At 43.5% G+C, this 288,358-nt stretch overlaps 1 protein-coding gene across 2 annotated transcripts; it reads right to left on the bottom strand.

The window, feature by feature from the left end:
- Positions 1–5,237: 5,237 nt before the first annotated feature.
- On the bottom strand, positions 5,238–240,510 carry LOC126282405 (facilitated trehalose transporter Tret1-2 homolog). Of its 2 annotated transcripts, none has more exons than XM_049982072.1 (8): positions 240,424–240,510; positions 95,433–95,568; positions 72,703–72,917; positions 61,771–62,032; positions 36,986–37,116; positions 30,156–30,318; positions 18,934–19,154; positions 5,238–8,733 (listed from the first exon to the last, which is right to left on the bottom strand). In XM_049982072.1, exons 1-8 carry the CDS (start codon positions 240,460–240,462, stop codon positions 8,260–8,262), a joined length of 1,641 nt encoding a protein of 546 aa, XP_049838029.1. In that variant the 5' UTR covers positions 240,463–240,510; the 3' UTR covers positions 5,238–8,259. The 2 variants fall into 2 exon arrangements, with proteins under 2 accessions (XP_049838029.1, XP_049838022.1); XM_049982065.1 differs by lacking the exon at positions 240,424–240,510 and adding an exon at positions 130,608–130,832.
- Positions 240,511–288,358: the final 47,848 nt, after the last annotated feature.

Consider the following 288,358-nt stretch of genomic DNA (forward strand, 5'->3'; position numbering starts at 1 on the left):
GGTTTCTGGTGACAGTATAATTTCAAATTGAATGTTGCTTTTAATTAAGGAAATCAATTACATCACAGTGTCTTATTGCACTTGCATGAAGCATAACTCAAAAATTCAGTATAGAATATATTTAACGTTTCGTCGATTTAACTGGTGCGGAGTGCAAGAGCGAAAATATTAGCTTTCAAGTGAGTCTTCTGGGCATTATCAATAGCATGCAACTCATTACACGACAACATAGAATTGTAAATATTGGAGGGATGACAGATAATCGCCAGACCGTAAACATCGAAGTTTTAGTTGTTGTTTCACTCGCAGAAGTACTGCCTCTGTGACATGAGAACGTATCAGATTTTCTTTTAGTAAAGCTCAATACAGATCTTTAACGCCACTTCATTCACCTGTCCCAATACCTTTTGGGTATCACCAAATTCTGATACTCGTCTTTTACCTTAAACATCTAAATCTCGACAAAGTGAAGAAGATGTAGCTGAATTAATTGTACTTAGCTTTTTGATGTTGAAGTTTTGACGATAGTCTCCAAGGCTGCTGCTTCTTCTTCTTCTCATACAAGCTTGAAAAGATAGGCTCTGGCAGTAGGTTTAAGTTGATGTTTGTCTTTAAATAAGTATTGTTGGCCACGATGTCATTTACTAACAGAAGTTTTAATTCCAAATTCTGATACACTTTCATAACTGATTACAGTAGTCACATAAATTACTGATGACAACAGTTTATAGAGCGACCCTCAAGACACATCCACTACGTAGCATCCCTGACAACCAAGTGTGTAGTCTGCATCAATATATCAAAGACCTCGCAAAATGTAAAGGTTCAGGTCGGAGTTGTTATTCTGGCTTTTGTATGCACACTTTTGACACAGGTTAATACCATTAACAAACCAGAAAAATTTGAAACACAGATTGAGAGTGACGCTTACAGTGACTATGGGTAACTAGCTGGGGTACTCTGCTTCACTCGCGCAGTTGATATGAGATTGTGTGGTAGTTGGAATAAAAGTACAAACCATAAATTATGAGAAGTAAAAAATTATTGAAAACATATTGTAACTATTTACAGTACTTGTTAAAGTACAAGAGGTAATTTTTTTTACTTTTCTATATACAACACTCGTTTATAAATAACATTTTTCATTTTGCTATCCAGGGTATACATGTACAAATTTTTCGAATTTCCTACTTGGGAGCAAACAGCATGTAGTGGACCATGAGAGAAGTGGGAGTCGTTGAGGTTTATGCTACAGTATTTTTAAATTTGTCCTTGCACTTTGTTGATTGTAAAATTGTAAATTAATTTGATTGGAAATTGCAGTCTTTTAAATAGGAATGGCAGTTCAGTAGAGATCAGTGGTAGTCTGAGGATAAATGGTGTCTACTCTTTGCACTTTCCAGTTATAAGTTCGGCTTCAATGATGTTACTCGATAGATCTTTGACAATCATCTTTGTTCCATTACATAGATTTGGTGAGTTGAGATTTCTGATTAATATGATAGGAATCCAATTTTAAGTCGAAGACAATGTAATGGCATTCCGGGTATTTGCAAAGAGTTTAGAAATTCCATAAGAAAGATCACAATATCTTCAGTGTTTACCATCGTATCGATCGATTTGTATATTCTTCCTTCACCAGGAATTTTCTTTTGAACATTGAAGTTGACATCGTCGACAATATTATTTTTAATTGCCAGAATTGCCGTTTCAAACAGCCAATCCAGATTGGCGTAGTTGTGAACAATGTTTCGATAAATTTGCTCGATGAGTTCGTTTTCAGCAGCGGCTATGTCACAGAAATCACTGTTGAGGTTAATTGGGGCGGTTGTCTGGTCAGTATACTTTACACACCTTTCACACTTTATTTTCGGTTTATATTTAGTCACTGCATCACTTTGAGTACTCACACTACACTAGTTTGTTTTTATTCACTCATTGCCCTAACTTTCCCTACCTTCATCACTGATAAGAAGAAACTGACGTTCGAACCCATGACCGGTCTTACTTTATATACTCCTACCAATGGGCAGCCCCACCAGTGGTGAATTCCAGAACATGCCAAAAAGGCTTCGAATGTACCATAAGGTTTCAGAACATTCTACAGAATTCTATAGCGTTCTGGAATGTTCCAAAACGATTTGGGACGTTGCCGTACATTCTGGACACTTGCTGAATGTTCCAGACTATTCCTGACCACTTCAGAGTATCCCAGATCATTGTGGAACATTCTGGAATGTCGTGAAATGCTCTCGAATACTCTCTAATGTTCTAAAAATGTCTAGACAGAAAAACATTGCAGCCATTATGTCTTCAAATGCACGCCCTTCAGGAAAAATGGGAATCTCCTTCATGGCTGGGGGATGGAGGGCTACGACACCATATAACACGTTTCCGAGTTTTAGCCGCATGCACATTGTACATATTGATTTTGTATGGAATATGATGTTTATATTGTGTTGATAGTGGTATACTTAATTCAATTTTGGCGTGTTTTCCACTCTGATTGACAAATAGGTGTTCAGTACTTTTGTGTTTTTATATGAATAGGTTATGGTTTTACGTTCCCTATCAGGATTTACAAATAATAAGAGTAATTTCTATGTTAGCAGTTTTGTCAGTCAACTATGTTTCTGAATTAGAATTATGACATTATTTTGATATTTCAAATTTGGCTATTTTCTGTTTGGGATAGGTCTGACAAAAACTAGGAAGCATTTCAGTGTGTCTATATCCTAAGTTTTCTTATGAGACTTGAAGTCCCAAAAAATAATTTAACATTATTGCACAATCTGTAATTTTCGTTGTTTGGTTTGTTACTGATATTAACATGGCTATTTCTGTGATGTTAGTGCTCAGAGGTTTGTTTACATGTAATATGCATTTTGTCTGTGTCACACCTAATGTTTGCTCAATAATTGTGTGGTTGCAAATGTGGTTGTAGGCCTATATTGAAGATACTTTTAAGATAAGCTGTAAAATCCGTAGTATATGTCTGTGTCTACAGAAGTTATAGGGTGTCTACGGATCTTATCTGTCGAAATATTGTGTGAACAGTTTGAATAAATTGAAACGATGTGCCAGAAAGTTTGACTGTATCTACCAATAGCATATCCACATTGTTACAAGCTCAACAATTATTCGAAATTTACTTTTGTCATCCGAAAATGGTTCAAGAATTGAAGACAAGTCCGGAAAAACAGGCTAATCCTCAAATGTAAAAGCTTAGAAATAAGTGTTGCTATCTGTTGCTTGGTATGCGAACTATCAAAATTGCCATTGGTCGTACACCTAAGTGCTACTTAGGGTTGGGACCAATGACAATTGTGATAGATCCAGTACACAGCAACAGATGGCAACACTTACCTTCAAGTTTTTACATTTGAAGGTTACTTCGTTTTCTGCACATGTCTTCAATTTAGTTTATGAATGCTATTTCATTTATAAGTGTTTATGATGCCCTTGTGTTATTTCTGAACGAAACCCACTTCAAGGTCCAACAGTTATGCTTTCTCTTCTTCTTATTGGATTCTTGGCTCATTACTACTGCTCTAACCTGAATAACGACATCAATGCCTGTCCGAATAATCTCTGTTGAAGCCATATTAAAAGTCGTGCTACTAGAATTTTGACAGGAGCGTAGGGAAACAATAGCAGACGCTGCAATTTTCTGTAGTAGCACTTTAGTTCGGTGGAAACCTGGCTTTAGAGTAGTGTGTTGCGTAGTACACTACCCCTTGTTTCTATCTATCGTCCCATCATCCACCTCCTCATGGTCAGGGTTGGTGAGCAAAATAGCTGGCTAAGTGGGCTATAATCACTGCTTGATTTATTGTAAATTATCTCTACCTTCACACTACATCAGTGTTTTGGATGATCAGAACAGACTAATTTATGCTGACACTGTTATTTGTCTGTTTACTTGTAACTTGTGTTGGAACTTGAGCTACAAGCTGGTTTTGCTTGGACTGTTCCTATAAAGAATGTCTCTGTAGCTTACAAGTACTGTGTTGCTCTTGTTTTGTCATTTTTGTGCGTCTATTTGTTTCTCCAGAGTTTCTATCACAGATATTCTGTTAGTATATACACAAAATACTCGAATCGGAAGTGCCAGCAAGTAGAGCAATGAAACGAATTCGCTAACTCATGGGCGACCTACTGCTAACCAGTTCGACTCCTGGCGTTGGAAGAAGTTTTCATCACTTATACTTGGTGTCCCAGGAGGAATGGTCAACATTTAGGGATATTACAGGAACAATCATTCGAAACAAAACAGCCTACATTGGCTCTAAAATGCATACCTTAAGAGATATTAGCACTTGTTCATCTTCACTACTGCGAGACACATCTCTTCTACTGAAAAAGTGCTCATAGGTATCTTGTCAGGTCGATACTAACTCCTCCCAAAATATGGAAAGACAGAGCTTACAGCAGAAGAGATTTGTTTCACAATATTGAAGTTGAAGAAGTGCTCACAGCTCTTAATGTACGCATTTTAGAGCCCATGTTTACCACATTTTTTTTGCTTTGAATGACGGGTCCTGTCATATCCCTGAGTATTGGCCACTCCTACTGGGACGCCCTGTATTTAGCTGTAAATGGTGGTGGTGTATGGATTGTGATTGCCAGACAGTGCATGTGACAGCGTTAACACTAATGTGTGCACCATATAGAAACAGTACGTTTGGTGATAATTTCGGCTGTATTTGAATTATAACCTTTTACAATCTTGTACTTAAATACTTGTGCTTAACAGTATACACAAAAACATTATATTCCAATGTGCAACTACTTGTCATATACACCCACACAGCACATGGGTGCATGTCACACTTGAGTGACTAAAAAAAGAGCTTAATATTTTAGAGTATTCGTCATTAGATATGAAAATGGGACACGACTGTCAGGTTCAAACTTACCACAACGTACAGTGTTTAGAATTGGAGGCCGATTAGCTGAACAACTAAAGAAATCTTATTCAGAATGCTCGGGAGGCATTATCTTTCACCAATTACGGACTTCAGTGTCAATTTACAAGTTTAGCACACATTCCCAACGAAATTATCACATGGTTGTCACCATGACTTGTAGTTTTGTTTGTTATACTCTCACAGCAATAGAATTTGGTCTTCCTCTTCTACTTTTAAACAGATTACCAAAAACACCACACTGGCATGCTGTCGATGTCGTCGTCCCTGTTGTCACTGTGTGTTGGATATTAGAAAAAGAAAAATACATAACAGTAATAACATTTTTCTTTATTGTTCAGGCAGGCACTCAACAACACATATCAGGTACACTGTATACAGTAGTGCTTCGTTTACGTCATCAAATTTTCCATAGCTCGTAAGCATGATCCAGTAGCTATGGGACCCTTTGTCTTCCTTTTACTAGTCACACTTAGTGAATCATACACTTCTGATTAGAGTTAAACATTATTTCTGTAAATAGGCTTCAGTTAAGAGGCTTATTCAGACAATGAACAAAAAAGAAAAAGAATTAAATGAAAAAAGTAAATAAATAAACATGGCAGCACAACAAAAGGTACAAGAAATTCACGCCCAACAGAAAACTACCAGGGTTGCAAAGACCCCATGACCCACGAAAAATTATACAATAACAATATCAGGTTTCCTGTGGTAGCCAAAATAGGTCATAGACCTCTTTCTCAGACAGTACATTGTATCAGTGGTAGTAGGTATCTCCTGACACTCACTGATGATTTGGATGTACTACTGTTTACCAACAAAGTTCCTCAAAAATTTACTTCCTTCTTGATATGTCTTGGCAAGTACTATATTTGGAAGGATCAAACTGTATGGGCAAATGGGAAATATTTTGGGAACTTTATTTGGCTACCAAATTTGAAAGAGCAGATTGTATCAGAAGACAGAGAGAATACTTAGAGAATAAATCTTTTCCGAAGTGGATTTGCTTAGTTCACTATGTTCTGAGATGTTGTTTTTTTCTTTTTATTTACTCTTTTAAAATTAAATTCGAAATGGAGAACACTGATTCGAAAAACGAACTCACACATTATGTAGATCTTCAAATTTAGTCATTTGTGTATAGTTAGTCATATGTCTCTTAGCTAAGATAGAGTGAGAGAGAAATTTTTATGCATTAAAATGACTAAACCAGCAACAGTTATGGTATTATTGAGAAATAAATAATAATCAAAAAGGAACCTTAACGAGCGAAAATATAATTATAGCAAATAACTGTGAGAGTGGTAGCTAGAACGGAAACATACATATCACTCCACAATAACTGGAACCTATAAGAATTTTAATAACTCTTTTGTACAGTTTCTTGACTGCTATGTTTAATAGCGCACAAACAACAAATAGTATGGTTGAAGGCAAGGAATCACAGAAGTGCTGTATCAGATTAAATCCACGAGTTACTTAGCACTTGCATAAAATCTTGTTTGGATCTTTTGTGTCATATCACTGCAGCCTTCCTGGTCTTCTGATAACGTTTCAGGGCTTCCTAACATTATTCCAATATTAGGATAGAATTGTCGATAGAAGAATCAGTAAGGTCCCTGTTTACAACGTTCAATAATGATGTACAGCAGGGATGTCAAACATTTTAGCTTACTTGAGCAACATCGGAGGAAGAAGAGTACTTTTGGGCCGCATAATATACTTACATTAACAATAACTGTCGTGAAGAGAAGAAAAAAAAGCAGTAACAACAAAGAGAGAATAGCATGGTGTGGTGGGAGTTTCAGATTGAAAATATTCAGTTTATCGTAACTTGATATAAGCGGAATTTGATGATTTTTTTCCCCGTATCGTGTGACAGGTGCATACTTCTTGAGCAACATTGACACTTGCTTTGGGCCACCTGCGGAAGGCAGGTTGGACACCTCTGGTATAGGGAAGGTCGAGGTGAACAATTTGATTTTGGGCACTTGTGGACTGTCAAGTCGGGAAACTACCAAAAGATGGTCTACAGAAACCAAGTAAGCAACAGCGCCCGCACATCACTGGAAATTTTCAAAATTCCCTCGTTCTCATTGTGGAAACTATGACCCTAGAGAAAAGACTGAATAGAACCTATTTAATTACTTTAATTCTCTACTGGATTACATTTTCACTATAAGCCGCAGATTTCAAGTTGTTCAAGGAAAACGTACCACAGTGACCTCCAAATGCACCCCCACCACAACACTCTGTTCTTACTAGTCAGGATTTTTAGTATGTTATTCATGCCACTACCTCCTACACTGTGCAAAATTCGGAAATTACAGGAATTATTATCCAGATTCGACATGTTTTGCTCTTGATATTCATGTAGGGTCTCCAGCTGGAACATATCACCATCTTGACACAATATTTACGCAGTTCACCTAGCTGCCATCTTCAGGTGAATAAGCCATCACACCAACTCACCGAGTTGACTTGGCTGTTTCGCCATTGGCTTAGTTATGCACTTATAAGTTGTAGAATTGATGTTTGTGTATATTTTGCCTGACAGTTTTCTGAATTTTAATACTATAAAATTAACAATTAAGTCATTTTATTTGTCTGGCCTTCTTACTACCTAATTAGTGAGGCTTAAATTTAAGTCGAACTGCAATCGTAATTAGCTTTTGCATAACTTTCACAAAAATCTTTTTTCTTTCATTACTCTCACAGTTGTTAATGAAATAGCTGACTTATCTGGCGGCGTAGTAGACAACTTTGAGTTATTTCCCGGCATTACAGACTGCGAGTGTCTGTCTCAAACTGTTCGTCTCGATTTTCTCTGCACCACTGTGTTATGTTGCTAACGATTATGGCTCACGCCATGTCTGAAGGCTTGCCACACAAAGAGAGTCAAAAATAGTACAGCATGGAGGGGAATACGTTGCGTATGCACGTTGACAGAGAGGGGAAGTGACCTTCTCTGTCGCCATACTTCATAAAGTGATGCTGTGGACAGCAATAAATTATTGCCACAGTGTAGTCTGGAGGAGAGAAGATATCGTTGTCCACATTGATGTTTGGCTAGGTGCCCAGCGGAAGACAATATTTCATTGGCTGCTCGTAGTAGGTGGAGGTGGATGTGTGGTACAGCTACAGAGCGATCCACTTTTTGACCTGATGTGCTCTAGGCAAGTTAATCGGCGGTGACTTGGAAACCTTCAGTTCTACATAATGAAGTCGCCGAAAGACAGCGACCACGATAAAATGACCAGTCCTTCACTGTAACAGAGAGACGCTTGTACAGGAACATTAATCACGATCGCCCGGGAGCGATGTCCCGGCGTTAGCTGCTACCCGCCGGCTGGGCAGTCTTCTCCAGCGCACCGTCGGCGACGTCAGCGCCGCCAGCTGCGGCGGCGGCGACTACGACCGCCCTGGCGGCAGCGGCGCGCTTCTCCTTGCGCGCCTGGTTGCTGTCCTCGAAGAACTGCTCGATCTCGGCGAGCGATTTGGCGCGCGTCTCGGGCACCAGCAGCCACACGAAGGCGCAGCTGGCGAGGCACATGGCGCCGTACAGCCAGAAGGTGCCGTCGTTGCCGAGCAGTTGCTGGAAGTTGTGGAAGGTCTTGATGACGACGAACATGAAGGCAAGGTTGAAGGAGCCGGCAAGCGAGCTGAGCGGTCCGCGCTGGCGTTCCGGCAGCAGCTCGCCCATCAGTAGGAAGGGCAGCGTGCAGTAGCCCAGCGAGTAGCCCAGCATGAACACAACCAGGCTGGCCAGCGGCAGCAGCTCCAGGCCCTCCTCGCGGTTCTGCTCCTGGAACACGAGTGCCGTACACGCCCATCACTTCGTAGATCGTAGACGTTCCCACAGCGACTGTAAGAATACTTTATCTGTTACACTCGTACTCTTTGGTTAGCATACCCTAGCGGGTGAGTCTGACATTCTGGGACCTTTGGTACGTTAAGTCCCTATTTTCAGCAGTGGAAGCATTGTCGAGTCGCACTGGCGTTGTTCCAGTGGTGGTGGTGACAAAGGTGGTGTGGTTGTAGTATGCATAGGGCACTCAAAAGTGTGGTCATCAGAACTCTTACTCAACTGGTTGGAGACAAACATGGTTTTGTTTCGTGTAAAGAATGCAACAGATGGCGAAATATAAATTGGTGATGGTGAAGTTTTCTCAGGTTACCAGCCGAGTCAAGGCATAGTTCTGTGGCAACGTTTCGACATGTTTCTACTTGTCATCTTCAGGTGAAGTTTCAGATTCATATCCACTGCATGTCTTTATGGCTGTTGGTCCACAGCCTCGTTTACCTCATCTAAAAAGACTGTGCCAATCTTGTGCCCCTGGAAGGGGTGTCGCAGATGATGGTGGGGAAGGTAGAGTGGTGGTGGGGGAGGGGGAATTTACAGTGCGCTGGAGGGTCTGGTTGTCGTGTCCTGTCGCTGCCTGTGTATTCCATCTGCTACCTGCACCACATTTACATCAGAGCGCTCTTGGCGTATTCTTGCAACTGCCACACCTCATGAGGAGCTCAGCTGGAAACTAATATCCCGGTTGACATGACCATCATGGATGCATACCCAAAGAAGAAAGAAGACAACCCAGAAGAATATAGAAAGCGTCTGGCTTTCCTTCCATATGCTGGACCATCCATGGTCAATATTGCCAGGATTTGTGGAAAAAGAAGATTACAAGCATTTTAGATTCATTGGCTAAAATAAAATAAAAAATATGCTCGGCTCAATGAAAGACAAATAATGACTACGGAGACATGGAGTCTATAGCATCAGTTGCAAATTTGACCAGATGCAGCTGTGTATTTCGCAGCAGCACTGCTCAGAAGATGGTGAGAAACATTCAGCTCGTCCAAAAGAGCGCAGCTTCAACAAGGGTCATACGTTTAACTTTGAGCAGACCAAGGTGCTGTGCGAGGCAAAGGGGTTCTGGAACTCGATCATCAAAAAGACAGTGAAGATATGGGTTCATGATCATCTTGTTAGCCAGGAAAGTGGTTTCCAGCTGAGTTCCGTATGGTGTGTGGTGGTTGTAATAATATGACAAGAGTGCTCTGATGTGAAGGTAACGAAGGCAGCAGATGGAATTGACAGGCAGTGCCAGGATGCGACACCCAGACCCTCAAGCATGCCATGTGGTCCCACCCACCATTGTCCACTGCTCTCCCCACCACTACCTACGACACCCCTTCCAGAGGCGTGTAAGGGGCACAGCTGCTGCAGAACAGAAAGAAGACCCTGTAGTCCAGTGGATATAAAGACACATTATGGACATGAACCCGACACTTTGCTTAAAGATGACGAATAGGGAACATGTGGAAACTTTGCTGCAGGACGACACCTGGATTCAGCTGGTAACCTGAGGAAACTTCATTACTGTGGTTCAATGAGAATGCATTCCCCTATAAAATACACTCCTGGAAATGGAAAAAAGAACACATTGACACCGGTGTGTCAGACCCACCATACTTGCTCCGGACACTGCGAGAGGGCTGTACAAGCAATGATCACACGCATGGCACAGCGAACACACCAGGAACCGCGGTGTTGGCCGTCGAATGGCGCTCGCTGCGCAGCATTTGTGCACCGCCGCCGTCAGTGTCAGCCAGTTTGCCGTGGCATACGGAGCTCCATCGCAGTCTTTAACAGTGGTAGCATGCCGCGACAGCATGGACGTGAACCGTATGTGCAGTTGACGGACTTTGAGCGAGGGCGTATAGTGGGCTTGCGGGAGGCCGGGTGGACGTACCGCCGAATTGCTCAACACGTGGGGCGTGAGGTCTCCACAGTACATCGAAGTTGTCGCCAGTGGTCGGCGGAAGGTACACGTTCCCGTCGACCTGGGACCGGACCGCAGCGACGCACGGATGCACGCCAACACCGTAGGATCCTACGCAGTGCCGTAGGGGACCGCACCGCCACTTCCCAGCAAATTAGGGACACTGTTGCTCCTGGGGTATCGGCGAGGACCATTCGCAACCGTCTCCATGAAGCTGGGCTACGGTCCCGCACACCGTTAGGCCGTCTTCCGCTCACGCCCCAACATCGTGCAGCCTGCCTCCAGTGGTGTCGCGACAAGCGTGAATGGAGGGACGAATGGAGACGTGTTGTCTTCAGCGATGAGAGTCGCTTCTGCCTTGGTGCCAATGATGGTGGTATGCGTGTTTGGCGCCGTGCAGGTGAGCGCCACAATCAGGACTGCATACGACCGAGGCACACAGGGCCAACACCCGGCATCATGGTGTGGGGAGCGATCTCCTACACTGGCCGTACACCTCTGTTGATCGTCGAGGGGACACTGAATAGTGCACGGTACATCCAAACCGTCATCGAACCCATCGTTCTACCATTCCTAGACCGGCAAGGGAACTTGCTGTTCCAACAGGACAATGCACGTCCGCATGTATCCCGTGCCACCAAACGTGCTCTAGAAGGTGTAAGTCAACTACCCTGGCCAGCAAGATCTCCGGATCTGTCCCCCATTGAGCATGTTTGGGACTGGATGAAGCGTCGTCTCACGCGGTCAGCACGTCCAGCACCAACGCTGGTCCAACTGAGGCGCCAGGTGGAAATGGCATGGCAAGCCGTTCCACAGGACTACATCCAGCATCTCTACGATCGTCTCCATGGGAGAATAGCAGCCTGCATCGCTGCGAAAGGTGGATATACACTGTACTAGTGCCGACATTGTGCATGCTCTGTTGCCTGTGTCTATGTGCCTGTGGTTCTGTCAGTGTGATCATGTGATGTATCTGACCCCAGGAATGTGTCAATAAAGATTCCCCTTCCTGGGACAATGAATTCACGGTGTTCTTATTTCAATTTCCAGGAGTGTATAAAATGTGCCACTCTGGGACACACTCTCTCACTCAGAATTACACTTTGACACAGAACAACAGAAGATTTATGTCTCACAGCAGTTTTTGATTATAATAAACAGACTGCAGCTACAGAACATCTAAAATAGTGTCATACGGAACTATGCCTGTTTGAGCAATTGGAAGATAAAAGCAACCACCCTGCAAACACATTAACATCTCCTAAGATATCATTGAGAAGACCAGACATGATACAGAATCTTAAAATGCGGACCGCATTTGATAAAGCATCTTTTAGAATACAGGACGGGTCAGCTGGTAAGTTGGTTGCTACCCTCATGGCTTGGTATAAAACACATTCTGTTAAAATATTGTGCACAGGCACTGTACGGAACAAGTACTGCATACAGGTGGATCTTCGCGCCAGAGGGGAAATCTGTGAATCAAAAGACAGTGCCCTATATGGAGTAAGTTACATTGTGGGTATGAAAGAAGTCAGCTGCCAGGAGCTAAAAGTGTTGGTCGGATCGTGAAGATGTGCATCAGTTGCAGTAAAACCTAAAGCTGGTGCTGAGACGAAGAATTCCATTAAGCAGCCGAGCAGTTTAGAGCGCTGGCATTATTTTTTGGGCCTAATTTTTTTTTAAAAAAAATCTTATCGGTCTTTAGGGGGTAGGGCGTAAAACGGGCCGACTTGGAGCAGGAGAGGCACCACAGGACACTTTAATTTGCACTGTCTATACTTTTACAAGTAAATTCATTAAACTTTGTCAGCATGACCAGGAAGGATTCAGAAGTCACACTCACAGCAGAGGAAGGTCAAAAACATAACAAAACAAATTTTTTTACATGTGAAATTTCATCGTTTTTTCACTTGGTATTGGCTGCATTTGTTACTGTAGGTACACTTTTCTTCATAAGTAAGAGAGATTCTTCGATGAATTTTGCACAGCACACAAAGCATACTTACAGGTGTATGAAACTCTAGAATTCCCCAAATCTGTTAAAAACTGTGGTAAAAATTGAGATAATAAACTATAAAATTCGAGTTTTCTCTAAACACGAAGTTTAAAACGGAACAACCCATTCATTTTTCCATAGATTAAGTAATTTCTACAGTTTTATGCACCTGTAAGTATGGTTTGTAAGGTTTGCAAAATTCATCGAAGAATATCTCTTACGAAGAAAAGTGTATACATAGCAACAAATGCTGCCAACAGTAAGTGAAAAAAATCATGAAATTTCATAATTAAAAAATATTATTTTTTTTTATTTTGAACTTCCACTGCTACGAATGTGAATCCTGAATCCTTCCCGGTCATGCTGACAAAATTTTATGAATTTATTTGTAAAAGTATAGACAGTGCAAATTAAAGTGTCCTGTGATGCCTCTCCTTCTCGAAGTCGGTCCATTTGACGTCCTATCCCCCTTAACTGCTAAGGTCATCAGTCCCTAAGCTTACACACTACTTAACCTAAATTATCCTAAGGACAAACACACACAGCTATGCCCGAGGGAGGACTCGAACCTCCGCCTGGACCAGCCTCACAGTCCATGACTGGAGCTCCTCAGACCGCGTGGATAATCCCGCGCGGCTGGGCCTTACTGCGGGAAATAGCAGTTGAGCCGCAGCAGTTGCAGTCAGCCGGTGGGCATACATGTCGGTTGCTACATGAGAGCTGTTTAAATACATGAGGTGGACTAGCGCAAGCACCACAGTAATGTAACACAGCAGTAAAATGGAGCTCTTGCAAGGTGGGCCAAACTATTTCTGCATGACAAGAACACGGTTTTTCTGTCTCAAACACAGATGTAAATAGCGTTTTGGCATAACAAAGAGACCACAAACCAATGTAAATAATCACTAATTTTAGCAGAGGAATCAGCAGTCCAGCAATGAGTCTGGGACCGAAGGGACCACGCCGGACGACCGAGAAATATGGGACAGCAAGCAGCCACTGCTTCCACTGCTGCATTATCTGTGAGTGTCAAGTCCTCATGAGACTTGCTATTCTACACCAGTGAGATGGTTCCTAGCCCAATCCAGCAGCAGCCAGACCCCTGCACTAGAGAGCAGCAGAACTAACCCGAGGCAGTACAACTGCTCACCCTTCTGTGCTGGTGAAGACACCAAGGCACTATGTGCCATCACTCACAAGGGTGACGTTGATCACCGCAGGATGGTATTCCTTGCAAGCAGCCCTGTAGTCTTCAGTGGTGCTGGCTCCATTTACAAGCATCCAGTCCGCAGCTCGTGGTCATGCGGTAGCGTTCTCGCTTCCCGCGCCCGGGTTCCTGGGTTCGATTCCCGGCGGGGTCAGGGATTTTCTCTGCCTCGTGATGGCTGGGTGTTGTGTGATGTCCTTAGGTTAGTTAGGTTTAAGCAGTTCTAAGTTCTAGGGGACTAATGACCATAGATGTTAAGTCCCATAGCGCTCAGAGCCACAAGCATCCATGCCCCACTAACCGGGACGCAAGTCACTGTGTAAGCTTCTGGAGGCAGCATTCCTGGATACCGAAGTTATGGCTCAGTAACCATCAACCCACTGACACCACACATCATGCTCGCCCTATGCTGTGAGGGGAAGTAACCGCTAGACGTGTAGCCACGTGAGTGTTAGTAAAATGTTTTGTCTTTTGACGCTGTTTCTCAAATCTATCAACAGCGTGCTCTCTCGCCTCAGCACACTGTCATGACACAGCTCTATACAGAAGTGATGCTGTACCCCTGCACTATTTCACGTTATTAATTAATCAAAATTTATATAGAGATACAGGATGTTTCACTGTTGTAAGTACAAATGAAAGGGTTAAGCAGAGGACAATGAAACAAGAAAATAATCCTAATAAACGTAGGTCTGTAAACCAATGCGGCAAATTATGACTGAGTTTATTGAACACCTCATAACAAAGTCTCTGAAGATCCAAACTGCAGATATTCACTCAATGACAAACACTTTACAAGTGTTACACACAGTCTATGTTGATGTGAACGCAGGCTTCAACACATCTCTTCATCAATGTATGTTGTGGTGTCTCATAAAAGATTGTTTGTAATATTATTTTATTTTGATTTTATTCTGGGTGTGGCGTCAATATTTGTTGGACGTAAGTGATATAACTGAGTAATCTCTGTGCCAGCAGCGAGGGAGGCTGTGAACACAGCAAGCAGAGTAGAATGTGCTGATGTGTGTGCTCAGCAGTCTGTCAGCGTCTCTGTTGTGGCAGTTACGTAATAATGTCTCTGTTGTGGCAGTTACGTAATAATGCAATGTGGTGTAGAGTAGTGGGCAGCAGGCGGCAGGTGCAGCTCGTACTGTGGCATCAACCATCCGATCATAGACTGCTTGTTACTGGGGCCCTCTCATGGACATCAAAGGGGTGTGCCTGAGTAAACACCAGCAGCTCTGCACAGAATGTACAAATATTACAGAGTTATAGCGTGCCTCTCCACCAAAGACAGACCATGGACACTGCTGCCTACTCAAAGATGCAAGCCAGGGTCAGCAGCCTTCAGCGCAGTTCCTGTATACAGCAACAGGTTGGCAGTGTGCCAAACATCATAAGTCAGGCTCTCAGCAACCAGAAGTAGAAGTTCCAAAGACGTCGCATCAGTAGGTGAGATGTTGGCAACTTACAACGACCATGTTCGGTAGACCACAAAGACAGCAACTCCAAAAGTAGAAGTCTTCTGGCGATTGGTAGGCAGTACTCCACAGGATCAACATTGTAACTGGCTCACTCTAACTGTATAAAGTATGGGCTTGCAAGCTTCAGTATTTATAGCTGGCCGTCTGAGGCAATGACGTTATGTCTTGCCAAGGACGACTAGTTTTCTGAGTCCATGAGTGTTCTTCACCACACCTTGGTGTCATAACAGTGGCTTTCAAGTCTTCAGCTTGGTGCTTTTCTGCCGTGTCAGTGGAGTGATAACTATTCTTATGGAAGATCTATTCATTCTTGCAGTATCGTGATGTGCTGTGAGAATAACGTTACGATCCCTCCCCAATGATGTCATGTTGCTGAATTAACGATTCAGACTTCTCGCTCAAAAGAGGTGAGGCATTTGCGTCTGGGGTGTGTCGTATTATTTGACTTATTGGACTTATGCTTGTTTCTCATTGTGTTTGCTACATGGTGCGCTGGTATGGTTTGATTTAGTTTAGTGCTCGCTGGAGAAAACTTTAAGAAAACGTTTCACTTGCCCATTGTACCTTCCTGCAGCACAACATACACTCTATGAAAAAAAAAAAAAAGAATTGTCCAAATGGGACGGAAATCGGTAGAGGTGACGTACATGTGCAGACAAACAAATGATTACAGTTTCAGAAAGATAGAATGATTTATTCCAGAAAAAGAGCTTCACAAATTGTGTAAGTCAATAATGCGTTGGGCCACCTCTGCCTCTTATGGAAACAGTTATTCGACTCGGCATTGTTTGATACAATTGTTGGATGTACTCCTGAAGAATATTGTGCAAAAATATGTCCAACTGGCGCCTTGGTTCGTTAAAATCCCGAGCCGATTGGAGGGCCCTGTCCATAGAGAATTATCAATTGGGTAGAGATCCAGCGACCTTGATGGTCAAGGTAGGGTTTTGCAAAGATGAAGAAACTCTAACCGTGTGTGGAAGGGCACTATCTTCTGACATGTTAAGCATAGGATGGCTGGTCATGAAAGACAACAGTGTGGGGTGTAGAATGTCATAGACATACCACTGTCCTGTAAGGGTGTCACGGATGACAACCGAATGTGCTGTGCTACGAAAGTAAATGGAGCACCAGACTCCTGGTTATCAGGTTGTATGGCAGGTAACAGTCAAGTTGGTCAGGGGAATCTCCAGACACATCTTCACCAATCATTGGGGTTCATTTCGAACCAGGACTCGTCACTGAAGACAATTCTACTCCAGTCAATGAGATCCCAGGCAGAAGAAGTGTCTGGAGATGCTCCAGACCAACCTGGCTGTCAACTGCCATATAGTTCGACAACCAGGAGTGATGGTCCGGAGTGCCGTTTCATTTCATAGCAGGATCCCTTCGGTTGTCATCCATGGTGCTCGTACAGCACAGTGGTATGTCGACAATACTCCACACCCCATTTTGTTGCCCTCCATGACAAGCCTTCCTGGGCTTATATTTCAGAAAGATAATGCCCACTCAAACACAACGAGAGTTTCTACTCCCTGTATTCGTACTTGACAAATCCGACCTGGACCAACAGGGCAGCCTGATCTCTCTCCAATTGAGAAGTTTGGAGCATTATGGGCAGAGTCCTCCAACCAACTTTGGGTTCTGACGATCTAACGCGCCAGTTGCACAGAATTTGGAACGATATCCACCAGGAGGATATCCAACATCTGTATCATCAACGCCAAGCCGAATAATTGCTGGCATAAAGGCGAGATGTGGACCAATGCGTTACTGACTTGCTCAAATTACACTACTGGCCATTAAAATTGCTACACCACGAAGATGACGTGCTACATACGCGAAATTTAACAGACAGGAAGAAGATGCTGTGATATGCAAATGATTAGCTTTTCAGAGTATTCACACAAGGTTGGCGCTGGTGGCGACACCTACAATGTGCTGATATGAGGAAAGTTTCCAACCGATTTCTCATACACAAACAGCAGTTGAACGGTGTTACCTGGTGAAACGTTGTTGTGATGCCTCGTGTAAGGAGGAGAAATGCGTACCACCACATTTCCGACTTTGATAAAGATCGGATTGTAGCCTATCGCGATTGTGGTTTATCGTATCGCGACATTGCTGCAAGCATTGGTCGAGATCCAAGGACTGATGGCTGAATATGGAATCGGTGGGTTCAGGAGGGTAATACAGAAAGGCGTGCTGGATCTCAACAGCCTCGTATCACTAGCAGTCGAGATGACAGGCATCTTATCCACATGGCTATAACAGATCGTGCAGCCACATCTCGATCCCTGAGTCAACAGATGGGGACGTTTGCAAGACAACAACCATCTGCACGAACAATTCGACGACGTTTGCAACAGCGCGTACTATCAGCTTGGAGACCATGGCTATGGTTACCCCTGACGCACATCACAGAGAGGAGTGTCTGCGATGGTGTACTCAACGATGAATCTGGGTGCACGAATGGCAAAACGTCATTTTTTTGGATGAATCCAGGTTCTGTTTACAGCATTATGATGGTCGCATCCGTGTTTGGCGACATAGCGGTGAACACACATTGGAAGCGTGTATTCATCATCGCCATACTGTCGTATCACCCGGCGTGATGGTGTGGGGTTACCTCTTATTCACATTGACGGCACTTTGAACAGTCGACGTTACATTTCACATGTGTTACGAGCCGTGGCTCTACCCTTCATTCGATCCCTGCGAAACCCTACATTTCAGCAGGATAATGCATGACCGCGTGTTGCAGGTCCTGTACGAGCCTTGCTGGATACAGAAAATGTTCGACTGCAGCCCTGTCCAGCACATTCTCCAGACCTCTCACCAATTGAAAACGTCTGCTTTATTGTTTCCCAGCAACTGGCTCGTCACAATACGCCAGTCACTACTCTCGATGAACTGTGGTATTGTGTTGAAGCTGCATGGGCAGCTGTACCTGTACATGCCATCCAAGCTCTGTTTGACTCAATGCCCAGGCGTATCAAGGCCGTTATTACGGCCAGAGGTGGCTGTTCTTGGTACTGATCTCAGGATATATGCACCCAAATTGCGTGAAAATGTAATCACACGTCAGTTCTAGTATAATATATTTGTCCAATGATTACCCGTTTATCATCTGCATTTTTGTTGGTGTAGCAATTTTAATGGCCAGCAGTGTAAAATAAGGTCTGCATATGCACATGAGATTACACCCTCCATTTAGGGTATTCCTACAATTTCTTCCGCTGCAAGGATGAATAACAGAGGACTCAGTGGGTGTCCCTGCAGTACTCCGTTTGATTGGAGTATAGTGGCTAGCATTCCTACCGACCAAGCAAGAGGACCTGGGTTCAAGTCCTGACCGTAACACCTCTCTCCTTTAAAGAAATTCGTCCCCTTTGCTTCTAGAACAATCTCATGAGGTACATGTCAGACGGATAATTAGTCTGTATAGTTCCGGCAGTGGATGTCAAATGGCCGATGATGATGACTGCCGTGGTGAAGGCAGGCGACGCCGCCCTGAGGCGCTACCTACCTGCAGGTTGAAGTAGGCGCCGAGCGCCGCCATGGAGACGGCCATGAGCGCCCCGGAGGCGAGCAGCAGCGGGCGGCGGCCGGCGCGGTCCACCACGAACAGCGCCGCCACGTTGGCCAGCAGCTGCACCGCGCCCACGATGATGGTCGCCACGTGGTCGTCCAGCGTGCTGCCCGCGCTCTCGAAGATCATCACCGTGTAGAACACCACCGAGTCGATTCCTGCCAGCAACATCCACCTCATCGTGATCGTCACTCTGAAACCCGACTTGCCCTCGTGTCACGTGCCATACCGAAAGGAACTTCTAAAAGTAAGTTACACCCAAGACCACGTGAGAAACAGATTGCCCGATCGCTTGGTCTAGCAGGCAACCATTGTCAGGGAATGGCCACCAGGCAGCGACAGCGTCACACCCTTACTTGTGGCACCAACCACTAGATAGCACTCCGTTCTGTGAAATATGTGGCAACATCGACCGAACGCGTGCTGGCGTCTGGCGTCTGTGAAGTACAGCTGTTTCTGACATACCGGTGGTAGTAGATCGAGTCGTCATGCCGAGTGCCTGCGAGTATATCAACTGTGGAAGGAATAGATGGACAAATCCTGAACTAAAAATGTTCAGATTTCCCGTGAAAGATAAAGAAAGGTTACGGAAGTGGATTTTAAATCAATTAATTAGTTACGAGTAAGAATTAATAAAGAGCCCTAAGCATTCGATCCTATCTAAATTTTGTCGACCATATATTCTGATATAAAATGGCAGCCCTTCCTTTATTTTTTTCGAAGATATCGTTGTTAAGTGCGTACATGAAATTATATTCTTTTGAAGTAATAGGCTTAACATCAGAAGAGGCACCAATGTTAGCACTGAAAAGGGGATCATGGAGGATTTTATAAGGGGGCAACGCTCCAGACTGAACGCTGAAAGGCATAATCAGTCTTAAATGATGATGATGATGATGATGATGAACTAACAGTAATCAAATGCAAAATCTGGTTATACTTAAGAACGCTTTAGAAATACTTAGAAAGGAAGCAAAATCCGTTTCTTAAACTTATCTACAGTCTCAATGTGAAACATATATTGTCGTTATAACTCACCTAATCCCTATACATGCAAAATAAATAATTCTGTCGATAATGTCAGGACGCGAAACCCACTGTTCGGTGCAGTATTTGTCAGTAAATTAACTGATTATATTTCAAAAACGTTGAGAAGATTTTGAAAGCTTTATAGTGTTCACCTACATGCGGAGATCTCTTTTACCACCATAATCTGTATCAGAAGACCTGCATAACAAATACGAAATAGAAAGCATGGATGGCGAGTGCAAAACCTATGCGACTGTAATAGAGTCTGCATTTCAAAATTAACTCGCGAGAAATGTTTGTGTGTTACTTTTCATTTATGTCAACTCCCATATGATTGTGACAAGTATCCCTACAGTAGAAATAAATTTGGTTTGTAGAGTTACAGGAGCTAATCTACATTCTTCGATTGAAAACTCGGGGAAAACCACAGCCGATCATGAGCTACAGTCAGCTGCGTGACGAAAGCATTATGCGCTCAGCGCTCCAGCCGAACACAAATCAGCCTAATTCACGTCACCGAGATACAGCGTTGCCAATTCCGTTACATGGACAGGTCAGTTAGCATTGTAGCGTCGCCTGCGGTCAATCTGTTTCTTATGTAATCTGGGGTTACACATTCAAGTAAGACAGTGATAATCCGGCTTCGATAAAATGGCAGACCCATTAGTCTGGCACGTATAACAAAATTATTTTTAGCTTGGCACAGTTGACAAGAGTCCGTGCACGGTATGATGACAGATGGGCAGTGACAATTTTTCGTCGAAAGCGCTGGGCGAGTTAATTCATTTGTTCGAAAGGGGAGGGCGACATTGTTTGCCCCTTTCCGGCTAGTCGACAATGCGCTGAAATGACGGAATCGATGCACACGCCCTGTAGTCTTTCTCAAACAATTTCACAGTAACATTTTCCTAACAAGCTGTCCATGGTTAGGCGACCCACGAGTAATAAATATAAGCTGGAGCACACCTATGCCTGTTGTTCTCACTGTGACGGCAACGTCGTAGTGCACAACACAATGGTGAACTCAACTATCAGTTATAATAATAATTCAGAGAAAAGAATGAGTATTTCACTCGCTTGTCTAGTATGATCAAAGGATTGTTTCATAACGAGCGCTGCAGTTATGTTCCCGACTCTAATCCAAATGTGGGACACAGCTTTTCAAATTCTTCAGTTTTAACTTCGGATGATCGGGGTTCACAGCCATGTAGAATTTTTAAAGGATATTTTATTTACAGTAACTGTAGAAATAATTTATTTCACAATCGCAGTTTCGGCCTTTGGGCCATTTTCAAGTGGTACTGCAAAAGATTCTGCTCAACACATGTCAGACAATCCTCCGGCATGTATAAGGCCCATTTATGACAATGACATATATACATGTTGGAGTATTTTTAAGTCTGTCATCTGCTGGAGCAAAATCTTTTGCCGTATCACTTGAAAATGGCCCAAAGGCCGAAACTTAAGCTGTGAAATAAATAATTTCTACAGTGAACGCCGAAAATATGTCCTTTAAATGAAAACGTTGCGATGAAAGAACATTTCAAAGAATGTACTTTGTCCCTTGCGTTCGTAAGCATCGCACTCCTTCACAAAGGCTAGACCAACAATGCTCATGCTAACAATTAAACTTAGTTTCAGCTTCACATAGAAGTTTCCCATTGTTGTATTGCTTCTCCCGATTAAGCTACCACGTTATGAAAGTTCCTGATTATCGTGATAAATGATCAGGTAATAGTAAAGCCCGCCAACGGATGCTACTGAGTAACAATTACGATACGCTACGGTCGCAGGTTCGAATCCTGCCTCGGGCATGGATGTGTGTGATGTCCTTAGGTTAGTTAGGTTTAAGTAGTTCTATGTTCTAGGGAACTTATGACCACAGCAGTTGAGTCCCATAGTTCTCAGAACTCTTTGAACCATTTAAAAAAAAAAAATTACGATACTGATTTGTACACTGATTTCCGCGAACTCACTGCTGCCCTACCATTCGACAGAAAACTTCCAAACTGAATTTTGTCAACATACGCAAACAGTCCACATTTTTTGGTACCATTCGATTGAGTACGGCCGTTGCACACGATACCTGAACAACGACTACGCTCTCTCGTATAAAGACGAGCGAATGGTAGAGGCTAAATATTTTTGAAGAAACCAGCAAGGCAGTGCCTCCTGACGGAAAAGGCGCGCTCCGCTCCGAATGTCCCAGAGGAACAGCGATGCGTAAGGGCTACGATTTGCTACGTCACACCACTATCGATAGTTTTACCCCTTGTAGTATAATGAACGTACAGTCGGAAGGGCAGCACGAATGGTCTCGGGGTTGTTTGACTCACAGGAGAGTGTACGGGGATTGCTTCGGAATGTGAACTAGTAGACACTTAAAAAAAAAAAAAAGCGTACAGAAAAAAAAGCGTACAGCAGCAACGAGCCACTATTTGGTTTTGGAGTACTTTCTTGGAAAACCACAGTTACTAGTTTTGAGTTTAAATATTCGTCGCGCAATGGCTTGCATACATTATCGAAACATATGCTCCGTTGATTCACGTGTGATTTGCCGTAGCGTATACAAAAAATACATACATCCAGAAATGTGACAATGATAGTTGTGTTCACACACTCGTAACAGAATGCAGCTTACGTTAAATCACTACCGTTTTTTCCCCAACAACTTACATTCGCGTTGTTTATCACACACACCTACAGCTGTTTTCTTTACTATTAACATTCGTTTGGAGGCACCAAAGGTTAGGTATTGTGGATGGACTACAGCTTTTGGTTCACTTACAATGACGGAAAAAATCGCAACATCAAAAAAAATAATTTATATAGAGTATTGAAATTTCGGAATTACGTTTGTGTAGATAACGTATATAAGTGATTACCATTACAAGATCACAGATTACTGTAAGCGCTAGATAAGCTATTGCATATGTGAAATACAGATATATTAATAACCGCTGTAACAGCCAGAATACTGAATGCAAGAATGAAAAAGTGCATGCAATGTGTTGTACAGGTGACGGATGTCAGTTTGTGTGATGGATTTCCATGCCTGTTTCATTTGGTCGGTTTATATGGAACGGTTAATGCTTTTGTGGACGACACTAGAGTTGTCGTCCAAAGATGTGCCATATGAGCTCCATTTGAGACAGATCTGGTGACAACAAGTCGACTCTCTTTAGAGCGTGCTGGGTTACGACAGCGGTATGTGGGCGAGCGTTATCCTGTTGGAAAACACCCCCAAACTGCTGTTCAAGAATGGCAGCAAAACAGGTCGAAAACCAGACTGATGTACAAATTTGCCGTCGTGGGGCGTCAGATAACCACGAGGGTGATCCTGCTGGACCAGAACCAGAAAATACCTTTTAGCACGCTATTAGCAATATCAAAGTGTTTTCAATAACGTGTACTACCAAGTTTGGGGTACAATATGACTACCACAAAAAAATTAAAAATTCACATTTCGTTAATTGTTGTTGACTTTTACTCACAAAGTCATTTTTACAGAAATACTGGCATGTAAGTAAGGTCCTGAACCTAAAAACATTGACTGACATTTTTTGTGGAAATTGGCATCTATTAATAGGACTTAAATTTTTGGGTTAAGTTTAACTGAAAAATTTATAACATTTATCGAATCTGGTAGAAGAATTAATTAAAAAGAATAAATACATTTTTTCAAAATTTTAAAATGTTTAGCAACTAGCTAGATTACAATACTCACAACGGTTGGACCATCTGGTTTCTGTACAAATTGTAAATAGCCTTTCGCTCCCTGTATTTTACCCCAGCCACCTTCAGAATTTGAAAGAGAGTGTTCCAGTCAACATCGTCAAAAGCTTTCTCCAAGTCTACAAATGCTAGAAACGTAGGTTTGCCTTTTCTTAATCCAAACGGATCCTCCCCGAGGTCCGCTTCTACCAGTTTTTCCATTCGTCTGTAAAGAATTCGCTTTAGTATTTTGCAGCTGTGACTTATTAAACTGATAGTTTGGTAATTTTCACATCTGTCAGCACCTGCTTTCTTTGGGATTGGAATTATTATATTCTTCTTGAAGTCTGAGGGTATTTCGCCTGTCTCATAAATCTTGCTCACCAGCTGGTAGAGTTTTGTCATGACTGGCTCTCCCAAGGCCGTCAGTAGTTCTAATGGAATGTTGTCTACTCCCGGGGCCTTGTTTCGACTCAGGTCTTTCAGTGCTCTGTCAAACTCTTCACGCAGTATCTTATCTCCCATTTCGTCTTCATCTACATCCTCTTCCCTTTCCATAATATTGTCCTCAAGTACACCGCCCTTGTATAAACCCTCTATACACTCCTTCCACCTTTCTGCTTTCTCTTCAGTTACTGTAATATTTCGGCATTAAGTAAGTTAGTGAAGGAAATTCATACAGTTCGCTATGAGATGTGAGGTTCGCTAAAAGTTTGAATCTGGTGCTTGTTAGGACTTACATTGGTCCATACGAAATGTAGCAAACATACTGAGTTTTTCTTTAAACTTTAGACAAGACCTACAGGAGGGGACAAAATAATATGAACACCTGACATAGACACATTATTTATTTTTTTATAAGCAGCTCAGCCACCAATGGCTTTGAGAACAGCTGAACTTCTCAGCAGAATACATACGTAGAATGACTGAATAGATTCCAATGAAATTTTGGAGCCGGAAATCTGCTCCTCGCTTTCCGCTCCTAAACTCCCGGTAACGGTTCAATGATGTTAATGTCTGGGGATTGTGTTGGCCACGGAAGATGTTTAATTATATACGATGCTCCACAACCCATGCCTGAACCTTTCTTGGCTGTATGTATGGGCACATTATCATATTGGAAAATGGCAATGTTTGGCAACAACATGCCAGTCACAGTAAGTATTTCACTGTCGAGGAGGCCGAGTAATACATTGAGCCATGAAGGTAATGGTAGGACCAGCTGAATACTACAATATAACCGCCCAAATCATAATGGAACCTGCCCCACGCTTGCCTGCAGCAAGGAAGCAGATCAGATCGTAGGCTTCTTTTGGGGTTCTCAGTACATAAAACCAGCCATTTCTAGGAAACAACGAAAATGATGATTCATCAGACCATACCATAGTCTTACAGTCATCAAGTGTTCAGGTTTTATGACAGTGGAAACATTTCTTTCGCAGCTTTGCAAGGGACTCCGTTATTAAGGGTCTCTTCCATGACTGTTAGCCTTGTGAGCCTCCCGCCGTACTGGTTTTATCGACAAAATGTTCCCCAAGGAGTGTTGAGTTCTGCAGTCACTTTCGCCACAGCAGTTCTGTGTTATCTGGCCACAATCTTTTAAAATGCTCGTCGGTCTCTGACAGGCAACTTCCGCTTTCGCCCACTATTCCTTCTCGCCGATGACGTTTTAGCATTTTTGTCTGTGCTGTCATTCCCGTCCATGCAGTCGTTCGTGAGACGATAAACAGTTGAGCTGTTTCCGTCATAGATGCTCACGCCACCAACGAGCTGCCCTTTTTAGCAGTGTGAGGAATCACGCCATTTCACCAGTCGCTTTTGGTAACCATCACTTTCGATGCGTATAATACACTGAAACATAACCTCTAAGACTTGGCATGTGAGCTGTGCAGTGCTGCCACATCACGGTATTTACACGTACGCAATGGTGCAAATTCCAACAAGATAAAATACAATGGAGGGGAAAAATCGCTACATCAAACAATAATAAATGCAAAGTAATGAAACATCGGGAAAACATTTGTCTAGCAACATACGTAAGCGATTAACATTGCAAGATTATAGGTTAATTTAAGCCCAAGAGAAGTCATTGCAAATACGAAATGCTGGTAGATTAATAACCGGTCGTTTCGTGTGACTGGGGCCTCCCGTAGGGTAGACCATTCGCCGTGTGCAAGTCTTTCGATTTGACGCCACTTCGGTGACTTACGCGTCGATGGGGATGAAATGATTATGATTAAGACAGCACAACACCCAGGGCCTGAGCGGAGAAAATCTCCGACCCAGCCGGAAATCGAATCCGGGCCCTTAGGATTGACATCATATCGCGCTGACCAATCAGCTACCGGGGGCGGACATTAATAACCGGCCAGAATGTTGAATGCAAGCATGCAAACATGCATGAATTGTGTTGCTCAGGTACCGGATGTCATTTTAAGAGTTGGATTTCCACACCGGTTTCACTTCGTCGGTTAATACAAGGACAGTTAATCCTGGTTATGAATGACGATGGAGTTGTCGTCCGATGATCTCCCAAATTTGCTCCAATGGAAAATGATCTGGTGATCGAGCAGGTCAATACAACACGTCGACACTCTGTAGAGCATGATGGGTTAAAACAGAGTTATCTGGGCGAGAGTTATCCTGCTAGAAAACACAGCCTGGGATGCTGTTCATGAATGGTAGGACCAGGCCGAATCACCAGATTGACGTACAGATTTGCACTCAGGATGCTTTGGGTAACTACGAGAGTGCTCCGGCAGTCATACGTCCGACGCTGGTAGCTGAGTGGTCAGCGCGACGGAATGTCATACCTAACGTCCCGGGTTAGATTCCCGGCTGGGTCGGAGATTCTCTCCGCTCAGGGACTGGGTGTTGTGTTGTCCTTATCATCATCATTTCATCCCCATCCACACGCAAGCGGCCGATGTGGCGTCAACTCGAAAGACTTGCACCAGGAGAACGGTCTACCCGACGGGAGGCCCTAGCCACACGACATTTCCATTTGTAGTCATACGAAATCGCACCCCAGATCATAATTCCAAGTGTATGTCGAGTCTACCTATCACGCAGACAGGTTTGTTGCAGGCCCTCAGCTGTCCTTCTAAGTAACACACGGCCATCACTGGCACCTAGACAGAACAAGCTTTCAGCAGCAAACACAACAGATCTTAATTCCGCCCTCCCATCAGCTCTTTATTGACGCTACTGAAGTTACACATGGCGGTGTTCTGGGTGCATGTAATCCACGCTAGAGGGCATCTGTCTCGGAGCTGTCCTTGAAGTAACCGATTTGTAGCAGTTCCTTGTGTCACGTGGTGCCAACTCCTGCTCAAATCGCCGCTGCAGATGCAGTACGATGCACCAGAACCATACACCGAACACGATGGTAATCCCTCTCGGTAGCGCCACGTGGCCGTCCGGAGTCTGCTCTTGTTGCGACCGTACGTTCTTTTGACCGTCGCTGCCAGCAATCCCAGTAGCTGCACTTCTGCCAAGTCTTTTTGCAATACTGCACGACCTCGTTCAAACTCGATGAGATGCTGATAATGTCCTCTGTGACTCCTAATATCAACTCACCACGTCCAGTCTCAAAGGTAACTATTTAAAGCAACCTTATAGCGGCGCTACTAGAGTCACTCTTATGCGAATGGAGCAAAATTTGAATAGATATCATCTTTCAGCTGTAGAAACACGCCTCCCAACTTTTGTTTATGTCGCACAAGTCCTTCTTGGCATTGCGACTTTTTTTCTATCGGTCGATATTATACGCTGTTCATATTATTTTGCCCACCCTCTCCATCACGAGAAGCCTCTTTTTAGATCTGGCAACCTTAAACTCATTTCTGTCTAGCGTAACATACATGTCGCGGAACAGCCTGTCATTGTTTTCTCTCGTTGGCAACAATGCCTGCGTTTGGAGTGGATATTGTTGTATGGCTTTCAGATAAGGAGGCTTCGTTGTTCGTGTTTAGGTAGGTTTCAGTCAGTTGCAAGCATTAAGTGGTCAGTGACTGGTGCTTCAAGTACGGAAGACTTTTCTGAGTGAGATTATGTCTTGGAATAAGAAGTATGTATCATTTTTTATCGCAAATTATAATACAATTTGTTTAAATTATGGTTGATTATAATGTTAAAAGTACCGAAATTTATGTTAATGGTTATCTACAAAATGCAATTCTTACTTTTGTGGTTCCAGATACAGTTTTAATTCTGTGTTGCACATATATCACACTAGGCAAAACAGTGAAAATAACGATTCGTTCTCTTTAGAGGTCTATCTCTCCATGAGATACTGGCTATTCTTGAAGGGGAGGAAGAATATGCAACAGATATATTTATTGATTTATTGAATCTCCTGAAGCTAATGTGGATTCGGATGAAGATTCTGGGGAAGAAGATGAGGGAGGAAACGTCGATAACCTTGGACCAAGGCAATTCCAGGCTGGTGCAGAAGTAGTTTTAGTAAGTAAAAACGGGTTAGGTACTGAACCTGAGATCAATTTCTCTACTGATGATAAACCAGATTAACAGCAAAAGTCACAGATCTTAAAAACTGTAATCAGCGATTGGAAAAAAGACGATCTGCGTAGTGTTAGTTCTATATTTCCTGAGAGTGATTATAGCAAATACAGAAACTTGTCTCCAGTTCAGTGCTTCGAATTATTTTGGAACGACGAAGTAATTGAATTTCTTCTCACTGAATCGACGAAGTATGCTTTGCTCAACAACAGCTCAGATCCAAAAATAACATATGAAGAGATAAAAGGTTTTCTAGGAATTCTAATTGTTTCTGGCTATAATCGTTTACCTAGCAGAAGATATTACTGGAATTCTGGATTCGACATGAGAAATAAAATGGTCCACAGCACGATGAGAAGGGACAGGTTTGAAACAATTATGAGATTCATTCACTCATGTGACAACACAAAAATAGATTCTAATGATAGATTGTGGAAACTTAGTCCATTAATAAATATGCTAAGAAAAAATTCTGTTCTCCACTTTCAGCCTGAGCAAGATTTGTCTTACGATGAGAGCATGATAAAGTATTTTGGCAGACATGGATGTAAACAGTTTCTGAAAGGTAAGTCAATTAGATTTGGGTACAAAGCATGGTGTCTAAACACAACCATGGGATATCTAGTGGACTTTCAAATATACCAAGGAGTTGATCCTCAGAGGAATGAAAAATATGAGAAAGCATTTCGAAAATGTGCTGCTCCTTTGATTCAAATGATCGATTCTCTTCCTGAAAAGAACAAACATCTTCCCTACAGGTTTTATTTTGACAACCTGTTTACATCACAAACATTGTTGATTTAACTGAAGCAAGGAGGTTTTGGTGCAACTGGGACTACCCGTAAAAATCGTCTGCCTAAAGAGTGTCATCTCATAACTTCTAACACGATGTCCAAGAGGAATAAGAGAGGAAATTTTGATTACAAGAGCAGCAAGAAAAGTGGAATAATCGTTGCCAGATGGCTAGATAATTGTACAGTAACAGTTGCTTCCACAAGCCATGGTATCAGTCCAGTCGGCACCGTTGCCCAATACTGTAGACAAGAGAAGAAAAGAATACTTGTACCTCGACCTTATGTAATTGGAGAATACAAAAAAATACGGGAGGAACTGACCGAATTGATGAAAATGTAGCGTTATATAGAGTGAGTGTCAGAGGAAAGAAATGGTGGTGGCCAATTTTTACATGGCTTCTAGATCTCTACACATAATGGGTGGCTTCTTTATAGAAAGACTGGTACAAATATGCCTCAGCTGCACTTCCAGTGCTACATTGTGAAATGTTACCTGACTTCCAATGCTGCAGTACCAAGAGGTCCTGGACTCCCTGCAGGTAATTCAATCCAAGGCAGAGTTCTGCATGATATTAGATACGATGAAACAAATCATCTGGTAGCCACGGTGCCACAGAAAAAAGAAGACGCCGTGCGGCGGAAAACTGCAAGGAACCCCAACAACAATGTGCTGCACATGTGATGTTGGTTTGTGCGTAGAATGTTTTGTGCCATATCACAGAAAGTGAGTACTGTCGCCTGAACTTGATGTAAATCACATACAGTCTATTATTTTACTTGCTGTCATATATTCTGCCTAAAATGTATGTTCTACATAGCGTGACATATATGTTACATCCTTTTTAGTTTCAATTATTGATTATTCTTTTGTTTTCATTGTTGTATTGCTTTTCTTTGATGACAATAAACACATAAATATCCAATTTGTAGAAATCAGAAGAAAAAAATAATCCAGGCAGAATTGGGTTAAATGAACTACATAATTACGTATGACCACCCAATCACCCCGAGTGCTTAGTTTCCAGAGGGCGAGCGAGTGGTCACGCAGGTGCTCGCCTAGCAACCTCCTGAACTGGCCTGCACTGGAGAGGTGGTACTCACCGCTGAGCTGCTGGAAAACGAGCAGGGCTAGCGAGAGGGCCAGTGGGATGAGGACGGGCCTGCGCAGCAGCGCCCTTCGGCTGAAGGCACTACCCTCCTGGGCGGCCGACGCGCCCTTGCTGGGGGCTTTCTTCTCCTTCTCCTTTTCTGGTGCTGCCGCCTCCTGGAACAAACCCCGCCCACACTTTACAGAAGCGGTTGCAACAAGACTCTGTGTGACATGGGGTGGGGTAGAGTGGGGTGCCCTGGAGTGGGGTGGAGCAGGGTGGAGTGCCCTTTTCCTCAAGCTCTATGGCATACATGAGATTGACACAGAACTACCTCCAGGGCCACACAATCAACAAGAGATCTGGGAATGGCATCTCTACTCAATGCCAGCTGGCTTTCCACATGGCCCCATAGTTGATCCCATCCTACTTGATCCCATTTCACATTTTCTATACACAGCGGACCTACACCAGACTCCACTTGTATGGCTGGTGTTGTATGCTAATAACACAGCGCTCTACACCAAGAGTGACCCCACACGTCTGGTGGGTTGTTGACGTCAGAGGACGGTCGAGAACCTCAGAGGACTGTCGAGAACCTCACTGACTGAGCAGAAAAATGGTGAATAGTGGTCAACGCTAAAAAGACGCGAGCCATCATTATCACATGCCTATCGTACCAAAGCATTGATAGCTATTGTGAAAAGTAGCACCTCTAACCAGTGGAGTAAAACACGTCGATACTTAAGTTCACATTGGTCAGAAGACTTATGTGGCGCCCGTAACTCATATTTCAAAAAATGGAGACTGAAGTCCAGTACCAGTTAACAACAGCACAAGGTGCAGTTTGAGGGGAATATTTTCTGTCACAACAAGAACGAAATATCATGGCATCGCACTCTAACTCATAAAATACATCTGCAAAACACATCAGCCAAGGTAAAAAATCGCAACAACGTCATCAAGAGGCTGTGTGGCACAACCCGGGGGTGGTTTTAATGGAGACGTTGTATACATCTGCTCTTGCACGAGATTTTTCCGGCTGCAGAGTATTGTGCTTCAGTGTGGCGTAATACTTGTAATAACAGCCTCATCGATGCACAGCGTAACAACACATGCGCATGATTACTGGTCAATCAGACCGTCTCCTGTCTACTGGCTTCCCTGCTAAGCAATATCTACCAAACACAGACTCACTGAACTGAGACCCTGCTTAGAGTTTACTACAATATACAAGACAATAAGAAACTATCCTTTCATCACGACATATCTGTCTTACCAAGAAATAGGCTTCGTTCAAGACACTCGCCACTACTGTACGCTGAAGAGCTGGTGACAAGTAACTGCCAACACATTGGAAATTACAAAGAACAGAATGGTTCGATAAGTGCAACTGTGATGCCTGACAGGAAACTGTGGATCACATCAAATACAATTCGCACTGGACTTGTTCGCTGATCTGAAAAAATGTTCAAATTTGTCTGAAATCTTATGGGACTTAACTGCTAATGTCATCAGTCCCTAAGCTTACGCGCTACCTAACCTAAAGTATCTTAACGACAAACACACACACCCATGCCCGAGCGAGGACTCGAACCTCGCTGATCTGACTCACTCTATAAATGTATTGTGGTGTCTCCGACTTTAAACTGTGTTACATTGGAACAATCTATCAGAATATAAGAGGAATTTCTCATACCATGCTGTAAGGGCATGTGTAATTTTATGAATGCCATTGCCACAGCAGTGGAATGGGTTAGAGTCCTAGATATTAATATTTAGTCGATTTATTTTTCTTTTTGGGCAATGACATTCATAACATTTTATAAATGTACTGCATATATGTGTCATACGAATGATGAGCAACAAACCGCAAAGGTGTGTCTGCCCAGTCCTTAATTAACCGTTATCAATGCCACCTCATCTCGCCTGACTATCTTCAAATGTCTCACCCGACTCCTTCTAGAGAAGGTGGCGGTATATAATCACTCTGAAACCTTCCAGCGTCTCCAAGTCTCTTCCACGTACAGTCCGCCTGCTTAACTGAGCGGCGATGTGTTTGCCTAACATTCAGTGGTCCCGGGTTCAATTCCTGGCCGGGTTGGAGATTTTCTCACGCGTGGACTGGGTGGTGTGTTGTCCTCATCGTCTCTTCATCATCACCGACGCATAAGATGCCCAATGTAGCATCACCTGAAATAAGACTTGCAAGCCGGTGGCCGAACTTCCCTGGGTGGGGCCTACCGACCAACAGTGCCACACCATCATTTCACTTCGCTTTTTTCATCCATGTATACAGTCTTATTTCAGGATACTTAGAGTGTGAATGACGATGTAATTAAGCTCTATGCAAAAGTTCTAGTAAGTGGATCTGTCTTTCGTTTCTCCCCCCCCCCCCCCACCACCCCACCCCCACGCTCACCCACCTTCAGTCCATATTTTCACATTATTTTCCTTTTTTTACTTTATCTGTTATCGAAATCCAGTCCCCCTCCATAATCAAATCTTCCTCTCCCTTAACTATCCGAATAATTACTTTTATATTATCATATATTCTTTCAATCTCTTTATCATCTGCGGAGTTGGCATATAAACTTGTACTACTGTGGTGAATATTGACTTCATGTCCATCACAGCTATCACAATGCGTTCACTATGCTGTTCTCAGTAGCTCAGCTTCCTATTTACTCGTCCATGATTAGGCCTGCTCCTGCATTACCCCTATTTGATTTGTATTGATAATCATGTACTGATCTGACCAGAAGTCCTGTTCATCACACCACCAGACTTCACTAATTCCTACTGTATCTGTCTTCAAACTATCGATTTTCCTTTTTAAATTTTCTAACCTACCTTCCTGATTCAGGGATCTAACATTCGATGCTCTGACCCGAAGCACGCCAGTTTTGTTTTTCTTGATGATGACGTCCTCCTGAGCAGCTCCCACATGGAGATCCGGATGGGGGAATATTTTACGTCCAGAAAGTTTTTCTCAAGAAGGTGTCAGACAGTAGAGCTTCATTCCCTTAGGGAATAAATAACAGCTGTATTTTGCCATGCTTTCAGTCATTCCCAGTAACAGTACAGCAAATCACGATGCCTAACTTTACAAGACCAGATCAGTTGATCATTCTGAGTGTTGCCCTTGAACTACTGGAAGGGCTTTTGCCCCTCTTCAGGAAGCAAAAGTTAGCGTGGCAGGGAAAAAATGTTAGTTAACATAATCAAAATAAGAAATATAATACATGAATAGCAAACTCTACGAAATAGTTCGCCGTACTTAAGCTTCAAAAATCTTTTACTGATGTCCACAAGTTCAGCTCAGCTACACAAAAACATCTTTGGTATAAAAAAAAAACTTGTCACAGCTAAGGCCTACCCAAAATACTAAAATTGTAGGTCAAACACAGGCATATGCTACGAATTTTACCAGAATACACATTTCAAAGATTGGATGATAAACAAAAAATTCAATACAGATGATTTTCTAACAGCCCTCATTTTTGGAGATGACATGGTGTGCTACTTTCGACCTGTGGTTGATTTTGGTTGGCAGTCATAGAACACATTGTGTAAAATAAAAGATAAAGCGCACATACAATTTAACCTAAAAATAACCTGTATGTATGTATTTCAATAAAATAATAAAAAAACTCCCTGAGGACGCAACAACTGTCGTGATAAAGCAAAATATCAATTTGTTTATTTGCATAAATGCGGACCCATCCTTAATTAATTGTTATGAATATCCTCCAGTTCCGAGTTCCTACACCTGCGCCTTTCGATGCGGTCGCACATTGCCATCCATAAAAATTAAGTCATTGCTGAATGCAGCCCAGAAAAAAAACGCGTATGGGGAAGGAGTACAGTTTCATGGTAACATTGACCAGTGAGTGTGCCGTGCTTAGAGATTTCCAGGTCACTACGCCAATGGAACATTATGCTTCCCCACACCATAACAGCTGACCCACCAAAACGATCATGTTCGACAATGCTGGGCGTACCGTCATATTGTGAAGAAAGGAAACACGTAATGCACCCAGGAACATTGTCGAAATGATGGTTTTGGATATCCAGGTGTTATGATGTCGGGAGGCTTAATGTTGCATTTGCGTAGTGACCTCCAAATCTTCGAACACCGTACAGTCACTGATATTGTGACACTGTTCTCGTTCCACACGTGCGTTTTTTCAGGGGTACATTCGGCCATGACTTCATTTTTATGGATGATCAAGAGTGACTGCATCGAAAGGTGAAAATGGAGGAGCTGTTGGAACGACAGGATATTCGGCAAATGGACTGGTCTATTCATTCCTCTGACTAAAATCCCGTATCAAGAACATACAGGATGCACTGCGGAGATGTATTGCAGGACGTCCGTATAAACCAACGACAAGCCAGGAGCCGTCAATCATGATGGTGAAGTAATGGAATGCCCTAACACCAGAGCTCTTTACCAAACGTGGGAGGGCATTGCAGAGCATTCCTTGCCATGTGTCGTGATCACAAACGCTATTAAGAAACAAGTTAAGTCTGTTGTAATATCCAGGGAACTATAACTAATCGCAGTGACTTCTGTGTAATTACTGTCTTTGAATAAAAGTGTAATTTCTGTTCATCTCATTGTGTATTTCTTTCAGTTGCCTTCTGTACTACACTGTAGCAGTTCTTTGTATGTATGGTCCAAGCTTCATCGAGCTATGTTACTTGGCAATGACACATCATGCAAAAGCTACTTTCGCCCTTAAGTTCTGCACGCCATCGACCTTGCCGCAGTCGTTCAAATGGCTCTGAGCACTATGGGACTTAACATCTGAGGTCATCAGTCCCCTAGAACTTGGAACTACTTAAACCTAACTAACCTAAGGACATCACACACATCCATGCCCCAGGCAGGATTCGAACCTGCGACCGTAGCAGTCGCGCGGTTCCGGACTGAAGCGCTGACAAGCGCTCGGCCACCGCGGCCGTGGTAATATTGGTTCCAGTCTGGTGACAGAAGTGGTGTCAAGTTGGGTCACTGTCTCTGTCTGCCGAGTGCTTTGGCAAGTGGGGTGCACTTAGGCCTTGTGAAGTCAATTGAGAAGCTATTTGGTTGAGAAGTAGGGACACTGGTCGCCACAACTGACAACGCCTGGGAGAGAGGTGTATTGACCACATGCCCCTCCGTATCTACACTCCTGGAAATGGAAAAAAGAACACATTGACACCGGTGTGTCAGACCCACCATACTTGCTCCGGACACTGCGAGAGGGCTGTACAAGCAATGATCACACGCACGGCACAGCGGACACACCAGGAACCGCGGTGTTGGCCGTCGAATGGCGCTAGCTGCGCAGCATTTGTGCACCGCCGCCGTCAGTGTCAGCCAGTTTGCCGTGGCATACGGAGCTCCATCGCAGTCTTTAACACTGGTAGCATGCCGCGACAGCGTGGACGTGAACCGTATGTGCAGCTGACGGACTTTGAGCGAGGGCGTATAGTGGGCATACGGGAGGCCGGGTGGACGTACCGCCGAATTGCTCAACACGTGGGGCGTGAGGTCTCCACAGTACATCGATGTTGTCGCCAGTGGTCGGCGGAAGGTGCACGTGCCCGTCGACCTGGGACCGGACCGCAGCGACGCACGGATGCACGCCAAGACCGTAGGATCCTACGCAGTGCCGTAGGGGACAGCACCGCCACTTCCCAGCAAATTAGGGACACTGTTGCTCCTTTGGTGTCGGCGAGGACCATTCGCAACCGTCTCCATGAAGCTGGGCTACGGTCCCGCACACCGTTAGGCCGTCTTTCGCTCACGCCCCAACATCGTGCAGCCCGCCTCCAGTGGTGTCGCGACAGGCGTGAATGGAGGGACGAATGGAGACGTGTCGTCTTCAGCGATGAGAGTCGCTTCTGCCTTGGTGCCAATGATGGTCGTATGCGTGTTTGGCGCCGTGCAGGTGAGCGCCACAATCAGGACTGCATACGACCAAGGCACACAGGGCCAACACCCGGCATCATGGTGTGGGGAGCGATCTCCTACACTGGCCGTACACCTCTGGTGATCGTCGAGGGGACACTGAATAGTGCACGGTACATCCAAACCGTCATCGAAACCATCGTTCTACCATTCCTAGACCGGCAAGGGAACTTGCTGTTCCAACAGGACAATGCACGTTCGCATGTATCCCGTGCCACCCAACGTGCTCTAGAAGGTGTAAGTCAACTACCCTGGCCAGCAAGATCTCCGGATCTGTCCCCCATTGAGCATGTTTGGGACTGGATGAAGCGTCGTCTCACGCGGTCTGCACGTCCAGCACGAACGCTGGTCCAACTGAGGCGCCAGGTGGAAATGGCATGGCAAGCCGTTCCACAGGACTACGTCCAGCATCTTTACGATCGTCTCCATGGGAGAATAGCAGCCTGCATTGCTGCGAAAGGTGGATATACACTGTACTAGTGCCGACATTGTGCATGCTCTGTTGCCTGTGTCTATATGCCTGTGGTTCTGTCAGTGTGATCATGTGATGTATCTGACCCCAGGAATGTGTCAATAAAGTTTCCCCTTCCTGGGACAATGAATTCACGGTGTTCTTATTTCAATTTCCAGGAGTGTACATCCTTAGGGCTGACGATGACATAGCGACCGGTGGATCCGTTGGGCTTTCAAGGCCTGTTTGGACGGTGCTTGTTTCTTTGTTTTAAGTTCTGGACACCAGTTTTTATGGCCGACCACGGCGCTAGCTCGCATGTAGATAGGGAAGCGATAGCGCGGGATTTCGGCGTAATGAAACAGAAATTTCATTTACTTCTAAACAGGGAACGGTAGGACCCGTGGCATAGACAGGAAAGGTGGCGTACCTGGTGCGTGCCGTTGTATGGAGGCGGCGTTTCGTCACTGAGGGTGAACACGCCGCTGCTGACGCCGCCGCCGTCTGACTTGACCGCTGTGAGCGCCATTGGTGGCTCCGGGGAGGCAGCAGGGTCGCCACCTACGCAAAACCATAAAACCCTGTCTCAGGCACTCTGCACCCACAGTAGGTAGGTATGTGCTATGTTGGCAGATCACCGACGCTGATTTCGATTTCATCGTCTAAACGTCAATGGTCGCTTGCTTTAAATCTCGATGAATGTGTAGAATGCCCTAAAAGGCTACATACATATACATTTAATGTCATATAATTCTTAATTAACAAAGTGAGGAAGATCTGTGAGACAGGCGAAATACCCTCAGATTTCCGGAAGAATGTAAGACGGCAGGTGCTAACAGATGTGAATACTACCAAACCATCAGTTTAATAAGCCGTGCTTGCAAAATAATGACGGGTACAATTTACAGAAAAATGGAAATGCTAGTAGAGGCTGACCTTGGGGAAGATCAATTCGAGGTCTGGAGAAACGAAGTAAACGTGAGGGAATACTGAGCCTACGTCTTCTCTTAAAAGCGAACTTGAAGAATTATGTGAATGTATGGTTATGTTCTATCGGACATGTACGGAAGGACAGACTCCATGTGGAATCTGCAGCTGTGATACATATTATGTAAATTGAGGTGGAGGGGCAGGAAAAAAAGGGGCAACTGACGTCAGTTGCATTGGAACTTGATGCGGAATCAGCGGCGACGAACGAAAATATGTGCCAGAGCGAGATTAGAACAATGGATCTCTTACTTTGTAGGCAGTTTGCATTAACCACTGTGCCACCCGCACCAATTGTTTATCACAGTTGCATGGACTATCTCGGCATGCCTCCTCGCCGATCCCTTTCCTTTCTATTCTTTTCCTCCCTCCCCCCTCTTCAAATTACATATTTACCACAGTTGCGGATTCTGCGTGTTGTTTTATCTTTCGGACATGTCCGAGTGAACAGAGACCACGCTTTCATATAACTGAGTCGCCTCGATGGACAATGAATCCATGACCTTCAAAGTGGATGGACAGCTACATGCGACCTCCTCTTGAACTCTCAAGTAGCGAGCACGGAGGACATTGACGCGGACTACGGGTAGGTGGCGCTAGGTGAGAGTGTGGCACGGCTGGGAGGTGTGCCGAGGTAGTCTTCGCAACTGCGATAAATACTGTGCCCTGGTGGCACAGTGGTCGATGCAGCTATCTAGTAAGTAGGTGGTCCCGGGTTCGAATCCTGGTCCGGCAAACATTTTCGCTCGTCGCCGCTGATTCCGCGTTAAGTCCCGACATCAATAGTGCCTTCCGTTTTCTTTCCTTTCTGCCTCCTCCACCTTCAACTTACATATGTTATGTCTTGTTAACCGGGGACCTAGAAACGACGGAGAGGCTCCGTCCCCGCCGCAGCCGCAGTGGTCCACAACCCCACGACGACTACCGCAGTCCACTTCACCCCTCCGCCGCCCCACACCGAACCCAGGGTTACTGTGCGGTTCGGCCCCCAGTGGACTCCCCCAGGGAACGTCTCACACCAGACGAGTGAAACCCCTATGTTTGCGTGGTAGAGTAATGGTGGTGTACGCGTGCGTGGAGAACTTGTTTGCGCAGCAATCGCCGACATAGTGTAGCTGAGGCGGAACAAGGGGAACCAGCCCGCATTTGCCGAGGCAGATGGAAAACCGCCTAAAAGCCATCCACAGACTGGCCGGCTCACCGGACCTCGACACAAATCAGCCGGGCGGATTCGTGCCGGGGACCGGCGCTCCTTCCCGCCCGGAAAGCCGTGCGTTAGACCGCACGGCCAACCGGGCGGGCAACTGTTTCTTCAATTTACATAACTTGAAGAGTGGCAAACACACATTTATACTTTTTTTTAAATTTTGAAGGTAGCAACGAAAAATAGAGGAGGACGCAGAAAGCAGTTGTACGAGTCGAACGACGCCCAAGGGAAGCCATAGTTGAGAATGTGTTGAGACAGGGGTATAGCCTATCCTCGAAGTTGTTCAGTGTGTAGAGTGGGCAAGTTGCGAAGGAAATCAACGAGAATTTTGGAGAGGTAAATAAAGTTTATGTAGAAGAAATAAAAACTACGAGACTTGGCGATGGTATTGCAGGTCACAGACGGATAGGGACTTGGATGTGGTATTGGACGGGATGGACAGTGCCTCCGAAAGAGATTGTAATGTATACAGAAATAAAAATAAAACAGGGATAATGTGTGATGTCGTCAGTCATACGACCACACCGCCGCCTGAGCGATCGATCCGCATGCTGCGATTCTCTCGATAAACGGAACAGAAGAACGGCTATGCTGTCCAGAGAGTACACAGCCAGTCGCAGTACTTATGCTCGCCGCTAGGCGCCGCTAGGCCATTTCAGGTGTAACAGGAATGTAGGGCAGTTTTGACAGTCTACAGTTCGTAGCCGCGCTCAGTGGTTAGACACGCCGATGTTAGTCATCGTCTGCAGCTCAGTCATTGCTGCCATCAAGTCTTTGTAGCCCAGATCCAAGTTAGTCTTCAAATTCACCGGATTCGACATTCAAGACTACGAGAGATTAATTCGTCACTGCAAGATTTGTGACTTGTAAATTATGTTATTCTACAGACGCTTATTCTAGTTGCGTCTTCTATAACTGTCAACCAACAGATCATGGACTACAACAAAGTAATAAATACTTTCTTAATTTGTACTCCTGCTAATTAATTGTGTTTTCCTGTTGTAGCTACCAAGCAGTCTTGACTTAGTAGAACCCACGTTTCCACCTCCTTGGTTACCTCATATTTGCTACCTCATGTTGATGGACTCGGTTATGGTGGAAAATCGAGAGCCATAATAATGGAAGTAGTCGAATTAAATCAGGCGATGCTGAGGGCATTGAAGAAGGAAATGAGGCACTAAAAACAGTAATTTAGACGATTTTTGCTATTTGGGCAGCAAAATAATTGATGATGAGTGAAGTAGGGAAGATATAAAACGCACACATGCAGTATGAAGAAAAGCATTTCTGAAAAAGATGGATTTCTGAATATCCAGTATAAATCTATACGCTAGAAAGTCGGCATTGAAAGCCTTCACAGCAGTGTAGCCTTGTATGGAAGTGGACGTGGACGATAATCAGTTTAGACAAGAAGACAATAGATGCTTTTGAAATGAGGTGCTACCCAAGAATGATGTAGATTGTGTGGGTAGATCGAATTACAGATGAGGAGGTACGGCAAAGAACTGGGGAGAAAGGAAATTTATCGCAAGCTTGACTGAAAGAAGGGTTGGTAGCACACATTATGAGCATCAAGGAATTTTCAGTACGACAAACGTGGGAAAGAGGGGAGACCAAGAGATGAATACAATAAGCAGCTTCAAATGCATGTAGTTTGCGTCAGATGTTCGGAGACGAAGAGGCTTGTACAGAATAGGGTAGCGTGGAGACCTACATTAAAACGGTCTTCGGCCTGAAAGCTACAACAACAACAGGTACCCGACAACAGCGGCGAGAATGGGCTTAGCTGGCAGAGTGTCAGTACGGGTGTTTTTATTTGCCGAGTAGCGGGAACGCGCTCTTATCCATCAAACATCTGTGAAAGGAATGTCTTCGAATGAGACAGCGTCTGCATAGGGCCTGGTAAATATTTAGGCAGCCTAACATACTACACTCTCCTCCACGAGGAACTGTGCGAATCTGACAAATGTGAGTACAATTCATCCTGAAAAACGACCACACTCAATCACTTTGCAATTTTAATTTTGTGTGGTTAATTTGTGAGTACAATTCATCCTGAAAAACAACCACACTCAATCACTTTGCAATTTTAATTTTGTGTGGTTAATTCGTGAGTACAATTCATCCTGAAAAACAACCACACTCAATCACTTTGCAATTTTAATTTTGTGTGGTTAATTCGTAACTTTCTTTCACGATAAGAAAATTAGCACGGATATCTGCACTGTATTGTACCTGCCTCTCACCCTTTTAGCGCTCGATATTCCTTGTTACTTCCTCTCTCCGCCTGAGTCTGCGTCTTGTTTGAATAAAACTTCTAAGGCGACGTATCGCCATCGGTCCCCTTGTCTTTCCTTTAGGACCACGTTTCAGAGTGACGCGCGAGCATCGTCTAACATGGTCCCTGTGTATTGTTTTCAGTGTGACCTGAGCACGATACCGGCTCAGAAGCAGCTCCTATCGCAAGACAAAGACCGGCTACGCTTATCGTTCCTGTGAGGAGCCTGATTCACCGACCGTTACGGGCAGGTTTTCCTCGCGCACGAGACGACTTGATTCCAGCGCTGAAAAACGCTGTGCTGCCTGCTGTAAAATAAACACACGAAGCTGTTGTCCCGTAGCTTTGATCTGCGCTTCTTCAGTTTTGAGGTCTCTACCAGATCTTATTGTCACAAGTCAAATGGCTCGAAATGCGTGTAATAAAGTAACCTGCAGTGAGGATGAGACCGCAATCAACAGCGTCGCTGCTCCGATAGTACACTTGTAAGGTGTCAGGCAAATCCAACACCTTCCATGAAAACCCTGACATGATAAGCAAATCCAGTAGTATGTCACATAGCTCCGAATAAATCGTGACATTAAATTAACCAAAGTAATACGAGTAACGAGTGAGCAAATGGAATACCACAGACTAACACAAGAATGCCTAAATGCATGTCGTACCTTCCCACCGTGAGGCAGACGCAGTTCCGAGGGGAGAAACGAGGACAGAAGCCGAGAGCAGAACCGTGTTAAGCTAGAAGGCCCTACGATAAAGGAGGGGCTGGACACCCACGCCGCCAGCCTACCTGTACGACTACACAACCCGCACGTTTTAGCGTGAGGCTTTTTCGCGTCTCTGTTACGTAAAGGACCACCCCCCAGCCCATGTTAAAAGCTAGAGCCCTCCAGAAAAACAGTATAGACCTTACGATAACACAAAAAGGGCCACTACCACCAGCAAGTTTTAGCGTGAGACTTTTTCTCGTCTCAGGTACGTCAAGGACCACCCCCCAGCCCATGTTAAAAGATAGAGCCCTCCAGAAGAACAGTATAGATCTTACGATAACGCTAAAAGGACCACACTAGCTGCAGGTTTTAGCGTGAGACTTTTTAGCGTCTCTGTTACGTTGCAAACTTTAAAAACATTGCCCCACCACGAAAAGTATAACGTTTCTCATTGGATAGACAGAATTTTTGTAGGCGGAGCTTAAGTTTAACATTGAGACCCTGATTAGTCAGATGAAAGCATAGCCAGATAGTTTTTTTTTAAACTAACTTCTGTAAATTGTAGTAAGGAGAAGTTAGAGGAAAGTTGGTTCCGAGACGGAGAGCTGGATGGCTGCTGCGCCGGCCGCTGCCGCCCTGACGCTGCTTAAACACCGACAAGGTAATGAACGCACGCGATGCCGCATTTTTGAGCGCATAAGGCTTCACTCAGAACTGCAGAAGTCTCATCTGTTACACCCCCTTTTTGCGTAATACTAGTGTCGATCGTTAATTAAAACTCATGGTGTTCACATTTGCCACTTGAAGTAAAGATCTGAAACGCGATGATTTTTCTATTTTATAGTTATTGAGAAGCCACATCAGCCACTGTAATTTACGACAGGTTAGATAAGTAATTAAAGATAATTGAGGGTCACTGTAGACCATTTTGATAGTTTTCTCTTTTGTGAAACTTAATTTAAACCTAGATTATAGATGTGATATGGCATAGGTCATCCTTCGATCGATTGTAGAACTTGGAAACCCATTTAGGGAATATTCGTTCACATTTTTGTTGAACGCAGTTGGTTTTTACCATCCTGTATTAAAACACTTCCTTTTATCAATAGTGCAGTTTTATAAACGATGTTTTGTGAGTAGAATTAAATTTCCAATGGTAAACTTAACTGCTTTTTCGACGTTATTTTACCAGCTAACTAAAAATAGGAAAGCCTTGAACCCTTTCCACTAAATTTAGTTAGCATTAAGATTCTTTTACAGGGAGTGCAGTGGAGCTGACGCTGAGATCATTTAGTATTTGGTTATATCATCGCTAGTCTCACTGAACTCTTCTGAATTCTACATGTCATGTGTGGTCTGGCGTCTCCTTACCAGCAACAGGTCCCAGGTTCAAACTAGTTAATTCCCTAAAAGACACACTCAGAGCGTCGTTGCGCGAAAGTGGTAGGGAGACACGATATAGAACAATCAGACACCACCATGAATGTTTAGACACTCATCACCAGGAAAGAAACAGATCACCTTGAACGATTAGAGACAGGGCGTTCATATTCACATGACATGGTCATTACAATGTTCAGCAGGAATGATAAGCATTTGACCCATGTTCAAGGTCAAAACCGATATCGAGACACAACACTACCTACACGTAAAATGTGCCTGCCGCTCTCGTCGTCGCTGTATACCAAAGGTAACGAATCATTGTTACTTGAGCAAACGTGCAGGATGCCTCGCAGACTTATGCGCGAACAGCACCGTCAAATTCGTGAGTTTGAAACAGGGCGCATTATTGGTATGAGAGAATGTGATACATCTACCCCAGTAACTGCTGCTCGTGTGGGTCGAAGTGTTTCGGCAGTGCAACGTGTGTATGCAGAATGGTTCACGGAAGGCCGTAGAACACGACGAGATGGGTCAGGTCGCACCACCCAGACCACGCCTTGAGAGGATCGACACCTCACTCAAATGGCACTGTGGGACAGATCTGCTTCCTTCTCGGCTTTAGCACAACAGTGTAACACAGCCTACTGTCAGGAATGACAGTCCGTCACCGTTTATTACGCCATGAGTTATGTATGCATCGTCCACTTCAAATGGTTCAAAAGGCTCCGGGCACTAAAGGACTTAACAGCTGAGGTCATCAGTCCCCTACAACTTAGAACTATTTAAACCCAACTAACCTAAAGACATCACACACATCCATGCCTGAGACACGACTAGAACCGTAGCGGTCGCGCCATTCCAGACTGAAGCACCTAGAACCGCTCGGTCACAGCGGCCGGCTCGTCCACTTCTCCGCCTCTCTTTAACGAGCATGTAAAAACATGGTAGACAGCAATGGTGTATGAAACGACGTCACTGTGGACAGGAATGGCATCGATAGTGTTACTGGATGAAACCAGGTTCTGTTTGTTTGGAAATGATGGCCGCATTTTGGTTCGCCCCACACATGGGGCGTGGCATCACAGTGACTGCATTCGCACACACATGCAGCACCAACTCAAGTCACAGTTGGTACGTGTCCAGGGCACTGTGACCAGTGTGACTTATGCGAATGACATACTGCGCCCCGTAGCCATACCTTTTCTGCACAACACCCCAGACTCCATTCCTCAGTGAGAGAATGCACGAACACGTGCCTTCCTGGTGTCATAGGACGTCAGCCTTTCATCCTGGCCTGCCAGATCACCAGACTTGTCGCCAATCGAAAATGTTTGGGATATGGTGAAACGACGGGTGTAGCGCTGTGACCCAATGCCAACCGCCACAGATGAACTTTGGAGCCAGATAAATGCAGCATGGATGGCTGTACCACAGGACGCCATTCGCGCCTTATCAACGTCGATACCATCACGCTTGGAACAAGTTAACAAGGCCCATGGTGGAACCAACCTGTGCCTGCTTGGCAAAACTGCATGCTGAACCGAGGTGACTTAAATGCTAATCATTTTTCCAGAACACAGTGATGTCCGTGTCCTGTGGATATGGTTTTTTCTGAACATTCCTTAGAGCTCTGAACATTAACAGAAAGCGTTATAGAAACCCTGTGGAATGACTGAGTGAGAGGTACAAATAACATAAACCTTAATAAAACATTAGTACTAAAGAAATGTCGTGTAACTAGGGCCTCCCATCGGGTAGACCGTGCGCCGCGTGCACGTCTTTCGACGTGCGCGTCGATGGGGATGAAATGATGATGATCAGGACAACACAACACCCAGTCCCTGAGCGGAGAAAATCTCCGACCCAACCGGGAATCGAACCCGGGCCCTTAGGATTGACATTCGGTCACGCTGACTACTATTTTTTAAAAAAATCTCTATTTTGTTTGTTCTCGTTCGGTGCATCTGCTCGGGGCGGACGTCGTGAGACATCCGTTTAAGTTCGTCGTTGATCCATTAACTCAGTTTTCTTTATTCCAGAGGGGAGCTAACCCTCAGACCGAACACGCTTTTTTTTTCAATCCACAAAACAGTAACAAAAATGGCTACAATGAAATGACATAAATAAGGTGACAGATAATTGCAGTCATAAATTACAGCATTCAAAGAATAAGTCTTCTGCAGTAGCACAATTTAGAACGTTCACTGTCACTTTCTACTGGTGGCTGTTCAGCATGCACATTTTCTTCTTCTGCAGCCTGAGGTTCCGCATTATCATTTCCCAGACCCAAATTAACCATTCAGTAAATCCTTGATGTGTGTTCCTTCCAGGGTAAATTACGTGGACAGAAGAGCAGTCCCGAACAGCGACATCGCAAAGTCCTTCACTGCCTTGTTACCATTGTCAGTTCCAGCCTTCTAAACGCATCCATAGTGAGTTCAAGATCTTCCTTTATATCAGACACCGGATGTTTATCGCCATACTCTTCTATCTGCTGTACTACTGACTTATTTTTCATGTGTGACTTGCAGGTGAGGTTAGGGTCGGGAACATGACCCAACCCATTCCCTCTCTACTAGGAATCCAGTTCCTAACCTATACTCATTCTGTTGAAGACAATTCGGAGCACGTTACCATATTTCTTATTGTGATTCTGATATTTAAGTATTTTCTCGAATTCATTTTTCATATATATCTTGCATTCAATATGTTTATCGCTCCCACTATTGTTAAAAACATAACTTGTATATTTGCCCATTAACCAAATCACTGCGTTATTTTTTGCCCGAGGGTAGTAACTTTCCGCTGGTCTGAAGAAAATGTTAGTCGGTACATTGTTTGCCGAAGTTCTTGTTATTTGAGCAATTTTCTCCCTGGTCCACCTCCAGTTGATAATCCGATCTCCACATGTGTAACGATGAGGCACACTATCTACGAGATTACATTTGCTGCAGAGGTTGGTGTCACTTAAACCGATGGCAAAGAGACGCTCATAAGTGCTGATGATGTTATTGACTATCTTGTACCACGCTGTTCTCACGTCAGACGAAAGAACATCACTACTGATGTTTTTCCAGACCACATTCCATGCTATCCCAGCATATTTAGTTTGTATGTTATTTTTCCTTTCATGTTGCCGTTTTTCAGCTAAAATCGCCTTTGCTGTAACGTTTTTGGAGTTTAAAAGCTTTTTGCCGAGATAACTTAGTTCAAGATAATACTCCATAATGTGTTTTAGCTTAAAACTCATTTTTTTTATATTTATCGGTGGCTCTACACTTTCTGGCCTGACAATATCGTATAGTTTTGCTGTAATGCATCCTGGATCACTACACATTATGCTCCATGTTTGTTTGACATACAATGCCATCGCTTTGGACTTGATGTCGGTTAGACTCATTCTTCCATTGCTTGGATCCAAAACTGCTGTCTTCACCAGCATTCGAAACAATTCCCCTTTCTACAAGAATTTTGCTAAGGTGGACATGATCGTCTTCGCCACCATTGATGGAATGGGGAGAACCTGTGCTATGTAGTAGGCCTTGGATAAAATATACGCGTTGGTAAACAGTATTCTCTGGAACTGGTCTATGCTACGTTGACGGTTTTCAATCAAAGCTCCCTTGATTTTTCTTGCCACCTCCCGCCAATTTATTGCTATCATTTTTAAAAGGGGAGTTGTCAGCGCCATTCCAAGAGCTTTGTGTCCATTAACATGTTTCGCCCACTCAATGCGCAAGTTAGCAAACAGCCTTATATTTAGAAATTTACTTTTGATTTCATTTACTCACGCACCTGATGCGGAACAGTATTTTGCAAGTACCATCTCTAGTTGTGTCACATTTGTTTGGTCTCTGATGATTACGCCTACATCTTCCGCGTAAGCACTTACCACGGTCTTTGTTCCTTGAATGGTAATGCCTGTCAGCCTGTGCTGTAGCTGTCTCAAGAAAGGTTCCAGCGATATAACGAACAGGAACGTGGATAAGGGGCTTCCTTGGGTAACACCCCATTTTATTTCAATTTGTTTTGTCAGTTGACAGTTAACGGAGATTCGTGCAGTAACACCCATTGCCATGTTCTTGATGACGTCGATGGTTTTTGGCAGGAAGTCCATTCGGCGCATTGTCTCTATCAGGTATAAAAATAATTTGATCAAATGCCTTATTGAAGTCTATGAAAAGCAGTCCACATTTTATGTTACTTGCCAGCGCTAGCGCAATGACATCGCGATACAAAGCCGCAGTTTGTAAAATCGTCCTTCTAAAGGCACAAGTCTGCTGTTGGCCTATAATGTCAGCGGTGCATGGTGTAAAGCGCTTGTTAATTACTCGAGTTATAATTTTATAATCCGAATTTAAAAGCGAAATCGGCCATAGGTTGTTTATTTTTTTGCAACCTCTGTTCTTCGGGATCAACACGATTTTGCATTGTTTGAACACTGCAGGCACTGGCTTTCCCTGTAAGACTTCATTGACAATTTCGGTGAACGTTTCTCCTATTAGGGTCAAAACTCGTTTATAGTATTCAATGGGTAGTCCGTCAGGTGCAAGAGATTTCGTAGCAGGGGAGCTGCACACGATTTCTAATACGTCTTCCTTGGTGATGTCCGAAGAAATGTTCTCATCATCATCTCGCGATATTCGTGGAAGATATGTACCAAAGAACTCATCGTATTCTTCTTCGTTTGTTTCCCCTCCAGCAAGTGGACGACTTAGCGTTACACCAGCTACCTGTACTTTTTACTAGTTCAGAGGAGTCATAGTCGATTTTCTGTCACGATATTAACAGACTCATTACGTGAATGGTGTTCTGTGAAACAATTTTGAACAGAGAGGAAGAGGATTACCGAATAACCAATACAGGAAACTATTTAAAAAGATATACTGCTGTTAATTTCTCCGAAGCGAATAAAGATGCGAAGAAGTCATTCATACTGGTTAATTTTCTTCTTGGTAGCTAGAAAACATTTGCTCGATACATTTTTTATTTTGCTTCTGGACTGAACGTTATCTACTGTGTTTAAAATCAATGGGACACCTAGTATGGTACAATCCACCATTTACACACTCAGTTGCTTCATTTTTAACACGTTTTTATTAGGTCGCTGTCTTCTTTGTTTGCCTATTCTACATATTTTGCAGTCGATATTAAACTAACTTCCCGGTGAGCCACGGACTTGAAATTTCAAACCTGTCTGAGAACTGGATGACAGTGCAGTAATGTGGGATAGTAACCATCTTCGCCGGCCAGTGTGGCCGAGCGGTTCTAGGCGCTTCAGTCTGGAACCGCGCGACCTCTACGGTCGCAGGTGCGAATCCTGCCTTGGGCATGGATGTGTGTGATGTCCTAAGGTTATTTAGATTTAAGTAGTTCTAAGTTCTTGGGGACTGATGACCTCAGATGTTAAGTCCCATAGTGTCCACAGCCATTTGAACCATTTTTTAAGAACCATCTTCCTGCAATGGGAAGGGGGTGGGGGTGAAAACGAGGTGACAAGGAAGCTGAAAGCAGAGCGCCGCCTGTCCAATTAGAGTTCGTGCACGATAGGTGTGCTTACCAGATTGCGTTACTGCACTTACAGACGCAGTGTAAATCACCTGCTGCAGAAAGAGTCTCCGGAAACTCATTCGACTTATAGGTGCACTCCCGTAATGCATGAAGCAACTTCTGCCAAACTGAGCAAAAATTTACTTTGGGAGTAAGACCACTCATGCGCACATACATCTAAGGATATGGCTGGAAAGAGATTATATAAAGATATAACTCAGGGACGCCTGGAGCAGTTCTGAACCAAATTTGATGTATAACTGACTCCTTTTACTACGTTTTCTTAGCTTGCTCCCTTGTCTGTTGGTCTTTTCTGTAGAAATTTTACAATTGGTTTTAAAATAAATCCACAATGAGCCAGAGGCTGAAAACTTCCGGCATAGCTCTACATTCCCGTGAAGTATTAGGAGCCTGGTTTGGAACAAAGATGTCCCAAAAAACATCGAAGAAGTTACTACATCCCAATACTAACCTATGCATCTGAAACATGGATAACGAACAAAATCGGTGTACGCATATTACAGACATGTGAAAAGAAATTCCTCAGAAGTAGCCTAGGAGCAATGAGTAAAGTCAGGATGAGAAATGAAAGGGTAACGGAAATAGCGTAAGAGGTACCTTTACAGAGCGGGATAGAAACATCAAGGCTAAGATGGTATGGCCCGTAAAGGGAATGAAAGACAAGAGGATTCCCAAGAAGCTACACGAAATGGAGATGTGAAGGAAACGAACAAGAAGAAGACCAAGGGACAGATGGCTGAAGGATTTGGAGGAGTGTATCGAAAAAACATGATAGGTCTGGAACAGAATCAACAAAGAAAGATGGTAGGAAAACAGGACTAGATGGCGAAGCTTACGTTCCAGACAAACGCAGACTGGAGCTGGAAACTGTTCAAGATGATGATAACGATTCAGACATAAAAAGTGAAATTCCAAAAATTTAAATACAATTGTTGTTATACTCTTCAGTCCAAAGCCTTGTTCGCTGCAGCTCTCCATGCTATTCTATCCTGTGGAAGCCTCTTCACCTCGAAGTACCTACTGCGACCTACATCCTTCTGAATATGCTAACTGTATTTATTTCTTCGTCTCCATCTACGATTTTTACCCCTCAGGCCCCCCTCCAGCACTAAGTTGGTGACCCCTTGGTGCCTCAGAATGTGTCCTACCGACAGATCCCTTCTTCTAGTCAAATTGAGCCACAGATTACTATTCTCCCCAATTGTAATCCGTACGTGCTCATCAGTAATGTGATCTACCCTTCTAATCTCCAGCATTCTTCTGTAGCACCACATTTTGAAACCTCTATTCTCTTCTTGTGCAAACTTCTTATCGTCCGTGCCTCACTTCTGTACAAGGCTACACTCCATACAAATACTTTCAGAAAGGTCTTCCTGACACTTAAATCTATACTAGATGTTAACAAATTTCACTTCTTCAGAAACGCTTATCATGCCATTCCCAGTCTACATTTTATATCCTCTCTACTTCGACCATCATCAATTATCTCTGTATGTCCATCTTTTTTTAGATGGTTGCTGGACTCGGCTGTTCGATAGATGATGTCAAATGAAACACCTTACAGCCGTCAAATTTCCAACCTTATTTTATTTGGCAACCAGTTTCAGCGTTTTACTTCAGGCCCCTTACCGACGTGTAGGAAGAATCGCGTGTAGGAACCATCACCTGCCGATTGTTGGTTGAGGTGATCACTATAGCAAAAAACTACTAATACCAGTATTTCTGGCCCTTTTAGGATCACAACCGAGGTAGATTCTTCCTACACGTCGGTCAGGGGTCTGAAGACTGCGTTGTAAAACGCTGAAACTGGTTGCCAAATAAAATATGGTTGGAAAGACGGCTGAAAGGTATTTCATTTGACATCCGTCGTCAGTTATTTTGCTGGCCAAATAACAAAACTCATTTAGGCTACTACTTTAAGTGTCTCGTTTCCTAATCCGATTCCCTCAGCATCACCAGATTTAATTCGACTGCATTCCATTATCCTCGTTTTGCTTTTGTTGATATTCATCTTATACCCTCCTTTCAAGACACTGTCCATTCCGTTGAACTGCTCTTCCAAGTCCTTTGCTGTCTCCGACAGAATTACAATGTCATCGGCAAACCTCAAAGTTTTTATTTCTTGTCCCTGCACTTAAATTCCTACTCGAAATTTTTCTTTTGTTTCCTTTACTGGTTGCACAGTATACCGATTGAATAACATCGGGGATAGGCTGCAACCGTGTCTCACTCCCTCAACCAATGCTTCCCTTCTGTGCCCCTCGACTCTTATTACTGCCGTCTGGTTTCTACACAAATTGTAAACAATCTTTCGTTCATTTATTTTATTTCTGGTACTTTCAGAATTTCAAAGAGAGTACTCCAGTCAATATAGTCAAAAGCTTTCCCTAATTCTACAACTGCTATAAACGTATGAAACTTCCTGGCAGAATAAAACTGTGTGCCGGACAGAGACTCGAACTCGAGACCTTTTCCTTTCGTGGGCAAGTGCTCTGCCATCTTCTTATTTTTCGATATAGTTCGTTGTGTTTGGTCTGGGCGGACGCCACAAGACATCCAAGTCGATCGTTGTTTCCTTTAGGGGGCAAGCAGCCCCCTGACCGAACACGCTGAGCTATCGGCCGGCTCTCGCTTCCTACCTTCCAAACTTCACAGAAGCTCTCCGGCGAACCTTTCAGAACTAGAATTCCTGGAAGTAAGGATATTGTGGAGACATGGCTTAGCAACAGCCTGGGGAATATTTCCAGAATGAGATTTTCACTCTGCACCGGAGTGTGCACTGATATGAAACAGAATTTCATTCTGTAAACATCACCCAGGCAGTGGGTAAGCCATGTCTCCGCAATGTCCTTTCATCCAGGAGTGCTCGTTCTGCAAGGTTTACAGAAGAGCTTCTGTGGTGTTTGAAAGGTAGGAGGTACTGGCAGAGTTGAAGCTGTGAGGACGGGTCGTGAGTCGTGCTTGAGTGGCTCAAATGGCTAACGAAAAGACTGAGTAAGGGAATCAACGATCAACTTGAACGGATGTCAAGTGACGTTCGCCCAGACCACACGCGACGAACAATATCGAAAAAAGGGAAAAAAGGAATAAAAAGAAAAAAAAAGATGGTAGAGCACTTGCCCGCAAAAAGCAAACGTACCGAGTTCGACTCTCGGTCCGGCACACAGTTTCAATCTGCCAGGAAGTTTCAAATCAGCACACACTCCCCTCAGAGTGAAAATCTCATTCTGGATATAAAGGCAGGTTTGTCAGTATTCTCAAATAATTTCGAAAAAGTAATGTACAAGAAGCTTCTCAGTCATCTGACCACAAATAACATATTATCAAGAACACAGTTTGGATTTCTGAAGGGTTCTGATATCGAGAAGGCTCTTCACACCTACAGTGAAAATGTACTTAATTCATTAAATAAAAAATTACAAGCAGCAGGCATTTCTGTGATTTGTCAAAGGCTTTGATGGTGTGAACCACAACATCCTTTTAAATAAATTAGAATTCTATCGTGTCATGGGCAGTGCTGCAAAATGGTTCAAGTCATACCTCATTAACAAGAAACAAAGGGTGTCAGTACAAGGGACTAGTGAATTAAGTCATCAGTCATCATCAAACTGGGAAGAAATTACATGTGGTGTCCCACAAGGATCCATCTTAGGGCCATTGCTTTTTCTTGTGTACATTAATGATCTCTCATCAGTTACACTGCCAGAAGCAGAGTTCGTTTTATTTGCAGATGACACAAGTATTGCAATAAATACTATGTCATGTGTAGTTCTAGAAAGATCTGCTAATGATATTTTCATGGATATTAATAAATGGTTTAAAGCCAATTCACTGACATTAAACTTTGGAAAGACTCACTATAAGCAATTCAAAACCTGTAAGAGGCTTCCACCCAGCATATGCATAAAGTATGAAGAAGAGCAGATAGAAGAGGTAGACAGTCTTAAATTCCTGGGATTACAACTTGATAATAAATTCAGTTGGGAGGAGCACACCACAGAACTGCAGAAACGCCTTAACAAATCTGTATTTGCAATTCGAGTGTTAGCGGACATAGCTGACATAAAAATGAAAAAGGTTTCATACTTTGCCTACTTTCATTCCATAATGTCATATGGTATAATATTTTGGGGTAACTCTTCAAGTTAAACAAACGTTTTCAGAGTCCAAAAGCGTGTAATACGTATTATCTGTGGAATAAACTCACGGACGTCCTGTGGAAACCTCTTCAAAGAACTGGGTATACTAACTACTGCCTCTCAGTATATTTACTCGTTAACGAAATTTGTCTAAGGCACTGCAGTCATGGACTGTGCGGCTGGTCCCGGCGGAGGTTCGAGTCCTCCCTCGGGCATTGGTGTGTGTGTTTGTCAAATGGCTCTGAGCACTATGGGACTCAACATCTTAGGTCATAAGTCTCCTAGAACTTAGAACTACTTAAACCTAACTAACCTAAGGACATCACACACACCCATGCCCGAGGCAGGATTCGAACCTGCGACCGTAGCAGCCCCTCTGTTCCAGACTGCAGCGCCAGAATCGCACGGCCACCGCGGCCGGCGTGTGTTTGTCCTTAGGATAATTTAGATTAAGTAGTGTGTAAGCTTAGGAACTGATGTCCTTAGCAGGTAAGTCCCGTAAGATTTCACACACGTTTGAACATTTTTTTTAAATGTGTCCTAAATAATATATCTCTGTTTACAACAAACAGCTCAGTTCATACATACAATACCAGGAAGGAAAATGATCTGCACAAGGACTTAATTTAGTTAAAAAGGGGTCCACTACTCAGGTACACTCATCTTCAATAACTCGCCAGCAAACATAAAAAATTTAGTTTCAAATAAAGATCAGTTTTAAAATAGCCTGAAAGACTTACTAGTGGTCAACTCCTTCTAATCCATTGACGAATTTTTTAATAGAAAGAAGTGATGTACACTCCTGGAAATTGAAAAAAGAACACATTGACACCGGTGTGTCAGACCCACCATACTTGCTCCGGACACTGCGAGAGGGCTGTACAAGCAATGATCACACGCACGGCGCAGCGGACACACCAGGAACCGCGGTGTTGGTCGTCGAATGGCGCTAGCTGCGCAGCATTTGTGCACCGCCGCCGTCAGTGTCAGCCAGTTTGCCGTGGCATACGGAGCTCCATCTCAGTCTTTAACACTGGTAGCATGCCGCGACAGCGTGGACGTGAACCGTATGTGCAGTTGACGGACTTGGAGCGAGGGCGTATAGTGGGCATGCGGGAGGCCGGGTGGACGTACCGCCGAATTGCTCAACACGTGGGGCGTGAGGTCTCCACAGTACATCGATGTTGTCGCCAGTGGTCGGCGGAAGGTGCACGTGCCCGTCGACCTGGGACCGGACCGCAGCGACGCACGGATGCACGCCAAGACCGTAGGATCCTACGCAGTGCCGTAGGGGACCGCACCGCCACTTCCCAGCAAATTAGGGACACTCTTGCTCCTGGGGTATCGGCGAGGACCATTCGCAACCGTCTCCATGAAGCTGGGCTACGGTCCCGCACACCGTTAGGCCGTCTTCCGCTCACGCCCCAACATCGTGCAGCCCGCCTCCAGTGGTGTCGCGACAGGCGTGAATGGAGGGACGAATGGAGACGTGTCGTCTTCAGCGATGAGAGTCGCTTCTGCCTTGGTGCCAATGATGGTCGTATGCGTGTTTGGCGCCGTGCAGGTGAGTGCCACACTCAGGACTGCATACAACCGAGGCACACAGGGCCAACACCTGGCATCATGGTGTGGGGAGCAATCTCCTACACTGGCCGTACACCTCTGGTGATCGTCGAGGGGATACTGAATAGTGCACGGTACATCCAAACCGTCATCGAACCCATCGTTCTACCATTCCTAGACCGGCAAGGGAACTTGCTGTTCCAACAGGACAATGCACGTCCGCATGTATCCCGTGCCACCCAACGTGCTCTAGAAGGTGTAAGTCAACTACCCTGGCCAGCAAGATCTCCGGATCTGTCCCCCATTGAGCATGTTTGGGACTGGATGAAGCGTCGTCTCACGCGGTCTGCACGTCCAGCACGAACGCTGGTTCAACTGAGGCGCCAGGTGGAAATGGCATGGCAAGCCGTTCCACAGGACTACATCCAGGATCTCTATGATCGTCTCCATGGGAGAATAGCAGCCTGCATTGCTGCGAAAGGTGGATATACGCTGTACTAGTGCCGACATTGTGCATGCTCTGTTGCCTGTGTCTATGTGCCTGTGGTTCTGTCAGTGTGATCATGTGATGTATCTGACCCCAGGAATGTGTCAATAAAGTTTCCCCTTCCTGGGACAATGAATTCACGGTGTTCTTATTTCAATTTCCAGGAGTGTATATATTCATACTATTAGTATTTTTTATTTCAGCTTATGAAAAAAAATCGACATGTTCCACATCCACGAGGATCTCCTCAGCACGGATCTATGGAACGAAAAACTAATCTAATGTAATCTCTTCTATGAGAAGTCGTAGGGTCAGTACTTTTAACTGACAAGGTGAGGCCACGACGTTTGGAACGCGGATTTACTGCAAACTTTGTACACTCGTAGCACTCCATGGGGACAACAAAATGTGTAAGCAGTAGCACGTACTTCTCAAGCGTTATTGAGAAAATCGCAAGATAATGTCGGTCGTCGAATATATATCTGTGCGTGGCTATTTTAACCATGAAGCGGCTGCATCTGAGTTGTGCCGGCACGGTAGCTCAGCGTGTGGCTCAGCCTGTTCGGTCAGCGAGCTGGTTGGCCACTGTAATGAAAAAACTGAGTGAAAGGATCAACAAACGAACTTGAAAGCATGTCCTTGTGCCGTCCTCAACGACCAAACACAACGATCAACAACAAACGAAAAAAAAGCGAGTTCGGTCAGAGCGTTAGCTACCCTTTATAATAAAAACACTGAGCGAACGGATTATCGAACAAACTGAACGGCTGTCATCGGACGTCCGCCCTGAACAAATTCAACGAACAATGTAAATCAAAACTTTTCTTTTTTTTTAAAAAAAAAAAACATGTTTGGCGTTCAGGCTGCTGGATCGAGTTCCGTTCGTCAGTTTTTTTAACAGTCATTTTCTTTATTATTTATATTACAATTGATATAATAGGGATAATACGTTAATCGGATTAAATTTTATTAAATTTACAATGTTATTTGGCAGTCTGATAATTTTTATTATCACAAATAATGTAATATTCATAACTATCGACTAGTAAACGATCAAATGCATAAAGTCATACTGAAGATGTGTGCTTGTCCGTGATTTGAGAAATCCCTTATACCTGGAAGGAGCCCGAAACGATTTGTTACCTCCGAGTTTTGACTAGCACAGACGGCTTTCGAAAGATGTACAATTAATCGCCGCTTTCGACATTACAAGTTGCAGGATGGTATTTTTCGTAAAAACATGGAAAACATAAAGTTAAACGGCACCAGCTCTATTGAATAAATGCTATGTTTCCGCATACGCAAGGTCTTATGACGTTTGCTGTGGAAAAAACAGACCTAGTTATCTTTTTCAAAACTCTCTGTGTAAGACGATAGTTTGGAAGCAAACCATGCATAACGCAGTATTTCCTTAAAAATCGGCGCTGCTAATTGGTTACGCAGTATCGAGTGTATTTTAATACCGTCTTCCGAGAAGCAATTTCTCGTTCTCTTTCGGTTAAATACGAACAGTTTTGAAGACACGGACAAGCATACATTTTCAGTATCACTTTATGCGTTTGGTCGTTTACTAGCAGAGAATTATGAATATTATATTATTTCTGATAATAAAAAATTAGCAGACTGCTAAATAACATTGAAAATTTAATAAAAGTTCATCCGATTACACGTATTTTTCCCATTATATCAATTGTAATATAAATAATAAAGAAAATGAGTGTGTTGCAAATAAAAATAAAAAACTGACGAACGGAACTCGATGCAGCGATCCAACGGCTTGAACGCCAACCACTTTTAAAAAAAAATTGTCCTGGGTTGTTCAGTGAATTTGTTCAGGGCGGATGTCCGACGACACCCGTTCACATTGTTCGTTCATCCGTTCGCTCAGTTTATTTAATAGAAAGGGAAGCTAACACTCTGACCGAGCACGCTGAGCTAACGTGCCATCATCATTCGGCTGGGGTACAAAGAAGGAGCCTCCTAGAAGATTGTGAGCCTAAAGACTGAATACAGGCACAATCGGGCGTACCCTGCAAACGGTGAAAGATTTCACCGGCTGATCCTTCTAACACCAGATCAAGTTAAAGTCCAAATTAACATCAAGATGCAACGGCCTTTATCAAGACCACCCCTTCTGACGATCTCGATAAATATCGAGGGATTCTCTAATCATAAGAGTGTTTTATTAGCAGACATGTGCTATAAGCATAAATGCGACGTATTGTTGGTGCAGGAAACACACCGGGGAGCCACCAGCCACAGACCTAAAATAGCAGGAATGGATTTGGCCATTGAAAGACCTCACGATAAGTATGGGAGTGCGATTTTCATCAGACCCGGGCTCAACGTAACTCCAGCCACAATGACAGAAGTAAATAACATTGAAGTACTTACCATTCGCGCCCAGAAGTTCTCTGTGACGTCTGTTTACAAACGACCAGATGTGGACTTTGTTTTCCATGAGCCAAACAATTTTACAAATGACCATATTAATTTTGTCATGGGCGATTTCAACTGCCATGGTGAAGCATGGGGATATAATGAGACTGATGAGAATGTAACCGTAGGCTTCCGCGGCCGTTGTCAATGTCAATAAAATTCTTCTGGGTTAGAGACCGCATTGTCATTTATAAAATTCCAACGTTTCGGCGTCTGTTGCAAGACGCCTTCCTCACGGTGTGTTGCTGATGAGAATGGTGTACAGCTTGAATCCTGGGCTGACACTAACGACCTACAACTCATTCATGACCCAAAACAGCCAGCATCGTTCAACAGCAGAAGATGGAGAAGGGGATATAATCCTGACAACATCTTTATGAGTAGGAAGTTGGCAGCACAGTGCATGAAGCTTGTTGAAGAACCTGTCCCAAGTACACAACACAGACCCGTCGTTTGTGCTGTGAATGCCATGGTTAAACCAAAGGAGGTGCCTTTGCGAAGACGGTTTAATTTCAAAAAGGCAGACTGGCAGAAATTTAAAGAGCAATTGGACGAAGAGATTGAGTATATCCCTCCTCGACCAGATGAGTATGGTAGATTTATCGATCTTGTGAAAGTGATCTCAAGGAAAAACATCCAAAGGGGTTGCCGTACCCAGTACATCCAGGGTCTGACCGGAAGCAGCAAGGTCTTACTTGACAGGTACCAAAAGCTGTTCACTCAGGACCCCTTCACCGAAGATACGATGGAGGCTGGGGAGAAACTAATGCAGGCTATTGCTGAGGATAAGAGATCACTGTGGCGCAAACTAGTAGAGAATCTTAACATGAAACAAAACAGCAGACGTGCATGGAAATTACTGGAAAACTTAAGTGGGGACCCAACTGACCACCAGCAGAAGAACAACGGGGTAACAGCAAATCAGATTGCTAGCCAACTTCTGAAGAATGTGAAAACCAAAGGCAAAAGAGAAAGGGAAAGAGTTATACCCCAAGAACAAAAAGAGTTCTTCATTCACAGCAACCGAACTGGAAGACGCCATTCAGAGTATGAAACTGAATAAGGCCGCTGGAACTGATGACCTTAGAACGGAGCAGATAAAACAGTTTGGGCCCAAAGCTCAAAACTGGCTACTACAAATGATGAACACCTGTATTAAAGAGCTGAATATTCCAAAACTATGGCGGCAGGCGAGAGTGGTGGCTTTACTAAAACCTGGCAATGAGATAAAGGACCCCAAAAGTTACAGACCAGTGTCACTTCTATGCCATCTCTATAAGATACTGCAGCGGATGATTCTCAACCGGGTGGCAGAAACTATAGATGGAAAGCTCATAAAGGAACATGCCGGTTTCAGACCAGGAAGATTTTGTTGTGGGCAAATACTTAATCTAACGCAACATATAGAAGACGGGTTTGAAAAAAAAATTAATAACTGGAGCAGCTTTCATAGATCTTACTGCTGCATACGCACGGTAAACCACAGAAAGCTATTGCGCAAATTATTATCACCTCACAGGGGGCTCTAGGTTGACGATGGTTATTGGTAGCAGAATCGAAGATTTTATGTCTTCCTAAATGGTAAGAACAGTAGATGGCGACTGCAGAAGAATGGCTTACCACAAGGAAGTGTACTTTCTCCCATCCTTTATAACGTGTACACCAATGACCAACCTATACCTCAAGATGCAAGACTGTTCGTATATGCTGATGACACAGATGTGGTGGTCCAGGGGTCCAATTTTGATGCAACATCTGGAAATCTCTCTAGAGCGCTTGAAGAACTGGCTCAATACTATGACGCCAATCACCGCAAGCCAAACCCTGACAAAACCCAAGTATGTGCTTTCCACCTGCGCAATAGAGATGCTGGAGTTGAGCTCGACGTTACATGACAAGGTAAGAAGCTAAAGCACTGTCCAACACCTAAATACCTTGGGGTTGTACTTGACAGAAAGCTTTCCTTCAAGCAGCATTGTCAAAACACCAAGGCTAAAGTCTGCTCCAGGAATAACATCATCCGCAGGCTGACAAACTATGAATGGGGAGCTCAACCATCAGTACTGAGAACATCAGCGCTTGCTCTGTGTGTTTCTGCAGCAGACTATGCAGCGCCAGTATGGGAAGCATCTGCACATGCTAAACAGGTTGATATAAGTGTAAATGAGACAATGCGAATTGTTACAGGCTGCCTCAGACCCACACCAACGGGTAATTTGTACCTACTTGCTGGAATTGCACCATCCAAGATCAGAAGGCAGGTGACAGCAGACGCTGAGAGAACAAAGAAAGAAACAGATTCTCGACACCCACTGAATGAGCACGTCACTCAGGCTCGGAGGCTTAAGTCTAGAAATAGCTTTATTGCAAGAACCAAGATCCTTGACGGTTCACAGGAAGATAATAGAGTCCGTAAATGGTAGAATGAACAAACCGCACTGCAGATAATACCAAAAGAGCAAATGGCACCTGGAAACAAACTTCCTTATACAGTGTGGAGAACACTAAATAGGCTGAGGGCTGGTGTACCCAGATGCCAAACTAATCTGTGCAAGTGGGGACTGCTGACTAACGATGACGACGTTCTTTGCGGATGCGGAGAGGTACAAGACGAGGCACATCTGCTCGTGCGCCGACTACTGCCGGAGCCCTGCAGCTTTAGTGACCTGCTACAAGCCAACGACAAAGCCTTAGCGGTGGCTAACTGCTGGAAAAATAAAATTTGATCTGGACACGGAAAAGTAAAGCAAAGCTGCATGGCTAAAATGGCCACGCACAGATATACAGGGTGTTACAAAAAGGTACGGCCAAACTTTCAGGAAACATTCGTCACACAGAAATAAAGAAAATATGTTATGTGGACATGTGTCCGGAAACGCTTAATTTCCATGTTAGAGCTCATTTTAGTTTCGTCAGTATGTTCTTCCACCTACGCTCAATGGAGCACGTTATCATGATTTCATACGGGATACTCTACCTGTGCTGCTAGAACATGTGCCTTTACAAGTACGACACAACATGTGGTTCATGCACGATGGAGCTCCTGCACATTTCAGTCGAAGTGTTCGTACGCTTCTCAACAACAGATTCGGTGACCGATGGATTGGTAGAGGCGGACCAATTCCGTGGCCTCCACGCTCTCCTGACCTCAACCCTCTCGACTTTCATTTATGGGGGCATTTGAAAACTCTTGTCTACCCAACCCCGGTACCAAATGTAGAGACTCTTCATGCTCGTATTGTGGACGGCTGTGATACAATAGGCCATTCTCCAGGCTGCATCAGCGAATCAGGGATTCCATGCGAAGGAGGGTGGATGCATGTATCCTCGCTAACGGAGGACATTTTGAACATTTCCTGTAACAAAGTGTTTGAAGTCACGCTGGTACGTTCTGCTGCTGTGTGTTTCCATTTCATGATTAATGTGATTTGAAGAGAGGTAGTAAAATGAGCTCTAACATGGAAAGTAAGTGTTTCCGGACACATGTCTATATAACATATTTTCTTTCTTTGTGTGTGAGGAATGTTTCCTGAAAGTTTGGCCGTAGCTTTTTGTAACACCCTGCATATTCGACGATGGAAATTATTTTGCGATTTTCGCTATAACGCTTGAGAAGTACGCGCCACTGCTTACACATTTTGTTGTCCTCATGGAGTACTATGAGTGTACGAACTTCACAGTAAATCCGCGTTCCAAACGTCGTGGCCTCTGTAGTGTTACGTCTCCTCGGGGTTCTGCTGTGAAAAATGCAAAATAGAAAATCTGATTGGGTTTTGAATTTTGATGGAATAAGTAACGGATAAGGCGGAATTCGTATTATTGTTTGAGACAGTGCTGTAATTTGACCGTGCATGGCAGACCGGGTCGGCAACACTACAAAAAGCGACTATACGGAAATAGAATCAGAAAGTATTCGAAATTTACCTTAAAATATTGTTAGAAACGCAGTACTAATTACAGTATAGTCTTCGTGGCTGTCTTCTTAATTTTCTTGTAGTATGACCTGTTTTCATTGTTCTCCGTCTGTTGAAAATTTCTTCAAGTTGTCACTGTCATGATCAATGTACCAATTCGGTGATAACCATTTCGAATTGCTATTGAAACAACTTTGTTTCGTAATATAATTTTAATTTCCACCCAAAAGCATATTTAACACAGACCCGAAAAATACACGTCTTTCGTATGAAGACAACAGAGAGACAGAGAGTGTAATCAATTAGTTGTTAAAAACAAACACCTACGCAATACTAAAAAAAGAACAAAATTATTTATAAAATCGGTCGCTGGCGCAGCGCTCTTCTGCGTACGCGATCTTAAATTATATCTTTGTATTGACGGAGGCGCGGTAGTCAAAGTACCGTTACGCCTCCCCTGGTGAGTAATTGTTAATTTTGTGTAGGCGCAGTGTCGCGCTCTCAGCGGCCGGCAGGCAGCAGCAGTAGCGTGTTTACCGAAGACGCTGTCGCGGTGTAGCCAGGCCATTGCTCGCGCGGCTTCGGCGTGTCGGCCGCGGTCGGCCAGCCAGACGGGCGACTCGGGCAGCGGCAGCAGCGACATGAAGAGCAGCGCGGGCGGCACCGCACACGCGCCTGCCAGCGCCTGCCACGGCAGCCACGCCCCCAGCACGTAGGCCAGCAGGATGCCGCCCGACATGAACAGCGCCGGCAGCGAACCCAGCACCCCGCGCACTCGCGCCTGCGCGCTCTCGTTCACCTGCGCAGCCCAAAGGCGCGTCACGGCAGGGAAACGCGCTGATACAGGTTTGGGGGATTAAAGGGACCAGACTGCGGTCCCGCGCGCATACACACGAGCTGATGTCACTTCTACTGTCTGAGAGATGATCGAACCAAATTTTGTACACGCTGCCATTGTGTTACTGGCTATAATCTGGACTTCCTTCTGTTCTTTTTTTTCCTTTTCTTTTTTTTTGTCAAATAATTTATTAGGACGTTGCTGGATACTGCGGCGTGCCTCGAAACCTTCCGTGAAGTTTGGTATCTTTCGACTTCTATATCTACATGGACACACTGCAAATCACTTTCAAGTGGCTGGCAGAGTGTTCATCGAACCACCTTCACAATTCTCTATTATTCCAATCTCGTATAGCGAGCGGAAAGAATGAACACCTACATCTTTCCGTACGAGCTCTGCTTTCCCTTATTTTATCGTGGTGACAGAGCACTGAAAGACTTGAGTGGAAACAAGGCCCCGGGAGTAGACAACATTCCATTAGAACTACTGACGGCCTTGGGAGAGCCAGTCCTGACAAAACTCTACCCTCTGGTGACCAAGATGTGTGAGACAGGCGAAATTCCCTCAGACTTCAAGAAGAATATAATAATTCCAATCCCAAAGAAAACAGGTGCTGACAGACGTGAAAATTACCGAACTATCAGTTTAATAAGACACAGCTGCAAAATACTAACGCGAATTCTTTACAGACGAATGGAAAAACTGGTGGATGCGGACCTGGGGGAGGATCAGTTTGGATTCCGTAGAAATGTTGAAACACGTGAAGCAATACTGACTTTACGACTTATCTTAGAGGAAAGATTAAGGAAGGGCAAACCTACGTTTCTGGCATTTGTAGACTTGGATAAGGCTTTTGACAATGTTGACTGGAATACTCTCTTTCAAATTCTAAAGGTGGCAGGGGTAAAATACAGGGAGCGAAAGGCTATTTACAATTTGTACAGAAACCAGATGGCAGTTACAGGAGTCGAGGAACATGAAAGGGAAGCAGTGGTTGGGAAGGGAGTGAGACAGGGTTTTAGCCTCTCCCTGATGTTATTCAATCTCTATATTGAGCGAGCAGTAGAGGAAACAAAAGAAAAATTCGGAGTTGGTATTAAAATCCATGGAGAAGAAATAAAATCTTCGAGGTTCGCCGATGACATTGTAATTCTGTCAGAGACGGCAAAGGACTTGGAAGAGCAGTTGAACGGAATGGTCAGTGTCTTAAAAGGAGAATATAAGATGAACATCAACAAAAGCAAAACGAGGATAATGGAATGTAGTCGAATTAAGTCAGCTGATGCTGAGGGAATTAGGTTAGGAAATGAGACACTCAAAGTAGTAAAGGAGTTTTGCTATTTGGGGAGCAAAATAACTGATAATGGTTGAAGTAGAGAGAATATAAAATGTAGACTGACAATGGCAAGAAAAGCGTTTCTGAAGAAAAGAAATTTGTTAACATCGAGTATAGATTTAAATGTCAGGAAGTCATTTCTGAAAGTATTTGTATGGAGTGTAGCCATGTATGGGACTGAAACATGGACGGTAAATAGTTTGAACAAGAAGAGAGTAGAAGCTTTCGAAATGTGGTGCTACAGAAGAATGCTGAAGTTTAAATGGGTAGATCACATAACTAATGAGGAGGTATTGAATATATTTGGGGAGAAGAGGAGTTTGTGGCACAACTTGACAAGAACAAGAGACCGGATTGTAGAATATGTTCTGAGGCATCAAGGGATCACAAATTTAGCATTGGAGGGCAGCGTGGAGCGTAAAAATCGTGGAAGGAGACCAAGTGATGAATATACTAAGCAGATTCAGGAGGATGTAGGTTGCAGTAAGTACTGGGAAATGATGAAGCTTGCACTGGATAGAGTAGCACCGAGAGCTGCATCAAACCAGTCTCAGGACTGAAGACAACAAAAACAACAACAATTTATCAGGACGTTGCTGCATACTGTGCCGTTTATTATTTATTTATCCTATGGATGACTCTTGGCTCAACATTACATTTTCAGCTCTCTCTTTTATATGTGAGGCAATCTGGTATGGTGATATTGTTTCGACGATGCTGTATGACTAGCTGCTCTCAGACGTCTCAACAATGACCAACTTTTCCGGCTCGAATGCGTGAAGTTCATATCCGCAGTGGTTTCTTCCCATCTTTTCTTCCTTTGCTCATTGAGCGACTCTAGCAATTGGCTTCCTAGTTGTGGGTTGCTTGTTTCCTGGTATTCTCTGTACAGTTCTTCAGTTTCAAAGTCCCAGCATGGTATGTAATGCTTTCTATATCGCCTCGATATGATTCCCTTCGCCGTCGCTGTTATAAGGCCAGCAAATCTTGCATAATTATCTCTCTTTACTGGAATAAACCGTATGTTGGTATCAATTTCTCTTTTATATATTGTCCAATTTGCTTTTCTAAAGTTCCATCTTGGCTTCTTGACTGATTACATCAGTGGGAGTTCTATACCCACATTTACTAAGGTTGGACGATGTTGGGTATTCGGAAAACCGGGCAGTACCCTTCTCGTGTGGACTATAGGAATTCCCTCATTGTTAGTGGTCACAATACACAGATAAGGATTAGAATCTGTCTGCCAGCGTGCTGAGTGGAAGGTTTTTTGGTCTTTAGCGTCATAGCTGAGGTCTAAATTTTGTTCTTCGATCCACTGCTGTAAAGCTTCACCATTCTGGTCATTAGTACTGTATCCACACTTGGTGTGGCGACTATTGAAGTCCCCGAGGAAGAAATGGTTCAAATGGCTCTGAGCGCAATGCGACTTAACTTCTAAGGTCATCAGTCCCATAGAACTTAGACCTACTTAAATCTAACTAACCTAAGGACATCACACACATCCATGCCCGAGGCACGATTCGAACCTGCGACCGTAGCAGTCGCGCGGCTCCAGACTGTAGCGCCTAGAACCGCTCGGCCACTCCGGCCGGCCCCCAAGGAAGATTGTTGGTTTATCTTCAACTTGCAGTGGAGGATTTGGCCACGTTGTGTTTGGTGGTTTATATACTGACACCAAGTCTAGCTTGGAAAGTTCTACTGTTATCGTTTCAATATTGCAGGTGTTGGACTTCTTTACCACTTCATAGTTATTGATGCCTTTACGTATGTATATAATTGACCCATACGTTTCTGAGAGAACTGTTTCCACTACTGTATATCCTTGAATTTTGGCCCTGGTTAAGATATCTGTTTCCTCAGCTAAATGAGTTTCTTGCAGTGCAATTACATCAACCTGGCGTTCCTTAGCCATTCTACCTAGGTGCTCACATTTACTCCGACTGATGCCTTCTATGTTTAACTGCATACTATCGACTGATGGTCCGATATTAACTGTCTTAGCGCTCCGACGGTTTCTTCGCTGAGGATGTACTTGCTGCTGTTGACCGTGAGGGACTCTCCGTCCAGTTCGGTCGCCGTTTGTGTAAACCTTCGCCCGTGCTGCTGACGCAGCACGTTGCCCGGGAGACACCATCTTAGAGGTTGTTTACACACGTCTCCCGTGTGCCGTGCGTCATAACCTTCCGCAAAGTTTGATATTTTTCAACTTTGTGCCTTGCTGGCGGAGTCGCTAGTTGTGTAGAATCTCATTGCCAGAGAGGCTTGTGGTACGAAATGGTGCGCGAGGCGACGTAAGACGGGCAGCGACGGTAGTCTTGAGCTTTCTGCGGCACGAGGAAGGTGGTGAGCGGGGGCCTTGTGCTGGAGTAAGGTGCCAGGACATGGGCACTTACACGTTAGCTTACCAACACTAGTATTAATAATAAAGGGACTGGCAAGGGCATCAGATCATGACTCCACTGAATTATGATAAATATGAGGCACTCTCGAGCAGTATTCCCTGCATGTCTGCATGATTAAGTCACTAACTTAGGGGGGAAAGGACGTCCAACGGGCCGACTTGGAGCAGGAGAGGCACCACAGGACATTTCGATTTCCACTGTCTATACTTTTACAAATACATTCATAAAACTTTGTCAGCGTGACCAGGAAGGATTCAGAATCACACTCATAGCAGTGGAAGTTCGAAAACAAAACGAAATGATTTTTGTTACATGTGAAATTTCATCATTTTTTCACTCACTAGTGTGAGTATTTGTTGCTATAGGTACACTTTTCTTCATAAGTAAGAGAGATTCTTCAATGAATTTTGCTCAGGATACAAACCATACTTAAAGGTGTATGAAACTATAGAATTTTCCAAATCTATTACAAACTGTGGTAAAAATTGAGGTAATTAACTACAATATTTGTGTTTTTTCTAAATATGAAGTTTAAAATTCAACATCTCATTTGTTTTTTCATAAATTAAATAAATTCTAGAGTTTCATACACCTGTAAGTATGGTATGTATGTTGTGCAAAATTCATCGAAGAATCTCTCTAACTTATGAAGAAAAGTGTACCTATAGCAAACAAATGCAGCCATTAGTAAGTGAAAAATGATGAAATTTCGCACGTAAAAAAATTATTTTGTTATATTTTCGCGCTTCCACTGCAATGAGTGTGAATCCTGAATCCTTCCTGGTGATGCTGATAAAGTTTTACGAACTTATTTGTAAAAGTATAGACAGTGGAAATTAAAATGTCGTGTGATGCCTCTCCTGCTCCAAGTCGGCCCGTTTGACGTCCTACCACCCCTTAAAGCGTTGGTGAAAAGTGTCGGAAGTCAAGAACTGTAGAATATAAAGTCTGCAGCTCGGCGTAGCTCGCCGGGTCGCCGTGGGAGGCAGGCAGCGGCCACCGGAAATGCGGGACAATACGGAGCTTTTGGGGATAGCCCGGCATCCGGAGCCACCTGTGCTGGGCAACACGTGGCGAAGACGGGAATTTCGTTTGCCTAGAGGCGATATGACTTACTCGATCATCGACTAGGTCTCAGAAATGCCGTTGGAGAGATTTCGGCGATGATAAAGCGTTCGACACTAGCCGAAACGGGGTATTATTCTGCCGCGTTTTCGTACGCGTGGGAGACGGGAGAATTGTGGAGAGAGAGGACTTCGCCTTGAGCCATCGAGCGGTACGCACTTGGAGACGGCGTCTAGGCCATCGTCTTCGAAGGGAGATATACGGTCTGTGTCGCAGCACTGCACCAACGCGTGTTCCGTGCAGAGTTCTGCGGTTAGAGCTCTTTGTGTGCTCAGAAGCGAGATTTGCCCCCACGCTTAACCCCTCCCAACAACTTACCTAATATTATTGATCTGGGAATTATCCTTGCGAGGTGCCGAGTATTGATCAACGCAACTGCCGGTAATAGGGGCGCGTAATTGCAAATTGTTAATGTACCATTCTCAGGAGTGTGTGGGTGGACAAAGAGAGTCACTTCTTTTTTTGTAAATTTTGTCAGTTGTGGGGAATATCAAATTAAAATGCCAATATTACAATCGAATTATCGACTTCATTGTAGCTAGCATTTACCCTGTCCCAGTAAGCTTTACATGTACTCTAGTCACTGCCCAGCTTGCCCAGACGGGAAGGAAAGAAGGTTTGCAGTCTTCTGTGTCAGCGACGGACAAATAAGTTTACACTGGGAGCAGTCAGTGTATGGTCCGCCATCGTAGCTGACTGTGATAATTTAATCCGAGCCTGAAAAAAAGGACAGCGTGCCGGCTTGTCATGCCGGAGTGCCCGGGTTCGATTCCCGGCTGGGTTGCAGATTTTCTCCGCTCAGGGACTGGGTCCTCATTTCATCCACATCGACGTACAACTCGCCGAAGTGCCGTCGCCGAAGTGCACCAGGCGATCAGGTCCACCCGCCAGGAGTCTCTCGCCACACACTTCATTTCAGTCCATGTATGTACCGAAAACAATGGTACTGCCTGGTATGTCGGTGTTCTCCCGGTCTCCCCGAAATGAGAAGAACTCAGGCGTTCTTTGGAACGACTTAACTGAAGTATATTGAAATTGAGATACAGAGCATCAAATATTTCAGCTTTTGTATTCATTTCAATCTCTCGCACATGGACTTAATATCAGTCATATGCAACGGAGGTGCATACCATGTGACATGATTATGTAGTATTTTAAACATAGTGACTGACCTGAGGTAATAATATAGTACCAAACTTATGCTATTTTTCTTTAGATCACTGTATAACATGAAAAACTAAAAATTAAATTTTCCAAATTTTACTATGAAACAGTTTTTAAAATTAAAGGCAGCGTTATCATAATGCAAAAAAATTATATATTTATTAAAGGAACATGTTAGTAGGATGTTCTAAGCTTACTCCTTAAGACCTTTTATATAATAAGGGACAAAACACATAACATTCCCCTTTAAAAGCCTGTTAGTAAGAGTATCATCTACAATGTAAAATAAATGCATTTCCAATTAAATAATCAAATCAGTAGCACATAATGACTTCCTCTCAAATGATCTTCAATAGTCTTCACATGGCTGTTAACGATGATTTTTCTTTTTCAGATTCTGAGTATTCATTTTATTTCGCAAATGCGTAACTTCTACACATTTCTAAATTTTCTTCTCGTGGAAATTTGAGAATTGCGAAAACATCTTTTGCATCGGTAATCACAGGACGTGACGTCTTCGACACCACCATTCCGTCTTCAGTATTGCTAATGCACATCCTGCATAAGAAGACGAGACGGAAAATGAGTTTCTATTGTTGCGTAAACAAACATATTTTTGTATTCCAAATTGTGTCTTTCCTTTGGGTTTATTGACGTAGTGTGGTAACAAAAGGTGACGCCCAGGCTTCAATAATGCCCACTCTTTCTACCGCTTCAAAAGGTGCTGGATTCTTTCTGCAGTTCTGAAGCACTGTGATATATTGGCGCGTTTTCTGCATCGCTTAGAAGTTTTCCATATAGGCCAAAGTTACGGTCAAATTGACTTTATGTATCCCCTAGCTAGGAAAACGTGTTATACTGTTACGATTTTTGATTCTGAAAGCCAGGTACAAAATCTTAATATATCTACATTTTTATTTTGCTCTCTGCGTGAGTTAACTATATATGAAAACATACAAAGAAGCAAACAGAATTTGGGTCTCTCTTTGCTGCACCTTCTATAAAACAGTACAATTTACTCGATCGGTCACAGTGACAATAAACATTAAAGACATAGAACCACAGTAGCTTGTAGCTTCTTATAGAATTGCACAGTAGTGTTCGCTTTAGTTAGAACCAAGTTATGAGCGGAATCAAACTCGAGCACCCATGTTTTCAAATTTGGCCGACCTCAAATACTCTTCCTTTAGTTTGTTCTACTGCGCAACTCTTATTTTGTTCTTCATGCACTTTTTTACAAGGATCATTAACGTTGACGCTCGATATAACTTCACAATCCCGGCAGAAATCATTCGTATCAGTTCGTGGTTTTCGAAATGAATACAGACTGTTCTCTCTATAGCATTTATAGTAAGTTTTATACTATACAGTACCGTATTAGTTTCATGGAGTAAATAATATTGGAAAGATTTGAATGATTTCGCAACACTCAAGTCAGGGTTGTCAAAATATTTCCTTTTCAATCTGCCTCGGCGACAATGCGATTGTTTGGAAGGAAACGTCCCACTAATTGTAAGATCGGAACATTTCCAATCATTCCGTGGCTGTTTTATGCGGTCTGTTGCTGTGTTATCCTGTGTCTTCTTCTACTGTACGAACTCAAACATTTAACGCTTTAAAACCGTTTTTAAACGATTCTCGGTACAGAATTGTGCAAAACTATCTGGAATAAGGATTTACAGACTACAATACGTTGAAACTTGGAATATGGATTTACAGACTACAATACATTGATACTTCCTGGCAAATTAAAACTGTGTGCCGGACCGAGACTCCAACTCAGGACCTTTGCCTTTCGCGGGCAAGTGCTCTACCAACTTGTTCCATTTTAGATGATTAATTTGTGAAGAGCTGCGGTTCCGACCGGACTTAGTTTCATAGACGTTCTTGATACAGTATTTTCTTCTTTACAATCAATGCATCTTCCGTGTTCTTTTCACCTATAGCCAAGAATCTTCCATGGATCTCTTCTTAATTTTTAAGTTTCTTTTTACAAAATATTCTTTTGGGCAACTCCTCACTGACTTCAAATTTTCTTAGAACTGACTTCCTTATCAGTTTTCAGCGCAGAATAACATTCTCCAGAATTTCTCTTCTTCCTCGCGATCTCTTTCTTCCACTTCATTTGCCGAATTTTTCGTTTCCTTCGCATCTTGAGTCTTTAACTTGACATATTTTTTCACAGTTTCTGTTCGCTTCAGTACGAAGTTTCCAGAACTGAATTCCACGTTAAAGATATCACATTCTTAATAAGTAGGTGTGTGTACAGCGCACACGAAATACGGGTTCGAGAGGCTTGGGAGTTTGTCTTCTGTCTACGACGGTCTGTGGAACACAACTTGGCGAAGTACAGCAGTCAAATGTTTCTAGAAGGCGGCGTATCTGTCGGACAGTAATAATATTTTGTAGACAGAAAGGCTTATTAGTACAGATTCAATATTTGCACGAAACACGAAAAACTACTTAACGGACTTAAACTTGTTGTTCCAGGGAACCCCTCACCGTAACTTATGCCTGCACTTTGAGTAGTGCGTAATGTGATGAACTCGCCTTTTTGTCCTCGACGTGACTTTGATGTTGATTTCAAACTTTGACTCGGAAGACATATGGGCTCGTGCTGTCTGTGTGCCTCAATGGTCAATGTTAACAACACAGACAGGCTAAAGCGCAGTCATGTTTGAAGCCAATTGGAAACTTAGCCGGCATATTCAGCAACGTCATGTTGGATATTAGTGCAGAATTTCATGGTTTTATCTGTTATACCCCGACATTTGCAACTCCTAGACACCATTTTTCTTTATTTCTTGCATTATCTGTTATACACCGACATTTGCTACTCCCAGACACCGTTTTCTTTATTTCTTGCATGACGCTTTTTGGAAAATAATTCCCAATATTAAGTCCGTCTATTGTGTGCTATGGCGCCTCAAGCGTGATGTGCAATCTTTTTGTGTTAAACTGATGCCTTTACTGTAATGTAAACACGTGCATCTTTGTAATCAACGATATATCTTTCCTTGTAGATGCTGGCGAATATGTTTATTAATGTCGTCTCACGCTTACTATATCTCTGTCTAGAATGATGGATGGTTGATTGATTTGGGAGGAGGGGACCAGCGGATTAGGGAAGGATGGGGAAGAAAGTCGACCGTGCCCTTTCGAAGGAAGCATTCGGGAATTTGCCTGTAGCGATTTAGGGAAACCACTGAAAACCTAAATCAGAATGACCGGACGGGATTGAACCGTAATCCTCCCGAATGCGAGTCCAGTGTGCTAACCACTGCGCCACCTCGCGCGGTAGAATGAACTTTGTGTGTTTGGCGCTAGGAACTGCTTTCTCATGCATTTATGATAGAGGTTTATTTGTATAGGTCATTGGTATGTGTAAAGAAAGAAAAAATAGTAGACGTAAATAAACATTTTCAGATGAGATTCAAAGACTTAATTATCGTTGCTTTTGAGGAGACTTCGGGATATGTAAGCTCATTTTGTTTTTTGAATGGCGTTGCGCAGTTCTAATGGTAATTAACTTAGTATTAAGAAAACAGTCTAAATCGCGTTATTTATTTATTTATTTGTTTAGTGCCGACCGGATTCAGCCCATCGCAGGGGCCATCTTCAGGGCGAACATACCACTGGTCGACTGCTGGTGGCGTCACGTCTACCAAGGTCTCCTGCCACATCTCGGTAGACGTGACGCCACCAGCAGTCGACCAGCGGTATGGTCGCCCTGAAGATGGCCCCTGCGATGGTCTGAAACCGGTCGGCACTAAATAAATAAATAAATAAATAACGCGATTAAGGCTGTTTTCTTATTACTAAGTTAATTTTAAATCAATCGCTGTTACTCCACAACCACGTTGTCCAAACATCTAATGGTAATGTTGCAGGTTGTATTGCATTAAGATTTTGATGAAAAAATTTATATCTCTTCCTGAAATCAGGAAGTTGCTGAGCAGCCTCCCGTGTTGTAGAAAAGGAATTGTGGGACCTATGGGGTGGAGGTAGTGTTTTACGAGGGCCAGCCACAAAATAATGCCTCCTCTTTTTCTAATTTTTGTTGTACAAGAAAAGTAAATGCCATGTACACAGGATAACAACCACAACATTCAAGATTAATTTTTCACTCTGCGATATAATCACGATCCTTGTCCAGCTTTTTACCACCTCGAAGCACGAGTGTTCTGCCTTTTTGAAACGGAGAGTGTGACCATTTACAGAAAAACCACTAAATAATAATTTTAAGAATATTTTTTACATCTCCTTCTGTAGGTGTATGTTTGAACTGATGACAACACTAGTGCAAACTCCAAAATGAACTAATTCTGTTTGTTGTATATTAGATAGAGCCCTTGGACCTTAGAGTGAGCTCTGTGGAGCCCCATAAATGATTGCTTCCCATGGAGCAGAATCGCCTCTCTTTACATTCGTTGGATTACCAAGTACAACTTGTGCATTCTTTTGGTCAGATACAACATCTATTTGTTGTGCTATTGGAGAGTGGAACGGCAGAGATAGAGCCTGAAAGTGGTTCTGCAGTCTTTCTACCAAACACTTGGGTGTGAACTTCAAAATGTTCGCGTAGATGCAGATGTACTTACGTAGACTTGAGCAGACGGGATGGAGATCCCGGCGCAGAAGCCGGTGAGGATGCGCGCGGAGAAGAGCATGGCGTAGTTCTGCGAGAATGCGAGCAGCACCCAGAAGGCGACGAACAGCGGCGCGCTGATCATGAGCGTGCGCTTTCGGCCGAGCCGCTGCAGCAGCGGACCCGACGCCAGGCTGCCCACGAACGCGCCCAGCGGCGGCACCGAGCCTGGCACAGCACGAACGTCATGTGGCAGCCGGCACACAAAGAGAATAAACACCATGCACACTGCTCAATAAACTGGTTGCCATTGATTAGGGAATCGTTTAAAAGTAAAAAGTACCTCTGGAAAATATGAAGCGTGTGGTGTACCACAGGGTTCTATTTTGGGTCCAAAGTTGTTTCTGATAATTGCACTGGACAAAAGTCAGTCACCGCGAGAAGATATCAACAAATGAAGCAAGTGAACAAAAATATGGAAACACCGTGAGAAATGCGTGCTACAAAATATGTGCAGATGATAGCCAAGCCTGAAGATTGCACTGTTATATTTTACCATGTACAGCACATGTGTAATGCTCTCCATACATTGCAAGTATCAGTCGAGGTCAGAACAGTGTTTTGTGTGTTATGTCGGAGCTAAGTGGGTAATTTGTTGGCGTTCGTAAGGTGAGTGTTTCCATAACCAAGGTCACCGAAGTATTAAGTGTCCCAAGAGATACCTTATCGATAATTTATGCTGCATACTGGAAAAAACATCATCCGCAAACTCACTACAAGGACAAATGCATGTTCCGAGTGCTCGTGACGGATGGTCATACACGTTTATAACGAAAAATAAGAGGAAACTGTGGTGTGCATACTGTAAGACCTTTGGTATACACACCATCACATTATTTGACTTGTCGCTCTAACGAAGCAGGCGAGTGTCAGCAATATGTCTCGTGGTCTTATCGTGGTGTCTTTATCTTCTGCCATTAGGTCAAACGATAGAAATGCCACTTGCATGCTTTCAGTAGCAGATTGACGGTGACCAACTTTAAACAGAACTTGATTAATATTTGCACACATTTATTACAATAATAAAAAGCATAAAATTACTTAACTTGATTGGATGCTATTTACAATTGACAATCTGAAGTTCCTTTAGTCTTGGTACGTTAATCTTATTCTCACATATCTCTGATACTAGGCAAGGTGTCTATACATTTATCTTCATGGCTATGTACAGGACTATGACAATCGTATTAGACGCAGACTGAAAATTGACTATAGACTGGTACAGACTAATGCAGACTGGTACAGACTGGTGCAGATAAGTGCAGACAAATGCAGACTGACTAATCGGAGGTCTGTACACTCGTTATAATACCTCGCACGTTCAGGTATCACTGCGAGAGTGTGATTTGCGAGGAGAAAAGTTTCTACATTAGGAGCAATCTCATTAGCTGTGTTACATATTAATACGAGGATCGGCGGAAGCAGAATTTGGTCCGTCTCTAAGGCAGTGCCATCTCATAGTGCGGAGACGGACGAGCGCTGCGCCTGCGCTGTTTTGCTTTGCGGGCGCGCTCTAGTGGGAAACTTCTGTATGCGCTGACTACGCGGAACTATGTACACAACAAAGACAGCGGCAAAAGTCGCTGCAGAGCTCAATGTCGCACTGGTGAACCCTGCCAGCACCAAACAACGTGAAGGGAGCTCCATAAAGCAGAGTATTGCAGTTGGAATTCTAAAACCACTTGTCAGTGATGCCAGTGTCATTACCAGGAAATCATGGTGGTCAAGTAATAAAAACTGGAATATGGAAAAATGGAAGAAAGAAATGTAGTCGGATGAGTCTTGTTGCACAGCGTTTCCTACTTCTGGCCGTGTTTATGTCGCAAGAGAGAAATATGATGGGTTGTTCAGTGATGATATGGGCAGCAGTATCGTGGTATTCCATGGACCCAACGGCTAATCTGGAAGGTCACATTACTGCTAAGGATTATGTGGCTTGGGGTGAGTGTGCAGCTGGAGTGATATGCGACCCCTGATACATCTAGATACGATTCTGACACATAACAGGTACGTATGCATCCTGTGTGATCACCTGCATCCATTTGTGTCTATTGTGCATTCCGACAGACTTGGGCAATTCCAGGAGGACAGTACGTCACCTCACACGTCCAAAATTGCTACAGAGTGGCCCCAGGAACAATCTTCTGAGTTTAAACACTTCCGTTGGTCACCAAACTCCTCAGATATGAACAATATTGAGCATATCTGGGATGGTTTGCAAAGTGTTGTTGAGAAGACATCCCCATCCCCTCGCACTCATACGGATTTATGGACAGCCCTGCAGGATTCGTGGTGGCAATTCCCTCCATCACTACTTCAGACATTAGTCGAGTTCATGCCACGTCGTGTTGCGGCACTTTGGCATGGTCGCGAGGGCCCTAAACGATATTAGGCAGATGTACCAGTTTGTTTGGCTCTTCAGTGTAGGTGTTATACGTAATCTGTTACATCTTAAAGAGCAGATATATTTTGTTTGGTTCATAGACAGCAGAATGCAGTCTGTTGTCACTGTTCAGGATTTAAACTTGATCGTCTGCAAACAACATCTTCCTCACATAATTCTGTTAGTCCCTCTCTGTAGCCCAGTTATGCCGGCACGGTAACTCAGCGTGTTCGGTCAGAGGGTTAGCTGCCCTCTGTAACAAAAAACTGAGTTAATGGATCAACGACGAACTGAAACTGGTGTCATGCGACGTCCGGCCCGAGCAGATACAAAGAACGAAGACGAACAAAATGAGAATTAAAAAAAAATTCTTAACGTGTTTCGTTGTTATTCGGAGGACCTGGGTTCTATTCTAGGCACTGGTCTGTATTTTTCCTTTGCGGGAGGACTGGAACAGGATGCATTCAGCCAAATGGGGAGCTACTTGAGTGAGAATTAACCGTCCTGAGGCCAATAAACAAAACAAGCGCTGGCAGAGCGATGTTCGCAGTTATGCAGTTTCTTTCTCGCAAATGTATATGTATTAAAGAGCAGTGCTGAAAGGTAGCTACCGTGTCGAACTCCTCATTTAAAATCATCTGTTCTTTTTCTCACTACCCCAATTACTTCGATTCTTGTATTATAATAGATCGCCTGAATTAGCCACATAAGATTTAATGGTACGTTTCTTCTTCTTACAAATCTGCCGTAATAATTGTCTATTTATTTTATCTAAGGCCTTCATATAATCTATGAAATCGAAGTATGTTTATTTATTTTATCCCTCTAACTTTTGGCCCTCCTTCTCACTTTGTGTACACGATTCGCAACATTTGACTCCCTACATGAATTTAGTATGTTCCTCAGTAATGCGACAAATGAATAAGGACATCATCCACTTAACGTTAAAAAACTGGTCAGGTGTGAGCGGGGCTCGCGCTCTGTATCTACATCTACAAGGATACTCCACGAGCCACCGTACGGTGTGTAGCGGAGAGTACTTTGTGCCACTACTTTGCATTTCCTTTCCTGTTCGACTCGCAAATAGGGTGAGGGAAAAACGACTCTCTATATGCTTCCATATGAGTCCTAATTTCTCGTATCTTGCCTTCATGGTCCTCACGCACAATGTATGGTGGCGGCAGTAGAATGTTTCGGCATTTAGCTTCAAATTCCGCTTATCTAAATTTTCCCAACAGTGTTTCTCGTAAAGAAAGTCGCCTTCGCTCCAGGGATTCCCATATGGGCTCCCGTAGCACCTTTGTAGTACTTGAGTGCTCCGTACAAACTTAGTTACGTATACAGGGTGTATCATAATTAATGGAGTAAACGCATACAGTTGAAAGTACACGATACTAGAAGCAAAATAGTCTCAGTAAACAGAGGATCTAAAATGCATACCTTAAGGGCTACGTGCAATTTTTCATCTTCGATACTGTGAAACAAATCTCTTATATTGTCATTTCTTTCATGTGCATTTGTGTTGTAGAAAGAGGATACTACAACTATAATCTTTTAACGGTAAAAGAAATGCTAAAACTATATATTTTAACATTCGGCTGAAGAGCACCAATATGGATCCTGCCACCCCCGCCCCTCTTTCAAATTGGAAGAGGGGAATTACCAATAAAGAAGAAGATAAATGCGGTTCGAGCATCCACTTACTGTTGTGGAAACTGACAGCTAATGTTCTCAAAATACTTACTTGCTCTCACTGATTCTACACACCTGTAGCGTTTGACAGGCGCCTGTTAGGTTGAAACTGACCAATGATGTATATGCACTGTGAGGTGTCACCGCCAGACACCACACTTGCTAGGTGGTAGCCTTTAAATCGGCAGCGGTCCGGCAGTATACGTCGGACCTGCGTGTCGCCACTATCAGTGATTGCAGGCCGAGCGCCGCCACACGGCAGGTCTAGAGAGACTTCCTAGCACTCGCCCCAGTTGTACAGCCGACTTTGCTAGCGATGGTTCACTGCCTACTTACGTTCTCATTTGCCGAGACGACAGTTTAGCATAGCCTTCAGCCACGTCATTTTCTACGACATAGCAAGGCGCCATTATCAGTTACTACTGATATTGAATCATGTACCGTCAAAACAGTGGTTCAACATTAATGGATTAAAGTTAAGTATTCCACCAGCTACGTCCGTTTTTCTAAATTCTAATTTCCTTGTCCTGTTCCAGATCTCACGCTAGCCTGCGTGAGCTAAAACGCGTGCCTTTCAGCCTCCTCTAGTAACACGGTGTTGGCTCTCCTGCCAACCACAACACACTGAATAAAAGTTTGCGGATGAAAGAAAACAGAGCTACTTTGTCCAGCTGTTTCCTTGAAAATGTGACTTGAGAGTGGGAAGCAGAACTCAAAAAATGCGGAGTTAATAACCAAATGCAGTTGATCCATGAAAACGATAATCTTATAATTCAACTTTTAGCTTTTCTACATCTACATGACTACTCTGCAATTCACATTTAAGTGCTTGGCAGAGGGTTCATCGAACCACAATCATACTCTGTCTCTACTATTCCACTCCCGAACAGCGAGCGGGAAAAACGAACACCTAAACCTTTCTGTTCGAGCTCTGATTTCTCTTATTTTATTTTGATGATCATTCCTACCTATGTAGGTTGGGCTCAACAAAATATTTTCGTATTCGGAAGAGGAAGTTGGTGACTGAAATTTCGTAAAAAGGTCTCGCCGCGACGAAAAACGTCTATGTTGTAATGACTTCCATCCCAACTCGTGTATCATATCTGCCACACTATCTCCCCTATAACGTGATAATACAAAACGAGCTGCCCTTTTTTGCACCCTTTCGATGTCCTCCGTCAATCCCACCTGGTAAGGATCCCACACCGCGCAGCAATATTCTAACACAGGACGAACGAGTGTAGTGTAAGCTGTCTCTTTAGTGGACTTGTTGCATCTTCTAAGTGTCCTGCCAATGAAACGCAACCTTTGGCTCGCCTTCCCGACAATATTATCTATGTGGTCCTTCCAACTGAAGTTGTTCGTAATTTTAACACCCAGGTATTTAGTTGAATTGACAGCCTTGAGAATTGTACTATTTATCGAGTAATCGAATTCCAACGGATTTCTTTTGGAACTCATGTGGATCATCTCACACTTTTCGTTATTTAGCGTCAACAGCCACCTGACACACCATACCGCAATCTTTTCTAAATCGCTTTGCAGCCGATACTGGTCTTCGGATGACCTTACTAGACGGTAAATTACAGCATAATCTGCGAACAGTCTAAGAGAACTGCTCAGATTGTCACCCAGGTCATTTATATAGATCAGGAACAGTAGAGGTCCCAGGACGCTTCCCTGAGGAACACCTGATATCACTTAAGTTTTACTCGATGATTTGCCGTCTATTACTACGAACTGCGACCTTCCTGACAGGAAATCACGAATCCAGTCGCACAACTGAGACGATACCCCATAGCTCCGCAGCTTGATTAGAAGTCGCTTGTGAGGAACGGTGTCAAAAGCTTTCCGGAAATCTAGAAATACGGAATCAACTTGAGATCCCCTGTCGATAGCGGCCATTACTTCGTGCGAATAAAGAGCTAGCTGCGTTGCACAAGAGCGATGTTTTCTGAAGCCATGCTGATTACGTATCAATAGATCGTTTCCTTAGAGGTGATTCATAATGTTTGAATACAGTATATGCTCCAAAACCCTACTGCAAACCGACGTCAATGATATAGGTCTGTAGTTAAATGGATTACTCCTACTACCCTTCTTGAACACTGGTGCGACCTGCGCAATTTTCCAACCTGTAGGTACAGATCTATCGGTGAGCGAGCGGTTGTATATGAGTGCTAAGTAGGGAGCTATAGTATCAGCGTAATCTGAAAGGAACCTAATCGGTATACAATCTGGACCTCAAGACTTGCCCATTTCAAGCGATTTGAGTTGCTTCGCAACCCCTAAGGTATCTACTTCTAAGAAACTCATGCTAGCAGATGTTCGTGTTTCAAATTCTGGAATATTCCATTCGTCTTCCCTGGTGAAGGAATTTCGGAAATCATGGTGGTCAAGTAATAAAAGCTGGAATATGGAAAAATGGAAGAAAGAAATGTAGTCGGATGAGTCTTGTTGCACAGCGTTTCCTACTTCTGGCCGTGTTTATGTCGCAAGAGAGAAATGTGACGGGTTGTTCAGTGATGATATGGGCAGCAGTATCGTGGTATTCCATGGACCCAACGGCTAATCTGGAAGGTCACATTACTGCTAAGGATTATGTGGCTTGGGGTGAGTGTGCAGCTGGAGTGATATGCGACCCCTGATACATCTAGATACGATTCTGACACATAACAGGTACGTATGCATCCTGTGTGATCACCTGCATCCATTTGTGTCCATTGTGCATTCCGACGGACTTGGGCAATTCCAGGAGGACAGTACGTCACCTCACACGTCCAGAATTGCTACAGAGTGGCCCCAGGAACAATCTTCTGAGTTTAAACACTTCCGTTGGTCACCAAACTCCTCAGATATGAACAATATTGAGCATATCTGGGATGGTTTGCAAAGTGTTGTTGAGAAGACATCCCCATCCCCTCGCACTCTTACGGATTTATGGACAGCCCTGCAGGATTCGTGGTGGCAATTCCCTCCATCACTATTTCAGACATTAGTCGATTTCATGCCACGTCGTGTTGCGGCACTTTGGCACGGTCGCGAGGGCACAAACGATATTAGGCACATGTACCAGTTTGTTTGGCTCTTCAGTGTAGGTGTTATACGTAATCTGTTACATCTTAAAGAGCAGATATATTTTGTTTGGTTCATAGACAGCAGAATGCAGTCTGTTGTCACTGTTCAGGATTTAAACTTGATCGTCTGCAAACAACATCTTCCTCACATAATTCTGTTCGTCCCTCCCTCTCTGTAGCCCAGTTATGCCCGCACGGTAACTCAGCGTGTTCGGTCAGAGGGTTAGCTGCCCTCTGTAACAAAAAACTGAGTTAATGGATCAACGACGAACTGAAACTGGTGTCATGCGACGTCCGGCCCGAGCAGATACAAAGAACGAAGACGAACAAAATGAGAATTAAAAAAAAAAGTTCTTAACGTGTTTCGTTGTTATTCGGAGGACCTGGGTTCTATTCTAGGCACTGGTCTGTATTTTTCCTTTGCGGGAGGACTGGAACAGGATGCATTCAGCCAAATGGGGAGCTACTTGAGTGAGAATTAACCGTCCTGAGGCCAATAAACAAAACAAGCGCTGGCAGAGCGATGTTCGCAGTTATGCAGTTTCTTTCTCGCAAATGTATATGTATTAAAGAGCAGTGCTGACAGGTAGCTACCGTGTCGAACTCCTCATTTAAAATCATCTGTTCTTTTTCTCACTACCCCAATTACTTTGATTCTTGTATTATAATAGATCACCTGAATTACCCACATAAGATTTAATGGTACGCCTCTTCTTCTTAAAAATCTGCCGTAATAATTGTCTATTTATTTTATCTAAGGCCTTCATATAATCTATGAAATCGAAGTATGTTTATTTATTTTATCCCCCTAACTTTTGGCCCTCCTTCTCACTTTGTGTACACGATTCGCAACATTTGACTCCCTACATGAATTTAGTATGTTCCTCAGCAATGCGACAAATGAATAATGACATCATCCACTTAACGTTAAAAAACTGGTCAGGTGTGAGCGGGGCTCGCGCTCTGTATCTACATCTACAAGGATACTCCGCGAGCCACCGTACGGTGTGTAGCGGAGAGTACTTTGTGCCACTACTTTGCATTTCCTTTCCTGTTCGACTCGCAAATAGGGCGAGGGAAAAACGACTCTCTATATGCTTCCATATGAGTCCTAATTTCTCGTATCTTGTCTTCATGGTCCTCACGCACAATGTATGGTGGCGGCAGTAGAATGTTTCGGCATTTAGCTTCAAATTCCGCTTATCTAAATTTTCCCAGCAGTGTTTCTCGTAAAGAAAGTCGCCTTCGCTCCAGGGATTCCCATATGGGCTCCCGTAGCACCTTTGTAGTACTTGAGTGCTCCGTACAAACTTAGTTACGTATACAGGGTGTATCATAATTAATGGCGTAAACGCATACAGTTGAAAGTACACGATACTAGAAGCAAAATAGTCTCAGTAAACAGAGGATCTAAAATGCATACCTTAAGGGCTACGTGCAATTTTTCATCTTCGATACTGTGAAACAAATCTCTTATATTGTCATTTCTTTCATGTGCATTTGTGTTGTAGAAAGAGGATACTACAACTATAATCTTTTAACGGTAAAAGAAATGCTAAAACTATATATTTTAACATTCGGCTGAAGAGCACCAATATGGATCCTGCCACCCCCGCCCCTCTTTCAAATTGGAAGAGGGGAATTACCAATAAAGAAGAAGATAAATGCGGTTCGAGCATCCACTTACTGTTGTGGAAACTGACAGCTAATGTTCTCAAAATACTTACTTGCTCTCACTGATTCTACACACCTGTAGCGTTTGACAGGCGCCTGTTAGGTTGAAACTGACCAATGATGTATATGCACTGTGAGGTGTCACCGCCAGACACCACACTTGCTAGGTGGTAGCCTTTAAATCGGCAGCGGTCCGGCAGTATACGTCGGACCTGCGTGTCGCCACTATCAGTGATTGCAGGCCGAGCGCCGCCACACGGCAGGTCTAGAGAGACTTCCTAGCACTCGCCCCAGTTGTACAGCCGACTTTGCTAGCGATGGTTCACTGCCTACTTACGTTCTCATTTGCCGAGACGACAGTTTAGCATAGCCTTCAGCCACGTCATTTTCTACGACATAGCAAGGCGCCATTATCAGTTACTACTGATATTGAATCATGTACCGTCAAAACAGTGGTTCAACATTAATGGATTAAAGTTAAGTATTCCACCAGCTACGTCCGTTTTTCTAAATTCTAATTTCCTTGTCCTGTTCCAGATCTCACGCTAGCCTGCGTGAGCTAAAACGCGTGCCTTTCAGCCTCCTCTAGTAACACGGTGTTGGCTCTCCTGCCAACCACAACACACTGAATAAAAGTTTGCGGATGAAAGAAAACAGAGCTACTTTGTCCAGCTGTTTCCTTGAAAATGTGACTTGAGAGTGGGAAGCAGAACTCAAAAAATGCGGAGTTAATAACCAAATGCAGTTGATCCATGAAAACGATAATCTTATAATTCAACTTTTAGCTTTTCTACATCTACATGACTACTCTGCAATTCACATTTAAGTGCTTGGCAGAGGGTTCATCGAACCACAATCATACTCTGTCTCTACTATTCCACTCCCGAACAGCGAGCGGGAAAAACGAACACCTAAACCTTTCTGTTCGAGCTCTGATTTCTCTTATTTTATTTTGATGATCATTCCTACCTATGTAGGTTGGGCTCAACAAAATATTTTCGTATTCGGAAGAGGAAGTTGGTGACTGAAATTTCGTAAAAAGGTCTCGCCGCGACGAAAAACGTCTATGTTGTAATGACTTCCATCCCAACTCGTGTATCATATCTGCCACACTATCTCCCCTATAACGTGATAATACAAAACGAGCTGCCCTTTTTTGCACGCTTTCGATGTCCTCCGTCAATCCCACCTGGTAAAGATCCCACACCGCGCAGCAATATTCTAACACAGGACGAACGAGTGTAGTGTAAGCTGTCTCTTTAGTGGACTTGTTGCATCTTTTAAGTGTCCTGCCAATGAAACGCAACCTTTGGCTCGCCTTCCTGACAATATTATCTATGTGGTCCTTCCAACTGAAGTTGTTCGTAATTTTAACACCCAGGTACTTAGTTGAAATGACAGCCTTGAGAATTGTACTATTTATCGAGTAATCGATTTCCAACGGATTTCTTTTGGAACTCATGTGGATCATCTCACACTTTTCGTTATTTAGCGCCAACTGCCACCTGACACACTATACAGCAATCTTTTCTAAATCGCTTTGCAACTGATACTGGTCTTCGGATGACCTTACTAGACGGTAAATTACAGCATCATCTGCGAACAATCTAAGAGAACTGCTCAGATTGTCACCCAGGTCATTTATATAGATCAGGAACAGCAGAAGTCCCAGGACGCTTCCCTGGGGAACACCTGATATCACTTCACTTTTACTCGATGATTTGCCGTCTATTACTACGAACTGCGACCTTCCTGACAGGAAATCACGAATCCAGTCGCACAACTGAGACGATACCCCATAGCTCCGCAGCTTGATTAGAAGTCGCTTGTGAGGAACGGTGTCAAAAGCTTTCCGGAAATCTAGAAATACGGAATCAACTTGAGATCCCCTGTCGATAGCGGCCATTACTTCGTGCGAATAAAGAGCTAGCTGCGTTGCACAAGAGCGATGTTTTCTGAAGCCATGCTGATTACGTGTCAATAGATCGTTCCCTTCGAGGTGATTCATAATGTTTGAATACAGTATATGCTCCAAAACCCTACTGCAAACCGACGTCAATGATATAGGTCTGTAGTTAAATGGATTACTCCTACTACCCTTCTTGAACACTGGTGCGACCTGCGCAATTTTCCAATCTGTAGGTACAGATCTATCGGTGAGCGAGCGGTTGTATATGAGTGCTAAGTAGGGAGCTATAGTATCAGCGTAATCTGAAAGGAACCTAATCGGTATACAATCTGGACCTGAAGACTTGCCCGTATCAAGCGATTTGAGTTGCTTCGCAACCCCTAAGGTATCTACTTCTAAGAAACTCATGCTAGCAGATGTTCGCGTTTCAAATTCTGGAATATTCCATTCGTCTTCCCTGGTGAAGGAATTTCGGAAAACTGCGTTCAATAACTCCGCTTTAGCGGCACAGTCGTCGATAACAGTACCATCGGCACTGCGCAGCGAAGGTATTGACTGCGTCTTGCCGCTTGTGTACTTTACATACGACCAGAATTTCTTCGGATTTTCTACCAAATTTCGAGACAATGTTTCGTTGTGGAATCTATTAAAGGCATCTCGCATCGAAGTACGTGCCAAATTTCGCGCGTCTGTAAATTTTAGCCCATCTTCGGGATTTCGCGTTCTTCTGAACTTCGCATGCTTTTTCCGTTGCCTCTGCAACAGCGTTCGGACCTTTTTTGTGTACCACGGGGGATCCGTTCCATCTCTTACCAATTTATGAGGTATGAATATCTCAATTGTTGTTGCTACTATATCTTTGAATCTGAGCTACATCTCGTCTACATTCGCATAGTCAGTTCGGAAGGAATGGAAATTGTCTTTTAGGAAGGCTTCTAGTGACACTTTATCCGCTTTTTTAAATAAAATTATTTTGCGTTTGTTTCTGATTGATTTGGAAGAAATGGTATTGAGCCTAACTACAACGACCTTGTGATCACTAATCCCTGTATCAGTCATGATGCTCTCTATCAGCTCTGGATTGTTTGTGGCTAAGAGGTCAAGTGTGTTTTCGCAACCATTTACAATTCGCTTGGGTTCGTGGACTAACTGCTCGAAATAATTTTCGGAGAAAGCATTTAGCACAATCTCGGAAGACGTTTTCTGCCTACCACCGGTTTTGAACAAGTATTTTTGCCAACATACTGAGGGTAGGTTGAAGTCCCCACCAACTATAACCGTATGAGTGGGGTATTTATTTGTTACGAGACTCAAACTTTCTCTGAACTGTTCCGCAACTGTATCATCGGAGTCTGGGGGTCGGTAGAAGGAGCCAATTATTAACTTAATTCGGCTGTTAAGTATAACCTCCACCCATACCAATTCGCACGGAGTATCTACTGCGACTTCACTACAAGATAAATCACTACTGACAGACACAAACACTCCACCACCAATTCTGCCTAATCTTCGTAAAAATTTCTGCAGAACTTATTTCAGGCTTTAGCCAGCTTTCTGTACCTATAACGATATCAGCTTCTGTGTTTTCTATTAGCGCTTGAAGCTCAGGGACTTTTCCAGCGCAACTACAACTACAACAATAATTCCGACTGTTCCTTGATCCAAGCACGTCCTGTAATTGCCAAGCACCCTTTGACATTGCAGCCCATCCCGCACTTTCCCGAGGCCTTCTAACCTAAAAAACCGCCCAGTCCACGCCACAGAGCCTCCGCTACCCGTGTAGCCGCCAGCTCAATGTAGTGAACTCCTGACCTATTCAGCGGAACCAGAAACCCCACCACCCTATGGCGCAAGTCAAGGAATCTGCAGCCAATACGGTCGCAAAACCGTCTGAGCCTCTGATTCAGACCCTCCACCCGGCTCTGCACCAAAGGTCCGCAGTCGGTTCTGTCAACGATGCTGCAGATGGTGAGCTCTGCCTTCATCTCGTAAGCAAGACCGGCAGCATTCACCAAATCAGATAGCCGCTGGAATCCAGAGAGAATTTCCTCAGATCCAAAGCGACCCACGTCATTAGTGCCGACATGTGCCACCACCTGCAGCTGGCTGCACCCTGTGCTCTTCATGGCATCCGGAAGGACCCTTTCCACATCAGGAATGATTCCTCCCGGAATGCACACGGAATGCACACTGGATTTCTTCCCCTCCTTAGCCGCCGTATCCCTAAGGGGCCCCATTACGCGCCTAACATTGGAGCTCCCAACTACCAGTAAGCCCACACTCTGCGATTGCCCGGACCTTGAAGGCTGAGAATGATCCTCTGAAACAGGGCAGGCAGCTGCATCTGGCTCAGCCAGAGACAGTGCCTGAAACCGGTTTGTCAGACGCACCGGGGAGGCTTTCTGATCAGCCTCCGGGGACGCCTTTCGCTGCCTGCCACGCCTTGGAACGACCTCCCAATCAACCACAGGCGAGGGCTCAGCCCCACTGCGGGCAGCAATTGGGGCAACCACAGCGGCAGACCGATCTGGAGACAGACGGGACGAGGTTGACATCCCCGTGATACCCAAGTCCGGCTCCCCACAGTGGTGCCCATTGGCAACAGCCTCAAGCTGCGCGACCGAAGTCAGCGCCGATTACAGCTGTGAGCGAAGGGATGCCAAGTCAGCCCTCATCCGAACACAGCAATCGCAGTCCCTGTCCATTCTAATCGACGATCTTTCAAATACTGTCCCGAGACAGTGGCAAAAAGAAAAATCAGCATTTTAAGAAGAACTGCAGAAAAACAGGGCTTCAAATATTCTACGCAAAAACTGAATATATAATAAACATAAAAATGCTCCATATTTCATGAACACAGATTATAACAAAAATTACGAGAGAATAAACGTAAATATCTTGGTGAGCTGATACGGAAGAATGGCCGCTACGACGGGGCTAACCAACTCAGGGCACACAAGATGGAAACGGTCTTTCAGTTAACTAAAGATGTGCATAATAAGGGATCTAGCTCCTTTAAAGCAAAGTTACAACGATAAAAATAGAACGATTATACCCTTCAAACGCCTGGATTTGACTGCGACAGGGGAAATAGAAAACGTGGGACAGAAAGACAGAAAAACTGTAAAAAAAAAATATTCGGGCCAGTTAAAAGTCAACGGTAAGCAATGAAACGGGAGTAATGAAGATACGTAGAAGAAAACGACAACTGAATGGAACGTTGGTTAAACGTAGAATGATGTTTTACGTTCAACTGGTTCGGTTGAATGAAAACAGGAGATGGTAGAGAATTTTTGAACACGTCAAGTGGAAAAAAAAATCTTACGTTGCAAGTGACGCCAAGAAAAGAAGAGTGATGTAAAAGACAAGAAGATTAGAGAACTTGAAAATCTGGGCAGACATAAGTTTCGAAAGAAAATTTTAGATTTCCGTCTACAGAGAAAAAAAAAAAAGAAAACTGGAGCAAAGTGGTCAGAAGATTGGAAAAAATAAGTGAAAGGGAGTAGAGGTGCAATCGATGACTGACATGACATGAATAACGAAACAGTTCACATGAGAATGGAAGGGTGTCAGTGTCCAACGGGCACAATATTTCGGCAAGCGACCATATTACCATCCTCAGGTGCGCTGACGAATTGATTGCGTGGTTGCCGGGCAAGGGTGGGAGGCGATCAGTTCGTTGGTGCGCCAACATGACGTCTTACCGAAATATTGTGCCCGTTTCACATTGACTTTCGATCGTCTACCTGTGAACTATTTCTTCATAGTTTTGACTCTTCAGTCTCCTGAATGATTTGATGCGGCCTGCCACGAATACAACTCCTGTGTTAACCCCTCCACCTCAGAACAGCACTTGCAACCTACATCCATGCATATATTCCAGACTCTGTTTTCCCCTACACTTTTTACCCTCTACAGCTCCCTCTAGTATCAAGGAAGTTACTCCCTGATGTCTTAACAAATGTTCTACCATCCTGTCCCTTCTTCTTGTTAGAGTTTTCCTTAGATTCCTTCCTTCGCCGATTCTGCGTAGAACATCCTCATTCCTTACTTACCAGTTCTCCTAATATTTAACATCTGTAGGACCATATCTCAGCCGGCCGGAGTGGCCGTGCGGTTCTAGGCGCTACAGTCTGGAGCCGAGCGGCCGCTACGGTCGCAGGTTCGAATTCTGCCTCAGGCATGGATGTGTGTGATGTCCTTAGATTAGTTAGGTTTAATTAGTTCTAAGTTCTAGGCGACTGATGACCTCAGAAGTTAAGTCGTATAGTTCTCAGAGCCATTTGAACCATTTGAACCATATCTCAAATGCTTCAATTCTCCTCCGTTTCTGTTTTCCCACAGCCTATGTTTCACCACAATGCTGTGCTCCAAACGCACATTGTCAGAAATTTCTTCCTCAAATTAAGTCCTAGTTTTGATATTAGTGACTTATCTCGGCCAAGGATGTCCTTTTTCTCAGTCATAGTCTGCTTTCGATGTCCTCCTTGCTCCGTCCGCAATAGGTTATTTTGCTCCCTAGGTAGCAGAATTACTTAACTTCATTTACTTTGTGATCACCAACCCGTATGTTCAGTTTCTCACTGTTCTTAGTTATGCGGCTTCTCATTACTTTCGTCTTTCTTCAATTTACTCTCAATCCATATTCTGTACTCAACAGACTGTACATTCCATTCAGCAGATCCTGTAATTCTTTAGCAATTTCACTGAGGATAACAATATCATCAGCGAATCTTATCATTAATATCCTTTCACATTGAATTTTAATTCCACTATTGAATCTTTCTTTTATTTGCGACACTACTTGTTCCATGTATAGGTTGAACGGAAGGGGGCGAGAGACTACATCCCTGTGTTACACCCTTTTTAATGCGAGCACTTCGTTCTTGGTCGTCCATTCTTATTATTCCCTGTTGGCTCTTCTACATATTGTATTTACGCGTCCTTCCCTAGAGCTTAACCCTAACCGGCCGCGGTGGCGTAGCGGTTCTAGGCGCATCAGTCCGGAACCGTGCGACTGCTGCGGTCGCAGGTTCGAATCCTGCTTCGGACATGGATGTGTGTGATGTCCTTAGGTTAGTTAGGTTTAAGTAGTTCTAAGTTCTAGGGGACTGATGACCTATGATGTCAAGTCCCATAGTGCTCAGGGCCATTTCTGCTTACCCTATTTTTCTCAGAATTTCGAACGCCTTGACCATTTGACCTTATCGGACGCTTTTTCCATGTTGACACATCCTATGAACATGGTTACGAAACGCAACGTTAGAGCTGCCTCTCTCGTGCCTTTACCTTTCCTAATGCCAAGCTGATCGTCATCTACCACATCCTCAGTTTTCTTTTCCATTCTTCTGTATATTATTCTTGTCAACAACTTGGATGCATGAGCCGTTAAGCTGATTGTGGGATAATTCTCGCACTTGCCAGCTCTTGCAGTCTCTGGAGTTGTGTTGATGATGTTTTTCCTAAAGTCCGATGGTATGTCGCCAGACTGATAGATTCCACACACCAACGTATATAGTTGTTTTTTTGCCACTTCCCCCAATGATTTTAGAAATTCTGATGGAATGTCATCCATCCCTTCTCTCTTATACAATATTAGGTCCTTCAGAGCTCTTTTCAACTGCGATTGTAATACTGGAGCCTGCTGGTGTGGCCGAGCGGTTCTAGGCGCTTCAGTCCGGAACCACGCGACTGCTACGGTCGTAGGTTCGCCTCCTGCCTCGGCCATGGACATGTGTGATGTCCTTAGGTTAGTTAGGTTTAAGTAGTTCTAAGTTCTAGGGGACTGATGACCTCAGATGTCCCATAGTGTTCAGAGCCATTTGAACCAGTTTTGTAATACTGGATAGCGTATCTTTTCTATAGCGACTCCTGTTCCTTCGTCTATCATATCAGCCCAGTCTTCTCCTTACAGAGGCCTTCAATGTACTCTTTCGCCCTATCCGCTCTTTCCTCTGTGCTTAACAGTGGAATTCCCATCGCAGTCTTAATGTTACCACCCTTTCCTTTCATTTCTTCGAACAATGTTTTGACTTTTCTACATTCTAATTTCATTTTCGTTTTCTTCATATTTTTCATGTAGCCATTGTGCCTTAGCGTCCGTGCTCTTTCTATTTATTTCATTCCTCAGCGACTTGTATTTCTGTACTCCTGAATTTCCCTGAACATTTTTGTGCTTCCCTCTTTCAACGATCAGCTAAAGTATTTCTAGTATTACCCACGGTTTCTTCGCAGTTGTCTTCTTTGGACCTACATTTTTCTTTCCAACATCCGTGACATGCCTTTTTAGAGATGTGTAGTCCTGTTCAATTGAGCTGCCTAGTGAGCTATTCCGTATTGCTGTATATGTAGCCCTAGAGAATTTTAAGCACATCTCTTCATTCCTTAGTACCTCCGTATCCCACTTGTTTGGGTACTGATTCTTCCTGCCTAATCTCTTAAACTTCAGGATACTCTTCAATAGGTATGTTTATAAATAACTCATCTGCTACCAGTCACGACGCGCTTCGGGAAATGATTCCCATTTTCAAGTGCGTTTTTTGTGTTTGTTATGTAATTCCTATGTGATGTTGTCAATGTGTGAGATTCTTCTTCATTTTGTTGACTTTAAGTTTCTGATTGGTCCATTTGTGTAGCGACATCACATAGGAATGACGTATCAAACACAAAAACCGCACTTGAAAATGAGAATCATTTCCCGAAACGCGTCGTGCGAAAAATAAAATAAAGAAAATCGTGACTGGTATCAGGTGAGTTATTTATAAACAAACATATTGTTTTCCCAGTCGCAGGCTTTCAGAACCATTTATAACGGATCAAATCAGCCTGCTCTTCATAACTACTACCTCGTGATCTAAATCTATATCTACTCCTGGGTATACCTTACATTCCAGTATCTGATTTCGGAGTCTCTGCCCCCACCATGATGTAATCTAACTGAAATGCTCCATATTTCCTGGCCTTTTCCAAATACATCTTTTAATGGTTCTTTATTTGCGAAACAATTACCACCCACCAACCCAATTTTTCGATACCGTAGATTAATGAATATTTTTCTACGTAATGTCTCTTATTTTTCACTCTATTCAAATTTGGTTTCATTTTTATATATAGGTACGTCGATATTTTGAAATGTTGAATATATATAGTATCTAGTGTGAATATCTTTGTACTTATTGTTATCTTTGAGGCTGGTTTTGTGACTTTTGGCGCGGAAGCGTACAGTAGTAGTCAAGTTTTGTGTTGAATATGAACAGTCTTGACTTTGTGTTGGAAATGACAAGTTGTGGAATGTGAAGGGTATTGTTAGTTTCGTTAGGAGCAGTGACGGCTGCGAAATTGTATGATAAAGTAATATTTTGAGCATGCAAAAGTACAAAAAGTTTAATAAATGTGAATTTCTGTGAAAAGTGAGTGTGAAGAATTATTTTCAAGTGACCGTTGTTTAAAAAAGAATGAAGCACATTACAATGAAGAACATAAATCATCGAATTAATCCTGAAAGATTGTCTTCATAAGTTCTTCAAGTCGGCGTAATTAACATCCGAGTGCCTTTCGCACCAATAGCGATAGTCATGCTACGTAGACAACGATTTGAATTACGAGCCAAAGCCAGAGCGAGATCGTCGTTGGATTGCAAATACAAGATAAGTCATATTATTATTAATTTTCTTCATTGACTGTAACCAATTGACGCAGCAATACCTGCCACATTCTGCTAGACAAGCTCAAGTATTGTGGCATGAGTGAGACAGTGCACAAATGGTTTAATTCGTACCTAACTGGAAGAGTGCAGAAAGTTGAAATAAGCAGTTCTCATAATATGCAAGGATCAGCACATTCCTCAAACTGGGGAACTATCAAGAATGGTGTTCCACAAGGGTCGGTCTTGGGCCCTTTGTTGTTTTTAATATATATTAATCACTTGCCATTCTATATTCATGAAGAGGCAAAGTTAGTTCTCTTTCCTGATGATACAAGTATAGTAATCACACCTGACAAACAAGAATAAACTGATGAAATTGTCAATAATGTCTTTCAGAAAATTGCTAAGTGGTTCCTTGTAAACGGACTCTCACTGAATTTTGATAAGACACAGTACATACAGTTCTGCACAGTAAATGGTAAGGCGTCATTAATAAATATAGACCTTAATTAGAAGCATATAGATAAGGTAGAAAATTCAAAATTTTTAGGTGTGTCCATTGATGAGAGATTAAATTGGAAGAAACACATTGATGATCTGCTGAAACGTTTGAGTTCAGCTACTTATGCAATAAGGGTCACTGCAAATTTTGGTGATAAACATCGTAGTAAATGAGCTTACTACGCCTATTTTCACTCATTGCTTGTATATTGCATCATATTTTGGGGTAATTCATCACTCAGGAATAAAATGTTTATTGCACAAAAGCGTGTAATCAGAATAATAGCTGGAGTCCACCCAAGATCATCCTGCAGACATTTATTTAAGGATCTAGGGATATTCACAGTAGCTTCTCAGTATATATACTCTCTAATGAAATTTGTTATGAACAACCAAACCCATAACTACAATATATGGAGAAAGGGTGATCTTCACTATTCAAGATTAAATCTAACTTTGGCACAGAAAGGGTTGAAATAAACTGATACTAAAGTCTTTGGTCACTTACCAATTAGTATTAAAAGTCTGACAGATAACCAACAAGTATTTAAGAATAAATTAAAAGAATTTCTGAATGACAACTCCTTCTACTCCTTAGAGGAATTTTTAGATATAAATTAAGAAAAAAAAGAAAAAAACAAACAAAAAATTATAAAAAACAATAAAAAGTTGTTATATTAACTTAATTATGTTGTTAAATTAACTTAATTATGTCTTGTATTGGAAAATTTGACTCGTTCCACATCATTACGAAAAATATCGTATTCATGATCCATGGAACTAGTTGTTGTTGTTGTTGTGGTCTTCAGTCGTGAGACTGGTTTGATGCAGCTCTCCATGCTACTCTGTCCTGTGCAAGCTTCTTCATCTCCCAGTACCTACTGCAACCTATATCCTTCTGAATCTGCTTAGCGTATTCATCTCTTGGTCTCCCTCTACGATTTTTACCCTCCACGCTGACCTCCAATGCTAAATTGGTGATCCCTTGATGCCTCAGAACATGTCCTACCAACCGATCCCTTCTTCTGGTGAAGTTGTGCCACAAACTTCTCTTCTCCCCAATCCTATTCAATACTTCCTCATTAGTTATGTCATCTACCCTCTAATCTTCAGCATTCTTCTGTAGCACCACATTTCGAAAGCTTCTATTCTCTTCTTGTCCAAACTATTTATCGTCCATGATTCACTTCCATACATGGCTACACCTCGATACAAATACTTTCAGAAATGAATTCCTGACACTTAAATCTATACTCGGTGTTAACAAATTTCTCTTCTTCAGAAACGCTTTCCTTGCCATTGCCAGTCTACCTTTTATATCCTCTCTACTTCGACCATCATCAGTTATTTTGCTCCCCAAATAGCAAAACTCCTTTACTACTTTAAGTGTCTCATTTCCTAGTCTAATTCCCTCAGCATCACCCGACTTAATTCAACTACATTCCATTATCCTCGTTTTACTTTTGTTGATGTTCATCTTATACCCTCCTTTCAAGACACTGTCCATTCCGTTCAACTGCTCTTCCAAGTCCTTTGCTGTCTCTGACAGAATTACGATGTCATCGGCGAACCTCAAAGTTTTTATTTCTTCTCCATGGATTTTAATACCTACTCCGAATTTTTCTTTTGTTTCCTCCACTGCTTGCTCAATATACAGATTGAATAACATCGGGGAGAGACTACAACCCTGTCTCACTCCCTTCCCAACCACTGCTTCCCTTTCATGTCCCTCGACTCTTATAACTGCCATCTGGTTTCTGTACAAATTGTAAATAGCCTTTCGCTCCCTGTATTTTACCCCTGCCACCTTCAGAATTTGAAAGAGAGTATTCCATTCAACATTGTCAAAAACTTTATCTAAGTCTACAAATGCTAGGAACGTAGGTTTGGCTTTCCTTAATCTTTCTTCTAAGATAAGTCGTAGGGCCAGTATTGCCTCACGTGTTCCAACATTTCTACGGAATCCAAACTGATCTTCCCCGAGGTCGGCTTCTACTAGTTTTTCCATTCGTCTGTAAAGAATTCGCGTTAGTATTTTGCAGCTGTGACTTATTAAACTGATAGTACGGTAATTTTCACATCTGTCGACATCTGCTTTCTTTGGGATTGGAATTATTATATTCTTCTTGAAGTCCGAGGGTATTTCGCCTGTCTCATACATCTTGCTCAGCAGATGGTAGAGTTCTGTCAGGACTGGCTCTCCCAAGGCCGTCAGTAGTTCCAATGGAATGTTGTCTACTCCAGGGGCCTTGTTTCGACTCAGGTCTTTCAGAGCTCTGTCAAACTCTTGATATTCATGCAAGTGGTTCTCTTATCTCCAAAGGTCTCTTTAATTTTCCTGTAGGCAGTATCTATCTTACCCCTAGTGAGATAAGTCTCTACATCCTTACATTTGTCCTCTAGCCATCCCTGCTTAGCCATTTTGCACTTCCTGTCGATCTCATTTTTGAGACGTCTGTATTCCTTTTTGCCTGCTTCATTTACTGCATTTTTATATTTTCTCCTTTAATCAATTATATTCAATATTTCTTCTGTTACCCAAGGATTTCTACTAGCCTTCGTCATTTTACCTACTTGATCCTCTGCTGCCTTCACTACTTCATCCCTCAAAGCTACCCATTCTTCTTCTACTGTATCTCTTTCCCCCATTCCTGTCAATTGCTCCCTTATGCTGAAACTCTGTATAACCTCGGGTTCTTTTAATTTATCCAGGTCCCATCTCCTTAAATTCCCACCTTTTTGCAATTTCTTCAGTTTTAATCTACAGGTCATAACCAATAGATTGTGGTCAGAGTCCACATCTGCCCCTGGAAATGCCCTACAATTTAAAACCTGATTCCTAAATCTCTGTCTTACCATTATATAATCTATCTGATACCTTTTAGTATCTCCAGGATTCTTCCATGTATACAACCTTCTTTTATGATTCTTGAACCAAGTGTTAGCTATGATTAAGTTGTGCTCTGTGTAAAATTCTACCAGGCGGCTTCCTCTTTCATTTTTTTGTCCCTGTCTATATTGACCTACTACGTTTCCTTCTCTCCCTTTTCCTACCACCGAATTCCAGTCACCCATGACTATTAAATTTTCGTCACCCTTCACTGTCTGAGTAATTTCTTTTATTTGATCATACATTTCTTCAATTCCTTCGTCATCTGCAGAGCTAGTAGGCATATAAACTTGTACTACTGTGGTAGGCGTGGGCTTCGTGTCTATCTTGGCCAGAATAATGCGTTCACTATGCTGTTTGTAGTAGCTTACCCGCATTCCTATTTTCCTATTCATTATTAAACCTACTCCTGCATTACCCCTGTTTGATTTTGTGTTTATAACCCTGTAGTCACGTGACCAGAAGTCTTGTTCCTCCTGCCACCGAACTTCACTAATTCCCACTATATCTAACGTTAACCTATCCATTTCCCTTTTTAAGTTTTCTAACCTACATGCCCGATTAAGGGATCTGACATTCCACGCTCCGACCCGTAGAACGCCAGTTTTCTTTATGGAACTAGTATTAATCTAATATAATCTAATCTAAATTAAGGAACTTTTAGTAGCACAATAACAATATCATACTTTGAGTGCGCGACGTGATAGATTTTGAACTAATTAACTGTAAGTGGAGGTATTGTTATAACCTCCACCTCTTGAATGGCTTTGGGAGAAGTTGCAGAATCGCACGACACGAACAGTGTGTGCAGTGGGACAGGTAGAGCGGCAGCAGCAGCGGCAGTGGTAAGCGTATGTATGTGGGTGTGGGTGTATGTTGAGACAGACAGAGAGAGAGGGCTGCGGTACTTACTGACCCAGGAGACGGCGTCGTCGTCGGGCACGAGCCAGGGCGTCGTCTGCTGCATGGAGGGCACCCCGGGCGACGAGAAGCCGCGCACCAGCCCTACCGTCAGGTAACCCAGGCTGGCCGCCATCGCCAGCAGCAGCTGCAACAACAACACCAAGTGACTGGCTGGTACTCAAACCCTAGTCTGTGCTGGCTGGCCCCCGAAACTGCAGCAAATGTCAAATTGCCGTCAAGTGTGCTACGTGCTTGGGTGCGCCAATTCAGCATTTCGTGGCACCCGAATAAAGCAGTTGACACTACAGCCATACACTGAAGAGCCAAAGAAACTGGTACACGTGCCTAATATCGTGTAGGGCCCCCGCAAGCGCGCAGTATTGCCGCAGCACGGCGTGGCATGGACTCGACTAAAGTCTGAATTAGTGCTGGAGGGAAATGACACCGTGAATCATGCAGAGCTGTCCATGAGCCCGCAAGAGTATGAGGGGGTTCGAGATCTCTTCTGAACAGAGCGTCGCAACGCATCCCAGATATGCTCAATAATGTTCATGTCTGCGGAGTTCGGTGGACAGAAGAAGTGTTTAAACTCAGAAGAGTGTTAATTTTAATTTTAATAATGAACAGCCTCAGTTGCACTGTTTACCTAGAATTTACCTAGGTTTCAGGCGGGATAACCCAACCTTCTTCAGAATAACAATATCTATCGTTGGTACATAGTGGACATTGTCAAGCTAAAACTACAAACCCATAAATTATCGTCAGACTGTAAAACTTATCTGGCAATGCCTCGGCCCCACTTCGCGACCGCGATGCGGCAGCCACGAATGCTGTACTGGAACTTCTGAAGAAGGTTGGTTTATCCGGACTGAAACCTACGTAAATTCTAGGTAAACGGTGCAACTGAGTCTGTTCATTATTAAAATAAAAATTAACACTCTTCTTAGTTTAAACACTTCTGCTGGCCATCACACTCCCCAGACATGAACCTTATTGAGCATATCTAGGATGCCTTGCGACGTGCTGTTCAGAAGAGGTCTTTACAACCTCGTACTCTTGCCGAAATTAAAATTAATATTTATACAGTTGCTGACAGGACCGAGAAATGTTGGAGATATTCAGAAGAGTGTTTTTGGAGACACTCTGTAATAATACTGGACGTGTGTTCCGCTGGAATTGCCCAAGTCCGTCGGAAGGCACAATGGACATGAATGGATGCAGGTGATCAGACAGGATGTTTACGTACGAATCACCTGTCAGACTCGTATTTAGACCTATCAGGCGTCCCATATCACTCCAGCTGCACACTCCCCGCACCATTACAGAGGCTCCACCAGCTTGAGCAGTCCCCTGCTGACATGCAGGGTCCATGGAATCGTAATGTTGTCTCCATACCCGTACACGTCCATCCGCTCGATACAATTTGAAACGAGACTCGTCCGACCAGGCAACATGTTTCCAGTCGTCAACAGTCCAATGTCGGTGATGACGGGCCAGGCGAGGCGTAAGACTTTCTGTCGTGCAATCATCAAGGCTACACGAGTAGGCCTTCGGCACCGAAAGCCCATGTCGATGATGTTTCATTGAATGGTCCAGCATTTAAATCTGCAGCAATTTACGTTGAAGATTCTCTTTAGTCGTTTTTGTCCCGTTCTTGGAGGATATTTTTCCGGCTGCAGCGACGTCGGAGATTTCATGTTTTACCAGATTCCTGCTATTCACGGTACACTCGTGAAATGGTCGCAAGGGAAAATCCCCACTTCATCCCTAACAACTGCGCCAAACTTATTGTCTTACATAGGCGTTGCCGACCGCAGCGTCGTGAAGTGCATGTTTACATACAGGGTGTGTCAAAAATGACCGGTATATTTGAAACGGCAATAAAAACTAAACGAGCAGCGATAGAAATACACCGTTTGTTGGTATATGCTTGGGACAACAGTACATTTTCAGGCGGACAAACTTTCGAAATTACAGTAGTTACTATTTTCAACAACAGATGGCGCTGCAAGTGATGTGAAAGATATAGAAGACAACGCAGTCTGTGGGTGCGCCATTCTGTACGTCGTCCTTCTGCTGTAAGCGTGTGCTGTTCACAACGTGCAAGTGTGCTGTGGACAACATGGTTTATTCCTTAGAACAGAGGATTTTTCTGGTATTGGAATTCCACCGCCTAGAACACAGTGTTGTTGCAACAAGACGAAGATTTCAACGGAGGTTTAATGTAACCAAAGGACCGAAAAGCGATACAATAAAGGATCTGTTTGAAAAATTTCAATGGACTGGGAACGTGACGGATGAACGTGCTGGAAAGGTAGGGCGACCGCGTACGGCAACCACAGAGGGCAACGCGCAGCTAGTGCAGCAGGTGATCCAACAGCGGCCTCGGGTTTCCGTTCGCCGTGTTGCAGCTGCAGCCCAAATGACGCCAACGTCCACGTATCGTCTTATGCGCCAGAGTTTACACCTCTATCCATAAAAATTCAAACACGGCAACCCTTCAGCGCCGCTACCATTGCTGCACGAGAGACATTCGCTAATGATATAGTGCACAGGATTGATGACGGCGATATGCATGTGGGCAGCATTTGGTTTACAGACGAAGCTTATTTTTACCTGGACGGCTTCGTCAATAAACAGAACTGGCGCATATGGGGAACCGAAAAGCCCCATGTTGCAGTCCTATCATCCCTGCATCCTCAAAAAGTACTGGTCTGGGCCGCCATTTCTTCCAAATGAATCATTGGCCCATTTTTCAGATCCGAAACGATTACTGCATCACGCTATCTGGACATTCTTCGTGAATTTGTGGCGGTACAAACTGCCTTAGACGACACTGCGAACACCTCGTGGTTTATGCCAGATGGTGCCCGGCCACATCGCACGGCCCACGTCTTTAATTTCCTGAATGAATATTTCGATGATCGTGTGATTGCTTTGGGCTATCCGAAACATACAGAAGGCGGCGTGGATTGGCCTCCCTATTCGCCAGACATGAACCCTTGTGACTTCTTTCTGTGGGGACACTTGAAAGACCAGGTGTACCGCCAGAATCCAGAAACAATTGAACAGCTCAAGCAGTACATCTCATCTGCATGTGAAGCCATTCCGCCAGACACGTTGTCAAGGGTTTCGGGTAATTTCATTCAGAGACTACGCCATATTATTGCTAGGCATGGTGGATATGTGGAAAATATCGTACTATAGAGTTTCCCAGACCGCAGCGCCATCTGTTGTTGACAATTGTAACTACTCTAATTTCGAAAGTTTGTCTGCCTGAAAATGTACTGTTGTCCCAAGCATATTGCAACAAACGGTGTATTTCTATCGCTGCTCGTTTAGTTTGTATTGCCGTTTCAAATATACCGGTCATTTCTGAAACACCCTGTATCTCTCTATTTGAATACGCATGGCTACATCAGTTTCTTTGGGGCTTCAGTGTAGATATTCTCTATAGAAGAAAGGATTATGCAGTGGGTTTCTCATTCAGTAATCGAGTCTGAACGTTTTGTCAGTGAAACGAAAAGACATTCCAGTGTTAAAATTTTTCCTTTTTATTCACTAGATGACTAGTTTAGGGCCGAAAACCATTCTCAAATCATCGTACAATGCACGCAGTATGCACTGTACCTGTTCATCGGCCATTTTTGACATCTTCGGAAGCAAATGCAAATGTCGTGTGACTAGGGCCTCACGTCGGGTAGACCGTTCGCCGGGTTCAAGTCTTTCAATTTGACGCCACTTTGGCGATTTGGGCGTCGATGAGGATGAAATGATGATGATTAGGACAACACAACACCCAGTCCCTTTCTGTTGCGCTGACCACTCAGCTACTGGGGGCGGATATCTTCGGAAATGCAATGTTGCGATGATTTGATAACGGGTCTCGGTGCGAAACTTGTCGTCGAGTAAATAAAAGATAAGAAATGTGCAGCTCTGGATTGGTTTTCGTTCTACTGAGTAACAGAAGTTGCTGACCCTAGCTGCTCCAGCACGCTGGAAATTCGTGAACGTTTTTTGTTTCTGAGAATGTGGAGTAACGCCTCAGACAAATTGTAAGGCGGCAAGGTTTTGCCGCTATACATGAATAATTTTGACGATACATGTATCGTATCTACTTAGTATGGATTAGCATTCTAGGTGGGGTTGTCGAATTATTAATCATTTATCTGTTGATGCAGGGTAGCATCATTCTATGATTTCTGTAGAGTTACATGCTTGGAAACTAATTTCGCACTGGTTCTGACAGCGGAAAGAAGTCGAGGGACTCAGTGGTCATCGAAAGAGACACGCGCTGAGGGAGACAGCTGGGGCAGTTTTTATGGCTCTGGAAGGAATACGATGATAGGAGCGTGTAGCGTTTCTCAATAAACAATAGTAAAGAAAGGATTAGGTATTTTATATTATTATTTTGGTCAGATAGATACGAATAGATAAAAATATAAAAAGGATTAAGAAGACACATAAAAACAAAACTCTCCTCCAAATTGATGAAGAATTTCCTAAAAACAACACAAGAAGCTCTTAGAGAACTTTCAAACAAAGGTTATCAAAATACGAAACAGCCACCCACAATTTCGAGATGTAAATGGGACCATCGCTCGCAATAACGCTGAAAATTGCAAAATAGTAGCAGGCTACTTTGAGAAACTCTTGAATTGTGAACCCATACTTGTAAAATTTGAATTCATCCCAAATAACCGTGAGAAGCTGGATTCAGAACCACCGACTACTGAAGAACTACAGGAGGTCATTTCAGAACATAAAAGCAACAAAGCGGTGTTGACGGGCCCAGGCGAGGCGAAATGTGCAGGAAGGCGTGGTTTCGTTGACGCCATTTATGCCACGTGCTGTGGCCTTTTCGTGTCCATTCTAAGCTGCAGTGTGTTTGGAATGTTTTCCTCGGTCCCCCACAAGACAACCGCGTGATTTGAATGGTGAGCTTCGCGGCTTTCACCTCCATCGCAGAGGCGCCAAAAGAAGGGGTGCAATGTGGGTAAGGGGAGGGGGGATTAAAACGACCCTCCAATGGTTTTAAGCGTCCACCGCGGCACACGGCAGAATTGTCATTAATCCACCTTATGCGTCCCATGAACTTCTAAGCTGTGGCCTTCTTTCGCCACGTGTCGACACCTTCCAGTTTGAGGCGTCGTAGAACCCGAGGATGTCGTCAAAGGGAGTCGCGCTGTTGAACCATTTCAGAGGAAGGCAGTAGGCAGCTTCCAGCCTAGTGTCAAAGTGAAGCGTCGCGATGGGTGGGAATTACGGGAGTTACAAAAAGCGATCCTTCAATTCTTGGTTTGTTAGTTGATTTGGGAGAGGGTACCAAACAGCGAGGTCATCAGTCCCATCGGATTACGGATGGAGGGGAAGGAAGTCGGCCTTGCCCTTTCAAAAGAACCATCCCACCATTTGCCTGGAGCGATTTAGGGAAATCGCGGAAAACCTATAACAGGACGTTCGGATGCGGTTTTGAACCGTCGTCCTTCCGAATGCGAGTCCAGTGTGCTAACCAATGCGCCGCCTCGCTCGGTCTAATTCTGTTGCGTAGTGTTGCTACATTTTTATTCACTGTTGCATTTGAACTTAATCACACAGAAAAGTGCGGCTACTGACCCCATTAATCTTAAAATTAACAACAAACATAACACTGCTTGTAATTCTTAATGGAGAGAAATCTTCAAACGTGTAAGTATTATCTGTCATACCCGAAACGAGTTTTGTAGGACCATTAATTTACAGAACAGTCAGAAATTATCTTATGGTTAATGTCAGAAGTTCCATGAAGCTTCCCGTGGACAATGCTATTGTGTACAGAGAAGTCGCAACGTTAGATAATAGCAGTGAAGTGCGACTTGCTGATGACCGACGCTTCGTGGAGAGATTGGAAGTCGACCCTTAACACAAACAAATGTAGTGTACTGCACGTACAAAGGCAGAGTGTCCCATTATTGTAGGATTGTGCGATTACAGCACAAACACAGGAAGCAGCAACATCCATAAAATATCTAGCATAGTTCTTCAAGCTTTCCCGGCGAGGCGTTGTCATGTTGATTAATCGGGTTTCTGATATCAGACAGCACCTGGAGAAGATTGCGAGTCACGCAATTGAAATATCGTGTAGGAAAAACGCGAATAATCGGCAGAAACCCGATTAATCAACATCACAAATATCTAGCAGTTTACGTATTAAGTGATTTAAAATGGAACGATCACTGCATGTAAGGCAGATGCCACACTGTTGAACAAGAATATTATTACGAAATTCGGTAGTTTTTTGAGTATACCTCTACAGTCAATATTTTTCCCTTCGCCGGCTGGTGTGGCTGAGCGGTTCTAGGCGCTTCAGTCTGGAACCGCGCGACCGCTACGGTCGGGCATGGATGTGTGTGATGCCCTTAGGTTAATTAGGTTTCAGTAGTTCTAAGTTCTAGGGGACTGCTGACCTCAGATGTTACGGCCCACAGAGCTCAGAGCCATTTGAACATTTTTCCTTTCAGTTGGAATATCCTGTGGTATTGTTTTTTAGGAACACGAATTTAGTGGATACGTAGCCCCATCGCGTAACGAGAGCAGCACAGGTTTTTCTGTAGTTTGTGAGAATTAAAATTTCAAATTGTCAGGCCGCACACTGTTGCTGAGCAAAAACATTGATGCCGTAACTGCATGCATTTTGCCCGAAGACCTTCGCGTGAGTGTAGGGAATCCATTGTGTTCTTTTAGATGCCGATAAAGCAGCGTCGGCCTTGAAAACGTTGCCTTGTCTCTAAGTACTGTACCTTCCGCAACGATTGTGTGTGTGTGTGCAATTTCGAGAAGAGACAAGGAGAGGAATAATTTCGTGAGCGTTAACTTAGCTCTTATACCATTTTGAATAACAGGGCTTCACGATAAAAATCTTATTCAAATCTTGTTTTGCGAAACCGTCTTTGATGACAAAAGAAAGGCGGATAAGACGTTTTCTGCACTGGTGGCGTTTTATCAGGAACTAACAAATGAATAGATTCTAAAATGTTTCATTATTTTTTTACCCTAATTTTTTCCCTCATAACTGATAACGTAGCGATGTGTATTTTACTGGTAAAGAAGTTATGATTTTTATATATGTTCAAAGATTGCATTTAACATACTGAAAGTTCCAGAAGTTGTAAAAGTGGTAAATGCAAAGATAACTGAGAATAAATGAAAGTGCGCTGTTCTTTTCTTCTTCTTGTCGTTTGGAGCTCGGGCTGAGCGGATGTAGTTGTTGTAGTTGTAATTATATTTGTTCGATAATGGTTATTTAAATCTATTTATTGTTTTGGGTTCGTTATTAATTCTAGCAATTACCTCGACTTTTAATCATTTATGGTGTTTTCTTCACATGTTACAGGCAAAAATAGAACAAAATCAAATTAGTGTTTGTCATTTATTATAAAGCTGTTCTACCAAGAAACGACGGAAGATTCACTTAACAGTGTAAAAATAAACACGAACGATCGGACATAATTGGTGTCCTTTCGTTACTTAATTTTCAATTAAGGTCTCGAGCCAACCTGAGATATTTATTCCAGTTGCTTCTCGGCTGTATACAGTATTTTGCAATTAAAACTTCGCGGGTCTGATCAGTTTTCGTTTTCGCTCAATGACATCTGCCAGCCTACTCAGTAGCCTAATAAAACTTCTTCTTCTTCTTCGTCTGCTGCTGCTGCTTATGCATTAATGGATGTTGGTGACCACATGTTGCATCCTTCTTCTGTGAACCGCAGCATGTAATAGCTGGTCTACACTTCGTAGTCCTGTCCACTGCTTTTCAATGTCAAACCAGAATGTTCTTCTTCGCCTTTTGTTTTCTTTTTCCTTCAATCTTCCTTTCTATTATTAACTGCAGAAGCATATATTTGCTGTTTCGTACTATATGTCCTAGGTATGCAGTTTTCCTTCTTTTAAGCAACGTCGACATTTCTCCCTGCTCGTTCATTCGTTCCAGTAATTCGGTGTTGGTTATTCTTGCAGTCCACGGTATTTTCAGCATTCTGCGATAAATCCACATTTCACAGGCCTCTAACTTCGTTGTTGTCATATTTAGCGTCCAATTCTTCAGAGCCATATAGAAGCAAGGACCAGATGTAGCGTTTTACAAATCGGACTCTAAGGTTTAGGTCTAGGTCTGTGCTTATAAGAATATTCTTAAATTTTATGAAGGCGTTTCGGGCGTTCTCTATGCGATATTTTATTTCCAAGTCTGTTCGCCAGTCTTCACAAAGACAGCTTCCGAGGTATTTAAACTTGTTGACTCTTTATATTTCAGACCCTTGAAATCGTAGATTTGCATCTTTAAAGAGTCGGACTCTCGTGTGACAATCATAAAATTTAGTTTTTTGATGTTAATATTCAGACCTAGAGTACTGCTGCAATCTCCTACTATGTTGACGAGTTCTTGAAGGTCATGTAAATAAGTTATCAGCTATCAATACCGTATCATCAGCGTAGAGAATGTTGCTGATATGCACCCCGTTAACCTTTATGCCTTTTTCTACATCATCAAGTGGAAAGCAATTTCACAATGTATTTGAAAAAAAGAAGAAGATTGTTACTGTTGTTGTGTTTGTGAGTCCAAAGAATGTCTAGATGCTGTTCTCCATGCTACTCGATCCTGCGCAAGCTCTTCCACGTGCGGTTAGCTGGTACAGCCAACATGCATCTTTACCCTCCACGTTTCCTTCCATTACTAAACGTCTCCTTGATAAATCAGAGTGAGTTCCATCAACGTCTCTCCTTTCAGTCAAATTCTGCTTTAAACTTCTAATCTCGTCGATTCGACTCGGTAATTGTTCACCAGCTATCCCGCCTACCCATCTATCCTTCAGGACTCCTCCGTAAAAGCACGTTTCAAAAGTTTCTAATCTCTTCTTTTCTGAATTGCTTACCGTTCACATTGCACTTCCGTAGAAATGTATACTCCAGACAAATACTTTTCGACATAGCTTCGTAATATATGAAACTATGTTCGATGTTAACAAATTTCAGTCTTTCATAAACGATTTTCTTTCTATTCTGCTTTTTTTATCCTCTACGGCCTTCATCAGATTTACTGCCTAAATAACAAAACTCAGCTAGTACTTTCAGTGTCTCATTTCTTAATGTAATTCCCTGGGCGTCACACAATTTAATCGAGTACATTGCATTGCCCTTGTTTCACTCTTGTTGGCTCTCTTCCTACAATAGATTTTCAAGAAACTATTCATTTCGTTCAACTGCTCTTCGAAGTCCTTTGATGTCTCTGAGAGAATTAAATGTTATCGGCAAATCTCAAAAGTTTTTATTTTTCCTCCCTGAACTTTAATTCCTATCCCAAATTTTTCTTTGGTTTCCTTGACCGCTCAATATACCTGTACAGATGGAATAACATTGGGGATAGACTATAACTCTATCTCACTCGCTTCTCAACCACTACTTACCTTTCTCATCATTCTTCTATTTATAAGTGGGCCGACCGCGGTGGTCTTGCGGTTCTAGGCGCTGCAGTCTGGAACCGAGGGACTGCTACGGTCGCAGGTTCGAATCCTGCCTCGGGCATGGATGTGTGTGATGTTCTTAGGTTAGTTAGGTTTAATTACTTCTAAGTTCTAGGGGACTGATGACCTAAGATGTTAAGTCCCGTAGTGCTCAGAGCCATTTATAAGTGGGGTCTGATTAATGTACAAGTTTTAGATAAATCTGGCCTCTACTGACAACTTAATACGGAGGGGATTACGTGTTTTTACGTCTGACTTGCCAGAGAGCAAGTAATACCTAGTGTCTGTACCGCAGACTGCCTATAGAACCAGAAAGTTGCCACTGTTTCGAACCCCGTCCTTGTGCAATGCAGCAAATGTTGGACCTCTTTGACAGTCGCGCCAAGCCAGTGTTTTGACTGCCAGCTGTTCAAACGGCCCTCTAGATTGCACAAGTGTGGAAAGCATCACACATATACCTGTTGCGCGCGGTTACGTTGAGGCTAAATAACGTGCTTATCCTTAGGTGAAGCAGAAGTGCAAGATCTACAGAACGGAATCTCTGGAAAACACGAAAGACTCTGAAAACTATGCACTCTCAGGTTTTCCCAGAGTATACAGCAGCAAATATTGTTGAACGAAACCAACACAACCGCTAAAATTCTTCTTTATTGCTTGTTACAAACAATACAAGTCAGATTTCACACTTTTCGTCTATAAAAGATATGAAACTGAAGAGTATGTTGTACTTTCCGGTACCATTCAATTAATCAAAGCTTATAACTTAAACATTTGGTTAGTGTGATTAACCACAATGAAGTTTCATCCTGGAAAGTATATCGCCTCTGGAAATCCCTCAAAAGGAACCATGTAAAGTGAAATGATGCAAAACATACGACTGCGCAGTATATACATACCAGAACGATAGTGTAAGGTAAATGTGGCCGTCAAATTTTCGTGATTAACCGTATACTGATGACAGAAGGTGAAACAACATTCCACAGCATGTGCATTTGAAATCGAGCGCCTGACCAAAATATGTATTACATTTAGTAGTCTGTAAGTCATCCACACGTAATGGTATCATAGGGTCACAGTACGTGCTGTCTAGAGGTGGATGTCACCAGTTAAAAAAACCGTCAAACGCATCCCCAAAGCTATTTTATCATGTCCTTATGCTCCATGTACGAAATAAGGCACGAAGGGGGGAGAATCGTTTCGCAGTTACTAGGAGATAGAGATACTCAAAAATTATCCATCGGCGTATCAAGAGCCACATATCTAGTGCGTTGCCAAAATTCTCTTTAAAGTTTCTTATGCATGTCGTACTGACTAAATAACCTTTTACAGTCATATACTTAGACATTTAAGCAATCAGAAGTACTTTACGATAGGGATTAGCTTTGGATCCATTATTATTTCTGATATACGTAAATAATATGCCACATGTATTTTCAACAAATGCAAATTTGGCCCTTTGGGAGATGAATTAAGGTTGGAAATAAAAATTAGCACCAGATCTTTTACTGCAAAGGCTGATGACGACATATTTGAGCATACCAACAAATGGTTCATGGCAAATTAATCGTACTTAAAATCCGACAAAAACTCAGATAATACAATTCTGTAGCTCTCATACCACTCCACAAGCTTTACAAGTACTCACTCAAGCAATGAACACAGTAAACAGATAGCGCAAAGTTTGTGAAAATAAAGGTGCGTCGCAGCCTTAACTGCTAAACCTACACAACAGAAATAATGAAACCTTATAGTTCAGCTACTGAAATTTTGTCATATGATGACATGGTTGGAGATCATGGCTGTTATTTGGAAACAATAATTCAGCTGCATTTGCAGTACGGATGATTACACTTCCAACTGATTTGGAAGTGACCTGTATTCGACGGAGCATCATACGAATGAATCAAAGATCAGCGACGGCAGCAAAGTGTGAAGCACAGTATACAACGCTGTAGATAATTATCAAGCCTTACTTTCCAGGACTAAGGAGGCAACAGCTTACTACGTGGGAAGCAGTAAAGTAAGGCAGATTTTGCACAGGATGCAGTTTCCCTAAGTGTACTACAGAGCCTCAAAAAACCAAAATGGAACACAGACATTATTAAAGAAGTCGTCACAAATAAGAAGGAAAGAATAGTAACAAATGTTAATTTATATATAAGACTTGACGTCCTCCACTTACAGATCTCCTAACAAATTTTGCTGAATACTTTTATTATCTCGACGTAATACCTATGGCTTCATCCAAGTATGTTTCCTTTTTTCCGCCGCTTTTCTTCTAATTACACACAAAATACAGTTGTGGTACTGGAACGCATAGTAAGTTGCTATCCGCCATCTTGAAATTTGACGAAAAATATGACGACAGTGTACTACCCCTTTTTGCGCCTCGGTAAGAATCTTTGTCGAAGAAATTTGACGAATATTTGATAATATTTATTTGTCGAAATATGAAAGTGTAATACCGGCCTAACTTACTTTCTCAAGTCGCTACGTATTTAGCTTCAGTTCTCAGTTAGTACGATAAAACCTTTCAAGAAAGCTTGTTACGAGCGATTTGCATATTCGTATAATGAAGGAAAAAGGCGCTGAGGCTCTACGAGGAAGCAAAGTCACGGAGTGTATACAAACAATGGCCTTAAAAAAAAATTAGTAAGGCCGTTTGTAGTACGACACGCCACAGCTCCAAAACGGAGCTCTTGGAAATCTATGCGATGTCGCAATCTCCGTACTGTTTTAAGGAGGTGACTGATACGCCGGAATGCAAAATGTAAGGACGAAACTAAAATTAGCATGGTGCGTCATTCCCAAGTAACGTAACTCGATGAAAAATGAATCATACACACCGAGAACTGCTACAGTATAGTAAAGAAGGAAAAATACGCAATGCAACGAACAGAAACGACATTTTCATTCAATTACAATGATTACACTGAAGTCGTCGTAATTCATTATGGTTTCCTCGGCACTGAAAACGGCGGCGCATGGTTTTTGATAGGGTGTGGTATCACCACGAACGATAATACAAATTTTATCGTCAGGGCAGTTTCTTCGTTTCTGCGCCAGATGGTAGCACTGACAGTCTCCCTCCTCCCATCCTTTCCATATCGGCCGGCAGTAGATAACAAGGCGCTAGTGGCAGAAAAGGTTTATTTCTTGTGCTGGAGTAATTTTCTTATGCTGTGTTTATTTGTTCATAGTTAGCAGAAACTTGCGGATTTCAATTCACATTTTGCAACAGTTGAGCGTCTAGCATTCAGGTACGTCCCCTTTTGCAACAACTGACCCCACGCTACGCCATTTTGTTTTATTGTGGAAGACATTAATCTAAAATTTTTGTTTGTTTTTCCATAGAGGATCGTTCAATAAGTAATGGCCCACTTTTTAAAAAAAAACTATTAATATACATAGACGAAGGTCCTTGTTGGTGTTTCACATTTGATGTTTATTCTGTGCGCTGGTGAGTGTATTTCTAGAATGATCTGCTAATGATATTTTCATGGATATTAATAAATGGTTTAAAGCCAACTCACTGACATTAAACTTCGAAAAGACTCTCTATACGCAATTCAGAACCTGTAAGAGGTTTCCACCCAGCATAAGCATAAAGTACGAAAAAGAGCAGATAGAAGAGGTCGACAGTCTTAAATTCCTGGGATTACAACTTGATAATAAATTCAGTTGGGAGGAGCACACCACAGAACTGCAGAAACGCCTTAACAAATCTGTATTTGCAATTCGAGTGTTAGCAGACATAGGCGACGTAAAAATGAAAAAGCTTGCATACTTTGCCTACTTTCATTCCATAATGTCATATGGTATAATATTTTGGGGTAACTCTTCAAGTCAAACAAAAGTTTTCAGAGTCCAAAAGTGTGTAATACGTATTATCTGTGGAGTAAACTCACGGACGTCCTGTGGAAACCTCTTCAAAGAACTGGGTATACTAACTACTGCCTCTCAGTATATTTACTCCTTAATGAAATTTGTCCTAAATAATATATCTCTTTTTCCAACAAACAGCTCAGTTCATACATACAATACCAGGAACAAAAATGATCTGCACAAGGACTTAAAAGCACTTACTTCAGTTCAAAAAGGGGTCCACTACTCAGGAACACTCAACTTCAATAGTTTGCCAGCAAACATAAAAAATTTTGTTACAAATAAAGATCAGTTTAAAAGGAGCCTGAAAGACTTACTAGTGGCCAACTCCTTCTACTCCATTGACGAATTTTTTAATAGAAACAAGTGATGTGTTGTATATATTCATACTATTAGTATTATTATTTCAGCTTAAAAAAAAAGTGACATGTTCCACATCCACGAGGATCTCCTCAACACGGATCTATGAAACGAAAAACTAATCTAATCTAATCTAATCGAACCGCTCTGGTTGATGGCAGAGCCGTGGCACAGCGTCAAAATGGCGTCTACATACGACGTACACGTTACAAGCAGAGTGCTGTTTTTGAATTCTTGTGTGCAGGTAAAGAATCCGTGGTGAACATCCATAAACGTTTGTATGCAGTATTGAGTATAGCGATGCTGCAGTCGGTACGAGTACTGTTGGGCGATGGGTAAAGCAAGTTACAGCCTCAGGAGACGTAGAAACAGAGCTCCATGATCAGTCACGCTCGGGACGTCCTGTCGCAGCCACTGCTCCAGACAAGCTGAATCGTGCTGTTGGCATTACTCGTGCCCACCGTCGTATCACAACTCGACAACTGACTCTACAGTTGTCGGTCAGCATTGGAAGTGCGTCTGCAATGATCCAGGCTCTCAGATAATCAAAGAAGTGCTCACGATGGGTTCCGCAAATGCTCACAGCGGGCCACAAGATTCAAAGAAAGACCTTTTCATCTGAGTTGTTGGAGCGTTTAGAGATTGACGGAGAGGCCTTTCTATCACGGATCGTTACGGGGGAACGAAAGCTGGGTGCACCACTTTGCGCCGGAAACAAAAAGGCAGCCCTTGGAGTGGCATCCTGCTCATTCCCCACAAACGAAGAGATTCAAGACTACCTTCTCTGCCAGAAAACTCACGCTGACAGTCTTCTGGGATTTTAATGACGTCATTCACGTGGATGTGATGCCAGGAGGGGCAACCATCAATTCAGAGGCACACGTGAAGACTCTGAATAAACTCAAGATACGTTTCTGACGTGTTCGATTGGACAAGAATCGAGCAGAAATCTTGCACCCAACACGATAATTCACGCCCATACACAAGTCTGAGAACCCGGGAATGTATCGCCAAATTGGATTGGACATCACAGCCTCGTCCAGGAGTCTATAAAATCATTTGCGACACTTGTCCTTCATATTATATAGGACAGACAGGGCGAGCTTTTTCAGTCAGATATAAAGAGCATATATTGGGGGAAAAAAGGCACTGACATTCATAATTCTTCTTTCGCTGATCATTTGCTGATCACAGGCCACAAACCTAAGGAAATTAATGAAATTAATATTCTGCACACAGAGAAAAAAAGGTCGTAGACTTGATGTTCTTTAGGAAATGGAAATATTCAAACACGTCTCTCTCAATGATAACCTTATTCTTAATGAACAGTTACAGTTACGTAACAAGAATTTTTTCAGTGGCTTCAAACCTTTACTGAAGTATCCTTAAAAGATATTTTTCATCTATGTCAATTTTTCCTCGTGTTTTTTTCTGAAATGTTGTTTTCCTCCCCATACTCTAATTACAGCTTAATCACTTACTGTATTTTACTGTAACAAATTACTGAAAAAATTCATAATTTCTTACTGTTTTTAAATAATAATAGGTCTTCATTCTGTAAAATGTTTAAAAGTTGTAGACCCATCTGCTATACAAACTGCTGTAACCTTCTATCACATAAAGCAGATGTTACCAATTTTCATCACTAGATGGCGTGACACCTCATATCCACATCGTAGTTTAGCCGGCGCACGCTCCACCCAGCCTGATGCCACCTGTTTCAGTATACACAAGCAGCCCTTAGCGGCAATCTTTAATTATTAACTAGAAATGCCAGTAAAACTTTTACGTATGATGTTTTATTATGTGATGTTGCCTTTCTGGTGCTAAAATTGTATGATGAGAGATGTAATGCTCAAATTTTTACGTATGTAAGTACATCTTTATATACTAATATTAATTATGACTGTCTTGCTTGATGCAACCAGTGGTTGCTCAAGGTCAATCTCTCCAAAACCCAGGCGATCATTGTAGGCAAAACCACACCTTCCTTCCGCCTCCTTGATTTCTATCTCACCATCTATGGCCGTTCTATCACTCTCACCCCCACCCTTAAGTACCTTGGCGTCACCCTCGACCGTCGCCTCTCCTGGACCCCCCCATCTCTGGACAATCCAAGCCAAGGCACGCTCCCGACTCCGTCTCCTCAAGTTCCTTTCCGGCCGTACGTGGGGTCTCGACCCCTCCACCATGCTCTACATCTAGAAATCTCTCATCCACCCTATCCTTTGTTACGCCCATCTGGCCTGCATCTCCGCCCCCCCCCCTACCTTTTATAAATCCCTCCAAATCCTTGAACGCCATGCTCTCCGCCTCGCTTATGGCATCCATCTCCCCTCCCCACGCAGATACTGTACGATCTCATTCCCTTCCCCCACCTCCTCCTTTTCCTTGAAAGGATACGGATCCTGTACACCTCCCGTAAAGTCGATCCTCCTCACCCGCTTGTCTCGCCCATCCTCTCCCACCCCCGCCCGCTGCTGTACCTGTATTCCCACGTCCCACCCGGTCTCTATTTCTCCACCCTCCTTACCCTCTCCCAAGGTGGCTTCGGCCAGCTCCCCCTCCCTGATGATGTCCTCCTCCCCTCCATCTACCCCTTCTATCAGCTTTGATCCTCCCCCACCCCCTCATTTACTGTATCCTTTCCCTTAGGCACCCTCCCTCCCTTCTCTTTCCTTTTCCCCCATCCCCTTCCTCCCCCCTCTTCCCCGGGCTTCCCCTCCCCCTTCCTCTCTTCCCCCTATCTCCCCTGGCCTTGGCATCTCTGCTCTCCCCTCTCCCTCTCCCACCCCCCCTCCTCCTCTCTTGGCAGGTCCCCGGACTCGTACATGGTTAGTGGACATTCGCGTGTCGGAGATCAATGCCTTGTGTTTCTGTGTGTGCCGTCGTTTTGTACTTAAGTGGTTCAGTGTTATTCGTTTTGTGCACCTACGTTCACGTGTGACAATTTTCGTCTATGTATGTGTCCGAGTTTCTGAACAAATTTTATCTTGTACTCTACGCCCGTGAACGGCTCCATGTATTTTAAAAAGTGTTTGTCTCCGTTTAATTGTCCACCATATTTTTTCTCTAATTGTCTTCCTTTGTATCTTGTGTGTTTCTCTGAGGCCAAAGAGCGGCGTAGTGTGCTGCTGCTGGTCTGCCTGTACACAGGTTTAAAAAAACAATAAAGAAAGAAATATTATTGTCTTGTATTTTTCTTATTAATGACTAACTTTGTATCCCCCTTATTTAGGTAATATAAATTCTGATGAAGACTCCCTTAGTTTAGGAGTCGAAACCATGGTCAGTTCGACTATAAAATCCATTGCAACCAGTGGGCTGTCTTTACTCCAAAAAAATATATCACTTATAAACTCACATGGGAAGTACTTTATTTTATTTTTTTAAATATAGTCTACACCGGTTGAAGATGATAAAATTTTTACGTGCATTAGTTCAAGATCTAATAAAATCGGTAATTTTTTATATAGAAGGCTGTGGATTGCTGTGTTATAAACGAAACAGTGCTGGTCATGTCCAGAAAAGGATGGGCACCAGGTTGAGGAAGTTGAGACAAAGTTTGAGAGACAAGAAACTTTCTGATGGTAAAACCATAAGAGGCAAGTTGACATACAGAACAATTGATGAACTACAGTAGTATTGTGGGATGGGCATTAGAAATTGTACTGAGGGTTTGTTGAAAATGAAGCAGACGCTACGGACTACCTTCTTCGACAGACTGTCAACTGATGAAAAACCAATACACCACCTTTGCCCTCCTCGAACTGATTCATGGTGCAACCATCTCAATCCCCAGTACCCAAACAGTTCACACAACCATAATCATTCTATTGCAGCAGCAGTCTTGGATATCATAAAAACTATTTACAGAGACCTGGCAAATCCTGAATTTGTATCGTCTCAGTTGTGCGACTGGATTTGTGATTTCCTGTCAGGAAGGTCGCAGTTCGTAGTAATAGACGGCAAATCATCGAGTAAAACTGAAGTGATATCAGGTGTTCTCCAGGGAAGCGTCCTGGGAGCTCTACTGTTCCTGATCTATATAAATGACCTGGGTGACAATCTGAGCAGTTCTCTTAGACTGTTCGCAGATGATGCTGTAATTTACCGTCTAGTAAGGTCATCCGAAGACCAGTATCAGCTGCAAAGCGATTTAGAAAAGATTGCTGTATGGTGTGTCAGGTGGCAGTTGACGCTAAATAACGAAAAGTGTGAGATGATCCACATGAGTTCCAAAAAAAATCCGTTGGAATTCGATTACTCGATAAATAGTACAATTCTCAAGGCTGTCAATTCAACTAAGTACCTGGGTGTTAAAATTACGAACAACTTCAGTTGGAAGGACCACATAGATAATATTGTGGGGAAGGCGAGCCAAAGGTTGCGTTTCATTGGCAGGACACTTAGAAGATGCAACAAGTCCACTAAAGAGACAGCTTACACTGCACTCGTTCGTCCTCTGTTAGAATATTGCTGCGCGGTGTGGGATCCTTACCAGGTGGGATTGACGGAGGACATCGAAAGGGTGCAAAAAAGGGCAGCTCGTTTTGTATTATCACGTTATAGGGGAGATAGTGTGGCAGATATGATACACTAGTTGGGATGGAAGTCATTACAGCATAGACGTTTTTCGTCGCGGCGAGACCTTTTTACGAAATTTCAGTCACCAACTTTCTCTTCCGAATGCGAAAATATTTTGTTGAGCCCAACCTACATAGGTAGGAATGATCATCAAAATAAAATAAGAGAAATCAGAGCTCGAACAGAAAGGTTTATGTGTTCGTTTTTCCCGCTCGCTGTTCGGGAGTGGAATAGTAGAGAGATAGTATGATTGTGGTTCGATGAACCCTCTGCCAAGCACTTAAATGTGAATTGCAGAGTAGTCATGTAGATGTAGATGTACTGACGAAGTGCCTGCTTGGTCAGACTCAATCTCCCAATAAGTCGTTCAATAATCTTATATGGGCTTGCTTATCAAAAAACTGTTTTCTTGGAATGAAGACATTAAAGAGGAGGTCAGTGATGCTATTATTGCTTTTAGTGATGGCAACATTTTTACGGTGAAAGTGCTGCAGCATATGGGAATTAATCCTGGAGCAAACTGCGTCAGAGAGCTTGAACGCATGGACAAGGTTCGCATTGATAAAGCAGAGTATGCAGCGCAGTTGGCCACTAAGGAGTCCAGAAAGAAGAAAAGAAGAAGTAACTTGGAAAAAGATCAAGAGGATGAGATACGGTATGGTGTAGGGTGCTTCTGAGTGTCTAAAAATAAAAAAATTAAGCATATATTGAGTTACGGTCTTTTGAAACTTTAGAAGCCGTTTCTGAAACTTTACATTTTCTGTTGAATTTTTCCCTAAATCACTTCGAATAGAGTATTCAAATTTTCAGGGAGTAATAACATACGTATCCCGAGTCTACTGAACTACAAGAAGAACATAATGGTATGTATAATTAAAATTATTTAATATAATGTACAAAAAAGTACACAAAATTTTAAGTATGTAATTAAAAAATTGTATTTCCAAAAGCAGTGGCTGAAATGCAATTATTATAGTTCAGTAAACTCAGAACAAACAGTTCAATGTCCTGTAAAAGTTTCATGTCAATGGCTACAGTGGTTCCTGAAATACAAGGGAGCCAAGTCTCTAAATTTAACATTGTCGGGATAGGGCGTTCCAACTCCTCTTAAGTTTTGCAGAACAGTGTATTTTGTGCAGTATTTGTACAAGATGTTGCACAGTTTCTATTACAGGTTTCAAGTGATTGTAGAGGGAACATGCAGATAAAGTTTTGGTAAGGAATTCATATCCGGAATTGTACCGGTTGGATATAAAATAAGTTTGAAGATGGGATCACTTTCAGATATATTTCGCTTCACGGCAAGCAGACAAACTCATAAGAGGGCGCTACCGTCAGTCGCTATTGTAATTATGACGTCACATTTCATATTCGTCTGATCACATCAACGGCAGCGCCGAGACGGGTACGTTCGCAAACTAGGAGGGTTGGCTGTGATGCTCCACGGACGCACTGCATTCTTGACTTTGTAGAGTACGCCGTTCGTTACGAAGAAAAGAACCGGACGACACGTCCCCGAAACATTGCCCTCGCCACGCGCTCTAGTAGAGCACATGTCAGACCTCATGTGCAAAAGTGAAGCGACAGATTTTAAAGCGATCCGTTCTTCAAACTTATTTTAACATTCAAACAGTACATTTCCAGACAGAGGTTTGGCACCAAAATTTTATTTCCTAAGCCTCTTCTACAACCGCTAGAAGATTGAATAGAAATTTTGCAGTCTGAATAGCTTTGAAGCCTGTTGCACGGTAGGTTGTGCTGAGAGATAATTGTTAAGAAAAAAATTCGGTACGTTGCGCCGTTTCCGACTTAATTAGCATTGAATTTAGACACTAAGTTCGCTGCGAACGCAAATTCAAGCAGTCCGCCAGAGACGGTGTTGCCAGACGTCTTCTTCTATTCTAATTAAATCGGAAACGGCGCAACATATCGAATTTTTTTCATAGCAGTTATTTCTCAGCACAATCTACCCTGTGACACCCTTACAAGCTTTTCAGACTGTCTCTGACCACCCTGCACGAGCCACTTCACTGCCTCCGTTCACGTGTCTTCGCGAAGTTTAATTACTTCTTTTTGGAGCGACATAAAAGTCTTTAGTTCACCAGACACCAGTGCAACAGGCAGAAACATCAGAATCTTTGCAGCATCGGACTGTCTACAGTACTAAAGAGTGGGAAATAATTACTTTCAGTGTTTCGTTAGTTTGATGAAATACCATTTGTAAACACAGATACTTGACAGTATGCTGCACACAATGAATCGTGAATATCTTAAAATTTCATTGCTAGTCAGTGAAAAGTGAGGTTACCTCCTTTGCCATGAACGCCACATACTGCCCCACGATCGCATTAGGGAGCACGGAATCTATGCTTTTTGACTGAACATGGGTAGATCTGTGGACGATTTTGTCGTTTATCCTGCTCCTTGGCTAGAGAACTACATTAGCAAAACACATTTAATTGTGTTACAGTGCTCTGGCACTAACGACATTTTAATGGGGAAACGTGAAAGACGTCTGGAGACAATCTGTAGCTACAAGTTGTATAGGTCAATGACCGTCTTTTGCAACTGTAATGAAACTATTATTAAGATCAAACGCGTTTCGTTTATTCTAAACCGTCTTCAGTGGTCAGGGGCTTTTCTTTGCAACGTTCTTCCTATTCTTCTACGTGTATGTGTTGGGTTTTTAGCACATAGTACTTTCACTGTACTAAATATATTGACGTTTACGTGTTGAGAAGAATCACTGTCATTTCGGCATTTCGTGGGTTTTGTTTACTCGTAGACGATTGACTAGAATTCGCCACTGTAACTGCAGAAAATGGTTGCATACACGAAGATACCTGTCCTGGTTTGCGGCTGGACCCGTAAAACTGTAGACTGATGCACTAGGTACACTGCGGTATCGTATAGCTTTCCAAAAGCACCGTTTTGGCGTAGTGGAATGTCTCATGTACCAAAGGTTTTGCGAAGCTTTTTAAGGCCGTTGTTTGTATACAGTACGTGAGTTGACTTCCTCGTGGAGTCTCAGCTCCTCATGCGAACAGGTAAGTCGCTCGTAACAAGCGTTCTTGGAAGTCTTTAGCGTACTGACCGTCGACTCCCGCTAAAAACGTAAGACTTAATCAAAATGTAGCTCCCACTTGCCATCTCACTAGGAAAATTTCCCTCGTTGCTAGTGACTACTACGTACTCTTTCCCTTTTTGCTTCAGCATGATTAAAACGACCCATTGTGGTGCTTCATCTAACCTTCTTACGAGTTCCTGTAAAAACGGTAACCTCAAGGGGAGGGATTCTGTTCTGTGCAGCCCCGGATGCGCCGTCCTCCATCATAAGTGCACGTGACAAAATAAGACATTTCAAATGGTTCAAATGGCTCTGAACACTATGGGACTTAACATCTGAGGTCATCAGTGCCCTAGAACGTAGAGCTAATTAAACCTAACTAACCTAAGGACATCACACACATCCATGCCCGAGGCAGGACTCGAACCTGCGACCGTAGCAGTCACGCGGTTGCGGACTGAAGCGCCTAGAACCGCTCGGTCACCGCGGCCGGCAAATAAGCCATTTCCTACAGTTACAATGCTCTGATTAAAACAGTCGCCTACAAGTAACTGTTTGTTGTCTCCACAAGCGTTACACGTTTCCGCATTGGAGCACGCCATTCATATAGTACTGCAACATTTATAAATTAATTTAATGTATAATTGTACGTCACAATAATAGAAGCAGTGTACACGAAAAACCGACCACAGATCTTTTACTGGCCACGTAAAAACTTTCTGCCCTTACACTGACGAATTTTATGCCGCTGTTGTTAGTAGCTGTCAGACTTAAAGAAACAAAACGATACGAGTAGGACCAAATCTCTGAGTATTCTACACAAATTTAATTAAGTATATAGATAGTTTATCTACAGGTTTTGATTAGTGAGTTTCCGAGTATCAAATACGTAACACAGGTGGCCGTATCTTTTCACTACATTGACTTAGGAGCTTAAAGTTTTTTCGCCGCCAAGAGACTGCAGACCTTAGCATTTGATACAAATTCAACCTGCTACTTCTATTTCTACATCTACATAGATACTCCGCAAGGCACCTTACCGGAACCCTCAAACTGGTGCGTCGATGGTCCATCAATGTTAAGAGCGATTTTGCCTGATTGGCATACCGATTCTGGACTGTATGGTCTTCGAATGTAAACTTTTTGATTCCCCTTACACTTTAAGTGTTTGGAAGTTGCTACAACTCATGGTACCATTCTGCCTTGTGTTTGTAATTTGTATGAGTCCATTTTTTTAATCGTATGGCTAGGGCTCCCCGTTCGCCGGGTGCCGGTCTTTCAATATGACGCCACTTCGGCGACCTGCATTCGATGAGGATGGTAGCACAACACCCAGTCCCTGGGCGGAGAAAATTCCCAGACCCATCCGGGAATCGAACCCGGGCCCAGATGATTGACAATCCGTCATGCTGACCATTTTTTGTTGTTGTCCGTTGTTCATCGTTGGGTTTGGTCGCTGCGGACGTCACATGACATCCGTTAAAATTCGTTTGTTGATCCTTCCACTCAGTTTTTTTTTATTTATTTTATTTTTTTATTACAGAGGCCAACTGGCTCCCTGACCGAACACGCTGAGGTACCGTGCCGACGACCATTCAGCTATCAGGGGCGGACTATGAGTCCAATACTTTTAGTGCATTCGTTTAAAGCACATGCAGGAACTGGGCAATGCATCATGTATAAAATCATGATAGTTCCTGGTAGTTTAAGTAACTGTAAATGTATTTCAGGAGAATTTTAGGTAATTATCATTCAGATAATATAGTATAAAACAGTAGCTGATTTACATGTGCCAAGGATGTCGTCAGTAGACTGAACCACCTTCAGATACCTCTATGTGACGGAATATTATATGCTAAATATAGTTTTCCACGATTTTTTTTATGTTAGGGTATTACGTAGAAGTCTCTAATGTTTTAATAATATATAATGGCCTATGATGACTTCAGATATAGATTAGGTATAAATTTAAGTCTTTGCCCCTTAAATTAATGACACACTTTTTTAAAAGACTTAGCCCATTAGTTCTACTGGTTCGACTTTATTTCTGGTGCAAAAACGAGCAACAACACTGGAGTATGCATATTTCCAATTTTTGTCAAGCTAAGGTATAGCAAACCGAAAATACCATCTTGTTCTCAAACACATAGGGTAGACAGCATCATTGGACAGATGTGACCAGTCAGTTACTACACACAATGTAGTTTATGTGCACTCTAGATATTTATGTAAAAGCTGGTCATCAGAATGGGAGAGATCAATAAATTCGTTAGGAGATGCATGATATCTAATGTATTACTTACTGTATTTTTTCTAGTATGTTTGTTGTAAACATTTTCATCTGATGATACAAAGGGCGTTCAAAGCGTTTTGCACAGTCGTCTCTAATTTTTTTTTAATTTTTTGCAGGAGGAGAATGAAATTTTTGTGTACATACTTGGAACATTTAGCTATAAGATGGTACATAAAAGTATTTTCTTTTATTTACAGGTGAGCCATAATGAACCGTGAAGCAGAAGTCAGGTTGCGACAACGGTCGGTGATGGAGTTCCTCTTCAAGACCGGCTATGACTGACTCTGCCACATCGATTCACAGGAAGATGCTTCCTGCTTATGGAGAGGACACAGTGGATCGCAGCAGTATCCAGCGGTAGTTGCAGAGGTTTAAAGGAGATGATTTCTCTCTACTGGACAATCCACGAGGCGGTAGACAATCGACGGCAGCGAGTAATGTGAATAAAGAGACGATTGATCAAATCATCCAAAATGTAAGATGTGTGGCGACACGACAGCTTTATGAAATGACTCCTTTGCCATTGGGTAGTGCGGTATCACTGGTACAGTCACTAGGGTACAGAAAAGTCTGTGCACGTTGGGTGCCTAGATTATTGGCAAGAGAAATGAAAACGACGAGGAAGAATGTTTGCGAGGGTCTCATGAAGACCTTTACTGAAGTGTGGAAGCAGTGTTTTGTCGGCGTCATTACCCAGGATGAAACATGTCTGTTTTTGTTCGTACGTGAGAGCAAAACCCAACCCATGGAGTGGCTACATCCGGATTCCCCTCGGAAGAAGAAACCAAGACTTTCATGAACAGCAGGCCGAAAGGGGATGGCCTTCTTCTTCTGGGATCAGTGTGGTGTCATTTTCATTGACTTTTTGGAACCTGGCCCCACAATTAACCGGGACTGTTACTGTTTGTCACTGGACAAGCTGCGACGTGCCATCAAGACCCACAGCCCGCCGATTCAGGGTTATCTCATCAGACTACACGATGAAACTGCCAAACCCAATACAGGAGGAAATCAGGAAGATGGGTTGGAAAATTGTTCCTTATCGTCCCTACAGTCCGGACTTGGCTCCGCCTAATTTTTACCTCTTTGGTCGTTTGAAGGCCCACCTACGCGGTAAAACATTTGATAGTGAGAAAGACCTTATTTCTTGTGTCGCGATGGTGTAAAATTCAATCCCCATAATTTTACCAAAGTGCATTTACACCATGGAAAGAACGTTGGGCCAGATGCGTCACCGCTGATGCAGGTTACATTGAGTAGGCTCAATGTATAGATAAATGTTCCAAGTATGTTCACAAAAAGTTTCATTCTCCTCCTGCAAAAAATAAAAAATTAGGGACGACTGTGCAAAACTTTTTGAACGCCCTTTGTACATTTGATGGTGAAATTAAAAACTCTGAAATCGATCATGGTACAATTAAATGAAGACAATTTAATGCTTTGAATGACAGAATGTTTTATCCAACATAACAATAAAGTACATGTCAGTACTGCTTAATTTATTACGTATTTCTGATATCACGAAGACTATGCTGAAAAAGTTTTAAAAAAGTGAGCAGGAAATGAGCAATGTAAACTTCGGTTGGTAAACATACAGGGTGTTATGGGTACAGGTACATATATTGGTATAATTGATACTTTAATATGTACCCACTTCAGGGTGTTAGGTGCTTTTTCTCTGCTTCTGTCAGTCATACCGCAGACACATCACATAATTGTCTACCTGATGTTTTCTGCACAGTTGTAACTGTCCTGTGAAGTGTACTACGCTTGCCAGTATAGGCTACTCGTTGTGCATCCATGCTCCACAATTCAGTACCTGACCTGCTGCTCAGGGGAAAATAACATTTAATGGCTAGCTTGTGTCACAGTTTCTTTTAGGTATTAACCACCCTAAAAACATAATATTCAAAACAGCTATAATTATTAGTCTGCAAATGAAGTAAACACTGATGTAATTTTTTTAGTACTGTGCCCTCACTCATCAATGGAAATATCTGCACTTACTTACCCAACACACTGCATGAGGAAGATATTTTCCAAAGGACTGCAGTTCACAACAAACTTTAGACCATGTATATGCGAGTAAATCCACGTTTACAGCCACTTCAATATCAGAGTCAGTAACACGACTTCCACGAAATGCTTCTTCAAGCAGAGGTAAACAGTCCACCCTACCTGCTGCATCTGTGCTAGACATAAAGTAGCTCGTCCACTTGACATTGTGTTACTGCGAACACCATCAGTTACTCTAATGTTCCAGATAATATAAGTAGCAGCTACTCGTTGGCGTCAGAACCTCCTCCAAATTCTGAATCTTCTACATGCTCTTCTGTAATCTCTTCCCAGCGGTTCATTACACTATCAGCCAGAACTTCATCTGTCATGGAACTATGTCACCTCAATGAAGTCAGTCTTATAGATAAAAAAACAACCAAGTATGCCAGTATTATCCCTCTAACTGTGAAAGGCAATCAAAAGTAAGTAAATACTATGCTTATTACACTCAAGTGTGTGCGTGAACCGCCGGCCGGGGTGGCCGAGCGGTTCTAGGCGCTACAGTTTTGAACAGCGCGACCACTACGGTCGCAGGTTCGAATCCTGCCTCGGGCATGAATGTGTGTGACGTCCTTAGGTTAGTTAGGTTTAAGTAGTTCTAAGTTCTAGGGCACTGGTGACCTCAGAAGTTAAGGCCCATAGTGCTCAGAGCCATCTGAACCATTTGTGCGTGAACTGTTTGTCATGTCACATATTTTCAGCAGTGTCAGAGGAAATATTGAGCATTTTAGACGAAAGAACCTGTGAAACAATATTATCTGCGATATTCATTCTTCATTGGAAGAAGCATTTCACAGCATACAGGGTGTTACAAAAAGGTACGGCCAAACTTTCAGGAAACATTCCTCACACACAAAGAAAGAAAATATGTTATGAGGACATGTGTCCGGAAACGCTTACTTTCCATGTTAGAGCTCATTTTACTACCTCTCTTCAAATCACATTAATCATGGAATGGAAACACACAGCAGCAGAACGTACCAGCGTGACTTCAAACACTTTGTTACAGGAAATGTTCAAAATGTCCTCCGTTAGCGAGGATACATGCATCCACCCTCCGTCGCATGGAATCCCTGATTCGCTGATGCAGCCTGGAGAATGGCCTATTGTATCACAGCCGTCCACAATACGAGCATGAAGAGTCTCTACATTTGGTACCGGGGTTGCGTAGACAAGAGTTTTCAAATGCCCCCATAAATGAAAGTCGAGAGGGTTGAGGTCAGGAGAGCGTGGAGGCCATGGAATTGGTCCGCCTCTACCAATCCATCGGTCACCGAATCTGTTGTTGAGAAGCGTACGAACACTTCGACTGAAATGTGCAGGAGCTCCATCGTGCATGAACCACATGTTGTGCCGTACTTGTAAAGGCACATGTTCTAGCACCACAGGTAGAGTATCCCGTATGAAATCATGATAACGTGCTCCATTGAGCGTAGGTGGAAGAACATGGGGCCCAATCAAGACATCACCAACAATGCCTGCGGAAACGTCCACAGAAAATCTGTGTTGATAACGTGATTGCACAATTGCGTGCGGATTCTCGTCAGCCCACACATGTGGATTGTGAAAATTTACAATTTGATCACGTTGGAATGGAGCCTCATCCGTAAAGAGAACATATGCACCGAAATGAGGGTTGACACATTGTTGGATGAACCATTCGCAGAAATGTACCCGTGGAGGCCAATCAGCTGCTGACAGTGCCTGCACACGCTGTACATGGTGCGGAAACAACTGGTTCTCCCGTAGCACTCTCCATACAGTGACGTGGTCAACGTTACCTTGTACAGCATCAACTTCTCTGACGCTGACATCAGGATTATCGTCAACTGCACGAAGAATTGCCTCGTCCGTTGCAGGTGTCCTCGTCGTACTACGTCTTCCCCAGTCACGAGTCATAGGCTGGAATGTTCCGATTCATAGGCTGGAATGTTCCGTGCTCCCTAAGACGCCGATCAATTGCTTCGAACGTCTTCCTGTCGGGACACCTACGTTCTGTAAATCTGTCTGGATACAAACGTACCGCGCCACGGCTATTGCCCCGTGCTAATCCATACATCAAATGGGCATGTGCCAACTCCGCATTTGTAAACATTGCACTGTCTGTAAAATCACGTTCGTGATGAACACTAACCTGTTGATGCTACGTACTGATGTGCTTGATGCTAGTACTGTAGAGCAATGAGTCGCATGTCAACACAAGCACCGAAGTCAACATTACCTTCCTTCAATTGGGCCAACTGGCGGTGAATCGAGGAAGTACAGTACATACTGACGAAACTAAAATGAGCTCTAACATGGAAATTAAGCGTTTTCGGACACATGTCCACATAACATCTTTTCTTTATTTGTGTGTCAGGAATGTTTCCTGAAAGTTTGGCGTACCTTTTTGTAACACCCTGTATAATCAGTAAAACTGGATGTAACTAGGAACTGAATTCATGATAATCTGTTTGCTTCCACGAGCGGGGCGAATGAAAACAAGCTGTAAACATGCTTACAAACGACTCCAGTATTGATTTCATGCTTTATAATGTTGCTAATGTTACATTGAATTGAACGAACCCACGTTTATACCAGAAGAGTAAACCCACAGGTGACTAATATTAGCTGAAGACAAAACCAGCTCTGAAGACGAATGGCTCAAAGGCCATCGGTAAATATTTATACCTTACTCAAACGTTCTCTGATATCTCAAGTCTCCCGAGTCAGAAGGCTAGAAATAGTATTCTTAGTTAACAGAGAAATTATTGTGATTATAATAGTACCAACACAATGCGTTTGTTTATAGGAAATAAAGAAATAAAGAGCATTTAAGGTCAATGGTATATACAGAGTGTCCCAGGAGGAACGGTCAATATTCTGGGATATGACATGAAGAATGGTCAATCCGAGCGATAAAAGGCTAGTAAACATGAAATGCAAAAAGCAAATCTTACGAGCAACTTGTTTGTCTTCGATACTGTGAAACAAATCTTTTCTACAGCAAGCTCTTTGCTTCCCATATTTTGAGATGTGGTATTATGGACCAAAAAAAGAAAACAAAAACTGTTCAGTAAACATGAGCTCTAAAACTCAAACATTAATAGCTATGAGCACTCGTCCATCTAAGCTATTGTAAAACACATCTCTTCTACTGAACACGTGCCCATAGCTCTTCAGATACGAGTCTTAGAGCCCATGTTTACCACACAGTTCCGGTGCGAATCACCGTTCCTGTCATATACCTAGATAGTGACCATTCGTCCTGCGACACCCCGTATACCCTTTACCAGTGCCACGTCACGGGTGGACGACCATGAAATTGACCGAAAATTTGAATTATAATTTGTTTTTTATGTATTATTAGAGCCCATGGAAAAAAAGTTTCCAAAGTTTCAATGATGAGATCGCATTCGAAGTGCCTGAAAAATAATTAAATGGGTGATGCGACCTTCGAGTCACGCCTATTTTTTGAAGCTACACTTCAGTACCAGCTCGGTGAACGACTCAGTGGAATACTTTCAACAAACGTGCACGGGATGCATCCAGAAGGCTGCGATATGTACGCTTTGGTTTTATAGATCATTTGGTACGTTTAAGAAAAGTGCGATCATGAGACCCAAAATCCAAATGAGTCTCTGAATTCACTCATATGGAAACCATGCCCTAAAACCACATTTTCATCTGCCACGGTTGTCAGAATTGTAAAGTCTGATGCAGTTATTGTATTTAATTACGGGAAATTAGGGAAGGTGAAGGTATTATAGAGAATGGTCTTTAAAGTAGGAAATTTCACTCAAAACATCTTCAGACAAAAATATTTACAGCGCCTCTCTGTAGCTGCAAAATTAGCCGAAGACGTGGTAACTGAAAGAAGGAAGAAAACAAGAAATCAAAAGAGAAACGTTGAAGGGAAAGAGGATCCTCAGTATAAATCTGGGGCCTTCTGAAGAGACTAGGTAAAGAAAAAACGTTAGGTCAATCTTAAAATTGTATTACCTGAAAATTATTGGTTTTAAAGTTTATGTTCTTTTTTCTCAGAATCTATGAAGGCCAGAAGTACGAAATTTTCTACATTTTTTTTTATAAACCCAATAAATTGTGTCATGGGTAAATTTTGAAATTCTCAGTGTAAGCTGAGATATGGGGCAAAGTGATTGGAATTTTGCATGAACTTATACATTATATTTACGGAACAATCATTAATGTTTTTTTAAAAAAAATCCTATTCGATACATTCAAAAATACCTTACGGGAGAAGCTTACTACATGCAAAGCGATTAAACAGACAAATGTTTGTAGAAATATCTTGAATACTTTCTGAGAAAAATTACATATATTATTTTTTGAAACAAAGTTTTTAAATTTAATACAAAAAGTTAAATATACAGAGTGAAGAAAAATTCGCGCACTCTGACTTTGCAAAGCAATTCCTCACACACTGGCAATATAAAATGTCTGTTACAAAATTTCGTCCTGCGCATATTTCGGGCAGTCAATAGACGATACAGACTGGCAGTCTGGCAGCACTGTTATCCCAAGTACGGTAATAACTCTGTCCACAGATTGAGCAATGCTCTGCAGTTGGTGCAGTGGATAGTGTTTTGCCTTAGTACACAGGAGGCCAAGGCTTCGATACTGGGTCTTAGCTTATTTGTTTTTATTCGTTAAAGGTATTCTGCATGGTACAGTATCTGGAGTCTTAATCGTTATACAGCGATTACAGGGTGTCTTCTGTAAAACACTTGCAGTTATGTACTACGAACACGGAAATCCAGGTTCGAATCCTGCCTCGGGCATGGATGTGTGTCATGTCCTTAGGTTAGTTAGGTTTAGGTAGTTCTAAGTTCTAGGGGACTGATGACCACAGCAGTTGAATCCCATAGTGCTCTTAGCCATTTGAACCATTTTGAACTGAAATGCAAGTACAGTTGTTTTCATTGGTCAGTTTTTAAAGAAGCCTTTTGCACCTCGTGGGATAGTAGTTGGTATTAATCCATGGGGCCGACTGTACTTCCAGTTTTATGTTCGTAGTACGTAACTGCAGATGTCTTATAGAAGACCCATAGTAATCTCTGTATGACGATTTAGACGCCAAATACAGTACCACGCAGACTGCTTTTAGCAAATAAGAACAAATAAGCCTTGACCTTGAATCGAACCATTGCCCTTGTAACGGGACATCCTCCTCTAGCACTATCTTTCCTCAACAGTAGTTGTCGATACCAGTATTATTTTTCGAATTTTGAACAGATCAATATTATCTCAGTTGATTTTCTGATATAATTTTATAAACAGTATATTATATTTCAAGATAAAATTTATGAAAAGGAATTACTTTATAAAATATTTTAGTCTCTATGCTATAATCGAATGTACCAGTCCTGAATGTAATGTTATAATTTTTTTTTTGAAACATTTGGAAGTACGAAGTATTGACACACTTAAAATTTCTAGTATTAATTAAGCAATCCTGTACTGTTTACTATATTTATTTCTCGATTAATTTATAAAATAATAATCGATATTAATAATGTAACAGAAACTAGTAGCAATTCATTTGTTAAGAAAACGTGGAAACCCTTTGGACTATTGTTATTTCCGCAGAGTGTGAGAGTCATAAGCATGCCTCCGATATGATCGGACGTATTTTTGTGAGAACAATGTAATTTCGGCTTTGTTAATGTGAAAAATCAAAATTCTGTTTAATATACTAAAAGGTGAGAAAATACATTTACGTAAAAAAAATTCTGCAACATCAGTCTTCAAATTTGTTCAGTTCAATCCAACGGTGAGGACATAAAATGTGCGAGTTTCAGCTTCAGGAATCAGACCCCTAGACATGAAGAACTGGAGCCATCTCAACATGACAAGCTAAGTAAACTTGAAAATTTATTGTAATCCTCGCTCCTCTCCGATCTTCATAACATTCAGTGTGGACAATAGATGGAAGTAGGAAGGAGGGGATAGATTACAACCTCCTGCATGCTAACACATCGACTGTACCAACTGCACAGCACTATTGCTATATCCTAATAGAGGTAGTTACCGTACACGTTATTGCAGTGTTGCCAGATTGCCGATCTTTAACGTCCATTTACTGCTCGAAATATGTGCAGGACGAAACTTTGTGACAGACATTTTTGTATCGATAGCTGGTAAGGAAACGCGCTGCGAAGTCGGAGTGCGCAAATTTTGTTCAACCTGTATGTATATTGAGCAAACAGTAATGGAAACAAAAGAAAGATTTGGAGTAGGAATTAAAATACATGGAGAAGAAATAAAAACTTTGCGGTTTGCCTACGACATTATAATTCTGTTAGAGACAGCAAAGGACCTGGAAGAGAAGTTGAACGGAATGGAGAGTGTCTAGAAAGGAGGATATAAGATTAACATCAACAAAATCCAAACTAGGACAATGGAATATTGTTGAATTAAATAAGGCGATGCCGAGGGAATTAGATTGGGAAATGACACTCTTAAACTAGTAAATGAGTTTTTCTGTTTGGAGAGAAAAATAACTGATGATGGTCGAAGTAGAGAGGATATAAAGTGTAGACTGGCTATGGCAAGGAATGCGTTTCTGAAGAAGAGAAATTTGTTAACATCGAGTATAGATTTACGTTTAGGAAGTCTTTTTTGAAAATATTTGTATGGAGTAGTAGCTATGTATGGAAGTGAAAGATAGACGATAAACAGTTTGGACAAGAAGAGTAAAGATGCTTTCAAAATGTGGTGCTACAGAAGAATGCTGAAGATTATAAGGCCAGATCATGCAACTAATAAATAGGAACTGAATATAACTGTGGAGTAGAGGAATTTGTGGCACAACTTGATTAGGACAAGGGATCAGTTAGTAGGACATGTTCTGAGGCATCAAGGAGAGTAAAAGTAGTAGAGGTAGACCAAGAAATGAATACACTTAGCCGCTCGGGATTAGCCGAGCGGTCTCAGGCGCTGCAGTCATGGACTGTGCGGCTGGTCCCGGTGGAGATTCGAATCCCCCCTTGGGCGTGGATGTGTGTGTTTGTCCTTAGGATAATTTAGGTTAAGTAGTGTGTAAGCTTAAGGACAGATGACCTTAGCAGTTAAGTCCCATAAGATTTCACACACACACACGCACACTAATACACTTAGCAGATTCAGAAGGATGTAGGTTGCGATAGTTATTCGGAAATAAGCGGCTTGTACAGGATAGAGTAGCATGGAGAGCTGCATCAAACCAGTCTCTGAACTGAAGACCACAACAACAACCGAGCAAGCGACATTCATCTAAAATGTCTCGCCTGTAAGAGAACATACATAATGGATATACACCGGCCGGTGTGGCGGAGCGGTTCTAGGCGCTTCAGTCTGGAACAGCGAGACTGCTACGGTCACAGGTTCGAATCCTGCCTCGGGCACGAATGTGTGTGATGTCCTTAGGTTAGGTAGGTTTAATTAGTTCTAATTTCTAGGGGACTGATGACCTCAGCAGTTAAGTTCAAAATGGCTCTGAGCAATATGGGACTCAACGTCTGAGGTCATTAGTCCCCTATAACTTAAAACTAGTTAAACGTAACTAACCTAAGGACATCACACACATCCATGCCCGAGGCAGGATCCGAACCTGCGACCGTAGCGGTCATGCGGTTCCAGACTGCAGCTTGCCAGAACCGCACGGCCACTTCGGCCGGCAGCAGTTAAGTGCCATAGTGCTCAGAGCCATAATGGATGTAAGAGTATATAATCCAAGAAACTTAACAGTAAATCTGTTAATTTCAGGTAAAGCATGGAACTAAAGTTCACTACCGTGTCTTCAAAATTGTGGCTTTGGTGTATCTTTTAAATAGTGTGTATTTTTCAGGAACGTCACCCCTTAAAGGGTTAACTGCCGAATGGGGCAATTTTTTCCGTGATTAACGATACGCCGCTTTCCCAGTAGCAGCATCTACCCCTGTTAACTGTATTTAACGTAGAGCCAATTTCTGGAATGGGCCGTGCCCTACGTACGATTATATCGTTACAAGATGACAGTTCCGCACTGTCGCCTGATAAACAAAGTAAGAGCCTACGGAATATCAGACCAGCTGTGTGGTTAGATTGAAGAGTTTTTTAGCAAACAGAACACAGCATGTTGTTATCAATGGAGAGACGTCTACAGACGTTAAAGTAACCTCTGGCGTGCCACAGCGGAGTGTTATGGGATCATTGCTTTTCACAATATATATAAATGACCTAGTAGACAGTGTCGGAAGTTCCATGCGGCTTTTCGCGGATGATGCTGTACTATACAAAGAAGTTGCAGCATTAGAAAACTGTAGCGAAATGCAGGAAGATCTGCAGCGGATAGGCACTTGGTGCGGGGAGTGGCAACTGACCCTTAACATAGACAAATGTAATGTATTTCGAATACATAGAAAGAAGGTCCTTTATCGTAACACTGGACTCGCATTCGGGAGGACGACGGTTCAATCCCGCGTCCGGCCATCCTGATTTAGGTTTTCCGTGATTTCCCTAAATCGCTCCAGGCAAATGCCGGGATGGTTCCTTTGAAAGGGCACGGCCAACTTCCTTCCCTAATCCGATGAGACCGATGACCTCGCATTCTGGTCTCCTTCCACAAACAACCCAACCCTTTATTGTATGATTATATGATAGCGGAACCAACACTGGTAGCAATTAATTCTGTAAAATGTCTGGGAATATGCGTACGGAACGATTTGAAGTGGAATGATCATATAAAATTAATTGTTGGTAAGGCGGGTGCCAGGTAGAAAAAATGTGTATGAAATCTTATGGGACTCAATTGCTAAGGTCATCAGTCCCTAAGCTTACACACTGCTTAACCTAAATTATTCTAAGGACAAACACATACTGCCAGGTTGAGATTCACTGGCAGAGTCCTTAGAAAATGTAGTCCATCAACAAAGGAGGTGGCTTACAAAACACTCGTTCGACCTATACTTGAGTATTGCTCATCAGTGTGGGATCCGCACCAGATCGGGTTGACGGAGGAGATAGAGAAGATCCAAAGAAGAGCGGCGCGTTTCGTCACAGGGTTATTTGGTATCCGTGATAGCGTTACGGAGATGTTTAGCAAACTCAAGTGGCAGACTCTGCAAGAGAGGCGCTCTGCATCGCGGTGTAGCTTGCTCGCCAGGTTTCGAGAGGGTGCGTTTCTGGATGAGGTATCGAATATACTACTTCCCCATACTTATACCTCCAGAGGAGATGGCGAATGTAAAATTCGAGATTCGAGCGCGCACGGAGGCTTTTACACAGTCGTTCTTCCCGCGAACCATAAGCGACTGGAACAGGAAATGGAGGTAATGACAGTGGCAGGTAAAGTGCCGTCCGCCACACACCGTTGGGTGGCTTGCGGAGTATAAATGTAGATGTAGATGTAGGGGAGGAAAGTATTAGTGGGAGATGTGGAAGATAAGACACTGCGTGAGTGGTGAGTTAGGCTGCACCTGGTTGGTGTAGTCTTGCTGCGGTGGCGCCGGGCGGCAGGCGTACGGGTCGAGGATGGCGTGTTTCTCGGAGGGCTCGCCGCCTGCCCTCAGGCCGCAGGGCCAGCGCCTCCACCAGCTCCGCATCCTGGGCTGCGCCTGTTCGCTACTGCCGCAGCGCGACACTGCGCCGACGTGGTGTGCCCAGCTGGCTGTGACGTCACAAGGTGCCGCGCGCACCGCCAGTGATAGAGGACTGGCTTCCACCAGGTGCGTCCCGTGAAGCGGTTGTGGGTGCATTCACAGCACATTCGATCTGATATGCGACTGTATAAGACTGATCCGATTACACGAGATTCTATCTTCTGCACGAACAAAGACTGAAATTAGGGTTCAATTTCATTTTCAAAAGAACCATCCGTTTTGACGAGAGTATATCGCCATCTGCAACTATACACTTACTCAGCAAACCAACGCACGAGGCTATTAAAATTCTTCTCGGTATTACGCCGCGTCATTGCTAAATACGAACAACAATAATAAACTAAAACCGACGTTTCGGCCGAATTGCAACGGCCTTCCTCAGGGTACGACTGGTTTTGCTTGGGGATAGGTGCTTCTATTTATTACAGACTATCGATGTCTGACGTGACTGATGTAAAACTTTTAATTGGCCCTCTGATATGATTGGCTAGTCATGACGTAAGGGGAGATGGAAGGAAAGAGGCTATTCACGGATGTCCATGTCGTCAACATAATACGTAGGTGAATCTATTCCGTTCACTATGCGCCTCAGCGGATAACCCTCGTTATGGAGCTTAGGTACTCAGTGGATTCTAGGAGGAACAGGCACCTTGGTGATTAGTCTCTTGGCTCTGTCAGGATCAAACTCGAGTGCTTTACGAGGGCCTTCGTATTTCTGCCTGTTCTCGCCGTCGGGTTACTCCTTAGTACTCTGTAAATGGGATCGCTTAGCAGTTCGTCCATCTTCTTTTCATATTCAGAAGTGTCTATCAGAACCGTAGCGTTACTTTGTCCGCATGTAGGACCACAATATCCTTGTTATTCCTGAGCTCCTTTATGGCATGTCTTTCTTCACGTGTGATATTGGCTCTGGGCGGTTTTGTAAAATTCTTACAGTTTCCTGCCTTATCTTTTCTGCTTCGACACGTGGTACTTGGGTTGCGTGACGCCTCCACAGATTGAATGATCTCTTCTGTGGGAATCATGGGATAGCACTATACAGCTATAGCAGTATACACCTATACAGAAGGTGATAGTATCGTGTACACAAGGTATAAAAGGACATTGCATTGGCGGAGCTGTCATTTGCACTCAGGTCATTCTTGTGAAAAGTTGTACGACTTGATTACGGCCGCGCGTCGGGAATTAACAGACTTTGAACGCGGAGTGGTAGTAGGTGCTAGACACATGGGACATTCCATTTCCGAAATCGTTAAGGACTTCACTGCTGCGAGATACACAGTGTCAAGAGTGCATCGAGAATACCAAATTTAAGATATGAACCCTCACCACGGACAACACAGCGGCCGGCGGTCTTCACACAACGACCGAGAGCAGCGGCGTTAATGGGCTGTGGCAGCAGACGACCGATGTCAGTGCCTTTGTTAACAGCACGAAATCGCCTGCACCACCTCTCCTGGGCTCGTGGTCGTATCAGTAGCACCACAGAACACTGGAACACCGTGGCATTGTCAGACGAGCCACAATGTCAGGATGCTGATCGTAAGGTTCGATTCTGGAGCAGACCCCACGAAGCCACGGATCCAAATTGTCAACAAGGCACTGTGCAAGCTGGTGGTGGGTCCATAATGATGTGGGCTGTGTTTTGGTCGAATAGACTAGGGTTGTGGTTGTCTTCGGCTACTTGGAGACCATTTGCCGCCATTCATGGAGTTCATGTTCCGAAACAACGGTGGAATTTTTATGAATGACCATGCTCCATGTCACTGGGCCACAATTGTTCATGACTGGTTCCAACAACATTCTAAACAGTTGGAATAAATGATTTGGCCATTCAGATTGCTCGACATGAATCCCATGGAGAACGTATGTGACGTAATCGAGAGGCCAGTTCGTCTACAAAATCCTGCACCGCAATTATGGATGATTATAGAGGCAGCATGTATCAGTATTTCTGTAGGGGACTTCCAATGACTTGTTGAGTACATGATATGCCGAATTGCTGCACTACATCGCGCTAAGGGAGGTCCGACACGATATTAGGAGGTACCCTATTACTAATATCTCCTCCAGTGTGCTCTATCATTGAATACTAAATGCTGTCTCTACAGGCTAGCGCCTACGATGTCGGCTACAAACGACACAGGTGTCTTGGGCGGGCTGCCGATTCTCCAGCCTGCTGGCGACACCCTGCAGCCGCCATAGAGACGTGCCGCGCTAGATTCGCCACAAGAAGTGATAGTCTCGCCACCATCTCTGCCACTATTGGCGTCAACAATGCTGCAAATGGCGAGCACTACATTGCATCAGTGAATCACATGCCTTCTGAGAGCTGAACGAATATCCTTCTGTCAGAGATGTGTTTAGGACACCGCCCGGCCACTCCAAATTCAATTCAGTTTGCTGAACTAACCGAGGATCTGCTGAGCGCAGCATCCAAGCAGCCAAGCAGTTCCGGCCACCACACCAGCATGGACGTGGCGCCTTCACAGACACGGCGACTGTCCAGCCGTCAGCCATGAGCCTCAGCCTCAATGACTTTGGCCTCCACGGTCTCTGTCAGCAGGACTTGTTATTCGCAAGTTTACTGACTTTAGCGATTTTGATTATGGACAGCCATTCTATTTACACTCAATAGTGATTGTCATCTGCACGAGATACGTTACTTGTTATTTTGTCATTAGCTCAATAGACAGTTATTCAGAACTCAAATTCGACCAAGAAGATCTTTTTATTCAGTTATCTGTCACTTAAGGGGACATTGTATGTCCTATGCCGCCAATGTTAAATTATCGAATTTGTGCACCCACTATCTTGGAAACTTTTTGAGACAGCTACTTACAATTTTCCATAATTATTGAATGCACCTTTCTAGACACACTGAACTAGAATTATTACTAAAATTGTATTGTGGGGCAAGTTATCTTTTTTTTTTTCAAACACTCAATTGTTTGACAGAATTTTGTGAATAAAATAGCAGAAAAGCAAAACAACTAAGGATATTTTAATTATTCTAGTTCCATATGTGTTGAATCTCACACTTGGCACTCTGTGAAAATTTCATGTCTCTACCATCAGTACGTTTTTAGAAAATGAGTCAGTTATTGCAAAAAAAATGTAGTTCAGAGATATTGAAGTTTAAGACTTTTTTATTACAAACTTCTTATACAGTTTTGAGTCTTTTATGCACTAGAATTGCAATTGATAAAAATACTATCTCTTTCGAGGTTCAAATCGAATCTAATTGTGAAGTTATCTGGACTTGAGTATCCGGCCTAGTTGAATCCAACTTAATCATTGGATGGTTTTACCTGCCGACCAATTCGACCGTAACAGTTGTGGAACAATGCAAAGAAAGTCTGTGCTCAGCAACAGGCAGGTTCCATATTCCTAGATTTCCGGAAAGCTTTTGACACGGTGCCACATTGCAGACTCTTCAGGTCTGAACATAAAGGCTAGGTTCCCAGATATGTGAATGGCTCGAAGACTCCTAAAGTATACAACCCAGTAATTGGCCTTGGCGGGATCTGTTCATCAGAGACAAGGGAGTGTGATATGAGTGCTCCTATTCTCCATATATATAAATGATCTGACGGACGGTTGTTTGTTGGTGACGCTGTAGTGAACGGAAAAGTGTTGTCGGAGAATGACTTTAGGAGGATACAAAATGACTTAGGCAGGATTTCTGGTAGTGTGATGAATGGCTGAGATATCTAAAACGAAACAGAACGAGCACTTACGGGCGACAGAAGGGAAGCGCAGTTGTCGACGTCGGTGCATTTGGAGAATTTTAGGAAACAGTAGCACATCTAAAAAGGATACTGCATATTACAATATTTGTGTGACCCATCCTACAATACTCTTCTAGTTTTAGGGATCACCACCAGGAATGTATTGAAACAGTTCACAGTCGTGCTGCTAGATTTGTTACTGGTAGGTTCGATCAACACACGAGTATTGCGGAGATGCTTCGTAAACTCAAATGGGAATCCTTGGAGGGAAGCCGACGTTCTTCTCGCGAAACACTATTGACAAAATTTAGAGAACTGGAATTTGTGGCTATCTGCAGACTGAACCTACTGTCATAAACGCACGTCTCTCTTAAAGACGGCGAAGACAAGATACGAAAAATGAGGGCTCCTGCGGAGGCATATAGACAGTCATCTTTCCCTCACTCCACTTCCGAGTGGAATAGGAAAAGAAATCACTAGTGGTGACACACGACACCCTCAGCCATACACAATACGGTGGCTTTAGGAGTATGTATGTAGATGCAGATGAAGTGACGCAACGAAAAGATGTAAAAAAAAATTAAAAATTTTTAAAAAAACGTGATTCATTATCATGTTGTAATCTTGTTCCTTCCTGCTGCGTGAGAATCCGGTGTCTTTCTACAATCACTGCGCCACATAGTGCTGTTTTTTACGTCACAGGATCACAGGTGAAGTGCAGCGTAATCCTATATTATCTAGGAGTATACGATGTACGGCGTTAACGTCTTAAACTCCGTAAGGAATACGCTAGAGTATCCTTTGAGGACTACCCAAATTCAATTGACTGTACAAATACAGGGTGAAAAAGAAACGCCGCACTTGGAGGTCGGCACGCGATTCCTCATTCAGATTCATGACAAATGTTTAACTAGCAAAATCAGATGGGGTGCATTTTGAAAACACGTGTATGAAAACGAGAAGCTCGCTACACCGTCACATCGTGCACAGCATCGGAATGTAGCCTACAGAGGAACGTGTATCATCCCTCCCTACCGCAACAGCCGTCGGAGCTCATTGAACAGACTGCTGGGACATCAGAACCCCACCCACAATAAAGCTAGGTTCCTTTTTTCTATTTTTTAGACGCTCGTTCCCCAGTTCTCGTCGTTTATGAGCAGGACATTATTTTCTCACATTACAATAGCCTATTATATCACTGAGAAATCCACTAAACGGCATGCATTGTCTACTAACTGTGCAGTACACAACTATAACTGGCCCAATATAAACGAAACTCACCCATCACTGGTGTAATGTCCTACAGTACTTGCCACTTTTACACGAACCGGTTTTTGGCTGTTACTCCGTCATCAGAGATAAGTATGTGGTGTACTGAAATTTTGTTGCATCAAAGATTTTGAACCAGTGCATCTACAGAGTATCTCTATTTTCAGAGCCGCGTGGTCTAATTCACATTGCCACGGTTCCCGCGGCTCCTCCCATCGGAGGTTCGAGTCCTCCCTCAGACATGGGTATATATATATATATATATATATATATATATATATATATATATATATATATATATATATATATATATATGTGTGTGTGTGTGTGTGTGTGTGTGTGTGTGTGTGTGTGTGTGTCTTGTCCTCAGCGTAAGTTAGTTTAAGTTGGATTAAGTGGGGTGTAAGCCTAGGGACCGATGACTTCAGCAGCTTGGTCCCATAGGAACTTATGAGACATTTCCAATTTTTTCCGTTTTCAGACATGGGGATTATTACAAAGGAAATGCAATATAAGATTATTTAACTAAGATAAAATGTATGACACATTGACTAATGAACTATAGAAAAACTACAAAAGTTGCATGTAGAAAAAAATAACTGAACAATAAACTTTGATTACATATTCCAAAGATGTGGTTGAACATTGGAATACGTCACCGAAATTTATTATTCAATTACTTTCTTCTATGTACAACTGCTGTAATTTGCCTATAGTCCATAATTTAATGTGTCACACTTTTTTAGTCAAATAACCTTACATCGCATTTACACTGAAATAATCCCTCTTATTTTCTAACATTTATCTTTTTCATTTCTGGAAATGGAGGTACTCATAGATATTTCACCCAACAAAATCTCATTGCACCAGTTGCTTATCTTTGTCCGTGATAATGGCTTAACAGTCAAAAACCGGTTTGTGTAACAAATAGTAAGTATTGTAGAACATTACACCAGTGTTGCGTGTGTTTCATTCAGAATGTATGACATATTCTACCAAGAACCGACCGTCCGAACAGTCAGTCATATAACTGACCCTGTCAATTTCCCGATGGAGTACAGAAACGATGAATACGTCGATACGCTTTGATGCTGGGTGCTTCCGATAACCAAACTGCTCGAGCGTAAGCTGCACGGTACCCTCAGAGACGCCATACCGATAAGAAAGTTTTCGTCGCCTGGAGCAACGCGTTCGGGAAACCGATAATCTTTGTCCACAAGTAATGGACGGAAATCCTCCAAGGACTAGGCCCACTCAACAAACAGAGAACGCGAATACTTGAAACCGTTCAAAAATCACCTCTGCGAAGTACCTCTAATATTCCAGATATCTCTAAGACTGATTGTTGAAATGTTGCACGATGAAGGTCAGCAAAGATATCATTAAACGTTAACTCAACACTGGCGGCCAGAAGATCGCGTTCGACGAGTACACTTTCGTGAATGACTTTTGCTCCAAGTGGAAGATAACGAACGTTTTATAAATAACGTGATATGCACTGAGTAATCTAGCTTCACAACAGCCATTATTGGTCGGAGCACAGCCAACATGTCTCTCGCGAGCATGGCTTTCAGGCACACTTTGCCATAGACCTGCGGACAGGAATCGTGGGAGGAGCACTTTTGGGCCCTTACCTATTGCTGGAAAAATCGAATGCGCTCCTGGGTCGTACGGTTCTTCACGATTCTTTGCCTGACACATTAGAACACGTTCTTCTTGGTGTTCGGCGACATCTATGGTTCCAACATACCGCCACACTTCGAAATGAATGTACGTAACTATTTAAACGAAGCGTTTCCAGGCAAATGGATTGGTCATGGAAGTCCAATGTTGTGCCCTCCATGTTCCCCAAACATAATCCACAATTTTTTTAAGGGACACTTAAAAGAACAAGTTTATAGTATTCCATCCATGGATGTACAAGACCTAATAGCCCGTGTGTATGTAACTTTGGCAGTGGTATAGGCAGGTGGGATGCGTAGAGTCCAGCAAAGTATGATCCAGTGAGTGACGAACTGTTTGCAAATGCAAGATGGTCGCTTTGAACATCTTCTCTAAAGTGCAAGTTGCTCGTAACTGTAGATGGCGGCTCTGTAAATACGAGGTTTGGAACTTAAATAGTGGCAACTATTTATTCACAATCGATACAAAAGAGTTACATGTTTGCACCTGTTACCGTCCTTCAAAGTAGTCATCAACGTTGTGTAGAACACGTTGCCAGCGATGTGGAAGGCGTAGTATACCATTAGCAGAGCGTGTTGTGTTCATGGTACGAATGGAGGGTCTACTGCCTGTTGAATCTCTGGAGCAGTTCCGAAGCGAATGCCACAAAGTGGTTCCTTCATCTTCGGTATCAAATCAAAGTCACAAGGACTTAGGCCCGGGGAGTATGGTGGATGGTACAGTACTTCCCAGTCCCACCGACAGAAGAGAGCAGTCACAGCTTGCGCTCTAATGCACCCGCGCATTGTCGTGCAAAATGATGGGTCGGTTGCGCAGAAAGGGTCGCCGCTTCGTTCGCAAAGCTGGTCGCAAGTGATGCTTCAAAAACGAACAGTAATACTGTGCATTGACGGTCTGCCGTGGAGGAACGTAATGCGTTAGGATAACACCATCACAGTCGTACACGAGAATCACCATAACTTTCACCGTACTGGGGCTCTGACGCATTTTCGAGTTTCGCGGCGACCCATAATGACGCCATTCGTTGGGTTGGCGTTTCAGTTTAGCTTCGCGGCATTCGCTTCAGAACTGTTCCAGAGATTCAACTGGCAGTAGACCGCTCCATTCGCACCATCAACAGAACAGGCTCTGCTAATGGTATACTACGCCTTCCACATCGTTGGCGACGGATTCTACACACCGCTGGAGACTACTCTGAAGGACAGCAACAGGTGCAAACGTGTAACTGTTTTGTATCGGTTGTGAATAAATAGTTGCCACTATTTAAGTTCCAACCCTCGTTAAAGCCTGGACGTCAAACGTACGTAATCGAGTTTCTATGCGTAGCATAGTGTGCAATCTGGGGTAACTTACCTGTTGTGTTTTTTGTACCACGTTGCATACAGACGATGTTACTGTATCCGCTGTTATTTTCTATTGGCTTTATTTGTGCCATGGAAGAAACAATGTGGTCGTTTTTGTCTGTAAGAAGTTATGTAATGTCTAAACGTTTAAATAAAGGAAAAAGTAACAGAAAGAAATACGTTAGATCCCGCATTGTGGAGGTATAAAATGAAACAGTATGACACTTGAACTGAAAACTAAATATGTGGTACGAGCGCGACCTGAAAGTAGGCGAGTCCGCCTATCGATTCGCCAAGCTAGTGCCTCGTCTCACTGAGCTAGTCGGACAGTTCCGGCACATTGCAGAGTTCTTGATGTCTACTCTTGTCCACTCTGTACGGATTTACAGCGCTGCCAAAGCCTCGTTTTCTAAACCCGCATTTCTATTAAGCCTATTGGCGGGACTAGGTTTTGCTAGGTACCCTTTGTCCTGACCTGGGGCGAGGAATCGCATGACGACCGCCAAGTACAACGTTTTTTCTTCGCCCTGTATAGTGATTCGTGAGATACGGGTCAACAACTTAGCATTTATTAATTATATGAGAGGAATCTCTAGATCACATAACTAATGAGGAAGTATTGAATAGGATTGGGGAGAAGAGAAGTTTGTGGCACAACTTGACCAGAAGAAGGGATCGGTTGGTAGGACATGTTCTGAGGCATCAAGGGATCACCAATTTCGTATTGGTGGGCAGCATGGAGGGTAAAAATTGTAGAGGGAGACCAAGAGATAAATACACTAGGCAGATTCAGAAGGATGTAGGTTGCAGTAGGTACTGGGAGATGAAGAAGCTTGCACAGGATAGAGTAGCATGGAGAGCTGCAGCAAACCAGTCTCAGGACTGAAGACCACAACAACAACAACAACACGAGAGGAATACGATGAGAAACTCAATATGCACAGATACTAGAAATACACAACACGGATACAAATTGAGGTTCTGTTACATGACTATCAATTTGGCTCTAACAAGGAAGCGTCACCAAATTGACTTTTTATTTTAATAAGAAAAAAAGCACACTTCCGAGATGTGAGCCCAGCAGCCGATCCAGCGCGAAAATTTGGGCTGTTAATTATGATAGTATGCAGTTATGACCTTCTTAATGTACAGCTTTTAAACTCCTAGAAATGTACTTCGCTTTCACAGAATTCAAAGAAAATAACGGACAACAGCGATGGTAATAATTAAATAGTGGTACGCTGCTTCTTTAACGATATATTCATTTGCGTTTCATTTGTGAATCGCTACATAAAAATCTTGAAAGTAAACAGATCTTTGGCACCAGCTACACGTTATAAACTGCGCACTTTGACTCTATGAACAAAGCACATTACCAGTGTCAAAGGAGTATTTTGAGTCGATGTTCAAAGTGGAGGCTGGTCACAGGTCTGGCCGCTTCGGTACCATGCGTACTGAAAGGCCGTCCCACATCATGGTGAAATTGCATTTGAAGGATGTTTTTACGCTGCCTAAAGTTCACATCGACACCCAGAAGCTGTGCCGAGTAGAATACGAGGAAGCCACATATATCCAGAGGCTGATATTGTCTTGTTCCACATGATGGTATCGGCAAATACAGAAGTGCAGTGTTTTCTACTCTGTTTTACAATAATTTAAGGTCCTGAAAGACCGATTTCCCTTCTTCCCGCTTTACGAAAAGACAATAGCTCGTTTCATACGTTCCTCTGTTGCGAACAGGGGAAACATGGTATCCGACGGTATTACATCACCACAGCACGCTTCATCATAACTTACTTCCTCGCTTTTACATTCCTGCCCACTTGTACCACTTGTTCCGCGAATGCGACTCTGGTGAAAGGGCAGCCTCATTATCATCGTCATCCTCTAACAAACAAGCCTCAAACGCCTGTCCACTATTTTGCTCCACGCCAGTGATACAGTTCCGGAACAGTGCAGAGTTCATGGTGCCTATTTTGGCCACGCTGTGCGGATTTACAGCACTGCCAAAGCCTCGTTTTTTAAACCGCATTTCTATTAAGCCTATTGGTGGGACTGGATTTTGCTACGTACACTTTTGTCCTGACCTGTGCTGAGGAATCACATGACGACCGCCAAAAGCCTTGGGATGCCTCCCAGTATCATGTCGGACCTCCTTTTCTCAGGCCTAGAGCAGCAACACGACGTGACATGGACTCAACAAGTCGTTGAAAGTCCCCTGCTGATACATTAAGGCTATGCTGCCTCTTTAGCTGTTCATAACTGCGAAAGTGTTGCAAGTGCAAGATTCTGAGCACGAAATGACCTTGTAATGTGTCAGCAAATCCAACACCTTCCATGAAAACCCTGACATGATAGTAAATCCGGCAGTATGTCATATAGGTACGAATAAATCCTGACATTAAATTAACCAAAGTAATACGATCAACGAGTGAGCAAATGGAATACCACAGACTAACACAAGAACGCCTAAATGCATGTCATACCTTCCCACCATGAAACAGGCGCAGTTCAGAGGGAAGAAACGAGAACAGAAGCCGAGAGCAGAATCGTGTTAAGCTAGAAGGCCCTACGATAAGGAACGGACTGGACACCCACGTCGCCGGCCGATCGCCAATCGCAGCCCCCAGCCCATGTTAAAAGATGGAGCCCTCCAGAAGAACAGTATAGATCTTACGATCACTAAAAGGGCCACACCAGCTGCAAGTTTTAGCGTGAGACTATACGCATCTCTGTTACGCAGCAAACATTAAAAACATTGCCCCACCACGAAAAGCATAACATTTCTCATTTGACAGACAGATTTTTTGTAGGCGGAGCTTAAGGTTAACATTGAGACGCTGACTGGTCAGTTGAAAACACAGCCAGATACCTTTTTGTTAAACCTACTTCGGTAAACTGTAGTAAGGAGAAGTTACAGCGTTGCTTCCGAGACGGCGAGGTGTGTGGAGCTGCGTCGCCTGACGCCCCCTGACGCTGACTAACCACCGACAAGGTAATGAACGCACGCGATGCCGCTTGAGAGCGCATAAGGCTTCACTCAGAACTGCAGAAGTCTCATCTGTTACATCCCCTTTTTACGTAATACTCGTGTCGATCGCCAATTAAACTTCGTGGTATTTACATTTGCTACTAGAAGTTAAAATCTGAAACGCGATGATTTTTCTGTTATATAATTATTGAGAAGCCACATCAGCCATTGTAATTTACGACAAGTTAAATAAGTAATTATAGATAATTGAGGCTCACTGTAGACCATTTTTGATAGTTTTCTCTTAACTTAAACCTAGATTATGGATGTGATATGGCATAGGTCATCCTTCGATCCATTGTAGAACATGGAAACCCATTCAGGGAATATTCGTTCACATTTTTGTTGAACACAGTTGGTTTTTATCATCCTATATTAAAATATTTCCTTTTACCAATAGTGTAATTTATAAACGATGTTTTGTGAGTAGAATAAAATTTCCAGTGGTAAACTTAACTGCTTTTTCGAGGTTATTTTACCAACTACCTAAAAATAGGAAAGCCTTGAACCCCTTCCACTAAATTTAGTTAGTATTAAGATTCTTTTACAGGGAGTGCAGTGGAGCTGACGCAGAAATCATTAAGTATTTGGTTATCTCATCGCTAGTCTCACTGAACTCTTCTGAACTCTACATGTCATGTGTGATCTGGCGTCTCCTTACCAGCAACAAGTCCCAGGTTCAAAGTAGTCAATTCCCTACAAAAAAAAAAAAAAAAAAAAAAAAAAAAAAAATGCTCAGAGCGTCGTTGCGCGAAAGAGGTAGGGAGACACGACTTAGAACAAACAGTCACCACGTATAATGTTAGAACCTCTCAATTATGTTCCAGAAATTTTCAGTGGGATCTATGTCAGGCATCTGGGTGGCCAAATCGTTCGCTTGAATAGTCCAGAACGTTCTTCAAACCAGTCGTGAACTGTTGTGGCCCGGTGACATGAAGCATTGTCATCCATCATTGTTTGGGAAGTCCGTGAATGGCTGCAGATGGTCTCCAAGCAGCCAAACGTAAACATTTCCAGTCAATGATCGGTTGAGATGGACCAGAGGACACAGCCCATTCCATGTAAACAGATCCCTCACACCATTACGAAGCCACCGCCAGCGCGCGCAGTGCCTTGTTGATAACCTGGGTCCATGGCTTTGTGCAGTCTCTGCCACACTTGTACCCTACCATCAGCTCTTACCAACTGGAAGTTAGTCTCATCTGATTAGACCACGGTTTTCCAATCGTCTAGGTGCAACCGATATGGTCACGAAGCCAGGAGGCGACGTCCCGCTGTCAGCAAAGGCACTAGCGCCGATCGTTTGCTGCCGTAGCCCATTATCGCCAAATGTCACCGCACTATACTAACGGGTATTTGCGTCGCAGGCCCCACATTGATTTCTGCGGTTATTTATAGTAGTATTCCTTGTCTGTTACCAGTGACATGACAACTCTACATAAACGCCGTTACTTTCGATTGTTAAGTGAATGCCGTCGGCCATTACGTTATCCGTGGTGAGATGTAATACCTGATTCTCTGCACATTCTTGACTCTGCCGATCTCAGAATACTTGACTCCCTAACGATCTGCTGAATAGAATGTCCAATGGCTCTAGCGCTAACTATCAATCCGCGTTCATAGTGTGTCAGTTCCCGCCGTGGGGCCATAACTACGTCGGAAACCTTTTCACGTGAATCACCTGAGTACAAATGACAGCTCCGCCGATGCACTGCTCTTTTGCACCTTGTGTCCGCGACACTTCCGCCATCTTTACATGTGCTTATCGCTGTCCAATGACTTTCGTCACCTCAGTGTGTATGTAGTACGTCTTCATTCGTGAAGTTGTCTATGATTGCTGCAATGAATCTGCAGCACCCCATATGCTTTCGTTTGCGCGTATGTAAGTTAGTCGAAAAGCCGATTATAATGATGCTTCGAGTCGCGACTTTCAGGAGCTCTCGGTCTTCGATCCATTACTGAATCGGCCGGCCGCCGGCAGGACAATACCACGCCACACACGTCCAGGAACAATCTTCTGAGTTTAAGCACTTCTGCTGGTCACCAGACTCCCCAGACATAAACATTATTGAGCATATCTGGGATGGCTTGCAACGTGTTGTTGAGAAGAGATCTCCACATCCTCGTACTCTTACGGGTTTATGGACAGCCCTACAGATTTCAGGGTGTCAGCTCTCTCCAGCACTTCTTCAGGTATCAGTCGAGTCTATGCCTTCTAGACGCTTCAGTCCGGAACCGCGCTACTGCTACGGTCGCAGGTTCGAATCCTGTCTCGGGCATGGATGTGTGTGATGTCCTTAGGTTAGCTAGGTTTAAGTCGTTCTAAGTTCTAGGGGACTGATGACCTCAGTGCTCAGAGCCATTTGAACCATTACTGAATCTTTCATCAAGTGTTTCAGGATATGATGTGAGAAAAAGGCGAGTGGGGCTCCACATGATCTATGTTTTCGTAATCCATACTGGTTGGAGTGTGGCAGGTCTTTCTATTCAATATACCTCATCAAGTTTGAGCTCAGAATATGTTCCAAGGTTCTACAACAAATGTATGTCAATGATATTGTATGGTAGTTTTGTGGATCACTTCTTCTTGCCTTCTTGTACACTGATGGAACATGTGCTTTCTTCCAACTACTGCGTGCGCTTTAAAGTTCGAGCGATCTACAGCAGGTGATGGTTATCAGAAGCTCTAGCTCAGCCACAAAGTCGATCGAAATTAGAATTATATTAATACCTTCAGCTGCCAATGGGCGTTGATATATATCAACGGAGACAGGTGAAAATGTGTGCCCCGACCGAGAACTGAGCCCGGGATCTCCTGCTTACATGTCAGACGCTCTATCCGTCTGAGCCACCGAGGACACAGAGGATAGCGCGACTGCAGGGACTATCTAGCGCACGCCTCCCGCGAGACCCACATTCTCACACTGTATGACCACACACTACATTCTTCGTGTCCCCCTACACACTCATTACTCGTGGAAGACATTCTTACCAAGTCCCGTAAGAGTTCGGGGAATATGTGTGCATCCGCACAGAAGAAGAAGGCCATGGCCGGTACTGCCAGGACTTATATGGATATGGTGTCTGTTCTTTCGGACATGTCAACATGTACGAATGTAGTGTGTCGACATACAAGATGAGAATGTGGATCTCGCGGGAGGCGTGCGCTAGATAGTCCCTGCAGTCGCGCTATCCTCTGTGCCCTCGGTGGCTCAGACAGATAGAGCGTCTGCCATCTAAGCAGGAGATCCAGGTTTCAGTTCTCGGTCGGGGCACACATTTTCCCGTGTCCCCGTTGATATATATCAACACCTGTTAGCAGCTGTAGGTATTAATATAATCCTAATTTCGTTCTAGACGGCTGCAGGTCATCAGTGGTGTCTGTTCTTTTGGAGATGTCCGAGAAAACAGACACCATGCCCATATAAGTACAAAGTCGATCGGCTGAAACTGGTAATTACTGTAGTTTTACTCTTAAAAAAATTGTCGTTGCCTCTAGAGAACCTGCACTTACTGATGCCAATGGATGTTTGTTAAAGGCATTGAGAGCAATGCAGTTAATACGAGCGCGGCTGAGTGAAGCAGTTCAAAGGTACGAAGAGCGCGCACACCACAAGCCCATTTACGAGATGCGCCTACTCAGCTGCAACCCGTCACAACACCACGCACTGCGTTTCATCCACCGACGGGGCGTTAGAACATGCACTGCTTCTGTACGATCATATCTTCTGTACGGGAACCATACGAACGAGGGCTACTCGCAAAGTAAGGTCCGATCGACCGCGAAATGCAATCCACAGTGAAAAACCGATTAAGCTTTGAATAGATATTTTGGTCTCTAGTGCGCCCGTCGATCGCAACACGTCGCTCTTTTCACTTCTGAGCGCACAGTGATCACATAAAGACGCCTAGAAAATAGTGTCTCCCTCCATGTATGGGTGCCTGTGAAAGGTTTCACCTGATTGTATGCAGCCCACACGACGTAACCGTCACGCTTTTCCTCCTTCATGACAGTTCTCGGTCGCACACCGCAGGGCGATGAAGACGCTTCTGCAACCTGTTCGACAGGAGTTTGACGACCCACCATGTAGCCCGGACTTGTCTCCATGTGATTTTTATCTCTATTCACAAAAACACTTGTTATGAAATTAACATTTTAGCACAGATAAAAAGTTGCAGACCAGCGAAGAGAACTGGCAGAAAGGTCAAGTGGCTGCCTTGTAGAGCGAGGGTATTGGTAACTTGTACGACAAGTGTCTCAGTCTGAGCGGCGACTATGTAGAAAAGTAGCTAGAAGGTTTAGTTGAGTGTTACAAATAAAACATTTACAAATTTCGTCGCGGTTTCCATTTCGCGACCGATCGGACCTTACTTTCGGAATAGCTCTCCCATGTGATTGAGAAATATTTTTGGATTCCTCCATGGAAGAGAAGATAGTAAAAATGCTCTTACACAAAACGTTAAGCAAATAGACGTAGCACAACATCGTTTAGGGAAATTATTGACTGTGGAGAGAAGTGACACAGTCGCTATGGTGAGAACGATCTGGTCAGTTCTCAGATTTTAAAATCCCAGAAGCGATCATCAAGGTTCTACGAAGTCTGCTCAAAAAATTCCGGAACATTCGTAATTTCATGCCAATGGTGTGTTGAAGCAAAAACCGGTTGGCACCCCTGTGTTTAATATGTAACTGCCGGAAGTTTCATTGGTGTATGTCTGTTAGTTATTAGTCAGTGTTCCATTGAGTAGAACGTTGTGTCGCATAGGTTGCGAATTTCAAGATGGGAGAGTTAGAGGAGCAAGAAGTCTGCCTTAAATTTTGCGTGAAACTCAAGAAAATCTTTACGGAGACACACCAAATGATGCATGAAGCGGCCGTGGTGGCCAAGCGGTTCTAGGCGCTTCAGTCTGGAACCGCGCGACCGCTACCGTCGCAGGTTCGAATCCTGCCTCGGGCGTGGATGTGTGTGTTTGTCCTTAGGATAATTTAGGTTAAGTAGTGTGTAAGCTTAAGGACAGATGACCTTAGCAGTTAAGTCCCATAAGATTTCACACACACATACACGCACACTAATACACTTAGCAGATTCAGAAGGATGTAGGTTGCGATAGTTATTCGGAAATAAGCGGCTTGTACAGGATAGAGTAGCATGGAGAGCTGCATCAAACCAGTCTCTGAACTGAAGACCACAACAACAACCGAGCAAGCGACTTTCATCTGAAATGTCTCGCCTGTAAAAGAATATACATAATGGTTATACACCGGCCGTGGTGGCCAAGCGGTTCTAGGCGCTTCAGTCTGGAACCGCGCGACCGCTACCGTCGCAGGTTCGAATCCTGCCTCGGCCATGGATGTGTGTGATGTCCTTAGGTTAGCTAGGTTTAAGTCGTTCTAAGTTCTAGGGGACTGATGACCTCAGATGTTAAGTCCCATAGTGCTCAGAACCATTTGAACCACTTGATGCATGAAGCCTACAGTCATGAGTGCTCAAGCCGTACTCGGTGTTGCGAATGGTTCACACGCTTTGAAAATGGCCGGAGAGTAGTTAAAGGTTCAGGACGCCCTTCGACGTCTGCCGACGACGTCCTTGCCAAGAATCTCAACGATATTGTGCGTGCCAATCAAAGACCGACTGTCCAAGAGAGCGCAGAAGAATGTAACTTTTCAGTCGGATCACGTCATAAAATCCTGAGACGGGATCGGCCTGGAATGTGGCGAGACAAATCGTGGCTCTTGCATCACGAAAACGCCAGTCAGATTCCATATTTCTAGATTCCAGGAAAGCATTTGACACGGTGCCCTACTGCAGGCTGTTAACGAAGGTACGAGCATATGGAATAAATTCATAGATGTGCCAGTGGCTCTAAGACTTCTGAAATAAAACAACCCAGTATGTTGTCCTCGACGGCGAGTGTTCATAAGACCCAAGGGTTTCGGCAGGAGTGTCCCAGAGAAAAGTGATAGGACCGCTGTTGTTCTCTGTGTACATAAATGATTTGGCGGACAGGGAGGGAAGCAATCTTCAGTTGTATGCTGACGATGCAGTGGTGTACGTAAGGTGTCCAAGTCGAGGGACTGTACGAAGATACAAGAAGACTTAGACAAAATTTCCGGCTGGTGTGATGAATGGCAACTAGCTGTAAGTGTGAAGAAATGTAAGTTAATGTGGATGACTAGGAAGATGAAACCTGTAAAGTTGGGATACAGTGTTACCAGCGTCCTGCTTGACACAGTCAAGTCGTTTACTTACCTGGGCGTAACGTTGCGTAGCGATATGAGATGTAACGAGCATGTGGGAACTGCGGTAGGGAAGGTGATTGTTCGACCTCGGTTTATTGGGAGAATTTTAGTAACGAGTGGTTCACCTGTAAAGGAGATCGCATACAACACGTTGGTGCGACGTATTGTTGAGTTCTTCTCGAGTAGTGGGGGATCCGTACTGGAACGGAATGAAGGAAGACGCCGAAGAAATTTAGGAGTGGGCTGTTAGATTTGGTACTAGTGCGTTCGAACAACACGTAAGGGTTACGGAGACAGTTCAGGAACTCAAATCTGAAGCCCTGGAGGGAAGGCGAAGTTATTTTGTGGAAACACTATTGAGAAAATTTGACGAATCGGTATCTGAAGCTGACTGCCGAACGACTCTACTGCCGCCAACATATATTGCGCGTGAGGACCCTCAAGATAATGTATGAGAAATTAGGGCTCAAACGGAGGTATATAGACCGTCGTTTTCCCTTCAGTCTATTTGCGAGTGGAACAGGAAAGGAAATGTCTTGTAGTGGTACCCTCCGGCATGCACCGTTACGGTAGCTTGCGCAATATTTATGTAAATGTAGATGACGTAACCTATTAAGAATGTCCCATCCTTTGTAATATCGAAGGAACCATCCTAAATCGTGTTGACTTTCGTGTAATTACTGTCTATGAATAAATGTGGTATTTCTATTGGTCACATTGCGTGTTTGTATTAGTTACCTTCTGTGGTATACTGCAGCAGTCCTTCCTATGTATGGTCCAATTTTCATCGAGCTGCGTTAGTTCGCAGTTACACGTCATGCGAAAGTTGCTTTCGTCCTACGTTTCGCACGTCACGGTATTAATGCATAGATCCAATGTTAATATTTATATCGATTTGTATTTTCTGTAAACAACTAGACAAACATTCAGATCTTGAAGACAGATTGGTTTAACCTGCCAAGGACTCCGTCTCATAGAAAACTTTCTAGCCGAGGCGCTACGTTCATTGCAATTACTAGATGGTTCACTTCTGTGCCTATGTGCCGACGAAGAATAGGTTCTCTGCTAGGAAGAGGATAGTATCTCCACTAAGGGTTAAGTTGTTTGTCCACGCGGTTGGTTTCCTTCAGCAAACAGATAAATGGAATTGCCGGCAGCTGAAACTGAAAGTATCGATAGGAGTTCGATTTCGCGGGACGCACATTTCAGATTCGAATATCGACAAAACCAGACGCACAGAGACGTCCCCCGTGTCACAGATGGATGCAGACTGAGCTGCCGAGCAACCACATACCAAAATATACGGGATCGACGAGCGCCTGGACACGTTCCCTACTTTCTGAATAGCCCTCATAGATACACCAGCTTTATGTAAGTACTATAATTTCATGCAAACTGTGTCACTTAGCAACTCTCAAATGCTACAATTGTATATACACTCCTGGAAATTGAAATAAGAACACCGTGAATTCATTGTCCCAGGAAGGGGAAACTTTATTGACACATTCCTGGGGTCAAATACATCACATGATCACACTGACAGAACCACACACACATAGACACAGGCAACAGAGCATGCACAATCTCGGCACTAGTACAGTGTATATCCACCTTTCGCAGCAATGCAGCCTGCTATTCTCCCGTGGAGACGATCGTAGAGATGGTGGATGTAGTCCTGTGGAACGGCTTGTCATGCCATTTCCACCTGGCGCCTCAGTTGGACCAGCGTTCGTGCTGGACGTGCAGACCGCGTGAGACGACGCTTCATCCAGTCACAAACATGCTCAATGGGGGACAGATCCGGAGATCTTGCTGGCCAGGGTAGTTGACTTACACCTTCTAGAGCACGTTGGGTGGCACGGGATACATGCGGACGTGCATGGTCCTGTTGGAACAGCAAGTTCCCTTGCCGGTCTAGGAATGGTAGAACGATGGGTTCGATGACGGTTTGGATGTACCGTGCACTATTCAGTGTCCCCTCGACGATCACCAGAGGTGTACGGCCAGTGTAGGAGATCGCTCTCCACACCACGATGCCGGGTGTTGGCCCTGTGTGCCTCGGTCGTATGCAGTTCTGATTGTGGCGCTCACCTGCACGGCGCCAAACACGCATACGACCATCATTGGCACCAAGGCAGAAGCGACTCTCATCGCTGAAGACGACACGTCTCCATTCGTCCCTCCATTCACGCCTGTCGCGACACCACTGGAGGCGGGCTGCACGATGTTGGGGCGTGAGCGGAAGACGGCCTAACGGTGTGCGGGACCGTAGCCCAGCTTCATGGAGACGGTTGCGAATGGTCCTCGCCGATACCCCAGGAGCAACAGTCTCCCTAATTTGCTGGGAAGTGGCGGTGCTGTCCCGTACGGCACTGCGTAGGATCCTACGGTCTTAGCGTGCATCCGTGTGTCGCTGCGGTCCGGTCCCAGGTCGACGGGCACGTGCACCTTCCGCCGACCACTGGCGACAACATCGATGTACTGTGGAGACCTCACGCCCCACGTGTTGAGCAATTCGGCGGTACGTCCACCCGGCCTCCCGCATGCCCACTATACGCCCTCGCTCAAAGTCCATCAACTGCACATACGGTCCACGTCCACGCTGTCGCGGCATGCTACCAGTGTTAAAGACTGCGATGGAGCTCCGTATGCCACGGCAAACTGGTTGACACTGACGGTGGCGGTGCACAAATGCTGCGCGGCTAGCGCCATTCGACGGCCAACACCGCGGTTCCTGGTGTGTCCGCTGTGCCGTGCGTGTGATCATTGCTTGTACAGCTCTCTCTCAGTGTCCGGAGCAAGTATGGTGGGTCTGACACACCGGTGTCAATGTGTTCTTTTTTCCATTTCCAGGAGTGTATACTACTGGCCATTAAAATTGCTACACCATGAAGAAATGCAGATGATAAACGGGTATTCATTGCACAAATATATTATACTAGAACTGACGTCTGATTACATTTTTACGCAATTTGGATGCAGAGATCGTGAGAAATCAGTATCTAGAACAACCACCTCTGGCAGTAATAACGAACTTGATCGCCTGGGAATTGAGTCAAACAGAGCTTGGATGGCGTGTACAGGTACAGTTGCCCAAGCAGCTTCAACACGATACCACAGTTCATCAAGAGTAGTGACTGGCGTATTGTGACGAGCCAGTTGCTCGGCCACCATTGACCAGACGTTTTCAGTTGGTGAGAGATCTGGAGAATGTGCTGGCCAGGGCAGCAGTCGAACATTTTCTGTATCCAGAAAGGTCCGTACAGGACCTGCAACATGCGGTCGTGCATTATCCTGCTGAAATGTAGCGTTTCGCAGTGATCGAATGAAGGGTAGAGCCATGGGTCGTAACACATCTGAAATGTAACGTCTACTGTTCAAAGTGCCGTCAATGCGAACAACAGGTGACCGAGACGCGTAACCAATGGTACCCCATACCATCACGCCGGGTGATACGCCAGTAAGGCGATGACGATTACACGCTTCGAATCTGCGTTCACCGCGAAGTCGCCAAACACGGATGCGACCATCATGATGCTGTAAACAGAACCTGGATTCATCCGAAAAATGACGTTTTGCCATTCGTGCACCCAGGTTCGTCGCTGAGAGCACCATCGCAGGCGCTCCCGTCTCTGATGCAACGTCAAGGGTAACCGCAGCCATGGTCTCCGAGCTGATAGTCCATGCTGCTGCAAACGTTGTCGAACTGTTCGTGCAGATGGTTGTTGTCTTGTAAACGTCCCCATCTGTTGACTCAAGTATCGAGACGTGGCTGCACGATTCGTTACAGCCATGCGGATAAAATGCCTGTCATCTCGACTGATAGTGATACGAGACCGTTAGGATCGAGCACGGCGTTCCGTATTACCCTCCTGAACCCACCGATTCCATATTCTGCTAACAGTCATTGGATATCGACCAACGCAAGCAGCAATGTCGCGATACGATACACCGCAATCGCGCTACGCTACAATCCGACCTTTATCAAAGTCGGAAACGTGGTGGTACGAATTTCTCCTCCTTACACGAGGCATCACAACAACATTTCACCAGGCAACGCCGGTCAACTACTGTTTGTGTATGGGAAATCGGTTGGAAACTTTCCTCATGTCACCATGTTGTAGGCGTCGCCACCGGCGCCAACCTTGTGTGAATGCCTTGAAAAGCTAATCATTTGCATATCACAGTATCTTCTTTCTGTCGGTTTAATTTCGCGTCTGTAGCACGTCATCTTCGTGGTGTAGCAATTTTAATGACCAGTAGTGTATTTAGTCATCACCACATTATTTGTTTTTGATTTGAAGAGTGGTCTCCAACACTGAGTATGGAAACGTGTACCTGAACGCAAACCACCTGAAGGTGGGCACAAGCCTGAAACTGGTCGTGTGTAAATAAAATCACCTTCTATTGTGACTGGCATCGGTTATTATTCCGCACCCTACAATGGAACAGTCGCAGACTTAAACTGCTTCCATTATGGATGAAATACATTCATCGAGGTGTGGTCATCAGTGCTCCGAATAAGAAGTTGATTTAAGAAGAAGAGCCGCCTCCACGCTGCGGAGGGCTCCTGGATCCCCGTCAAGAATGTGGGACAAGGCTACGTGCGCCACCGCAGATTCGCCTTGGCGGCGTAATGGCCGTCCGATGAGGGGGGCATCCGCGAGTTGGCATGGACAATGCGCGCGCCAACGAGCTCTTGACGCGCAGCCCATCATCGTGTTAGCGCCGGCCTCCGCAGCTACACAGCTGGTCCCTCTCACGGCGGGCAACCGACCGCAAGAGGCGTCCAACGGTGTCTCGTTCTCCTGCGAGCGCCGTTCCGCGCCGGAAAGGAGGCGATCTGGTGAGGCGGCTACGGTGGCCGACCAACAGTTCCAAAAGGGGACACATTTTCTACATCTACATCTACATACATACTCCGCAAGCCACCATACGCTGCGTGGCGGAGGGTACCTCGTACCACAACTAGCATCTTCTCTCCCTGTTCCATTCCCAAACAGAACGAGAGAAAAATGACTCCCTACATGCCTCTGTACGAGCCCTAATCTCTCTTATCTTATCTTTGTGGTCTTTCCGCGAAATATAAGTTGACCGCAGTAAAACTGTACTGTTGTCAGCCTCAAATGCCGGTTCTCTATATTTCTTCAGTAACGATTCACGAAAAGAACGCCTCCTTTCCTATAGACTCCCACCCGAGTTCCTGAAGCATCTCCGTAACACTCGCGTGATGATCAAAACTACCAGTAACAAATCTAGCAGACTTCCTCTGAATTGCTTCTATGTCCTCCATCAATTCGACCTGATAGGGATCCCAAACGCTCGGACGGTACTCAAGAACAGATCGTATTAGAGTTTTATAAGCGGTCTCCTTTACAGATGAACCACATCTTCCCAAAATTCTATCAATGAACCGAAGACGACTATCCGCTTTCCTCACAACTGCCATTACATGCTTGTTCCACTTCGTACCCGCTCTGCAATGTTACGCTCAAATATTTAATCGACGTGACTGTGTCAAGCGGTACACTACTAATGGGGTATTCAAATATTACGGGATTCTTTTTCCTATTCATCTGCATTAATTTACATTTATCTATATTTAGAGTTAGCTGCCATTCTTTACACCAATCTAAGTCACCTTGTACCCTCCTACAGTCACTCAACGACGACACCTTCCCGTACACCACAGCATCATCAGCAAACAGCCGCACATTGCTATCCACCCCATCCAAAAGATCATTTATGTAGATAGAAAACAACAGCGGACCTACCACTTTCCCAGGGGCACTCTAGATGATACCCTCACCTCCGATGAACACTCAACATCGAGGAAAACGTACTAGGTTGTATTACTTAAGAGCCAAAGAAACTGGTATAAGAATGCGTATTAAAACACACAGATATTTAAACAGCAGAAAATGGCGTTGCGTTCGGCAACGCCTATGAAAGAAAGCAAGTGTCTAGCGAAGTTGTTAGATACGTTACTGCTGCTACAGTGGCAGGTTATCATGATGTAAGTGAGTTTGGAGGTGGTGTTATAGTCGGCGCACGAGCGATGGGACACAGTATCTCAGAGATAGCGATGAATTGGGGATTTTCCCGTACGACCATTACACGAATGTAACATCATATCTCCGACATTGCTGCGGTCGGAAAAAGATCCTGCAAGAACGGGACTAAAGATGACTGAAGAGAATCATTCAACGGGACAGAAGTGCAACCCTTCCGCAGATTGCTGCAGATTTCAATGCTGGGCCATCAACAGCTGTCAGCGTGCTAACCATTCAACGAAACACCGTCGGTATTGGCTTTTGGAGTCGAAGGTCCATTCGTGCACCCTTGATGACTGCGCAACACCAAGCTTTACGCCTCGCCTGGGCCTGTCAACACGAACATTGGACTGTTGTAGACTAGAAACATGTTGCCTTGCTCGGAGGAGTCTCGTTTAAAATTTATCAAGTTGATGCAGGAGTACGGGCACGGAGACAACCTCATGAATCCATGGACCCTGTATGTCAGCAGGGGACTGTTCAAGCTGGTCAGCATCTGGAGTGCGAGTGATATGGGACTCCTGGTGCGTCTAGGTAAGACTCTGACATGTGTCACGTACGTAGGCATCCTGTTTGATCACCCCCATCCATTCATATCGGTTGTGCATTCCGACGGACTGGGGCAATTCCAGTAGGACAATCCGACACCCCACACATCCAGAATTGCTACAGAGTGGCTCTAGGAACACGCTTCTGAGTTTAAACACTTCCGTTACCAGACTCCCCATACATGAACATTGTTGAGCATATCTGAGATGCCTTGCAACGTGCTGTTCAGAAGAGATCTCCACCCCCTCGTACTCTTACTGATTTATGGACAGTCCTGCAGGATTCATGGTGTCATTTCCCTCCAGCACTACTTCAGACATTAGTTGCTTCCATGCCACGTCGTATTGTGGTACTTCTGCGTGCTCGCGGGGGCCCTACACTATATTAGACAGGTGTACCTATCTCTTTGCTGTTCTTGTGGGGCGTAAGCGATTCACGCCAGTTTTCTAGTTTAATTCGTAACATTTTCTTCCATGTTTTGTCGAGTCAGTCAGTGTTTTAGGGTATCTGAGATTACTGCATTAAAAATGGTTCAAATGGCTCTGAGCACTATGGGACTTAATAGCTGAGGTCACCAGTCCCCTAGAACTTAGAACTACTTAAACCTAACTAACCTAAGAACATCACACACATCTATGCCCGAGACAGGATTCGGACCTGCAACCGTAGCAGTCTCGCGGTTCCTGACTGCAGCGACTAGAACCGCTCGGCCACCGTGGCCGGCAACTGCATTAATTTTTAAAAATTATTTTCTGGTGCATTAACTTTTAAAATCTATTTTACACACATATTTGCAGCAGAAGGTGGAACTCAAATAGTTGCTAAACTGGTTGTATGGATTCGTAAGTGACCCGAAGAAATACAGCTAGAGCGAGCCAGTGTACATTTAATTCTGTTTTATTTTAATAGTTTTTTGAAAAAAAAACCATTCACTGAAATGAGACACTTAAAGTAGTAAAGGAGTTTTGCTATTTAGGAAGTAGAATAACTGATGACTGTCGAAGTAGAGAGGATATAAAATGTAGACTGGCAATGGCAAGGAAAGCGTTTCTGAAGAAGATAAGTTTGTTAACATCGAGTATAGATTTATGTATCAGGAAGTCGTTTCTGAAAGTATTTGTATGGAGTGTAGCCATGTATGGAAGTGAAACATGGACGATAAATAGTTTGGACAAGAAGAGAATAGAAGCTTTCGAAATGTGGAGTTGCAGAAGAATGCTGAAGATAAGGTGGATAGATCACGTAACTAATGAGGAGGTATTGAATAGGATTGGGGAGAAGAGAAGTTTGTGGCACAACTTGACTAGAAGAAGGGATCGGATGGTAGGACATGTTTTGAGGCATCAAGGGATCACAAATTTAGCATTGGAGGGCAGCGTGGAGGGTAAAAATCGTAGAGGCAGACCAAGAGATGAATACACTAAGCAGTTTCAGAAGGATGTAGGTTGCAGTAGGTACTGGGAGATGAAGAAGTTGGCACAGGACAGAGTAGCATGGAGAGCCGCATCAAACCAGTCTCAGGACTGAAGACCACAACGACAACAACATGTTAAGTGTCAAGAAGTCATGAATGAGTATATTCAGAGTCATTTATGACAGAAGAAACGGAATGAGTGTTAGAATTAAGCGTCTCGACGATGCCAAGACTTCAGATGAACAAAGATCGGCCAAGACCTTTCTTGAACAATTCATGTGGGCATTGATCTGAAGTGACTTCGAAAAATAACGACAGTTCTAAATTTCACTGGTCAGGCGGCAATTTGAATAAGGCGGCGAACTACAGTACACTAAGTTCATCGTTGCGTCACTTCTGTCTGTACTTATGGAAGGATCAGGTGCGATGGTCACCTTTTAAGTTTTATGTGAACAGCACCATTATCAAATCCACTGACGTGCAAATATCTCTTTGCAGCCAGCCGAACGTGATCGGTAGCACTGAAGGCCAGTGCTTTCGAGTATCTACAAGTTATCTTCGTGATCCCGTGATGACTTCTGCTATGTAATGTAACGGCATTCAGTAGCGATAGTAAAATTAATTCCGTTGATAAATGTACACTAACTGATCAAAAGTATATTGACACCGCTGTGTAATTCGGTATTGACCGCTAGAGGTCAGTAGAGTCGGCCCGGCAAGTACAAAAGAATGCACGGGGTGTTGTGTTGACAGTGGAGGAGCTGACACAGCAGTGTACAAGAGAGCTCAACGATTTCGAACGTGGACTACTCATCGCATGTCACAAGTGTAATAGATCATCAGGGACGTTACAGCCCTTGCAAAGCTGCTCAAATCGACTGCTGATGACGTGATTGTGATGTGGAAACGCCAAGGCAGGAACAACGTCAGTTGAAGAAGGGCGTCTGTGTCGGAGTAACCCATTTGTAACAATACTTCCTGGCAGATTAAAACTGTGTGCCCGACCGAGACTCGAACTTGGGACCTTTGCCTTTCGCGGGCAAGTGCTCTACCATCTGAGCTACCGAAGCACGACTGACGCCCGGTACTCACAGCTTTACTTCTGCCAGTACCTCGTCTCCTACCTTCGGTAGCTCGGTAGCTCAGTTGGTAGAGCACTTGCCCGCGAAAGGCAAAGGTCCCGAGTTCGAGTCTCGGTCGGGCACAAAGTTTTAATCTGCCAGGAAGTATCATATCATTGCACACTCCGCTGCAGAGTGAAAATCTGATTCTGGAAACATCCCCCCGGCTGTGGCTAAGCCATGTCTCCGCAATATCCTTTCTTTCAGGAGTGCTAGTTCTGCAAGGTTCGCAGGAGAGTTTCTGTAAAGTTTGGAAGGTAGGAGACGAGGTACTGGCAGAAGTAAAGCTGTGAGTACCGGGCGTGAGTCGCGCTTCGGTAGCTCAGTTGGTAGAGCACTTGCCCGCGAAAGGCAAAGGTCCCGTTTTCGAGTCTCGGTCGGGCACACAGTTTTAATCTGCCAGGAAGTTTCATATCAGCGCACACTCCGCTGCAGAGTGAAAATCCCATTTGTAACAGTTCGTTGAGTCACTGTGGTGCCAACCGCTGCTCAAATTGCTGCTGCAGATGCAGTACGATGCGCGACAGCCATACGCCGAACACGATGGTCTTCCCTCGCGCTAAAGCCACATGACCGGCCGGAGCCCGGTCTTCTTGCGACTGCACATTCTTGTGACCACCGCTACCAGCAGTCATGTACACTGGCTACATTCCTGCCAAGTCTTGCTGCAGTATAGCAGAAGTAACACTCGGCTGCTCGTATCCCTATTAAAATGACCTCGTTCAAATCCATTGGGATGCTGAAAATGGCATCTCTGTCGCCATAAAGACATTCGTGACTAACATCAACTTGCTACGTCCAGTTGCAAAGGAAACTAACCCTCACGACCGTTACAGCGTGTATTTAAAGCAAACCTGATTTCCATCCTCTTAGTGGTGCTACTGGCGCCAGTCGTATGCGACTGGCGCGAAATTTAAATAAACATCATCTTTCAAATGTAGAAAAACGCCTACCAACTTCCGTTTTTGTCGCACAGCTCGTTCTTGGTGTTGCGATTTTTTTCCGTCAGTGTATTCAATGAATTAGAAATTGATTGAAAAAGTTCTTATCAGAACCCCCAAAACTGAGGCACTGCAACACAGTCAAACGAAAAGTAATCAGGAAAAATTTGGGTCAAAATTATACGGAGAAAGAAGCACACAGACTACGAGCAAATAAAGTGTAACAAAATTTATACAGATTTCAGACACTAAAAACGCAGGCTAAAATTCTATCGGGGTAACCCTTCCGTAGTTAATGGGATACTAATGCCTTCTCACTAAAGTAATACACAGTTTTGAGAGTCGGGACGTCCACATTTCAGATATGTCTAGTGCTGCAGTGTAGCGAGATTCTTTCGTAACTTGAAAAACGTAATGTGGACAATGGGGAGGATATATAGAAGGGTGTGAGGGAGCAAATGGGGCGGCGTGTGGTTATAGCTAGCACAGTATCTCTGTTTCACGAAAAAAAGATCAAATCACCGTCTTCCCCATTCGACGACTCACTGAAGTAACTAAATCTGTTTTCTTGTACATCATAGAGAGTTAAGAAACATTACAACTGCTTAGTGATTCTGCTAGTTTGTACATGATTTGTATTAAGTGGAGCGTGTATGGCCCAGAAAACTCTGTAGAACATTGGGAACACTGGTATGTGGCACTTGGAAGTCATCTTGAACTTTTATGTTCAAAACTTGAGTATGCTATTTCATGCTTCTTATTCTCACGTGAATAAATGTATTTTAGTACTGTCTTGTTACACTTTTTTTCCACATTTGCTATCCTGATAAAAATCATTTAACAACAGCAATTGAAGCTTGTAAATCCTAGGTTCACACGAAAACATGGACGTGGTTTTATATATATATATATATATATATATATATATATATATATATATATATATATATATATATATATATGATTAGGCACTTTGAATAGCAAGAAGTAATTTAACGTTTCAGTGAATCTATACCACATCAGCACATGATAAATTAGAATAATACATAATATTTTGTTCCCTGTTCGTCGAGTCATTCAGCATTTTAGCATAATTGAGATAACTACATTAATTTTTAAAAACTATTATGTACACATATACGCACCACTAGATGCAACTCAAATAGTTGCGAAACCGGTTGTGTAGATTTATAATTGACATGAAAAAATGTAGCTACAGCGGACCATTGGCCATTTCATTCAGTTTTATTTTAATAGTTTTAAAAGCTTTATTTTGAAAAAACTCTTCACTGTTTAAAGTGTTAAGCAATCATGTCTAACTATTTTTGCTGCGGTTGACCCAGTCTTAAAATTATCGGAAAGGACTCTGAATGCATTCGCCAAGAAACTGTTGTCGTCCTTTCAGCGCTGCTTGCACAGGTTCCTAGTTACGGAGATTACGTCATCGCATGAAAAACAAACAGACAGAGTAACTGAAGATGTAAATAGACCAGTCGCATAATGCTCCTCACTATCTCGATAAATCTCTCAGTGTGTGGCTAGTGTGAACAATTGGCTGTTGTCATGGTAATGTACTTGTCGAAGGTGAGGATAATAAATGATTAGCCCTGGAGGAAGAACAATGAGGAATTTATGTCAGCTGAGTGAAAGGGGTGTCTCGAGGCAAGGTCTGGTAAGACGTCATCGAAATGTCGAAGGGCGCAAATACAAGCGAATACCGCCTCACAGAGTCGTTTTGAAAACCAGCTACGGTGCAAGACACTGTGTCTGTACTTGAAGGCATTCAGAATCTTGCTATCTTTTGCGGAACATTAAATAGGTGGCAATAAGTAGTGTAAAGTACCTGTGTTATCGAGAATGAGGCCGTACAGATGAACAACACCTAACTGGAACGACGCTACTCGTTCGTCTACGGAAATAAATAACCTACACTTTGTAGGAAGGTAGAGTCTGACGACACGACATTGACACCACACGAGTGTTTGCTGATGCCATTGTACTTGTAGCTGGAAGCTTCCGAAAACTAGTAAATGGAACGCAAGATGGGGTACCCAAAGAAACGGGAATTATTTTTTAAAAGCTACATAATTTCAAATTGCTTACAAAACAGCTTTATACCCTTCAATATACTTTCCATTACAACTAATATATTTGTCCCACTGTACTTCCACTGTTCGAAACATTTTTTTGCAATCATATTTCGAATGGTTGACGACGCCTCCAGTGGTTTTTTTTTTTCTTGAGTTCTTCAATGTTGTCAAATCGGTGTCCTTTCGTGCGCCATTTCATGCGTGGAAACAAGAAAAAGCCCCATGGGGCAGCGGAACCATGCCATTTTTAGCCGAAAATTGTCTAACGGAGATGGTTGTGTGTGCAGATGCGTTGTCGTGGTGGAAGAAGCAGTCTTCTGTGTGACACCAATTGGGTCTTTTTTTGACGAACTCTGTCGCGCAATCATCTTAAAACTCCCAGATAAAATCAAAATATTAAACATGGCTGAAGCAGCAACTATTGAAAATCTTCACGGTAAATGATAACACCGAAACAATTGTAGGATGAAGATTTATTGAAAACCTTGACCACGGTTTCGGTATATCTAAATATACCTTTATCAGAAGCAAAAATACACTAAAATCACATCCTGCAGTGGAGATACATAAAACAATCGTGACAAACTACTGACGACGCCTTTGGCACAATTGTTTTATGTATCTCCACTGCAGGATGTGATTTAGTGTATTTTTGCTTCTGATTAAGGTATATTTAGACACACCGAAACCGTGGTCAAGGATTTACATAAATCTTTATCCTGCAACTGTTTCGCTGTTATCATTTACCGTTCCAGATAAAAGGTTTGATTGACGGTCTGACCTTGGGAGGAGCAAACTCTGAATGAACTACGCCCTTAGTATAAAAAAGGCACATCAGCATTGTCTTGATGTTTGCTTTGACTTTTTTGGACGGGATCACGACGACGTCTTCCACTAGCTTGACTGTTGCTTTGTTTTTGGGTTGTTACCAAAGCTCCATGACTTATCACCTTTGACGGAAAAACTGGATCAGTTTCAAGTTGCTGTTTCAAAGCATGACATGTTTCAACTCGACATTTCCTTTGATTGCCAGTCAGAACAACCCGAAGAACAAACTTTGCAATAACCCTTTTCATTCCCAAATCTTCCGCTAAAATTAGCTGACTGGAGCTCCGAGATAGCCCACCAATCTCTGACAGTTGATCAATCGTCTGTCGATGGTCTGTGACAACATGTTCTCGAATTTTTTCAATATTTTCGTCGATTCGGACAGTTGATGGACGTCCAGAATGTGAGAGTTGTCACCAATCGACATGTCGCCATTTTTAAATCGAACAAACCACTCGTAAACTTGAGTTTTTCCCATAGCGTCATCTTGGTATCACAGAAAACAGCCCGAAAATATTCCGTAGACCATAACGATCCCTCATACACCCTGGACCTTCCCGACCGTTCTCGCAGGATGTTCGGTTTCAGACGTTTCGCGCCGTACGCGCCATTTGTCTGATGGAGCATAAAACGTGAAATGCCGGCCGGCGTGGCCGAGCGGTTCGAGGCGCTTCAGTCTGGAATCGCGCGACCGCTACGGTCGCAGGTTCGAATCCTGCCTCGGACATGGATGTGTGTGATGTACTTAGGTTAGTTAGGTTTAAGTAGTTCTAAGTTCTAGGGGACTGATGACCTCAGATGTTAAGTCCCATAGTGCTCAGAGCTATTTCAAAAGTGATTCATCTGAAAGGCCACCTGTCACCACTCAGCGGTCGTCCAGTTGGGGCACTGGTTTCCGAATTCCATTCCAGCCATCGTCGCTGATGAACAGCACTCAGTATGGGAGCGTGAAGCGGGCGCCTGCTGTGGAGGCCCGTATGCAGCAACATTCGCTAGACGGTTGTTGAGGAGACACTGTTGGTAGCCCCCTGGCTCACCTGGGCTGTCAGTTGCTGAACAGTTGAACGTCTGTTCGCCTGTAGACATCTCCATAGCCCTCGTTCAATCCTGCCTTCTATGGCCCGTGGTACACAACAGCCGCCTCGGCGCCAGTTTTGACTCGCGCTATTTTGCCATGCACGGTATCCTCAACCACTGCGGCACGTGAACAGTTTACAAACCTAACCGTTTCGGTAATGCTTTCACCCTTGCCGTTGTGGACATTAGATAAATAATCCCGTTTCCGCGTTACGACGACGACTGAACTGCTTTCCGTGTCCCTCGCCCCTCCCCCCCCCCCCCCCCCCGGTTACTCGGAAAGTAAGGAACGATCGGTCGCGAAATGGAAACCACAGTGAAAATCCGATGAAGTTTTGCACAGATGTTTTGGTCAATATCTCTATTATGCCCATCGATAGCATTACGTCGTTCTTTTTAGATCTGAGCACACAGGGAATACATAAAGATAGTGTCTCCCGCCAAGTACGAGGCCCTGGTGAGAAATTTCGCCTGAAGCTATGCAGCCAACATTACATAACTGTCGTGCGTTTTCTTCTTCAAAAGTCCGCATCTCGTGGTCGTGCGGTTGCGTTCTCGCTTCCCGCGCCCGGGTTCCCGGGTTCGATTCCCAGCGAGGTCAGGGATGTTCTCTGTCACGTGATGACTGGGTGTTGTGTGCTGTCCTTAGGTTAGTTAGGTTTAAGTAGTTGTAAGTTCTAGGGGACTGACGACCATAGATGTTAAGTCCCATAGTGCTCAGAGCCATTTGAACCAATTTTTTTCTTCTTCAAGACAATTATCAGCCACATTCTGCTGGGGTAATGATGATACTCCTGCATCGTTTTCAATTGGAAATGTTTGATTACCCACAATACAGCCCGTAATTGTCTCCCTCTTGAGTTTCATCTCTGCTCACATGAACCGCTGGCTATGAAGACAACACTTTGGCACAGACAACGAGCTGTAGTCCAGCGTAGAGAATTGGCGGCTGCCTTCTATAACGAGGGTATTGGAAAGTTGGTACAACGCTATGACAAACGTCTAAGTCGGATCGGTGACTATGGAAATAAGTAGCTGGAAGTTGTAGCTAACTGTTGCAAATAAAACAGTTTTGTTTTTCTCTGTGTTTTCCATTTCGCGTCCTATCGTTCCTTACTTTCCGAATAGCCCTCGTATATCCTCCACCACTACCGCTGCCAGCTACCGTCTGTGAGTGATAATTGCACGTTGACGTCGAACATCTGCGGTGATCACATTGGTGTGAGTGGCTTTTTCGGAGGGGGAACAAAAAAAACTGCATAACATTGCTGTGGGCGGAGCTTGAGTAGTACGCATTTCTGCCGCTAGGCGTGAATAGCGCAACTAATTGCCAGTTCAGTTCCACCTGTGTTGTCGACCTGGCTTGTTCTCTTCATCTTCAGTGATTGTTTTTACTACTGCTGTTTTGTTCTTGTTTCGTTTTTAATGTGGCAAGTTTGTGAACAACGTGCAACTGTGAAACTTCGTTTTCTACTTCGTTAAAATGCTGCTGAATCCTTTTTAAAGTTACTGGTAGGCATCTTCTCTGTGCCATACTGCACCGTCTGTGACTGTATAAATAGTGACTGCGGATGCGGGGTTACCCGGCAAACACAACCTCGTTTTATAGGTGCCCTGACGTCATTGTTGGCATTCCTGTCCATTGACCGGAATGGCATCTTCCATGTGGAACGCTATCGTATGGACATCTGGTTGGCAGTTATATCGTGAATTAGAGACAGGGCAGAGAAATACCGGTTTGTTGCTTTAATTTTGGGCATCAGTGTAGTTGTAGGGTGTGTGATCACCAGGGACGGCAATATGTAATCTGCAACGCTCCCATGCTGGCCACAGAATTAGTAAAGAGTTGTCAGTGTAGTTGTAGTTGTAGTTGTAGGGTGTGTGATCACCAGGGACGGCAATATGTAATCTGTAACGCTCCCATGCTGGCCACAGAATTAGTAAAGAATTGTCGTCGTAGGATTGCAGTACGTCTCCCCAACAAATTCCACACGTGCGCGTTTGGGTTAGAAAAAAAAAACTGTGGACATAGTTCCGGAATGAAAGTCGTTCTTCCCGCGAACCATACGCGACTGGAACAGAAAAGGGAGGTAATGACAGTGGCACGTAAAGTACCCTCCGCCACACACCGTTGGGTGGCTTGCGGAGTATGAATGTAGATGTAGATGTAGAATGTCTTGAACAGACCTCGTACATTTCACGAAATGACAACTACGGAAAGAGGAGAGAAATTCAACCTTATAGAAAGGTGGTTGATGTTCTCGAACAATATTCGTGAGTCGAACAGGAAAGGCCGGTAGAAAATGGTCGGTGTTCCTGTCTGTAGGGAGTGTAGCGTCGACATAGTAAGAGGATAATGTCTTCCTTAAATCTAATGGGGTCGTGAAGCAAGCGTGATTGGCAGAAGGCTGTGGATGTGGTCAGGGTTACCTCACACGCGATTCAGTGGGCTGCAGCGACAGCCAGCCTGGCGTTCTGCCACATGGGACGTCCTCCACTCCGCGGCAAAGTCACGTGCGGGGGTTCCCCGCCCACTGTGTCCTCTAACGTAGTCAGCAGCGTAAAGCCCTGTAACTCAATGGCGACGAGAGCACTGACATGAGTGCAGTTGACTCGCTTAACTCGGCCCTAAACCCGCAATCATCTTGCTTAAAAACCTGAGAGAGGAACAGTCAGATCATCTTGTAGTCTACTTCATAATGATCAATGTTTATAGACTGAACGGAGAGGGATATCACATTACAATTAGTCGGAAAAAAAATATACGGGGTGGTCCATCGATCGTGACCGGGCCAAATATCTCACGAAATAAGCGTCAAACGAAAAAAAAAAAAACAAAGAATGAAACTTGTCTAGCTTGAAGGGGGAAACCAAATGGCGCTATGGTTGGCCCGCTACATGGCGCTGTCATAGGTCAAACCGATATCAATTGCGTTTTTTAAAATAGGAACCTCCATTTTTATTACATATTCGTGTAGTACGTAAAGAAATGTGAATGTTTTAGTTGGACCATTTTTTCGCTTTGTGATAGATAGGGCTGTAATAGTCACAAACATATGGCTCACAATTTTAGACGAACAGTTGGTAACGGGTAGGTTTTGTAAATAAAAATACAGAACGTAGGTACGTCTGAATATTTTATTTCGGTTGTTCCAATGTGATACATGTACCTTTGTGAACTTTTAATTTCTGAGAACGCATGCTGTTACAGCGTGATAACCTGTAAATACCACATTAATGTAATAAATGCTCAGAATGATGTCCGTCAACCTCGATGCATTTGGCAATACGTGTAGCGATATTCCACTCAGCAACGAGTAGTTCGCCTTCCGTAATGTTCGCACATGCATTGACAATGCGCTGGCGCATTTTGTCAGGCGGTGTCGGTGGATCACGATAGAAAATATCCTTCAACTTTCCCCACAGAAAGAAATCCGGGGACGTCAGATCCAGTGAATGTGCGGGGCATGGTATGGTGCTTCGACGACCAATCCACATGTCATGAAATATGCTATTCGATACCGCTTCAACCGCACGCGATCTATGTGCCGGACATCCATCTCGTTGGAAGTACATCGCCATTCTGTCACGCTGTGAAACATCTTGTAGTAACATCGGTAGAACATTACGTAGGAAATCAGTATACATTGCACCATTTAGATTGCCATCGATAAAATGGGGGCCAATTATCCTTCCTCCCATAATGCCGCACCACAAATTAACCAGCCAAGGTCGCTGATGTTCCACTTGTCGCAGCTATCGTGGATTTTTCGTTGCCCAATAGTGCATGTTATGCCGGTTTACATTACCGCTGCTGGTGAATGACGCTTCGTCGCTAAATAGAACGCGTGCAAAAAATCTGTCATCGTCCCGTAATTTCTCTTGTGTCCAGTGGCAGAACTGTACACGACGTTCACAGTCGTCGCCATGTAATTCATGGTGCATAGATATGTGGTACGGGTTCAATTGACGTTGATGTAGCATTTTCAACACCGACTTTGGCAGAGTGATCTTTATTGTCAGAGACCTGTACCTTCAGAGTTGAGTCACCAACATGCCACCTGGGCCGTCGAACAGTGGGTCAATGTTGTTTTAACAGTTGATTCCAGATTAAGTGTGGAGAGCGATTATCGATGGATTCGCATCTGGGGTGTACTTGGAACACAATTTCTGGACTCAAACATTATAGAAAGAGACAGAAATTGAGGAGGATCCCTAATGGTGTGGTGATGGATTATGTATACCTTTCGAATTCCTATTCGCCACATTGTACGGGTGAATTGGCAAGGTTTGATTGCTGTTAGGTATCGTGACGAAATCTTGGGACCTCATTCGCGGTTGTTGTAAGATGCTGTGGTCTCAAACTTCGTACTGACGCACAATAATGCTCGACCTTGTAGAGCACGGGTGATTGATGTTTTCTGTGAAACGGATGATATTGCAGGCATGGCGCAGGGTACTCGCTCTCCCGATTTGAATCCCATGGGATGCATTAGGGAGACAGGTTGCATCACGTCAGAATCCACGAACCACTCTCCAAGACTGCGAGCAGCTCTGCAGGAAGGACGGCTGTTATTACCTCAACATGAGACTGATATCTTTCACATCATGCTGCATCTTTGCCATACCTGTACTGCTGCTGGATGTGGTCACACTCCATACTGAGCACATTAACCAGTTGTCGGAATGTGTGTGTACAAAATCTGTTAAGTTGGAAAAAACTAAGAAAGTTTTCATCTACCTTTACGCATGTTGCAGTTTTTTTTACGTTCAGAAATCTTTACATTGTTTCTACTTTGCTATCTCCTGCTTATATTGTTTTGTGGCAAAATAAAAGCAACTTTGCAAAATTTCCGTTTTTTGCTTTAATTTTGGACACTAGTGTAGTTCCAACGCGACAAAGAGCGGACATCACTGCAGGCGAGAAGGAAAAAACACTGCGGCAGGAGAACAACAGCAGTGAGGGCTCCGCTGATGAAGGGGTTTTCCATTCTCACCAGCATTATTTTCAAGAGTTTTGATGACAACTAGTTTCATGTGTTTGCAGCTGATTTTATCTTCACATGAGTCCTGCATATTTCGCTAGCCTACACATTTGTGCAAAGCTAACGTACGAAAAAGTAACTTTCGGACGATTGTCACTGCCCAGTAAGATACACTACGTGATCAAAAGTATCCGGACACCAGGCTGAAAATGACACAAATTCGTGGCGCCCTTCATCGGCATTTGCTGGAATTCAATATTGTGTTGGCCCACCCTTAGCCGAGGTGACAGCTTCCATTGCCGCAGGCGTACGTTCAGGCAGGTGTTGGAACGTTTGTTGGGGAATGGCAGCCCATTCTTCATGGAGTGCTGCACTGAGGAAAGGTATCGATGTCGGTAGGTGAGCCCTGGCACGGAGTCGGCGTTCCGAAACATCTCAAAGGTGTTCTGTAGGATTCAGGTCAGGATTCTGTGCAGGCCAGTACATTACAGGGATGTTATTGTCGTGTAACCACTCCACCACAGGCCGTGCATTACGAACAAGTGTTCGATCGTATTGAAAGATGCAACCATCATCCCCGGATTGCTTTTCAACAGTGGGAAGCAAGAAGGTGTTAAAACATCAATGTAGGCCTGTGCTGTGATAGTGCCACGCAAAACAACAAGGGGTGCGAGCCCCCTCCATGAAAAACACGTCCACACCTAAACACCACCACCTCCGAATTTTACTGTTGGCACTACACACGCTGGCAGATGACGTTCATCGGGCACTCGGAATATCCACACCCTGCCATCGGATCGCCACATTGTGTACCATGATCCGTCACTCCACACAGTGTTTTTCCACTGTTCAATCGTCCAATGTTTACGCTCCTTACACCAAGCGAGGCGTCGTTTGGCATTTACTGGCGTGATGTGTGGCTTATGAGCAGCCGCTCCACCAATGAAATCAAAGTTTTCTCACCTCCTGCCTAAACGTCATAGTACTTGCAGTGGATCCTGATGCAGTTTGGAATTCCTGTGTGATCGTCAGGATAGATGTCTGCCTACTACACATTAGGACCCTTTTCAACTGTCGACGGTCTCAGTCAGTCAACAGACGGAGTCGGCCTGTACGCTTTTGTGCTGTACGTGTCCCTTCACGTTTCCATTTCACTATCACATCGGAAACAGTGGACCTAGGGATGCTGAGGAGTGTGGAAATCTCGTGTACAGATGTATGACACAAGTGACACCCAATCACCTGACCACGTTCGAACTCCGTGAGTTCGGCGGAGCGCCCCATTCCACTCTCTCACGATGTGTGTTGACTACTGAGGTCGCTGATATGGAGTACTTGGCAGTACGTGGCATCACAATGCACCTAATATGAAAAATGTATGTTGTTGGGGGTGTCCGGGTACTTTTGATCACGTAGTGTAGCTCGCAGAAACTTCGATAATACATGGACAGAACTTCTACACTTTAGTACAGAAGATAAACGAAAGAAGTACGAATGACGCCAACGGAAATGACACTTTTACTCAAAGGTAATATGCAATTATAGCGTAGACGCCGCGGTGTGCGATAATCATGGACGGCAATGGACATCCATCGACGAACTCTCGAAGTGGTCGCAAGCTTGTTAAGCAGTTTTAATGATAGGGCGATCCATACCTCCACTAGCGCGTATAACAACTGCCGGATGGTCGCTGGTGTATGTGGATCTGCTGTGATACGTCTCCCAAACTTGTCTCACACGTGCTCAGTGGGATTTAAGTCGGGAGAAGAGAGAGGCCAGTCCACTCGACGAATGCCCTCTTGTCCCAAGAGCTCCTCCAACTGTGCAGTTCGATGCGGTTGTGCGTTGTCATCCGTAAAAATGAAGTCAGGGCCGAATGCATTCTGAAGAGGCGCACATGGGGAGGGAGTACAGTGTCACAACAACGTTGATGTTGAGTGTATCGTCTTCATAGATTAGAAGGACATTACGCCCGTGCAACATTATGTCTCCGCACAGCAAAACACCTGAACCACCTAAACGATCACGTTCGACAATGTTCCCAAATGAGCGTACGCAGTAATTAGCCTTTATTTCTTTTCAAGGCTAGAGCTACAGCGTTATCAGTTTTATCCTCACCTTCTTCTTCTTCTACTACTTCTTCTTGCACTTCTTTTTTTATTTATGGCATGGCCATTATTTTTAGCATCTTACGAAAGCTTTCCGCGGATGCCAGTGTGAATGGAATGACAAGGTTTTCCATGTAAAGAAATAGCACACCATTTGCGTTAGAAAGCAGTTTTTAATGCAGATAGTGTGCTATTTCTTCACATCGTCGTTCTTCAAAAACAGGTGCTGAAAATGATTAACAAAAATCTAAATTACAAGTTTGGTCTTTGCGGAGTGCGGAGACGTATGAGGGGAAATTCTCACGTAATCGGCGCTCGGCGCTGCTAAAAGAAACTGCAATGTTTAACTTCTCCACGCAATACAACTGCTAGGTCGCTACCGTTTGCAGAAATGAAAAAAACTGGGAAGTCGACATGAAGCGTTTCGGACAAAGCCGATATGTGATGAAACAACGACGGACCCATCGGACATCTTTTATTATGACACTTACACGCAGGTAGCATTGTCATCAAATTGGTTATCGCTACGTGTTAACATTCATCGTTTTCCTTTCAATTCTTGCTCTAAGGGGAATAAGCAGGCTGCCAGCCTCTTGATGTACAGAATGTCTAATAATAAATCAATACATAAATATACAGCTTTAAAACCGTGGGTGATAAAAAAAGTCAGCATAAATTTGAAACCTGAATAAATCACGGAATAATGTTGATAGAGAGGTACAAATTGACACACATGCTTGGAATGACATGGTGTTTTATTAGAACCAAAAAAATACAAAAGTTAAAAAAATGTCAGACAGATGGCGCTTCATCTGATCAGAATAGCAATAATTAGCATAACAAAGTAAGACAAAGCAAAGATGATGTTCTTTACAGGAAATGCTCAATATGTCCACCATCATTCTTCAACAATCGCTGTAGCCGACGAATAATGTTGTTAACAGCACTGTAAAGCATGTCCGGAGTTACGGTGAGGCATTGGCGTCGGATGTTGTCTTTCAGCATCCCTAGAGATGTCAGTCGATCACGATACACCACTTGTGACTTCAGGTAACCCCAAAGCCAATAATCACACGGACTGAGGTCTGGGGACCTGGGAGACTAAGCATGACGAAAGTGGCGGCTGAGCACACGATCATCACCAAACGAGGCGCGCAAAAGATCTTTTACGCGTTTAGCAATATGTGGTGGAACGCCATCCTGCATAAACATCGTACGTTCCAGCAGGTGTTTATCAGCCAGGCTGGAGATGACGCGATTCTGTAACATATCGGCGTACCTCTCACCCGTCACGGTAGCAGTTACAAAACCAGAATCACGCATTTCCTCGAAGAAAAAAGGCCCGATAACGGTTGATGTGGTAAATCCAACCCATACCGTGACTTTTTCGTCATGCAGTGAAGTTTCCACGACAGTTCTAGGATTTTCGGTGGCCCAAATTCTGCAGTTGTGAGCGTTGACAGACCCTCGGAGCGTGAAATGAATTTCGTCGATCCACAACACGTTACTCAACCAATCGTCATCTTCCGCCATCTTTTGAAACGCCCACACCACAAATGCCCCCACTTCTCTAAATTGCCAGGTAACAGTTCATGATGCCGATGGATTTTGTACGGATAGCATCGGAGGGTACGCCTAAGTGCCAACCAAACAGTAGTGTATGGAATGCCGGTGCGACGTGCATAGAGGAACCCGCTACAATCTCCGTTTCTTCCTGAACTGTCTCAGCAGCATTACGCCTTGTGCTCTGCCGGCCACTACGGGGACTATAGTCTAAATAACCCGTGGCTTCGAACTTCGAAATCATTCTCGCCACAGCTGCATTTGTCAGCGGACCTTTACCCTTTCGAATCCCCTTCCTATGGTGATAGGATCGTAAAGCTGAACTAGCACATTACCCATTCTGATAATACAGCTTCAATAAAACCACCTTTTCAGGTAACGTCAACATGCTGCAACTGCTGGCGCATCTGATTCTCTCATTACAGCTCCTTTTATACACGATTGTCATGCGCAGTCACTGACGTTTTGCTGTCCAGTGCCATCTGTCGGCGGACATTTTGTGAACTTTTTTTGTTCTAATAAAACCCCATGTCATTCCAAGTACGTGTGTCTATTTGTACCTCTCTATCTACATTATTCCGTGATTTATTCAGTTTTCAAATTTATACTGACTTTTTGATCACCCGGTATATACAACGTGCAGCCAATATTTTTATAGGGAGATACGTCTAATTTTTTCTCGTCGATATATAGATACTTTTCTCATATATCGATGCCCGATCATGGCATTCTTCTTAAATATCGATACATCGGGTTCCCGATATACTTAAAGGTATCAACAGTCCTAGTTTGGGTAACCTTTACTGTGACATGTGTGTTTAATTTGGTCTGAATTTGGTTGTTATATGCTCGTACAATGATTAACTTGCTTGTCCATAAAATGGCTTCGTCCTGTAGTATGTTGTGTTTTTCTTTCGACTTTGTATGGCCAGCTGTGCCGTTAACACTGATATTAAGCACTCGTATAGTAACTTTTTACCTATTATGAACCGGTAACAGTCGGTGAAAAGTGATATTTTTTTAAAAATATTTCAACATCTCCTGACCATCTGTGTATTTGTGCCAAAAACTAATTGCGGCAGTGGAAAACATTTGCAGTCATTTGTGCTTTTGGATCTCCCAAAATTTTTATCTTCGCTTATATGGGCCCATTAAGTATCATGCATTTTTCAGTTTCCTTCATCGAGAGAGAGGGAGTTTTTGAAAGGACAGTGGTTGATTTCTGAACCGACCACGCTTCAGTGCGATGGCACTTGGGACGGTCTGCAATAAACTCATCCCAGACGCTGTTCTACCGCCCACAGTGGAATGACGTAACGGCGTTCAGTGGATGTTCTACGAAACCGGAAGGCATTTGCGCACCTTCCGGCAACCCAACAATAGCAGCGCGAAGCGTGACGAAAGCCTGACCTTGAGGTACAGATGATGTGCGTGAGCTAAACGGCCGATTTAGGCGACAAAGAGAACAACAGAACTGACCAGCACTGATGACAGTCGTGTAGTGCTTGTAGAGGTCATCTCTGTAGCGGCAGGGAAAACAAAGAGGTGCAGCAGAAGGCCGTATTCGATTAAAGTGTATAATGGATGGTCCTTTTTCAGTCTTCCAATTTAATTGTCGTTTCATCCCGATTCCTCTTTGTCGCGCGCTATATCGTTCTGTTAGAAAGCATTGACACATAGTGGTCAAAAATACGGAAACAACATAAACACGCCACCTTGTTATGCCTAACACATTATAGGAAAAGCGATGTCATTCAAAAAAGCTTCCAGTTGTCTCGGAATTTATAAGTACAGCTCCTATGGTTTTTAAGAGTATCTTACGCTACTGGCCATTAAAATTGCTACACCAAGAAGGAATGCTGATGACAAAAGGGTATTCATTGGACAAATATATTATACCTGAACTGACGTGTGATTACATTTTCACGCAATTTGGGTGCATAGATCCAGAGAAATCAGTACCCAGAACAACCACCTCAGGCCGTAATAACGGCCTTGATACGCCTGGGCATTGAGTCATAGATTGGATGGCGTGTACAGGTACATCTGCCCATGCAGCTTCAACACGATACCACAGTTCATCAAGAGTAGTGACTGGCGTATTGTGACGAGCCAGTTGCTCGGCCACCATTGACCAGACGTTTTCAGTTGGTGAGACATACGGAGAATGTGCTGGGCAGGGCAGCAGTCGAACATTTTCTGTATCCAGAAAGGCTCGTACAGGACCTGCAACATGCAGTCGTGCATTATCCTGCTGAAATGTAGGGTTTCGCTGGGATCAAATGAAGAGTAGAGGCACGGATCGTAACACATCTGAAATGTAACGTCCACTGTTCAAAGTGCCGTCAATGCGAACAAGAGGTCACCGAGACGTGTAACCAATGGCACCCCATACCATCACGCCGGGTGATACGCCAGTATGGTGATGACGAATACTCGCGTCCAATGTGCGTTCACCGCGATGTCGTCAAACACGGATGCAACCATCGTGATGCTGTAAACAGAACCTGGATTCATCCGAAAAAATGACGTTTTGCCATTCGTGGGCCCAGGTTCGTCGTTGAGTACACCATCGCTGGCGCTCCTGTCTGTGATGTAGCGTCATGGGTAACCGCAGCCATGGTCTCCGAGCTGATAGTCCATGCTGCTGCAAACGTCGTAGAACTTTTCGTGCAGATGGTTGTTGTCTTGCAAACGTCCCCATCTGTTGACTCAGGGATCGAGACGTGGCTGCACGATACGTTACAACCATGCGGATAAGATGCCTGTCATCTCGACTGATAGTGATACGAGGCCGTTGACATCCTGCACGGCGTTCCGTATTACCCTCCTGAACCCACCGATTCCATATTTTGCTAACGGTCATTGGATCTCGACCAACGCGAGCAGTAATGTCGCGATACGATAAACTGCAATCGCGATAGGCTACAATCCGACCTTTATCAAAGTCGGAAACGTGATGGTACGCATTTCTCCTCCTTACACGAGGCATCACAACAACGTTTCACCAGGCAACGCCGGTCAACTGCTGTTTATGTATGAGAAATCGATTGGGAAGTTTCCTCATGTCAGCACGTTGTAGGTGTCGCCACCGGCGCCAACCTTGTGTGAATGCTCGGAAAACTACTCATTTGCATATCACAGCATCTTCTTCCTGTCAGTTAAATTTCGCGTCTGTAGCACGCCATCTTCGTGGTGTAGCAATTTTAATGGCCAGTAGGGTATATTATTCTTCCTGCAAAAAGGTGGGAAGTTCATATAACGATGACGGAGCTGGTTACCGATCAAGCATCTCTCTCTCCAAAGTAGACCACAAAGGTTCAACAACACTGAGATCTGGTGACTGTGGTGACCACGCTAGATGCAACAGTTCATCCCCGTACTCTCAAAACCAGACCTGGCCGATGCGTGCTGTGTGAACATGGGCTCTGTCCTCTTGGAACACAGTATCACAAGTGGAGAAGAAACATTGTACCTTGGATGGACCTGATCAGCCAAAATGATCACATAATATTGGCAATAATGCAACGTTGCCACATAATACCACGATTTTTTTTGAGTCATCAGTCTTCTGACTGGTTTGATCTGGCCCACCACCAATTCCTCTCCTGTGCCAACCTCATCATCTTAGAGTAGAGTAGCCACTATGTGGCTACCCAAATCATCACTGAACCCTCGCTATGTTTCGCTGTTGGCATGTAATGTTGGAAACCGAGTGAAATGAAACTCATCTGACTCAATGAGTGTCTTCCATTGCTCCATAGTCCAGGTTTTATGGCTTCGACACCACGCTTTCGTGTTACAGTCATTTAATGCGCAGTTTTGGAATTACAACTCGCCTGCTACTTCCACCTTATAGAGGTTCCCTTCGTGTTGTTTGGTGCTGAAATTACGTTCTGCAGTAACTGTCGTCCTCTTATTTTATGTGACAATCCTATTAAGTGACCGTCCGTCACAATCACTTAGAAAACACTTTGTGACTTAGTGGATGACGCTTTTCCACTTTCCTTGTATGCGGCATAACCCTTCGATACGGTGCCTCGTGAAACACCATACACTTCGGATACAGTGTGTAAACTTTTAGATGGCAGACCTCTTCCAAGTTCTGAATCGGTAGAAGTCGGTAAATGTCGGGAGGCTTCGGTAGGCACGCTGTTTCGACTGCTGCCAACGTTACGTAGCTGCCTGTTTTGTACAAGGTAGCCATTGTCGTCTGCTTCGTTACTGTTTTGCCCTGTAATGTTCTGCGTGTTTTTATTGCGCAGTTGTGCTAAACATTATCAAAATGAGTGAAGAGGCAGTTGGTGGCCCATCTCGGGAGTCGCCAACAACCCCTACCGGTAGGCCTACAGTTAGAAGGAAACCAGTATTACGTAGCGATGCTCGCAAAATTATATTGCGTGTGATTGAATGCTGCGAATGGGAAAGGGAGCAGAAAAAATTGCTTCACCCCATTTACAAATCTTCAGTGAGAGCTGCTACAGACACAGGGCAAAGCATGCGTAGCATTGGAAGATTCAAACAGTTTTCCAAGAATCATCCTGGCGTATCACCACGAACGCCTGGCAAGAAAAGGAGAGTTTCCATTTCAGATATTTTGTTCGCGATCACTTTGAAGGAGGCCCCTATTTCGTCCGAATTACCTTATATTTTATTTTCCCTTGCTACCGTATTGCTTTTATGGAAGCACCACTGGTTACTGTATTATTTCGAAACACATTCATATTACAGCACATTTCCAAATTTAAAAAAAATACATGGAGTGCAGAAGGCATTTTCTTATAAATCTTTCTCCCTCTTTTAACTTAGTAAAGAAGTGGAGAAATCGAAGTAATGACCGATGATTTCAACCAGCGTGCCATTCGCGACACTACAGCGGAATTTTATTCAGTGTGGAAGATTGTGCTGAGCCTGCGAACACTGCTTCCAGTTTGCACGACAGAATAGTCTGGAAGTGGAGTATTGTCTCGCTGAGGAAAGTAATTTTGTCTATGGGATTCATATGGCGTATGGTGGAAAACAAGAGGAGTGTGTTGTTAGAACGTCCAGACCTTGTGCACTGGCGATCTAGTGTCATTGTTGACACGAAGAACTTCAGGGAAGCAGGCAGAGAAATATTTTATCTCGATGAATCGTGGATCGATAATAACTTGATGTTTCATAAATGTTGGCAGAGGAAGGGTGACTTACGTGAAGAGAGTGTCGTTGGTGTCACTGCATGGGGGAGCTCATCTAGAAGACTGACAGTTGCAAGTGTCGGATCCAAGAATGGGTTCGTCAAGGAAGGGCAACTTATGTTCTGGGCAAAGTCGACAAAGGGCGATTATCACGGTCAGATGAATTCGGCAAACTTTTAGAAGTGGTTCGGAGAGAAGGTACTGCCAAATCTCCCGCCTAATTAGTTATAGTTATGAATAACGCTCCTTATCATAACAGGCAAACAGAGAGAACTCCAACGAAGTTTGACACGAAAGTGAGAATGTCGGAGTGGCTGCAACGCAGAAATATCCCCTGTGATGAGAGTATGAGGAAGGACGAACTGCATTCAAACGTAGGAGCGAATAAGCCAGTTGAGAAGTCTTTTGCTGTAAACCTGTTGGCTGAAAGAAAAGGCCACCAGGTCGTTCGCTCGCCACCTTACAACTGCGACTAAAACGCAATAGAATTAGCATGGGCGAAGATAAAAAGCCATGTTAGGGAGCACAACGTATCACGGTACTTGGCTGCCACAAACATGCTGAATCTTGTGGACGGGGCTTACCAGTGGGTTACTGCCAATGATTGGAAGAGATGTTGCAAGAAAGTTATAGAAACAGAAGAAGCATATTGCGCACGTGATGGTGTCGTCGAAATTGTAGTGGACGAAATTATTATTAACACAGCCACATCGGATGTGAGTGAGGAAGACTCAGACACACAAACGGAAAACAGTGACAGTGAAAGCGATTGATCATATGGCGTGAAATGTTTTTACAAAAGATCACAGCTTGAATGTTGTTGTTGTTGTGGTCTTCAGTCCTGAGACTGGTTTGATGCAGCTCTCCATGCCACTCTATCCTGTGCAAGCCTCTTCATCTCCCAGTACCTACTGCAACCTACATCCTTCTGAATCTACTTAGTGTATTCATCTCTTGGTCTCCCTCTACGATTTTTACCCTCCACGCTGCCCTCCAATACTAAATTGGTGATCCCTTGATGCCTCAGAACATGTTCTACCAACAGATCCCTTCTTCTAGTCAAGTTGTGCCACAAACTTCTCTTCTCCCCAATCCTGTTCAATACCTCCTCGTTAGTCTGTCTACCCATCTAATCTCTAGCATTCTTTTGTAGCACCACATTTCGAAAGCTTCTATTCTCTTCTTGTCCAAACTATTTATTGTCCATTTTTCACTTCCATACATGGCTACACTCCATACAAATACTTTCAGAAATGACTTCCTGACACTTAAATCTATACTCGATGTTAACAAATTTCTCTTCTTCAGAAACGCTTTCCTTGCCATTGCCAGTCTACATTTTATATCCTCTCTTCTTTGACCATCATCAGTTATTTTACTTCCTAAATAACAAAACTCCTTTACTACTTTTAGTGTCTCATTTCCTAATCTAATTCCCTCAGCATCACCCGACTTAATTCGACTACATTCCATTATCCTCGTTTTGCTTTTGTTGATGTTCATCTTATATACGAAGTAATGGCCGCTATCCACAGGGGATCTCAAGTTGATTCCGTATTTCTAGATTTCCGGAAAGCTTTTGACACCGTTCCTCACAAGCGACTTCTAATCAAGCTGCGGAGCTATGGGGTATCGTCTCAGTTGTGCGACTGGATTCGTGATTTCCTGTCAGGAAGGTCGCAGTTCGTAGTAATAGACGGCAAATCATCGAGTAAAACTGAAGTGATATCAGGTGTTCCCCAGGGAAGCGTCCTGGGACCTCTACTGTTCCTGATCTATATAAATGACATGGGTGACAATCTGAGCAGTTCTCTTAGGTTGTTCGCAGATGATGCTGTAATTTACCGTCTAGTAAGGTCATCCAAAGACCAGTATCAGCTGCAAAGCGATTTAGAAAAGATTGCTGTATGGTGTGTCAGGTGGCAGTTGACGCTAAATAACGAAAAGTGTGAGATGATCCACATGAGTTCCAAAAGAAATCCGTTGGAATTCGATTACTCGATAAATAGTACAATTCTCAAGGCTGTCAATTCAACTAAGTACCTGGGTGTTAAAATTACGAACAACTTCAGTTGGAAGGACCACATAGATAATATTGTCGGGAAGGCGAGCCAAAGGTTGCGTTTCATTGGCAGGACACTTAGAAGATGCAACAAGTCCACTAAAGAGACAGCTTACACTACACTCGTTCGTCCTCTGTTAGAATATTGCTGCGCGGTGTGGGATCCTTACCAGGTGGGATTGACGGAGGACATCGAGGGGGTGCAAAGAAGGGCAGCTCGTTTTGTATTATCGCGTTATAGGGGAGAGAGTGTGGCAGATATGATACACGAGTTGGGATGGAAGTCATTACAGCATAGACGTTTTTCGTCGCGGCGAGAGCTTTTTACGAAATTTCAGTCACCAACTTTCTCTTCCGAATGCGAAAATATTTTGTTGAGCCCAACCTACATAGGTAGGAATGATCATCAAAATAAAATAAGAGAAATCAGAGCTCGAACAGAAAGGTTTAGGTGTTCGTTTTTCCCGCTCGCTGTTCGGGAGTGGAATAGTAGAGAGATAGTATGATTGTGGTTCGATGAACCCTCTGCCAAGCACTTAAATGTGAATTGCAGAGTAGTCATGTAGATGTAGATGTAGATGTAGATATCCTCCTTTCAAGACACTGTCCATTCCGTTCAACTTCTCTTCCAAGTCCTTTGCTGTCTCTGACAGAATTACAATGTCATCGGCGAACCTCAAAGTTTTTATTTCTTCTCCCTGGATTTTAATACCTACTCCGAATATTTCTTTTGTTTCCTTTAATGCTTGCTCAATATACAGATTGAATAACATCGGGGAGAGGCTATAACCCTGTCTTACTCCCTTCCCAACAACTGCTTCCCTTTCATGTCCCTCGACTCCTATAACTGCCATCTGGTTTCTGTACAAATTGTAAATAGCCTTTCGCTCCCTCTATTTTACCCCTGCCACCTTTAGAATTTGAAAGGGAGTATTCCAGTCAACATTGTCAAAAGCTTTCTCTAAGTCTACAAATGCTAGAAACGTAGGTTTGCCTTTCCTTAATCTTTCTTCTAAGATAAGTCGTAAGGTCAGTATTGCCTCATGTGTTCCAGTATTTCTACGGAATCCAAGCTGATCTTCCCCGAGGTCGGCTTCTACTAGTTTTTCCATTCGTCTGTAAAGAATTCGTGTTAGTGTTTTTCAGCTGTGGCTTATTAGACTGATTGTTCGGTAATTTTCACATCTGTCAACACCTGCTTTCTTTGGGATTGGAATTATTATGTTCTTTTTGAAGTCTGAAGGTATTTCGCCTGTTTCATACACCTTGTTCACCAGACGGTAGAGTTTTGTCAGGACTGGCTCTCCTAAGGCCGTCAGTAGTTCTAATGGAATGTTGTCTACTCCGGGGGCCTTGTTTCGACTCAGGTCTTTAAGTGCTCTGTCAAACTCTTCACACAGTATCGCATCTCCCATCTCATCCTCATCCACATCCTCTTCCAATTCCATAATATTGTCCTCAAGTACATCGCCCTTGTATAGAACCTCTATATACTCCTTCCACCTTTCTGCTTTCCCTTCTTTGCTTAGAACTCGGTTTCCATCTGAGCTCTTGATGTTCATGCAAGTGGTTCTCTTTTCTCCAAAGGTCTCTTTAATTTTCCTGTAGGCAGTATCTATCTTATCCCTAGTGAGATAAGCCTCTACATCCTTACATTTGTCCTCTAGCCATCCCTGCTTATCCATATTGCATTTCCTGTCGATCTCATTTTTGAGACGTTTGTATTCCTTTTTGCCTGCTTCATTTATTGCATATTTATATTTTCTCCTTTCATCAATTAAATTTAATATTTCTTCTGTTACCCAAGGATTTCTACTAGCCCTCGACGTTTTACCTACTTGATCCTCCGCTGCCTTCACTACTTCATCCCTCAAAGCTACCCATTCTTCTTCTACTGTATTTCTTTCCCCCATTACTGTCAATTGTTCCCTTATGCTCTCCCTGAAACTCTGTACAACGTCTGGCTCAAAAATGGCTCTGAGCACTATGGGACTCAACTGCTGTGGTAATTAGTCCCCTAGAACTTAGAACTACTTAAACCTAACTAACCTAAGGACATCACACACATCCATGCCCGAGGCAGGATTCGAACCTGCGACCGTAGCAGTCGCACGGTTCCGGACTGCGCGCCGAGAACCGCGAGACAACCTCTGGTTTAGTCAGTTTATCCAGGTCCCATCTCCTTAAATCCCACCTTTTTGCAGTTTCTTCAGTTTTAATCTACAGGTCATAACCAATAGATTGTGGTCAGAGTCCACATCTGCCCCTGGAAATGTCTTACAATTTAAAACTTGGTTCCTAAATCTCTGTCTTACCATTATATAATCTATCTGATACCTTTTAGTATCTCCAGGGTTCTTCCATGTATACAACCTTGAATAAATAACAAAAACAATCTCCTATTAGTTTGTTGTAAATTGTATTTCTGTTCTATTTCAATCAAACACAGAAACGGAACATGGTGACAGTGAAAGCGGTGGACCATATGGCTTTAAATGTTTTTACAAAGGTATGACATCTCGGATAAATACGAAAAACAATCTGCCATTCACTGCGTCGTAAATTTTATTTCTATTTTAGACTGTTTCCTGAAGAAATAATAGAACAAAACGTCATGCCTGACGCGGCACTTTTTCACGTATCTCGAGGTTTACCGCGTCGTATCTCCTGAATTATATGCCGTAAAGAGACGTAAATTTGCCGGCGCATTTACTGATATTTGTGGATACTGTGTGCGAAATATATTGCGATTAGAGTTAATAGTAACGAAATAATACATTAAAATGTCATGCCTACTGCGGCAGTTTTACGGTATGTACTGAGAAAATGTAGTAAGCGAGAACCTTTTTTCCTTTTATTATTTTGTGGGGGGTGTCAAGCGAGAAAAGTTTCGTAAAGGTTTGAAACTGTATGTAGCGTTTGTTGCTAGTCGCTAAGTGCTCTCATTCTCAAATAGTGGATGCATGAATCTGGGTGACATCTCATTGTTCATGACGTCATATCACCTCAGGAATGTGTGTCATTTCTTTTTTTCAGCTAGGAGCCTTCGTGGGCGTACGGAGAACAAATCTCCAAAATTTCATCGCAATCGGATGAATGGTTTGGGAACGCACAGAAGGCAGACATACATACATTCATTTTTATATATAGAGATTGACAGTTACGTTATACTATATGACCTGTTTAAGTATATTTAAATTTTATTATTAATAGTTTAACATTGCAGGGAATGAAATAAAATGAAAAAAAATGGGAGCAGAGGGAATCTAACCCGGGTCCGCTGCATGACAAGCCTTTACCTTTTTTTTTTTAATCTCATTTTGTTCGTTGTATCTGCTCGGGGCGTACGTCGCAAGACAGCCATTTTAGTTCGTCGTTGTTCCATTAACACAGTTTTTTTTTCAACAGAGTGCAGTTAACTCTCTGACCGAACACGCTGAGTTACCGTGCCGGCGTTACCTAATCAATTGCGCTACGCATGCTACAGTGACCTATCAGTAGAAACATTGTCCATTACTCTTTTCGGGCGTTCGGAGAACAACTCACCAAAGTTGCAAATCGGATGAATGGTTTGTGAGCGCATAGTAGACAAACATACATACATTTATTATATATATTTTAATGTACATGACGATTTCAGTTACGTTTACGAACAACATTTAAAGCGAGATTTACTTCCAAGCATTTCGTCTGCTTTCGTGTAAGCATGACGCGCAATTTGTAGTGCCAGCACTGCACTGGTAGGCTTGCCTTGTCCCCCCCCCCCCCCTCCAACGAGTCCCCACCCCTCGCCAGCCAATGCTTGCTTCCTCCTCTCCCCGCACTCCCCTCACAACTCTACCGTCTTACAGTTAACACACTGTACATTGGTTACGGAAGCTCAAATGGTCCAAATGGCTCTGAGCACTAACGCCTTAACATCTGAGGTCATCAGTTCCCTAGACTTAGAACTACTTAAACCTAACTAACCTAAGGACATCACACACATCCATGCCCGAGGCAGGTTTCGAACGTGCGACCGTAGCAGTACCGCGGTTCCAGACTGAAGTGCCTAGAAACGCTCGGTCACAGTAGATGGTGGTTACGGAAGCAACCACCATACGAGCACCAACAGTTTGACCACACTGGAGTCCATTTGGCTTCGACAAAATGCACTCACAACTACACAGAACACTATTATGCCACAACTGACACTCCCAACCATTCGTGGTCAAATATTAACAGCGCAAACTACAGGCTTGACTTACCTTTATGTACAAGCATGTATTTCTCGTGGTGTTTCCACATTTTTCTTCAATCCATCTATATTGGCGTGTAATTGGCCACAGACCCATACGGTCCATCCATGTGAAGTACATCCTTCAAAAAAGTGAAAAAACAATTTATATTGTACATTCTATTAAGGGTGGTTGGTGAGGTGACGATCCAAAGGTATGCAGATCGTACGTTTCTATGGTTTGGCTAGTGATTCTGCTCTCCAAACGCTCGACAGATGCCAGCACAAAGCGATCAGTTGTCCTACAGTCTACCCCCATGAGTGCTTTTCTTGTCGAAGAGACCCTGCTCGATCTCAGAAGAAAGTACATTGGCTCCAAGTACCTCCTCAAACGCGTACAATTACCCCTCGTTTTCGAAGATTCAGTCGTTGACCGAGGATTGCTTCTGTAGTAGACACTGGTTCATAAAGGAACTTCGACCACCAGCCCTGCATCACTTTCGTTGTTTCTTGATAGATTACAGCAACAGATCAAAACTCAATAAAACATCAGAGTTATTCATTTGATGTGGTCTCTCTCTTCATTCGTGTTCCTCTGTGTGATTCGTAGCGTTTAATTGAACTTAGATTTGGTGTTGGATTAACTAATCTCTTTCGACGTGCGTTGACATCCACTTACTTTTTATTCAATGACCAATATTACGAGCAGACAGATTTGCGATGGGTAGCCCGTTGTCTCCTTTAATAGGAACTATCGGTGGTCGCTGTAAATATTACCTGGACGAATTCGCGTAAATTGTTTGAAAATTGTATACGTCAGGAGAAACTCAGCTGAGACACCTCCGCTCCGCTCCCTCCCCCCCCCCCCCCCCTCCCCTGTCCTAGAAACCTCAATACTTACAGCGGAGCTAACTGCAATACTAGGGGACTGACGACCTCAGAAGTTAAGTCCCGTAGTGCTCAGAGCCATCTGAGACACTGCAATACTATAGGGACTTAATTATGCTGACGGCTTGGATACAGCTCCAACCATTACTGTGAAAGACTCGTAATCAACATTGCTGCTCATACGGAATCACTTGGTCAATCATACCAGTGATTACTCGCTGTACCAGATTGTAGACTTACTGCATCTCTATTAGTTACAAATGGTTGACTCAGTCCTATGTGTTATGGTGTGGAGTAGGACATCGACCACTTCATTTCCAGCTGCCCACTGCTACACCAAACAGAGACCATCTCTGGTTAAACCAGAGATGAAAAAAATGGTATAACCGAAAATCGATTGTTTCGGCCGTAACCGCCATCGCTACTATGTACCAAGTTCGTAGTCAGCTCTAAGCGACGATAAAATGTGAAGGATTGTTCTTATTGCAAAACGGGTGAAAAAGCCTCTGCTTATACCAAACAGTGTTACACGATGGTGTTTCCGACCAGAGCCTCTCCCAATATTGTGGCTTCCTTCGACGGTCAGAAAAGCCACGGCTAAAGCGTTTGTGGTCGGAAAGACAACACTCACGTCACGGGTCGCAAAGTCCATGATCGGAAAAGTCCGCGAACCTTTTTCGTCTCTCTGAGCTTGTAACCGCGGAGAGAGGAACAAGTGTTAGGTACTGTACCTCCAAAGACGCCGCCATAGTCGTGCTGTTTCGGGAAATGGTAACGAGTTCGCCTTTTCAAGAAAACGAGGCGCTACTAATCACTTGCAAATTCCGCCACGCCGGGTCCGCTTTCTGTAGACGCGTACGTGGTGTGAGTGCAGCTTCGTGGCTTACCTCATCCACGCTGTCAGATGCTGTAAAACGTTACGGCCGCTGACACGTAAAAAAGAATGTAACCTCGGCTGCTGTTATGTAGCCAGAGTCGCCGTCCGTAGTTAGCCCACTGCAGAAGGAAACAGCCAAGGAGCATGACGAGGTAAAACGCGGAAAGAATGCGGAGGCACCGCACGTTCTTGAACTTAACGTGCACGGAAGGCGAAAGGCGCCGAACTCGTTTGGGCTGCAAGGTCAGGGATAGCAAAAGGAGACAGTCCCAACGGTGTAAGCGTGACGGTGCAATTTTCACGAGGTGCGAGTTCGTTTTCGGAAATTCAGCGTAATTATGTTGGAATTGTGGAGAAGTAAGTCGTCTTTTTGTTCGTCACCACAACCAAACAATGCGAGCTCATTGTTGCCTGTGTTTGGAGTAGGGGAGACCGGGCCAGATTGTCACAAGAGTTAACTGTCACATGCTTCGCTACCCAATCGCTGCTGCTTCCTAGCGTTCAAAACTCGAACCACAGTACGATCGCTACATTCTGTTTTGGGGTACGCAGTTTCCACTTCCTGGCGACAGTTTTTTGGATTTAACTGGTATTATTGTAACTTTTTTTTTGCAGGTGTAACTGTTTATTAATGATACAAAACAATTTTTATGTGCAAAATCTTTCAGTAGTCCAGATTGCAGTTGTGTACGATTCAGTGATTATTAGTTTCGGCTGAATATTCAGCGTTCTTCAGTCCAGTTATCAATTCGAGTGCAGTGTCTGTTTGTTACGATTAGATAAAGACATATTGTCATCCACACAGCAATAGCTCTTATATGTAGTCATACACAATAAAATAACGGCATGTACCTTTACGTTGAAACATTATGTAAGCAAAACATTCTCATTGTCCCAGTACCTTGTCAACAACATGTATTATGTGGCCAATTCTAAGCAATAGGTAGCATTTTAGAGCAGTTGCACAGAGTTATTCTGTATTGACATTAAGGTTATTTTTAAGGTGTGTTTTTTCATTTCGTTTTCAGTCTCAAATGTACATCCGGGATTCATTGTCACAAAAATTTATGCAGTATCTTTGTAGTTTTTTTCGCTTCCTTCAGATAAATATGGCGAGAAAGCATAAAAATGAAAAAATCGATGAGAAACTGCTCCAAAATGCTTATTTGTACCAATGAGTAAGGTAAGAAGAGGAGGAATTACCAATTTATAAAGCAGCACCTGACTGTCAAATCAGTTATCGAAAATGAGCAAGATTCGGTGAGAAAGTTCCTCAGTATGAAATCGGCGATGGAAAAATAGTTCAGGCTTCCACAAACGTTGATTGTCCTTTAAATACACACGATTTTTCTGATGATGGTGGTAGGGAATCAAAGAAATATGTTCCTCAATCTGCTTGTGTTTATTACGGGTATACGCAAAAATAAATCAAAATCTGGTTATATGACCTTTGCGTAGCAAATTCTGTTAAATATCCTAAGGCCAGGTAACGTGAGCAAGTCCTTTTGTGCACTAAGACATTTACCAAAATCTGGCGATAGGCGCAACAGCCATAGAAATAGCTGTCTAAAAATATATGCAGCATATAAAAGAATTCTTGAAGAACTAGCGAAGAACACGTAAAAAATGTCTCATTAGAAAAGAAAATGGAAATAACCAGAAAGCAAAAAGATTAAGGAAAGAAAAAAAGCAAAGAACAGTCGCACTCAGTGAAGAACAGGGTGATAATAGCTGCTTTTGTTTAGTTTTGCACCTGTACTGTGGGCGGCAGATCCATTACACTCTGGGGTACATTCAGGTGGGTCCTGTGGGGCTTGTGGAAGGCACCATGACGGACAAGGAGTATCGTACACTGGTTTCAGATAACATGTACCCCTTGATGACGATCATATTTCCCGACGGCAGTGTCATTTGTCAACAAGATACTGCGCCCTGTCACAAGGCCATGGGTGTGACGTAGTTAGAGGAATACAGTGGCGAGTTTCAATTGTTTTGCTTCCCCTTCCCCCCCCCCCCTCCCGCCGCCAAATCGCCATGTGTGAACGCAATCGATGTGGGATGTGATTGAACGTGGCGTCATAGCTCATCGCCCCCTCCCCGGAATTTCCGGGAATTAGGTGACTTCTGTGTGCAGATGTGCCAACTACATCCAGCGACCTGCCAGGGTCTCATTGCTTCTCTGTCACGACGCGTCTCCGCTGCAATCCGTGCCAAAAATGGACATACCAGCTATTAGGTAGGTGGTCACAATGTTCTGGCTGATCACTGTATGTACGGTGAGGGTGTGCCCCAGAGTGACTTGCCTAATACGGTACATTTTCTTTTGTCTTCACTAAAAGTATTATTTTAGTGTCTAAATTGGTCTTAAATATGCATTAGTGCTTTATCAGTATCACTGTTCATCTTTCTATTTATAATGCAACATATTTTAAATAAACAATTTCTTTTTCCGATCTAAACAAACCTTAGCAACCAATCCCAATGTCTGTGACAACCAACATACAGACTGGGAAAGCTGTCACAAAAAAATAAAGATTGATCTTGCAGTGAAGATAACTGTAGGCAGCCACTTTTGATAATGCTCTTTATTTACAGGAACAGCGCCGTTATCGACAGGTTCATCATCAGACGGCTTGTTCACGTTAAGACACATTTTTGTTGCAGTTTACACTAATGTTTCATTCCCCCATATCATGAAAATTTCTTGGAGTGATGATGCCCTACAACCAAAACATGACGTGAGAAACTGTCTACGTAGCTGTAATTGTGCCTCTTAACGATTTCACACGATGTAAACAAATTACTAAAGTGAAAATGCTTTAGAAACTTTTCGAGTAAATAGCTTGAACATCAACAAAATCAAAACGAGGATAATGGAATGTAGTCGAACTAAATCGGGTGATGCTGCAGGAATGAGACGCTTTTAGTAGTAAATGAGTTTTGCTATTTGGGGAGCAAAATAACTGATGATGGATGAAGTAGAGAGGATATAAAATGAAGACTGGCAATGGCAAGGATAGTTTGTTAACATCGGGTACAGATTTAAGTGTCAGGAAGTCATTTCTGAAAGTATTTGTATGGAGTGTAGCCACGTATGGAAATGAAACATGGACAATAAATAGTTTGGACAAGAAGAGAATAGAAGCTTTCGAAATGTGGTGCTACAGAAGAATGCTGAAGATTACATGGGTAGATCACATAACTAACGAGGAGGTATTGAATAGGATTGGGGAGAAGGGAAGTTTGTGGCACAACTTGACTAGAAGAAGGGATCTGTTGGTAGGACATGTTCTGAGGCATCAAAGGATCACCAATTTAGTATTGGAGGGCAGCGTGGAGGGTAAAAATCATAGAGGGAGACCAAGAGATGAATACATTAAATAGATTCAGAAGGATGTAGGTTGCAGTAGGTACTGTGAGATGAAGAAGCTTGCACAGGATAGAGTAGCATGGAGAGCTGCATCAAGCCAGTCTCAGGACTGAAGACCACAACAACAACAACAACAACAGCATTAAACTTACCTCGCCAGGTACTGAGAAACTTTCACGCTTTTAAAATGTATCTTATCGTGAATAATCCGTCTGATGATGGATCTGTCGATTCGAAACAGGTAACTGCGCTATTTATGCAAGTAAAGAGCATTATAAAAAGTGGCAACTTGATGTTATCTTCTCTGCAAGAATCAATCCGTATTTTGTACACAGCCGCGGGCTGAAAATATCAGTTTTCAACGAAACAGCATGTCACAAATCTTTTCTCTGATATAACTTTTTTTCCGGAGCGCCAAATGCTGCTTTAAAGGTCTCAGATACGTGGGAAAATACAGCCAAGAATACATACTACGAGATACACTAATGACAGAAAGGGAAACTGTAAATATGGCCTCTTCAAAAATTAAAAGTCACAAACTGTGCAAATAACCCCTGTCTCCTCTAATGCTATCAACATAATTATGAGCAATTTGACATCCATTACCGGATGAAAGCCTTTACGCTGTAATGTACTCAGTTAGAGGCGTCATTCTTCTTCATCTATTCTAACGTCCGGCCCCGGTAGCTGAGTGGTCAGCGCGACAGAACGTCAATCCTAAGGGCCCGGGTTCGAGTCCCGGCTGTATAGGAGATTTTCTCCGCCATAGGGACTGGGTGTTGTGTTGTACTAATCATTATCATTATCATTTCATCCCCATCGACGCGCAAGTCGACGAAGTGGCGTCAAATTGAAAGACTTGCACCCGGCGAACGGTCTACCCGACGGGATGCCCTAATCACACGACATTTATTATGTATTCTAACGTCGCAGGCCCACCTTCCATAAGTTCGCCGTCTCAATCTTTCCATGTCTCTCGAAATTAAGCAAAGATCTTCCTTCGTTCACCCAACTTCCATTTGCCTGTCAACAATTTGAGAAGGTCTTTCCACACTTTTCCTTGCTGTCCCACCTAGTAACTGTTAACAGGCATGTATTCATTGCTCGCTGAGTATCACTCTGGGATTTTAATGGTTTTCGCATTGAAAATTGCTAGCGATCCATGACCCCTTACTCGTAGCCATCATTCGCTCAGACAGATCGCTTGGAAGAATCGTAAGGAAATGCAATCCGGCAACAAAGGAAGTAGGTTACAGTACGCTTGTTCGCCCACTGCTTGAATACTGCTCAGCAGTGTGGAATCCGTACCAGATAGGGTTGATATAAGAGATAGAGAAGATCCAACGGAGAGCAGCGCGCTTCGTTACAGGATCATTTAGTTATCGCGAAAGCGTTACGGAGATGATAGATAAACTCCAGTGGAAGACTCTGCAGGAGAGACGCTCAGTATCCCGGTACGGACTTTTGTTAAAGTTTCGAGAACATACCTTCACCGAAGAGTCAAGCAATATATTGCTCCCTCCTAGGTATATCTCGCGAAGACACCATGAGGATAAAATCAGAGAGATTAGAGCCCACACAGAAGCATACCGACAATCCTTCTTTCCACGTACAATACGAGACTGGAATAGAAGTTGAACCGATAGAGGTACTCAGGGTACCCTCCGCCACACACCGTCAAGTAGCTTGCGGAGTATGGATGTAGATGTAGAGGTAGGTCAAGGATCGATTGTCGAGCGCTTAGTCAGTGATATTGTTGTCACTGAGAGTGTAACGAGACGTTGATGTGATGGCGTAGCGGAAGATGGTGTACTGGAAATACACCGCCGGGAAAAAATTAATACACATGGAAAGATGACGACATATGCCACCTGGGGGTAGTAGATGTGATCATAATGGCTTCAACGTCTTGTCCAAGATGCACTTGGCTGCACCACAGGTCTTATGGTCTGGGGTGTGATAAGCTACAGCTCTCGTCCACGTTTAGTATTTCTGGAGGAGACGTTAACCAGCGTTCGCTACGTGCAGAATGTCATTAGACCCTTTATTACCGACCTTTCATAAAAGAAATTTTAAATTAAAAATACATTACAAATTAAACTTTTTTCAACTTCATGTATTTTGTGCTTCACGGAAATGCACGAAGAACATGGACCTTTGTTTAATACCTTGCGTCAGCCCGCAGTCAAACTACTCTTTCTGTCGAAAAATTGACGTTATTTTAGGGTATTAGAGACCCTCAGAAATTTACAAAGTCGATTTTCACGAGAGTTTTTTACAGTTGCATTGAACAGCTTTGGGAAATTGATATTTGATTTCTGAACTTTAGTTAAGAAGTAACACAACCAGCTGACACCGTAGATGGGTAAAGATGGCGAGGTAAGTTTCAAACGGTCACTGTCTATGATGCCTCGCGGAGGAAAGGTAAGGAGGGCGTGTATGCGGAATTAGTATCGTCGAAGACAGGACTGGAAGACGGAGGCTGCAGCGAGCCTTTCGCGGAATCTATCTCCCAAGGCCGTCCTTGTAGACTGGAGAAAAGCAGGAGTGGTGTGTGTTACCTTTCACCTGCTCCTGATGCCCCAACAAACTGCGGCGAACACCTCCGCAGTACAGTACATCTGCTGTTATGTAACAATGCTTTTCAGGGACCCGAGGGGGCGGGGGTGGGAATTGGGGGGGGGTGGTTGCGTGACGTATACTACGTACTTGCAAAAAAAAAAAATACCTACCTTTATTTTTTGGAAGTGATCATTAGAACATTCTGACTATCCCTCCATAGACTCGAAACTGTCTCTCTGGAATGCAAAAATGATAATGATGATAGCAATCTGCTGCGAAAAAATAATAAGGGGTCAGGAACGTAACTTATTTTCTGACTACAGAGTCTGAAACTCGGTTCCGAGAGAGAACGCTGGAAATTGCTGTATGAGGAAATGCAGCTTTGTGTAAGGAGAATCAATAATCGCGAAATGTTCTGCAATTGCACGTCGGAAAGTGTTTCGCGATGCGTCAGGCCTCCACAGCAATTTAGTGAGAATTATACCGTTGAAGAAAGCGAACTAATGGATTCCTGCTTTCGCTACATCTACAGCGCTAAGCAGAAACGTCGAAGAAGGAAGAGACACGAAAAAAAATACTGCGCAGATCAGAGCTAAAATCGTCTTACTTCATCAAATTGAGCGAACCCATCTCTCTTCTGATTTTCAACTACAGAATCTGATTATTTACTCATTATAAGGACCGTCCCTTACACTTGTTTCAGCAGACGGGAGACAAAATCGCGGAGTGCTTCATTAATGCACTTAGGGACGTTGCGAAAAAGCTGTGCGAGACTAAAGTGCGATTGCAGATCCTTACACAAGAGCCGTCTTTTAATTTTTTACAAAAAGAAGGAAACAAAAACGTTTTGTTGCTACAAATCGTTTTTGTTAAATGAAATATCAGCCTTCGAAATTTTATAGTTCTGCAAGTGGTCTAAGCAATGTCGGAAACATTTTTTTCTACTCGTTTTGCCAAGAAACTGCTGTATCCTTTCAAAAAATGTTGAATAGCTTCTTGAGGTGACGGAAATACATGTCCACACATTTATTGTTGGACATAGGAGAACAGAAAATACTCGTTACGCAACAAATGAGGTGAATACGGGCAATGAGGCATTAATTCAGTGTATCACTACTTTAAATAAACATTTGTTTAACCTGTTGCGTGACACTGGCATTGTCATGGGAATGAATGACGCGACGTTTTCGGACTTTTTCTGGTTTCATCGCTGTCTTGAGGTAAAGAAACTGTTGAATCCAGCATTAAAAGATTAGGCATGATATGGCCATCGAAGCCAAAGAAGCAAGCGAGAACCGGTATACTACACTGGTGGCCAAAATTAAAGCAACAAACAGCTACTTGCCCGTCCTGCGTCTAATTCACGATATAATATAATAATACGAACTGTCAACAGATGACCGTACGATCGTGTTCTGCTCGGAAGATGGCATTCTGGTCAACGGACAACCACGCCAACGATGACATACAAACCTCTGTCAAATAGTATTCGGCGGGTAATTCCACATCTGTGATATGCTGTGGGCCCAGACGGGATATTGATGGACAATGATGCTCGATCTCATAGGGCACTGGTGGTAGATGTTCTCTTGAAAATGGAGGATGTTGCACGCATGCCGTGGCCTGCTCGTTATCCCGATTTGAATCCCTTATAGTATGTCTGGGATGCACTATGAAGACAGCTTGCGTCACGTCAGTATCCACCAACCACTCTCCAAGGGTTGCGAGCAACTCTGGAGGAAGAATTAGCGTTATTGCCTCAACGTGAGACTGATGACATCATTCACAGCATGTCCTGTCGTTGTCAAGCCTGTACTGCCAGAGCACATACTGAGCACATTAACTGGTTGTCAGAATCTGCGTGCAAATCCGTTAAGTTGGAAAACACGAAAAACGTTTTTGTCTACCGTTATGTATGTTGCATTTGTTTACATTCTGTATTATTTACATAGTTTCTACTTTGTTATCACTTGTTTATGTTGTTTCGTTGCAAAATAAACGCAACTTTGCGCTTACGTTTGTTGCTTTGATTTTGGTCGCCAGTGCATTTGATCAAAAGTATCCGGACATCTATTATTCGACAATAATATGGGGCGTGTCCGCTCTCTCGTCTTTATAACGGCTTGAACTACGCTGGCGTTACTTTCAATGATGAGTCTGAATGTCTATGGAGGAATAACAGCCCATTCTTCTTCGAGATCCGGAACCACAGAAGATAGTGATGAGCGCTGGGGTCTGGAGTGACGTCGATTTTCTACATCATCCCCTACAAGTACCATTGAATTCACGTAGGGACTTTGTGCAGGCCAGTCCATTTCAGTAACATTATTGTTCACAGACTATTGCTACATACATGCTGCTTTATGACAGGGTGCATTGACTCCGAACTGTTTCTCTACTGTACACAGTACACAGTGTCGTAAATTGTGTTGATATGAAACTTCCTGGCAGATTAAAACTGCATGCCGGACCGAGACTCGAACTCGGGACCTTGCCTTTCGCGGGAAAGAGCGAACTGCAGGAGAGCTTCTGTGAAGTTTGGAAAGTTGGAAACGAGGAACGGGCGGAAGTAAAGCTATGAGGACGGGACGTGAGTCGTGCTTGGGTAGCTCAGATGGTAGAGCACTTGCTTACGAAAGGCAAAGGTCCTGAGTTCGAGTCTCTGTCCGGCACACATGTTTAATCTGCCAGGAAGTTTCATATCAGCGCACACGCCGCTGCAGAGTGAAAATATCATTCTGTGTTCATATGTTCATAGCCTTCCACATTTAGCGTTTTCTTAAGCGGAATAAAGGGACGACCTACCGAGCGAGGTGGCGTAGTGGTTAGACACTGGACTCGCATTCGGGAGGACGACGGTTCAATCCCGCGTCCGGCCATCTTGATTTAGATTTCCCTAAATCACTCCAGGCAAATGCCGGGATGGTTCCTTTGAAAGGGCACGACCGACTTCCTTCCCCGTCATTCCCTAATCCGATGAGACCGATGACCTCGCTGTCTGGTCTCCTTCCCCAAAAGACACAACAACAACACAATAAGGGGACTACGCCCTAACCTCGAAAAACACCTCCATACTGTACGACCACGTCATCTGTACTATACTTTACCACTACACACTTTGGCAGTTTATGCTCTCCAGGCATTCAACAAACCCATTACCATTCCATCGGACTTCCACAGGGTACAGCGTGATCCTTCACTCCATAATGAGTCGCTTCCAATCAGTGGTGTCACTCTTTACACCATCTCAAGAGCTGCTCAGGCACTGACTGCAGATGTGTTTGGCTTATGGGGAGCTCCTCGACCGCAACACCCCTTTCCTTTCAGGTTGGTAACGTAGTCATTACGCTACCTGAACTGCTGCTAGCCAGTTGGAATTCACGAGTGATTCCTTCCGGTTGCCCGGTGCGATTTTTTACAACCACCCTCCGCAAAGTTTGACTGTCCCCACCCGTCAGTACATGACGTCTGCCTGGCCATGGTTTATAGTCCACACAGTGGCTGGTAGATGTGGAGACGGCAGGGCATGTGTGGGGAGAGCAGTAGTGGTGGGGATTATGGGCAGGCCTTGTAGGGGAAATGACGAGCGCTGCAGGGGAAGTGGCACTCTAAACTGAAGCCTATAGTCACATTTTTTGTACATATTCAAGTGGCGCCACTCCACGCCCACACTTCCATGGTAACCAGTCAAAAACATCTCTTGTCACGTCTGCTTTGGTTAGTATCTAAAAAGAGTTCCACCGAAAATACAGAGATTTATTTTCTCTTCGCTTGTTAACAGTTTATAACGTTTCTCTTATTACCGTGTTAAAATTTGTTTCTTTTGCCAAAATACAGTGGAGTTTACACAGTCTCACTGCACTAACATTTTGTGCAGACAGAACTGTGAGAGAACCCTGAAACAGTGGTTTATTAAGTTCTTAAGTTAAATCTGTTGTATCATACCCAAATCAAGATCAAAAACGTTTGTTATGACCTTTGTCGACTTTCAAGAAGCGTATAACTCAATTTATCGAGAAACAATAAATAACACCCTTTCTGAATTTGGTCTACATAGGAAAACAATCAATCTGATATGTGCCACTTTAAATAACACAATGTCAAAGGTCAAGTTCGGAGACGAACTATCAGAACCATTTGAAATCTGTACAAGGTGACCGTCTCTCTCCATTGCTTTTCAACTGTTTCCTGGAAAACATAGTCAGAGAGTGGGAAACAACAGTACTGCCAGGTTATGGGATTCAAATTGGACACAAAAGACATGGCCTTAGTGGAAACTGTTTGTCTTTTGCTGATGATCTGCACTCATTGCAAATAATATTGACGAGGCTAAGGTTCAAGTGTCCAGCCTACAATCAGTTGCTGCTAAGTCTGGCCTAAAAATAGCATTTAACAGAACTGAATTCGTCACGAACATCAAATACGCTCCTCCTCATATTGAAATACAAGAAGAGAAAATAAAGATGTCGAAGAAATTTAAATATCTTGGAGAAATAATTACACCTGACGGTTCAGAAAATGCAGCTGTAGAAAGTAGGTGTTCTAAACTAGAAGGTGCTTTTCATCTGCGCAAAGACTTATACAAAAGCAAAAGCCTGTCTTTAAACCTAAAACTTTGTCATTATAACACCGTAATTAGGCCGTCAGCTTTGTACGCACGAGAATGTTTAAACATGACGAAGATAGGGTCACTAAGAAAACTTGAAATAAAAGACCGGAAAATTACGGGGAAAATCCTTAGCCCTATCAAAGAAAACTGAGAATTCCGCCGAAGACACAACTGTGAATTATACGAACATACAGAAGACATTGTTACCAGCATGAGGAAGCGGATAATGATGGTTTTTGGTCATCCGGAAAGAATGAACCCGCAAAGACTTATTCATCGCATACATTCATCAGTTTCAAAAACAAAACCGTATTCAAAATGGGCAAGTCAAGTTAAAAAGGATTTACTGTAAGCTGGAATTTCAATTGATGACATTCAGGATCGAGAAGTTTTCAGAGAAGAAGTCATAATTACTAAAAACCTTATTTCGGTTACTACGCCAGTTCCACGTCCTGCCTGCAAATTGTCAGAACAGAGGAAAGAAGCACAGTCAGCCAAAATGAAACTCTACTGGCAAAAGAGGAAAACACAATCAGGGAAGAGATAAAAATCTTCGTGGTCCATAGCCGGCCGAAACAGTAGCAAAACAAAAAAAGTGAGGAACTGAGAAAAAGTAAAGTCAGTAGCTTATGAAAAATCACATGTCCATACAAAAAAGGGTGTGAATAACTTCTTTTTCTGTTGTTCCAAAACCCATAGCGTTTCTTGTTTCACCAGCTATGGCATTTAATTACTGTCTTCCGCCGAAATATTCTACGGTTAGTGGAATATCAATGTAGGTAATGAAATTTTACATAATAACGATATTTCAAAATACTCTCCTGTTTGTGTGCTATCATCTCATTCTTTTTATGAAATTCCAGGAATGTTGTGGAAATTCCACTCTGGCTTTGTTGCTGAATCTGTGCGGTGGCAAATGAGTGTGCTACGCCAGATCATTTTTCTTGAGATTAGTGACAGATCGACACCTCTACCCAAGTGTAAAGAAAAAGTCAATAGGTTAGCTAAATTTAATATGCAACAACATATTACGTAATATGAACCAAACGCAAAATCATAGCGACCTCTGTTTTTCAATGCAAACTATTCCGAATTTCTCACAGTGTCTTATTTCCACGTAAATGTCTCAATAACTATGACCATTAACGAAATGATGGGCACATCATCATGAACCTGAGATATAAAGCTATTAGTAAAGCAAAAATATTTTTTTTACTCCATAGTTTCTGTAAAAATCTTTGAGAAAGATTGCAGGGCTTGCGCCTCGATTCTGTTATCACTTACAGGCCGAAAGGTGTAAAACACTTGTCGGCCTCCCTTTCCGGACAAACGAATGAACTCGTCCAGCGCTTTGGACAAAAACTGTTCTTTCGCCTTTCGAGTTCATTGAACGTCAGCCCAAAACCAGCCACGTCTACTCATGTCACTGAAACCAAAACGAAACAACGCTTATACGATATCGCTGTGCCTGTGATATTCTCATTACGCTGCAGCGACTACAGCCGTTATGAAATACATTAAGTGAATTGACAATTGCGAATAAGGACTACCATCAACTGCAGAATGGAATGACGACAAGGAAAAGCAATGCCGGACCGGGACTCGAACCAGGATTTCAGGCTTATCGCCAGAACTCGCCTTCCCCTTTGGCTATCAGTGCACGAATCACGGGCAGACCCAAACTCCCATACATCGTCAACCATGCTATTACGACCAGTATTCGTACGTCCATTATGTACACTACTGGCCATTAAAATTGCTACACCAAGACGAAATGCAGATGATAAACGGGTATTCATTGGACAAATATATTATACTAGAACTGAAATGTGATTACATTTTCACGCAATTTTGGCGCATAGATCCTGAGAAATCAGTACCCACAACAACCACCTCTGGCCGTAATAACGGCCTTGATACGCCTGGGCATTGAGTCAAACAGAGCTTGGATGGCGTGTTCAGGTACAACTGCCCATGAAGCTTCAACACGATACCACAGTTCATCATGAGTAGTGACTGGCGAATTGTGACGAGCCACCATTCACCAGACGTCTTCAATTGGTGACAGATCTAGAGAATGTGCTGGCCAGGGCAGCAGTCGAACATTTTCTGTATCCAGAAAGCCCGTACAGGACCTGCAAGATGCGGTCGTGCATTATGCTGCTGAAATGTAGGGTTTCGCAGGGATCGAATGAAGGGTAGAGCCACGGGTCGTAACACATCTGAAATGTAACGTCCACTGTTCAAAGTGCCGTCAATGCGGACAAGAGGTGACCGAGACTTGTAATCAATGGCACCCCATACCATTACGCCGGGTAATACGCCAGTATGGCGATGACGAGTACACGATTCCAGTGTGTGTTCACCGCGATGTCGCCAAACACGCATGTGACCATCATGATGCTGTAAAGAGAAACTGGATTCATCCGAAAAAAATGACGTTTTGCCATTCGTGCACCCAGGTTCGTCGTTGAGTACACCATCGCAGGCGCTCCTGTCTGTGATGGTGCGTCATGGGTAACCGCAGCCATGGTCTCCGAGTTGATAGTCCATGCTGCTGCAAACGTCGTCGAACTCTTCGTGCAGATGGTTGTTGTCTTACAAACGTCCCCATCTGTTGACTCAGGGATCGAGACGTGGCTGCACGATCCGTTACATCCATGCGGATAAAATGCCTGTCACCTCGACTGCTAGTGATACGAGGCCGTTGGGATCCAGCACGGCGTTCCGTATTACCCTCCTGAACCCACCGATTCCATATTGTGCTAACTGTCATTGGATCTCGACCAACACGAGCAGCAACGTCGCGATAAATAAAGCACAATCGCAATAGGCTACAATCCGACCTTTATCAAAGTCGAAAACGTGATGGTACGCATTTCTCCTCCTTACACGAGGCATCACATCAACGTTTCACCAGGCAACGCCGGTCAACTGCTGTTTGTGTATGAGAAATCGGTTGGAAACTTTCCTCATGTCAGCACTTTGTAGGTGTCGCCACTGGCGCTAATCATTTGCATATCAGAGCTTCTGCTTCCAGTCGGTTAAATTTCGAGTCTGTAGCACGTCATCTTCGTGGTGTAGCAATTTTAATAGCTAGTAGTGTATATTCCTGTACAGGTCAGACGTTGTATTTGGAAGTCGCTTGGCCGGTATCGGCAGATAAATACGACACTGCAGTCCAAAGGAACTTTGCATCGCAATCAGAATGACATAGCGAAGTTTCTTGGTCCAAAGGAACTTTGAATCGTGATCGGAATAACACAGGCACTGCAATATTGTATTTATCTGCCGATACCGGGCAAGGAACTTTCAAGTACATCGTTTGACGTGTTCGGGTATATGCATGATGGATGTACGAGTACTGGTAGTAGACGCACATTTGACGACGTATGGGAGTTTGGGTCTGGCTGTGATTCGTGCACGGAAAGCAAAATTGTAAGGCGACCGCTCGCGATAAGCGAGAAATCTGGAAAATTTGGAAATTTGTGGGAAGGTCTTATGGGACCAAACCGCTGAGGTCATCGGTCCCCAAGCTTACACACTACTTAATGTAACTTACGCTAAGGACGACACACACACCCATGCCCGAGGGAGGACGCGAACCTCCGGCGGGAGGAGCCGCGCAAGACGCCTGAGACCACGCGGCAGGGAAATCTGGGTTCGAGTCCCGGTCGGGCACAGATTTTCATTGTCATTATTCCATTCTTCAGCTGCTGATTGTCCTAATTCGCAATTGAGAATTCACTTAATGTGCTTCATAACGGATGTAGTCTCTGCATGGTAATCGGAATATCACAGGCACTGCAATATCGTATAAACGTTGTTTTGTTTTGGTTTTGGTGACATGACTGGTGCTTAGCTCACGTTCGACGAAAGAAACGCAGTTTTGGAGTCGTACAGTAAGCACGAAAATATTAATGATGTTCAAAGCTAATGGAGAAATGAGTTTTAGACAGAGCCATCGACACGTGTAGCAATTCCGCGCAATCGAGACAAATTTGGGCTTACACAAATAACGTTTTGGACGACCTGTAACAGCAACATGTCCGCTCAGGGAACTCCTGTGTTGTGCTATAATTCATACGCTCACCACAGGAGCCTGCGAGACAGGGCGCCTGACACTAGGAGCGGGTCACCCAAGTGTTCAGCGCATTTTGATTGTCGCGAAGTTTAAGTCCTACCTCACAAGACTGTTACACGCAATGAATGTTGCTGCTTGTGGCTGAGCGTGACATCGCAATGAAATATCTTCATGTAATTATTTCACCTTACATACACGACACAAAGTTTTAAAGGTATCGCACAAGTAATGGACATTCTAGTTATTCAAAGATGATAAACAATTTGTGTGTTAAGAAATCACAATCAACTTTCAACACATTTTACTTAGATATCCTATGGGAGAGGTGAAATCTAAAATGTTATAAGGCTTATATCGCATCCTTCCAACAAATGATGAAGGAATAAATGTATTGGACGTCGATATCGGAATATTACATCTTCTAACAACAGATTTTGGTACTGTTCAGCCATCTCCAAAGTTAAATCATATTTGATACTGTAAAGTGCTATTAAATGTTTATTGGATATTCTACTTCAAGTTCAACATTAGTAGTTAACAGCTTGAAAAGATTCCAGCTGCTCTCTTAGGTTTATCTCAGCTTCCACAAGATATAACGTCAGTACTCCCGAAACTTTGTTAATTTCTCCCAACAGTTCGCGTAACTTGAAAGTGAGTGAAACTATCTATGCTCGTTTATGAGCCGATGGTGCCAGAACGGAACACGAACGTAATTACGCAGAGCCTGAAACCGATAAGAGAAACTGGGGCAGATACGGAGTATAATGAGTTTTTTTCTGAACGTTCGTCTGCGCCAGAGTCTAATCCGAATCGATCGAGAGCGAGAAAATAGCAAATAGGTCGTTCATAAGTTCGCCTTCGATGTAACCACTCCAAAGCATGCTTATCCCCGCAGTACCAAAGGTTCATAATCAGACGTAGGCAGATGTATACTTAGGCGACAAAAGTCGTGGGATACCTCCCAGTAACGTGTAGGACCTACTCTTGCCCGGCGTAGTGCAGCAAATTGACGTTGCATGAACTCAACAAGTCGTTGGAAGTTCCCTGCAGAAATACCGAGCCATGCCTGCGAAAGGAGGATATCCTTCACGAACCGATCTCTCCATTGTGTCCCATAAATCTTAAATCTTCCATGGGATTGTGTCGGGTGATCTGGGTGGCCAAATCATTCGCTCGAAGTGTCTAGAATGTTCTTCGAATCAATCGCGAAGAACTGTGGCCCGATGACATGACGCATTGCCATCCATAAAAGTTCCATCGTTGTTTGGGAACATGAAGAACACGAATGGCCGCGAACGGTCTCCACATAGCCGAACATAACCGTCTCCAGTCAGTAATCGTTTTAGTTGGACCAGAGGACCCAGTCCATTCGATGTAAACACAGGCAACACCATTGTGGACCCGCCACCAACTTCGACAGAGCCTCGTTGCCAGCTTGGGTATATGCCTTCGTGCGGTCTGCGCCACACTCTTAATATTACCACCAGCTCTTACCAACTGAAATCAGGACTCATCAGACCAGGCCACGTTTTTTTGTTTGCTTGATGGAATTGTTTTGATGTTCACAAATCGCAACACCTTTTAAACTTTTCGCACTAAGTAAGGCCATAGAAGTATGGTCTTTTCCCAACGTGTTTCCGATCAAAAAGCGCGATCCTGGTAGCTGGCATCCGAGATTTTCATGAAACATTTCACCCCCTTAGGGGCTAAATTTATATAAACAGTGTAATTCGTATTTTTTTAAATTTCTAACAGAAAAGCCAAATACAAATTTTCGTAGATTTAGCTTCAAAAATGCTCGCATAATTAAATAGTTCCACAAAACTTTCATTCTCTAGTTCACACCCATAGGTACTGAATTTCCAAAAACAAAGACGTATTTCCAACCGAGAAACCAGTTTCGAATTTTCACAGATTTAGCTGTAAAACTGCTTTGGAGATGAAATGTGTCACAAATCATTTCACCCCCTATTTCAGTCCTTAGACACTGAAACATATATTTTTTTAAATTTCTAACCGAGAAGTCAAATACCAGTTTTCATAGATGCAGCTGTAAAAATACTTTAGTAGTTGTGATTCTTGAGTTTCTCCCGGCGTATTTGATAATCAAAATATCCACGGGTGTACTGCCGGTCAGTTCCCCCTGAGCAGCCATAGCGTACGGATCTCCGTGTCGGCGCGTTCACAGGAGCTCAGTCTGTCAGTTCACCTGATGATGGCGACATGTTTGATCGCCGAAATATTGTGCCCGTTGGACACTATAGACCGGCAGTACACCCGTGGATATTTTGATTACTTTAGTAGTTCTTTTATACTGCTTTACTACCAGAAAAAGCTTTCAACCCACTTTTCACGCCCGTAGGGGTAACATTTCCAGAAATGCTGAAACCAATTTCTTTTTTTCTGACTGAGAAACCAAATACCAATTTTCGTAGGTCTACCTCCAAAATTTCCTTAATAGAGATATATTTTCAAAAAACCTTTCATCCTCTATTTCGCCCCCTCAGGAGTCGAATTTCCCGTAATGCCTTGTTAATCTACGCCTACAGTATAAAATCAACACCATTTCTAAATTTCAAGTCACTGCTTAGCTGGGCGATGATGAGTCATTCAGTCAGGACACTGCCTTATGTAAAACAAGACACAGTTCAGATATTATTGAATAGGTCACTAGTACTTGCACTTGTAAGTCATTCAGTGAAGTTCACTCCGAGAGATACTGAAAATAGTTTGATGGCCGAAATCTGCATTCAGCCGTTAAACAATGGGTATCACCTCATACGTGCCCACTTCAATCTTGTTAGTCAGCATTTTTCTCAAGCAAACCCTGGCTTTCTCACTGGAACCTCTTCTCTCACCAAAGCCTGAGTTTTACATTTTTGTCATATGAATTATGCGGCGCAAACCAAAAGGCTATTTGAGGTAACAGTTTCCTTGATGGGAAGAGAGACTAAGAAACATTTATTTGAAGTGCTAGATGCAATTTTAATGCGTTTTCCACTCGTATACATCAGTCTCGCTGGGTAAAAATTAGCGTTGCCAACCTAAACGTAGATTTGTCTGTCACAGTTTTTCTTATTATAGTTTTTAGTTACGAAATCATGTTTTGCAAAATGAACATTTTCCAGTTATAAGTCTTACATCAAATTACGGCATCCAAAATATTTAGCGTAAATACGAAGATATTATCCGACTGTTTGCTGGTGGCAATGGGTGTGTTCTCAAAGTGCACTCAGCTAACAAAAGTTGTTTTACAATATAGACGCTAAATGAACAGCAAAATTTTAGTGTGAAGTGTGCGATTCCAGACTGTATCACAACAGACGGCAGCCTATAAAATCACTGGACACGAATCGGAAGTGTTTGAAAGGGCGCGATAGTCTATGATTCAACGAGCGGGTAAACGCCACAGCGAAGTAATTTATGTAAAGTGTTCTGAAATTCCCGTTACAAACTTCTAGAATTTGTAGAGAGGAGTGAGTAGACAATATTTTGAATTGGAACCCATGTGCTACAACCATTTAATACATCCTAGTAACGCGACCATTTTTACAAGGAACTGATTAGGCGAGACCCAGCACATCACTTGTTTCCCAATTCTACTCATTCATAGCCAGAGAAATTGCTGGTGCGTTCGTTGACGGGTTCTCTTCAACGTGATGCAGTACAGCCGCTTCCAGCTCGTGTGTGCGGCGTCTCCTTGGAGCACCACAATCACGCCTGCTGAAGGTAAAGCCCTTTCGAGGCCGTTGCGTAACTGTGGCGAAGAGTGTGTGCGATGGAGTCGGACGTTGTGGAGAACAATCTTGGTAAAGGCGACGAGCAGGTCTTCCAATGCCGTGGGCTTCGCCATTCAGAAGGATCATGCCGGTATATTCTGCAAACGTGCACTCACCCATGTTGCTCTAACACTCATAGACACACTAATGAGGCTCGAACCAGGTCAGAGAGGTTGGGCGGACGTCAAATGACATCAGCGGCTTCGACATAATCACCCCCATTATGACTACCCTATTGCATACCTACCAAGCAAACGGCTGTAGCACGGAACCGTTAAGTTTCGCGACATGGGTTGCTATTCAAAACATTACGTACTCACTCCCCTCGACAAATCCTACAAGATTGTAACGGGACTTTCCGAACATCCTGTACAAAAAACTTCACCTCCTCGTGTACCCAGTGGCACTTTTCCATTCATCTTAGAGAAACACATGCCAAAATGACAAAAAAACATCCTAGCGTTGGGTGGAAGAGGCTTTTACCTGACAATTATCAACCGTCAAATCCACTTAACTTTAACCGTGAAAGATTTCATATTAACACTCGACCACAACCAACAGGGAACCCTTCCCTACCAATCATCCAAAATAAAGTCCAAAGCAGACTAAAACTGCCACCACTGGTTTTTAAGCTATGTTCCTATGCTTGCAGAGAACACAATTTTTTGTTTTGTTTCATCCTGAAATGTGTTTCACCACAATTGTGGCATCTCCGGTGGCTTTTTTATTTTGTTGTTGTTGTTGTCTTCAGTCCTGAGACTGGTTTGATGCAGCTCTCCATGCTACTCTATTCTGTGCAAGCTGCTTCATCTCCCAGTACCTACTACAACCTACATCCTTCTGAATCTGCTTAGTGTATTCATCTCTCGGTCTCCCTCTACGATTTTTACCCTCTACGCTGCCCTCCAATGCTAAATTTGTGATCCCTTGATGCCTCAAAACATGTCCTACCAACCGATCCCTTCTTCTAGTCAAGTTGTGCCACAAACTTCTCTTCTCTCCAATCCTATTCAATACCTCCTCATTAGTTATGTGATCTACCCATCTAATCTTCAGCATTCTTCTGTAGCACCACATTTCAAAAGCTTCTATTCTCTTCTTGTCCAAACTAGTTATCGTCCATGTTTCACTTCCATACATGGCTACACTCCAAACAAATACTTTCAGAAACGACTTCCTGATACATAAATCTATATTCGATGTTAACAAATTTCTCTTCTTCAGAAACGCTTTCCTTGCCATTGCCAGTCTACATTTTATATCCTCTCTACTTCGACCATCATCAGTTATTTTACTTCCTAAATAACAAAACTCCTTCACTACTTTAAGTGTCTCATTTCCTAATCTAATTCCCTCAGCATCACCCGATTTAATTTGACTACATTCCATTATCCTAGTTTTGCTTTTGTTGATGTTCATCTTATATCCTCTTTTCAAGACACTGTCCATTCCGTTCAACTGCTCTTCCAAATCCTTTGCCGTCTCTGACAGAATTACAATGTCATCAGCAAACCTCAAAGTTTTTACTTCTTCTCCATGAATTTTAATACCTCCTCCAAATTTTTCTTTTGTTTCCTTCACTGCTTGCTCAATATACAGATTGAATAACATCGGGGAGAGGCTACAACCCTGTCTCATTCCTTTCCCAACCACTGCTTCCCTTTCATGCCCCTCGACTTTAATAACTGCCTTCTGGTTTCTATACAAATTGTAAATAGCCTTTCGCTCCCTGTATTTTACCCCTGCCACCTTTAGAATTTGAAAAAGAGTATTCCAGTCAACATTGTCAAAAGCTTTCTCTAGGTCTACAAATGCTAGAAATGTAGGTTTGCCTTTCCTTAATCTTTCTTCTAAGATAAGTCGTAATAAGACTTTAATAACTGCCATCTGGTTTCTGTACAAATGGTAAATAGCCTTTCGCTCCCTGTATTTTACCCCTGCCACATTTAGAATTTGAAAAAGAGTATTCCAGTCAACATTGTCAAAAGCTTTCTCTAGGTCTACAAATGCTAGAAACGTAGGTTTGCCGTTTCTTAATCTTTCTTCTAAGATAAGCCTCACGTGTTCCAACATTTCGACGGAATCCAAACTGATCCTCCCCGAGGTCTGCATCTACTAGTTTTTCCATTCGTCTGTAAAGTATTCGCGTTAGTATTTTGCAGCCGTGGCTTATTAAACTGATAGTTCGGTAATTTTCACATCTGTCAGCACCTGCTTTCTTTGGGATTGGAATTATTATATTCTTCTTGAAGTCTAGGGTATTTCGCCTGTCTCATACATCTTGCTCACCAGCTGGTAGAGTTTTGTCAGGACTGGTTCTCCCAAGGCCGTCAGTAGTTCTAATGGAATGTTGTCTACTCCGGGGGCCTTGTTTCGACTCAGGTCTTTCAGTGCTCTGTCAAACTCTTCACGCAGTATCGTATCTCCCATTTCGTCTTCATCTACATCTTCTTCCATTTCCATAATATTGTCCTCAAGTACATCGCCCATGTATAAACCTTCTATATACTCCTTCCACCTTTCTGCCTTCCCTTCTTTGCTTAGAACTGGGCTGCCATCTGAGCTCTTGATATTCATACACATGGTTCTCTTCTCTCCAAAGGTCTCTTTAATTTTCCTGTAGGCAGTATCTATCTTACCCCTAGTGAGATAAGCTTCTACATCCTTACATTTGTCCTCTAGCCATCCCTGTTTAGCCATTTTGCACTTCCTGTCGACCTCATTTTTGAGACGTTTGTATTCCTTTTTGCCTGCTTCATTTACTGCATTTTTATATTTTCTCCATTGTCTCTGAAATACACTGACGGAAAGTAAAAATCACAACACGAAGAAGGAAGTGTGCGGCATAAACGAAAGTTAGGCGGCGAGTTCCCACACCTGAAAGATGTCTCTTCCAATTTCGCGCCAGTCGCGTAAGAGTGGTGTTAGTAGCGCCACGATGAAGATGCAAATCATATTTGCTTTAAATACACGCCGTAACGGTCATAAATGTCTGCTGCCTTTGATTGGACGTGGTGATTTGCAGAATCTAGTCAAGAATGCCTTTAAGGAGACAAAGACGCCATTGTCGAACCGCGTGACGCCTGCGGTCGCAGGTTCGAATCCTGCGTCGGGCATGGATGTGTGTGTGATGTCCTTAGGTTAGTTAGGTTTAAGTAGTTCTAAGTTCTAGGGGACTGATGACCTCAGATGTTAAATCCCATAGTGCTCAGAGCCATTCGAAGCATTTTGAACGCCATTATCAACACCTCACTAAATTGGACCGAGTTCCGCAGTAGGGCTATGAGAAGCTGTGTGTTCCTTCTCCGATACTGCACAATGACTCGGCAGGAAAATAGCCACAGCATATGATTGCTGGGGGCGGTGGTCAGGGGAATCTACCGTCGCAAGAAGAGTCGGATCTGGATGGCCACGTGACACTACTACACTCCTGGAGATCGATAAAAGAACACATTGACACCGGTGTGTCAGACCCACCATACTTGCTCCGGACACTGCGAGAGGGCTGTACAAGCAATGATCACACGCACGGCACAGCGGACACACCAGGAACCGCGGTGTTGGCCGTCGAATGGCGCTAGCTGCGCAGCATTTGTGCACCGCCTCCGTCAGTGTCAGCCAGTTTGCCGTGGCATACGGAGCTCCATCGCAGTCTTTAACACTGGTAGCATGCCGCGAAAGCGTGGACGTGAACCGTATGTGCAGTTGACGGACTTTGAGCGAGGGCGTATAGTGGGCATGCAGGAGGCCGGGTGGACGTACCGCCGAATTGCTCAACACGTGGGGCGTGAGGTCTCCACAGTACATCGATGTTGTCGCCAGTGGTCGGCGGAAGGTGCACGTGTCCGTCGACCTGGGACCGGACCACAGCGACGCAAGGATGCACGCCAAGACCGTAGGATCCTACACAGTGCCGTAGGGGACCGTACCGCCGCTTCCCAGCAAATTAGGGACACTGTTGCTCCTGGGGTATCGGCGAGGACCATTCGTAACCGTCTCCATGAAGCTGGGCTACGATCCCGCACACCGTTAGGCCGTCTTCCGCTCACGCCCCAACATCGTGCAGCCCGCCTCCAGTGGTGTCACGACAGTCGTGAATGGAGGGAGGAATGGAGACGTGTCGTCTTCAGCGATGAGAGTCGCTTCTGCCTTGGTGCCAATGATGTTCGTATGCGTGTTTGGCGCCGTGCAGGTGAGCGCCACAATCAGGACTGCATACGACCGAGGCACACAGGGCCAACACCCGGCATCATGGTGTGGGGAGCGATCTCCTTCACTGGCCGTACACCTCTGGTGATCGTCGAGGTGACACTGAATAGTGCACGGTACATCCAAACCGTCATCGAACCCATCGTTCTACCATTCCTATACCGGCAAGGGAACTTGCTGTTCCAACAGGACAATGCACGTCCGCATGTATCCCGTGCCACCCAACGTGCTCTAGAAGGTGTAAGTCAACTACCCTGGCCTGCAAGATCTCCGGATCTGTCCCCCATTGAGCATGTTTGGGACTGGATGAAGCGTCGTCTCACGCGGTCTGCACGTCCAGCACGAACGCTGGTCCAACTGAGGCGCCAGGTGGAAATGGCATGGCAAGCCGTTCCACAGGACTACATTCAGCATCTCTACGATCGTCTCCATGGGAGAATAGCAGCCTGCATTGCTGCGAAAGGTGGATATACACTGTACTAGTGCCGACATTGTGCATGCTCTGTTGCCTGTGTCTATGTGCCTGTGGTTCTGTCATTGTGATCATGTGATGTATCTGACCCCAGGAATGTGTCAATAAAGTTTCCCCTTCCTGGGAAAATGAATTCACGGTGTTCTTATTTCAATTTCCAGGAGTCTAACAGCAATGACCATCGTGTTTGGCGTATGGCTCTGGAGTATCGTACTGCATCTGCAGCAGCAATCTGAGCAGCTGTTGCCACCACAACGCCCTGTAGCGTGCATTCCACTGAACCCAACCACCGCCGTTTGGGACTTCAGCGTTGACAAGCGACAGCTTCTTGGAGGGCAGGGTGGACGTCTGTTGAGTTTTGTGCTGAAAGTTGATTCAGCCTCGGTGCCAGTGATGGTGGTGCGGTGGTTGGAAGGAGGCCAGTTGAGAGCCTGCATCCACCCTGTCTGCATTGTAGACACGCAAGACCTTGTAACACCATAATTAATACTGTAAATATTTTGTGTTGATTAATTCTGTTTAATGTCAAGTATGTATTTCTTTTACTGTGTAATGTCTTTGACCTATTTTAATGAAGATGAAAGTTGTGTAAAATGTTTTCCCTTTACCATTTAAATTATTTGTAGCAATTGGAGAAAAGTAGTATTTAATTATCGTTATGTTATTTTGACTTATTAATGTGTTTAACTGTTGGGATTTTATGAAATACATTTGCTTGCAACTATGTAGAAGCTGGTTCATACCTAGGGACTTGCACTGTATAAAATGAAAAGCAACAGTACTCCCCATCTGCAACCTAAGTGAGTTGGCGCGCCAAAAAGTGGATGTGGCGCTCAGTCTGGGCGCCAAGTGAGAGAACACAGTCAGTCGGCAGCTAGCTACTGGACAGTCTGGTCTGGAGCAAGTGAGAGAACAGCGCAAGTGCCGAGGGTAGCATCCAGTACCTGGATTAATATGGAGAGGCCTCGGACGTGTGCCGCTATAAAATTGTGCTATATTTCACGAAATTTATTCACTAGTTTGTGAACTGCATCACGACTCGGAACTTGATCTCCTGGAAACATCTGTTCAAACGGTCCCCGAACAGTACGAGCGGAATCCGTACGCATTGACAGCGGCATTAGACTGTTTGCCGATGATGCTGTAGTCTACAGGAAAGTAGTATCACACGAAAGTTGTAAACAAATCAGATGTGGATTTTCAGAAGGTAAATGCGTGGTCTAATGACTGGCAGTTATCTTTCAATATTAGTAAGGGTAACCTACTGAGTATAACAAGGCGAAAATCTTCATTAATGTTCGCGTACAAAATAAATGCCCGATATTTGGAAGCGGTAACATACATCAAGTATCGGGGTGTGACTATTCGAAATGATCTCAAATGGAATGATCAGATTACACAAGTAACAGGCAAGGCCAACTCTAGATTGCGGTTTATTGGTATAATCCTGAAGCGATGCAGTCCTTCAACAAAGAAATTTGGATACAATACGTTAGTTCATCCAGTCTTAGAGTATTGTTAGTTTGTATGGGACTCTTACCAGTTAGGTCTGATTCAAGTGATTGAGAAGGTCCAAAGAAGAACGGAAAAATTCGTGACTGGTACATTTAGCCACCGCGTGAGCGTTACAAATCTCATAGAAAGTTTGAAGTGGGACTCACTTGCAGACAGACGACGAGCTAAACGGAAGGGGCTGCTCACTAAATTCCGAAATCCGACCTTCGCCGAGGATGTAGAGCATATATTATTAACAAAAACTTTCAAAATAAGGGAAATTAGAGATCGTGCTGAGGCGTTCAGACGGTCGTTTTTCCCTCGCGCGGTCCGCTAGTGGAACAGAGGAGGGGGGGAATATTACTTTGGCGTGAATTGTGCCCTCCGCCACACACCGCTTAGTGGCTAGCGGAGTATATATGTAGATGTAGATGTAGAAAAGGCTCTAATGTTGGAAAGGTCGCCAAGAAGAAGATGATAGAGCCAATTACATCCAGAGGACAGACCAGTAGTCGTTAGGTACTCGCCACCGATATTGCGCAATCACTTCGGTAGCTATAAGAGGTCAGAATTTTGTCAAAGTATGAACCAGTACATTTAAGTGATGTTTAGTTTGCAATAATCAGGCAAATATTGTGAAACTTGTGTCCGATCCTTGATTTGGTTTTTCTCATGATACCTCTTAGGATCCACTCCACATAAGTACTGACATCCGAGAATCCTGTGTGTAAAAACTAATGAAAATGAACATTTGTTTATTTTTTATAATTCTGAAAGCAAAAAGATATCTAGAGATACTGTGGTTTCAACTGAAGTTAAGGGAGGAAGTTAGTGTTGCATTTATGAAAACCTCCATAGTGATTGATTTGCTTTATTTCAATGTGTTTGTGCTTTAAAGATTAACTGCATTGCATTCTTTTAGTGAAAATTACTGGTTGTGTTAATGGTTATAAGACAGCACGTTCTTTTGAAGTTAGAGTGTAAATACACTTAAAGTCATACTCAAAATTATATAGAGAAAATTGCCAGCTTTAACTGTTTTAAAAGCGATGCAAGGTGAGTGAAATTAGTGAACAAATAATACAAAAATTTGCATCTTACAAATTGTCTCAGAAAAGTGTATTTAGTTTGCTTTATGGTATTGGACAGTTTAAGGGTCCCCAATTTTGAGTTGCTTAAAATGAATAAACCTGCTTGAATAATGAATATATCAATTGCAGTTGAAGTAAATTTTGAATTTTGTGTACTTTGTGGGTTGAAAATTGGAAAGCCAGTTTGAGAGACCCCACCAACAATTTTGCATGTTGAAGATAAAGTTACTGTAATTGCAATTATCCAAAAAAATAAAAACAATATTACTTCTTAATGAGTGTAAAATGCTATTGCAAGTGACTTTAATTATATTTGTACTATTTGTAAAGTTACTGTTGAAATAGAACTAAGTCCATGTCCATTTCTGGTTTAATATTGACTTTCATAACTTTTGGTGATAACGTAATTAATATATAACAAAGTAATTACTATTGAGAAGAAATACGCTGTTAACTGTTTCTATGAGAACTTGCATATACTATTTATAACTGCTAGCATCACTATACCACTTATCCGATTATAGTAGAGTTCACTGCACTTCTTTGGGAAAGAAGTAATAATAGCTCTCCTTTATCGCAACTCTATATAGATTATATAAAAGTAATGTATCACATTACAATGCCTAATTAGGCTGGCGATCGTTTTTATTTCATTTAAGCAAACTTGGTTACTAAAACATTTCTCAAATTTCAATGTTTAGCTTTGTGGTTTCTTCTGTAGCACTAAATTCAGGTTCGATAAGCCAAATCCATTAGGTAATTCACCGTCTATTTACTAAAATCCTCCCAGAGAGTAATATTAACTGCATAGTAATACCATAATTTGTAATGCGCTGTATGTTGATATGACCGAGCGAGGTGGCGCAGTCCGCAGCTCGCGGCCGTGCGGTAGCGTTCTCGCTTCCCTGGTTCGATTCCCGGCGGGGTCAGGGATTTTCTCTGCCTCGTGATGACTAGGTGTTGTGTGACGTCCTTAGGTTAGTTAGATTTAAGTAGTTCTAAGTTCTAGGGGACTGATGGCCATAGATGTTAAGTCCCATAGTGCTCAGAGCCATTTGAAACATTTGAAGTGGCGCAGTGGTTAGCACACTGGACTCGCATTCGGGAGGACGACGGTTCAATCCCGTCTCCGGCCATCCTGATTTAGGTTTTCCGTGATTTCCCGAAATCGCTTCAGGCAAATGCCGGGATGGATCCTTTGAAAGGGCACGGCCGATTTCTTTCCCAATCCTCCCCTCACCCGAGCTTGCGCTCCGTCTCTAATGACCTCGTTGTCGACGGGACGTTAAACACTAATCTCCTCCTCCTCCTATATGCTGATATAATATGTTCAAACGGTTCTGAGCACTATGGGACTTAATTTCTAAGGTCATCAGTCCCCTAGATCTTAGAACTACTTCAACCTAACTACCATAAGGACATCACAAACATCCATGCCCAAGGCAGGATTCGAACCTGCGACCGTAGCGGTCGCGCGGTTCCAGACTGCAGCTCCTAGAACCGCTCGGCCACCCCGGCCGGCGTGATATAATATGTGACGCAGTATAGTGGTATAATCTACATCTGAAGTTATGGTCTGAGGTGCGATTTCGTGTGACAACTGGAGCTCTCACCTGGTTCTCACGAACCCTGATTGCAAATTTGTACGTCAGTCTGGTTATTCGATCTGTGGAGCTGCCATTCATGAACAGCATTCCAAGCGTTATTTTCCCATCGGATAACGTTCGCCTACATACCGCTGTTGTAACCCAACATGCTCTACTGTGTTGACATGTTGCCGTGGTCTCCTCGATCATCAGATCAGTCTCCAAACGAACACATATGGGACATCATCGAGCGACAACTCCAGCATCATCCACAACCAGCAATAACCGTCCCTGTACTGACGGGCCAAGTGCAACAGCTATGTAACTCCATCCCACTAAACGGCAACCGATACCTGAACAGCAACATGCATGCACATTTGCATGCTTGCATTCAACATTATGGCGGATACACCAGTTATTAATGTACCAGCTTATGGCATTTGCAATGCCTTATCTCACGTTTACATTAACATATGACCTTGCAATATTAATCGCTTAAACGTGTTACCTACGCAGATGTATTCCCGAAATTTCATTGCTCTACGTTATTTACTTTTTGGTGTCGCGATTTTTTTCCGTCAGTGTATACAGGGTGGTCCATTGATCGTGACCGGGGCAAATACCTCAGGAATTAAGCGTTAAACGAGAAAACTACAAAGAACGAAACTTCTCTATCTTGAAGGAGAAAACCAGATGGCGCTATGGTTGTCTCGCTAGATGGCGCTTCCATAGGTCAAACGGATATCAGCTGCGTTTTTTTTTTAAATAGGAACACCCATTTCTTATTACATATTCGTGTAGTGCGTAAAGAAATATTAAATTTTTAGTTGGACCACTTTTTTCGCTTTGTGATAAATAGGGCTGTAAGTCACAAACAAGAGTTGGTAACGGGTAGGTTTTGTAAATAAAAATACAGAACGTAGGTACGTCTGAACATTTTATTTCGGTTGTTCCAATGTGATACATGTACCTTTGTGAACTTTTAATTTCTGAGAACGCATGCTATTACAGCGTGATAACCTGTAAATACCACATTAATGTAATAAATGCTCAAAATGATGTCCGTCAACCTCGATGCATTTGGAAATACGTGTAGCGATATTCCACTCAGCAACGACTAGTTCGCCTTCCGTAATGTTCGCACATGCATTGACAATGCGCTGACGCATTTTGTCAGGCGGTGTCGGTGGATCACGATAGCAAATATCCTTCAACTTTCCCCACAGAAAGAAATCCGGGGACGTCAGATCCAGTGAACGTGCGGGCCATGGTATGGTGCTTCGACGACCAATCCACATGTCATGAAATATGCTATTCGATACCGCTTCAACCGCACGCGACCTATGTGCCGGACATCCATCTCGTTGGAAGTACATCGCCATTCTGTCACGCTGTGAAACATCTTGTAGTAACATCGGTAGAACATTACGTAGGAAATCAGTATACATTGCACCATTTAGATTGCCATCGATAAAATGAGGGCCAATTATCCTTCCTCCCATAATGCCGCGCCACAAATTAACCAGCCAAGGTCGCTGATGTTCCACTTATCGCAGCTATCGTGGATTTTCCGTTGCCCAGTAGTGCATATTATGCCGGTTACTATACCGCTGTTGGTGAATGACGCTTCGTCGCTAAACAAAACGTGGGGAAAAAATCTGTCATCGTCCCGTAATTTCTCTTATGCCCAGCGACAGAACTGTACACACGTTCAAAGTCGTCGCCATGCAATTCCTGTTGCATAGAAATATGGTACGTGTGCAATCGATGTTGATGTAGCATTCTCAACACCGACGAGTTTGAGATTCCCGATTGTCGCGCAATTTGTCTGCTGCTGATGTGCGGATTAGCCGCGACAGCAGCTAAAACACCTATTTGGGCATCATCACATCTTGCACGTCGTGGTTGACGTTTCATATCTGGCTGAATACTTCCTGTTTCCTTAAATAATGTCAAGTATCCGGCGAACGGTCCGGACACTCGGATGAGGTCGTCCAGGATACCGAGCAGCATACATAGCACACGCCCGTTGGGCATTCTGATCACAATAGCCATACATCAACACGATATCGACCTTTTCCGCAATTGGTAAACGTTCCATTTTAACACGGGTAATGTATCACGAAGCAAATACCGTCCGCACTGGCGGAATGTTACGTGGTACCACACATTTGTGACTATTACAGCGCCATCTATCATAAAGCGAAAGAAGTGGTCCAACGAAAACATTCATATTTCCTTATGCACTACACGAATATGTAACAAAAAACGGGGTTCCTATTTTAAAAAACGCAGTTGATATCCGTTTGACCTATGGCAGCGCCATCTAGCGGGCCAACCATAGCGCCATCTGGATTCCCCCTTCAAGCTAGACGAGTTTCCTTCTTTGTAGTTTTTTCGTTTGACGCTTATTTCGTGAGGTATTTGGCCCGGTCACTATCAGTGGTGGGCCGGCCGTTGTGGCCGAGAGGTTCTAGGCGCTTCAGTTTGGAACCGCGTGGCCGCTTCGGTCGCAGGTTCGAATCCTGCCTCGGTCATGGATGTGTGTGATGTCGTTAGGTTACTTAGGTTTAAGTAGTTCTCTAAGTTCTAGACGACTGATGACCACAGAAGCTAAGTCCCATAGTGCTCAGAGTCATTTGAACCATTTTGAACTGTCAGTGGACCACCCTGTATACACAAAATGTTTGTAGGTTAGGAATACGTTGATAGCAAATTTTGTTGCTGTTCAAATTATTGCTGTTCAAATTACAAATGTAATTTACCTTCTTTTATTTTGTGTGTTTTCTGTGGCCGCCAACAGAAACCACCTAAAAGTCTATACTAACACAGCATTAATCTGTAACACAAGGATGTTAGCCAGGCATTCCATGAGTCCAGAATCCGGCTGGACGATCATGATTTTTTAGTGCTGTCTGTGGTAATGCCGCGATTGCAAAAATGTATGGAGTTTGAGAATGTTATGACTGGCGAGAATTTTTTTTTTAATTTTAGACCTACATGTTGGACAGCGCGTTTTTAAACATTCACTCACGGCTATGCCTCTCTCAGCCGACCTTGTGACAAGTACTGACGTCGATGGAGAGGCGTGGCTGCCGGTTCTTCCACAACTTGTACTGGTAGTCAATTGGCAACACAACAAGGGCAGTATGTTTATGTAGTTTTGCTGTGTGAAGTAGCTCGTCTAAACATGTTTGATCAGTTTATCGCTGTTCATTTTCTGTCTCAACGTTTAGTCACAGGCAAAATAAAGTGTGTGTTTAGTGTTAATCTGCAACAAGAATACAAATGTTTGAAATTGTGTAATGACACTAACAATAAACGTGCTTATTGCACACATTGTACCGTAGAGTTTTCTGTTGCACATAAAAGAAAGGGTGATATTAAAGACCACGTGAAAACAGTTAAACATAGGAGTGCTATTAATACTACTGCTTTACCAAACGTAAGACTTAAAAAAAAAACAAAGATGGGGATAACAGTGATTTCGATTGTGCTGCTAAAGAGAATACATTGTTATATCGGACAATGCTAGACACAAATTTTGTTTCAAAACATCAGCCTGAACATCTAAACTGGTTGGAAAGTTTAATAACCCCCAAAATTTTTAACTGCCGGAACCGAAATCCAGGCAGTTATTGTTAACGTTAATTACCCATTTATATCTGATAATGTGTTATGTGCTTGAGAAAACATTAATTACGTAACAGTAACGGTGGATAGCACAAACGGAAGTGGAATAAAATGTCAGATATTTCAGTCTGGAGAAGCGAAACTTTAAACTGTCGATGAAGTTTAAGTGAAACTGCTCAAATTTGGACGCTGTACCTTTCGCAGTGCGTAAAAAATTCAAAGGCGAAAAAAAATATTTCTTCTTGCAATGCTGTCTACCGAAAAATTCAACTGAATAAATGAAGTTTAATGTTTCAGTAAACTGTTAAGTCTTTCAAATAATTTCGAAAACACGTCTTGGGGTGGACCTGATAAAACATAGTAAAATCTTAAAAATGGCTGCGAAGTAGCGACTGTATAAATCTGAAGAGGTTGAAAAAAACAACCAACCAGTTGAAAAACAAAGGTTTATTAGCCCTTGACCTAGGTTACGATAATTCTAAAAATATCTCCTTAAGAAGACATAATAAACTTGCTGGCTGATTTTTTAAACCTCTTCATAAAATATAGTAATATTTCCTGTGTTGGATCCAAAAAATATGGTACGCCTAATATTTGGGCAACGCCTGAATTGAATTTTTATTTTAAAGATAACCTCTAAGCTATGTATTCTCGTAAAATGATCACAATGCCCGATTTGACGCTCATAAAAATGGCATAAATCCGGTAATATTTTTCTTGCACACCATCACGTACATTTTTACTTCCGATGGTCAGCTCCCAAGCTGTGCTTAACTGCACCCTCAATAAATACAGTAGTCTGCAACTGAGAAAAGCTTGCAATCTGGCCATCGAAAGGTTGAAGCGGGAGCGACAGGTGTGCAGAGAAAAAATTGTCACATAAGGCGCTGTAGTGGCCACCAGTGACGTCACAAACGGCAGCAGTGCTCTATAAGGGCGGGTGCAGTCACTTCTTGACAGTGGCCAAGGGACGTTCGACCAGAAGCTTGTGGATATCTAACCGTTTGGTATGGCTGGAAGCTCGAAAGAAATTTTTTACGTACATTCAAAGACAAAAATAATGAAGCACCACGAAGGAATTAGCCTAATGGAAAGGAAAACTGTAGACGTGACGTACGTCTACAGACAAACAAATGATTACAACTTCACAAAAGTGGATGATTTATTGAAGAGAAAGAGCTGGACAAATTGAGCAAATCAATAAACCGCCGGTCCACATCTGGCCCGTATGCAAGCTGTTACTCGGCTTGGGATTGATTCACAGAATTTTTGGATGTCCTCCTAAGGGATACCATGCCAAATTCTGACCAATTGGGGCACTAGTCGTCAAAATCTCTATGAGGTTGGACGGCCCTGCCCATAATGCTCCAAATGTTCTCAATTGGGAAGAGGTCCAGCGACCATACTGGCCAAAGTAGGGTTTAGAAAGTGCGAAGACAAGCAGTAGAAACTCTTACCATGTACGGGCGGGCATTATCTTGCTCAAATGTAGGTTCACGATGGCTTGCCACGAAAGGCAACGAAACAGGACATAGAATATGTTCAACGTTCTGCTGTGCTGTAAAGGTACCGCGGATGACGACCAAAGAGGTCCTGCTATGAAAAGAAATGGCACCTCAGACCATGGCTCCTGGTTGTCGGGCCGTATGGCGGACGACATTAAGTTGGTATCCAACCGCTGTTCAGGGCGTTTCCAGACGCGTCTTCGCTAGTCATTGTGCCTCATTTCAAAGCGGGGCTCATCACTGAAGACAATTCTACTACAGTGAATGAGATTCTGGGCCCCAACCAGAAGTGATGGTCTGGAGTGCCATTTCTTTTCAAATCAGGACGCCCTTGGTTGTCATCCTCCACACTCCTACAGCACAGCGGAAAGTCGACAACATTCTACGCACCGTTTCGCTGCCCTTCATGCCGAGCCATCCTGGACCTGTATTTCAGCAAGATAGTGCCCGCCCGCACACGGCGAGAGTTTCTACTGTTTGTCTTCATGTTTGCCAAACCCTACCTTGGCCAGCAAGGTCGCCGGATCTCTTCCCAATTGAGAACGTTTGGAACATTATGGGTAGGGCCCTCCAACCAGCTCAAGATTTTAACGATCTGACCGGCCAACTGGACAAAACTTGGCAAGATATACCTCAGGATGACGTCCAACAACTCTGTCAATCAATAACAGTCCGAATATCTGTTTGCATAAGGGCCAGAGTTGGACAAACACGCTATTGACTTTCTCAGTTTGTGAAGCTTTTTTCTCCTGAATAAACCATCAATTTCTTTAAAATTGTAATCAACTGGCAGGCCGGAGTGGTTGAGCGGTTCTAGACGCTTCAAACTGGAACCGCGCGACCACTAAGGTCGAAGGTTCGAATCCTGCCTCGGGCATGGATGTGTGTGATGTCCTTAGGTTAGTTAGGTTTAATTAGTTCTAAGTTCTAGGGGACTGATGACCTCAGATATTAAGTCCCATAGAGCGCAGAGCCATTTTATAATCAATTGTTCGTCTGTACATATACGTCAGATCTACAGTTTTTCGTCGCTTTCGGATAATTCCTTCGCGGGGCGTCGACTTTTGTTTTCTTTTTTTGTCTTAAGACTGTAAACGCGTTTATTGCCACTATGCACTTTGCACCACCATGCATTCGTACATAACGACAGAGCCGGCCGGTGTGGCCAAGCGGTTCTATGCGCTTCAGTCTGTAACCGCGTGACCGCTACGGTCGCAGGTTCGAATCCTGCCTCGGGCATGGATGAGTGTGTTGTCCTTAGGTTAGTTAGTAGTTCTAAGTTGTAGGGGACTGATGACCTCAGATGTTAAGACCAATAGTGCTCAGAGCCATTTGAACCATAACGACAGAGATTTCCTGAAAACCTCAGAGTGCTTATTACCAGCGTACCCAAAGATTGCTTCCGTTCGAATTCCGATACCATACACAGAGTTGTCCGCAGCTCGTGGTCTCGCGGTAGCGTTCTCACCTCCCGAGCGCGGGGTCCCGGGTTCGATTCCCGGCGGGGTAAGGTATTTTTACCTGCCCCGAGATGACTGGGTGTTGTTGTGTCGTCTTCATCATCAACATTTATCCCCATTACGGTCGGGGGAAGGCAATTGTAGACCACCTCCATTAGGACCTTGACTAGGCGGTGCTGGTCGCATCGTTCCCCTATGCTTTGTCAAACAGAATGGGACTACATTTCCGTTCCATACACAGAGTTGACATCACAGGTAAATAATGTGGCTAAATTTGGAACAACACTGATTCGTGCAGCCAACAGATGAGTTGTGTGCTAGTCTGCCGAGGTCAGATCAGACAGATCAGTGTCGGAAACCCAATGGGCCTTGTCTCGGTCGCACAGAGGCCTAATTGCTTGCCGGTTAACGACCAAACAGAAGAAAGAGTCCAAGAGCAAAAGGTAAGCGGTACGTGGAATTTTAGTGGCGAAAGCAAAGATACGCGGTGTCACGTTCTGCGGGCAAACAAAGCAAAACAAGCTACCCTCCACTTGCGGAGCGTGGGACGACACTCATTGCGCAAACACTCTAACTTCCTGCTCAAGTTACGCTCACGGCTATTTCAGAAGCACCTGTCCATAAGCCGAGACACAGCAGTCAGGGTTCCTTCTTCCCTGGTTTATTTCTTTGCTGGTTTATATTCCTGTTTAAACAACATATCTCTCAGATAGTTTTAAACAATTATGATATTAGAAATGTGTTGTTTATCCGCAGCTGTTAAAAGTTTCTTTCCAGGACCTTGTACAATAAAACTCTCAACAAAACATATTAATCTATATGTTCATTTATAAGCACTTTTGTCCGTCTTATGACTAAATCGTTTCTGTATATAACCAGCTCCCAATCCCTCGAGACCATCACCCCCAAAACGATAATACACTACCGGCCATTAAAATTGCTACACCAAGAAGAAATGCAGATGATAAACGGGTATTCATTGGATAAATATATTATACTAGAACTGACATGTGATTACATTTTCACGAAATTTGGGTGCATAAATCCTGAGAAATCAGTACCCACAACAGCACCCTCTGGAGGTAATAACGGCCTTCATACGCCTGGGCATTGAGTCAAACAGTACTTGGATGGAATGTACAGGTACAGCTGCCCATGCAGCTTCAACACGATACCACAGTTCATCAAAAGTAGTGAATGACGTATTGTGACGAGCCAGTTGCTCGGCTACCATTGCCCACATTTTTTTTCAATTGGTGAGAGATCAGGAGAACGTGCTGGCCAGGACGGCAGTCGAACATTTTCAGTATCCAGAAAGGCCCGTACAGGACCTGCAACATGCGGTCCGTCTTTACCGTGCTAAAAAGTAAGGTTTCGCAGGAATCGAATGAAGGGTAGAGCCACGGGTCGTAACACATCTGAAATGTAATATCCGCTGTTCAAAGTGCCGTCAATGCGAAAAGGAGGTGACCGAGACGTGTAATCAATGGGACCACATACCACCCACGCCGGATGATACGCCGTATGGCGATGAAGAATACACGCTCCTAACGTGCGTTCACCGCAAACACGGACGTTTTGCCATTCGTGCACCCAGGTTCGTCGCTGAGTACACCGTCGCAGGCGCTCCTGTCTGTGATGCACCGTCAAGGCAGCCGCAGCCATGGTCTCCGAGCTGTTAGTCCATGCTGCTGCAAACGTCGTCGAACTGTTCGTGCAGATGGTTGTTGTCTTGCAAACGTCCCCATCTGTTGAATCAGGGATCGAGACGTGGCTGCACGGCCCGTTACAGCCATACGGGTAAGGTGCCTGTCATCTCGACTGCTAGTGATACGGGGCCGTTAGGATCCAGCACGGCGTTCCGTATTACCCTCCTGAACCCACCGATTCCATATTCTGCTAACAGTCATTGGATGTCGACCAACGCGAGCAGCAATGTCGCGATACGATAAACCGCAATCGTGATAGGCAACAATCTGAACTTTGTCAAAGACGGAAACGTGATGGACGCATTTCTCCTCCTTACACGAGGCATCACAACAGCGTTTCACCAGACAACGGCGGTCAACTGCTGTTTGTGTATGAGAAATCGATTGGAAAGTTTCCTCATGTCAGCATGTTGTAGATGTCGCCACCGGCGCCAACCTTGTGTGAATGCTCTGAAAAGCTAATCATTTGCATATCACAGCACCTTCTTCCTGTCGGTTAAATTTCGCGTCTGCAGCACGTCATATTCGAGGTGTAGCAATTTTAATGGCCAGTAATGTATATGTTCATTTATAGGCACTGGTACTTCGTCTTTTGTCCGTCTTATGAGTAAATCGTTTCTGTATATAACCTGCTCCCAATCCCTCAAGACCATCATTCCCAAAACGATAAAACATATCAGCCGTTACCCACAACAAAATGTAGCATATACACAATCTTTATATTGCAAAAAAAGTAATAAACGACTAGTGTGGAACAACTGGATATAAATAACATATTCTACAAGCTGTGTGGAAAGTAACCCCGCTTGGCCATGCGGTATAACGCACGGCTTTCCGTGCGGGAAGGAGCGCCTGGTCCCCGGCACGAATCCTCCCGACGGATTTGTGTCGAGATCTTGTGAACCGGCCAGTCTGTGGATGGTTTTTAGGCGGTTTTCCATCTGCCTCGGCGAATGCGGGCTGGTTCCCCTTATTGCGCCTCAGTTATACTATGTCGGCGATTGCTGCGCAAACAAGTTCTCCACGTACGCGTACACCACCATTACTCTACCAATCAAACATAGTGGTTTCACTCGTCTGGCGTGAGACGTTCCCTGGGGGGTCTACCGGGGGCCGAACCGCACAATAACCCTGGGTTCGGTGTGGGGCGGCGGAGGGGTGAAGTGGACTGCGGTAGTCGTCGTGGGGTTGTGGACCACTGCGGCTGCAGCGGGGACGGAGCCTCTCCGTCGTTTCTAGGTCCCCGGTTAACATACAATACAATACAATACAACCCCCAATTTTGAATTTCTGTTGATGTAATGATTGCAGTGAAAGTTATCTTGTTTTGTAGACTAAAGTATGCCTTTTGCAATGTTTTCATGATCCTGTTAAGCCACAGAAATGTCAGGACGACTAAGCATTGATCAGAGAGCCAAAATTGCAGCGAGATACGATATTTGAGCTATACCTACAATATTGTAGAAGGAAAAAAAATTAAAATAGGGAATTACTTTCCGCCTACCCTTACACGTGACAAGTTCATGATCCCAAGACATGTCATATAGTAAACTGGGAATGGAAACGCATGCTAAAAAGATTTCTTCTTCCTTCCATGTTCATACAGGTCGCTGAAAATTCAGCTCGTGATACATGTAACAAAACTTTTCCTTCAGCTGTTCTTTTCGAGATAAAAATATTACATATGACCAGTTTCGAAGCTAATAAGTTTCATAATTGGGCATCCTGAGGCATCCGATGATGAAGTTTATCAGTTCCGATGTCGATCGCATTTACCTGGTGATCAAAAAGTCAGTATAAATTTGAAAACTGAATAAATCACGGAATAATGTAGATAGAGAGGTACAAATTGACACACATGCTTGGAATGTCATGCGGTTTTATTAGAACCAAAAAAATACAAAAGTTCAAAAAATGTCCGACAGATGGCGCTTCGTCTGATCAGAATAGCAATAATTAGCATAACAAAGTAAGACAAAGCAAAGATGATGTTCTTTACAGGAAATGCTCAATATGTCCACCATCATTCCTCAACAATAGCTGTAGTCGAGGAATAATGTTGTGAACAGCACTGTAAAGCATGTTCGGAGTTATGGTGAGGCATTGGCGTCGGATGTTGTCTTTCAGCATCCCTAGAGAGGTCGGTCGATCACGATACACTTAGGGCTTCAGGTAACCCCAAAGCCAATAATTGCACGGACTGAGATCTGGGGACATGGGAGACCAAGCATGACGAAAGTGGTGGCTGAGCACACGATCAGCACCAAACGACGCGTGCAAGAGATATTTCACGCGTCTAGCATGTGTGTCAATTTTTACCTCTCTATCTACATTATTACGTGGTTTATTAAGTTTTTAAATTTATACTGACTTTTTGATCACCCGATAATACGTTCACATCAACAAATACACCTGAAGGAAAAGCTATTTTTTGTCTGCCCTGAAAACGAAGAAGGTAAAATGTTCTTCGTAGCAAACAGTCCTTCAGTTAACATTTTTTCACAGCTACAGAAATGCTTAGCTTCCTCACCAAAATTAAAATTACAATCTTTTTGGTCCGCCTCTTTCGAGTTTCACCTTGCACTCCAAGCTTTAACTGCTTAGTGCCCAGCGACATTGCTCTACGTATAGCCTGACACAGTACCGTTACAACTTGTATCTGACATGTGAAAACAGCACAATTGCGTGAGACATTGACATAACTCCGCCATTCGTCGTTCCCGCTGGTTTCGAATTACTCGGCTTAGAGCCGGGTTGCTCTCTGTTTTCACATTTGCAAAGGCGAAAGCAAAATTGCATCGCATGTTATGACCTGACGAACTGTCCCCATAAACGGCGCTCTTGTCTTGCGAAACAGCGGATATTGCTTTACGATGTAACCATGTTCTTCTCTTGTCACTCGTAATTAAAGAGCTTATTTCGAACAAGTTTCCTGTTCACGTAACAGTGAAACTCTGAAATTACAATATCTTTATTTTAAAGTGATTTGAACAAAAATTCAGAGACTTAGGTGATATTTTTGCAGCCACATATGATTAAACTGCCCACTGAATTATAAAGATCTCAAGGCCTTCCAAATGCAGAATTACTGGAGTTAAGACATTTTGGGAAACAGGTAAGGTAAATTTCATGTAATGAAGCCGGATAAGAAATAAAAAAAATGTGATAGAGGTATTATTTGTAACCTACAATACAGTACATACCGTATAAGAGAGGATCTGATGCTCATTCCATCATCGTTAGAAGTCGTTTTTCTTCAGCAAAAGTAACGCTGCACGTTACCGCTTTAAGATACGTAGCTCAGCTAAGATTAATTTAATATTTTTCAACTTTCCTTTTTCACATAAATGGTGTGTGGTTTCTCTATGTGGTTTAAGAGATGGACTTCTCTTACGTGCCTGTTAAGAACACACTATCATAGGAATATATATCGTCTTCGAACGTTATGAATTACGCTACCTCAAAGAAAACGATCTATTGACAGTCAGTCAGCTCGGGTTCAGAAAATATCGTTCTTGTGCAACACAACTAGCTCTTTATTCTCATGAAGTAATGAATGCTGTCAACATAGGATATCATATTGATTCCATATTTCTCAATTTTCAAAGGGCTTATGAAATCATTCCTCAAAAGTGTCTTCCAATCAAATTGCGTGCCTATGGAGTATCGTCCCAGTTGTGCGACTGGATTCGCGATTTTCTGTCAGAAAGGTCACAGTTCGTAGTAACTGACAGAAAGTCACCGACTAAAACAGAAGTGATTCCTGGCGTTCCCCAATGAGTGTTACAGGTCTTCCGCTGTTCCTAACCTATATAAATGATTGAGGGAACAATCTGATCAGCCCTCTTAGAATTTTTTGCAGGAGATGCCGTCACTTGCCGTCTAGCAAAGTCATCAAAACGTCAAAACCACTTGCAATATGATTTTGGCAAGATATTTATAAGGTAGGAAAAGTGACAACTAAGTCTAAATAATGAAAAGTATGAGGTAATCAACTTGAGTAATAAAATAAATCCGTTAAATTTCGTTTACATGATAAATTACACAAATCTAAAGGTTGCGAATTCAATTAAATACGTACGGATAACAATTGCGAACAATTTAAATTGGAACAATCAGTAGATATTGTTGCGGGGAAAGCAAACCAAAATCTAATTTTCATTGCCAGAGCACTTAGAAGATACAACAAATCCACCAAAAAGACTGCCTACACTAAGCTTGTCCGTACTCTGGTAGAATATTTCTGTGCAATATGGGATCTTAAAAGTTTCAAAGACGAACATCGCTAAATATGGGAGAGTGTCTCACTTTTTTTTTAAATATATGATACGCAAGTTGGAGTGGCAATCATTAAAACAAAGACGTTACTTCGATGCGGCGAGATCTCTTTCATGAAATTTCAGTCTCCAACTTTCTCCTCCAATGGCGAAAATATTTTATCGACACCCACCTACCTGGGGAGGAATGACCATCGTAATAAAGTAGGAGCATTCAGGCACGCACGTAAAAGATTTAAGTGTTCGTTTCTCCCTTACAGAGTGGAACGAAAGAGAAACAATGTGAAAGTAGTTCAATGAACTCTGCTAGGCACGTAAGTATGAATTGCATAGTAACATGTTGATGTAGACCAGATGTGAGCAGGTGGTTTTGCAATCCACTTTGACAGTTTTTACCCAAATGCAATTTCACTTCTTCTATACCGTGGACCATTTTGTAATTAATATGTATCCAAGCAGATTATTTCTCGTCATAGTGAAACAATTCCTCAACATGAGAAAAATTTTCTAAAATTAAGGTAAACAATTGGCGAAACGTTTGTTCTGTTTTCCGTCTACTCCGAACACCCATCAACTAAGTCCAGCAAGGGCAAAATTATACAGATTAGTCTTCACATGCAGAGAGAAAACTGCGGCGTGGGACTTTAATTCTAATATTTGTAGATTCATCTCGTTTTAAAAGCATATGGCGGCTGTTAGTATTGAGCGGCACAGCATATTACTGTAAACAAAGAAGCTCGGCCTCTCCTAGTTTTTTGTCCCACTGGATAGAACTGATCCGTTCGTGCGCAAAGGAACGGAGAGATTACGGGAGACTGCACGCCGGATAACGGTATTCGCGTCTTTCTCAAGGCCGCGGCGAGAGAAGAGACCGTGTTACATGCGCTTGTTACTGTTCGCATTTACACAGAAACGTATCCAGTTTTTCAGTCAAACCACACAGGCATCAGTGCTGACAGAGTAATTCATAACAACGCGACTGTAACCTTTGTTGGACGTCTTTTAACTAAGAACTACCCACACGATATAGACTGTGAAGTGTGGCATTGTGTTATGAATAGCAGACAAATGGCTCAACTGGAAATAGTGGAAGTCAATAAGCATATGAACAGAATGCCAGTTTAGTATTAAAGTATCAAACTCAATTTCTGTTTTCTCCTCTGCTAAATTCGGTTTTAGTTATACAAGTATTAGATTAAAATTGTAAATTCAATTCTGTTTTTCATCTGTTGCGAAATGAACCCGCACATCAAGAACTTTACCTTTTCCATTTTTAATTAGAAGTTACTACTTTTACGTGACATGAAAATGTAATAATTTCCTACATAAACAGTCTATATCTCATAATTTTTGTATTCTCCATGAACGTATAATAAGGGTAGTTGTTATGATGTCGCTAGCTTTAAGCCGATGTTAGTTGGCTCAAGCATTTGTTTCTGGTGAAAGCGTTTTGATCAAAAATGGAAGCTTACCTCATTTATAGGTGCACTAACCATTCTGATTACAGTCTAAAGTGTAATGGACTCACGTTTCGTTTGTAAGCAACCTCTTATAGCGATTTTTTTCTTTTAAATACACTAATTTCTTTTAGCGCGATTTACTTTTACTGTAATATGCTTTTTCTCTAATTTGACTTCAGATTTCCTGTCACTCCATCTCGAAAAGCTCTCTGGGCAAACGCTGTGATCCGCCCGGAGTGGCCGAGCGGTTCTAGGCGCTACAGTCTGGAACCGAGCGATCAAACGGTCGCACGATCGAATCCTGCCTCGGCCATGGATGTGTCTGACGTCCTTAGGTTAGTTAGGTCTAATTAGTTCTAAGCTCTAGGCGACTGATGACCTCAGAAGTTAAGTCCCATAGTGCTCAGAGCCATTTGAACCAGTTTAAAAGGTGTGAGAAGGGAAGACTGGAAACCAATCAGACATAGCGAAATACGTTCTCAGGATTTTCGAGAGTATATCATTAACCGAACATCAGGTTCGTCAGTCCGTATTACGGAAAACGTTGAATTACGAAAGCACCCTTTTCACATCACATACTTCTTTTCTTGGTTATTCAAAAAGTATAGCTACCGGAAAGAAACGTACATTAACAAGGGGAAATACGTCGTATTACTGTTTCAAACAAGCAATTAAAATTAGAAAAATGTGTTGAAAATGACTACCTGACTCTCTGTTGATCACGAAAGTACTGTAAGAGTTTCTATTCAAAACAACTATTGCTTGCTCACGACAGACATTCAGAACAGGAAGCAACCGTAAAGAGTAGTCTGCCACTGTTTTAGGGCATCTAACTTGACGGTGCCGACTTCAAAGCAACATTAAGTCTAAAGCGCCACCTCCCCTTATTATACATAGATGATCGTTTGGATCTTCCATAAGTTAATATTTGTGTAAGTCGCACACCATTTTCTCTGTGCTTGCGACAGTCAGTTGTCACCCAACAATAGCCGAAAAAGTCGAAAGCCGGTTCGTGATCAAATAAACACAGTTTTCCAGAACGATAGGAAGTATTTCCTGTTTAATATTGTTATCACGTTCTGCCAAGTACCAAGGAAAAATTCAATCAATGAAATAATGTTTAGCATACTTCGATTTTATGTCGTGTAAATTATGATGGCGTCAAAGTTGTGGAACTTTATTACTGTTAGGGTTCTTAACTAGTTCCTGAACACAGTTCTTTAATTTTCAAGCGATGCATTTACCTAAACTGCAGCTGTTAGAGGTTATGCAATCTGCCTGACTTAAAAACTGAAGCACTCAGAAGATGAAGATGAAACGAATAGAAACAAAAGAAACGAAAAGAAGCAATGCTTGATCTTCCTCCTGTTCAGCAGCAATGTCATTTAATTCAGCAATGACTGAAATTCTGTCCAAGCTGCTGTGTTCCACCAATGGATTCCTTGTCAGCGCCCTGGTGTTTGTGTCCACTTTGATACACAACTGTGACGTTATGCTCCTGAAGCCAGAGTGTCCATTTTGCCAGTCAACCTGACAGATCATTCAGCCTACTCAACCAGCATAGTGAATGGTGGTCCATCACAGTGATGTACAGGTTGCCAAATAAACATAGTCAGGGACACGTTGATGGCCCAAACAACTGCAATGCACACTTTTTTGGTTGTAGAGTAGTTCTTCTCTGGCTTGTTGGTGTCGATGTGAAGTTCTGTCCCAACATTTCCGTCATACAGAGCTAGCACTGGAGATGATATTCATACCTCTTTAACAACAAGGAAAAATCTTTCTGGTTCCTCACTCCAGAAAAATTTGGCGTCTCCCTGTAGTTGTTCTTGCAAGGGATATGGCTTGGTACGTACGAGGTGCATTCAAGTTCTAAGGCCTCCGATTATTTTTCTCCGGACTGTAAAGAGGTAGAAACATGCGCATTGTTTTAAAATGAGGCCGCTTTCATTGTCAATACGTCCCAGAGATGACAGCACCATACGCAGCTGGAATTTTACTGCCAGCGGCGAGAATGAGAACTGTTTTAAATACTTAAAATGGCGACGTTTTCCTTACTTGAACAGCGTGCAATCATTCGTTTTCTGAATTTGCGTGGTGTGAAACCAATTGAAATTCATCGACAGTTGAAGGAGACATGTGGTGATGGAGTTATGGATGTGTCGTGTGACAACAAACCGAAACAACCTCGGGCTCGCACAAGCCGATCTGACGACATGATCGAGAAAGAGGAGAGAATTGTATTGGGGGATCGCCGAATGACTGTTGAACAGATCGCCTCCAGAATTGGCATTCCTGTCGGTTCTGTGCACACAATCCTGCATGACGACCTGAAAATGCGAAAAGTGTCATCTAGGTGGGTGCCACGAATGCTGCCGGACGACCACATGGCTGCCCGTGTGGCATGTTGCCAAGCACGGGGACTGACAGTATGTGACGTTACATCAGTGATTACAAAATTGAGTCAGATTTACAAAGAACTTGGAAGTATGAGCCCATTAATCATTATAATACTGCCTCCCTCTAGCCTAGATGCATGCACTGAATTGTTTGGGTATGGTGTCAAAAGCCCCTGCATCATCTCACGAGGCAAACTGTCCCACAACTGTTGAAACTAAGATATTGCAGAGCCTGTGTTATTTTGATGTCGATGCACTGCGGCGACCACAGCCGTTACGAAACACGTCAGATGAATTCGCAATTGGGAATAATGACTATCATCAACTGTAGAATGGAATGACGACAATGAAAATGCCGGTTCGGCACAAATTTTTAGCGTCGTCATTCCATTCTACAGCTGATTGTAGTCATTATTCACAACTGCAATTTGATCTAACTGTTGAGACTGGTTGGTTCAAATGGCTCTGAGCACTATGGGACTTAACATCTGAGATCATCAGTCACCTAGAACTTAGAACTACTTAAAACTAACTAACCTAAGGACATCACACACAACCATGCCCGACGCAGGATTCGAACCTGCGACTGTAACGGTCGCGCAGTTCCGTACTGAAGCGCCTAGAACCGCTCGACCACAGCGGCCGGCTTGAAACTGGTGCTTGATATCCTAGATACCGCCACTGAGCTGGTCTCACCCGTTCTATTGGGGACGCATCTGGACATCTCACCGCCGGCCTTTGTGGCCGAGCGGTTCTAGGCGCTTCAGTATGGAACCGCGCGACCGATACGGTCTCAGGTTCGAATCCTGCCTCGGACATGGATGTGTGTGATGTCCTCAGGTTAGTTAGGTTTAATTAGTTCTAAGTTGTAGGGGACTGATGGCATCATATGTTGAGTCCCATAGTGCTCAGAGCCATTTGAACCATTTTTGGACATTTCACCGAAAGTGGGAGTACTTCAACATTACGCATACAGTTCTTAGAGACACGTGCCATGTGTGGACGAGCATTTTCCTATTGAAAAATAGGGCGGCAGTGGGGGTTCATGTTTGGCGTTGGTGCACGGAGTTCCAGGGTTGCTGTTCGTAGCTACAGTTAATAGTAGAGATCAGCCTGCGAGACGTAGTCTACAGGTGGAGTCGCCTATAGCCTTCGCAGAGGAACAATTTTTTTACTGCAGTGATTGACAGTGTGGCACCCAGAGCGGACATTCAGTGACTCACGCTTTGAGAGACCACTGCTTGGTTGTACACAAGCACATCCAACGAGTTGCTGTACTACTTAAGTATCGCAGCTCAGTAAAGTGTATATTTGTGCGCCATTAATTTGTTTGTACTGTCACAGTTCCTCCGCCCACCTCGGAGCACCTAAACCTAATACGACGTGTGCGATCCGTTTTATCTAGACTTCCAGTACTCATCGGTGTGGGACCACGATTCATCAGTGAGCACAGTGCGACACCATCTATCAGCAGCTCCTGATTTCCGATCAGGGCACCACTCCAAAAGCAGCCATTTGTGTTGTGGTGTTTGCAGCAGCCTACACGTCAGACAGTGATTCCCTAGTCCGGCTGCTGCTATAGTGCGTGTCATTTACGACGGCGCCCGCGTTTAGCTTCGTTCTGCGCATCTGATGTCACAAAACACAGAGAGCCAATGAACAGAGAACGACGTTGCCAGAGCTGAGAGCACGGATGAGTGTCTTCAGTTTTAGAAACATTCAGTCATAAATAAAGTAACTGAACAAAAGGAATGTCTTGATAGCAGATTTTCTTTTATAGAAAGTTTGGAAAAAGCATTTTCTTATACCAATTGCTTCATATTCTATTAATTAAATAAACCAAACAAGCCATAAGCCTCCTAATTCAGGCGATAGCAAGGAAAGGTGTTTGTATCATTCTCACGAACCGCTTTTTCGCAATAAAGAACAGCGGTAACTGTTTTTTTCCTATTATACTTCGATGAAACCTGAGTAATTCATAATCATACCAACAGTGTTTCTCGGTATTTTGGGTGCTATTTTAGAGTCCTCCAGGGCGTCTGTTAACCGACGAGCTGTGTTAGTGTAATGGTTAAGGCGTTTGGCTTCTCACCAAAAGGTTCTGAGTCCACACCTTGTTGCGTGCTTAAAATTTTATTTATTTAAAAACAAATATCGAAATGTCTTACTTCATGAATTTTATTTGTTTAAATGTAATGTTTTGAAATTTCTTGTGCTTTGTCTCTCCATTATAATCATAATAAGTTTTCGGTTTATCTAATTTTGTCCTCCAATATTTCTTTCCACAGCAATTAAAATCAATGTTTTTGTAAGTCCACAGTTATGTTTAATGTATTTTGTCTACTTCGTTTTGATTGATTGAAGTGCTTTAAAATGAAGCCAAACGCGCCCGGTGTAAATAAAACTTTTATTACAAACACGAAAGAAGGAATATTTCTCAATATTACATATGTTACCTAAATTAAATGAGATATTGTTATATGGTAAATTTTATGTGAAATTTAGGTATCTTGTCCACATTTCATTCTCAACATTGTGATAACTAAAATCGACCACACAGAAAGTATACGCTATGGACTTTTACCTCTGCCAACTCTTCAGAATTTCGTGCAATGGTTTACTACATTTAATGCTGCACAATAACTGCGTTGAACATCGAAACAAAGCAAGTCATTTATGGGGGGAAGGTATCAGTCAAGAAGATGTGTAAAAACCAAATTTTTGGGCCAAGTAGTTTTTGTGAAATCGAATGATAAGTGTGTCAAGGCAGTCTGAGCACTATGTGTCTGCACAGGCGAGCAGTGCAGTGATGACAAAATCGCGCATAGCGCGGAATGCGGGGAGCACGTCTCTGTAGCAGCGAAAGGGTTAATGCGGCCATGGTGGCTTTACTTCATAAACTGCCCGCTCCCCTCTAAACGTAAGTTTGCGAACTATTCTATACTATGGCGCTCCTTTCCTTGGCGCGTGGGTCGTTTGCAACTGGCAATGCAGCAATCTCCCGCGTCTGGGCGGGCATGGCGCCGCCAAGATAAAAGAATTGAACTATAGTCTTCAACCAGTGGTGCGGGATGAGACACAAGGAGGCAGTGAATGCATCGCTTTCTCTCGGATGGCGGGCGCAGATGTGAAGGCATTGCGATGCGCTCGGTGTACAATACGGCGATGGTTCGACAACCGCCGATGGTGTATACGAGCGCGAAGTTAAAATTGACATCTGATCATGTCTTCTGTGTGCCTTATTTTTATGTCAGACAACGTATGACAAAATGATACAATGTAATCAATCAGTCACCTGAGACCTGAGTTTCTCTTGGTGTATACAATCTTCAAACAACTTAACGGGAATTCAGTCAGGTCATATTTACAGCGACCGCCGATATGTTTATGGAAGGCTTCGAGGAACGTGAACTGGAGTCGGCGCCTTTGAAACCCTCCTGTTTCTTCAGAAATGTTGCTGATACTTTTGTTGTTTGGCCTCATGGTAGGGACAATTTGGATTCCTGAGCTGGCCCATCTTGAAGCTGCATTTCGTCATAATACTCATAGTGAAATACAGATTGAACGTCCGTTGTGCTATCGACCAATTGTGCATCGGGTGACTAATGATAATACTGAGTCGACACCGAAGTCTACTGCATTTTTGCCTTACGCAGTGTAACACCCCAAGGACAGAAAACGTCAATTAACAAACTTTGTGAAAACATAAAGTAGGGAAGTGAGTCATCTTGACAGTGACAACAACTATTGGTGATAAAAAAATTAATTACACTGATAAAGTTTTGATTAACAACTATTGTTGTTGTTGTCGTCTTCAGTCCTGAGACTGGTTTGATGCAGCTCTCCATGCTACTCTATCCTGTGCAAGCTTCTTCATCTCCCAGTACCTACTGCAACCTACATCCTTCTGAATCTGCTTAGTGTAGTCATCTCTTGGTCTCCCCCTACGGTTTTTACCCTCCACGCTGCCTTCCAATACTAAACTGGTGATCCCTTGATGCCTCAGAACATGTCCTACCAACCGATCCCTTCTTCTGGTCAATTTGTGCCACAAACTTCTCTTCTCCCCAATTCTATTCAATACTTCCTCATTAGTTATGCGATCTACCCATCTAATCTTCAGCATTCTTCTGTAGCACCACATTTCGAAAGCTTCTATTCTCTTATTCTCCAAACTATTTATCGTCCATGTTTCACTTCCATACATGGCTGCACTCCATACAAATACTTTCATAAAAGACTTCCTGACACTTAAATCTATACTCGATGTTAACAAATTTCTCTTCTTCAGAAACGCTTTCCTTGCCATTGCCAGTCTACATTTTATATTCTCTCTACTTCGACCATCATCAGTTATTTTGCTCCCCAAATAGCAAAACTCCTTTACTACTTTAAGTGTCTCATTTCCTAATCTAATTCCCTCAGCATCACCCGACTTAATTCGACTACATTCCATTATCCTCGTTTTGCTTTTGTTGATGTTCATCTTATATACTCCTCTCAAGACACTGTCCATTCCATTTAACTGCTCTTCCAAATGCTTTGCTGTATCTGACAGAATTACAATGTCATCGGCGAACCCCAAAGTTTTTATTTCTTCTCCGTGGATTTTAATACCTACTCCGAATTTTTCTTTTGTTTCCTTTATTGCTTGTTCAATATACAGATTGAATAACATTGCTGAGAGGCTACAAACCTGTCTCACTCCCTTCCCAACCACTGCTTCCCGGGTTCATGCCCTTTGACTCTTATAACTGCCATCTGATTCTGTACAAATTGTAAATAGCCTTTCGCTCCCTATAACAACTATTACACTTAAATATTGAGAGTAGCATACAAAAGAGGAGATGAAAGGAAAGGGTTGTCATGTATTATCTTTTAAACATCTATAGAATAAATTTAAATTCATATGAACGAAAGTTAAATCCAAGGAGGTAATTCGGTCAAAGATAACATTTACTTTGAAAGAGAGTTGTATCCGCATCGAAAAGGAAATTCAATGCACCTACAGTGCAACTCGGATACGGAAATGTTTAGTTAGTTGCTCTTGAGTCGCTCTAGAGTGCTACTGCGATAGTCTTCTGGAAGCAAACGCTATTAGATTGTTTCAGTTGTGAAAGTTCGATAGCTCGGAAGAGAAAGACTAAAGCCATACTCAGTCATTCGACTGAATAAAGTAATCTTTACCGTTATCATCGCGATGGTGATTTTAATTGAGTGATACTGATTTACTGGACTTAAGCTTCGGCCTGAATAACAGTTGCGAACTTGATAGTAATGGATCAGTGACACGAAAACTATTCTTACTCTTAACCAGGACACAATAACACAAAGTCCTGAGTAAAAACCAATGCGCCGTTCAGTCAAAAGTTGTTGTCAACGGCACGATTATTGGACTGAAGGGAAGTTAATCTCGAATGACATATCGGTGTGTGTATGTGATAGGGACAAACAATTAATTACCAAAAGATTAATAAACTATTAGTCAAGAGATGTGTCGCCTACATGATTCAAGGAATAAGATTACGTATGTTCATGCTAGTGATTGAAACTTTTAAACATTTTAAGTGACTGTGTGAAGACAGGAATAACAGTCAGTGAAAGGTGAATAATATAAAAATCAGCATTACGGGGTGTTACAAGGACGTTACTTCAACATAAGTGATCTCTGGAGTTACGTTGGACCGTTGCTAAACGTAGCAACGGCATAGCAACGGAATTACGAACAATTATTAATCCTCGCTAAGGATTGTGGGAAAAATCACCGTAATGATAGGATTAAGAACCAAGATTTCACTACTCAACAAAACTAACCGGACATAAATAATTGATCAGTTAACGCAAACTAATAAGACTGTTACGGACGAACAATAGAATATTTATTAATTACGCGAAGAGCTGTGTTTTACGAGAGTTACAGGTGCTGTTCCACGTCACACTGACGGGGGCGAACATCATTACGAATCGCGTCTCCTCCCGACGACTGCAGAAGGAGGGAAGGGACGTCACAGCAAGAAGCACTTCCAACAAGATCGGTCGTATTTTACGGAAATTCGATGTGAAATGCATTTTCCGACCGCCATCTAAAATTAGAGTGTTTTTGGGTTCTGTTAGAGATGATCTTGGTTTGCGTAAGGCGGCTGTATATCGCATTCCTTGTAGCTGTGGCATGGAATACATTGGTCAGACTATCAGGACCGTGGAGGACCGATGTACGGAGCATAAACGGCACACACGATTACAGCGGCCAAGCAGATATACTATTGCCAAACATTGTTTGGATATTGGTCACCCTATGTTGTATAACAATACCAAGATATTGGCATACACGTCCAGCCATTGGGACAGTGTTATTAATGAAGCTGTTGAGATTAAATTAGCGAGCAACCTTGTAAACAGGGATGGAAGTTTTTGTTTAAACTCTACGTGGCATCTTGCTCTCTTCCTTGTCAAAAAATAGTGGGACAGAGTCCATGTTACCTCACCTGCTTGTTCGTAGACTTTCACTATCGATACATCTGACTTTGGTCATCTTTGATGGTACTAGTGTTCAGTGTGTGAGTTTTGTATTTCCTGAATTACTCCAAGAAACGATGTTTTCAATTTACTTGTACTTCGCCTGACCGGTACAAAAAAAATGGTTCAAATGGCTCTGAGCACTATGGGACTCAACTGCTGTGGTCATCAGTCCCCTAGAACTTAGAACTACTTAAACCTAACTAACCTAAGGACATCACGCACATCCATGCCCGAAGCAGGATTCGAACCTGCGACCGTAGCAGTCGCACGGTTCCGGACTGCGCGCCTAGAACCGCGGGACCACCGCGGCCGGCTGTCCGGAACAGTTTGTGCATTGAAAATGGCCGGCCGGTATGGCCGAACGGTTCTAGGCGCTTCAGTCTGGAACCGCGCGACCGCTACGGTCGCAGGTTCGAATCCTGCCTCGGGCATGGATGTGTGTGATGTCCTTAGGTTAGTTAGGTTTAATTAGTTCTAAGTTTTAGGCGACTGATGACCTCAGAAGTTAAGTTGCATAGTGCTCAGAGCCATTTGAACCATTTTTTCTACACGGTACCACAGTTCATCAAGGGCAGTGACTGGCGTATTTTGACGAGTCAGTTGCTCGACATCCATTGACCAGACGTTTTCAATTGGTGAGAGATCTGAAGAATGTGCTGGCCAGGACAGCAGTCGAACATTTTCTGTATCCAGAAAGGCCCGTACAGGACCTGCAACATGCGGTCGTGCATTATCCTGCTGAAATGTAGGGTTTCGTAGGGATCGAATGAAGGCTAGAGCCACGGGTCGTAACACATCTGAAATGTAAGGTCCACTGTTCAAAGCTCCGTCAATGCGAACAAGAGGTGACCGAGACGTGTAACCAATGGCACCCCATACCATCACGCCGGGTGATACGTCAGTATGGCGATGACGAATACACGCTTCCAATGTGCGTTCACCGCGATGTCGCCAAACACGGATGCGACCATCATGATGTTGTAAACAGAACCTGGATTCATCTGAAAAAATGACATTTTGCCATTAGTGCACCCAGGTTCGTCATTGAGTACACCATCGCACACGCTCCTGTCTGTGATGCAGCGTGAAGGGTAACCGCAGCCATGGTCTCCGAGCTGATAGTCCATGCTGCTGCAAACGTCGTCGAACTGTTCGTGCAGATGGTTGTTGTCTTGCAAACGTCCCCATTTGTTGACTCAGGGATCTAGACGTGGCGGCACGATCCGTTACAGCCATGCGGATAAGATGCCTGTCATCTCGACTGCTAGTGATACGAGGCAGTTGGGATCCAGCACGGCGTTCCGTATTACCCTCCTGAACCCACCGATTCCATATTCTGCTAACAGTCATTGGATCTCGACCAACGCGAGCAGCAATGTCGCGATACGGTAAACAGCAATCGCGATAGGCTTCAATCCGATCTTCATCAAAGTCGGAAACGTGATGGTACGCATTTCTCCTCCTTACACGAGGCATCACAACAACGTTTCACAAGGCAACGCCGGTCAACTGCTGTTTGTGTATGAGAAATCGGTTGGAAAGTTTCCTCATGTCAGCACGTTGTAGGTGCGCCACCGGAGCCAAACTTGTGTGAATGATCTGAAAAGCTTATCATTTGCATATCACAGCATCTTCTTCCTGTGGTTGAATTTCGCGTCTGTAGCACGTCATCTTCGTGGTGTAGCAATTTTAGTGGCCAGTAGTGTATTACGCCAACTGAAGATAGACTAAAATAGGATAGCCTTCTGTATTTCTTCAGAGAACTTAGTCCACAGTCATAGAGTTCTACCACCATTAACGTGCATAAATTGATAACGTCGTTGGTCCAAGGGTTGGTTTGAACCCTAGTGTGCTTTAATAGGCGCTGTGCTAAATTTCCCTCCGCTTCTAATCACTTCACTCAGCCTGCTATGGATAAACCACTGAAATTGTGGAAAAGGAAGATCTTTTGAACACAGGGGTTCTCTGCTACGTGTATAAACTGGGAGTTTAGTTGATACGAGAGTGCTAAGACCATACGCAGAGATCTTACCCGGGAGCTTTTCCCGAAGAGCTACCATGTAAGTTTACAGGAAAATTTATTCGATACAGATTGTAAAACAAGCCTCCACCGTAAGTCACACGAAAGGATCAAATAAAAACAAGTTCAGAGGGAAAAATTTAAAACAGACTAAAAGAAGTATTATACCTCCATAGTACGTTGCATGAAAGCATAATAAAAACAAGATACATAATGGCAGACACATGAAGACGACTGCTTTTCCTGTGGTCTGTAAGCGAGAGGAACAAAAAGGGGGAAACCCTCTCTTAACATATTCGTGGGTAGCACGGTAAACTTAAATCTGAATGGCTGCTCTAGAATGCGAGTCCAGTTGGGCCCACCATCTCGCTCCAATTGTGTACTTGCACGCAGATGAATCGAAAGCACGGAGTATGGTAAACCTTGCGTCTCTCACTTACAGAAGGCATTGCAAGAGAAGGAAGCCACGTTAGGTAGTAGAAAAATGTGCTACGTTCGTGTTTTGAATCTCCCAATGGTTCTTGCATTGAATTACCTAAGGGTATATAAAAGTTGCACGCGAGGGTGATTGGGATCAAGGGTTTAATGAGTAACACATGACGCACTGGAAATTTCTCTTGTCTTCTCGCCTATAATAATTACATTTCTGCGAAGACAGATAAATGCCGTACGCTAATCATGCCTCTCTCCACAACAGCAAGACACTGATAACGGCTAATACACTTGAGGAAACGGACCCTTCATTCGCAGGAGATAGTGGAATGTGGCTGATATTCTGCCGTTATCATTATAGCCCATTCGTTCCTGGGAACCGGTTGAACAACGGATGACATGATGTATTGTACTCTGGAAGGTGAAACGCAATCAAAATGACAAGATGGACAACAAAAATTTGTCAACATGGAGGAAGTTTCCATGTTTCTCGGTATTGTGAAATTGTGTGCAGTAACAAGAACTATACGTGAAGCTAACTGTCAAATTCAAATCTCGCACCTTACAGAAAAATAGAAAAAATGAGCACAGACTTTCTAGAGCGATTAAAATTCATATTAGATAAGAATGTCGGTAACAAGTCACATTTTTCTGAAAAATATTATTTATTTAAACAGTGAGTAGATTCGATCATTTCCTGCTCATCTCCAAATGATTTACGACCAGTTTTCATGCGTCATGCAGATGGTGCACTCTTCGTTTTCAGTCGTGATATGATGATCTACCAGATGTGAGATCTCTCTCGTCAGAAAATATTGGATCACACGTTAAAAATTTATCAACAAATATCAGTGGTTGCTGCCTTTACAATACAACTATTTCAGTAGGTCCACTGTATTCGTCCATCCACCAGGGACAAAATGACTGCAAAACATACGTGTTCAAAGAGTTAATGCTATGAAAAAAGAACAGATAAATTATTACACGATAAGTTTCTTGGAAAAACAAAACTTGTTTACCGGACAGGAACTCTAACCCAATTTGTCTGTACAAGTGCTGGCTCGAAACATGGCAAAGGCAACAGCTTTAAATTAAACAGAACGTTTCAACAATGAACATAGTGCCGAAAGCAACAAAGAGTATTTTTTGAATTCAAGCACGTCAATATCTACAAAGTTAGCGGAAATGGCTAAAAGCTAAGAGTATGAAGAGTGTAACATATTTTTGTCCAAATAACCGAAACCTTACACTCTGCGCAAAGTAGAATCAATTCGTTAAGAAGTCAGTGCGCTTCCACACAAAGAAAGTACGTATAATTCTGAAGTTTTAAAAAATTTGGAATGATCTTTCGAGTCAGCCTTACGTAATATATTGTCGATCTAAAATGGGCAAAAAGGAACCAAGCATTTTCAGCCATACATAGAATGAAGAACTCCGATGGATTTTGATAGGGTGAAAAGTATGTTTTCGTGTGTGCATGTTATACATATTTATGCATCTGGCCCACTATCAGCTAAATAAAGCAGCACCAATGAAACAGATACCGGTAACAGCTAGGAGAAAGTTTTGTAGTCTAGCATGTGAGATCCTACAGAACTAGCATTAATGGCGGTAGCTACGAGGGAGAAGAGTACAACTCATTTATTCGAAAGACACTCGAACCCTGAATGTTCTGCGTAAAAGACGGTTCGAACCCCGGACCGGCACACAGGACTTTGTCAGAAAGTTATTACAGTTTATATTCCACTGTAAAGAGAAAGTACCACTCTGAGGAATTACAGTTTTCAGGAGTCTTCCACAACACCGTACGTAACATATTGTATAATATTCGGAAAACACACTGATACGCATCACGCCCATTACAGGTTAGAAAAAATTTCACCAGTGAAAGAGATGTCGGAAACGACTAGGACGCCAACACCTAGCAAAATTACAGCAGGAAGGTGAAGCGCACAACTCAGCACAAAACGGGTTCGAGTCCCGGTCCGCAATACAATTTCAACTAGGCAGGAAGTCCTTACAGCTGCAGAGAGAAAGTACAGTTCTCAAGTATTACAGAGCGAAGTTCCGCATTGATCGTACGCAACAGGTCACTCTACAACCAAGTACAACACGCAAGTGGCGCACTCTGTCCACATAAATTTTACAGATGAAACATATGAAAAGAACTAGGAGGACTTTTCCTGTTTAGGACGCGTATACCTACAAAACTGATGTCACTGACTGATTACTAACTGGGAGAAGCGTGTAAACTATTTCTGTTACAAATGAGAGAAAAGAACTCCAGCACATTACCGATTCGTCAGATCCTTTTAGCAGTAAAATCGATAATTTTTTTAAAAAAGTGAAAAAGTTTGATCAAATGTTTTTTGAAATCGTTTGCTTAAAAGTAAGAAACAAAATAGATTAGAGAAACATTTGACGCACCTCATTTGCTGTACATGATTTCGAGCATCCTGAGAGATGAGTCAAAAGTTTCTCTAATCTATTTCATTTCTTTCAGTCATTTCTTAAAACATTTAATCGTTTCCTTTATCTTTTTTTGTTTCAAGTTTTGTTCAAAAAACATAATCTTGTTGACGTCTCATTTGCTTTCCTAGCGTCTGCTGTTCTCGAATGACGTACATTTACTACTTGATTCGAAAGAAATAGTTAAATACCCAACGAGTGTAACTAGACCTTGTGGACATGAACGTTTTGACGTTTCATTTACATAGCTAGCAACATCTGTACGTGAAATATTTCTTTTCCCTCACATCGTTAATTAAGTTTGGCTTACTTATCCTAATTACTTCCAAGCAATTAAATATTTCTTGCCAAAACTAGACCTCACCCTGGTCAATTTGATATCCCATTAGTCCATTCGCACCCACAGTTTGGGTACGAAAATTCGGAAAAGAACCTTCTGTGTAATCAAGAAAAAATTTCTGGGTTTGTGACCGTATTGTCAATATGTAAAACTAGCGACGTTTCGGTCACTATTGAAGTGACCTTCTTCAGGGTGTTTTTGTTTACTGTAACAGTAACTGTAATAGTAAACAGAAGCACCCTGAAGAACGTTACTTGCAATAGTACCGGAACGTCGCTAGTTTTACATATTGACAAGGTGGTCACAAAAACAGAAAAATTTTCCAGAATGAGATTTTCACTCTGCAGCGGAGTGTAGGCTGATATGAACCTTCCTGGCAGATTGAAACTCTGTGCTGTACCGAGACTCGAACTCGGGACCTTTGCACTTACCCGCGAAAGGCAAAGGTCCCGAGTTCGAGTCTCGGTCTAGGACAGAGTTTTAATCTGCCAGGAAGTTTCAGAAAAAAAAATTTAGCTAAGTAACCTGTATTGTCCACGTGTGTATTTATTTTAATCTTGATTTTGACAATAGCCGCGGAAGCATACGTTTATATTTAACGCACTGAGTAATTTATAGGCAGTCTTCAATTCCTTCAAACATTTTACCAATAACGATTTATGTGATTTAAGGAGCCACTTAGTAGGGAACTATGCACTATGACAAAACTGCACTGAACACTCGCAACCACGGCAGCTGACGTAGCGACGCGAGTAGAAACGCAACCTCGCAGAAAGGGTGGCGAGAGCGGCTTTCTCGCTGCCAGCTCCAGATCGCGGGCGCCGATTTCCACTCGCGAATCTCGGCGCAGCGTGCAGCAGGAGTGGCTGCTGACCCGGACGGGGCCGCTGGAGAGACAGAGACTGACCTGCTTGAGGTAGGCGGCGCTGATCCCGCGCAGCTCCATGGCAACGGGACTGACGAGGCAACAGACCGCCGCTGCCCACTGCACTACACTGGCGGCGCGCGCCGGCGCACGGCGCTTATATACCGCGCCAGACAGCGCGCAGCTGCCGGCGGCCTCGCAGGCCGGGGTCTGCACGCGGACTCCAGGCTGCATCTCTCGCCGCCCCACTTCCTACCTCACCTGCTTGGTGTAAAACCTCTTTTTTTTTTCTTCGGATTGGTGCTGCACGTCAAAAAATAATTCAGGCTTCAAAGTAAAAATTTTAGCTAGGTAATCTGTATTGTCCACGTGTGTATTTATTTTAATCTTCTATTAGTCCATTTTCTGTCCACCCACAGTAGCTGAATGGTCAGTGTGACGGATTGTCAATCTTGTGGGCCTGGTCACGGAATTTTCTCCGCCCAGGGACTGGGACGTTATGCTGTCCACATCATCACCCTATCATCCTCATCGAGTGCAGGTCATCAAAGTGGCGTCAAATTGAAAGACCGGCACCCGGTGAATGGTATGCCCGATGGGGGGCCCTAACCATACGACATAAAAAAACGTCCATTTCCTCCTTACCCCCCTTTCTCTACCCCCTCCTATCTCTGTCCACCTCCCCAACCCACACTCTCTACCCATTTCCCCCTGCCTGCCTCTCTCTTCATCTGCTGCTCCCCCTCTATCTGTTCATCTTGCTTCTTTCCATCTCTCAGTCAACCTGCTCCACCCCCTCTGTTCACCCACTCTTCCCCCTCTGTCCATCTGCCCATTCCCTCCTCTGTCCATCTCTTCCCCCCCTCCATCTCCTCCCCCCTTCTTTGTCCATCCCTTCCCCCCTTCTTTCTGTCCATCTCTTCCTTCCCCTTTCTCTGTACATCACCTCATTTCCCCTCTCACTGTCCGTCTTCTGCTCTGTCTTGCTTTCCGTCGCCTCCTCCCTCCATTTCCTTCTGTTCCTGTCTATGTCCTTCTCTTCTGCCCCCATCTCCTCCTACTTCCCTTCTCTGTTTGTATCCCCCTCCTCCTGTCCATATCGTCCTCTTCTCTTTCACTGTCCATTTCCTCCTCCCTCTTCTTAGTTTATCTCCTATTCCCCCCTCAATTTCACAATCTCTTCCTATCCTCCTTGTTCCTTTCTCTGTCTATGTCTTCCTCTCCCCTCTCTGTGTCTACTTGCTCTTTTCCTGTCTATGTCAATCAGCTCCTCCCCTCTGTTCATCTGCTCCTCACACTTTTTCGCCGGCCGCGGTGGTCTCGCGGTTCTAGACGCGCAGTCCGGAACCGTGTGACTGCTACGGTCACAGGTTCAAATCCTGCCTCAGGCATGCATGTGCGTGATGTTCTTAGGTTAGTTAGGTTTAAGTAGGTCTAAGTTCTAGGGGACTGATGACCACAGCAGTTGAGTCCCATAGTGCTCAGAGCCATTTGAATCATTTTGAACCCACTTTTTCCATCTCCTTCTACCCACACCCCTCCACTCCATTTCGTCCCCCTTCTACATTAATCTCTTCCTCCCTCCCCTCTATCTCCTCCTTTCCCCTCTCGCAGTCCAGCACCTCCTCTCCGTCTCCTGCTGCCCACTAACTGTGTCCATCTCTTTCTTCCCCCTCTATATCCACCTCCTCTTCCCCCTCCCCCACTCTCACTACATAAAGCCCCCACCCCAAGAGGAGGTTGCTGGTTCTTGCCTCCATAGTATGTCTTTCCAGATAGTAAGCAATACGTGTATCAAGTTTGGGTGAAATCTTTCCACACACGTATTTAACGTATTTCACAGATATTTTCACACAGATTTCACCTTCAAAAAATGGTTCACATGGCTCTGAGCACTATGGGACTTAACATCTGACGTCATCAATCCCCTAGACTTAGAACTACTTAAACCTAACTAACCTAAGGGCATCACACACATCAATGCCCGGGGCAGGATTCGAACCCGCGATCTGACGTCATCAATCCCCTAGACTTAGAACTACTTAAACCTAACTAACCTAAGGACATCACACACATCAATGCCCAGGGCAGGATTCGAACCCGCGAACGTAGCAGCAGTGCGGTTCCAGACTGAACCACCTAGAACTGCTTGGCCACACCAGTCGAAATTTCACCTTCATTTTGCACTGCAGTTTCGTTTTCACGCAGTTCAAAATTTATGACGACATACATCCTGAACTATGTGTTGTACAATAATACGAGCTGTGGCTATACAACAAAAGGGACTGATTCTGTGACAGAGAAAGTACGCACACGCCAGAGATGAACGACCACTAGCTATGAAGTGTAAAGCTTTCTCAGTCGAATGCGTTATCTTTGGTGTCTGTAATGAATCATTGTGGCCGTGGCCTTCGTTTCTGTAAGAGCTGTTATTTTGTTTTACCAGAAAAATAATAAGTGTAGTAATAGAGTGAAGTTTTACATCAAACTCGGAAAAACTGCTACTAAAGCCTACCCTTTACTAAAAGAAGTTTATGGCGAAGACTTTATCATGTTCGCGAGTTTTGAGTGGTTCAAGCGTTTCCAAACAGGTCTACAAGACGTGAAACGTCCCCTTAGAAAAATTGTGCATGACTGTGCTTAAACTGACACACAATATTTTTAGCGCAACGCAATCTGACTTTCAAAAATCCCTACAAAAAAATGGCCCTGACTAACATTAACCTATACGTTTCACAAGTCGCTTACCTCACAAAAATCTTGGTTACCCGAACTACTGCCAGCTAAATAAAAGATTCAAACTACAGAAGGCACTAACCATTGATAGGGATAGTTAGCAAATGAAAGATTTTAATAGAGAACAAACAATGTATTTACCTTAATATCATCAAAAGTCATAATATATATAGGAGTTCATGACATCCAGTCTTACAAATTTCAAAACACCGCCATTTCTCTCCCCACATCCACCACTGCTGGCGGCTCACCTCCAACTGCGCAACGCTACGCGCTGTTTACATCCAGCTGCCAGACACTACAATGGCGAGTATTACAACAATGCCAACCAGCCACAGACTGCACACAGCACAGCCAGTGATCTTCATACAGAGCGCTATGTGGCGTTACCAATAAGAAAACCTAAACAGCCTACTTACATAGCCCCCATGCTCCCCATAAAAAAATTTAAAAATTGTTTTGGGCAGTGGCCAATACAGATTTGAAAAAAAATTTTCATAATTACTATAACAAAGAAATCAAATGCACACACTTATTGATACAATGTTGGTCAAAAGCTAAAATTTTCTCACAGTCCATAAAGACAGTCCTGATTGTTCATCACAGTAAAACTGTCATTTGTTTTCTCAAAGTCTGAGCAGTAAAAGACAATGCACACGGAAGTAGTGGATTTCCATACAGTCTTGAAGAAGTAGTGTTGTCCTTCCAATGGAAAGACAGTGCTGACTCTTGACATGCTGACAGGTAATGGGCCACAACAGAGCAAATCCACCCCAGAGTCCGCCGAAGTTTTGAAGAACATTGGTAGGTAGGTCATCACAGAGCAGACCCACTATAGTCCTGGTAGAGATTATGGTATTGGTGGGCCCCCAGAGTGCAGACCCTCTGCAGTCCTTGTAGAAATAATGGCGTTGGTGAGTCATCAAAGGTGTTGACCCACTGTAGTCCTTGTAAAGTTGGCTAGCAGCCATCCGTTGCGAATGTGCAGGTGCACAATCACCATAGAGGAGTCTTGTAGACAATTTAGCAAGTCCATAAACCACCACTTGTGCATGAACAAAGTTTTTGGAAATGTCCTTAGAACCAGCAATGCTGTTAATCAGTCCCTTACTGAATTATTAACACACATGCAAACACTAACAGTCCATACTCCTCACATATTGTCTATATACTATGACCAACAGAAACGTGTACAGTGAAATGTAATTTACAAGTTACTGAATTTGATGAACTGGTGTCAATTACAATTTTATAACATAAAAATACAATAACCAAGGTACAAAATACATCATTAAAGAACATAACAATACAGATAACATTTGTAGTAATAGGGACTTTACAAAAGAATAGAAATAAACACATACATCAGTGTTACAGGAATTATGACATAAGCAAATACATAAAAGATCAGAATAACTTTTGGAACATCAACTTCACACATGAACATTACAATAAAACAGAATAAACAATGTCTAAGCATCTTTACAAGGTAAGTAACATATTATTATAAAAATTCTACAACATAAATCTTATTAGCTAAACACATACAGACAGGAAAAACACAAATTCACATAGTGTAATAACACAAAAATACAGGACAGGGTTTGTTTTCAGTGTAACATTTGGTACTGCAGTCCCACCCAAAACTTCATTTCATAGATCTTTCGTCTTATTTCAACATTTGTTTCCACCAAAAAAAATCCTATCCAAGCATGCTTTCTGTATTTATATGTTCACATATTTCTTACCCCATTATTTATTTTCCAGTATCTTACCTCATCATTTATTTCCAAGAAAATCCTACCTATACCTGCTTTCTGTACTTTATTTGTATAATTTCTCAATGCATTTCTTCCAATTCATCGCAACTCATTCTCTTATATAGTCTACCCCCTCTTAAGGTAACTTAAAGCTACTGAGCTCAGATGCTAAACTAAGGGATGAGGCAATGCAGCAGCACAAAACAATTAATACAAACAGCAATGAAAAAATGGAAATTGTCAAAGCAAGCAGCAGCAAATGCAATAACTTATATCTAAACATGACGAAGCTCAAGCAGAAAAAATATTGCAGTAAAAATGGCCATGTTTAATACCTATGTCACTTCTTAACACTAGGGTGATGCATCACGAGAACTTACGCTAGCAGATAAGTTACCAAATCGTAAAAAAAATTATTTATGCAATTCCCGTGAAGGGAAATGTCTATTTATGTGCTCTCATTTTCTTGGAAGTAGATCATAAACTTATTATTGACTGGTTCTGTAGGCATAAAATAACTATATTAGTACATCTATTAAATTTTATTTTAACCAATGCTGCAGTGCAGCTAGAAACTAGATATTAAACAAAATGAGTAAGTAAGTACATACAGCAACCCATATGGCATTTCTCTCAACTAGCAAGACAATAGCCGTGAAATGTTTCTCATCGTTTCCTTAGGTATTTTAGTAAATATCATAAATTAAGAGCTCCACAGTATAATCATAACTCTTAAAGTACGATTCTCGGTTTCCAACATCCTTTTCCACAAATCAGAGTCCCTAACAACTACTTATTATTTCTTGCTTTATTATACATATACATATTCGTAGACACTTCTTCGATATTTCATCATAATAAATACGTAGCATACTCAAATTCCTCATATAGCATCGGCTTATTGATCATAAACATACCACAACAGGGCAATACACATCGTCATCATAACATCATAAAACCTCAGCCAAATCTCAAAATCGTCGTAGCTTCTTCAAATAATTTCAAAACCTAAAAAAAATTCTCTGCTCATGTCAAAAGTGTCATCTACCTCAAACGTACTTTAAAAATCATGATCCTATACCAAATACATTATTCAAAGCTCTCATAGTATCACAATGGTTCCGAAAACAATATGAACAGTGCGCAAAGTACAGACAAAATACAATTTCACAAGTGTGAAGTTATCCAACTGTCTAATTGCGCAAACATGTGTCACTGATGTAGTAAAAAAATGTTTCTTTCTCTGTTAAATAATCAGATAGCTGTGTTAGTCTGTGTTACAGAAATGTGTTAGTCTGTGTTACAGAAATATGGTACCGATGTGTAAAGATGTATAAGCAAATACCATATTAGCTAGGGCTCCTTGTGCTTGCCACACACATTGTACACAGAGTTAGCGTGTACCTCCCTGAGGATTAATGTAATTATACCCTCAGATGTTACAGATTACAGCAATGGAATGAAATGTATCACAGAAAACTTTCCTTGTAATTGAAAAATCTTGAAAAATAAATAGTTTAAGTACAAAATTAATCTCTCAAATGCGTGTCCTGTAGTGCTAAATGTGCGTCTTGCTGTAAGATAATTCTGTGGAAGTGTTGTAGTTATCATCCTCTGTAAGCAAAGTTCTGCTGAAGTCAATGTACTTACCTCATCATAAACGAAAGTGAAATGCTTTGCGTATAGATATCGTAGTTATTACGTACCTTACCGTGATCAAGAAAGTACTGTGCTGTAACGTATAGTTGTGCTACGGAAAAGGTTGTCTCATTGTAGCTATACTACAAAGGTACTACTAAAATATGTTTTACTTTCCAAAATAATACAGAAAAACTGTGCAGATATAAAACAGATACACCGCAAAAGCAACAATGTAAATTGTGTCACATATTAGTAGCGTCGTGATATAATCGTGTAGCGGTCAAATAAACTAACCACTGTGACATCTGGTATCTCTCAGAAAGTACTTTAAATCTAGAATGTATTTTCAAGTAAACCAAAATGTTGCATAAAAATCTCATTAGCAATACCGGTACATGTTCTAAGTATGTAAGCCTGATAGTCGTTACGTAATCGTGCAACTAACAAACAGCAACGTACAAATACAACACTGTGTCGTCTGTTCACTATAACAATGCATTCGTAATTTCTGTTTAAAAATGTTCCCTATGTTCTAGACTGGATATATAATTTTAAAATATTAGTGCATGATAACAGTTTCAAAGTGTGACAAATTGTACTAGTAGCGTGAAGTGAAAAATTTTACAGGAAAGACTAAGTAAAATGGCAGATTATCTCTCAATAAATGGTTTTACATGTGAAACGTGGTGCAATCGTTTACTCTTCGTAGTGGACAGAGTTTAAACTTCAAAGCAATCATCATGTTGTGTACGTCGGTAAGGAATACTGGAATTTTTCTCAGTGTTAGCGTCTATGTTATTTTTCTCTGAGCCAGCCGGCGCACGTGGCTGCCTGCGGTGGGAGTCATTGTCTGTCTCTTTGTTGGCGCGCATCGTTAGAATTAGGAGACCTAACTTCTACAAATTCACCTTGCCGAGAGGGCCCTGCCCTCTTTGAATACCGCCAGTTCTGATGAAATTCAGGTCTGTCGTTATGATTATATTGTCTGTCGTCATGTCGGTAGTTCCTGTAGTTTCTTTCTTGTCAGTTAAGTGGTGGAGAATTTCTCTCTGAATTACCGCTGCAAGGTAGACCGTTGTGTCTGAAGTTACTCTGTCTCCCGTGATAATAATAGTTATGGTTGCCATATTGTCTGTTTCTATGACTGTCTCTGTCATACTCATTACTACGGAAATGCGATCTTTCTCTGTAACTATTACTACTCTGCCAACGGTTGTCATATGGGTGGTGTCTGTTTTGGTCTGAGAGGAAGGCATGATAAAATTCTCCTCTCTTGGGAGGAAAACAATAAGAAAATTGATGAAGCCACGCTTATGGATGAATGTCGTTGCCGGAATTCTTAAATGTTTTGAATATACGTGTAGTAATGAATAGCTTATAGTCAAAATCATCGTGCATTGTAAGTATAGCCTTGTCGTGTCCAGTTATTATTTCTGTCATTGCGGAATTGTGACGGATGTGACCTGTAATTGTGTTCCTGTTTTCGCGTTCCGCGATTGTCAGTGTCAATTTCCAATTCTTGTAACAGTCCCTGAAAAGTTTCAATGTCGTCTTTGCAACGTCCCGCTAAAATAATATGTCGTATGTGTTCAGGCAATTTGATTACGCAAATGCGGATGAGTTCTGAGGGGCTGTATGGGTCTGACAGGTACTGATTCTTGTGCAACATGTCTTCGAAATATTTCACAAGACTGGAAAATTTAGATTGTTCGAAATGTTTCATCATTATGATGCTATGTTTTACTCCGTCTTGTGTAGCTTGAGACCAATATGCTGAGAGGAAGGCATGATAAAATTCTCCTCTCTTGGGAGGAAAACAATAAGAAAATTGATGAAGCCACGCTTATGGATGAATGTCGTTGCCGGAATTCTTAAATGTTTTGAATATACGTGTAGTAATGAATAGCTTATAGTCAAAATCATCGTGTCGGCGAGTCGCACATCGCTCATTGTTTCTTCGTTTCGGCGGTTCCATCTCAAAATCCAATGCGCCTTGCCAATTTCTTTCATAATTTCCGAAGTGTCCTGTGTTATTGTTTTGTGGTTGTTCCGTATTTCTATGTCCCTCTTCCCGTACTGGAGCGCGAGTGTCCTCTGAAATATGTAATTCTTGTATTACTTGTGCCAACTAATCTTGCACTTCCCGGATTTCTCTTTTTAAGATTTTGTTCCACTGTAACTAACTTTTGAAGATTTTGTTCCGTTGTGTCTAACTGTTCCTGTGTTTGTCTCTGATTTTGTTTCGTTTGTTGCATTAATTGCAATAATAATGTATTTGTGTCTGGAATCTGTTCCTCTATGCTTTTCGGCAGTGCATTTGCACCACCAACATTCACATTTTGACCAGCAGAAAATGTGTCTTGACTTATTTGAGAAAACGGTGAGGACGCAAAACCTGAATGTACAGTATTTGCAAGATTGTGTCCTGTCATATCGAAATCCTGAGGCGAACTGTTGTCGACCGATCGATCGATAATACTTCCCTGTTCACTAATTGTTTCACTGCCTACAACATTATTTGCAGCCCGCTCCATTTCCCTATGCACAATTACCAAATTACTACTTTGAACATTAGTTTAATTCATTACATGGTGGTGCTAACACACTGCTTTCGTCTTCACTGTCATTTCTCAGTTTACTTTGGAGCCTAGTATTACGTTTTTCACACGCCATTATTGTCACAATATTTCACACGACAACACAGAAAACCGAGCGAGGTGGCGCAGTGGTTAGCACACAGGACTCACATTCGGGAGGACGACGGTTCAATCCCGTCTCCGGCCATCCTGATTTAGGTTTTCCGTGATTTTCCTAAATCGTTTCAGGCAAATGCCAGGATGGTTCCTTTGAAAGGGCACGGCCGATTTCCTTCCCAATCCTTCCCTAACCCGAGCTTGCACTCCGTCTCTAATGACCTCGTTGTCGACGGGACGTTAAAAACTAACCACCACCACAACACAGAAAAACAAAATTTGAAGAGCAAAAATAAGACAACATATTAACATAGCACTGAAAATAATATCTAGTTAATTGCAAGCGGAGCTGCGAAATACTTGGTGCAAATTTACATGCGTGCTACACCTGTTTTACTGTACAACAATGACAGACGGCAACTACAAAGTGGATTCTCTCTACAATTACGCGCTAGCAATAAGCAAAATTTACACTAATTACACAAACTACATAAAAAAATCAGAAGATTCCAATGAGGTATCCTGGGCTAAGGGTCGACATATGAAAGGTCCCCTTAGAAAAATTGTGCATGACTGTGCTTAAACTGACACACAATATTTTTAGCGCAACGCAATCTGACTTTCAGTAATCGCTACAAAGAATGGCCCTGACTAACATTAACCTATACAGTTCACAAATCACTTACCTCACAAAAATCTTGGTTACTCGAACTACTGCAATACAGCGAGCGCCACTACTGCCAGCTAAATAAAATATTCAAACTACGGAAGGCACGAACTACTGATAGGGATAGTTAGCAAATGGAAGATTTTAATAGAGAACAAACAATGTATTTACCTTAATATCATCAAAAGTCGTAATATATATAGCAGTTCATGACATCCAGTCTTACAAATTTCAAAACTCCGCCATTTCTCTCCCCACATCCACCACTGCTGGCGGCTCACCTCCAACTGCGCAACGCTACGCGCTGTTTACATCCAGCTGCCAGACACTACAATGGCGAGTATTACAACAATGCCAACCAGCCACAGACTGCACACAGCACAGCCAGTGATCTTCACACAGAGCGCTACGTGGCGTTACCAATAAGAAAACCTAAACAGCCTACTTACAGACGTTGAAGCCGAATCACGCCCGTGACTCCCTATTGAAAAATTAGCCGGCCGCTGTGGCCGAGCGGTTGTAGGCACTTCAGTCTTGAACTGCGCTGCTGCTACGGTCGCTAGTTCGAATCCTGCCTCGGGCATGGATGTGTGTGATGTTCTTACGTTAGTTAGGTTTAAGTACACTCTTGGAAATGGAAAAAAGAACACTTTGACACCTTTGTGTCAGACCCACCATACTTGCTCCGGACACTACGAGAGGGCTGTACAAGCAATGATCACACACACGGCACAGCGGACACACCAGGAACGGCGGTGTTGGCCGTCGAATGGCGCTAGCTGCGCAGCATTTGTGCACCGCCGCCGTCAGTGTCAGCCAGTTTGCCGTGGCATACGGAGCTCCATCGCAGTCTTTAACACTGGTAGCATGCCGCGACAGCGTGGACGTGAACCGTATATGCAGTTGACGGACTTTGAGCGAGGGCGTATAGTGGGCATGCGGGATGCCGGGTGGACGTACCGCCGAATTGCTCAACACGTGGGGCGTGAGGTCTCCACAGTACATCGATGTTGTCGCCAGTGGTCGGCGGAAGGTGCACGTGCCCGTCGACCTGGGACCGGACCGCAGCGACGCACGGATGCACGCCAAGACCGTAGGATCCTACGCAGTGCCGTAGGGGACCGCACCGCCACTTCCCAGCAAATTAGGGGCACTGTTGCTCCTGGGGTATCGGCGAGGACCATTCGCAACCGTCTCCATGAAACTGGGCTACGGTCCCGCACACCGTTACGCCGTCTTCCGCTCACGTCCCAACATCGTGCAGCCCGCCTTCAGTGGTGTCGCGACAGGCGTGAATGGAGGGACGAATGGAGACGTGTCGTCTTCAGCGATGAGAGTCGCTTCTGCCTTGGTGCCAATGATGGTCGTATGCGTGTTGGGCGCCGTGCAGGTAAGCGCCACAATCAGGACTGCATACGACCGAGGCACACAGGGCCAACACCCGGCATCATGGTGTGGGGAGCGATCTCCTACACTGGCCGTACACCTCTGGTGATCGTTGAGGGGACACTGAATAGTGCACGGTACATCCAAACCGTCGTCGAACCCATCGTTCTACCATTCCTAGACCGGCAAGGGAACTTGCTGTTCCAACAGGACAATGCACGTCCTCATGTATCCCGTGCCACCCAACGTGCTCTAGAAGGTGTAAGTCAAGTACCCTGGCCAGCAAGATCTCCGGATCTGTCCCCCATTGAGCATGTTTGGGACTGGATGAAGCGTCGTCTCACGCGGTCTGCACGTCCAGCACGAACGCTGGTCCAACTGAGGCGCCAGGTGGAAATGGCATGGCAAGTCGTTCCACAGGACTACATCCAGCATCTCTACGATCGTCTCCATGGGAGAAGAGTAGCCTGCATTGGTGCGAAAGGTGGATATACACTGTACTAGTGCCGACATTGTGCATGCTCTGTTGCCTGTGTCTATGTGCCTGTGGTTCTGTCAGTGTGATCATGTGATGTATCTGACCCCAGGAATGTGTCAATAAAGTTTCCCCTTCCTGGGACAATGAATTCACGGTGTTCTTATTTCAATTTCCAGGAGTGTAGTTCTAAATTCTAGGGGACTGATGACTTCTGATATTAAGTCCCATAGTGCTCAGAGCCATTTGAACTATTGAGAAATTAGGTAATCTGATTTGAATTGACCATCGGTTAGTATTCGATCGATTGCTAAAACTGTAGGAATTGGGAAAGGATGCGTAATGTCAATTTTACATTACCAATTTTACATGAGAAAGGTGTGTGCGAAACTGGTGCCGGAAATTCTCACCATCGAACAAAAAGAAACTAGTGAAAATGTTTGTACTGACACCTTGAATACCATTGAAAATGATGCTAACTTCTTGGAAACAGTGACAACATATCTCTTGGTTTTTCACTAATGATCCAGAAACTTAGCGCCAGTGGATGCGCTGGAAAGGTCCAACTACACCAAGAGCGAAAGCAGTTCGAACGAACAATTTAAGATCCAAAGCGATAATGACTGTTTCCATACACACATCAAAAAATGTTTTGCATCACCTCGGTCCAGAGAGTTCTTGAATCTATACGGAAAATTAGAGTAGAGATCAACATAAACATCATTTCCGCCCTTTTTATTGCTCATGAAAACCACACATTGCTTGTTGTACCACCATACATCTTACGAGGTGGTAGCGCAGATTGCTGTAGACACCGGTACCTCTAATACTCAGTAGCACGTCCTCTTGCATTGATGCATGCCTGTATTAGTCCTGGGATACTATCCACAAGTTCATCAAGGCAGTGTTGGTCCAGATTTTCCCACTCCTCAACGGCGATTCGGCGTAGATCCCTCTGAGTGGTTAGTGTGTCACCTCGTTCATAAACAGTCCTTTTCAATCTATCCCAGGCGTGTTCGATGGGGTTCATATCTGGAGAACGAGCTGACCACTATAATGGAGCGATGTTGTTATCGTGAGGGAAGTCATTCACAAGATGTCCACGATGGGGGAGCGAATTGTCATCCATGAAGACGAATGCCTTGCTGATATGCTGCCGATATGGTTGCACTATTGGTCGGAGGATGGCATTCGTGTATCGTGCAGCCGTTAAGGAGAATTCCAAGACCACCAGCGGCGTACATCGGCCCCACATAATGCCACCCCGAAACATCAGGGAACATATACCTTGCTCCACTCGCCTGACCACGCTGCCCCCAAACACATCTCCGAGGATTGTCTGGTTGAAAGCATATGCCACACTCACCGGTGAAGAGAACGTGATGCCAATCCTGAGCGGTCCATTCGGCACATTGTTGGGCCCATCTGCATGGTGTCGTGGTTGCAAAGATGGGCCTCGCCATGGACGTCGGGAGTGAAGTTGTGCATCATGCAGCCTATTGCCCAAAGTTTGAGTCGTAACAAGACGTCCTGTGGCTGCACGAAAAGCATTGTTCAACATGATGGCGTAGCTGTCAGGATTCCTCCGAGCCGTAATCCTATGCGGTGGTCATCCACTGCAGTAGTAACCCTTGGGCGGCCTCAGCGAGGCATGTCATCGACAATTCCTGTCTCTCTGTATCTCCTCCATGTCAGAACAACATCGCTTTGGTTCACTCCGAGACGTCTGGAAAGTTACCTTGTTCAGATCCCTTCCTGGCACAAAGTAACAATGCGGACGCGATCGAATCTCGGTATTGACCGTCTAGGCATGGTTGAACTACATACAACAAGAGCCGTGTACTTCCTTCGTGGTGGAATGACTGGAACTGATCGGCTGTCGGACGCCCTCCGTCTAATAGGCGCTGCTCAAGCATGGTTGTTTACATCTTTGGGCGGGTTTAGTGACATCTCTGAACACTCAAAGGGACTGTGTCTGTGATACAATATCCGCATTCAACATCTATCTTCAGGAGTTCTTGGAACCAGGGTGCTTTAAAACTTTTTTGATGTGCGTATATTCATGGAATTGTGTATCTTCACTGGATTCCTGAACGTAAAACCATTAATTACCATTAGTACCTTAGGTTGCTGCTCAACTCCGTGAGAAAATAAGAGAAATTGGACCCGAATCATGGAAGAACATGTCATGGGTTCTGCATTAAGACAGCGCTCCGGCTCTTACTGCATTGTCTGTTAAGAGGTTCTTACAAAATACAGCATTCCGGAGTTAGACCACCCGCCTTATTCACCTGACCTAGCTCTATGTGACATATCTATTCTCTAAGATCAAATCTGCATTAAAACCTATATGATTTCAGTCCGTTTAAGCAGTGAAAGGAAAGGCAGCATGTGTCATCAAGGAGCTCACAGATGAAATCTTACAGCACTGTTTCCATCAATGGGAAATTCATATGAAGACCACCCGCCTTATTCACCTGACCTAGCTCTATGTGACATATCTATTCTCTAAGATCAAATCTGCATTAAAACCTATATGATTTCAGTCCGTTTAAGCAGTGAAAGGAAAGGCAGCATGTGTCATCAAGGAGCTCACAGATGAAATCTTACAGCACTGTTTCCATCAATGGGAAATTCATATGAAGCGTTGTAGGGATAGAGAAGGGGAGTACTTTGAAGGTGTAAATAACTAAATACCTAAGTTTTTTGTAATAAAATGATTTACGGCAGTCCCGTTGTTTTATAGTCACACCTCGTACACTCATAATTTTGAAGCTAAAGCTACGTCCAGTGGTATTGTCGATATTGCCTGCGAATTGTGTTGCAAAAAGAGTTAGTAGTGAAGAAGGAATAAATTAAAAGATCGTGCCTGATGCCGCAGTATTGCTGCACGAACAACGGAAAATAAAATTTTTCCTCGAATCATTTTACTGGTGGAGAGGAGGAGAGTCAGCGAGAAAAAGTCTCGTGAAGGTTTGAAATCATGCGTAAAGTTGGTTGCAAGTCACTACGTGCTCAGATTCTCAAATACTAGATGAATGTAGTGTGGCTGCTTGTCCATCATGAGATACTCTTCTTTCTCATCCCATTGAGAGGATGGTGTTTCTTACTCCCACAGAGGTTCTTTCCAGACTGTAAGTGATATGTGTATCAAATTTTGTTGAAATCGAACCAGTAGTTTAGGACGAGATATGGTACATACATGCACACACTCTAAGACTTAAAAAAATAATGACGCACCACGAGTTATGCAAATTGATCTCATACTGATCTCATACTGTGGTAGTCACTTGGCGCCAAGTCAGGACTATAGGGTGGGTGGGTGATTATGTTCCACTGAAACTGTTGTAGGAGAGCAACGTTTTGCCGAGCGATGTGTGAGCGAGCGTTGCCATGGAGAATGTGTACGCCCTTGCTCAACATTCCTCTTCTCTGGTTCTGAATTGCCCGTTTGAGTTTTTTCAGAGTCTCACAGTACCTGTCAGCTTTAATTGTGGTCCCAGTGGGCATAAAGTCGACCAACAGTACCCCTTTCCGATCCCAAAAACCGCTTGTCATGACTTTACCGGTAGACTGTGTTTGTTTGAATTTCCGCGGCTTTGGATGCCGTCGCTGGCGTGATTGTTGCTTGGTCTCATGTGTAAAGTGGAATGTTCAGGTTTCGTCACCCGTGACAATTGAATCCAGAAAGTTGTCCTGTTCGGCTGCAAGACGGTGAAGAAATGCGCGGGAAGCATCAACACGTTGCCGCATGTGGTCCTCAGTCAGCATGCTTGGTAACCCATCTTGCACACACCTTCCGGTAGTTCAATGTTTTCGTTCAAATTCTGTGAGCGGTGCTTCGCGGAGCCTCAGGAACCAACGTGCAGCGATCATCCAGGGTGACCCGCCGATCTTCACGCATGCTTTGCTCAACCTTCAACACTGTCTCCTCAGAAATTGACGGTCTCCCGCTCCTTTCTTCGTCGTGAATGTCGTTCCGACCAGCTGCAAACTCTCTACACCACTTACGAACATTTTTGACATCCATGCACGACTCACCATACACTTCCGTCAATTGGCGATGGATTTCAATTGGTGCAGTGCCCTCTGCGTTCAAAAACCGAATAACTACGCGCGGTCCGCACTTGGCGGTAACATCCAACGGGAGCTCTAATCTGAACGGCTGCCAAGCCAAGACTGAGCGCCTCAGCGCGGCGTGCGCATGTTTACACTCAACGCGTGAAGCACTCTTCATAACAGTGTGTCCGACTGCCACACAAACGGAGTCCTGTACTTATAAAAAATATAGGAGACGTTACTTTTGGAATTACCCTCGTACATTTATCTCACTATAACCAGTTTTTTTACAATGGCAAGTCATCGTGGGCTTACGTGTCAGCAAGATAAAGTCCGCCCGGACACGGCGAGAGTTTGTATTACTTGTCTTCGTGTTTGCCAAGCCCTACCTCGGCCAGCAACGTGGCCGGATCTTTCCCCAATAGGGGACATTTGGAGCATTATGGGCAGTGTCCTCCAACCAGATCGGGATTTTGACGATCTAACGAGTCAATTGGACATAATTTGGTACGGTATCCGTCAGGAGGACATCCAATAACTCTGTCAAGCAATGCGAAGCAGAATAACAGCTTGCATAAGGCCCAGAGGTGGACCAACAAAATACTGACTTGGTCAATTTGTGAAACTCTTTCCCTTTAAGAAATCAATCATTTTTTTCTGAAATTGTAATTATTGTTTGTCTGTATACATGTACGGCCCATCAACCTATTTTACGACCCATTCTGATAATTCCTTCGTGGTACGTCATTTTCATTCAGTCCTGCAGTGTACATTTTCATAATATGTATGGATTTATCAGCTCCCAAGTACACTATCTGATCAAAAGCATCTGGATATCACTATTTAATGCATAACTGAGGACTAGATGACACGAAAGGCGGTCTCGCGGGTATAGGAGGAGGCGGGGAATCAGTAAAGAATCAATAACGCTTGAGTGGATCGGTCAGGACAGTTCAGTAACTCTGAACGTGGATTAGTCATTGGCAGTTGCCCGAGTAACATATCCGTCAGGGACATCTTCTGAAGCTGCCAAAGTGATGTGATTGTGAAGTAGGAACACGAAGGAACAACAACAGCTGAACCAAGACCTGGTGGACCTCATGTAGTGACGGACAGGGATCTTTGAGCACTGTGGAGGGAGGGTGTTAAAATCGAAATCAGCGGGAGTTGTCACTCGGGAGTTCGAAAAAGCTACCACCAGTCAAGCTAGCACAATGACTGTGCATGGAGAGTTTCAAAAATGGGGTACAATCAGGCCCGTCGCTAAGGCATGCGAGTCCTACAGCGAATCCAAGTGTGAGGCCGTGGAGGGTTGGGGGAGGGGGTGAGGAGCAAAAACCTAAAAACTTGCTTTAACACATTTTCTTTATTGTCAAAATTAAACACAAATTTAAATAAAATCATCGATTATCTCGTTTTTAACACGTAGAAGCACGGAACATAGCAATAGTTCGTTGGTTGGTTGATTTGGGGGAGGAGACCAAACAGCGAGGTCATCGGTCCCATATGATTAGGGACCATCCTGGCATTTGCCTGAAACGGTTTAGTGGAATCACGGGAAACCTAAATCAGGATGGCCAGACGTGGTTTGAATCGTCGTCCTCTCGACTGAGTGTGCTATCCACTGCGCCACGTACCTCAACACCGTAAAACACTTGTTGCACCCATGTAGAGCTCTTACCAATATCAATAACCGCAACTTAAATTGCAAAAAAAGATTATGGCGAACACAAGAACAGGTACAGTATGTAAAATATTTGGCAGGCAGTAAATTAAACCTTAACAGCCGGAAACTATACCTTGCGTATGCTAACAATTACGGAACTATGAATGCCTTGCCAAAAGTAAACTCTCTTTCTTCTTCAGCTGAAGCGTCTCGTCGCTTTCGATTGTAAGAACAGCGAGACCGCACCATGGTAGATTTCAGATACTTCTTAATAAGTTTTAATTTTGGAAAACTTCTTTCTCTGAAGCCACGCTGACAAGTAGCGTCAGCAAAATGCGTTAGGCTATGATGATATTGGCATACGATTCTTTGAGTGGGCCTGAGTACTCACGTGTGTCGAACGCTATCTTTACTGCAGGAGGGATCGTAAACCGCAGTAGCTTTACTTCTGAGATGAGGTCAGATGTGTTTACGTCAGCCAGCTCTCCGTCTTGCAGATAATTCGCTAGCTTCTGACAACTCATTTCAATTTCTTCATTTTGCACGCCACGGACTTTAGAGGGGTGAAAGAGAAATCCGAAGATTTCGGAATAATTAGTCACCTCGTTGAACTTTGATCTCATGCCGCTCAAAGTTCCATCGACGACCGCCAAGAAGTATTCGTTTCTAAATCGTTCTTCGGCTTCGTGCTGCTTTTGGGTCTCGTCAGCGACTATGGCTGCGCTCTTCAGTCTATTCTTTTGGAGACCAGATGGAAACTTTGTGTCCCATCCTAAATCTGCCGTCAGTTCTTTTGCAGTTGACATAGGCGATGTGAACCCTGTCTCTGAGCTCAACATCTCACTCATTATAGAGGGATGCTGACTCAGTTTTTCAGGATAGCAAATGGGAAGTTGCGGAACAAAAAAAGGTCCAGAGATCACTAGTTTGTGTGTTTGTTTGTGTGTGTGTAGCGAGTGAGGTGTTATGGAACAATGTGGATATAGTGTGTGCAGTGACTGATAGTGAAATATGAGTGAACAGTGTGGCATTACATTAATTAATAAGTATTGTATACCAGGAGTAAATCTAATGATTGCCTCTAACTAGAAGTCTGTAAATGCATGTGCATACGAGTTAGCTTATTTTAAATTGGTCTAAACTTGTAAATACTTTGACATGTCGTATATCCTTGTAAAAAGAGATCTACCGATGAATAAAGCCACTGCCACTACTACTACTACAACTACTGTAGTTTTTGAGGAAGTCATTCATCCACTTACATCTTGCAGGGCGACATGTAACTGCATATCTTCAGCTTGAAGAACTTTACTGACCTCATTGACGCCCCTGTTAGTGTCTGACAGGTCTGGTGCTCTCAACACGGGACCCTCATCTAATATCTGTATGTGTCTTTAAGTTTAGTTCAGAACAGGTCTAAGTAAGAGTATTCCACCTATCTATAGGTGCCGAAAATAGAGTGTGTTATGCCGAAAATTGACACTGTCTCCGTATTACATTTGGCCAGGTCTCCATGGATCAAGTTCAAGCTGTGATTAACACAAGCTGTACACATTGTCCGCTTGTTGACCAGCAAGCCTCGAGCATGTACTCATGTGGAGTTTCCTTTCGTGTTAGCACCATTATCAAATCCTTGGCCTCGACGATCCATGATATTTAAACTGTTTTTTTCCAGAACTTCTACCAAAATCTTAACAAGTCCTTCTCTAGTTGTATCTCTCACTAATGAAAACTGGAACGTGCGACATCTAGACGTAACGGATAATCACTTGTTCTTGACGACTAATGTCTGGGTTGCAATGGAGGATGACGGCATAATATACTGGTGTCTAAAATTAAAGCAGCAAAGTGCTGTTTTCCCCGTCCTGTGTCTAATTCACGATATAATCATACAAACTGTCAATAGATGTCGTTACGATCGTGATCTGCACGGAAGATGGCATTCCGATCAACGAACAACCGCGCCAGCAATGACGCCAGGGCACCTATCAAGCGGGGTAGTGTTTGCAGGGTAGTCCCACATACACAATCGCAGTGTACACGGTCACAGACATTGCAGCATGGAACAGAGAAGACGCCTACCACACTCTTTGCTGTGGAGGGCCAAAGGAAGAATGGAAACAGGACAGTCACAAACTCATGTGGCCCAATGGTTTAATGTGAATCGTTCTGTTGTTTCTCGGATGGCGACAGTTTATAGAGAACGAAACCGTATCCCGAAGTCCAGGGCAGGGCCGACCACGTGTGACTTCACAACAGAGGACCGTTATTTGGCTGTAAGGGTACGGGAGTACCGGCTTAGTACTACACGGCAAATGGCATGTGAGCTTGCATCATCCACGGAGGTGTTGTATCGAGGCAAACGGTGTACAGAAGGCTTCGGCAGAGTGGCCTTTATTGTTGGAGACCTGCTGTCTGTTTACCTCTGGTATGCCTTCACGGAAGGGAATGTCTAGAGCCAACATGCCACCTGGACGGCCGAGCAGTCGGCTAATGTTCTTATCACAGATGTGTCCTGATTTGATCTGAACAACGATTCAGGATCGGTCCGCATCAGGAGGCCACATGGAACACGATTTCAGGATCCAAACCTGCAAAAGATAGTCTGTATCAGCACCGGGAACCACTTTTGGTGTACACGTAGACCTCAACACCCCGTTGGGATGATATGTGACTTGATGACTAACACTGCCTGATGAACAAACTACGACCTGACTAGCTTTGTGGCTGATTCGAAATAGGAAATGAAACATAGGATATAAAATGGTTCAAATGGCTCTGAGCACTATGGGACTCAACTGCTGTGGTCATTAGTCCCCTAGAACTTAGAACTACTTTAACCTAAATAACCTAAGGACATCACACACATCCATGCCCGAGGCAGGATTCGAACCTGCGACCGTAGCACTCGCACGGTTCCGGATTGCGCGCCTAGAACCGCGAGACCACCGCGGCCGGCAAACATAGGATATAATTCTTAACAGAAAGACCCCTTCAGATGAAAAAGTAACTCCAATCATACTTCAAGGTGTGTTGCAGAACAATTAATGTTCGAGGTCTGTAGGATGTCCCAGAAATGCTGTGACAAATACAGAGAGGTTGTAGAGTGTGTCTTGAAGAACGAATCGAGAATGGGAATCCTTGTCCGGAAACATAATGACGCCACAGAGCATCGAAGCCTTAGGCTCTGGCGCCTACATCTGGGCCACCCCTACGGCAGTAAACGTGACTTTGTGTGCCGATGGAGAGTAGGCGGAACCCTACTGACGTTTGTTATTGAGTGATATCGACGAGGATCCCTAATTGTGTGGGCAGGCATTATGTTGACCACTCGAACACCTGTCCATGAAATTGTACGGGTGAATCAGCCTGATTTAACTGCTGTCACGTACCGTGAGGGGATCTTGGTGTCTGATGCGCTGTTTTTACGAGACTTCGTACTCATGGACGATAATGCTCGACCTCATAGAGAACGGGTGGAAGATGTTTTTTGGAAACGGAAGATATTGCACGCATGGCGTGGCCTGCTCGCTCGCCGGATTTCAGTCCCATAGAGCATGTCTGGGATGTACTCGGGAGACAGAGTGCATCACGTCAGCATTCACCAACCGATCACCAAAAACTGTGAGCAGCTCTGCGGGAAAAATGGGCGTTATAGCCTCAGCATGAGACTGACGACATCATTCATAGAACGTCCCGTCGTTTTGAGGCCTGTGTCGGTGCCAAGGGTGGTCACACCCCATACTGAGCACATGGACCTGTTCTCAGAGTGTGTGTGCGCAAATGTGCTAAGTTGGGGAAGAAATCGAACATTTTTGTGTACCGTTATGCATGTTGCAGTTTTGTATGTTGTGTATTCTTGAGATTGTTTCTATTTTATTATCACCTATTTATACTGTTTTGTGCAAAATACCAGCAATCTTGCAGAATTTCCTTTTGTAACTTTCATTTTGGACACCAGTGTACTTTCCAGCTAGAATACAGGGTGTACATAAAGTTCAGGAACACTTCCAATTACACTCCTGGAAATTGAAATAAGAACACAGTGAATTCATTGTCCCAGGAAGGGGAAACCTTATTGACACATTCCTGGGGTCAGATACATCACATGATCACACTAACAGAACCACAGGCACATAGACACAGGCAACAGAGCATGCACAATGTCGGCACTAGTACAGTGTATATCCACCTTTCGCAGCAATGCAGGCTGCTATTCTCCCATGGAGACGATCGTAGAGATGCTGGATGTAGTCCTGTGGAACGGCTTGCCATGCCATTTGCACCTGGTGCCTCAGTTGGACCAGCGTTCGTGCTGGACGTGCAGACCGCGTGAGACGACGCTTCATCCAGTCCCAAACATGCTCAATGGGGGACAGATCCGGAGATCTTGCTGGCCATGGTAGTTGACTTACACCTTCTAGAGCACGTTGGGTGGCACGGGATACATGCGGACGTGCATTGTCCTGTTGGAACAGCAAGTTCCCTTGCCGGTCTAGGAATGGTAGAACGATGGGTTCGATGACGGTTTGGATGTACCGTGCACTATTCAGTGTCCCCTCGACGATCACCAGAGGTGTACGGCCAGTGTAGGAGATCGCTCCCCACACCATGATGCCGGGTGTTGGCCCTGTGTGCCTCGGACGTATGCAGTCCTGATTGTGGCGCTCACCTGCACGGCGCCAAACACGCATACGAACATCATTGGCACCAAGGCAGAAGCGACTCTCATCGCTGAAGACGACACGTCTCCATTCGTCCCTCCATTCACGCCTGTCGCGACACCACTGGAGGCGGGCTGCAAGATGTTGGGGCGTGAGCGGAAGACGGCCTAACGGTGTGCGGGACCGTAGCCCAGCTTCATGGAGACGGTTGCGAATGGTCCTCGCTGATACCCCAGGAGCAACAGTGTCCCTAATTTGCTGGGAAGTGGCGGTGCGGTCCCCTACGGCACTGCGTAGGATCCTACGGTCTTGGCGTGCATCTGTGCGTCGCTGCGGTCCGGTCCCAGGTCGACGGGCACGTGCACCTTCCGTCGACCACTGGCGACAACATCGATGTACTGTGGAGACCTCACGCCCCACGTGTTGAGCAATTCGGCGGTACGTCCACCCGGCCTCCCGCATGCCCACTATACGCCTTCGCTCAAAGTCCGTCAACTGCACATACGGTTCACGTCCACGCTGTCGCGGCATGCTACCAGTGTTAAAGACTGCGATGAAGCTCCGTATGCCACGGCAAACTGGCTGACACTGACGGCGGCGGGGCACAAATGCTGCGCAGCTAGCGCCATTCGACGGCCAACACCGCGGTTCCTGGTGTGTCAGCTGTGCCGTGCGTGTGATCATTGCTTGTACAGCCCTCTCGCAGTGTCCGGAGCAAGTATGGTGGGTCTGACACACCGGTGTCAATGTGTTCTTTTTTCCATTTCCAGGAGTGTATTTATTGCTCAAGAACCAAACATCGTGCAGATATCATACATATGTCATTTCGAAGAGAAACCCTGAAAATCTTTTTTCATGGGTACCACCACAGCGTAGTTTGGTAATTTGCTAGTGCTAGTCGCTATTGGCGGGTTCAGGTGCCGAGCGAGCTTTCTGTATGTTGGAGTTCGACAAAAACAAGTGTAATATAAAACTTCCTGGCAGATTAAAACTGTGTGCCCGACCGAGACTCGAACTCGGGACCTTTGCCTTTTTCGGCAAGTGCTCTACCATCTTTTTCTTTTTAAATCTTATTTTGTTCGCTTTTGCTCGTTGTATCTGCTCGGGGCGGACGTCGTAAGACATCCGCTAAAGTTCGTTGGTGATCGATTAACCATCGATTAACCCAGTTTCTTTATTACAGAGGGTACGTAACCTTCTAACCGAACACGCTGAGCTACCGTGCCGGCGTAAATTTTTCACTCGAAGGAGGATTTGAATAAAAATGTCTCTGAGCACTATGGGTCTTAACATCTGAGGTCATCAGTCCTCTAGAGCTTAGAACTACTTAAACCTAACTAACCTAACAATATGACACACTACTATGCCCGAGGCAGGATTCGAACCTGCGACCGTAGCGGTCGCGCGGTTCCAGACTGCAGCGCCTAGAACCGCTCGACCACTCTGGCTGGCAAAATTTTCCCTCGAAGAAAGACTTGAACCAAGGACCTTTAATTCCGCAGCTGCTCACGCTAACCACGGACCACGACGCTCCCGAGCCATCTGAGCTACCGAAGCACGACTCACGCCCGCTACTCACAGCTTTACTTGTGCCAGTATCTAGTCTCCTACCTTCCAAACTTTACAGAAGGTCTCCAGCGAACCTTCTTTCAGGAGTGCTAGTTCTGCCAGGTTCGCAGGAGAGCTTACCTACCTTCCAAACTTTACAGAAGGTCTCCTGCGAAGCTTCTTTCAGGAGTGCTAGTTCTGCCAGGTTCGCAGGAGAGCTTATGTAAAGTTTGGAAGGTAGGAGACGAGATACTGGCAGAAGTAAAGCTGTGAGTACCGGGCGTGAGTCGTGCTTCGGTAGCTCAGATGGTAGAGCACTTGTCCGCGAAAGGCAAAGGTCCCGAGTTCGAGTCTCGGTCGGGCACACAGTTTTAATCTGCCAGGAAGTTTCATATCAGCGCACACTTCGCTGCAGAGTGAAAATCTCATTCTGGAAGTGTAATATAGCTGTTCAACGGATGTTTAGAACCAAGTACGGTACGAAGCCACCAACAAGGAAGGCCATTTACCACTGACACAACAAATTCGTTATGACGGGCTGCTTGTGCCCGGCAAAGAGAAGCAGACGTCCTAGTGTGAGCGAAGTGAATGTGTAGCGCGTACGAGAGACGGGTACGGCAAGAATTCGATTACCGTATTGACGTCTGCCCGGTCACTCACGGTTTCGCATATCGAATGCTTGTAAAATGACATTCAGAGTTTCTCTTCAAAATGCAACATGTATGACATCTGTACAATGTTTAGTTCTTGTGCAATAAATAATTGAAAGTGTTCTCCGACTTTGTGTGCACCCTGTATGATCTAGAATCCTTCCATTACTTGCCATACCCGTAAAAAAGGACGCTATTTTTAAGAATGTTATTGGTTTTCGTTAGCTTTAAAGAACGTTGAAGAGGCAATGCTCGGAGAAAACAATGCTGTCGTTTTAACTGTACAAGGTGTACGACTCAAGACCGTGCATGGCCTTGACCGATGCAGGCGCATCTGTTCGTGAACACGGTGCACGGTTTGAATGAGCGGATGTCGGTTAAGCAGCTGTCAAGTGAGCGCCGCTGTGCTTGAGTCACGGACGTTCTGTGCGTGTACCCTGTCAGTAGTGTATAATTTTTACTTTATTTTAGAATCATTTATCATTGCCTTATTTCACTGCATTTATACTACGTCACGTCTTTAAGTTACCTCTAAAAAATCTTTAAATTTACTTTAAAACGATAGACAAAAGCGGAAGGGGGTATTGCTTCATACGACACACGGAAACAAGAAATGACGGTAAAAAAGTAAATTGCAAGTGCAGCAAGCAATAATGGTTGCCAACGCTAAATATCAACTATCGATAACACAACACCACGCTCACAGTAAATATCAGTGCGGCAAATCATTTATCAAAAATGCTTTGCAAAATATATATCTAAGATTGAGGCTATTCATCCGTACTAACCACCCGTCGGCTAGCAAATTTTGATACGGGAGACTTGAACGCTCTGGAATCCAAGTGCAATCGTGCCCATGTATTTCAAATGGAGCTTTACAGGCGAGTAGCCGCTTCCAATATCTAGTGAAAATCCATTAAAATTCGTGGGAGTAAGGGTTAACGCATAAATTTTGTTATTGTCACTTAATTTTTTACACCCAATCTTTATATCCCCCCTCCCCCTTCCAACTTCCTTTGTATGTTTTATTTCGTTATTCAGATACTAAATACAAATGTAGTTACAATTTCCAGAATGAAATTTTCACTCTGCAGAGTAGTATGCGCTAGTATGAAACTTCCTGGCAGATTAAAACTGTGTGCCGGACCGAGACTCGAACTCGGGACGTAAGGTAGGAGACGAGGTACTTGCGGAATTTAATCTGTGAGGACGGCGCGTGAGTCGTGCTTGGGTAGCTCAGATGGTAGAGCACATTCTCGCGAAAGGCAAGGTCCCGAGTTCGAGTCTCGGGCCGGTACATAGTTTTAATCTGCCAGGAAGTTTCATATCAGCGCACACTCCGCTGCAGAGTGAAAATTTCATTCTAGAAACATCCTCCAGGCTGTGGCAAAGCCATGTCTCCGCATTATCCTTTCTTCCAGGAGTGTTACTTCTGCAAGGTTCGCAGGAGAGCTTCTGTGACGTTTGGAAGGTAGGAGACGAGGTAATGGTGGAATTCAAGCTGTGTGGAGGGGGCGTGAGTCGTGTTTGGGTAGCTCAGATGGTAAAGCGCTTTCCCGCGAAAGGCAAAGGTCCCGAGTTCGAGTCTCGGTGACACTGATTTTTCTCGTCACGAATACAACCTACGTGTGCCTTCATCGGTGCATCGAAAGATACGATCATCTCTATCACCTTCAGGAAATTTCCAATGTCAGATTGGTAAATTGTTGACGAAGAACATCGAAACGCTGAATGCGTTTGTGCTAAGTCTTCTTAGAAAATTGCTCCGTAAACAAAGAGAGCTTCATCTCAGATCCAACAGAAGTCTAAAACCCAGCTGACAAACAAAAGCTGAAAGAAGCGAAAATAAGTCTAAGGAGAACAATGAGAGAAGCATTTAACAACTCTGAAGGTAAAATTTTGTCATCTGATCTCAGTAGAAATCGTAAGAGGTTTTGGTCTTATTTAAAATCATTTAGCCGGCCAGGGTGGCCGAGCGGTTCTAGGCGCTACAGCCTGGAACCACGCGACCGCTATGGTCGCAGTTAAGAATACTGCCTCGGGCATGGATGTGTGTGATGTCCTTAGGTTAGTTAGGTTTAAGTAGTTGGAAGCTCTAGGGGACTGACGACCACAGATGTTAAGTCCCATAGTGCTCAGAGCCGTTTGAACCATTGGATAAAATCACTAAGCGGCTCGAAATCACCTAGCCACTGAGCCGGAGACCATACTGGCACCGAAACGGAAGATAACAAAGAAAAGGCTTATATACTGAAGTCTATCTTCGAAACTGCTTCATCGCAGAAGATCGTAACTCAGTCCCTCCTTTCAGTCATCGCACGAACGGCGAAATGGCAGATATTGAGATAAACGATAGTGGAACAGAAAAGCAACTAAATCACTTAGTAGTAGGAAAACATCAGCATCAGATGAGATACCTACAAGAATCTACAAAGATTATGCGAAAGAACTTCCTCCCTTCTAGCAGAAGTTTATCGATGATGGCTGCAGCAACGAAGGGTACTTACCGACTGGAGAAAAAGAGCAAGTCATTCCCATTTTCAAAAAGGGCAGTAGGACTAGCTGCACATAATCACAGAGCTATATCGTTCACGTCAACCTGTTGTAAAATTATGGAGCGTTTTTTATGCTCAAGAATTATTTTGAGAACTAAAATTTTCTCCACTGAAATCAACATGAATTCCACAAAAAGACATCCTGCGAAACTCAGCTCACTCTGTCCTTCTTGTGATACTTAGAGCTGTAGACAACGGTGCTCAGGTTTATGCTGAGTTCTTTGACTTCAGGAAAGCATTTCACACTGTCTCGCAGAGCCGTTCAGTAAAAAAAAAAAAAAAAAAAAAAAAAAAAAATTGCTCGAGCTTATTGAGAATCGGACCAAACTAATTCGACAGATGTTGAGGATGATGATGATGATGATGTTTGGTTTGTGGGGCGCTCAATTGCGGGATTATCAGCACCCTGGCAAAGTCCCAATTGTTACACAGACCAATTTTTTTACGTAGTTCAGTCTAACCAGTGTCACGAATTATGATGATTATGAAATGATGAGGACAACACAAACACCCAGTGCCCGGGCAGAGAAAATCCCCAACCTAGCCGGGAATCGAACCCGGGACCCCGTGATCCAATCCGCTAGCCACTTGACCACGAGTTGCGGACAGATGTTAAGGAGTACCCCAAGGAAGTGTGATAGGACCGTTACCGTTTACAGTGTATATAAACTATCTAGTAGAATGCGTCGGATGTTCTTTTAGACTGTACGCAAATGATGCGGTTGTCTATAACAAAGTAGCAACGCCAGAGGACAATATCGATTTGCAGAATGACCTATAAAGGACTAGTGAATGCTACAGGCTCTGGCGGTTGACCCAGAACGTAAATAAATGTAACATATTGTTACATTTATTTAGGGTGGTAGGGAAAGCCGGCCTCACCGGTGAGCCAAACGTCAAAGGTCGCAACTAATTTTAAACGCACTATAGGATCGGTTGATTGGGCGGGCCAGTGGAACGAAGACAGCGTGCCTCCGCGTTCGTGAAACCCTGGAACGTGTGTGCATGCGACTCTGTGATTGCGACTGTTGTCATCTTGGACAGATTCCGATTGAGGCGAGCAGGGGAGAAGGAAAGGGGAGCATCATGGGGTTCTTAACCAGTCCTAAAAAAAAATAGTAGAAGCTTCTATATTTTTACATACATCAGTTTACAGTTTTCACAACTAACTTTCAGAGAATAAAGTGGCATGGAACCTTAGAGTCTGTAAATTGGCACTTGTCCGCGTGAGGGCGACCGCACGTTAGTGGGTTGCTGCCTGGTAGGTAACATACAGACTCACTCACTGTACCTGCTGCCGACCACAAATCCTCTCGTTCCAAGAGCTTCTCCACCTGTTCAGTTCGATGCGATTGAGCGCACTGTCATCCACTAAAATGAAGTAAGCGCCTAATACACTCCTGAAAAGACGAGCATGGGCAAGGAAACAGTCTCATAATAACGTTAGCGAATGAGTGTATCTTGTGCAGAGATTTGGGTGTCAGTACTTCCACATCATAACACCTACAGCACCTTGATCATGTTCGACAATGCTCGATGTAATCTCATATGGCGAGACCTGCGAACATGTAATGCTCCTCAGTAGTATTGCTGATACAGCCAGGAACACTGATCGTTTTGCTGGTCCGGGTGTTTCGGTTGCGGGAGGCATAATTTTGCATGGGCATACTCAACTCCAAATCAGTGAACACAGAACACTCACAGATCAACGTTGTTGTGCGTCTCCCCAGGCGTGCATTCGTCCCTGACTTCTTTTTTATGGATGACAATGCGCGACCGTATCGAACTGCATGGGTGGAGGAGCTCCTGGAACGAGGGGATGTTCGGCGAACGGACTGGCCTCCCTGTACCCCCGACTTAAATCGAGTGTGGGACGCATTGGGGTGACGTATTGCAGCACCTCCACATGCCACCGCGACCATCCAGCAATTGTCAACCGCGTTGTTGGACGAACGGAACGCCATGCCACAAGAACTCCTCACCAACCTTGCGACCACGAAGAGAGAAAGTTGGAGAGGATGCGCTGGCGTTCTTGGTGATCACGCACCCTATTTTCACTGAAGGGCCAAAGCAACTGGTACATCTGCCTAATATCGTGTAGGGCGTCCGCGAGCACGCAGAAGTATCGCAACACGACGTGACATGGGCTCGAATAATGTCTGAAGCAGTGCTGGAGTTTATTGACATCATGAATCCTGCAGGGCTGTCCATAAATCCGTAAGAGTACGAGGGGGTGGAGATCTCTTCTGAACAGCATGTTGCACGGCATCCCAGATATTCTCAATAAGATCATGTCCGGGGAGTTTGGTGGCCAACGGAAGTGTCTACACTCAGAAGAGTGTTCCTGGAACCACTCTGTAGCAGTTCTGGACGTGTGAGGTTTCGCATTGTCCCACTGAAATTTCCAAAGCCCGTCGGAAATGAACATGAATTGATGCAGATGATCACACAGGATGCTTAGATACGTGGCACCTGTCATAGTCGTATCTAGACATACAGGGGTCCCGTTTAACTGCCACTGCACACACTCCACAGCCTCCACCAACTTGAACACTCCCTGCTAACATGCAGGGTCCATGGATTCATGTCTTCATATCCGTACACGTCCATCCGCTCGATAGTCTGAAACGAAACTCGTCCTTCCAGGCAACATGTTACCAGTCATCAGCAATCCAATGTCGGTGTTGGGGGCCCAGGCGAGGCGTAAACCTTTGTGTTGTGCAGTCATGAGATTACACGAGTGGGCCTTTGGCTCCGAAAGCCCATGTTGAATATGTTTCGTTGAATGGTTCGCACGCTGACACTCGTTGATGGCCCAGCACTGAAATCTGCAATAGTTTGCGGTAGGGTTACACTTCTGTCACGTTGAACTATTCTCTTGAGTCGTCGTTGGTCCCGTTCTTGCAGGATCTTTTTCCGGTGGCACCGATGTCGGAGATTTGATGTTTTAACATATACCTACATCAATTTCTTTGGCGCTTCCGTGTAGAACCATGTCTCGTCTTCCTCTTTATGTCGAAGGGACCATCAAGAATCGCGGTGACTTCACTGTAATTATTGTCTTTAAATAAAAGTGCCATTTCTGTTGATATTACCGCGCGTTTCTTTCACTTCCCTTGCTATTATACCGCAGCATTTCCTTGTACATATGGTCCAAGTTTCATCGACCTGTGTTCCCTGTCGGTGATACATTATGCAAAAGTTTTTTCTTCTTTACGTTCTGCATACTAGTATAGCTCTGTAACCATATTTTACTACATTTAGAAATTAACAGATACAAACGTAGAGACAAGAAAAGACCTACTCACACAGTTTATATTCGTACGTGGTAACTGCTACTTTAGTTAGAAGGTCACAGTAAGATGTTTTTAGTAGTATACTAAATACTACCATAAACATTAGCCGCAGCAAGAGGGGTAGCCCCAGCGCGTGGTCCAGGCCGACCGCATGGGTGGGAATTCCATGCTGACGCTGTGTCAAGGAAGGTGCTTTGTGTCGATGGAGGAGATTTGTATGCTGAGAGTGCCAAAGATGGCGGACTTTGTGGAACCATAATGGCAGACATTTCACAGTTCATGTAGAAATTAATAATACCCAGAGGAATCATGATACCTTAAAAAGAAACATGTACATTACCATTATTTGCACGGCGATTCTGATGGTCTAATCAGATTTTGAATATCTTCATTAGTTTAAAGTTTAGTATATGACTGTAAATTAAACAAGTAACACCCAGCAACAAGTTTCCCCAAATCTAAACCTGATTTTGTCAATCGACATGTCTTTAGAAAGCTGATAGTGTAAACCTAAACTGGTATGAATTACCTGCATGTAACATGAATAGTACAGGAGTTATTGGACGTCAAAGTGGCCTATTACTATTGATCGCGTCAGGCCAGAAGTACTCCACAGTTACACGAAAAAACGGTAGCAGCATGCTCATAAATACATTTATTCGTCTGTGTCCTTGTTTATATCAGATATATATTATTCATGTGGAAATTGGTCACATATTTACTGTGTTTTAGAAAGCACAGAGACATTAGGCTACTGGCCAACTTTTGTTTCTATTCCTTTGATATGTGTTTATTTGATTTGGTTATATATTTAATAATGTGTGTTAGAGTGTGCTTAAGGTCCAGCCATAGGAATATTTATTTAATTTCAGGCTATTTAAATGTAAATCCAGTATTTCGTATGTGTTTCAATATGTTTGTGAACGTGCATTGGCTTGGAGACATGGCGGGAGCGCTCTAGCCAATCACAGCTCTCGTTACTACGGTAGGCGACAACCGAAGTCAATGGAGAGACTGTATGGAAGTGGGGGAGGGTCATCGGGTCGCACAAGACACGGGGGAGTGCTGGACGGGTGGGCGCGACGGACGGTCGCTGGAAATACTTGGAGAGTGTTGGGCTGTTTGATCGTGCCCGCGGGAGATAGAAATACACTCCTGGAAATGGAAAAAAGAACACATTGACACCGGTGTGTCAGACCCACCATACTTGCTCCGGACACTGCGATAGGGCTGTACAAGCAATGATCACACGCGCGACACAGCGGACACACCAGGAACCGCGGTGTTGGCCGTCGAATGGCGCTAGCTGCGCAGCATTTGTGCACCACCGCCGTCAGTGTCAGCCAGTTTGCCTTGGCATACGGAGCTCCATCGCAGTCTTTAACACTGGTAGCATGCCGCGACAGCGTGGACGTGAACCGTATGTGCAGTTGACGGACTTTGAGCGAGGGCGTATAGTGGGCATGCGGGAGGCCGGGTGGACGTACCGCCGAATTGCTCAACACGTGGGGCGTGAGGTCTCCACAGTACATCGATATTGTCGCCAGTGGTCGGCGGAAGGTGCACGTGCCCGTCGACCTGGGACCGGACCGCAGCGACGCACGGATGCACGCCAAGACCGTAGGATCCTACGCAAAGCCGTAGGGGACCGCACCGCCACTTCCCAGCAAATTAGGGACACTGTTGCTCCTGGGGTATCGGCGAGGACCATTCGCAACCGTCTCCATGAAGCTGGGCTACGGTCCCGCACACCGTTAGGCCGTCTTCCGCCCACGCCCCAACATCGTGCAGCCCGCCTCCAGTCGTGTCGCGACAGGCGTGAATGGAGGGACGAATGGAGACGTGTCGTCTTCAGCGATGAGAGTCGCTTCTGCCTTCGTGCCAATGATGGTCGTATGCGTGTTTGGCGCCGTGCAGGTGAGCGCCACAATCAGGACTGCATACGTCCGAGGCACACAGGGCCAACACCCGGCATCATGGTGTGGGGAGCGATCTCCTACAATGGCCGTACTCCTCTGGTGATCGTCGAGGGGACACTGAATAGTGCACTGTACATCCAAACCGTCATCGAACCCATCGTTCTACCATTCCTAGACCGGCAAGGGAACTTGCTGTTCCAACAGGACAATGCACGTCCGCATGTATCCCGTGCCACCCAACGTGCTCTAGAAGGTGTAAGTCAACTACCTTGGCCAGCAAGATCTCCGGATCTGTCCCCTATTGAGCATGTTTGGGACTGGATGAAGCGTCGTTTCACGCGGTCTGCACGTCCAGCACGAACGCTGGTCCAACTGAGGCGCCAGTTGGAAATGTCACGGCAAGCCGTTCCACAGGACTACATCCAGCATCTCTACGATCGTCTCCATGGGAGAATAGCAGCCTGCATTGCTGCGAAAGGTGGATATACACTGTACTAGTGCCGACATTGTGCATGCTCTGTTGCCTGTGTCTATGTGCCTGTGGTTCTGTCAGTGTGATCATGTGATGTATCTGACCCCAGGAATGTGTCAATAAAGTTTCCCCTTCTAGAGACAATGAATTCACGGTGTTCTTATTTCAGTTTCCAGGAGTGTATTTCGTACTGCCGACTTGTGCACTTGTGAGATTTCCGTGGCTTCTGCAGTGAAGACGTAGTATGTGTTTAGAAGTCAATAGCTAGCGAGCTATGTTGTTGCTCATAACTAATTACGTGAAGTAGGAATCTATTGTTTCCCTGTTATTCAACTTATATTTTATTTAATTGTTGGACCATCGACACCAATAAGTCTTTTACAGTAATAAATGGCATTCTTAAAGGTAGTTCTGCTATTGTACTCATCATTCAAAGTCGTTAAAATAGTACCTGCAGATTTTATTTAATAGCAGTCTTTCATTTACAAAATTTTATGTTACATTCAAAATTCGCAATTGCCGAGTGATAGGAACCTTCGACCGTTCAATTCACGTGTGTATTCGTATTCTATACTGTAGTCTCAGCAGTATTTGGCTTGTAATGCGGCAACTACATATCCCAACCCCTAGGCAACGAAACCAGCCAAAACTTGTAACATTTCAACTCTGAGTCTGAGGGTACGAAGTTGAGGGCCACCATTAATTTTTTTTGAAAGACCGCAATGTTTTGCTATTGGTCTGTAAATGCAATCATTCCATGTGCTCCATATGCAGTGCTGCAACAAAAGATCTTGAGTGAATTGGGCACTTCTAAAATGGTGTAGTTACAGGACAGAACAGATAATTGTGAGCTGATACTTCTATTTTATATTGCTATTTTTATATATTCTATTAAATTGTGATGTTATCAGAGTCGCTAGTGTGTTGCCTAAATAAAAAAATTGTGAATGCGAAGTTCCTGGACAGGAAGTTTAAGTGGTTCTTTTTTTAAAAAAGAACGGCGTTCTTCTATCACTATCGAAAACAGTAATTATATGTGCTTGTGTGATTCTTGAGTTTCTCCCGGCGTATTTGATAATCAAAATATCCACGGGTGTACTGCCGGTCTATAGTGTCCAACGGGCACAATATTTCGGCGATCAAACATGTCGCCATCATCAGGTGAACTGACGCACTGAGCTCCTGTGAACGCGCCGGCACGGAGATCCATACGCTATGGCTGCTCAGGACACTATAGACCGGCAGTACACCCGTGGATATTTTGATTATATGTGCTTGTGTTTCGTACGACGCAGTTCAGACTGATAAACGTTTAGTCGGTCATTTATGTAATTATGTTTTCAAAGTTCACTGATTTTATCTTGTGTACATAATATGTTTGACGAACAGTACATTACCAGAGAGTAATTATATTACTACTTGATTGCTAACGTTTGTGTTACTATTGAATGATTGTACACGGACCGATTTATTTTTTAAAGAAGGGCAAATATTAATGAATATCACAAACCACTACAGTATATACCTTAACTCAAGAATACTGTATTTCTTGGGCTTTCTACTTTGTACTTCCAATCTTTCATTTATGTGAATGTTGTTGCAAGTTATTATTTATACATACCATGGCTCACTTTGTATGACATCTTGTAAAGATGCGCAAAGGGTCAGTTTACAGAACATTATCTTAACTGGTATTGGACTAATTAGCTTCCCTGTACTTTCTGGTTTAATTTTTTAATATTCATCCATTATGTATTGGGCTTTCTTAGTTGTCCCCCATTTATAGTGCAACATTTTTTTTTATTTGTTTCTAATTTCCCCTCAGTGTCGACACAAAATTATTTGAACTGCAAGTATTTCTGTGATATTCTTGCTCAGCACAAGCTTTCTGTAACACTGTACGATATAATCATGAATTAACAGTGTGCTTAACTGCTATGCTACTAATGACCACAATAAGAAATTTTCATCTTCATGGGAAGCAGTGAAATTTTCTTTCCTGATTTTTCTGTACAAGAGACTGAGAGGCCGTTCTTGCAAATCGCGTACAGGTGTTATCTTTCTGTGTACGACTGAGTTATCTGTTAGGAAACTGTTCAGATTTCGTGACGAAAAACAATTTTAACAATTAAGATAATCATGACGAGAGAGTCTAATACAATGTGCACAGTCACGGGAGTTCCAATGTGATTCGTATTGTCACCCATACATGTTTCTTGTGGCGTCTGAAAGGCCCAATTCACATAATTACTCTTATCTCCCTCTTGATCCCAGCTTTAAGGATTTTTTTTCACAGTAAGATATTCTCATAAGGCTTTAGTAGAATAGTTTATAATTATAGAGTGCACTGTTTTTCAAATTATGTATATCCTTGATATCGGTCTCTGGGAACCACTCTTTTGTTCGTCTATCTGTCTGTCCGACTGTTAAGATTCTTTCTTTTCCTCACGAACAGGTAGACGCGTCAAGTTGAAATTCACGTCATATGCTAAGTTGTATAATCCCTTGGAAGTGTAAAGGATTTAAGACTGTAAGTGAAGCCAATAAAAAGATACAACCATTTATATCACATATTTTGATGCTTGCAAACTCACTCATCAACACCTATAGGGTACTTCATGTTGACACACAATCATGAAATTTGGAAATAAGCAAGGTTTCCCAATACAAGTAATGGAAAATATCCGAAAATTTTTAATTTGTAATTATCACAAGAAAAAGACCTTTTTGTAATTTGTTGTCAGTCTGTAAGTCTCTCCGTCTGTGAAAACCTCTTTTTCTCAGGAATTAGAATAGCAAACGCGAAATTACACAAAATTACCTAAAATTACACAAAATTACCTAAAATTGAGCATTCTCTAAAGTCTTGGAATTCCCAGGACCGAAATCGTGTCAGCTTTGATATCGATAGCAGGCAATAATCGAAGAGATTCTCGATTCCCATGGTGGATGAACTATTTACTCGAGTTGCCTAATTTTGTACAGAATCCTGAGAGCTCGAGTTCTGCTCGCACTTGGCCAATTTTTTCTTTAACATCTTACCGTTTACTTTTAATTTAACCTTTATAACTATGGTAATAGGTGTGAAAAATTTACCGATGATCTTGATAGTTTGAAATTGGCTTCTTTATTTCCGTGCTTGCTTGATAACGTTGTAAGTAGGCTGTTTAGGTTTTTTTATTGGTAACGCCACATAGCGCTCTGTATGAAAAATCACTGGCTGTGCTGTGTACAGTCAGTGGCTGGTTGGCATTGTCGTAATACTCGCCATTGTAGTGTTGGGCAGCTGGATGTTAACAGCGCGTAGCGTTGCGCAGTTGGAGGTGAGCCGCCAGCAGTGGTGGATGTGGGGAGGTGAGATGGCGGATTTTTGAGAGCGGATGATCTGGACATGTGTCCATCAGAAACAGTACTTTTGTAAGAATGACTTTTGAACACTATTAAGGTAAATACATTGTTTGTTCTCTATCAAAATCTTTCATTTGCTAACTATGCCTATCAGTAGTTAGTGCCTTCAGTAGTTTGAATCTTTTATTTAGCTGGCAGTAGTGGCGCTCGCTGTATTCCAGTAGTTCGAGTAACGAAGATTTTTGTGAGGTAAGTGATTTGTGAAAGGTATAGGTTAATGTTAGTCAGTGCCATTCTTTTGTAGGGATTATTGAAAGTCAGATTGCGTTGCGCTAAAAAATATTGTGTGTCAGCTTAAGCACAGCCATGCACAATTTTTCTAAGGGGACGTTTCAACGTAACAATTTGAGGTGATCACCTAGAGCAAACCACTTTTCTTCTCTTTCTTTTCATCCAGTAGGTATCAGATTATCAGCGTCTCTTTCTGTAAGATGTATATTGTGTTACACGTGTGCCCCTCAAGTCAGTCTTAACAGTTCCGAGACAAAATTAATAACAAACAGAAAAAAGTTAAGATGGTGGTTTTCATGCCTTACGTATTTCACATAGTCACTAGAGTACAATGAACAGAATGTTCGTAGGGGGATACGAAACTGCCAGAAAAGCACTTGTTCAACTCGCGCGTCACATAGGCTCGTGGGGCGTTTATGTTGTCAAAGCTTTCACCCTAAACGTGTACTTCTGCACCTTGCCGTTTTGTGGAAGGTTCGTGTTGATAACACCAAGTTTCGTCTCCCATGATTTCTTTTTTTCAGACAGAAACTGTCCGCGTTTTGCATTTCCATCGAGTTGCGGCAGGCGTCCACGCATCGTTGTTTTTGTTCGGAAGTGTGTGGTACGACCTGTGCACGGACTTTTCTCTTATTCAGAGCACATTCTGCAGTATGTCCTGAACTCTTGATTCAGAAATGTTTCTCCACTACCATCTGTAACACGCCAATTTGTAATGTAACACAACAATCTTGACACACTACAATCGCATTTCCACTGTGCCACACTGCCTGTTCGACTGCCTTGTCGAATGCACGTCTGTTGTTTAAGGGTGTTAGTTCCAGCTGCCACAGCAGTTACTGCGTCGACGTCGCTTATACGCCAGGAATAAAATCAGTCACGGAACTTTTTGGACGAGCGATGTACACAGGGCTTCCGATATGACCGCCATAGCTTACCCACTAAATGATTCAAGACAGAAAAGGCAGTCTTTGATGCAAAATGTTTTTTTATTTGCGACGCGTTTCAATCTCACAGGAACATTATCAGCAATCTGGGGGGAAAACTTCAAGTTTCCTCAGAACAAATTTATAAACCAGGAATCAGCTATAAAGCTACATTGCCGATTAAATAAAGTAACTGGGAAACCACGACCTGAGTTGTAAAAGAATGTAACTAAAGACAAACTCACCGGGTAAAAGCATTCGAGGACTGCAGGCAAGTGAACAGAAAGTCGCGCAATCACCAAAAATGGTACGTCGTGCAATGAAATAAAATTATACAGGACACATCAATCGATGGAAATAAACAAGAATATTAAAGACTAAGGACTCTCATGGTTGTGATGGAGTGTCTATCAGAATACTTAAATACTGTGCTGCACATGTTAGCCCTGTATTTAGCCATATGTGTAATTTTTCCTTCGGGAATGGTCAGTTTCCTGAGCGATTAAAGTACTCAGTAGTAAAGCCGCTTTATAAAATGGTGGAAACGGATAATGTAGATAATTTTAGATCTATTTCTACGCCATCAGTGTTTGCAAAAGTTATTGAAAAGGCTGTGTATGTAAGGATAATTGATCATTTTATATCACACGATTTGCTATCAGATGTACAGTTCGGCTTTAGAAGTCGTTTAACAACCGAAAATGCTATATTCTCTTTCTTCTGTGAGGTATTGGATGGGCTAAACAAAAGATTTCGAACGCTTGGCATATTTTTTTGATTTAACTAAGGCATTTGATTGTGTTGATCACAAAATATTGCTCCAGGAGTTGGACCACTACGGAATACGGGTAGTAGCTCACAATTGGTTCACCTCTTACTTTAGCAACAGGCAGCGAAAGGCCATTATTTACAATGTTGATAACGGATGTGATGTGGGATCTGAGTGGCGTTCTGTCAAGTGGGGGGTGCCCCAGGGATCAGTGTTGGGGCCACTCCTGTTCCTTATTTACATAAATGATATGTCCTCTAGTATTATGGGTAACTCTAAAATATTTCTGTTTGCTGATGATTCTAGCTTGGTAGTAAAGGATGTTGTGTTCAACATTGGCTCTGTTTCAAATAGTGCAGTACATGACCTAAGTTCAAGGCTTGTAGAAAATAAACTAACGCTGAATCACAGTAAGACTCGGTTTTACAGTTTCTAACACACAATTCAACAAAACCTGACGTTTTAATTTCACAGAACGGGCATATGATTAGTGAAACTGAACAGTTCAAATTTCTAGGTGTTCAGATAGGTAGTAAGCTGTCGTGAAAAGCCCACGTTCAGTATCTTGTTCAAAGATTTAATACTGCTATTTTTACTGTTCGGATGGTATCAGAAGTGAGTGATCGTTCGAACGAAAATTAGTCTACTTTGCTTATTGTCATTCGCTTATGTCGTATGGTATTATATTTTGGGGTAACTCTTCCCTTGCTAAAGGATATTTTTGGCTCAGTAACGGGCGGTTCGGTAATAAGTGGTGAGAGTTCACGAACCTCTTGTCGACCTCTGTTCACGAGTCTGAGTATTTTGACTTTGGCCTCTCAATATGTACATATTACTTACTGTCATTTCTTGTTAACAATTTAACTTATTCCCAAGAGTAAGCAGCTTTCACTCGGTTAATACTCGGCAGATATCAAACCTGCCTTTGGATCGGACTTCCTTAACTCTTGTGTAAAAAGGTATGCAGTATACTGCTGCATCCATCTTCAATAAGCTACCACTCGAATACAAAAATCTTAGCAGTAATCCACGCGCTTCCAAATCGAAACTGAAGAGTTTACTAATGGGTCACTCCTTCTATTCTGTCGAGGAGTTCCTTGATAAATTAAGCTGATTCTTATTGTATCGTTGATTGCGCTTAATTAAACTCATGAACTGACTTTTTTCGAATTCATAAACATTTATTTTTATCTGCTATTACTTTCAGGCACGGACACGTACCATGACTTTGTAGATTTGCTCCTCAATTTGGTCCTACGGAACTTGACGTGTAAATAAATAAATAAGTAAATAAATAAATATGTTTCAAGGAGAAGAGGGGTAAGCGGAAGAAACGTAAGAAACCACGTAAATTAGGATTAGGCAGTTCTAACTTAATGATTAGGAAGTTCTAACTTAACACCATGTTAGGTTGTATGCTTTAGTTGGTACATATGTTCTTCTTACACAATTCATCGTATGAAACTTAATGACGCTTAACTCTGAAATTTTCTGGGAAACGTGACCACAGCGTCACGTGGTGATGGCGTATTTATTCCATTAAAGAACTCGGTAATACTAGCGATGTTATCACGGATCCCGAACGTGAATCAATTTGGGTGAAGTTAAGCATCAAAAATGGATAAAAAATGCTAGTCGGATGCTGTTATAGACGACCTGTTTCAGGAGCTGTAGTTGTAGAGCGCTCCAGAGAGAACTTCCAGAATACCGTTAAGAACTTTCCTGACCATACCGTTGTAATACAGGGTTAAGTTCAACTTGCCAGATATGGATTGGCAGTCATGCGATCGAAACTGGTGCCAGAGACAGGGATTCGTCTGACATAATACTGGGTGACTTGTCTGCAAATTACTTCGACCAAACAAATCAGAGAACCAAATAGTGACGATAACGTCTTAGACCTCCAAACAACAAACAGGTCTGAACTTATCGAATCAGTTAACGTAGAGGAAGATATCAGTGATAATAAGGCTGTGATAGCAACTATGACTACGTGTTTTACAAGGAGTGTCAAGAAAGGTAGGAAGATATTCTTGCATAGAACGAGTGACAGGATACAAATTGCAAAGAGAGAAGCCGAAATACTGAGTTCGGTCTTCCGAAATTCTTTCACCGTGGAAGACTGTAACACAGTCCTCGCTTTCAATCAACGTATGACGTCGAAATAACCGATCGCGGAATAGAAAAGTAACTACAGTCGCTTAATAGTGGAAAGGTATCAGGACCAGATCAGATACTTGTAAGACTCCACAAAGATTATGCGAAAGAACTAACGCCCCTTCTAGCACCAGTTCATCGTCGATGGAGCAACGAACTTTACCCAGCGACTGGAAAAAAAAGCGCAGGCTGTTGCCGTTACCGAGAAGGTCGTCGTAGGACAGAGCTGTATTATTGTCCTCAGTCTGTTGCAAAATTAGGGAATTTGTTTTATGCCCAAGAATTATGACTTTTTGGAGAACGAAAGTCTCCATTATAAAAATCCAACACGGATTTCACAGACAGAGATCTTGCGGAAGATCCTCCATGAGATCCGTAGCGCTGTAGACAACGGCACTCAGATTGATACCGTGATCCTTCACTTCAGGAAGGCATTTGAACCGTCCCGCACTGCCAGTTACTCAAAGAAATAGGAGCTTATAGAGTATCGGATCAGATTTGCGATTGTATTCAAGACTTCCTTGCAGATAGAACTCAACACCTCGCTCTTAACGGAACAAATTTGACAGAAGTAAAGGTAATTTTTTAAGTGTTCCAAGGAAATGTGATAAGACAGTTACCGTTTACAATGTTTGTAAGTGATTTAGAAGAAATCGTTGGGCGCTCTTTAGGACAGTTCGCAGATGATGTGGTTGTCTGTAACAAAGTAGCAAAGCCAGAAGACAGTATCGATTTGCCAAACGGCCTGCAGAGGAGTGATGAATGGTGCAGCCTCTGGCAGTTGACCTTGAACGTGAGTAAATGTAACATATTGCGCATTCATAGAAAAAGAAATCCACTACTGTATAGCAACACTATTGATGAAAAACGACGTTAAGTGGACTGACCACATAAAACAAGTAGTAGGAAAAGCAGATGCCAGACAGTGATTCATGTGGAGAATCTTGATCAAATGTACCTCATCCATGAAGGAAGTGGCTAACAAGGCATTTGTTCGGCTGATTCTTGAGTGTTGTTCGTCAGTGTGGGATCTCTACCGGGTGGGACTGCTAGAAGAGACAGAAATGGTTCAAAGAAGAGCGGCGCATTTCGTCACGGGATCAGTTAGTTGGCACGAGAGCGTTACGAAGATGCTAAACAAGCTCCACTGGCAGACATTAGAAGAGAGACGTTGTGCATCACGGAGAGGTTTTCTATTGAATTTAAGAGACGAGACGTTTCGAGAAATTAGAGACAATACAGAATCCTGCCGACAATCATTCTTGCCACACGCAATTCCCGAGTGGAACAGGTTAGGGGACTGGGGTCAGTTAGGACTTCCAGAAGTGTCCTCCGCCACATACCATTAGGCAGCTTGCAGAGTATGATGTAGAGGTAGACATAGAACGACTGGGTTGGAAATGGGGTAACTGAATCTTATTTCAGTATTACAGCACGACTGCTACGGTTCCTTAGGTCTCGTTGATAGTCAGCTACTGATGATTAAATAACATTCTACAATGCAATTGTGTCCTATGTCCGGAAAGAACTGTAGTTAGTTGGTTGCGTGTTCCACTGATCAGTCCCACGGTACGGTAGCGGTTATGATGTGGAACGTGTCAGGTGCAGAAGAAACGCACATACGAAACAAAAATACTAATATTTCTGTTATTTACCCCATTCCCTTAAATGACACAAAATGTATATACTATATTTATAGATTTATTTATTCCTATTCAAGAATTCATCTATGGTATAGAAGGAGTTGTCAAGGAGATATGATTTCAATTTATTTTTGAAGCTATTACTGCTGTCTGTCAGACACCTTATTTCATCTGGTAATTTGTCGAAAATTTTTACAGCAGCATATTTTACCCCTTTCTGTGCCAAAGATAGGTTTAGCAAAGGATAGTGTAAGTCTTTCTTTTTTCTGGTATTATAATCATGAATGTCACTGTTGTTTTTAAAATGGTCCATGTTGTTGAGAAATTTCGTTAGTGAGTAGATGCATTGTGAGAATTCCCAATCTTTTAAAAAGATGCCTACAAGATATGCGACTATGAACCCCACACATTATTCTTACCACTTTCTTTTGAGCATTCTGCATGCATACCAGGATCATGTTCGACTGCCAACCTACAGCCAACTCCTCACGTTCCTAGATCCTTTTACTCTGTGTACAAATTTCTCACTCTTGCTGTACTGTATAAGCTCCCTGTCTAGTTTTGCAAACACATTACCTACGAACGTTAAGTCCGAATTATTACCTGAAATAAAACGTCTTCTCATATATAAAATCCATGGCTCTATAAAGTAACGCAATCTGACCATGATATTTTGGTAATATGATCTAGAACAGGAGACTTACTTCTCGCAACTTCACAGACTTGGCCATGAAAACAGTAAATTGATTTGCTTGAACTTGATTAGCTACAGAAAATATCTGAATTTAGCTGACAGCCAACCGCTGTGGCCGAGCGGCTCTAGGCGCTTCAGTCCGGAACCGCGCTGTTGCTACGGTCGTAGGTTCGAATCCTGCCTCGGGCATGGATGTGTGTGATGTACTTAGGTTAGTTAGGTTTAAGTAGTTCTAAGTTCTAGGGGACTGATGACCTCAGATGTTAAGTCCCATAGTGCTTAGAGCCATTTGAATCTTTTTTTTTTTTTTTTTAAGTAACAACCATGCAAACAACTGTGCTTGTGGATGGCTGTATGCTATGGGCATGACGTACCCACGCTGTTAGCATTGCTGACAAATAGTCGTACACGAAATAAAGTAAGCACACTTGATAGAATGAAAAACTGGAATTCTGTTATCTGAGTCAAACAGCGTCACTCACTCTCCGCTCTCAAAAGGCGTACGCAGAATAACGTTGCGTCATGTTCACAATAGGGTGCAAGACCTGAGAGTAATCGTAAAATGCTTTTTAGAAAGTCCTATCTTTGCTGTACTCCCGTTATTGAATGGTATTGTGCTAACTGCGAAATGCAACTCTCCGTAAATTCAGTTATATAGGAAAGTGATGCCAAGGAAATCAAAATTATTTAAAAATTGTTCGAGTAGAATATGTAATTAAGCCACGATGGCACATGTAACATTAGTGGAGCAATAGGATCCAAACGAACGTTCTCTTGAAGTCCGGATATCTACAAAACCAGATAAGATTATTGATACGTTGTCTTAAATATACAAGAATCCTACTTGTCATTTATGCGACAGACCAGAAGATGACGTGAGTGGAACGTCGAAACGGATAATGCGCGAAATAATGTCAACAGTGAAAGTTGCGAGTATAATGGACAACTTTCAACTACAATCACTTACTTACACCCATTGCACTTAGCCCCATTTGACGTAGTAAAAAAAAAGGTTCAAATGGCTCTGAGCACTATGGGATTTAACATCCGTGGTCATCAGTCCACTTAGAACCACTTAAACCCTACTAACCTAAGGACAGCACACACATCCATCCCATAGGCAGAATTCGAACCTGCTACCGTAGCGGTCACGTGGTTCCATACTGAAGCGCCTAGAACCGCACGGCCACGCCGGCCGGCGACGTTGTAAAAGATTCTAAACGCTATTTTGGATGCATACTTTAAGTGTCAACATGAGTGTAATTGTAAGATGCTTAGAACATTAATAGTTAGCTAAGAAACGCTGCATTTTTGCGGAACGATTTGAAATGGAATGATCATATAAAATTAATTGTTGGTAAGGCGGGTACGAGGTTGAGATTCATTGGGAGAGTCCTTAGAAAATGTAGTCCATCAACAAAGGAGGTGGCTTACAAAACACTCGTTCGACCTATACTTGAGTATTGCTCATCAGTGTGGGATCCTTACCAGATTGGATTGACGGAGGAGATAGAGAAGATCCAAAGAAGAGCGGCGCGTTTGGTCACAGGGTTATTTGGTAAGCGTGATAGCGTTACGGAGATGTTTAGCAAACTCAAGTGGCAGACTCTGCAAGAGAGGCGCTCTTCATCGGGGTGTAGCTTGCTCGCCAGGTTTCGAGAGGGTGCGTTTCTGGATGAGGTATCGAATATATTGCTACCCCCTACTTATACCTCCCGAGGAGATCACGAATGTAAAATTAGAGAGATTCGACCGCGCACGGAGGCTTTCCGGCAGTCGTTCTTCCCGCGAACCATACGCGACTGGAACAGGCAAGAGAGGTAATGACAGTGCCCTCCGCCACACACCGTTGGGAGGCTTGCGGAGTATAAATGTAGATGTAGATGTAGATTTTTCCCGATGATACTTTTAACATTACAATCAATCCACTTGATCGCTGAATTTATGCGCTCATGTGAATGGTAATTGTTTAAGTGATTCTAACCAAAAATCAGAAGAAGAGTTTGCTGTTATGTTAACAGCATTCGTGTTTTCAGAGAATTTGCCGACGCTATCGAACAGCTTCGGATCTGAAATAAAGACTGTAAGCTGTTCGTATTTTTAATTACTGTTTGCAAAATATGCGACATTTACTTGCATTAACATTGCTGAAATGTATCTCCACTATCTCTTGATCAGAAAAACATTCACATCACGGTCATACACAGAAGTGACAAAGAAACTGGTATAGGCATGGGTATTCAAATACAGAGATATGTAAACAGATCGAATACAGCGCTGCGGTCGGCAACGCATGTGTAAAACAACAAGTATCTCGTGCAGTTGTTAGATCAGTTAGTGCTGCTACAACTGCAGCTTATCAAGATTTAACGGAGTTTAAAGTGTTGTTATAGTCGGCACACGAGTGATGGGACAGCTTCTCCGAGGTAGCTATGAAATGGGAATTTTCCCTTACGACCATATCACAAGTGTACCGTGAATGTCAAGAATCCGGTGAAACATCAAATCTCCGGCATCGCTGCGGCCATAAAAAGATCCTGCAAGAACGGGACCAACTAGGACTGAAGGGAACCTTTCAATGTGACAGGACTGCAAAGCTTCCACAAATTGCTCCAGATTTCAACAAGTATTAGCGTGCGAACCACTCAACAAAAAATCATCGATATGGGCTTTCTGAGCCGAAGGCCCACTGGTATACCCTTGATGACTGCACGACACAAAGCTTTATGCCTCGCCTGCGTCCGTCAACGCCGACACTTGACTGCTGATGACTGTAAGTATGTTGCCTGGTGGAACGAGTCTCGTTTCAAATTGTATCGAGCAGAAGGTCGTGTACGGGTATGCAGACAACCTCAGGATCCATGAACCACGCTTGTCAGCAGTGGACTGTTCAAGCTGGTGTAGGCTCTACAATGGTGTCGGGCGTGTCGAGTGGGAATGATATGGGATCCGTGGGGCTTCTAGACACGACTCTGACAGGAGACACGTACTAAAGCATCCTGTCCGATCACCCGCATCCATTTATGTTCATTTTGCATTCCGCCGGACTAGGGAAATTTCAGCGGGACAGTGCGACACCCAACACGTCCAGAATTGCTACAGAGTGGCTCTAGGAACAAGCGTCTAAGTTTCAAAACTTCCTCTGTCCACCACGCTCCCCAGACATGAACATTATTGAGGATATCTGGGATGCTTCGCAACGTGCTGTTCAGAAGAGATCTCCACCTGCTCGTACTCTTACAGATTTATGGACGGCCCTGCAGCATTCATGGTGTCAGTTCACTCCAGAATGACTTCAGACATTAGTTGAGTTCATCCCACGTCGTTTTGTGGCACTTCTGCGTGCTCATGGGGGGCCTTACGATATTAGGCAGGTGTACCAGTTTCTTTGGATCTTCAATGTAATTCGTAGTTTCGCTTTCATTTGCACCTTTGATTTACAGACGGTCCCGCAGCTGCTTTAGCGCCTGAGGCTGGCAACCACTTCGATACCCCTTAAGTGGGGTTGCCTGAGCTCAGGCGCTAGAGCAGCAGCGGAGCACGGCTCAGCTGAATGGGCGTCGAAGTGTCTGACAGGTATATTTTTAACATGTTCACGGAAGGTGCGTGGGTGTTCCTGAAATTGGGTGATCTTAAGGGGACTCTTTGCCATTTCATTCTTGTGCTTGTCAATGTTGCACCCCTCCCCCTCCTCGTGATTACACCGCAGGTGGCCACAAAACAGGAGAGCTGGTAAAGCATAAACACACCTTCCAACTTCTACTCACGTACAAATTTCTTCGAATGGTTTTGAACGATCCCTAATGGTTCCACCGTGTTTACCGGAGTAACAAGTGAGGTTACACTACACTCCAAAGCAGTCAGATCAGATTCAATTATGTTGCAGCCTCACAGCATCCTTAGAGTTGGTTGAATCGTCCGTGGAGTGTCAGTAGTGTCGAAGGTTGTAAAGAACGTCGTTATGTTGTGGATCGCACAGTTAACCGTCGTTTTCGACCGTGAAATGTGTGGGAATCAACGCCTCGTGGGAAGGGATGGTTACACTGACGTTCTTTATGCCGCCCTCCAAGGCATTTTCGGGTCGATTCGGAGCGATGGTGTGCCTGAAATGTTTTCCTCGACCATGCATAAGAAACCCGCGTGCTTTCAATGCTGAGCGTCATGATTCTGACCTCCATCGCAGAGGCGTCGAAAGAAGTGGTGAAATTTGGGTAAGAGAGAGTGTGACGACCTTCTCATGGTGTGACACTTCCACGATGGCGTTGGGTAGAACTGTGATGAAATTTGTTACCAATGTGACGTCACTGGATCACCTTACACTTCACATGAACTACCGAACTGTACCCTTACTTTCTTTTTTTTGCCACCTGTCGACACCTTGCTGTTTGAAGCATCGCCGAGACCGAGTATGATGTTGCAGGTCGCCACGCTTTCGTACCATTACAGAGGAAGAGAGTAGGCGCCTTTGCAAACTTCTGCGTCGCAGTGGTAGACAATTACGGGGTTTCGAAAACGTGATACTTTTTATTCTGCAGTCCATTACTTGACTGGAAACGTCGAAAAAGACATTAGATCGTTGACTTTCCTATTAGATGTATTTAGGTTGGCTTTGTAACAAAACTTTTACACGCGGTACCCAAAAAATGGTTCAAATTGATCTGAGCACTATGGGACTTAACATCTGAGGTCATCAGTCCCCTAGAACTTAGAACTACTTAAACCTAAGGACATCACACACATCCATTCCCGAGGCTGGATTCGAACCTGCGACCATAGAGGTCGCGAGGTTTGAGACTGAAGCGCCTAGAACCGCTCGGCCATGAAAGCCACGTGGTACACAGATCGTCACAAGTTGACTTTATCAGCCGCTGTCACTGTTATCTGAAATCTTTGCATGATAATATACCAATCAAAGGTAATTTCTTGGAATGACATCTGTTTATGATTAGCAAAACACTTCGGACTGATAGTGTCTTGTTTGTGACGTGCAGTCCCAATAATGTGCCAACTGCTTTGACCTCTTTCACTCTAATCTCTTCCTTGCTCTGATGATAGTGACCAATACCGCTCCCTAATCATAAGTATTTAAAATCTGTTTCGACAACTACAAGAAATGTGTATTTATCTTACCACAAGCCTTTCGTTTTATTGATTCAAGGTATCGTCAGTACTAGGATTTCCACTTACCGCTGGACGCGTCCTGCGACACCGAGGGCATCTACTTCTATGTTTATCATCTTGGCAGTTGTTCTGGATTGGAATTCAGGAATATTTACTTCGTCTTCTTTGGTAACGAAGCATTTCAGAGGCGGACTGCTAGATTCGTTGCCGGCAGGTTCGAACAACACGTAAGTGTCTCAGGAACTCAAATGGGAATCAGTGGACGGGAAGCGACTTTGGTTTCGAGGAACGCTATTGAGAAAACGTAGAGAACCGGCATTTGAAGCTGACTGCGGAACGATCGCACTGCCAGCAACATACACTGATCATTAGGACCACGAAGGTAAGATCGGGAAATTAGGGCTCACACGGTGGCATATAGGTAGTCGTTTTTCCCTCGCTCTAAGTAGAACGTGTGGAGAAACAACTAGTAGTGGTACAGGGTACCCTCCGCCACGCACCGTACGGTGCGTTGCTGAGTTACTCTGTACATGTAGATGTAGAACGGACAGGCAATTCCTGTGGCCAATGATGGCGTGGTTCACAAAGTGAAGCGAAGTCCGGAGTCCATAACATTAGACAACATTGTCCGTGGAGCACAGCGATATGGTGCTATACTTTGCTTAAAACAACAGTCGAGATAGTAATAATATTTGTTTATTATGACCGGTTTCGGTTTGTGTTAAAGCCATCCTCAGATATTTTTTGGCCCGCTATGGGTGGTGCTGACGGGTCCTCGGTTTTTCACGTTCAGTGTACGATCGCGTTATCACGTGAAAAACCAAGAAGCCGCCTGCACCTG

The sequence above is a fragment of the Schistocerca gregaria genome, chromosome 1 (assembly GCF_023897955.1).
Source record: "Schistocerca gregaria isolate iqSchGreg1 chromosome 1, iqSchGreg1.2, whole genome shotgun sequence".
NCBI lineage: Eukaryota > Metazoa > Arthropoda > Insecta > Orthoptera > Acrididae > Schistocerca > Schistocerca gregaria.

Coding starts and splice junctions, on each gene's coding strand:
- LOC126282405 (XM_049982065.1), bottom strand. CDS start 130,733: ATGCGGAGCTGGTGGAGGCGCTGGCCCTGCGGCCTGAGGGCAGGCGGC. Junction 62,033..72,702: donor TCCCGTCTGCTCAAGTCTAC/GTAAGTACATCT, acceptor TGGGCTGCGCAG/GTGAACGAGAGCGCGCAGGC. Junction 19,155..30,155: donor CGTTTTCCAGCAGCTCAGCG/GTGAGTACCACC, acceptor TGTTGCTGGCAG/GAATCGACTCGGTGGTGTTC.